The sequence below is a fragment of the Perognathus longimembris genome, chromosome 7, assembly GCF_023159225.1.
Source record: "Perognathus longimembris pacificus isolate PPM17 chromosome 7, ASM2315922v1, whole genome shotgun sequence".
Taxonomy (NCBI): Eukaryota; Metazoa; Chordata; class Mammalia; order Rodentia; family Heteromyidae; genus Perognathus; species Perognathus longimembris.
Genome location: NC_063167.1, coordinates 12970839 through 13240656, shown reverse-complemented (window position 1 = coordinate 13240656; position 269818 = coordinate 12970839). Strand labels below are relative to the sequence as shown.

Sequence of the window (269818 nt, the reverse complement as noted above, 5' to 3'; positions counted from 1 at the left end):
TATCATGGTGAGGAGTTTACAACTCTGTGAATAAACTAAAAACCACTGGCTTTTATGTATGTGTGGTTTGTTTATTGATGATACTATTCCATGCCTGCCGAGTTCCTGTTTCCCTACAATGTATTCAACACTAGATTCTATTACTCAGTATAAAACTGAACTTTCTTCTATAGTAACTGAGTCCTAGCCTGTGTAGACAGTCTAGGCTGGTTCTACTAAATGAGCTTTATGTTGACTTCAAGCAAGCAGCCTTCCTTCTCCATATGCTGCTCCATGGTGGTCACCCCTAGATCACTGATGAGCCCTCAGTTACCTGGTAAGAATACTTCCCAAGGTCCTTTATCAAAGCAGAATATGAGAACCATAAAGAACCATAAAGAACAAAGGCCTAATATAAAGAGGCCTGGAGTGTAGTTACCAGACAGCTGTGCAGACCTAAGCAAACTGGTTTCCTTCCCAGAACCCATGCCATCCTTTAAGTGTGATGAACTCCCAGCCCTGGCAAATACTGGGGTATGGCAAACAGGAAGTTCATGCAATTGCTAAACAGTGGGCCAGGACTCCAACATGGCCATGTATGCTAACACACTCCATGCTACCTTCTGTGCAATAGGCAAGCCATGGAGCAGTGTCCCTGATAAGCCAGAGGACCCAAGCCTGAACCCACTAGCAGCTACAGAAGTAGATGCTCTTCTAAGAGAACTCCCTCAGACAGAGCTTCTGTCTGACAGGGGGACAGGGAACAACACAATGATGCCAAGGGTTTTCATACCATTAGTGGAAGATTCAAAAGCTAAAGTATGGGGCTGGGAATGTGGCCTAGTGGTAGACTGCTTGTCTAGCATGCATCAAGCCCTGAGTTCGATTCCTCAGCACCAAATATACAGAAAAGGCTGGGGGGCAGGGGTGGGAATGAGGGAAGAGGTAACAAGTTGGATAAAAAATGTACTCACTGCCTTACATATGAAACTATAACCCCTCTGTACTTCACTTTGACAAAAAAGAAAAAAGAAAAAGAAAAAGCTAGAAGTAGCTCTCTGGTGATAGAGTGCTAGTCTTGAGTAAAAAGAAGCCAGGGACAGTACCCAGGCCCTGAGTTCAAGCCCCAGGACTGGCGCAAAAAAAAAAAAAAAAAGCTAAAGTACTTTGCTAGTTAACAAAGCCAGGTCCAAATTTAGGTCCTTCTACTTCCAAGTACGTATACTTTTTTTTTCTACTATTTGGTACTGTTTCCTTGAAAATTAAGAAGTTCCAGCCAGGTACTGTAATACTAGCTACTCAGCTGAGATATGAGGATTGCCGTTCACAGTCTGTGCAACTTTCATCTCCAACTAACCACAAAAACAGCCAGAAATAGAGCTGTGGCTAAAGTAGTAGCTCAAGTGGCTTAAGTGCTGAGCCCAAGGACAGCAGCAAGGCCCTGAGTTCAAGCCCCAAGAATGGTACCCAAAAATTTTTTTAAAGTTCCACACTGACCTAGCATGAGAATGAAACATGAATCTTGAAACATGAATCACCACAGCAAATGAACTACCTACTTGATATCAATTATAATGGAGAAAATCAAGATACAAAGAAAAAAAAAACCTCAACAATCTAGTTTGCATATATTTATTTTAAAATGACTGTCAAGGACTTGCAAGAACTTCCTAGGAGCTGTAAGAAATAGAGTGGACTCTGGACCAGTAGTTTGATGCCTCCACTAGACCTGGATCTAGAGCTCTTTCCCAGCGGTGTTATTGCTACCATGGGAAGAAATAGAGAAGAGCAAACATCTTAATGCAAGCAAAACAGTAGAAACAGAGTTTAGCAAATCCCACCATATTTACAGGACTCATGGTCCACCAGGGACTAAGGGAAGAGCTGTCTTAGGATGAACTGGTATGCAAGACAAGGATTTTAGAGCAGCAGAGGAGACAAATGCAAAGTCAGCCTGCTGTGAAGTCATTCTCACGGGATATCAGTGAGGAAGTCACAAGTGCTGCCCACCCTTGACAAACTGCCAAAGGATGCACTAACTCCCCAACACCTCTGCATCTACACACAAATCCTAGTCCTCAAGGAATGGAGAGGCTCCAAGTCCCTCTCACATCAGACCAAAGCACCAGATGCTTCACAAAGGAACGAGAAGCTGGCAGCAGGCCTCCATGGTGTGTCTAGAATTCTGGACACAATTTCCTACTCTATCAGAACAGTTTAGTGATAAGCTATAAGGGTCAGGCCTTACTCTACTCCTGGCAATGGGCTAAGAACCACACACTCATCTAGCAGCGTAAGTCCTAAAAGCCAGCAAGACACTCTATCATGGCTTGACATGGCCATTTATGATAATAAAAGTGAGAAGACCTATTTTCTACCCATCCACCCTAAATGTGGGGCAAGCCAATGGGACAGTCAGGTTTTACAGCTGGCTTCCCATGCCCCAGCCTTGGGTGCTCATCCAGGCCTCACCTGAACACCAAACAAATGGCTCTGCCAATTCACTGTGCTGAGGTAATGAAAAAAGGGCAGCCGGGCACAGACTCCAAATTCCGATCCTAGTTCCTTCATTTAGTTCTGAAGCCTTGAACAAATTGCTTAACTAATCTGGAAAATGGGGACTGCTATAAGGACTGTTTCACACAAAGGCTTAGGAGTCCGGAATAAATTTTTTATTGTTGTGGCTGTTCACTTTGTTTTTGGTAGTACGGGGGCTTAACTCGGAGCTTATTGTTTGCTAGGAAGGTGCTAGTTACCACATGAGTCATTCCTCTGATCCTTTCTGCTTTACTTTTCAGATAGGGCCTCACTCAGTCCAGGTCTTCCTGAATCATGATCCTCCTCTTCATACTTCTAGTGTAGCTGAGATGAAACACATGTACCACCACTCTCAAACAACTTACTGTTGAGATGGAGAGAGGTCTTGCTAACTTTTTGCCCAGTCTTGCCTCTCATTACAATGCTCTCAAGCTCAGCCTCAAGTAGCTACGATTTGTTTTTGTTTTGTTTTTGGCCAGTCCTGGGCTGTCAACTCAGGGCCTGAGCACTGTCCCTGGCTTTTTTGCTCAAGGCTAGCACTCTGCCTCTTAAGCCACAGCGCCCCTTTTGGTCATTTTCTGTATATGTGGTGCTGAGGAATCGAACCCAGGGCCTCATGTATACGAGGCAAGCACTCTTGCCACTAGGCCATATTCCCAGCCCCTCAAGTAGCTACGATTACGGGTGTGAGCCACAATGCCTGGCCGATTTTTTAAAATATCAAATGACAACCAAGGCACCTCCTTAAGATATTCTAAATGTTTTGTTTGTGGTGCTGGGGATGGAACTCAGGACCTTGAACATGCCAGGAAAGTACTCTACTACTGAACTATATTGAACTCTACTATTGAACTCAGACTTTTCAAGATAAGGGTATGTTGTTTTCTAATGATACAACTGATCCTAAAGCTCCTTCACCAAACACTGCTACTCATCTAACCTTGCACATGAAACTTTTTTGAGTGCTTTCAATTTCTTGGCCACTGGAAGATGCTCAAGCTGTAACTTTGGGTTTTATAATTAGCCACATTCTGTTTCTACAGTGATAATAATCAAGCCCATTATCCCTGTCCTCATGCAATGGTGGTGTAAAGCTCCTGGCTACACCTCAAACAAGCCCAGGCTCTCCTGTATTATTCCTCCCACGTACTCGTGTATCTGATACAATCCCACCACTGATGTCTGTCCAACTAACATCCTTGAGTTTGTGCATGCATGTGTGTGCACTGCTGGAGGAAAAGCCAAGGGCCCAGTGCTTGCTAAGCACTCTATTACTGAGCTACAACCCCAGATCTAAAATGCCACATTTTTAAGAGGCCCTACCCTGATTTTGATGTCACATTTTTAAAAAGCTTTACGCTGATTTCTCATCTTCCCACCCCTAAATAAAAGCATGTTAAGCTCTGTGTGTGTGTGTTCAGAAATTTCCTCCTTACTAAAGCTACATTGATCCAGATTGCTATCCAAGAAAAGGCTTGCTTCTAGTAGTAAACATTACATTACCTTTCATAAGAACAAGAGATCTGTGATTCTTAATATAATAATGCCTCCTGAGTATTTCTTATCCCCTCCAACAGGACCTCATGTTAATTCTGAGACACAGGGGAAACCACACAATCAGCCTGGTTTCCACAAGTATCTTGTTTCCTCAAAGAAAAAGTAATTCCAAAGGGGAAGCATCTGGAGCTTTTTACAATGTACTGTGCACAGAAAGTACTTCTATGAACTTGGTTCTTCTTAAAGGAAGCTGTCAATTATGTTGAGCTGTAACATTCTAGTTCTCAAAAACACTAAATGTATACACCTGAAATGGACTCAAGAAAACACAAAATCTCTTACAAACATCTAAGAGCACATCACAATAATGACAGACCTTCTTTACATGTAACCTAGTCTTTCCATTGCTATGTATATCTGATACCTGCTAATGCTGCATAGCAGTTGTTTACCAAAAAAAATCTTAAGCTGGGGATATGGCCTAGTGGCAAGAGTGTTTGTCTCGCAAACATGAAGCCCTGGGTTCAATTCCCCAGCACCACATATACAGAAAACGGCCAGAAGTGGCACTGTGGCTCAAGTGGCAGAAGAAAAAAAAAGCCAGGGACAGTGCTCAGGCCCTGAGTCCAAGCCCCAGGACTGGCCAAAAATAATAATAATAATAATAATAATAATGAAACAAAAAAATCTTAAATGTATGATATCTTACCATGATTCCTAATTCACTGATGTAGCAGTTCTGCAGACATTCGTAGATATTTTCAAGACTGCAAAGCTAGTAAGGCAGAGACAAGGACCTGGGCAATTACTTCCCTGGGGTAGATGCTACCATGGATTTTAAATTTCTTTATCTGTGAATCCCCAGACTGACTCTTAATCTCTTCAATAATCCAGTGGGCTCCCTGGTCCACCAAGGTATAGATTCAATCTCTATTCTGCCATTGATCCAGACCCTATCAGGTGTCCAAATTAAGCAGAATGCACTTTGGATTGACTCATCAGTTTTAACTTAAAACTCATCACTAGGCCAGGTTGGTGGGACATGCCTATAATCCCAGGTATTCTAGAAGCAGAGATAGAAGAGTCTCAGTTTTGAGGCCAATCTGTGTAGACCAGTTTGGCAGAAAATTAGCCAGATCCTATCTCCATAACAAACTGGAAGTGGTGCCACATGACTATGGTCCCAGCTACTCAGGAGATAGAGGTAGAAAGGATCTGTCTGAAGCTGGTCTAGGCCATGCCACGAATAAAGCACCACTCAATGGACCAGCTCGTAAGCAAAACTGAGGCCAGAATTCAATCCCTAGTACAATTTATTTTTTTAAAAAATCACCATTAGGTGGAGCTAATCTCAATTATCCAAGAAGCTCATAGGCTATGTCACTAGAAAATAAATATATAGTACATTAAAATAAGCAAGATCCAGGTGTTAGATGGCTCATTACTGTATTCCTAGCTACTCAGGAGGCTGAGATCTGAGGATTGCAGTTCAAAGCCAACTTGGGCAGGAAAGTCCATGAGATTCTTATCTCCAATTCACCAGAAAACTGGAAATGATGCTGTGGCTCAAGTGGTAGAGCACTAGCCTTGAGCAAAAGAGAGCTCAAGAACAGTGCCCAGGGTCTGGGAATGTGGTAGAGTCCTTGCCTAGCATGCATGAAGCCCTGGGTTTAATAACTCAGTACCACATAAACAGAAAAAGCCGGAAGTTACGCTGTGGCTCAAGTGGTAGAGTGCTAGCCTTGAGCAGAACAAAGCAGCTCAGGGACAGTGTCCAGGCCCTGAGTTCAAGCCCCAGGACTGGCTAAATAAAATTAGAAACAGATAGCCTAGTACTGGCACCAGTTTTTCTACCTTCATAAGACTATGTTCTGAAGTCCATGATCATATAGGAAGAGAATGCAGTTGAAGGCTCACAGTTCAATAGCACCAAGTATATGCTTTTGTTTTGTTCTGTGCCCATACTGGGGCTTGAACTGAACCTCAGACTCTCACTTAGCTTCTTCACTAAAGACAGGCACTCTGTCATTGGAGCCACACCTCTATTTCCAGCTTTGTGCTGAATTGGAGTTAAGAGACTTACTATATTTTCTGCCAGAGCTGGCTTCAAAACTCCATCTTAAGAACTCAGCTTCCTGGGACTACAGGTATGAGCCACCAACACCCAGTAGCACTGAGTATCAGTGCCCCTCAGGGGCACACACTCTCCAGTTCTTTGCCTCTGAGAAGACTAGCCATGTAAACACACCAGTTTAGAGCTAGAACACAAATCAAGACGTAGAAACTAAAACTACCCAATCAAACACTAATTCCTCATTAGCAGGCTAATCAGCAGATGCAGCAGCTACCTGTTTAATCATTCAGACTGAAAAAAATCAATCTGAAATTACATATCCACTGAAGGAATGAGCCATAAAAAAATTAAATAATTGCCCTAATAACCTGCCCAAAGCTGACAGATAAGGGCTCTGTCTCCATGTACAGTCAAATAATCTGTAGCACTGAAACAAAGTAGCCCTGTGTTTAAGTTAGTAAGAGATTTCATTTCCCAGAAGACTAATTTACTCTGCTTGAATTGCATCAATTTCACATTCATTTTTAGCACTAACACACAATTTGGAATCTGATCCTGTTTACTTTTCTGGATGAATTAAAATACACCTGAGTAGAAAAGACACCAATCTCAAAAGAAACTTATATAGTACACTTGTCTTGAAATTATTAGGGAAATAAAGCTTTCTTCTATATCCTAGCTTTGACATGAAACCTTAGCTGATCCCAGCATAATCCTGCACTCCCTAAATGCTGTTTAAGTAATTCTAATATCTAGGAGGCTACCCAACTATCTCAGTGCCAGTGTACCAGTAAGTTTACACAACAATGCCCTTTGTAAAACAGCTTTCTGATTAAAGCTGTCAAGAACTGAATATGAAAAAAAAAAGAACTGAATATGGCTTAAACTACAAGTTCTAATTTCTCCAAAGTAATGCCTCAGAATTGCTCTAAAATTTGTGTCAGATATAAATAAGAAGCCTGAAGACATCACCCAGTGCCATGGTTCTCAAGTCTTATTTCACATTTAAAATAGCTGGTGGGCCTTCAAGAAGTGATACCCTGTCAAATAACTTGCCTAGTTTGTTTTGTGGTACTAGGATTGAATTTAGAATCCCAGCACACACGAGGCCAATGTTTCTACCACTGAGCTACCTCTTCAGCCCCCTCCCTCAAAATAATTTTTGTTTGTTTTTTGCCCGTCCTGGGGCTTGAACTCAGGGCCTGGACACTGTCCTTGAGCTTCTTTTGCTCAAGGCTAGCACTCTACCACTTGAGCCACATAGCCACTTCTGGCCTTTTCTGTTTATGTGGTACTAAGGAATTGAACCCAGGGCTTCACACATGCTAGACAAACACTACCACTAAGCCACATTCCCAGCCCCTCAAAATAATTTTTATTAAAAGTTAAGTGAAGCCGGGTGCCGGTGGCTCACACCTGTAATCCTAGCTATTCATGGGGCTGAGATCTGATGATCAAAGTTCAAAGTCAGCCCAGGTAGGAAAGCCTGTGAAACTTTTATCTCTAACACTAGAAAACGAAGTGGCACTCAAAGTGATAGAGCACTAGCTTTGAGCTGAAGAGCTTAGGAACAGCACCCAGGCCCAGAGTTCAAGCCCCATGACCGACCAAAAAGGAAAAGAAGGAATGAAGGGAAGGAATGGGGGGGGGGGGAGGGAGGAGGGAAGTGAAGAAAGAAAGGAAGGGAGAGAGAAAGAACGAGAAAGAGAAAAAGAAAAGAGAGAGAAAAAGGAAGGAAGGAAGGAAGGAAAAGAAAGAAAGGAAGAAGGAAGGGAGGGAGGGAGGGAGGGAGGGAGGGAGGGAGGGAGGGAGGGAGGGAGGGAGGGAGGGGGAGGGAAGGAAGGAAGGAAGGAAGGAAGGAAGGAAGGAAGGAAGGAAGGAAGGAAGGAAGGAAGGAAGGAAGGAAGGAAGGAAGGAAGGCGGGCTGGGGATATGACCTAGTGGCAAGAGTGCTTGCCTTGTATATATGAAGCCCTGGGTTCAATTCCCCAGCACCACATATACAGAAAATGGCCAGAAGTGGCATTGTGGCTCAAGTGGCAGAGTGCTAGCCTGGAGCAAAAAGAAGCCAGGGACAGTACTCAGGCCCTGAGTCCAAGCCCCAGGACAGGGAGGGAGGGAGGGAGGGAGGGAGGGAGGGAGGGAGGGAGGGAGGGAGGGAGGGAGGGAGGGAGGGAGGGAGGGAGGGAGGGAGGGAGGGAGGGAGGGAGGGAGGGAGGGAGGGAGGGAGGGAGGGAAGGAAGGAAGGAAGGAAGGAAGGAAGGAAGGAAGGAAGGAAGGAAGGAAGGAAGGAAGGAAGGAAGGAAGGAAGGGAGAAGCCAGGCACCGGTGGCTCACCTCTTAAACTACTCAGGATGCTGACATCTGAGGAGTATGGTTTGAAGCCAGCCCAGGCAGGAATGTCCATGAGATTTATCTCCAATTAACCACAAGAAAACTGGAAGTAGCACTGTGGCTCAAAGTGGTAGCACACCAGCCTTTAGCAAGAGCTCAGGGACAGCGCCCAGGCCCTGAGTTCAAGCCCCACGACCAACAAAAAGTGAAGTGATACCCAGATCCTATATATAACACTGACTAAAGTCTTATCTTCTCATTCAAAATTTACATTCCCTAGGTGGCATTCAGACAAATTTTTTGAAGGCTTAAGGGTTCTATCACAAATGTGCACAATGGTCTCCAAACATAGCTATCCAAGTTCTACCTGAGAAGCTTTAAAAAAATCTGACAGGGGCTGGGGATATGGCCTAGTGGTAGAGTGCTTGCCTCGTATACATGAGGCCCTGGGTTCGATTCCTCAGCACCACATATACAGAAAATGGCCAGAAGTGGCGCTGTGGCTCAAGTGGCAGAGTGCTAGCCTTGAGCAAAAAGAAGCCAGGGACAGTGCTCAGGCCCTGAGTTCACGGCCTAGGACTGGCCAAAAAAAAAAAAAAAAAAAATCTGACTGAGGGGCTGGGGATATGGCCTAGTGGCAAGAGTGCTTACCTCATATACATGAAGCCCTGGGTTCAATTCCCCAGCACCACATATATAGAAAACAGCCAGAAGTGGCGCTGTGGCTCAAGTGGCAGAGTGCTAGCCTTGAGCAAAAGGAAGCCAGGGACAGTGCTCAGGCCCTGAGTTCAAGGCCCAGGACTGGCAAAAAAAAAAAAAATCTGACTGAGTCAGCTGTGATGGTGCACACCTGTAATCTCAGCATTTGAGAGGCAGAGGTAAGATGATGGAGTTTTGGGCTGTGGCTCAAGTGATGGAGCACCAGCCTTGAGAGCATAGGGCCCTGTGGTCAAACCCCCAATAATGCCTTGAAGAGGAGGCAGCGGAGGAGGCAGCGGCAGCAGCCTATCAAAGGCTGCATTGCTAGCAACAATGCAAACTTCACTGTAAAGCAGTGGCCACTTACACTGAAGTCTCCTGGTGTCAACCCCAGAGACTGAGGCTCAGAGAATCCCACAGTACAATATCCTACCTGGGTGACAGCTGTCTGCATCTCACACCAAGAAAAACTGTTCTACAGAACATAACCAATTATGGTGCCATACTCTAATTCATTAACTAAGAAAATGCTATACTATTTTAAAAACCCACCATGCCAAGCACTGGTAGCTCATGTCTATAATCCTAGCTACAGGGCTGGGAATATGGCCTAGTGGTAGAGTGCTTGCCTCGTATACATGAAGCCCTGGGTTCAATTCCTCAGCACCACATTTATAGAAAAAGCCAGAAGTGGCACTGTGGCCCAAGTGGTACAGTACTATCCTTGAGCAAAAAGAAGCCAGAGACAGTGCTCAGGCCCCGAGTCCTAGCCCCAAGACTGGCCCAAAAAAAAAAAAAAATCCTAGCTACACAGGAGGCTGATATCTGAGGCTCACAGTGTGAAACCAGCTCAGGCAAGAAAGTCTATGAGACTTTATCTTCAATTAAACACCAGAAAACCAAAGTGAAGCTGTGACTCAAGTGGTAGAGTGCTAGCCTTGAACAAGAAAGCTCAGAGTGCCTGAGTTAAAGCCCCATGACCAACCCAAACAAACAAAATAAACTTGAATTGGAGTTCCAGCTCAAATGGTAGAGGATTAGCCTTGAGCAAAAAGTTCTCAGCGGGCTGGGAATGTGGCCTCATGGCAAGAGTGCTTGCCTCGTATACATGAAGCCCTAGGTTCCATTCCCCAGCACCACATATGTAGAAAACGGCCAGAAGTGGCGCTGTGGCTCAAGTGGTAGAGTGCTAGCTTTGAGCAAAAAGAAGCCAGGGACAGTGCTCAGGCCCTGAGTTCAACGCACAGGACTGGCAAAAAAAAAAAAAATATGGAGACAAAAAGTTCTCAGCAACAGGGCTGGCAATGTGGCTTAGTAGTAGTGCTTGCCTAGCATGCATGAAGCCCTTGGTTCAGTTCCTCAGTACCACATAAACAGAAAAAAAACTGGAAATGGTGCTATGGCTTAAGTGGTAGAGTGCTAGCTTTACGCAAAAGAAATAGTGCCCAGGCCCTGAGTTCAAGCCTCAGAACCACCTCCCCCCATCCAAAAATAAAAAATCACTCTACTTCAGAAAAGGAATGCAATTAACCACTATGACATCACACTAATTTCAGAGCTTCTCTTACATCTTGGCCTCAATAATCTGCAAAATAATTTTAAACCTCCCATGCATCCAATATTAGATATATTTCATATTTCTCTGTAACACAGGGCTCTAGTGGGTCATTAGATGGATGCAGCACCTCTAATAGGCAAGTATCTACCTCCACAAAATCTTCACGGCTCTGTCAAAAGCTAGTTGTCATGTCCAAATACCTGAAAGCAGCAAGACAAGTGTGAAGAAAAAACAATGCTGGAATAGGTACATACAACAGGGAAGCAGTGCTCAGCTTTGGAGACCAGAACAGACTGCCAAAGTGCAAATCTAGGCCAAGTAAGACAGCACCACAAACACCAGAAAGGGGAAGTCAGGGATGGACACAGTGCTGCAGCCATATATCTGTGCAGCAACAGCCAAATTGCCCAATTTCCTCACTTTGCCTCACCAAGTACAAAATTAAGCAACTACAATACAGCTATTTCAATTCCATTATTACAGCCTGAGGACTACAGAAGGAGTACAAATGGGCCCCTGCCCAGTTCTTCTTCTGAGTTTATTTTAAACCCCATAACCTAAGTCTGATAGGGAGTAAGCCACCTACAGACAACATTGAAAACAAACTGTGCCAACGTGCATCTAACAATGCCAGTCTAAGGCATAGTACAAATCCTCAAAGTAGTACATTTGCTGTGACGATCATAGCAAAGCCAGCCAAATGTTCTTTTTAAAGAAAAAAAAAAAAAACTGGGGGGAGAGGGGAGGGAGAATGAGGGATGAGGTAACAAACAGTACAAGAAATGTATCCAATGCCTAATGTATGAAACTGTAACCTCTTTGTAATTCAGTTTGATAATAAAAACTTAAAATAAAAAATTAAAAAAAAACTGGAATATCATTACAATATGTGAATGTCTCTGAATGCTTTCATAAACTGGTACAATGGTTTCATGGGCTGTAGTGGCCCAGATGCCCACTAGGGGCTCCAATGACAATGTGACACGTGGACATAAAATGCAGTAGATGGAATCCTCCCACCCCCACCCCGGGATAGATCAAAGTCCTTACCTCTGCCTGCTTACATCCACACTGCTTAAAATTGTTAAGTCTCTCCAGTGTCTCCAGTACAGAAGGTGATCAATAACTGACAACTAAATACATGTCATTCATTGTAGGCACACACAGGCTCTCTTTGAGCAGTTCAAAGTGGGATGAGACCACAAGGCTATTCAAAGAAAAGAAAATTCCTTCCAGAAGTCAGGAGACATCTACGTCTTGAGTTCAAGCCCCACAATCAACCAAAAAAAAAGTTAGAAATTGATGTTATATAGTAAGCCAAATTCCCACTCCTAATACCTGAAAAGCAAGAGGCGGAGGGAAAATAACAACCCTCAGGCTGGCTTGTGAAGGGTTTTGTTTGTTTAATTCATCTGAAAAGAACGCATATACAAAGAATTGAGACATGAGAAAGCATTGGTTCAATACTAATGAATCTACAAGAATTAGGATTTGAGGAAGGTGGAAAAGATTACTTAAAACATTTTTAAAAATCAGAAACTGCAACTGAAATAGTCCGATAAAATCCCTATTAACACTTATAATAAAGAGTCTTAATAAGACTCTTGCCTTTTTTTTTTTATTAAACTGGAGAGCTTCAGCAGGTTGCTCAAGGCAACCTCATATGCAAGACAGAAAAAAGGGATTCCCCTGACTGGTCCCCATGTTGGTTAAGTGTTGCCCTTCCACGGGTCCCAGCTTCTCAAGAAGCAGGCCTGGCAGCCTCATCACCAAAAAGGATGCCAGTCATCCCACAAGCATCTGCCTTCCAGCACCCCTCTCAGAGTTTCCCTGTGGGCCAGTCTTCAGCCGGTTTCTAGGAATACCACACTACTGACTTGCAATTCTATGCTAAGAATATAAGACAATGACTGACAGGAAAAAAAAATATGTACGAAGTCAATCAATTTGGTGTATTTCAAAAGGTGCAATACTTTTCTTCATTTGTGAGTAAAAGAAGTTGGAAATGACTTCCCCCTCAAAGAAAAAAAAAAAAAAAAGCAAATGGCAAACGAATTTCCTTGGACTAAGTCACAGTCACATATAGAGTGCATCCTAGAAAAGAGGAGGGCAAGACGGTTTCCACCCACTTTCATGAGCTTCATCAAATACTGGATCTACTCAAGGGTGGAGGAAAAAAAAGGCAACTTTCAAAAAGGAGTATGTTATTAAATGAGGCATTTACTATACTCCTTCCTAAGAGCACCAGATGGGGAACACATTTCTACACTAGATCTAGGAAGTGGAATGTGGAATTAATCCGTCCTCCTCCCTGAAGGGCTGTCCACTGGTTAATTTAAAAAAAAAAAAAAAAAAAAAAAAAACTAAAACTAAAACTAAAAAAAAAACTAAAAAATGAATCCCACACACACAACCCCCCGCCCCCGAAAAAAAAAGCCTCTAAATTGTCCCAGATTACTGTCTAAAATGGAACCAGGGAGCAGCTTCAACAATTCAAAATTAGTCTGTTACAGTCACCACATGCATGCCTTGCTTTTAAACAAACAAAAAGGATTTTTTGAAACAACAAAAACTAGTACTGATCACTTTTCTGACAATACACAATTATCAAAATTAACTAGTACTTGAAAGGTGAAGGGGGGGCATACCTATGGGCCTTGTATCACATGAGTGCATGTGGGTAGGTGCAGGGCATTTGTCATTATTGCAGAAACGAATTTTAATTTTTAATTTTAGTTTGATTTAAACATTGCTTTTAGTATGATGCCGACACCAGCTGTGCAGAAAGGGCTCTGGAGAGATGTTCATAGCAGCACACACCTGCGGCTCTTCTTCGGTTCTGGAGGCTCCAGGGCAGCCAATATTGCTTCGTCAAACACATTCTTTAGGCCTTTCTGAAAGGGGTAGAAAGAAGAAATGGGCAGTCTGGTTTTCAATATAATACAGCTAGAGTTCAAGTTTAAAACAGTCAAACCCCCAAGAGTGGGCAAAGGAACATGAAAAACAACCCTAAGTCTTAACCTAATAATCTCACATCACCAAGTTTTGTCCAGACAGGTACCAGAGAAATTCAGCAATGCAGGAGCAGAGGAGTAGATATTCATGAGTGAGACAGTGGTCCTTTGAGATTGCTTTTTGCAGACCAATGTATGTCACAAGAAGCAAATAGGCAAAAGTGTCACTTATTCATTCAGTATGAGTTTTGTAATTTGTTGCTGAAACGTTTTACATAGAAACAAGGGAAGCAGCTCTGCATTCGAATTAAACAGCTGGATGTCACACAGGACAGAGGCATCCATATTATATGGAAGGCACAGGCAGAGACAGCATGGGTATGGCAACTGCAAGAGATTCACTTTCAACTCCTTTTATCCCAACTGAGCCAAGGAATTCAGAGAATCAAAGAAGTAGGTACCTGATACATAAAAAGGTTAGAATGAGAAAGTGCAACAGGAATAAAGCTTCATCAGGCATTTATACAAACAATTGTATATTTTTAATTTCAAAATTTAAAGGTGACCACAATTGAATGTTTCCCTCACAACAATAAAATCAGAAGCGGGAAAATATATAAAGACAGCAACTTTACATTTCAACATTAACAAACCTTAAGTCAACTGTTAAAATGGATGCTATTCGTAGAAGATAATAACAAAGAATTCATAAAGCAGTAAGCAGATACATCATTATCTTCCCCACCCCAGATTGACAAATACTCCACTATAGCACAAACAGCCAAAGCAATAGCAACACAAAGTTTCACTGCACAAAGGAAAATCAGAAAAGAATCCTCCCTTCCCCATTACACTCTACTAGCAAGTCACCCTTTTTTTCATAGTTTATCATGCAATTACAATTAACAATTCATCATGAGTAAAATGATGTTTGTGTTACTTTCTCCATCTAGAACTAATTATCTAGTGTTAAAACTTTTCTTGTTTTCTCCCCGAGGACATTTTTAGTATCAAGCCATGTTCCCTTCTGCAATAGTAATCCAAACCAAAAAGCTCTGAGCATCAGGCAACTCAAGCAACAGAAAGTTAAACAAGTCCAACTTGACTATTGATCACAAAAAAATATTCCGTAAGATATTGCATTAATTGATCAAAAACTAATACAGAGGTTGTTCTAAAGTGGTGAGTAAAAAGACGCAGAGGCTTGCAAACAGGATGGTTTTATTCCTTTGTTTTTAAATGATCTTTCTACAGTGGTGGGACAGGAAGCAGCAGCAAAGAGGGAAAGGAGAAAACAGTTTAGAATATACAGCACTTCCTTTTGGGTTGAGTTTCCGGAGGCTCGAGGGCAGCTAGGATAGCCTCATCAAACACATTCTTCAGACCTCTCTACAAGACAGAGGGGAGGAGAGAGAATAGCAGCCAGGTTAGAGGATTAGAAGACTAGCAGATACAACAGCAGTCCGGATTAAGTGAGCTGAATTCACAGAAGCAGTGCATTTTAAGAAATTTAAATGCCAAGATACTAGATCTAAAACTCAATATTGGAAGAATAGTCAATTGAAGAGTATTGTCAACTCAAAAGAAGGTTAGCTGAACAAACAGTTTTTAAGAAAATGTAATATGTTGACTTCTACAATAATCAAACAAAAATTAGCACAGAAAAACTTTAATACTAGTGCCAGGAGAGAAAAATTGGATATGTATAGCTAAGACATGTGATGAACAATTAAGTTCTCAATATACAGATAAGAAGGGTATATATTATAATTTCAGGCTTGTGTGAATTCAGCCCCTGAATAACTGAAGGACACAAATAGCAGACTAAGAGGCATGCCACGTGTTTCTCACTTCAGTGACAATCTGGATGGGATTAATCAGCGTTTCAGAGTAGAGAAGTTTCCCAAACAAAAGGTTCAGACATTTAGGAGTGTTTACTGTGCAGCAGTAGCAACTGGGAAGGAATTTAAAGAAGGGGACTCTAGAAACAGCATACACTTCAGTTATTCAGCAATGTTATTAGAGCCAGTTACCACCACCCAAGTCATACAAAAACAAAGAATGGGTCCTAGAATGAGTTTTTAGCAAGCAGTCCAGTGCTTTAAGATATCTGCATGGGTATCAGAACATAAAGCATGGAGTGAGAACAAAGAGAATTGTCACATCTACAGGCATTAAGATGGAGAAATGCACTTACACCTCAGCCAGAAACTCCAAGGTGACTGTGACTCTGTGCAGTGGTACTTTGGGCCCAGGTCTATAGACTCACCTAAACCTGAAGCCACAGGTTTACCAACCAAAGAGGTTTCACATGTTCTTTATGTAACAATGTGATCACAAGTAAAAATGTACTCAAAGTCCCAGAATATAATTCCAACAGTAAGAGCCAACCACAGACTACCCCCAGGTGTTGTTCCCTCTTCACATCTTACTCCAACTGTGGCATCCCAGAGGTAGGGCACCCACACATTTCGTTAGATACAAAATGAATATATAAAAGGAAAATCAGTAATTAAAAAGGCAAAGAAACCAGGCAGCAGTGGCTCACATGTGTAATCATACCAACTCAAGAGGCTGAGATCTGAGGATCACAGTTCAAAGCCAGCTTGGATGGGAAAGTCCATGAGGCTCTTATCTCCAATGAAAAGTACCAAAAAGCCAGAAGTATAGTTGTATCTCAAGTCATATTGAGTGCTGAGCAAAAAAACTCAAGAAAAGTGCCCAGGCACTGAATTCAATCCTGAGGACTGGCACATTAGAAAAAAAAGAGGATAAAGAAATTAAAAAGTCTTATCCCTATATCATTTACATAGAAATGCTATAAGAAAGTAAAGTTCCTCTAAAATTCTTTCTACATGTCTAGGATTAACTCTCATAGTCAAATATGGAAGGACGGAGGTAGAGAGGGAAATATACTTTTAAAAAAGGAGGACTATTAGAAACTAGGTGTATGCCATACCAAGAAAGATAATAGTGGTTTACTCCTATAATCCCACCACTTGGGATACCAAACCCTGCCCTCCACATCAGCAAAAGAAGAAAATCCTTTCTTATTTATGGTAGACAATCAACAAATATCCTATGAAACAAAAGTAAGCTTGGCTTTATCCACTGTCTACTTAAATGAAGAGTTTACAAGTAGAAACTTGAGTCCTAAAAGTTCTTGCTCTCACACATAACTAACTACAGACTCCATTTCCTATGTACTTCTTCCTCTAATTTCTCCAAACTTCTGGAAAGAAATTAGGAGAAAAATGTACTTGCCATATAACTTTTTTAAGCTTCCAATTCTGAAAGTAGGTATAATGGTACATATCTTCTAATACCAACATTCAAGAGGCTGAGTCAGGAGGACTCTGGGCAAGCCTAGGCTACACAGTAAGTTTGAGGCCAGCCTGAGCTATGCAGCAAGACCATGATACTCTTTCTTATTCTCTGTCCTCTCTCACACACACTCTTCTCTGTCTCATACACAGACACACACACAAAAGGAAAAAGAAAACTTCCAATTCTCTGTGAGGCAATTTACATATCAACCTATTCACACATTAAAAATCATGTTTCACAGAAGCATACAACTATCTAAAATAAGCTCTTTGTCAGTGACCTAAAATTAGGTCAACAAGGCCTACTTGTCTCCATTTCCTCCAAAGCAGCCCTATTTCAATGAGAGGATATTCAAAGATACACATCCTTCTATCCTCCCCACATTGACACACTTTTCAGGAGATGATTCTAGAACACAAAGAAAAGCCTCAAGTTTTTTTTGTCTGTTTTTCATCTCAGTCTGTGCAATGTGAGAGAAGATGTAAACCATTCTAAACTTCTAAATATCTACTTTTACCATGGGGTTAAACTGAGAAAAAAAAACAACAACAACTAGGCTTTGGGGAATGTATCTAAACATTTAATAGATTGCTGAGTGCCAGTGGCTCACACCTGTAATCCTAGCTACTCAGGAGACTGAGAACCCAGGATCATGGCTCCAAGGCAGCCAAGGCAGGTAAGTCCCCTGTGAGACTCTTATCTACAATTAACCACTCAAAAAACAGAAGTAGAGCTGTGGCTCAAAGTGGTAGAGCACTAGCCTTGAGCAGAAGAGTTCAGGGACAGTGCCAAGGCCCTGAGTTCAAACTCCACAATAGACAAAAAAAAAATCCTTGAACTTCTCCTATGGATTATCTAATTAAACATAAAAGTTTTCTCTTTAAATAGCCAACCCAGCACAACTCAGTACTTATTAGGCACTGATCCCTATATACAAAACATCTAGTGAAATTTCAATGTATATATTTATATGTGTCACAGTATAAATATAATCAAGAATACAAATGTCAAAAAATAATTAGCTGAAAAAGCATGATAAATGTGACCTCAATTATCAATAATTTCTATTTTAATTAGGTATGTCTGTTCACTGTTCAAACAGGACCAGCACCAACAGACCTTAAGAGTGCTGTGCTAATTATTTCCGTAATATTTTCTTTGCCCTGAGAACAATACTCAAAGGAAAGATTGGTAATACTATAAAGCTAGAGAAAACTGAACTACATACACTAAAAAATTCTCACACAGCTGGGCACTAGGCACTGGTGGCTCACATCTATAATCCTACCTACTCAAAATGTTGAGATTAAGGAACGATCAGGTTCAAAGCCAGTCAGGGCAGAATAGTTCACATGATTATCTCAAATTAACCAGTTTTTAAAATGAAGTTGGTTTGGAGCTATGGCTCAAATGGCAGAGCACCAATCATGAGCAAAAAAACTGAGAGTGGGGGCTGGGCATGTGGCTTAGCAGTACAAGTGCTTGCCTAGTATGCATGAAGCCCTGGGTTCAATTCCTCAGCACCACATAAATAGAAAAGGCTGGAAGTGGCACAATGGCTCAAGTGGTAGAGTGCTAGCCTTGAGCAAAAAGAAGCCAAGGACAGTGCTCAGGCCCTGAGTTCAAGGCCCAGGATTAGCAAAAAAAAAAAGGCTGAGAGTGGTGGGGCACCACCAGTAGCTCACACCTGTAATCCTAGCTATTCAGGAGGCTGAGATCTGAGGATCACGGTTCAAAGCCAGCCCAGGGCAGGAAAGTCTGTGAGACTCTTTATCTCCAATTAACCAGAAAACCAGAAGTGGCGCTGTGGCTCAAGTGGTAGAGTGATAGCCTAGAGCTAAAGACCTCAGGGACAGTGCCCAGGCCCCAGAGTTCAAGCCCCACAACCAACCAAAAAAAAAAGGCTGAGAGTGAGATGCTATGAGTTCAAGCCCCAGAACCAATATCAAAAATAACTAAGCCTCTCCCTCACTGTTCCCTGTCCTTAATTTGAAGTTGTTGTCAAACTATAAGAAAGAGTTCCAGTCATACCACTTAGAAAGAAAAGTCCATATGAGGAAAGAATGCCTCCAAAAACACAGGAACAAGCTGGGCACTGACTGGTGTCTCACACCTGTAATCCTAGCACCTCAGAAAGCTGAGATCTGAGAGTCCTGGTTCAAAACTAGCCCCAAGTGGCTCAAGTAGTAGAGTGCCAGCCTTGAGCAAAACAACTCAGGGATAGCACCCAGGCCCTGAATTCACGCCCAAGGAAACTCTCTCTCTCTCTCTCTTTTTATCTCTCTCTCTCAAACACTCTCTCTCTCAAACAAACAAACAAAAAACAACCCCACAGAACAAACTGTACATGACTGGAAACTACAGCAGAAATAGACAAAAAGTCTCAAATACTGACTCCTCCTCTGTCTCTGTTAATTACCCCAGATACCATGTAGTATTCATTGCCAAAAGGGGGAAAAAATATCTAAAAAAAAATTTAAGGGAGCAGCTCTGACCTATCATCTGATCACCTGCCTCAAGTCTCACCCAATGAAACTGCCAAAGTGAAGGACTTCTACCTCTGTCTCTGGGCTCCAGCTGGACTGCCTATGACATACAACTCCCTCTAAATCAACACCAGAAATGGTTTTCACATGGACCCACATTTGACAACTGTGCTTTGAGGGGTGTATCTGTAGTCCTAAAACTTATCTGGTCCCCTACAGAGATATTTCCTTGTGTTGGTATCAGTTCTTGTCTTTGAATTCAGTACAGCCCCTCTGAACATTGCAGCTTCTTTCACCTTTCCATAGACATTGTATGACATGTATATTGTTACTGTATGAAATGTTGACTGTATGTTACTGTATGAATGTTGACTGAGGGCTAATATTAGTAAAGACTGGACAAAAGAACCTTCATTACCAAAGGCTTACAGCTATCAAGGGAACTCTGTAGTATTTGGCAAATATAGCCAGTGAAATTGAAAAAAATAAAATATATTTAAGCCTCTAGGACAGGGAGTGGGGATTGGGGTCACTGATGTACTCACTTTTTAAGTCACTACACACGTCAACCTCTCATATAAGGGTTTTTGCTTCTGTTTTAAATATGGCCTTGCTCATGTCAAATAATTCAGTAAAATACAACATGGGAGTTTATCAACATGACAGCTTTAGAAACTAACAGTGGTTTCCACAATAGAGACCTATGGCAAAATAATCTACAATGTAAAGCGATCTAATCACATTCTTCCTGGGGAGCTTTAAGTACTGCTGACCACTATCAGAAATAATGTCCATATCCCTATGTTCCTAGAAATATGCAGCCACATAGAATCATTCCTTCCACACAGCTCTTACCTGTGTAAGTGCAGAACACTCCACATACTTGACAGCCTTCAGATCACGTGCCAACTTTTCAGCAGTCTCTGGAGTGATAGGCTTCTGTTTGTTCTTGGCAAGTTTCTCAATAGTGGAGGGGTCATCTCTGAGATCAATTTGGGTCCCAACAAGCAGGAAAGGAGTCTTTGGACAGTGATGAGTAATCTCAGGCACCCACTAAAGGAAAGGTATTTAAAACACACCTGTGTTAATAATGCACAAAGTTCTAAATCTCTACTTAAAACAGGCCAAAAAAAAATTCGATGACTACCTTTTCTTATAGGGGAAGAGTATCTAACCAATTTACCTTTTCTTTCACATTTTCAAATGAAGATGGAGAGACCACTGAAAAACAGACTAGAAATACATCTGTTTGTGGATAACTCAGCGGTCGTAATCTGTCATAATCTTCTTGTCCTAAGGAATAAAGTTAAACAGAAGTCATCAACTGAATCTTGCTATCTTCATAGCATTAAATTAGGTTAGGCAACAGCTTAAGCAGCTTAAAAGCATACAGAGCATTAACCATACAACAGTATCTCTAACTTAAAAAAAGGGGGTTGGGGGGGCTAGGAATATGGCCTAGTGGCAAGAGTGTGTGCCTCGTATACATGAAACCCTGGGTTCGATTCCTCAGCATCACATAGATAGAAAAGGGCAGAAGTAGGGCTGGGGATATAGCCTAGTGGCAAGAGTGCTTGCCTCGTATACATGAAGCCCTGGGTTCAATTCCCCAGCACCACATATACAGAAAACGGCCAGAAGTAGTGTTGTGGCTCAAGTAGTAAAGTGCTAGACTTGAACAAAAGAAGCTCAGGTACAGTGCCCAGGCCGAGTTCAAGCCCCAGGACTGGCAAAAAAAAAAAAAAAAAGGTTTAGTTATATACTATTTGGACAATTTTTACTCTCAGCTAATGTTACTTATGTATGTCAAGAAATTTGTTATTGGGGGCTGGGAATATGGCCTAGTGGCAAGAGTGCTTGCCTCGTATACATGAGGCCCTGGGTTTGATTCCTCAGCACCACATATACAGAAAATGGCCAGAAGTGGCGCTGTGGCTCAAGTGGCAGAGTGCTAGCCTTGAGCAAGAAAGAAGCCAGGGACAGTGCTCAGGCCCTGAGTTCATGGCCTAGGACTGGCCAAAAAAAAAAAAAAAAAAAGAAAAGAAAAAAGAAAAAGAAATTTGTTATTGAGTCAGTGGCTTACACCTATAATCCTAACTACTCAGAAGGCTGAAATCTGAAGATCAAGGTTCAAAGCCAGCCTGGGCAGTAAAGCCCCAGAGATTCTTATCTCTAACTACCAAAAAAGAGCCAGAAGAGGAGCTGTGGCTCAAGTGGTAAAGTACTAGCCTTGAGCACAAAAGCTCAAAGATAGTGCCCATGTCCCAAGTTCAAGTCCTAGGAATGACACACACACAAAAAAAATTGTTACTACCTGGGCTCACATCTGTAATACACAAAAACAAGCACTCACAAATTAAAGGCCAGGTTGCCAGTGGCTCACACCTGTAGTCCTAGTGAAATCTAAGGATCAAGGTTTGAAACCAACCCAAGTAGGCAAGTCCATAAAGCTTTCTTCTCCAATTAAACATCAAAAAGCTGGAAGTAGCTCAAGAGATAAGAGTGCTAGCCTTGAGCAAAAAATCTTAGGGACAGCACATAGGCTCTGAGTTCAAGTCCCAGGATTGGCACCCCCAAAAAAGAATCCAAGCAATTCAAAAAGAAATGAACACAAAAGCTCTAAGAGATATTTGTACACCAAAGCTTGTAACTATTTACAGTAGTTAAACTACAAAAGCAGGTCATATATTGCAACCGTATGAAATACCCATCAACTTATAAATAAACAAATTCTGCTGTATTCATGGAATACTGCTCAGCAATAAAAAGAAACAACTGTTGATATACCTAACAAGGTTGACTCTTGCAAACATGGTATGTGAAAGCAGTCAAATATAAAATATTCAGATACAATCCTAGAACTAGTAGATCTGTAATTGTCTGGGTCAGGTCATGGGAAGAAAGGACTGACTGCAAAAAAAGCACAAAAAACATTCAGGAGCTAGGAATGTGGCTCAGTGGCAGAGTGCATGCATGGCATGCATGAAGCCCTGGGTTTGATTCCTCAGTACCACATAAACAGAAAAGGCTAGAAGTGGTGCTGTTGCTCAAGTAGTACAGTGCTAGCCTTGAGCAAAAAAAAGCAGCTCAGTGACAGTGCCCAGGCCCTGAGTTCAAGCCCCAGGACTGGCAAATAAATAAATAAAGATGATAAAAATATAATTTAAATTTTAATAAAAGCTGAATGACTTGCTAATTTCCCAAGATGACCAAAAAGACACAGAACCAGCAACTACTACAGTTACAAATCAAAACATTATAAAAGAAATTAAGTTTTTACCTGCTGTATCAAAAAGTCCAAGAGTATATGGCTCTCCACCAATCATAACAGTGACTGCATAGTTGTCAAAAACCTAAAAAAATTTTTTTAAATATTTAAACACTGTTCATGTGTAAAGGGGTAGCTTAAAAAGGGATTAGGCAATTCCTAAACAATTATTTTCTTCTTAAGGCTTAACCTTAGTGCATCTTTCTTATATATCCAATAATTGGGGCTGGGATGTAGCTCAGTGGCAAAGTGCTTTGCCTTGCAAGTACAACCTCCTGGGTTCGATCCCCAGTACAAAAAAATGAGACCAAAAAAATGTTTTCCAATAATTGATCCCTTTTGTGAACTGAATGGTTGCTAGGAAAAGAGACAGAGGATTTATCCTAGGATGTATGCTCTATCACAGTAGACTTTAGAGCCACAAAAGCATTATCACAATAGTGAGTCCTTAAGCTACAGAATATTGAAGTATGAAATGTTTATTTCAATGTTCAATCTGTATTCCTTTTAATCTAGAATTAAAATCTCCTAGCTTCATGATCATCATTTTTTCCTTCCGGGGCCCCAGAAAAGAGCCTTGTTGCAAATAATCCCATGTGAGAAAAATAAAGTACTCCAGAAAGGTGTCCAAGTAAAGGCTCAAAGATTATGTGTTAAGAATTCCAGGGCTTGGAATGTGCCCTGGTGGTAGAGTGCTTGCCTGCCTTGCATGAAACCCTGGGTTCAATTCCACAGTACCACATAAATAGAAAAGGCTAGAAGTGGCACTATGGCTCAAGTGATAAGAGTGCTAGCCTTGAGCAAAAACAAATTCAAGGACAGTGTCCAGACTGAGTTCAACCCCCAGGACAGACAAAACAAAACCGAATGAACGAGAGGGGGGGGGGTGGGAGAGGGAGGGAGGGAGGGAGGGAGGGAGGGAGGGAGGGAGGGAGGGAGGGAGGGAGGGAGGGAGGACTGATTGATTCTATTGGTGGCTCACACCTGTAATGTAACCCTAGCTACTCAGGAGGCTGAGATCTGAGGATCGTGGCTCAATGCCAGTCCAGGCAGGAAAGTCCATGAGACTCTTATCCCCACTTAACCACCAGAAAAACTGGAAGTGGCGCTGTGGCTCAAAGTGGTAGAGCTCAGAGCTCAGCAAGAGCACCCAGGCCCAGAGTTCAAGCTCCATGACCAACAAATGAAAAAAGAAAAAGAATTCCATGAGCAACATTTGTATTGGGCTTGGGTGTTGCTCAGTAGTAGAGTACTTACTTTCCTGGCATATGCAAAATCTGGACTTGCTCTCAAGCACAAAACAGTAAATAAATTCATGGGTACAAACTAGGCATAAACCACATGGTCCAAGGCATCTTCTTTGACTATATGCTTTGCTTATAATTAGATCATAAAACACTTAACAACACTCAACAATATAGGCTACTACTGGTTATATTACATTACTTGTCAAAGTGGGAAATGATGGTGCTAAATGGAAAAGACTCAACACTAATTCACAGATTCCTCCAAATGAATTACTATGGAATCAAAAGGCAAAGCTTTCATATACAGCTGTAGTTTTGTCCACTTACAATTAAAATTGAATTTATTAAGAAAAATTTTAAAGAACAGTGTTTTCCAACAGAGAAAACTGTACTACATTTGAAGATCAGTCCTGCTTATTTACCTTTTAGCTTCCTACTCTTGTTTTCCTGGTTTATGTTTTTGATGACTTGCAAAGAAAGATGGAAACAGGGTAAAAAGGAAATGATAGTTAAAAGAAGTCAGTACCTGTTAACAAGAACTGTAAGAGAAAAGGAAAAAAAAGACAAAAGTGAAGAAGAGGAGGTAGAAGAGGAGGCAGAGGAGGAGGAGGAGTGGGGGGGGGGGGGAACAGATCTGTTTAAGCTGTCAAACTACAAGGTTTTCGTTTGTTTGTTCTTTGGCTAGTCCTAGACACTGTCCCTGAGCTTTTGTGCTCAAAGCTAGCACCACTTGAGCCACAGCTCCATTTCCAGCCTTTTATGGTTAACTGGGGATAAAAGTCTCACAGACCTTTCTGCCTGGGCTGTAATCAGATCTCAGCCTCCTGAGTAGCTAGGATTATAAACTTGAGCCAACAGCACCCAGCTACAAATTACTTTCTTACAATCATGCTCAAGATAATAGACTCAAAAGTAGCCTCCATTTACAGCCTACATTTTACATTTATAATAGCCTACATCTACATTTATATCATAAGGCTGGACAGAGAAGCAGAAAAATCTCAAGGCGGCAGATGGTTCAAGCTACTCTCAAGAATAAGGCAGGATGATCACTTAACCCCAGAGCTGAAGGCCAGCTGAAGCAACCTAGTGAGACTTCATCTCAAAAAATGAACAAATAGCAAAATTCAACTTAGAAGCTATGGTTCATTCCAGGTTATTGCTAGATTCAATCATCATAGGAAATAAATAATATATATAATCCTTCAGCCCTAATTTCCATCCTGTAAATGAAAACTTTCAATTCATAGATGGGCACAAATATGCATTTCATACCGATTCCATTCCCATTATAACTTAAATAGGTAATATCAGATTACTCACTTCAGGGCTGGGAATATGGCATGGTGGTAAAGTGCTCGCCTCATATATATGAAGCCCTGGCTTCGATTCCTCAGCACCACATATATAGAAAAAAGCCGGAAGTGGCGCTGTGGCTCAAGTGGTAGAGTGCTAGCCTTGAGCAATAAGAAGCCAGGGACAGTGCTCAGGCCCTGAGTTCAGGCCCCAGGACTGGCAAAAAAAAAAAAAAAAGAGATTACTCATTTCACTGTCTATCTAACTAAAGACTCATTTAAAAATATATTCTAGGAAGTGGTACTGTGGCTCAAGTGGTGAAGTGCTAGCCTTGAGCTGAAGAGCTCAGGGACATTGCCCAGCCCCAGAATTCAAGCCCACAACCAACAAAAAAATAAAATAAATAAAATGAATTAGAAAAATGCATCCTAGCCAGATATCACTAGCTCAGGCCTGTCATCCTAGCTTCTCAGGAGGCTGAGATCTGAGGATCCTGGTTCAAAGCCAGCCCAGGCAGGAAAGTCCATGAAACTCATCTCTAACTACCAAAAAGCAGCATATGGACCTGTGGCTTAAGTAGTAGAGTACTACTAGCTTCAAATAACAACAAAAAAAACTAGAACCAGCACTAAAAAATTTAAAGCCAGAAGTAGAGCTGTGCTCAAGTAGTACAACACTAGCCTTTAATGAAAAAAGTAAGGAGGACAGTGCTAGGTCCTGAGTTCAAGCCTCAGTCTAGCCCCATCTTTTTTCTAGAGATCTGCATACATATATACACACACAAAATGCACCTTCCATACAATACCCAATATTAAGCCATAAAACATAAATGGAGTAAGTAATTTTAATACTAAAATACAAAATCCACCTAACAACTAAGTCACTTCCAACTTCAAATACTCTCTCTCTCTATATATATATATATCATTACCCCAAATAGGCCAACTCAAAAATATGATTTTTTTGGCATCCAATTATATCTTAATTCCCTCCCCATAAATCTTCCTGTATTCTTGGGGCTAACTCCAGCACTCCTATCCTGCAACACTAAAGACTGATACTTCCAACTGAACATAATCATCAAATCTTTAGCCTGTGTTCACCTGCCCGATAAAACTCCTCATCTCTCTGGGGTAACTTAAAGTATTCATACAGTTTCTTCTCACTTCCAAAGAGTACTAGGTCCACATTAATCAAGTTACAGGACCTACCAATGGCTCACTCTCTTCAAGCCATCCCAACTATTCTCAGTACTGAATGGACAATGTTGCACATTTAGCATAATTAATTCCACTAGTCTGATCAAGGAGTAAGACTCCTAAAGGCTGTATTCTCATAACAAAATAGGTCTTCTCTCTTTTTTTTTTTTAATATTTGTTTTTGTTCTTGTTGCCAGTCCTGGGGTGTGTACTCAGGGCCTAAGCACTGTCCCTGGCTTCTTTTTGCTCAAGGCTAGCACTCTACCTCTTGAGCCACAGTGCCACTTGCGGCTTTTTTCTGTATATGTGGTGCTGAGGAATCAAGCCCAGGGCTTCATGTATATGAGGCAAGCACTTTACCACTCGGCCATATTCCCAGCCTCACAAAATAGGTCTTCTCTTGTCTGCTCCTTGGTCCTCGTATGGAGCTCCAGTACTGCTACTGAGAACACACTACTTTCTCTGAAGTTATAAAACACCTGGCATCCCAGGACATAAGGGAAAAAAATTCTTCATTCTAAGATGTATGCCATACTTCTCCAAACTGAGAACATCACTCTTTAGAATCTTATCAACTGGAGTTTTGACTTCCAGCACTTTTTGCAAATCCTTCTATCACCCCCTCTTGATTTTCCACTGATTCCTCAGCTGTTTAAAGTGAATATAAGGGCTGGGAATGTGGCTTAGAGGTAGAGTGCTTGCCTAGCATGCATGAAGCCCTGGGTTTGATTCCTCAGTACCACATAAACAGAAAAGGCTAGAAGTAGCACTGTGGCTCAGATGGTAGAGTGCTAGCCTTGAGCAAAAGAAGCTCAGGGACAGTGCCCAGACCCTGAGTTCAAGCTTCAGGACTGGCAAAAATATAAATTAAATAAAAATAAGGTGAATACAGTTTGTCCATGAGAGGTCAAGATCGTTAAAAATAGGAAACAAAGGCAGACAGGAAATTTTCAGTACACACAGAAAAAGTTTTCAAAGGTTGTCTAATTCTCCATTCACTAAGAAAGGGGAAGCCTTTATACTTACAGTTGGAACATATTCAGATGGAAACTTATTTGTTGTGTAAGATATCAGGAGACATGTTTTACCAACAGCACCATCACCCACAACAACACACTTAATTGTCTGCATGGCAGAAATAGTTTTGTATCCACTTTAAATAATCCAAATTTGATGATGACCTACAAAAGAAGATTTAAGATATTTATTTTGTGTATATGGAGATATACACACACACACGTAGTTTTTCTCCTTTAACTAGCAAAAGGTTTCATTAACAGCATATAACAGAATTAGAAAGAACTACTATGGCTGAAAGGATCTAAAAAGAGAAATGAGGACACTCAAACTCACAGTAACAAGAGTCAAATTTTCTAAGTTTCTGGATACCTGGTTGTTTCAACTTCATAAAAGCCCAAAGTGGGGCAGTATATTTCTTTTTATAACACAAGTGCATGCAGTCTGACAAGTGATTATTATGAAACCTTTTCTTCACATGTGCACATGCACACATACACACACACACACACACACACACGTATGTAGACCTATATATGAAACATCGCGACTTTAGAGCTTCAGGTATATGGTCTACAAACAAGCAAAACACACTATCACCACTCCATCCCAAAATATATAAGCAACCTGAGGAAATGGCCTCAACAGCTGTTGGAACATCAAGTTGCCTAGTTCACTAGTTCAATATTCATTGTATGAAGAGTCCAAGACCTGTTTTTTATCATAAAAATGTTAAACTTGTATGTAAATCATGCTGAGCTGTAATAAACAAATACCATTACTTTAGTTTCTTACTATAGTCCTCCATTCTAAGAACCCAAGGCTATCAATTACAAACACATCAAACATTACTGTATTTCATCAACACTGAGAGACTTTTGTCACATTTAAATATCTTTAAACTCAGAATATCTTATTGAGGGTACCTTGAAATAATTATTGGCCTTTTTCTTTTGACAGCACTGGAATTTGAACTTGGGGTCATGCTTGCTAAGCAATCATGTTCTACCATTTGAGTCACATAGCCAACCTTTTTAGTTATCTTTCAGATAGGGTCTCAGCTCAGACTTTTTGCCCATAACAGTTTATAACCATAATCCTCCTACCTATGCCATGCACAAGGCTGGGATTAGAGACATGCATGACCATATCTGGCTTATTTATTGGGATAAGGTCTCACCAACTTTTTGCCTGAACTGGCTTTGGAACTGTAATCTCCAGATCTCCTGTTCCTGAATAGTTAAAATTACCAGTGTGCGTTACTGTGTCCAACCCATTAGCAACCATTTCCCTCAAAACTGAAACGAGGGGCTGGGGATATGGCCTAGTGGCAAGAGTGCCTGCCTCATATACATGAGGCCCTGGGTTCGATTCCCCAGCACCACATATACAGAAAATGGCCAGAAGTGGCGCTGTGGCTCAAGTAGCAGAGTGCTAGCCTTGAGCAAAAAGAAGCCAGGGACAGTGCTCAGGCCCTGAGTCCAAGCCCCAGGACTGGCAAAAAAAAAAAAACTCAAGCGAGCACCAGTAGCTCACACCAGTAGTCCTAGCTACTCAGGAGGCTAGAATCTGAGGATTGCGGTTCAAGCCAGCCCAGGCAAGAAAGTCCATGAGACTCTTCTCTCCAATAAACTACTCAGGAACAGCGAGAAGTATCACTGCGGTTCAAATGATAGAGCATGGGGCTGGGAATATGGCCTAGTGGTAAAGTGCTCGCCTCCCATACATGAAGCCCTGAGTTTGATTCCTCAGCACCACATATACAGAAAAAAAGCTGGAAGTGGAGCTGTGGCTCAAGAGGTAGAGTACTAGCCTTGAGCAAAAAGAAGCCAGGGACAGTGCTCAGGCCCAGAGTCCACGCCCCAGTAAAATAAAATAAAATAAAAAACTAGATCAAATGCTAGAGCACTAGCCTTGAGCACAGACACTCATGGACAGTGCCCAAGCCCTAAGTTCAAGCCCCAGGACCCAGGATGGGCACAGAGGAGACAGAAATTTAGGGTAAAAGAAATCTCAGATTCAGTTATACATCAAGAGTTAATTCTGGGGGCTGGGGATTTGGCCTAGTGGCAAAGAGTGCTTGCCTCCTATACATGAAGCCCTGGGTTCAATTCCCCAGCACCACATATACAGAAAATGGCCAGAAGTGGCACAGTGGCTCAAGTGGCAGAGTGCAAGCCTTGAGCAAAAAGAAGCCAGGGACGGTGCTCAGGCCCGGAGTCCAGGGCCAGGACTGGCAAAAAAAAAAAAAAAAGAGTTAATTCTGGAAGTATTTTAAGTGTGTATGGGGTGTGTGTGTGTGTGTGTGTATGGTACGTGTGTGTGCGCGTGCACACACATACATACCCAAATGCTTTCAATTTCTTGGTGCTCAGAGCTGCCATTTTATAACACAAAACTAGAGCAACCAAATTCACCAAAATATAGATGCCTATATATATATAGATGCCTATGTGTTCTTACAGGTTTCTTCATGACATTTAACCATGATTTATAAATGTCCTCCAACAACGCTGCATTCAAACCTACTGTAACTCATAGACCTCTGCATTCAATCTATTCCATTTTACATATACTTCTTTTGCACTTAGCACAATGACTAGTACCACTTTGTGAGCTCTTAAATGAACATAAAATTGTATCACAATTGCTAATGCTTATCAAGGAGGAGGTTCTGAGTTCAAACCTCAGTAGTCAAGGGTAGAAGAAAAAACTGCGTAACAAAAGAATGTGAAACTACATAGGGATTAGTTAGGAATGGACAATCAGAAGAAATATGTACTCTCCAACCACTCATCAAAACTAATTGGAATAGGAATGGTGATTTAGCTCAATGGGAAAGTTCTAGTATACACATACTATGAGTTTGACCCCCAGTACTAAAAAAAAAATCTTTTAGTTGGGCACTGGTGGCTCACACCTGTAATCCTAGCTACTCAGGAAGGCTGAGATCTGAGGCTCATGGTTCAAACACAGCCCAGGCAATAAAGTCCTTAAGACTATCTCCAGTTAACCACCAGAAACCAGAAGTGGCACTGCGACTCAAAGTGGTAGAGCAACAGCCTTGAGCAAAAGAGTTCAGGAACAGCACCCAGGCCATGAATTCAAGCTCCATAACAGCATCCTCTGCTTTTTCCTGTCTTTTCCTTAGTATGAACTAAAGAAACATTCATATCTATGTGCATAGAGATAACACAATGAAACCTCTTTGTGCAACTAATGTACTATAAAAGCAGTAATAACAGAAGTAAAAAGAGCTGGAAGTTTGGCTCAAGTAGTAGAATGTCTGAAGTTCAACCTGTAGCACCACCATCCCCAAAAAGTGAAAAAAAATTCTGCAGGTGCCAATGGCTCATGTCTGTAATCCTAGCCACTCAAGAGGCTGAGATCTGACGGCCCTGGTTCAAAGCCACAGCCTGGGCAGCAAAGTCGGTGAGACTCTTATCTACAATTAACCACCAGAAAACCAGAAGTAGAACTGTGGTTCAAGTGGTAGAGTGCTACTCTTGAACTGAAGAGCTCAGGGACAGTGCCCAGGCTCAGAGATCAAACCCCACGACCAACCAAAGGAGAAAAATAAATAAATAAATAAATAAGATCTGAGGGTAGAGGTTTGAACAGCTAAGGCAGGAAAGTCTATAAGACTCATCTCCGATTAACCAGCAAAAAGTCAAAAATGGAGCTGTGGCTCCAGTCATAGAGTACTAGCCTTGAGCTAAACAGCTCAGGAATAACATCTTGACCTGAGTTCAAGCTTCAGGACCAGAACAATAGATTAAATACATACATATATCTGACACATACATATATATATCTGACTCCTAGCCTAAATTAATTTACCCTAAAACTGTTGTCAAACAGAAGTGATAACAAGCCAGGCAATGGTGGTTCATGTCTGTAATCCTAGCTACTCAGGAGGCTGAGATCTAAAGATCGCAATTCAAAGCCAAGTCCGTGAGGCTCTTAACTCCAATTAACTACCAGAAAACCAGAAGTGGCTCTGTGGCTCAAAGTAGTTCAGCACTAGCCTTGACAAAGAAGCTCAAAGACAGCACCTATATGAAGGCTCCCAAGTAGGAGAATGGGAATTTAAACCCAAGTCATCTGACTCTCAAGTCTGCTCTTAAATCTTACATCACACTTCCACTACTGAAAAAATGGCATTACAGGGAGGCTGGGAATATGGTGTAGTGGTAGAGTGTTTTGCATACATGAAGCCCTGGGTTTGATTCCTCAGCATCACATTTATAGGAAAAGCCAGAAGTGGCGCTGTGGCTCAAGTAGTAGAAGCCTTGAGCAAATAAAGCTCAGGGACAGTGTCCAGGCCCTGAGTTCAAGCTCCAGGACTGGCAAAAAAAATAAAAACGAAATAGCATTAATAAAATCAAGTATGATCACTGTCAATGAACTGGCAACTACAGGCCCATGAGAGTTGCCAACAACCAAAAGAGGAAGTCAAGTGGGAAAAAAAAGGAAGCAAAAAATAGGAGTTAGGTTCATGTCCTATTTCTTCACCCTGCAGAAAACTGCTGAATATTATTGGAAGGAAAGAGGCAAGAAGAGAGAATTACTAAGAGTTTGTTCTTCCCTTTTCTTTCTCTACAAATCTTCCTTTTCTTTTAGTCGGTCGTAGCGCTTGAACTCAGGGCCTGAGCATTGTCTTTGAGCTCTTTTGCTCAAGGTTAGTGCTCTACCACTTACAGCCACAGCTCTACTTCCAGTTTTCTGGTGGTTAAATGGAGAAAAGAGTGTCACAGACTTTCCTGCCTGGCCTGGCTTTGAACAGTGATCCTCAGACCTCAGCCTCCTACATAGCAAGGATTACAGGTATGCGCCACAGGTGCCCAGCAAATCTTCCATTTTTTAGGCCTCCCAACCCGACAACTCAACAATTTGTTGGAAGCGGATTGTGGGTACCTTGCTAGACTAGATTCTGGAGCCTCACTAGCTCTAACAATATTCCTGGCTAACTTATTTTAATCTACATATGGCTCCACTTTCCCTTGTTGAAATATGAAGACTGAAATAAGTAAACTTCATAAATGACTGAATTTATTATTTATTGTATACTAAATGCTAACATCAACAACGTAGAGGAAACTGAAGAAATGTTAGTGTATCCAATGTTCACCTCCAGTTAAAATAATATGGAACTGCTAAAGCATGAAAACAACTGCCATTACACCATCCAGAATGGTGGAAGAAAATTATTTCACACCAGTAAGTATATATTATACCTCTTTAATTGTGATCTTCATTTGCCTCACTTAGAATTAGGACTGGGCATTTATAGCATGAAAAGATGATTCAGCCAGCCATAAGGAAAAAAGCTGTGAAATACTACATATCTTTCACCTTCCTTCCAGTAATCTACCTCTACCAGACAGCAAAACTAATCCTAGTATTGTCTAAATTCTTGTTCCAGGCCTGAGGCTTGAACTCAGAGCCTAGGCGCTCTTTGAGCTTTTTGTTGCTCAAGGCTACCACTCTACCTCTTGAGCCACAGCTTCACTTCTAGCTTTTTTGGCAGTTTATTGGAGATTAAGAGTCTCACAGGGGGGCTAGGAACATGGCCTAGTTGCAAGAGTGCTTGCCTTGTATACATGAAGCCCTGGGTTCGATCCCTCAGCACCACATACATAGAAAAAGCTGGAAGTAGCACTGTGGCTCAAGTGGCAGAGTGCTAGTCTTGAACAAAAAGAAGCCAGGGACAGTGCTCAGGCCTTGAGTTCAAGGCCCAGGACTGCCAAAAAAAAAAAAAAAGTCTCACAGGCTAGCCTAGTACTGGTGGCTCAAGCCTATAATCCTAGCTGCTCAGGAGGCTGAGAGCTGAGGATCACAGTTCAAAGCCAGCCCGAGCAAGAAAGTTCATGAGATCCTTATCTCCAGTTAACCTACAGAAACCCGGAAGTGGAACTGTGGCTCACAAAGTGATAGAAAAACTCAGGGACATAGCCCAGGGCCAGAGTTCATGCCCCATGACCGGGACACATAAAAAATAAGTCTCACAGGCTTTCATGCTCAGGCTGGCTTCAAACAGCAATCCTCAGGCTACTTAGCCTCCTGAGTAGCTAGGATTCAGACATGAGCCACCAGTGCCCAGCTAAGATTTTGGAGATCCAATTACCCTTAAACAATTTCAAAGTTAAACACACAAAGTTTTGTGACCTAGACCTAAAGAACCTATTTGTACTCTCTTTTTAATATCCTCATTATTGGCTGGCTCCCAACTAATTTCTATCACAAACAACTCCTGGGAAAAGAGTTTATACTAAGGGGAGGATCTCATCTACAGACGTGCTGTGATTCTCAAGCCCCAAGGTTTATTTCAGGCAAGTGTGGCATATGAAAAGATATGAGATTAAGTATTCACTAACAAATTATGTCTTGCAAAACATTGTACTTCCATATTATCACATCCTTATGAAACTATGTTAAGAATTACTTTAGTAATGTGTTATGGTGAAATAAAAGGGTAAGTGCATTATCTTGGTTAATTCACTATGGTATCTAGTCTTCTATCCCGTTTCTAGAACAGGGCTCAAAAAAACTCCTAGAAATTCCTGAAATTCTGTCTCAGTATTCACAACAAAAATCACACCTAAATTTATGCTAATAAGGTAAGGAGGGGTGAGATGTGGCAGGTCACCAGAATTACTAAGTGACAGAAGGACTGTAACTTTCAAGCTCATCCACCGAGTCCCAGGGAGAAGTAGGCTGAAGATGGAGTTGAGGAAAACTGACCAAGGTGATTGAACTGGAAAGCGTGGGGTTGGTGAACTAATGAGGTGCTAGATGGACACACTTAGCATGACAGCTCTCTCACCCTATAACCCTATTCCTCATAAGAGTAAAACGTAAAATGTTCTAATTATGTGCGCTGTCCTAACCAAATACTGAACCATGAAACCCTATAGCTGGTCAGAGACAGAGGTAATCTTGACACCCCATCTCTAACTAGTGCTTGAAGTGAAGGCAGTCTTTTGAGACTGAACCATTTAACTTGTAGAGTCCTTAGGATTTAATTAACAGAAGTAGTCACATTTGAAACCCTAGATACTCAGGAGACTGAGATTTGAGGATCTTGGTTTGAAGCCAGCCCAGGCAGGAAAGTACAGGAAAGACTCTTATCCCCCCCCCAAAACTACCAAAAAAGCCAAAAGTGGAGATGTGGCTCAAATGGTAGGGTGCTAAGCTTGAGTAAAAAAAGTTCAAGGGCAGTGCCCAAGCCCCAGGACAAGCACCAAAAAAAAAAAAAGATATAAGGGGGAAACTCGTGAATTAATATCTCAATTTTATGTCTTTTCTACCAATCCAACAGAACTAGGCTCACTGCAGGAGGAAATAGGAGGAAAAAAAATTTTAAAGCGGGCCAGGTGTAGGTAATCCAGCTACTTGGGAAGCAGAGAGGTAAATGAATCACAGTCCCAGCAAATGCTTGAGCTGTTATCTGAAAAACTGAAAGAAAAAAATGTACTAGGTAAATTTCCTTTGGCGTGCCCCCTGTGGTCACTATATGATTTTGGTACACTGGATACTGTATATATGCTTATCTGAACTAGGGAAGGGAAAGAAAAATGAGGGAGGGTATAACAAATAAGACAAGAAATGTACTCACTACCTTATTATGTAACTGTACCCCCTCTGTACATCACCTTGTCAATAAAATTTAATTTAAAAAAAACTGAAAGAAAAAGACTAGGGTAGGGTCCTAAAAAGTGCAAGGACCTAACTTCAATCCCTAGTACTGATAAACACTAATTAACTTTAAAGATCAGTAATATTTTTCTGTGTGTCTGTGCACACGAACACTAGTACAGGGTTTAACTCAGGGCATTCTTGCATTCTAGCTCTCCTTGCAGGCTCACTACTGGTCCTCTACTACTTGAGCCATACTCCTGCTGAAATTTTGCTTGTTAAATGGAGATGGAGTGTCACAGACTTTTCTGTCTAGCCTGGCATCAACCTTGATCGTCCAGGTCTCAGCCTCCTAAATAGCTAGGAATACAGGTATGAGCCTGTAAAAACAGTGCCCAGCTTCCATTCATTTTTGAGACTATGATATATATATACACACCGTGTGTGTGTGTGTGTGTGTGTGTGCGCGTGTGTATCTTCTACACTAGTATACGTAAAACCTATCAACTGGCTGATCCAGTGGTAGAGTTAAATAATAATAATAATCTGGTCCATCTAATTAGTTTCATTTTGTTTTTATGTGTTGTGTTTCTGGGGATCAAATTCAGGCCCTTGCCCATAGTGGATACATTGCCATATCCTCCACTTTGTGGAGGACAAAGTTCATGTCCTCTTGGGCAACAAGCCTAGTAGGTACATAGACAATAAACAAATAATCACCACCTCCACATATTCTTCTTTCATTATAGTACTGACAATGGATGTCCTTAAACATAGTGTTTCCCATTCTGGTCTCCTAATTAAGGAATGGCATCTGGGCATGTACCTTAGAAAGCAGAAGCAGGAGGCTCTCAAATTCCAGGCTAGCTTGTGCTAGACTGGCTTGAAGGTTCAAGACCAGTCTGTCCTACACTGTGAGATGCTGTCTCAAAGCACCAAAAAGCAAACAAACAAATGGAGGAAGTATGGCAACATAATTCTTAAGTTACATACATACAAAATCCATCCCTCCTTAGTTTCATATAAAAACCTACATAACAAAAAGAGTATTTAGCCTCTTCCAGATCCCACATATGAGTTTACCACAGCTCTGAGATTTAGACACTCTAGGGGAAAATAGTACTGCAACTGTTAAGACTAGCATCTAGGGCTGGGAATATGGCCTAGTGGCAAGAGTACTTGCCTCGTATACATGAAGCCCTGGGTTCGGTTCCTCAGTACCACATATATAGAAAACGGCCAGAAGTAGCGCTGTGGCTCAAGTGGTAGAGTGCCAGCCTTGAGCAAAAAGAAGCCGGGAACAGTGCTGAGGCCCTGAGTCCAAGGCCAGGACTGGCAAAAAAAAAAAAAAAAAAGACTAGCATCTATCCAGATATCTTAATCAGACAATGCAATTAGAGGCTAATTGCCTAATGCCACTTAAATTATCCAATAAGATTTAGTACTTAGAGGGAATATGGCCTAGTGGCAAGAGTGCTTGCCTCATATACGTGAAGCCCTGGGTTCGATTCCTCAGCACCACATATATACAAAACGGCCAGAAGTGGCGCTGTGGCTCAAGTGGCAGAGTGCTAGCCTTGAGCAAAGAGAAGCCAGGGACAGTGCTCAAGCCCTGAGTCCAAGGCCCAGGATTGGCAAAAAAAAAAAAAAAAAAAAAAGATTTAGTACTTAGTCAAAGTCTCCCCTCTATACACATCATCTCCCAAAGCCTTGGATTTCTGGCCTTACAACTCATCCTACTTCTACTCTAACTATCCACCCCAAAATTTTACCTCTCTGACAGATTCCCTAACTATGGTAGCTGTCAATAACACCACAAGCAGGACACTAGTGGCTCATGCCTGTAATACTAGCTACTTAGGAGGCTGAGATCTGAAGATCTCAGTTGGAAGCCGGCTATGAGACTCTTATGTCCAGTTAACCACCAGAAAGCTGGAAATGGAGCTATAGTTAGGTGGTCGAGCGCTAACATTGAGCAAAAAGGTTCCAGAGGAATGCCTACACTCTAAGTTCAAGCCTTCACACACACACACACACACACACACACACACACACACACACACACACACACGAAATGGCCCACAATTTCTTGACCTAATGCTGTGGTCTGAATATGTTTCAAAAAAAAATAGTGAAATCCTAATCTCTGCAGTAATGGCATTAGAACATGAAGTCTTATTGTTCGCTTCAGCACATATACCAAAACTGGAATAATACAGAGAAGATTAGCATGGCCCTTGCACAAGAATGACAAGCAAACTCGTGAAGCATTTCATATTTTTAAAGAGTACATGTTTTTTTTTTGGCCAGTCCTGTGGGCTGGACACATTCTCAGCCCAAGTGTACATTTCCCTGAAATAATGTCACCCCTTCCCTTGCTCTCCTTCAGTTTTTCCCTCCCATCCCTTCACCAACTTCTTGTAAAAAGAAAACCAACTGGGGCTGGGAATGTGGCCTAGTGGCAAGAGTGCTTGCCTCGTATACATAAAGCCCTGGGTTCGATTCCCCAGCACCACATAATATAGAAAATGGCCAGAAGTGGCGCTGTGGCTCAAGTGGCAGAGTGCTAGCCTTGAGCAAAAAGAAGCCAGGGACAGTGCTCAGGCTCTGAGTCCAAGGCCCAGGACTGGCAAAGAAAACGAAAAAGAAAAAGAAAAGAAAACCAACTATTCTGTCAAATCACTGAAATGTTTAAAATAAATTAATGCACATTGAAAAAAAGAACATGAAATCTCAATAGTTGGATAGGATCCAAAAGAAGATGCCATCTATGTAATATGAAGCCATCCCCCACCATAAAACATCAAGCAACTTGAACATCTCAGCTTCCAGAACTATGGGAAATAAATTTCTGTAAGGGAGAAGGATAGGTTAAGACTGACTGGGATACATTTATATACATGTTAAAATATCACAATGAACCTCTCTTTCTATAATTAATGCAACTTTGTTGTTCTCCTAGTCCACGGTATTTTTCTATTAGCAGCCCAAATCTATGAAAATAGCTCCCAAGACAAGGCTGTTCTTGGCTCTCTTTATGTCTTCAAACATGCCAGGCCCTGTCTTGCCTTCAGGTCTTTAACAATACTTTTTGTCAGGTACAATGTACATATTGATACTTCTTGTCAAGTACATACAATGAAATCCTAGTTACCCAGGAGGATGAGATTTGAGGATCAGGTTTGAAGCCAAAAAAGGAAATCTAGGGGACGCTTATCTCCCAATTAACACCAAAAAGCCAGAAGTGGAGCTGTGGCTCAAGTGGTATGGTAGACTGCTAGCCTTGAGTTAATACTCCCTGTTGTTTTCTTTTTGTCATTGTTATTTTGTTTTTTATTTATTTATTTATTTATTTGGGCCAGTCCTGGGCCTTGGACTCAGGGCCTGAGCACTGTCCCTGGCTTCCTTTTTGCTCAAGGCTAGCACTCTGCCACTTGAGCCACAGCACCCCTTCTGGCCGTTTTCTATATATGTGGTGCTGTATACGAGCCAAGCTCTCTCGCCACTAGGCCATATCCCCGGCCCGTTATTTTGTTTTTTAAACATGGGAAAGCAAGGCGTTTAATAGAGAGGGTACACCATTAAAGGAAACAGCAGGCTTCAACTATGTTGCTGAAGAGCCAGGTTAGAGCCAAACATTTCCAATTCCCATTCAGGAAATGACTCCCTTCTCATTGTCTTGTTTTTTTGTTTGTTTGTTTTTGTTTTTGTTTTTTTGTTGCCAGTCCTGGGGCATGGACTCAGGGCCTAAGCACTGTCCCTGGCTTCTTTTTGCTCAAGGCTAGCACTCTGCCACTTGAGCCACAGCGCCACTTCTGGCCATTTTCTGTATATGTGGTGCTGGGGAATCGAACCCAGGGCTTCATGTATATGAGGCGAGCACTCTACCACTAGGCCATATTCCCAGCCCCATCCTGTTTTGTTTTGTTTTTTGCCAGTCCGGGGCTGGAACTCAGGGCCCTGGAGAACTGTTCCTGAGCTTCTTTTGCTCAAGTCTAACACTCTAGCACTTGAGCCCCAGCTCCACTTCCAGCTTTTTCTGTTTATGTGGGACTGAAGAATGGAACTTAGAGCTTCATGCACGGTTGCCATGCAGTCTACCACTAAGCCACCTTCCCAGCCCCTCTCCATTGTTTTATTTTGTTTTTTTGTCTTTTATTTATTTGTTTATTTTTTTTTTTGGCCAGTCCTTGGGCTTGGACTTGGGGCCTGAGCACTATCCCTGGCTTCTTTTTGCTCAAAGTTTGCACTTTAACACTTGAGCCACACAGCGCCACTTCTGGCTTTTTCTGTTTATGTGGGGCTGAGGAATCGAACCCAGGGCTTCGTCCATGCAAGGCAAGCACTCTACCACTAAGCCACATTCCCAGCCCTCATTGTTCTTGTTTGTTTGTTAACATTTTGTGACAAGAGCTTAAAACTCATTGTTCTTAAAGTGACCAATTTGTCATCCTTCAGATCTCAGCTCAAATCATCAAGTCCTTTGAAAGTCCTCTCCTGACCACATGATCCAGAGTACTAGCTCCCTCCCCCCTTACACTCTTATCATATTACCCTGCTTATGGCCTCCATTTATGGCCCTAAACTATAATTATATTATTTGTAATTGTGCAGTTAATGAGACATTTGAAAAAAGGGGGGAGGATCTCCAATGAGCCCATAAAGGCAAGGACCCTGATACATGCTCAATAAGTTTTGCAGTATCAGTGAATAGGTATTCACACACTGAGTAAGTCATATTTTTCTTCTTTTGTTTTTTGACAGGATCTCACTAAGGAGCCTAAACTGGTCTCAAATTCACAATCTTCCTACTTCTGCCACTGGATTACTGGGATTATGGGCATGTGCCACAACAGGCCATTGTGTTTATTTATATCCACTTGCCATAGTTTCTAACCAATTTTAAGCCCTCTGGGAAAAAAAAAAAAAAGAATAGATCTATTTTTTTCACCCTCCTCCCAAGGTACCTAATACAATAGTGAGCCATAGATTAAGAGCAAGAAAAAGGAAATGGCATGGCTCAAGAGGTAAAGCACCAGCTTTGAGCAGAAAGGGCTAGCAAAAGAGTACACACACCTGCGTGCAAGTCTCAGTGCTGGCATACACACACAAAAAAAATCAAAAGTTATTTTAAATTATTTGGTTTTCTTTTCTTTTCTGTCTTTGTCTATATGTCTTTGGAAGTGTAAAGGGAGGCACAGAAATGGAGGGACAAAGGGTAAACAAATGCAGCAATGGTACTCACTGGACACTACCCCTTGAAAATGAATTATACAACTTGTAGGTTGGATAGGAGGGAACAATTAGCAGAGAGCCAGGGAAGGGGTGACATTATCCAAAAGGAAATGTATTCTTTGCCTGACTTATGTAACTATAACCCCTCTATTTTTAGCATTTTCAAAAAAATATTAAAGGAATAAAAAACCTTTTTTAGGGACAGGAGATGTAGCACAGAGGTAGATGCCTAGAATGTGTAGGATCCTGGATTTGATTCCCCAGCATGGGGGGGGGGAGGGGGCTTGTTCACTTGTTTGTTTGTTGCTGTTTTTTTGGTCAGTCACGGGGCTTGAACTCTGGGCCTGGGCACTGTCCCAGGGCTCTTCAGCTTAAGGCCAGAGTTCTACCACTCTCAGCCACAGAGCCACTTCCATTTTCTGGTAGTTAACTGGAGATGAGTCTCATGGACTTTCCTGCCTGGGCTGGCTTTGAACCATGATCCTCAGCCTCCGGAGTAGCTAGGATAGGCGTGAGCCACCAACACCTGTCCTACTTTTTTTTGTTTTTTAACCTCAGTTCCACTTCTGTATGTGTGATCCTGGCAAGTGACCTCACTCCTATACTTTTTTTCTGATTTACAAAATATCATCTATGCTGGCACCAGTGTCTCATGCCTATAATCCTAGCTATGCAAGACTGAGATCTGAGGACTATGGTTCAAAGCCAGCTGGAACAGTAAAGTCCGTGAGACTATTATCTCCAATTAACCACCCAAAAAGTCGGAAGTGGGGTTGTGGCTCAACTGACAGAGTGCTAGCCTTGAGCAAAAAAGCTCAAGGATAACACAAGGCCCTGAGTTCAAATACCAGGACCTGCATAAAAATAAATAAATACCATCTAATTCACAAAAGTGCTTTAAATATAAATGAGCTAATGCACATAAAGCAACTAGTATACTTAATTGGCACCTGTTATCCTCAATTAAAACTTGGAGAAACCAAAATTAGCCCTATGACAAAGACCATAACTATTGCTGTTAAATAGAAGCATCTAAAACACTGTAAATAAGAGGAAACTCAGAGCCAGGCACTGGTGGCTCACTCATACCTGTAATCCTAGCTACTCAGGAGGCTACGATCTGAGGATGGAGGTTCAAAGCCAGGCAAGAGCAGGAAAGTCTGTGAGACTCTTATCTCAAATAAACTACTCAGAAAAAGCCAGAAGTGGTGCTGTGGGTCATGGGATAGAGCACTAGCCTTGAGCACACAGAGGCTAAGGGACAGCACCCAGGTGCTGAGTTCAAGCCTCAGGACCAACAACAACAAAAAAAAAAATTAAAGAGGGAACTCAGAAATACTCTTGCTTCTACCTGACATGAACCACTTTCAGAAATATTATGATTTTAAAAAGCAGTTTAAATGTCACATGTGCCTTGGCTATAGCCAAGGGAATATTATAGAAAGGTTGTAACCCACCTCTATTTGAAGAGATAAAACAACATTAACCACTATAAGCAACAGCAGGATATTTAGGTGCATATTATAGCAATAAAGTAGATAAGATAGAAAGCTGGCCTTGAAAGGCTTTCAAGACATTTCTGTAATCAACTGCCAAAAAGCACTATAATGGTCAACCTACATCACTGTGTGTGTTAGTGTTTCTAAGCAGAACAGGCTAATACTTATAAGCGCAATAATATCTGATTACTACACATTTACATTATACAAATGCCATAGATGTTCAAAAGTAGTAAATATGAAATAGTCTAGAAAGAATAAATCTCTAGTCAGATGAAATATCAGGAAAAAGGCTGCAAAGTAAGAGAAACAACAATGAAGGCAAGAATTTGAGTGACAAACATCATAGGCAAAGAAGCCTTAACATGGATGAAGAACAGAAAGGTACCACTTCTTTCATGTCTATGAACAATAGCTTTGTTGTTTTGTTTTGGCTTTCTGTTGGTCATAGGGCTTGAACTCTGGGCCTGGGCAATGTCACTGAGCTCTTCAGCTCAAGGATAGCACTCTACCACTTGAGCCACAGCGCCACTTCCAGTTTTCTGGTAGTTAATTGGAGATAAGAGTCTCACGGATTTTATGCCCAGGATGGCTTTGAACCAAGATCCTCAGATCTCAGCCTCCTGAGTAGCTAGGATTACAGGTGTGAGTCACAGGTGCCCTGCAACAGTGTTGTTGTTGTTGTCGTCGTCGTTGTTGTTTTAAGAGTAGCAATATTGTGGGGCTGGGAATATGGCCTAGTGGTATAGAGTGCTTGCCTCGTATACATGAAGCCCTGGGTTCGATTCCTCAGCACCACATATATAGAAAAAGCCAGAAGTGGTGCTATGGCTCAAGTGGTAGAGTGCTAGTCTTGAGCAGAAAGAAGCCAGGGACAATGCGCAAGCCCTGAGTTCAAGCCCCAGGACTGGCAAAAAAAAAAAAAAGAAAGAAAGAAAAGAAAGAATAGCAATATTGTACCTGTATTCCAAGGTAAACTGTCTAAAGTATCCCCAATAAAGGAAAAATACTCAGCTAAAAAAGTACTGTAATAATCCCCAGCACTGGGAAAAGAAAAAAAAGAAAGGTAAAAAGGTCAGGGATGGAGGCTTGTGCCAACAGTCCCAGGAACTTGAGAGGCAACCATAGGAGGTTCAAAAGTCTGAAGCCAGCCTGGGCAAAAATGTTACCAAGAGCCAGATGCTGGTGGCTCAAGTCTGTAAACATAGCTACTAAGGAGGCTAAGATCTGAAAATCACAGTTCAAAGCCAGCCTGACAGGAAAGTCTGTAAGACTCTTACCTCCAATTAACTACAAGAAAACTGGAAGTGGCACTGTGACTCTCAAAGAGATAGAGCACTAACCCTGGGCAAAAAAAGCTCATGGTCAACACCTAGCCCCATGGCTGACACCACCACCCCCACCCCCCCAAAAAAAAAAAGTCAGCAACACTCTCTATCTCAAAGAATAACCCAGATAACCCAGATGTTGTGGTTCACTCCTGTTATCCCAGCTACTGAGAAGTTTGGGTAGAAGTCCAAGGTCACCCGAAAAACAAAGCACAAGACACTACCTAAAACATAACTAAAAGCAAAAAGAGCACAAAGTGGAAGAGTAACTGCCTAGCAATCATAAGCATGAGGCTGAATTCAAATCCCAGTATCACAAAATATAAGGAGGGGAGGGAAGGGAGGAAAGAAGAAAAGCATTCAACAAAGAACAAAATGTCCAACATTTGCTCCAAAATCTTTATCAATGTGATCCAGTTATTAAGACTACAGATGTTTCATCCAGTTTGTACAGAATTGCATTCAACTGCCAATAAACAAATAGGCACATGTGTATTATTTACGTATATATAACATGTATATATTGCATAAATATATCAAGAAAGACGAGACATGCACACATAAACACCCATTGAAGAAAGGCAGACCTTTCCAGAACACTTAGCCAAAAAAGCAGCAGCTGCCTGAGCTGTACACTGTATAAAAATCCATTCTAAACACAGACTATGAATCAAACTAAAGGACTACTTAGGTAGGGAAGGGAAAAAAAGAAAAACAGACTTGGGGAGGGGGGTATTACTGAGAGGGGGTTGGACTAACAAGGAAGATGGAAGAGAATGAATATAGTCTACTTAGATTATCTACACGTATGAAAACAGAATAAAACCCGTTAAGATTTTAGGGGAAGGAGCTGACAGGGGAAAGGAGAATATCAGAGGATGTGAGATTGATTAGAATATATTGTAAGCATGTTTAGATATGTTAACATGAAATCTTCCCCCTATATAACTTATGTAAGCAAACAATCCCACAACCTCAGCTGTCTCCAATATGCTGTGAAATGAAGTTTAAAAGAATATCAAAATAAATAATCAATTCAAGGTGAATCAAAGACTTTAACCAAAGACCTGAAACTTTAAGCCAAGCATCAGTGGCTAACACCTGTAATCCCACCTACTCAGGAAGCTGATTTGAGGACCACCATTAGAGGCTAGCCTAGCAAAACGTGTGAGATTTTTATCACCCACCAGCCACCAAAAAGCCTTATGTGGAGTTGTAGCTCAAGTGGTACAGCACTAGTCTAAGCCCCAGCCCTGAGTTCAAACATTAGTACCAGTACCAAAACAAACAAAAAAAAAAGAAAAAGTCACCTAAAAGCTCTTTTTATGAATGAGGGTTTTCTTGGGACTTTTTTTTTTTTTTAGGGGTGGGGTTAAAAAACAACTGCCAGGAGCTGGGAAAGTGGCCTAGTGGTACAGTGCTTGACTAGCATGCATGAAGTCCTGGGTTCTACTCCTCAGCACCACATACACAGAAAAAAAAAAAAAAAAAAAAAAGCCAAAAGTAATGCTGTGGTTCAAGTAGCAAAGTGCTAGCCTTGAGCAATAAGAAGCCAGGGGCAGTGCTTAGGCCCTGAGTTCCAGCTCCAGGACAGGCAAAAAAAAAAAAAAAAAAAAAAAAAGACACTTGGGGCTGAGGATATGGCCTAGTGGCAAGAGTGCTTGCCTCATATACATGAGGTTCAATTCCCCAGCACCACATATACAGAAAACGGCCAGAAGTGGTGCTGTGGCTCAAGTGGCAGAATGCTAGCCAAGGACAGTGCTCAGGCCCTTAGTCCAAGCCCCAGGACTGGCCAAAAAAAAAGGACACTTATAAACAGAGACTGAGGCCTGGCACTGGTGCTCACACCTATAATCCTACTCAAGAGGCTGAGATCTGAGGATCGAGGTTCAAAGCCAGCCCAGGCAAGAAAGTCCATGAAACTCTTTATCTCCAATTAACTGGAAAACCAGAAGTAGAGCTAAGGCTCAATGTGGTAGAGCCCTAGCCTTGAGCAAGAAAGGTCAGGGGCAGCGCCCAAGGCCCTGAATTCAAGCCCCCAAACCAACCCCCCACCAAAAAAAAAAATTGAGACTGAGAACAGATATACTTATAAAAACAAAAATAAGGCTGGGAATATGGCCTAGTGGCAAGAGTGCTTGCCTCGTGTATATGAAGCCCTGGGTTCGATTCTCCAGCACCACATATATAGAAAACAGCCAGAAGTAGTGCTGTGGCTCAAGTGGTAGAGTGCTAGCCTTAAGCAAAGAGAAGCCAGGGACAGTGCTCAAGCCCTGAGTCCAAGGCCCAGGACTGGCAAATAAATAAATAAATAAATAAATAAACAAATAAATAAATAAATAATACCAAGGGCTGGGAATGTGGCTTAGTGGTAGAGTGCTTGCCTTGTATACATGAAGCCCTGGGTTCCATTCTACAGCTCTACATATATAGAAAAGGCCAGAAGTGGCACTGTGGCTCAAGTGGTAGAGTGCTGCTAGCCTTGAGCAAAAAGAAGCCAGGGACAGTGCTCAGACCTTGAGTTCAAGCCCTAGGACTGGCAAAAAACAACAACAAAAATAATACCAATTTTCCTCCCAAAAGTAGTAGGTAAAGATTTGGTTTCAGGCAAGTGGAGATGTGGCTCAAGTAGTAGAACATCAGCCTTAAGTGAAAAAGCTAAGTAAGAAGAAGGCCTTGAGTTTAAACCCCATTGTGAGCACAAAAAGCAAAGAGAATTTTTTTTAAAAAATGGTGTCAGAGGGCTGGGGATATGGCCTAGTGGCAAGAGTGCCTGCCTCGGATACACGAGGCCCTGGGTTCGATTCCCCAGCACCACATATACAGAAAACGGCCAGAAGTGGCGCTGTGGCTCAAGTGGCAGAGTGCTAGCCTTGAGTGGGAAGAAGCCAGGGACAGTGCTCAGGCCCTGAGTCCAAGGCCCAGGACTGGCCAAAAAATAAAAAAATAAAAAATTAAAAAAATAAATAAATAAATAAAAAATGGTGTCAGAGGAAAGTAAACTTACAAATTATGCACTTCTCTGGGCAGACAGCCTTCACTTTATTGCACTAATAGCATATCTGCAATGCCAAGCTACAGGACAAGTCTTAACAGAGGTCTGTATTCTTCAATGTAGCACTTGCCTGCCAGGTACTGTAGAAGAGCAAGCTGACTGAGGAAAAGCCAGGACCTGCTCAGGAGATAAAGAATAGGATGGCAGAGAGGCAAGTTATCTTCAGTCAATTGTCTTTCTCCCAGGAAGAGGAACACACAAAGCTTATATCCAAACTCTGGGATGGTAAAGGGTTGGAAGGCTGAGAAGCCCAAAGTACTATAGCTCAGCTCCTTTTGAAACAGTGTTTTGTTGTGCTATAGATCAAACTAGATGGGCCTTGCATATGCTGAGCAAGCACTCTACCTATGAACTATACCAACTATATCACCAGCCCCAAAATAAGCTTTTTAATCTTTAAAATACTGTCATATTTTTATACTGAATTAATCTTCAACCAATAATCAAAACAGTAGTATATTTAAAGAAATAAGCCTGAGCTGGGAATGTGGTTTAGTGGTAGAGTGCTTGCCCAACATGCATGAAGCCCTGGGCTCGATTCCTCAGTAAGACCTGTGTACCTTCATTTCCATGTACTACATGCAAGGGAGAGCGATAGGCACTAGTGTGCCTGGAAGATGGGACCTGAGTTTTTCAGCATAGAAGAAGGGGTATGGATGTCAAGGAAGAAAAGACAAAATCACAAAGAATTTATAGCTGAGCAACAATGGCTCATGCCTATAGTCCTAGCTCCTATGGAGGCTGAGACCTGAAGATCATGATTCAAAAACCAGTCAGAGCAGGGAAGTCTCTGAGACTTTTTTTCTGGCCAGTCCTGGGGCTTGAACTCAGGGCCTGAACACTGTCCCTGAGCTTATATTTGCTCAAGGCTAGCACTCTACCACTTGAGCCACAACACCATTTCCAGCTTTTTCTGTTTATGTGGGATGCTGAGGAATCAAACCCAGGACTTGAAGTATGCTAGGCAAGCACTCTACCACTAAGCCATATTCCCAGCATATCAGAGACTCCAATTAACCAACAAAAAGCTGGACAGCACTCAGGTCCTGAGTTTAAGCTCCAAGACTGGCATTTGTGCTGGCTCTGTATGTCTGTCCGTCTCTGTGTGTGTGTGTGTGTGTCTCTCTCTCTGTGTTAGGCTAGAGGTATACCTTGGTGGTACAGCCTAGAATGGGAAAGATCTTGGATTTGATTTCCAGTATCGCAAATAATAAGGGCTGGGAATGTGGCTTAGTGGAAAAGTGGTTGCCTAGCATGCATGAAGCCCTGGGTTCAATTCTTCAGTACCACATAAACGGAAAAAGCCCCAAGTGGCACTGTGGCTCAATGGTAGAATACTATAGTGCCTTGAGCAACAGCAGCTCAGGACAGTGCTCAAGCCTAGCGTCCAAGCCCCAGGACTGGCCAAAAAAAAAAGGCAAATAAACTGTTACTCATAAACTCTACAATAAAATCTGGGGGGGGGGGGGGGAAGTAGTTAAATAACAGAAATGGTTTGATTCTACTTCAGAAAGGTTTAAAACTTAGCTCTTCTCAGTCAGCATTTAGCTAGTGAACCAATGATGGCTGACAGCCACTGGAATCAGAGATATTCATCATTCTTAAAGAAATTTCATTCTCTTCATCTTCCCACTCTTCATCTGCTTTAAAACAGATTTAAAAATAAACTAAAAATACTACAAATAGTGTGAAATTGCCAACCAACACAGCAAATGGATGACAGCTTGTGCTTTCTTTTACTACATATATCCTCTTCTCATATTCCTCAACACTAGCACAGTATTTTCTTTTACTCTACCTCCACTTCTTCCTCTGCTTTCATCTGTTCATTGAATTGCTCTCAGACTTCTCACAAAGAGTAACAAATAGTGAAAATGAACGTGGCTTTGTACCCAACAATAGATAGCTTTGGACTGCCACTTAGAACAGAGAATGGGCACTAGTGTGCCTGAGAGATTATCGTCCCATTCTCTTGGAATTGTGGGTCCATAGGGCCTCTATCCAATCAAAACCAGCATCTCCTTGTACCCCATGGTGGCAGACAGTGATTGTCTTAAAAGTGAGTGATTGGCTTAAAAGGGGTTGAAAATCATTACTCTATAACACATACTTCAAGAAGATAGTGATGACAAAATTTTAATACATCTAACAGTTTAAGGAACAAGAACAAGTCAGAAATGATGATGTACACCTGCAATCCCCGCACCCAGAGGGGGTTAAGGCAGAACGATCTTGAGTTCAAGGACAGCCTGAGCTATATAAAGAAAGAGGAGCCGGCCACAGAGGTTCATGTTTGTAAACTCAGATACTCAAGGCAGAGATCAAGAGAATTATAGTTTGAGGACACTACAGGAGGAAAAAGTTAATTGAAATCCCATAGCAACGAAAAAAGATAGGCATGGTGGTTCATGCCTGTCAACCCAGCTACAAGAAATATAAATAGAAGGATCAAAGTACAGGCTAGCCTGAGTAAAAATCACAAAACTCTACCTGGAAAATAACTAAAGCCAAAAGGGTGGGGCATGGTCCCAGTGACAGAGTGCCTGCTTATACAAGCATAATGATCTGAGTTCAAACCTCAGGATCACAACAAAAAGTCAGGAGGGGAGGAAGGGTGGGAGTTTAATCCTGAAAAAATATTTTTTTTCAAGATGGCAACTTTAAAAGATTAGCTTTTAATCAACATTCCCTGGCCCCCAAGACTGAAGATATGGTAATTACATCAGTAATGAAACCAGAAACACCTTTTTACACTGGACCAGCTTAATATCAACTCAGTGTTTCATCTAAACTTTCATAACCAACATGAAGTCTCCTGATATATAGTACTATTACTGTTCACAGCAATTAACTTTCAATAAAATGGCATTTACATTCAAACAGATAATTCACATACTCCACTAGAATGTGATTACCTATTACTAAGCGGTCAGTGGCACCTTAAGAATTTATACTCTCCAACACTCAGTGCCAGACACTAGGGGCTCACACCTATAATCCTAGCTACTCAAAAGGCTGAAAACAGAAGAATCAAGGTTCAAAGCCAGCCTGGACACAAAAAGTCCTTAAGATTCCATTTACAATTAACCAGCAAAAAGGCTGGAGACGACAAGCAAGAAAACCAAACAAGAGCACAAGAGCACTAGGCCTTGATTTCAAAGTCTGGTCCCTCAAATCCACCCCCCCCCAAAGAAAAATTCATTAGCTCTTGATAATGAGGTGATTCACAAGAAACTATTAATTCCTTTAAAAACCAAACACTTCAGATTCATTAGCAGATTATAACTCTTACAACAAATTATGGTATCACTTAAAAGAAACCACGTTAGAGGTTGGGAATGTGGCTTAGTGGTAGAGTGCTTGCCTAGCATGCATGAAGCCCTGGGTTCGATTCTTCAGTACCACATAAACAGAAAAATCTGGAAGTGGTGCTATGGCTCAAGTGATAGAGTGCTAGCCTTCAACAAAAGAAAGCTCAGGGCCCTGAGTTCAAGCCCCAGGACTGGCATAAATAAACAATAAAACAAACAGGGAGGGAGGGAGGGAGGGAGGGAGGGAGGGAGGGAGGGAGGGAGGGAGGGAGGGAGGGAGGGAATGCTATGTTTCAGTAAAGAAAAAGCAAGGGCTGGGAGCTGGTGACTCATACCTGTAATCCTAGCTACTCAATATGCTGAGATGGGAAGATTGAGGTTCAAGACTGGCATTCTTAGGGGAGGAACACAAAGGTACAATGCCTATGTGCCTCTGAATATATAAAACAATATTTATCAAAATGAACTCCAGAAAATGGAAATGAGAGGGTTTTTAATTTCATTTTTCTCTTGTTTGTTCCTTTATCTGTCTTTGTGAGAGTAAGGAGGGGTACAGAAATAAAGGGACAAAGAGTGAACAAGTGCAACAGTGGTACTCAGTAGACACTGTATTGAAAATGAACTATACAACTTGTGGGCAGGGACAGGAAGGAAAAACTGGGCAAGAGTGAAGGAAGGGGTGACATTACCCAAAAAGAAATGTACTCATTTACCTGACTCATGAAATGGTAACCACTCTGTATTTCACCTTTATAACAGCAATTTAATAGTTTAATAGTTTTCTAAAGTATTTAAAGACATCACTCTAGTCTTGAAAGAGTGCTTCAAACTTTAATATAGGTTGAGGATGTAGCTCAGTGGCAGAACATTTGCCTCAATCTCCAGTACCATATTGCCAAAAAAAAAAAAAAATCCCAAAAAACACTATTACATAAAAATAACATGGGGAACTTGGAAAAATACAAATTCTAGTTCAGTAAGACTGGGATAGAGCCTGAAATTTCTAATGCGCTCCTAGGTAGTCTACGCTGCTGGTTCCAGAAAGTACACACTGCCTAATTGTTATCCACACTTTTGGGGGGTTTGCCCCATTTTGTCTATGTGTGCCAGTAGTGAGGCACGAACTCGGGGCCTCATGCTCTTGCTTAGCTTTTCTGCCTCAAGGCTGGCACTCTACCACTTCAACCACATCTCCACTTACAGTTCTTTGCTGGTAACTTGGAAAATAGTCTCACAGACTTTCTTTTTTTTAATTGTCAAGGTGATATACAGAGGGATTATAGTAACATATGTAAGGTAATGAGTACATTTCTTGTCAAACATTGTTACCCCCTTCTCACAGACTCTTCTGCCTTGGCTGACTTCAAACCTTTATCCTCAGATCTCAGCCTCTTGAGTAAACAGGATTACCAGCAAGAGCCACAGCACCTGGTGACAGCTTTGCTTTTATGATACTGGTAAAAGTCAGAATGTAAAGGGGACAATCCCTACTACATTTAAATTTTTTATGAATTCATTAGATTAGTTTTCAAGAGAAGTGGTTATTAAAATGTTTATCCGTGGTTCTCAAAGGTGAGTGGTGGGTCTAAGAGGTTTGTAACAGAGGAAATGCCTATACAAGACAATACAGATAAGTAATCGTATATCTTCTAGGCACCACTGCTTAGCCTTACTCTACAGGAGCTAAACTAACCTAGACTGCAGTTAGTAAAAGACAGAGCCAGTATTAGAACTCAGGCAGTCTGGTTCCAGAGAGGAAATGAGGTAGTTCTACACTTTTATTCATTATAATACTGTATCTCTCAAGAATACAGAGCATAATTAAAACAGCAAATAGAAATAAATAGCTTACTTTTGAGAACATGACCTAAGTGCTAAAGCGTAAGGTGTTAAAGAATAAAGATGAGGCAGGTGCTGGTGGCTCATGCCTATAGTCCTAGCTACTCAGGAGGCTGAGATCTGAGGATTGTTTTTCAAAGCCAGCCCAGGCAGGAAAATCCATAAGAGTCCAATTAACCACCAGAAAACGGGAAGTGAAGCTGTGGCTCAAAGTGGTAGAGCACTGGCCTTGAACAAAAGAGCTCAGGGACAGCGACCCAGGTCCTGATTTCAAGCCCCACAACTGACATTAGTTTAAAAAAAAAAAAAAAAAAGTTAATAGCCTAAACCAAAGATTCTCATCAGGTGACAAAGCACCAACATGTTAACATGTTAAGCACAATAGCTTATGCCAAATATTGGATTAAAACATTTTTGTGGGGCTGGGGATATGGCCTAGTGGCAAGAGTGCTTGCCTCATATACATGAGGCCCTGAGTTCAATTCCCTAGCACCACATATACAGAAAATGGCCAGAAGTGGCGCTGTGGCTCAAGTGGCAGAGTGCTAGCCTTGAGCAAAAAGAAGCCAGGGACAGTGCTCAGGCCCTTAGTCCAAGCCCCAGGACTGGCCAAAAAAAACAAAACATTTTTGTAAGACTGAAAGTAGGGACAGGGGCATTAGTGAAGCCCCAAACCCTGAGTTCAAACCCTAGTACTGCCAAAAAGAAAAGTGTTTTAATAAAATAAAACTATAAATAACAATACTATTCTGGTGGTAAAACATTTGGTTTCACTTCATGGAATAAGCAATTTGAAACCAATGTCCTAAAGGTGACCAGTGAAGAGTTCTGACATCTGGGGTTTACAATAGCACTGGCAAACACAGCTGAAACGACACTAATGAAAATTGCTTTAGTTAAAATACTTTGGACTAAAGAAATGAGTAAAAGTAGAAACTCATAAGAGGCAAAACATAATGTGATCAAGAATTTGATGCTGTAAAGAGTCAAAGATATGCTACTGATAAACAAAGAAAGAAAGAAAGAAAGAATATTATGTCTGGGTACTTTTTAGGAAAGAGACTTAGTCATCAGAAGATTTTCTAAGTGATGGAAAATTGTCCAGATAGGCAGCTGCAGAAGACACTGGATGAAACAGATGGACAAGGTCAAGCAAGAGGAGATTAGTAATCATCATTTCAAAGAGTCCAAATACAGATATGGCTGATCAAGCACAAAAGTTGTCTCAAGAAACACAGCATAAAGACCTATAGGATATGCACAGAAGGAAAATGTTAGAACTTCAGACATCAAATACACAAATATTTGACAAATATTTATTAGAACCTACCATTTGTTTGGCAGTATCCTAGGTGCTAGAGGTTAAAGAGGTGACCAAGCCAAAGGTCTGTCTTCCTGGAAATTACATTTTAATAGGAGAAACTGACAACAAATATTTTACAAACAGAACACTACATAGGCATTATCCCAAAAGCTTAGACTAGATGGAGCACTTTAACACAGGGATTCATAGAGCTATTTGTTAGTGAACACAATATTAACTTTCCCTCTCCTTCAGAGGAAGACTTATAGCCTAAAGTGATGAAGTTGCTCTTTATCAGAAAGAGAAGCGAAAGAGAGAGATGGGGGAAAAAAGGAAAGAAGGAAGTAAGGCCCTACAACAGAAGAGAAATGCATTTTAAATATATTTTCTTTTCTTTCTAAGTCTATTTCTTTTTCTTCTCTTTCTCACTAAGCACCCAGGGTGGCCTGGAACTCATTGTCCTCCTGCCTCAGCCTGCTGAGTATGCTGGGATTACTGCCATGAGCTACTGTGCCTAGCTCAAATGTATCTAAAAATAAAAGTATACGCCGTGCACCAGTGGCTCACACCTGTAAGTCTATGGACTCAGGAGGTTGAGATCTGAGGATTACAGTTCAGAGCCAGGAGGGGCAAGAAAGTCTGTATGAAACTCTTATCTCCAATTAACCATCAGAAAGCCGGTAATGGAGGTGTGGAAGTGGTACACCATTAGATTTGAGCAAAAAAGCTCAGGGACAGCACCCATTCCCTAAATTCAAGCTCCGGGAATGAGGCTTAAATTAATAGATAAATTTACAATTTGACTTCTACTTTAAAACAGAAGGTCTATACTACTCCTCAGAGAAGCAAAATAAAGTTTTCCAAATCTGACAGCTCTTGGATCAAAAAATTATCTTAGTAGACCTATCTTAAAAGTAACTACGGCTGGGAATGTGGCTTAGTGGTAGAATGCTTGCTTAGCATTCATGAAGCCCTGGGTTCAAAAAGCCAAAAGCAGTGCTGTGGCTCAAGTAGTAAAGCGCTAGCCTTGAGCAAAAGAAGCTGAGGGACACTGCCCAGGCCCTGAGTTCAAGCCCCAGGATGGGCAAAATTAAAAAAACAAACAACAACAAAACTAGTAACACGTTTCTGACATCATGAAAAGGAATCTTGAGATTAGCAAAAACTTCAAGATTTGGTCCTAATGGGTCTTACTGGTAATTAAGTGAACATAATACTCTATGCTGTAACACCTGGATTCCTAATCTCATAAAATTTTCTAAGTACAAATATCAGTCCTAACATGAAAAGGTTTTAAGAGCTTTAACAGGGGCTGGGAATATGGCCTAGTGGTAAAGTGCTCGCCTCATGAAGCCCTGGGTTCAATTCTCCAGCACCACATATATAGAAAATGGCCAGAAGTGGTGCTGTGGCTCAAGTGGCAGAGTGCTAGCCTTGAGCAAAAAGAAGCCAGGGACAGTGCTCAGGCTCTGAGTCCAAGGCCCAGGACTGGCAAAAAAAAAAAAAAAAAAAAAAAAAAAAAGAGAGCTTTAACAGAAGATCTACTTTCAGGTTTTGAAGAAATTATTGGAAAAGAGCCCATTGTAATACTAATCTCTTATCTTGTCTCAAGTGTAAGCACTGTACATTCAAGCTGTTGTATTTTAATACAAATTGGAGTATTTATAAACTCTTAAATATGGAAGACAAAAAATATGGCAGTATGTGTCCCAAATTTACATTCCTAAAATAAGACACTACATTAAGGCTAACATATGTGTTTCAGAAGATCTAGGTTCCACACCTATCTAATGGTCTGTAACACCTACAGAAGTGTCTGCAACACTTTACCGAAGGCTAATTTCAATCTACCTACCACTCCTTTTAGGTGTTTCTTGACAAGCAATCTGATCTCTACAAAAATGAGCAACAGTAGGAAAATACCTGTCCCGATTCAGCTATCATTATGACAGTACATTCATTATATACAACACAATCTCATCTGGTTTATAGTGTTTTAGTATCTGTGCTACCGGACCCTAGTCAAAGAGACAACATTCTGGATGCACCAGACCTTCTTAAACAAAAACTGTGATCTCAAAAGACTAAAAATATTAAGTTCTTTCTGGCTAAAAATCCCAAAGTAAATTTTAGTGACAAAACTGAAAAGAACAATATTTTAGGTGCAACTCTTAACTAGTAAAGAATAAGCGGAAAAGCACAGCTTTGTCACAATGCACTTGAGTCAACTTGGACAAATTGTCTACATCAAGTAAGCCATAGAGGAAAAGTTAATCAGGGAATGTCATTTTGGATCAAAGAACTACTCCCACAAATAAATTCACTCTGAGTAGTCAAGGTAGGCCTTTAAACATAAGGCCCTGGCAAAAACCCGACCCTGAGATTTTGAACTTTCCGGTATTGGAGATGCATGAGATGCGGTCATAAACACAGCAGGTGACATTTCCAAAAAAAGAAAAAATCCCCTCTGCAAACGATGTGTTGGGAAGCTGGCAGCAAGAGTGACCCACAAAACCTGTAAGATGCTGTTTTAATTTGCTAAGTCTGACTTGTAGGAGTTAAAACTCTCTCTCCTTATATTGCTATGACGTAATGCTCCACACAGCATGTCTCTTGGACTTAAAGGGGAGGGGAAAAAAAAGAAAGAAACAAAAAAGACAACGAACAAAGAAAATTTCCTCCTAGTAAGAGGAATTAAACTAGCGGCCACACCGTGGCCTCCGGGGGGAGGTTCGGTAACTCCCCGAGAGGGAACCGCAGCAGGTAGGCCGGGGCAGAGTTTGGAGGGAGACACGGGTGGCTACACTGGGAAGTGGACTCCGGGCGGGGAACGGGGGTCCGGAGCCCCGGAGCGCAAGCGCCCTCCGGGCCGAGGGCGAGGCGCCGGGCTGGGGGTGGCGGCGGGGCGCGCGGCGGGCCGGACTCGGGCAGCCGGCGCGGGCCCCCGCCCCACCGAGGCCGCAATGCCGCTCCCCTCCCCCGCCCGCCGCAAAATGTCCGCGGTGGCGGCGCCGGGCGAAGCAGGAAGTCCAAGCCCGGGAGCAGGAGGCTGAACGCGGCCTCCGAGCCCCGGCCGCCCGGCCCAGTCCGCCAGGCGGTCCGCAAGCGGCTCCGTGGGCTCCGGGTCCCCAAGTCCCGGCCCGACCGCCCGGGAGCCCACGACCGGCCGGAGGGGGAGGGGAGCCGGCAGGATGGGTGTGACCCCTTCCTTCCGCTGCCGCCCGGTGACAACCCGGGCTGACCGCGCCCTCGGCCGGCACCGAGAGTCGCGGAGCGGCGACGGCGCTCCTCCCGCCGGCCGAGCGGCCGGGCGCCCCGCGCTGCCCCGCCGCGAGCCCGCCTCGGGCTCCTCAGAACACGGACCGGCGCGAGTCCAGCCGCGGGCGGACGCGAGCTCGGCGTGTCCTCCACCCGCCTCAGTGTTCTCAAGTCCCGGGATCCCGGAGATGAGAGCGCCCTCGAGGACCAAGACAAGCAGGGGAACGCGCGGCGGGAACGCAACTGCGGGGATAGCCGCTCCCGCGGGGAGCCTCGGGCCCCGCACTCACCTCAGCTTCTCCGCCGGGGCGTTGGCAGCACTGCGCGGGGTCTCCTCGACTGCCGGACAGGGGCACGCACCTGACGTCAGCACGCAAGAGACGTACGGTTGGGTGCTGGCAGAAGTAGGAGGGACCATGAGAAAGATGGGACTGGAGCAGGGCGGAGATTAATTCTGGCTCCGCCCGCCCGCCGCACACGCGCAGGACTGCACGCCTTGCACACTCCCGTTTGCGCTCAGCCGCAGCTTCCCTTGGCTCCATTGCTAATTGACTGTAAACCAGGGTATGCACAGAACTGTCAGGAACTTTTATTTATTTGTCTTTATTATCTTGAGCAGTTGTACGAAAGAGTTTAGCAAAGCAGTTTAGGAATACAGTGCATCTTGATCAATGTCACCGCTTTCAACATTCTCATCTATCCCTCCCAACACATACTTTCTCTCACTTTCCTTAGAATTTTGTAAGATATACATTGGATTCTTGACTGCATTCTTTCCCCTTCTAGTCATTAGTCTGCCCATCTCCCCTTCACCCACCCCACCAGTTTCCTGGTGTTTTCTGTTGGTGGTGGTGGTTTTGTTTCCTTTTTCCCAGTCCTGGGGCTTGAATTCCGGGCCTGGGTAGCACTCTGCCACTTGAGCCACAATGCTACGTCCAGCTTTTTCTGTTTATGTGGTACTGAGGAATGGAACCCAGGGCTTCATGTATGCTAGGCAAGCACTCTACCACTAAGATACATTCCCAGCTCAAAATTAATTTTATTTATTTTTTATGTGGTACTGAGGAATCCAGCATTCTGCCTGTAAACCACATTCCTACCCTAGCGTTTATTTTGAACTTTGACTTGCCCTTCCTAAAGAATTACAGGATTTGAGTTCTTCTTGAATTTGCATATCACCCATTGCATTTACTTATCTGTTTATTAACGCTTATTTTGTCAAAGTATCACCAATGAGGGTTTTATTCTGGTGTTGGTTGTTGGATTGCTTGTTTAATTTTTGCTTCTCAAAGACAAGTTGATCCTGAGGAGCTCACACTGAAAAAACATGGTTCCTTGATGCCCAGAGAGAAACCTGTTTTCAGTGCATGGACCAGAGAGCTAAATACCACTCTTCTCATCTCAGTGCCTCTGACCACACAGGTTTTCTTTGGAATTTTAGACTTGGTTTCCATCACAAGGCCTTGTTTTGATGGCCTGAACCTTTCTTTGTTACCTCCCAGCCCTCAAATATCACCACCTGCCCACACCATGCTAACGTCTAAGTTCACAACACCTGTTTATTAGCTCTTCCCTGCTAGTGTGCTACTGAGCTTCAGAGAACAGGGGGTCTTGCCTGTCTTATTCTCTGGAACTTTCTAATGTTGGAGAAAAGTAACTTATCTTAAAGCAGTTCACTTATGGCTGGAAGTGTGGCTCAAGGAGTAGCATGCCTACCTAGTAAGTGTGGAGTCTAGAGTTCAGATTCCAATAATAGAAAAAATTACAATAGTTTACTTATTGATTACTTTTTCTGTTTTCTTTGCTGGTACTAAGACTTAGCTTTTTGCTCAAGGCAGACATTGGACCATTTGAGCCACAGCTTCACTTGTGGCATTTTGCTTATTACTTGGAGAGAAGAGTCAAATGAACTTTTCTGCCTGGGCTGGCTTTGAACCATGGTCCTCAGACCTCAGCCAAGCAGCTAGTCCCAGCTGTGAGACAAGTAGAGTTCATGGGCCAGAGCTCAAGCCTCAAAAGGGGGTAGGGGAGAGCTAACTAAAAGTTCAAGCCTTGAGTTCAAGCCCCAGGGCAAGCACAAAAATAAATAAATAGACAGATAAATAGACAAAAGCTGATTTTTTGCCAAACCACTTTTTTTTTCCAGTCATAGGGTTGAACTCTGGGCCTGGGCACTGTCCCTGAGCGCTTCAGCTCAAAGCTAGTGCTCTCTCTACCACTGGAGCCACAGCGCCACTTCTGGATTTCTGGTGGTTAATAGGAAATAAGAGTCTCACGTACTTTCCAGCTCCGGCTGGGTTTGAACTTCCATCCTCAGATCTCAGCCTCCTGAGTAGCTAGGGTTACAGGCATGAACCACCAGCACCCGGCACCACTATTTTTTTAAGGTAGTTTTCAGATAAGGTTTTTGCCAGGGATCAATCAGCCTTAGGTCACTATCCCTGTACTTAGGCCTCCTACAAATCCAAGTATGCACCACCACCAGGTCTGTTTGTTGAAATGAGATCAAGCTAACTTTTTGCCTGGGTTGGCTTCAAACCCATGTCAACCTCACAAATAACTGGGATTACAGGCATGTACCACCACACCTGACTAACTAAATTTTTGAGTGTTTACTAAAGGCAAGGTGCTACAGTAACTAATTTAATATGCCACCTTCTCAGTTAAGAACTATTAGCCTCATTTTATAGTTGCTCAGAAGTATTAAGGGACTTGTGCAAGGCTATCAAGCCAAGTAGTGGCCAAATTGGGATCTGCACTAAGAAAGCTGGCTATAGTTGTCCACTACAATATCATACTACTTAGCAAGTTTATTTAAGAGAAATATATTCATTTGTTTAAGTGGTATACATTTAGATTTTTTAAAGGCTATAATCCACTTTTCTCTCTTAGAGCTACATAGTGGCCCAGTGCAGTATGTCAAGCCTGTAATCCTAGTTATGAAAGGCAGAAACTGGAGGATTGTGGTTTGAGGCTAGCCTATCTCAATCCATAGTTGGGTGGTGGTATGTTTCTCTAAACCCAAAAAACATCAGAAAGCACAAGTAGGAGGATCTCATAAAGCAAAATTCGGTCTCAAGAATAACCAAGGCAGGGCTGGGGATATAGCCTAGTGGCAAGAGTGCCTGCCTCGGATACACGAGGCCCTAGGTTCGATTCCCCAGCACCACATATACAGAAAACGGCGCTGTGGCTCAAGTGGCAGAGTGCTAGCCTTGAGCGGGAAGAAGCCAGGGACAGTGCTCAGGCCCTGAGTCCAAGGCCCAGGACTGGCCAAAAAAAAAAAAAAAGAATAACCAAGGCGGGCATTTCAGGGATGCCATGTATAGTTAGAGTTCCTGCTCACTTTTGACCTAGTGGCCTCTGTCACTCCAGATGTGGCTATTCTGTTGCTGATCCCATGGAAAGATTTCCAGAAGGACATGGTGCAGGTTCATCTGTGTATCACTAAGACAAAAAGAAAAACAACAAAAAAGACAATCTTACTCCCAGAGTGATCTTTGTGGGCCACCTACCTAAAGCATTTCATGAAAATCAGATGCAGGGGGGCTGGGGATATAGCCTAGTGGCAAGAGCACTTGCCTCGTATGCATGAAGCCCTGGGTTCAATTCCCCAGCACCATATATACAGAAAATGGCCAGAAGTAGTGCTGTGACTCAAGTGGCAGAGTGCTAGCCTTGAGCAAAAAGAAGCCAGGGACAGTGCTCAGGCCCTGAGTCCAAGGCCCAGAACTGGCAAAAAAAAAAAAAAAAAAAAGAAAGAAAATCAGATCCAGGTTTATTTCTCCCAGTTCGACATTATTACAAGATTCAGATTGTCCAGAAGTAAAAGGACTGGAAATAGCAGAGGCTATGCATTTGGGGGTAGAATCCTAGTACGTCATTTTATACCACCAGAAAAAGTAAATGAAAAACTTTTTGAAAAAATGGAATGTTCCATTTCATTATCCCACATACCCAGCAGTGAAGTGCTGTGATCAGGACATGAATTTTGTACAAAAGATGGGGCTGGGGGCGTGATTTAAAAGGAAAGAAAACTGAGGAAGAAAGTAGCTGCAAAAGGAATTGATTATAGTTTTTCTTCACTGGGTATATCTAAAAGAAAGGGTTCAAGCATGCCTAACAAAGAAAAAAAGCTCCTTCAGAAAACACCCCAAAAAAGTCTGTGAATAGCCAAGGCCCCACCCCAGTTTGTACACCAACATTTTTGGAGAAATGAACATCCATCAGAAGTGGCTGAATTGAGTGATAAAGATGATAAAATAGAAGCTGGGCTCTGGTGGCTCACACCTCATAATCCTAGCTACCCAAGAGGCAGCTGGGGCAGGAAAGTCCATGAGATTCTTATCTCCAGTTAACCACCAGAAAACCAGAAGTAGTGCTGTGCCTCAAGTGGTAGAGCCCTAGCCTTGAGCTGAAGAGCTCAGGACAACACCCAGGTCCAGAGTTCAAGCCCCACGACTGACAAAAAAAGAGACCAAAAAAAAAAAGATGAGGAAATAGATTTTAAACATCCTGTATCCAGTGTGAACGAAGAAATAAAAGAGACTCCAACCCCTGCAGGTCAGGGAAAAAAGATGAAGACAAAGAAAAGCAATCCATGATTCTGAGGGCATTATGTATAGCATGTCTTGTTATAAGGGCTGTGTTTTATGTGATGCACAGTGAAATGAAATTCTTGAGAGTTTGGGAGAAAAAAAAAGATAACTGTTTGTGCCAATTAAAAAAAAGGAGTCGGTGGTTTGTCTAGTCTGCACTATGGAACTCTAGGTGCCTTCTAGCCTGCAGGAGTGGTGCTCACTCTGCCTGTCATGGTCTCTTCTTTCTGTAGCTCCCTTAGTGACTCTGCATAGGGGGATCACTGGTACCTCAAGGTGGAAGTAGAAACCACAGCCCTCTCATCACCCCTGAGGGGGTGCCCAGTCATCTTCATGGGCTGTGCCTCTCCTACCCAAAAATATTTCCAACTCCTCACTTCAGGTGGCTAAAGAGAAACGAAATTACATGGAGGATAAGAAGACAGGCCAGGGGTTAAAACAAATTCAGAAATGAAATATTCTCACCAGAAATGTTAGTTTCTGGTAGGCTGGCATGAATCTGATATTATCATTCTGAGTCATCTATGGAAATCGAGATTCAATATGCAGCAAATGAAGGTTGTTGTTGTTTTTTTAACAAATCATTTCTGTGCAAGTAGGACCTATGAACATTAAGGAGTAATACCAGTGTCTTCCTCACCTGCCAAGGTGTGTTTTTGTATTTTCTCATCAGGATTCATTAAAATGTGTTTATTTTAAAAATCAAGAAATAGGACTGGGGATATGGCCTAGTGGCAAGAGTGCTTGCCTCTTATACATGAGGCCCTGGGTTCGATTCCCCAGCACCACATATACAGAAAATGGCCAGAAGTGGCACTGTGGCTCAAGTGGCAGAGTGCTAGCTTTGAGCAAAAAGAAGCCAGGGACAGTGCTCAGGCCCTGAGTCCAAGCCCCAGGACTGGCCAAAAAAAAAAGAAAGACTTTTGGGGCTGGGGATATGGCCTAGTGGCAAGAGTACTTGCCTCATATACATGAGGCCCTGGGTTCAATTCCCCAGCACCACATATACAGAAAACGACCAGAAGTGGCGCTGTGGCTCAAGTGGCAGAGTGCTAGCCTTGAGTAAAAAGAAGCCAGGGACAGTGCTCAGGCCCTGACTCCAAGCCCCAGGACTGGCAAAAAAATAAAAATAAAAAAATCAAGAAATACATATCCACAGCAAAAAGAGCACCCACCTAGCAAAAGAAAAATCCTGAGTTCAATCCCAAGTACTGAAAGGGAGGGGAGGGCTATGTTGTGAACATCTTTCCCAGCCAAACAAAACATCATTGATAAAAGTTGCATTTTGCTGTGTGGGCCTACAATATTTACCCGATCTCCCACTGTTGGAATTTAGGTTGTTTGGGCTATTATAAATTTCTTTTCTGTGCTGGGGATGGATTGCAGAAGCTTCATCATGCTAGGCAAGGTTCCTGCCACTAAGCTACAGGTCCCAGCCCCAGCGAAGATGACAATAAATGTTTGACTCTGGGGAAAATGCAGAAACTTCGTTTCTTCAGTCTGAGGAGCAAATGCTAGCTTTCTCCCTCGCAATGACCTTTCCTTCCTCCCTTCTCACAATTCCGTGAGTGTCCCCACACAATGTCTGCCCTTTCCTCCAGCAGCAGTATCTTGATGGGGTGCCACCCAACTGTTTGGCCTTTCCTGCCTTTCTTCAGAGGACAAGGGCTCACTTAGCGCTTTGTCTGCTGTGTTAGGTGGCGGTCAGGAGGTCATTCCATGACCTTTCCCAGCCCTGAAGTGGACGCCATCTACCCTGTCCTTGACTGCCAGCCCAGCTCCAGCCTCTCAGTGCCCTGCCCCCACTGTCCCCTGCCTACAGCTGCCTTATATTAGCAGGTGGGACAGCCCATAGGTCATGGGCTCCCCTTCACCTGCAGTTCCTGTCCCAGGATCCGATCCTTCTATCCCCTGTGACATCACTTCATCTTCTCCCAGAGCAGTTTCTGTCCCACCTCTCAACTAGCTCTAGAGGAGATAATCTTATTCCATTTGCAAGAATAGACATATGAGCTGGGTACCAGGGGCTCACACCTATAATACTAGCTACTCTGAAGTCTGAGGATCTTGGTGTTTGAAGCCAGCCTGGACAGGAGAGTTCATGAAACTCTTATCCCCAATTAAGCACAATAGGCAGAAGTGGAGCTGTGTCTTAAGTAGTAGTAGAGCATCAGCCTTGGGGGGGGGGGGGGGGGAGCTGGCTAGGCACTGGTGGCTCGTACCTGTAATCCTAGCTACCCAGGAGGCTGAGATCTGAGGGTTGAGGTTCAAAAGCAGACAAGTCCATAAGACTCTTATCTCCAATTAACCACCAGAAAACCAGAAGTGGCTCTGTGGCTCAAAGTGGTAGAGTGCTAGCCTTGAGCCAAAGATCTCAGGAACAGTACCCAGGCCTTGATCACAGGCAACAGACACAGGACCCAGAGACTCAGTTCTGGACTATGGTCACTAGTGTCCTATTCAATGCATCCATCTGCTAGAGGCACAGTGTGATGGTGGCAACATTGGCAGCCAGATTCCCACCATAAGGAGAAAGTCAGCGTGAGGATGAGACCAAGAGAGTGGAGGATACAGCTACTCAGCCTCCCTAACATCATCTTGCAGGTCCTACCTGTTCCACATTTGTTCTCCAACTCTCCTACTGGTCCTTGATTTCTGTACCCATGAACATCCTTCTGCACTGCAGATTCTATATCTTTGAGAGTCATATCTCATTTCTAGAAGTTTCTTTTAAGGACCTCTGCTTTGCTAGGCACCTGTGGCTTATGCCTGTAATCCTAGCTAAGATCTGTGGATCAAGAGACAAAGCCAGCCAGGGCAGGAAAGTCCATCAGACTCTTATCTCCAATAAACCACCAGAAAACCAGAAGTGGTTCTGTAGCTCAAAATGGTAGAGCACTAGCCTTGAAGGAAACAACTCAGGGACAGTGCCCAGGCCCTGAGTTCAAGCCCCATGACAAACAACAAAAAAGAACCTGTGCTTTAATGCATTTCAGCCACGGTGGCTTTCATCTTCCTACATCTCATCTGCAACTGGGCTGCTCCCCTGCTCAAAACCCCTTAGTGTTTTATCCTATGTCTTCATTTTACCAGGCATCCCAGGGTCTCTACCAACAAGCCATTCCAAAGTTACTCTACTTTCCCAGAACCAACAGGATGTAGGCAGATAAATAGATACACCACTGGCTCACAGTTACAGAGTCTGGCAAGTCCCAAGATCTGCTGGATGAGTCAGAGAGCTGGAGATGCAGGAGACTCAATGGCTTAGTCCACGTTCACATTCTCAAGGCCTGAGAACCAGGGGAGAAGGTGTCTCAGTTTTAGACCAAAGGCCATTAGGCCAGGAAGAGTCAATGTTCATTTTGAGACCAAGACAAGACATGTTCTGCCTTATTTAAGGAATGTTATGCCCAGATTTGGGGATCCCCAAAGACCACCAAGGAGCCGATTCCGATGCAAGTGCATGAGAGTCTTTATTGCAAGCTCGAGCCTGGACTCACAACTGTCACCAACACAGCGAATCTGGATTGAGAGCCCCGACCTTTCAGTTAGCAGGGTTTCTAAAGGTAAAAGCACAGCACAGATGTAGGGGCTTGACACAGGGGGTAGAGTAAGCAACAAACAAGCAAGCCATTTACAGAAGCAGAATTTAGGGGTCAGGTTGACCTAATAATCAAGATGGAGTCAGCTCTATTCCCCCCATCTTTTCCTACCATGTTTCCCTAATCAAGATGCAGTCAGCTCTACAATAGTCAACACTTTGGATTTTTTAAAAAAATTTATTGGGGCTTGAACTCAGGTTCTGGGCTCTGTCCCAGAGTTATTTTTGCTCAAGACTAGCAGTTTACCACGGAGCCACAGCTCTATTTCCTTCTTTTTTTTTAAATTTTTGTGACTCATTGTAGCTAAGAGTCCCATGGACTTTCCTGCCTGGGCTGGTAACCTTCAGATCTCAGTCTTCTGAGCAGCTAAGATTACAGGCAGGGGCCACAAAAGGGCTGGCACAGCCCTTTTGTTCTCTTTAAGAGGGCCTTCACGGGATTAGTGGAGGCCCACCCACGTAGGGATGTGTTTTACTCAGACTACTGAATCAAATGCTAATCTTATCCAGAAACACCCTCACAGGCACTCCCAACTTAATATTGGGCCAAACTGCTTCACATCAGTCGACATAAAATGAACCATCACACCTTCCATCACATGTCTTATGACTAGCTAGACTGAATTCCTTAGCAGTATGCATATGGCTACCATGACTTTTGACCTCTAGTCCCTGCTCAGGGCACTCCCCTTCCCAGAAATCCCTTCCCGGCTCCTCTGTCCATCAAGTTCCACTCTTCTACTCATCACGACCACATGGGTGATCAGCACGGCTGTCTTTTTCCTCATCTCTACCTCTTCCGAGGACTAACCTGACCTCCACTGCCCAGCACTCCTTCCCAATCCCAGACAACCAGTCTTTCCTCTGATACTTTGTATTTAAAGCGTGCTGTACTGAACTCACTTGAATCTAGACTAGGTCAAAGGGCAGTGAAAAGGCAGGGATGTCTCTTACTCATCTTGTTCCCTTTCACCTAAGTTCCTTGCACACTGCTGGCCTGCTCTCAAAAAGGTCTGATAAATGAAGCTGGAGGTGCAGCTTGGTAGTAGAGTGCTAGTATAGCATGCCTTAGGTCCTGGGTTCGATCCTCCTCACACCACACACGCACAAAATAAAGTTTTTAATGATGCATGCATGCACATAATACTGCCCTTTCACAAAGCCAGCTCTGCATCACACAGCCAAAAGTGGTCCTCGCCTCTTTCAAACTCCCAGAGTAGCCTGGGAGCCCTTGTCTGGCTTGTTCTTCTTGGGTCCACCCAGGCTTCCCCAGCCCACTATGGGCTCCCAGGGACAGCCTTGGCATGAGTTGCACCTGTGCCCCTCATAGACCCTTGTTTTGTTTGTGCCAGTCCTGGGGCTTGAACTTGGGACTTGGGCACTGTTCTTGAGCTTCTTTTGCTCAGGACTAATGTTCTACCACTTGAACCATGACTGGACTTCTGATTTTTTTTTTTTTAGCAATTTGGTGGAAATAAGAGTTTCACAGACTTTCTTGTCCTGGCTGGCTTTGAACCAAGATTCTCAGAACCCAGCCTCCTGAATAGCTAGGATTACAGGCATGAGCCATTCATGCCCATCTCGATATTTGGATCTTTGAATGCTAACCACTTACTACTGGCTAAACAGGAGGAGCCTTTGCTGCATTTGGTACCACATACCAAATCTAGCTCCATCTCTCTCCTCCTGGGCCTGTCAGGTTGGCTAAGGAAGATGCTGTACGTGAAAGGGACTCTCCCCCGCACTACACACTCAGGATCTATAAGAGAAAATCCTCATTTAAGACTTGCTGCGTGTCCCACAGGGAGAACTACAAAGAAGCTAAGTGATTACCATAGGAACCCAGCTTCTAGCTGCCTCTGAGGGGTGACAGCCTGGAAGGACTGGGAACGAGGCGCTGGCAGCCATCCCACCTGGGTGATCATTAGGTGGGTGTCTGCTTCACAATTATTCATCTCATTGTGTATTTGCTTACGTGCTTCTCTCACATGTAATGTTTGGCTAAAATAAAGGTTAAAAATAATTACAGGGCTGGGAATGTGGCTTAGTGGTAGAATGCTTGCCTAGCATGCTTGAAACCCTGGGTTTGATTCCTCAGTACTACATAAATAGAAAAAGCCGGAAGTGGCACTGTGGCTCAAGTGGTAGAGTGGTAGCCTTGTGCAAAAACAGCTCAGGGACAGCGCCCAGGCGGAGTCCAAGCCCCAGGCCTGGCAAAAAGAAAAATAAAAAGCTAGAAGTGGTGCTGTGGCTCATGTAGTAGAGTGCTAGCTTTGAGCAAAAGAAGCTCGGGGACAGTGTCCAGGTTCTAAGTCAAGCCCCAAGCCCAGGACTGGCAAAAAAAAAAAAAAAAAAAAAAAAGTTACATTTGCCAGGCACTGGTGGCTCATGCTTATAATCCTAGCTACTCTAGAGGCTGAGATCTGAGGATCATGATTCAAAGCCAGCCTGGGCAAGAAAGTCAATAAGACTCTTATCTCCAATTAATCACTAAACAGCCAGAAGGAGAGGTGTGGCCAAGTGGTAGAGTGCTAACCTTGGATAAAAAAGCCAAGCAAAAGGCTGACAGTTCAAACCCTAGCACTAGTATACACGTGTATACACACACACACACACACACACACACACACTTGCATTAAACTAAGAGGGAGGGTTCTCATGGGCTGGGAATGTGGCTCAGTGGTAGAGTGCTTGCCTAGCATGCATAAAGCCCTGGGTTCGATTCCTCGGTACCACATATACAGAAAAAGCTGGAAATGGTGCTATGGCTGGAGTGGTAGAATGCTAGCCTTGAACAAAAGAAGCTCAGGGGCAGTGCTCAGATCCTGAGTTCAAGCTCCAGGACTGGCAAAAAAAAAAAAGATAAGGGTGTCTCATTTTTGTTACCAAAAGGCTGGTGTTGTTTAATTGTTTTCAGGTAATTCACATTTGGATTGCCCTGGGCTTTTCATAGGCTCAGCCTTGCCGGAGTCTCATCTGGATGTGCTCTCTGCCACCCTTTGAGGGCCGTTCATGCATAGCCACTGCCTGCTCCTGCCACAGCCCCTCCTCCACTTGTGCCCACAGTTATGCTTGTCCTGAGACCAGGATGCCTGTGGGAGTCAGAGAAAGGAGAAGAACCTGTTTGCTGCCTGCCTTGGCTCTAACTGGCCCAGGCTTGTCCAGGGATCTGAGCCACACATCTCTGCTGGAGGTAACCTCTGTCACTGGAGACATGCACATAAGACAGAGGAGAGAAAGAAGTCTAGAAAAATAGTGGAGCATCTCTATCCTCACCCTGTAGTAGGTTTAATCAGAACCCACAGGCATGTGGTGCAATGATGGAGTTGTTTAAGGTTTTGTGTGTATGTGCATAGACACCAATACTGGGGCTTGATCTCAGGGCCTTGTGACCTCACATGGCTTTCCTGCTCACAGCTGGTGTTCTACCACTTGAGCCATGCCTCCAGTCTGGCTTTTTGATGACTAATTGAAGACCAAGTTTTGAATTTTCTACCTGGGCTATCTTCAAACCACAATACTCCAGATATCTGCCTCCTCGATAGCTTAGGATTACAGGCGTGAGGTTTCCTTAGCACACTAGATGCTCAAGGATATCCCTCCACTTGACTCCTTCAGAAGCATCTCCTGGCCTTGGAATGAAATCGAAATCTACAGCATACCAGGGCTCAGCAGCTGGCCTGTGTCCATCTCTCCAACCTCATCTGGACCATGAATTCACTCACTAGGCTCCAGCCAAGCTGCTCTCTGGTTGTTCCTCCGATGCATTGAGCTTGTTAGGCAGCCTCAGTGTCTTTGCATGGCCTTCTCTCTGTGGAAGTCTGCTCCTTACCACATGCTGGTCTTCTCTGAAATGCCACCTTTCCAAGAAGATCCTCCCCACCTATTATTTAACAGTACCCCCATCACCCCACACTGATATATTGCCTTCATTGTACTTAACATTACTCCAAATTATCTTGTTTCACTTTCTTGTTATCCTCTCACTAAAGTTAATTCAGGCTGGATGCTGGTGGCTCACCTTATAAAACTAGCTACTTATGAGGATGCAAGTTTGAGGCCAACCCAGACAAAAAGTTCATGATACCCCATTCTCAACTGAAAGCTGAACCCAGTGGTGCATGCCCCTCATTTCAGCTCCCACAGGAATCCTAAAATAGGTAGATCACAGCCCAAGAAGTACCCAGGCAGGAAGTGAGACCCTATTTCAAAAATAACCATGGAATCTTTAGTTCCTGTTTCCTACATGGGGAACAGGAAATGTCTATTCTTTTTTTCCCCCTATTTTCCTCTACTCTTACCCTGTTAAAAATAAATCCTTAGCCGGGCACTAAGGATCACAGTTGTTGTTGTTGCCAGTCCTGGGGCTTGAACTCAGGGCCTGGCACTGTCTTTGAGCTTATTTTGCCCAAGACTAGCACACTACCACTTGAGCCACAATGTCACTTCTGGCTCTTTCTGTTTATGTGGTACTTAGGGCTTCATGGATGCTAGACAGGCACCCTACCACGAAGCCACAGTCCTAGCCCAAGGATCACAGTTTGAAGCCAGTTGGGAAGGAAAGTTCATGAGCACAAAAGCTCAGGGACAAAAGCTCAGGCCCTGAGTTCAAGCCCCAGGACCAGCACACACGCACATGCACACACACACACATGCACACACACACACACACACACACACACACTTTAAGGCATGAAATAAAATAACCAGTGCAAGAAAGGGCTGAAGGTATAGCTCAGTGGTAGAGTGCCTGTCTAGACAGCATGAGGTCCTCAGTTCAAGTTCCAATACAGCCAAAAAAAAAAATAGAACAATAATGTCAAGGGCTTCCTTCATCACTATAAGTTCCATGCAAGAATACAATGCAGGGGCTGGGAATGTGGCTTAGCAGTAGAGTGCTTGCCTAGCATGCATGAAGCCCTGGGTTCAATTCCTCAGCACCACATAAATAGAAAAAGCTGGAAGTGGCACTGTGGTTCAAGTGGTAGAGTGCTAGCCTTGAGCAAAAAGAAGCCAGAGACAGTGCTCAGGCCCTGAGTTCAAGCTCCAGGACTGGCCAAAAAAAAAAAAAGAATACAATGCATACTGAATAAATATCTGCTGAAGAAATACACTGAAATGAAGGTACAATCTCTAAAGAATTGAGACTGCTTAGTAGGACAATGAAAATAAAAGAAGTGCCTGGACAGAATAGTGAAAGAATGTGGGGGAATTAGGAAAGCAGTGTGTTCACTGTAGTTACAGCAAATGTTCATGAAGTTCTTCTGGTACTACATGCTCTGTTCTAAGTACTTAATATGTATTAGCCCTGTGTGTGTATGGGTGTGTTTTTCGAGCACACGTGCACATGCACACGCCAATACCAAGGCTTGAACTCTGGGCCTAGGCACTGCCCTGAGCACTTGAGCTGCAGTTCCACTTCCAGCTTTCTGGTGGTTAATTGGACATAGGAGTCTCATGGACTTTTCTGATCAAGGTGGCTTCAAACTGTGGTCCTCCAATCTCAGCTTCCTGAGTAGCAAGCAAAACAGGTGTCACCCACTGGCTGTATACACTCTTGTCATTCACAAGAATTCTGATGTCTAGAAACAATTCATCAAAATCAGGCATGGAGAATTCATTAGCTAGTGCAGCTAGAAGGTGGAAAGTAGGCCTGCAACCCAGAGCTGACTTGGGGATCTATATCCTTCTGAATTAGGGTCTGGTTTGGCCAAGTAAGGCATTGCTAGGTTCTGGCAGAGAGAACTGGCACGTCCAGGTGCACTAGCATGGCAAACAGGATGTTCGGGGCTGATAAACCTCACAGATAGAAGGTAGAGAATAAAGAGCCAGACACAAAAAGAACCCATTTGGTTCAAAACAGACAACACTGTTCTAGGATCATAGAGTTCATATGGTGGTTCTCTTTCGGGGACTCATGGCTGGGAAAGGGCATGAGGAAGGCCTCTAGGCTGGCCGTGGGCTCAAGGGTTCTTCCTGCCTCCGCCTCCCAAGTAGCTAGGACTACAGGTATAGGCCACTATGCCCAGCTGAATAGTTTGCATTTTGATATAGAAGGTAGATATACAGACATGTCCACTTCTGACAAATTCATCAAGCTCTTTGTTAAGATTTGTACACTCTTTACAGGATGCAGGCTACATTTAAAACTTGGCGAAATTCAAGATCTTTATAGCAGCAGTAATAACGAGAGAGAGAGACAGACAGACAGAGACAGGAAGGAAGGAAGGAATGAAGGAAGGAAGGAAGGAAGGAAGGAAGGAAGGAAGGAAGGAAGGAAGGAAGGAAGGGTAGCTTAACAGTAGAGTGCTTGCCTTGCATGCATGAAGCCATGAAACCCTGGGTTCCATTCCTCAGCACCACATAAACAGAAAAGGCTCAAGTGGTAGAGTCAAAAGAAGTGGCAGAGTCAAATGGTAGAGCCAAAAGAAGCTCAAGGACAGTGCTCAGGCCCTGAGTTCAAGCCCCAGGACTAGCAAAAAGAAAAAAGAAAAAGAAAAAGAAAAAAAGAACCGTGTGTGTATGTATGTGTGTATATGTGCACGCATGTGCACACATGGACACACACGTGCACTTTTTAAGACGTGTAGAATACTTGGAAATCTTAATAATGAAGTTTGATGATCATGGAGGAGAAGCCAGGAAGAGGGAAAAGGAGGAGCACTAAGATAAAAATCAGGATTTGACATGTAGAAATTAGAAAAGAGGAGATGCTCCTGAGATTCTCAGAAGAACAAGATCAAAGAAACAGCTGGGAAAGCCTCACTGAATCCTCAAGCAGGCAGACTCAGATACCACCGCTCTTACAGAGATTCTCAGGGCTAGAATGACCTTGCCTGGGAAGGAGGAAAGGACAAGGCAGACTAGGAACTGAAGCTGAAGCTTAGAGGTAGCAGGACTTATTGAGACCACACACCCTCCTGAGGAGGGGAAGTGATGGTTGCTAGAAACTTCCCATTTATGCTTCTGAGGCAAGGCTCCAAAACCCTGAGCCTTGGTCTCCACTGGGGGTGGTGTTTGAGATCAGAGGAAGTGAGGGGGAGGAGCTGGCTGTTTTGGCTGACTAGTGGCTTCCTGCCCATGGCACACCCTGCTTCAAGATCACCAGCCCATACTTTCCAAGTGGTAGCTAAGCATGAAGAGAGTCCTGGAGCTTTCAAGCAGGACAAGCCAAGGGAAGTTTACTTCATCCCACTGCAGGGTCAAGTGCTGCAGCAAGAAGGAGAAAGCCTATGAAGGAAGCCCTGCCCCTTCTGTCAGTTTTATTTTAACCTCCACTCCCCACCCCCTCTTCCACAGGAAGCAGTAATCTCACCCCTTGTTCATTCCTCTAGGTAACTTCAAGGGTCATCTATGAACTGAAGTTTGTCTTCACTGGAAGCAAATGCCTGAAACCAGGAAGCAAACACGTTACCTCACAAAAGCCAAACCATTTCTTGAGAATCTACCTTATGTAGGTGCTGGTTTGGATGCCAAGAACAGAAAGAGATTTCCTGTTTAGGAAGCTCACAGTAGGCCGGGGCACTCAAGCCAGGCCATGCCCACAGTATCCTACTTACAAGAGTCTATGATGCCCTAGGTCCACAAGAGACTTGCTGAAGGAACAGAGGATTGGCAGAGGACTCAAGGGAAAGTGTCACAGGAACACCTTGGGGGTGGGGGTGGGGGAGGCTGCATGTAATCTTCAAGGTTACAGATCAAGGAAAGTCTTCATGAATGTATCCATGTCTATCCAGGTCAGAAAAATGAAGAATGAAGGCTGAGCTGTGGTTGCAGGATAGAGCACTTGCCTAATGTATGAGAGGCCCTGGGTTTAATTCCCCAGTACTGCAGAAGGAAGAGAGGAAGGGAGAAGGAAAGGAAGAAAGGAGAAGGGAGAGAAAGGGGAAGGAAAGAAGGAAGAAAGGAAAGAAAAGGCACCCACAGTACTAGCTACTTGGGAGCTAGGTCAGAACTAGCTGGGGCAACATAGTGAGATCAGAGAAAGAGAGAGAGAGAGAGAGAGAGAGAGAGAGAGAGAGAGAGAGAGAGAGAAGGAAAAAAGGGGGAGGGGAAAGGAGGGAGGAAAGAATAGAAGGAGGGAGGGGAACAGGAAGGGAAAAATCAGAATGATTAGGAGTAGGTTGGCAAAGACTGGGGATGGGGGGTGCCAAGGGAAAGGACATTCTGGGCCACAAGAAAATGTCCAGTGAATGCGTGGCAGTGGGTGGGGAGAAAAATGTCGAGTCAAATAGTGAAGTCATTGTCGAGTGCCGGTATTTAGCTGGCCCTGGGGAACTGAGCATGCGTGGTGTTCCTGGGAAGGCCAGCTGTACTTGGGTTCTCTAGCCACCATCCTGAGGAGAGTGGATGCTCTGGGGGCCCCCTCATCCCTGGAGCTGGTCTCCTCTCCAGGAGCAAGCACCTGCAACCCACTCATTGCTCAAGGAGTAGCTGCCCAACAGATGACATATTTTTTCCATGCCACCAGCCAGTTCCTAGGACTCTCAGATTATCTGTGCTCCCAATCTTGTGTTCACCAGCGACCACCTTGCAGGAAGAGTTTTCAGTCATCTGAGACACCGTGGGTAGAGCCGGCTGGCTGCACAGACAGCACAATGCCCCACTACTGGAAGTGGCACTGGTTGTGGGTGATTCTTTGACTTCTGGACCCCTTGAAGCATTGGAGCTGCGTGGCTCGGACATGGAGGCAGTTTGACCTTGTTGCAAGGGCATGGGGCTAGGGCCAGATGAAATGGCAAGCAAGGGCATGGGGCTAGGGCCAGATGAAATGGCAAGGGATTCCAGCTTCCCCATGTACTGGGTTTGTGTTGGGTGAGGTCTCTCATCTATAAATTCACTTCCTTGCAAAAAGCAGGTACCACAGAGTTGCTAGGAGACAGCTCTGGATTCGGAAAGCTGAGGTCTGACTCTGTCACTCATGTCTCCAACCCTCATCTGTGCTTCAGAGGTTTGACTCCAGGTCAAAATCAGTGACTCCATCCATTTTATTGTTTCAAGTGGTAGTGAGGAATGAGGCCAAAGCCTTGTATATACAAGGCAAGCTCGCTGCCATTGAGCTATATCCCTGCCCCTTCTTTTCCTTTCTTTCTTTCCTTCTTTCTTTGTTTCTTTCTTCAGTCATGGGGCTTGAACTATAAGCCTGGGTGCTGTCCCTGAGCTCTTCAGCTCAAGGCTAGCACTCTACCACTTGAGCCACAGTATTATTTCCTGTTTTCTGGTGGTTCATTGGAGATAAGAGTCTCACAGATTTTCCTGCCTGGGTTGGCTTTGAACCACCGTCCTCAGATATCAGCCTTCTGAGTAGCTAGGATTACAGCCATGAGCCACCGGTGCCCAGCTTTAATTTTTATTTTGAAAAAGGGTCTAAGTTCCAGATGGCTTTAGCTCTCATGAGCCTTCTGTTTCAGCTTCCTGAGTGCTAGGCCACAGGTGTGTGCCACGGTGCCTAGCTCGATCTTATACTTTGTTCTGGAAAGCCATATAAGGGGCTACTATGTGGATCTGGAAAAAAAAAAAAAAGTTCAATTAAAAAAAAATCTGGGGGCTGGGAATATTGCCTAGTGGCAAGAGTACTTGCCTCGTATACATGAAGCCCTGGGTTCGATTCCTCAGCACCACATATATAGAAAACGGCCAGAAGTGGTGCTGTGGCTCAAGTGACAGAGTCCTAGCCTTGAGCAAAAAGAAGCCAGGGACAGTGCTCAGGCCTGGAGTCCAGGGCCCAGGACTGGCAAAAAAAAAAAAAAAAAAAAAATCTGTGTTGATAGCAAAAGGCCTGTAAGATTGTGTAAAAATGTGTGCGTGCTATGTATGTGTTTCTTTTCATGTATGATCTTCTGAAAAGACATAAGAAATCAGGAACAGGACAATAAGGTGAAAAGGGGCTGGAAGCATGGCTCTACTGGTAGAACATCTGCCTAGAAAACACAAAACCTATGCTGGGCTGGTGGCTCACACCTGTAATCCTAGCTACTCAGGAGCTGAAATCTAAGGATCATGGTTCAAAGCCAGCCTGGACAAGAAAGTCCAGGAGACTCTTATCTCCAATTAACCACCAGAAAACTGGAAGTGGAGCTGTGGCTCAAGTGGTAAGAGTGGTAGCTGTTGTAGGGAGCAGAGCTGATTCCATCTTGATTAGGGAAACATGGTAGGAAATGTTGGGGGTAGTAGATTAGGTCAACCTGACCCCAAAATTCTGCTTCTGTAAATAGCTTGCTTAACTTGTTTGTTGAGTGCTCTACCTACTGAGTCAACCTCCTATATCTGTGAACTTACTGCGTGCTCTACCCCCTGCGTCCAGCCCCTACATCTGTGCTACGCTTTTACCTTTATAAACCCCAATTTGAAGACTGCTTGGGGTCACCGTGGCAGCTCCCGAGTCTCCACTGTGTCCCTGGCCAGTCAGCCCACTTTTCAGGGGCATAGTTTCAGCTCCTGAGTCTGTGCTGTGCCCCTGGCTGTTCAGTTCACTTTTTGCTTCCCCAATAAATACATCTTTTTGCTTGAGACTGTCTCTTAGTGGTGGATTCTTGGAGGGACAGGGAATCCCCTCCCTTGAACCCTGTAACATTTCTAATCTCATAACACTAGCCTTGGGCAAAAAAGCTTGGGAACAGCACCTAGGCCCTGAGTTCAAGCTGTACAACCAACAACAACAAAAATGTCAACAGGTACTGGGGATATAGCTCAGAGGTAGAGCCCCTGAGTAGCATGTGTGAGACCTTGGATTCCATTCTCATGGTAAGGAAGGTAGAAAGGATGGGAAGAAGAGAGGAAGAGAAAGAGGGAAAAAATGTTCTAGGAGTTCTTTGGACAGTGGGATTATGGGCCATGTTTTTCTTTTCTCATATATTTCCTGTCAAATCTAATTTTTAAAAATGTTTGTTGTGTTTTTGTGCTGGTCTCAGGGCTTGAGCTCAGAGTCTGGGTGCTATCCTTGAAGTGTGTGTGTGTGTGTGTGTGTGTGTGTGTGTGTGTGTGTGTGTGTGTCTCAGTCATAGGGCTTGGACTCAGGGTGCAAGTACTGTCCTTGAGCTTTTTCCACTCCAGGCTAGTACTCTACCACTTAGTGCTCTACCACAACACCACTTTTGATTTTCTGATGGCTAATTAGAAATGAGTCTCACCAACTTTTCTGCCTGCACTAGCTTCGAACCACAGTTCTCAGATCACAGCCTCCTGAGTAGCTAGGATGTCAGACTTAGCTACTGGTACCCAGCTGAAACCTTTTTTTTTTTTTTTTGGCCAGTCCTGGTGCTTGGACTGCGGGCCTGAGCACTGTCCCTGGCTTCTTCTTGCTCAAGGCTAGCACTCTGCCACCTGAGCCACAGCGCCACTTCTGGCCATTTTCTGTATATGTGGTGCTGGGGAATCGAACCTAGGGCCTCATGTATATGAGGCAAGCACTCCAGCCACTAGGCCATATCCCCAGCCCCTGAAAACCTTTTTGGGTAGCATTTCTAACAGGTTATTAGCATCTAGCCAGTAGAGGCTAAGGCTGCTGCTGCTCAAACACCCTTCTTTACACAGAACAAGTCCCCACAATAAAGTAGCATCTATAGCATCTCGTTATTCCAGCTTGAGGAGTGAATGCAGGTTCCCAGGATTCCGGAAACTCAGTGTGGAGTCCCTGAAGTACACAGCAGCTGAGACACCGATGCAGGCCAGCAAATTCCTGACCACCAGACTCTCTGACTCCTGCAGCCCAACAGAAGTAGCTCAGAATGGCAGGAACAGACTGAGGTCTTGGAGATAGTGTGACCTGATCTGGGTCACTAATTCCTTTGCCAAGCTTCAATTTTACCATTCAAATCTAGACCAAAAGGTTTACCCTAGAGTGGATTAAAAAAAAAAAAAGAAAAAAGAAAAAAGGATGTGTATTCACCAGCTCCAGCACTATATGCCCTGGACTCCCACACCTTTGCCCACCCCTTCTGACCTACTAAATGTCCATTCAAATGTCACTTCCTCAATCTGGCTTTCCTTCCCCTTTGTTTTCAATGTTTATTTAAAAGTAGGAAATGGGGCTGGGAATGTGGCTTAGTGGTAGAGCAGAGTGCTAGCCTAGCATGCACGAAACCCTGGGCTCAATTCCTCAATACCATATAAACAGAAAAAGCCAGGAGTGGCACTGCGGCTCAAGTGGTAGAGTGCTAACCTTGAGCAAAAAGAAGCTCAAGGACAGTGCCCAGGCCCTGAGTTCAAGCCCCAGGGCTGGCAAAAACAAAAAGGAAATTTTTTTCCCCCCTACTGATATTTTCCAACAGAATACCAAAAGGAAGAAACACTCATTTGACTCCATCATTTCTAATAGTTTTTCTGAATGCTTCCTCTCTCCGCAGAAATTCTGTATTTCCTGGGTTATCTGCCTGTGTTTTAGCACCTAGAAGAGTCCTGAACAAACACTAGCACCACAATGGTGAATCCTATCAGCGAGCTAAGGAGCTCCACCCCAGAGGCCAATTCTGAACTGGCACCAAGGTGGCTACAGAAGATTTACAAGCCGTGGGCACACAGGCTCCTGCTCAGGACTGGGAGGTGCGGGGGCAGCCGCTGCTGTTTATTTTGCCGGTCATAACCACGGCCAGGCAGCCAGGCTGTGTCTCAGCCAGGAGAGCCAGGCTGCCTGGTATACGGGGCTGGGTGGGGCTGGGCAGGGAAGGGCAGGGTAAAACAGTGTCAGCCAGTGTGTGCTGTCACCGGAAGACAAAACAAAACAAAGGGGGTGGGAATGGAGAAAGCAAATGGGACAGCTCTAAGTGTTGTTTACCTCTTGCGACCTTGGTTTATCCCTTTCTCAGTTTTGTCCCACTTAAGTCCTGGTCTGTCTCCTGGCTCAGCTACAGCTCTCATCTCCAGCTCACACTGACTCCTGAGTCCAATCTCTCCTTTCTTTTTTTTTTTTTTTTTTTTTTAATTTTTTTTTTGGCCAGTCCTGGGCCTTGGACTCAGGGCCTGAGCACTGTCCCTGGCTTCTTCCCGCTCAAGGCTAGCACTCTGCCACTTGAGCCACAGCGCCGCTTCTGGCCGTTTTCTGTATATGTGGTGCTGGGGAATCGAACCTAGGGCCTCGTGTATCCGAGGCAGGCACTCTTGCCACTAGGCTATATCCCCAGCCCCCCAATCTCTCCTTTCTTTAAGGCTGCTAAAAACGACACTGATCAATCACCATAAGACATTGCTTAGGAAGGCCAAACTTGAATAGGTCAGGGACTTCTAGTGAGCGGCTGGTGGGTGTCACACAACTTCCATCTATCCCCCTACACACAATCCTAATTTTGAAAGTGAAAACGGATTGCCTCCTTGGATACATAAAAATAGTATGTTAAAGCTTGTAACCAAGTACAGAAAAGGAGGCAAGTAGCAGAAGAAAAATAAGCTCTTGGGAGGAGGAGCGGCAGGCACAGACCAAGGGTCCTAAGAAGAGAGCAAAGAGATTCCTGGAGTTCACAGTCCCAGGAAGGAAAGCTGCCTCAGCCAGAAATACATTGGGCCACGGGCTGTAGGATTCTTCTTTCAGCCAGTCAAAGGCAAGCTCGGAGGAGACGGAGGTTCAGGTTTCCCATGGCTGTGGCCAGATCTGGCACTGGCACCAAAGGTTGCCTCTGCTTTGCTGCCCACTGGGCACAGCACACAGCAGTGAGGGGCAGCCAGTGGTTCCACCTCAGGCTGACACGGCACCACAGCCTGGAGTGGTCCCACGATCTGCTCATCTGTGTGCGCATGAGGGCTCGGCCACTGTCCAGCCCACTGTCCAGCAAGCTCCTGGAGAGGTCTGAGGATATGCCCCAGCTCAGCTGCAGCCTCCCAACAGAACTGTCTGAACCTCTGCCTGGAAGATGTGGGGCGGGGAGGATTCTGAGGCCCTCAATACAGTCTTCAGAGGGGCCTGGGCCTGGAGAGTCAGTATTAAGACTTCTGTCTCCTCAGCTATGTCCTTATTTGACCATTCTGGTCTTCTCAGTTTCTTTGCACCTCATGGTAACCTTCAATCTCCTTTCTGGAACTCTGGGGAAAAACCACTTCAGATTCCCAGGCACAGAGAAATGTCAAGGTCAGCAACAACAGGCCACAAAGACTGTGAAACCACCCTGAGCCCATGGATCTGATCCAAGCCAGGTTCCCTCAGCTCTCTAAACTGAACAAAGTTTCTTAATAAAGCTGCTGAAACTATTTTTGCTCTCCTCTTGCTCGATCAATTGACACAATGGAGAAAATGTATCAATGGTGCCAAAACAAGAAGTATAGATTTTAAAGTAGGATAGAGAATACTGACCTTACTAAAGAATCTTAATACATTTTCCCCACTTTTGTTTATTTTACATTAAACAATAGGAATTATATAGCTAGGTGCTGGTTGCTCATGTCTGTAATCCTAGCTAAGATCTGAGGATCATGGTTCAAAGCCAGCTGGGGCAGAAAAGTCCCTATGAGACTCTGATCTCCAATTAACCACTGGTTAACCAGAAGTGGTGCTGTGGCTCAAAATGGTAGAGCACTTTTCTTGAGTGAAAGAGCTCAGGAGCTCAGGGACAGCACCCAGGCCTGTGTTCAGGTCCCACCACCACCAAAACAAAAAAGAATTATATAAGCACAGAAGGAGAGCACAGGGCTGGGGATATGGCCTAGTGGCAAGAGTGCCTGCCTCATATACATGAGGCCCTGGGTTCGATTCCCCAGCACCACATATACAGAAAATGGCCAGAAGTGGCGCTGTGGCTCAAGTGGCAGAGTGCTAGCCTTGAGCAAAAAGAAGCCAGGGACAGTGCTCAGGCCCTGAGTCCAAACCCCAGGACTGGCAAAAAAAAAAAAAGAAGGAGAGCACAAAAGTCATGGATATTTGTTTCCTCCAATCATGGGGGGTACACTTTACAGGTTCCTAAAACAATTGGTGGCTGAGCACCAGGGACTTCATGCCCACAATTCTAGCTACTCAGGAGGCTGAGATTTGATGATCCAGACAGGGCAAGAGAGTCTGTGGGATTCTTATCTCCAATTAACCACCAGGAAAGCATTAATGGAGCTGTGGCACAAGTGATAGAGAACTAGCCTAGAGCAAAAAAGCTCAGGGTTAGCACCCAGACCCTGAGTTCAACTCTCCAGACTGACATTAAAAATATGCAGGAAATAGGGGGCTGGGAATATGGCCTAGTGGCAAGAGTGCTTGCCTCGTATACATGAAGCCATGGGCTCAACTCCCCAGCACCACATGTATAGAAAAGGGCCAGAAGTGGCGCTGTGGCTCAAGTGACAGAGTGCTAGCCTTGAGCAAAAAGAAGCCAGGGACAGTGCTCAGGGCCTGAGTTCAAGGCCCAGGACTGGCCAAAAAAAAAAACAAAAACAAAACAAAAAAAATATGCAGGAAATAGAGGTGTATCTCAAATGGTAAAGTGCCATCCTTGAGTGGAAAAAGCCTAGCCAGCATGCAAAGCCCTGAGTTCAAGCCCCAGTGGAGTGGGGAGTGGGGGCAAGGAGCATTTCTATCTATTATTTATATGCTGTCTTTTTTTAACCTCCCCACAACTGCCCCAGGAAGATGAAAGGACAGCAAAATTTTACCTCTCTCCAACTGTCCCAGGAAGATGAAAGGATAGCAGAGTTCAGAGCAGCTGCCATCAGATGGGGCCTAAGGCAAAAATAAAGCCCTCCAGGTTAAAACCAAGGTCTTCTTATCTGAGTAGGGAGTCATGTCAAGGGTCCCAGTGTCACAGATTTCCAATCCAGGCCCAGTACTGTTAAAGGAGCTGTAAGAAGTGAGATTTAAACAAGTTAAATAATGGGGCTGGGAATGTGGCTTAGTGGTAAAATGCTCGCCTCGTATACATTAAGTCCTGGGTTCGATTCCTCAGTACCACATATTTAGAAAACGCCAGAAGTGGCTCTGTGGCTCAAGAGGTAGAGTGTTAGCCTTGAGCAAAAAGAAGCCAGGGACACTGCTCAGGCCCTGAGTCCATGCCCCAGGACTGGCAACAAAAACAAAACAAATAAACAAGTTAAATACCCGTAAAACATGTCATTTGGGCTAGGGCCCCAGTCCAAAAGAAGGGTTTTTGACAAGAAAAACCACACAGCCCACTTAAATGGCAGAACAGAAAGGACTACATTTTCACATCAGAGTTTGTCCAAAGGGTACAGTTCCTGGGTTGGGTGTGCAGCTCAGGGGTAGAGGACTTCTGTGGCAAGTATGAGGAGGTCCTGCCTTTAATCCCTAGAATCATAAAAAAGCAAAGGAGTACGATCTCACTGTGATTCTGTTTAAGGATCCTCTCTTCCATTAACACTCCCCACCACTATTCCCCCACCCCTGCAGCGAACTACTCTCTCCCTCATCTACACAGCAGACATTTAAAACCTCTGTCAAATTTGTGTCCTGGTAACAACTAACAAATGACAACCACCACTCTTCTGACAACCAGTCCCACATTAACTACTTATTACCTCTCAAGATTCTGTCCCAGCTCATTGCCCGTGGCTCACCCCTGTCATCCTAGCTACTAAGGAGGCTGAGATTTGAGAATCTCCCTTCAAAACCAGAAAGGATAGGAAAGTCTGGGATTCCCTTTTTGTCTCTCTCTCTCTCTCTCTCTCTCTCTCTCTCTCTCTCTCTCTCTCTCTCTCTCTCTCTCTCTCTCTCTCTCTCTCCCCTCTCTTTCTATCTTTTGTTGCTTGTGGGGCTTGAACTCAGGGCCTGGGCTCTGTCCCTGAGCCTCTTTTTGCTCAAGGTTAGTGTCCTACCACTTGAGCCACAGCACTACTTCTGGTTTTTGAGTGGCTAATTGGAGATAAGAGTCTCATGGAGACTTTTCTGCCCAGGCTGGCTTTGAACTCCAAACCTCAGTAGCTAGGATTAGGCATGAGCCACTGGCGCCCAGCTTGTGAGACTCTTATTCCAATAAACTACTCAGGAAAAAAATGTAGAAATGGTGCTATGGTTCAAGTGGTAGAGTACTCGCCTAGAGCATAAGCCAGTCTAGGAATAGCACCCAGGCCCTGAGTTCAAGCCACACAACTGACACAAAAACAAGATCCCCTGACCCACTTTCTAGGAGTCTTGAGTTGATTTTAGTCCCTTAATATTCTTGAAGTATGACAGTTCCCACATCACCTGGGCTCTTGCTCCCCCAGAGGGATCATTACTAAACCTACATCACCTTGTACATCACCTTTTTAAGTGAAGAGAAGGGCAAAAGCTGAACATTCACACATGCTGGTAGAGTTCAGAGGTGCTTTAACTGAAACTCAAGAGTAAGAAACCTGGTGTGGTAATGTAAGACATTGTGCAACCTTTAAAAGGAAGGGCAGAGTGCACATTGTACTCTGCTCCTGCATTTGTGTCCTTGGTCACAGTGAGGCACAAAGCTCTGTCCTGTGTTCCCAGTGTCAATGTGTTATCGCCTGGCTGAGCAGACCAGAGAAACTTACACAGTATGGCCAGGTTGTTTTTTGATTGTTTGTTGGGGGATATCCCAGGAGACTGCCCAGGCCCTTTGTGTCCTTTGACTTCTAAGAATAAAGTTGAGGCTTGAAAGATGAAAACATAAATAAACAAACAAAAGGCAGGGCAGGGGCTTGGAATGTGGCTTAGTGGTAGAGTGCTTGCCTAGCATGCATGAAGCCCTCAGTTTGATTCTCAGCACCACATAAACAGAAAAAGCCAGAAGTGGTGATGTGGTTCAAGGGGTAGAGTGCTAGCCTTGAGCAAAAAGAAGCCAGAAACAGTGCTCAGGCCCTGAGTTCAAGCCACAGGACTGACCAAAAAAAAAAAGGCAGAGCAGATGGTAGAGGGTCATTAAGTATGGGGGTACTGTCTACAAAGACGGACAATGATCTCTTGGAACAATCTAGTTGGCCTTGAGCGTGAGTTGTTTTAGAAGAGCAAAGCTGGCATCTCCTTGCTCTCTGGTTTCCAAGGTGGCCAAGTGAGCTCTTGATCCTGCACAGGTGCCAGCACTGTGATGCTATCAGCTAAGAGGAGCACACCAGAGTCAAGCTAACAGCATCGGCATGCCCTTAAACACCCAAAAACCGTGAAATAAATAAGCCTGTCGTCTTTATAAAGTAGCCAGACTCTGGTATTTTGTTGTAATTAAAAAAAAATCAGACTAGCAGAAAGGCATAATAACTTTGTACATCTGATCATACAAAATAATATCCATTGAAATGAACTCCAGGAAATGAAAACAAATGAGTTTTTTAAGTTTATGTTCTTTTTAAAAAATTTTATTGCAAAGCTGATGAACAAACGAGTTACAGTTACATATAACAGGTAACAAATGATTTTTTCTTTTTTACTGTTTTTGTTTTCCTTTTGTTGTTTGTTCATTTATATTTCTTTGGGAGTGTAAGGGGAGGCACAGAAATGGAGGGACAAAGGGTGAACAAATGAAGCAATGGTACTCCCTGGATACTATGTTGGAAATGCACTGTACAACTTGTTGGTAGAGGATGGCAGTGAAAGAGTGAAGGAGGGAAGGGGTGATATTATCCAATAGGAAATATACTTTTTACCTGACTTATGCAACTGGTACGCACCCCTCTGTACATAACCTTTAAAATAACAACAAAAAATTAGAAAAAAACAAAAAGTAATCAGACTAATACAAAGGAAATATTTAATCAAAGAAAGTTGACTAAAATACTGTAAGAAAGCAAAATAGTGGGCACAACCTAAGTGGCCATCAGCCGCTAAATTATGACAGAAAGTACCTTCAAACATTTAGTGTAATAACATGCAGCCTTATAAAGAATGAAGTAGGTAGGCACTGTTCACTCCCGCTTGTAATCCTGGCTACTCAGTAGGCTGAGATCTGAGGATCTCAGTAGAAGCTAGCCTGTGCAGAAAGTCTGTGAGATTCTTCTCTGCAATTAACCAGCAAACAGCTGGAGGGGGAGCTATGACTCAAGTGGTAGAATAGCAGCCTTGAGCAAAAAAGCCAAGTGAGTGCACCTGGGTCCATGGGACCCAGTACAAAAGAAAAAAAAAAGTAGGCCCCAAAGTAATGTCATCCATACACAATATGCAAATCAACAAGTATTTGTAACCTGATAGATGGCAGACAATTTCTGGAAGGTACTCTAATTAACTGTATTTACTTCTGGGTTTTTTTTTTTTTTTTTTTGCCAGTCCTGGAGCTTGAACTCAGGGCCTGAGTACTGTCCCTGGCTTCTTTTTGCTCAAGGTTAGCACTCTACCACTTGAGCCACAGTGCCACTTCTGGCTTTTTTCTGTTTTGTGGTACTTAGGAATCGAACCCAGGGCTTCACGCATGCAAGACAAGCACCTTATGAGTAAACCATACTCCCAGCCCAGTTGTATTTACTTCTGAAGATGGGAGGGAAAGTTTTCACTGTGTATCTTTCTGTATCTTTCTGTGTGTGAATAATAACCACTTAAGGAGATGTATGTTTTCAGGCTTTCCCTTCCTACCTAAACCATTCCTTTAGCCCACTTCAGGATATTTTCCTTAGAAATAGTCTTAGGTATCAGTGGGCCTATTTTCAAGGTGAGCTCTGCAAGATGGAGCAACTACACAAGTGATCCACTTTATAAAACTATCAGTTTTAGCCTGGTGCTGTTGTGCCTCAGGCCTGTAATCCTAGCTAGGAGGCCGAGATCTGAGGATCAAGGTTCTAAGCCAGCTGAGGCAGGAAAGTCTAGGAGACTCTTACGTCCACTTAATTAAAAAAAAAAAAAGACAGGAAGCAGAGCTGTGGTTCAAGTAGTGGAGTGCTAGCCTTGAGCAAAAAAAGCTAAGGGACAGTGCCCTGACCCTTAGTGCACACCACGCACACAAGCACACCTTACCGGTTTTAAAGATCATTTGCCAATGCAAAGCACCACTTCCATACACACTCGATAGTGCCCAACTCCAGTAGCCTGCTTTCTTATCTGACCTTGTGCGGAGCGATCTATATCCATCCTCCTCGATAGGATCCTAACTTTCTAGGTTCAACTCCTGCTATGCCAGCTGCTCCAGCTGTCCCCGTGAAAAGCGACAGCTGCGACCAGCTGTTGCACGTTGGCCCCTAGGGTAACTCCCTCACGCGACTCTCCCAACAGCCCCTGGGCAGCCGCTGTCACCAGCGATCACAGAGACAAGGGACTTGCTCAAGGTTGCCAAGTTTCAAGATATGCAAGGACCCAACAACGCCAAGCAACCCAGGGCCCGCGAGGGAAGCTGGGCCCGACCCCTCCCACCCCGCGGGCGCGGCCCTGAGGGCTTAGGCCGGGCCGGAAAAGGCCTTCCGGGGCTCGCGTTCGGACGCAGAGCTACGCCAGGCCGCGGCGCCGCGGTTACCACGGGCCTGGCGGGGCCTCCCCACCCCAAGAGCGGCCGCCACAGAATGAGGGAGAAAGGGGACAGGGCAGGCGGGAGGGAACGGCTCGTTCATCCGCACAGGTGCCCGGCTAGGGGGCGGGACACCCGGGGTAGGAGGAACCAAGCCCCGCCACTCACTACCAAGACCCGAGCTCCCGTACGGAGCCGTGGGGGCGCTCCGCCGGAACCGGAAGTCTCTCTGAACAGGAAGCGGGCAGGGCGGAGCCAGGCGCGAAGGATCGGGCCGCTCTAGGCCTGGGCTGTGTTGTGCAACTTAGTGGTCTTAGCTCTTTGGTGGTCGCGCGTGGTTCCTGCGGTGCGGGGCCCTGGCGTCGCCGAGGCCGCTTTCGCCTGGGTGGAGGACGAACCGTACTCGTCCTTCTGAGCCGTCTTTGGCCCCATTGCGAAATGGGAAGAGACGAACAGGAAATGGGGAGAGGAGGCCACACCCTGCCCCGAGGCTACATCCCAGTGCCTTTGCCAAGCCTTGGAAAGGCGGAAAGCCACCCGGAGAGCGCGGGCTGCACGGCGTCCGCCGCCGTCGTACCTGGCCCAGCGGGCCACATAAGCCCTGCGTCAATGTACCCAAACGCCCACGAGTTATGCCCATCGGGGATGGACAGCCTGTCCCGGGAGGGACCCTGTGTATATGAGGAAGCCAAATCAGCCCGGGGGTCCTCTTGCTCTGGCTCTCTGACGTGGCCACCTGTTACGCACTGGAGCGCTAAGCCATGCAGATCTGGTGTAGGACTGAGCTGCAGGTTGAAGGGGGCTCATGGAAGAGCAGAGGCTGCTCCAGGCAGACCGCCTGCCTTGCCTTTGCTCTTTCCTGAAGGGGACAGCTAGCTCTCAGTTGTCCTGTAATGGCGTCCGAGGGAGGAGGGGGATCCCCCATCCCTCCAAGAGTTCACCACTCAGTCTCAAGTGAAAAGATGAATTTATTGCGGAAGTTCTGGACGGACCGGTCCCAGGTTTCAGAAAAACATAGAACAGAACAGGACAGTGATACGAGACTTACTTCTGGAAGGTTTCTAAGTACCAACAAACCAATTCAGTTCCAATGAAGAGCTGAATTGGGACGCCATGGGAACAACAGACACAAGGTTCGAACATGAGGCATAGTGTAAAGGCGCCTGAACTGGCCTGCCCCTAAATAGGGTCAGGTCAGGGGGCAGGGTCACAGGAAGCTCCCAGTTCCGAGCACTTGACAGACGGGTTCAGTAACCTATAGGCCAAGTGCCCACCCCTGTCTCTTGGGGTTCAGGAACTCCCATTACCTGGGGATGGGGCTTCCCTTCCTGTGGGAATCCAGGCACAGCCATCAAGAACTGGCACATGGATTGAGGAGGGGCACTGTTGTTTACAGTAAGAGGGAATCTTGCCAGGCCTCTGAGCAGGAGGGCTGGGGATATAGTGGAGTTGGAGTCAGCTTCTGCCCTCTTTTGCTGGCCAGATCTGACCTCCATATTACAGTCCCATCCCTCTCCTTCCACCAGATGTATCCCTGAACTACCTGTTTCTTTTTCTTGCTGGTCCTGGGGCTTGAACTCAGGGCCTAGGTTCTGTCCCTAAATCTCTCTGTGCTCAAGGCTAGCTCTCTACCGCTTGAGCCATAGCACCACTTCCTGCTTTTTCTGGTGGTTTATTGAAGAGTCTCATGGACTTTTCTTCCCAGGCTGGCTTTGAACCACAAACCTCAGATGTCAGCCTACTGAGTGTAAGGTCCCCCCCCAAGGCTCCATGTAGATGCTCCCCACCTCATTAAGTCTCTACCCAGTTACCTGGGTAAGCAGCAAACCTGGAGACAGTTACCTCCCCTTCCCTGAGGTCACATCCTAATCCACCTGGCCACCCCCCTCCCCCCCCAGATAATGCAGGGTTTGCGGGGTGGGGGTGGGGGGGTTGTCTCTTCTTGCCCCTTCTCTCCCTTCTCTCCGGCCATACATCATCTCGGCCACAGGCCAGCAGTTCGGTAATAAACTTTCTCTCCTGCCTGAATACCACGTGGCGTTCTCCTTTACCAGCTACCTACTTTAAAAACCTAACACTGAGGGCTGGGAATATGGCCTAGTGGCAAGAGTGCTGGCCTTGTATACATGAAGCCCTGGGTTCGATTCCTCAGCACCACATATAGAAAAATCCAGAAGTGGCGCTGTGGCTCAAGTGGCAGAGTGCTATCCTTGAGCAAAAAAGAAGCCAGGGACAGTGCTCAGGCCCCGAGTCCAAGGCCCAGGACTGGCAAAAAACAAAACAAACAAAAACCTAACACTGAGTAGCTAGGATTATAAGCATAAGCCACCAGCACCTGGCTTTACCTGTGTATTTTCTATGTCATCCACTACAGGCAGAGCCCACTAGGCCAAGGCCTTGTGTGTCCTGTTACCACACAAGCCTGAGCATAGGCAGGAAAGGCATTTATTGAATCAGTAAGTAGATGGAAAGGAAGAGAAAGCTCAAATTTTATAATACAGCCATCAGGGACACTGCTGGGTAAGGAGCAGGGTTAGGCATGGTATGCATGCCTGTAATCCCAGCACTTGGGGATGGGGGCTGAGGCAGGAAGACTAGGAGGACTAGGAGATTGGCTTGGGCTACATAGCAAGACCTTGTCTCAAAAACAACCCAAAAGTTAGGTTTATTTCCTGGATGTAGCAAGGGAAACAGAACATCAAAAAGAAAAAATGTGGAATATCCCCCCAAAGGAAGAAACAGGGTGGTTACGGGATCTAGGAAAGATGAGTTTGAGGAGAAACTGAGGAGTGTTGGTAGCTCCAAGCAAACTGGCTGTATATAAAGGACTTAACATAGGGCTTTACCAAAAAATCCAGCCTCAGAGTTGTTTCCCTGAACCCCCAGAGTTAAGTTAAATAGGTTATTGTGCTCAAAAACCCCTCTGTACCTGGGCTGCCAATCTAGGCTGTGGTTCTGACCCACTAGATGAACTGGGAGGCTCTGTACTCACCGATGTGATTTTAAAGAGCCAAGTCTAATTTTAGAGAACAAAGATTCTCAGCATTACATCTTTGGTGTTAAGAGAATCTTTTCTATTCTTTTTTGGTGATGCTGGGGATTGAAGTCAGGGCCCTTTTGGCCTGCTACAAGTGCTCCACTGCTGAGCTTTATCCCCAGTTTCAACTAAAGATAGTTTGGCAGTTTACATTTGATGTTGCAGTCATCTTGATGTAAGAACCATGGAGACCTCAGATCTTCTGGTCTCCCCATCATTCCCCCACAGTGGACTGGACATCACTGTGGTTCCCCGTTGGCACACAGCCAGCATCCCAGTTGGATTATGGGCTCTGCCAAGTTTGAACCCTCTTCTTCTGCCTCCCATTCCTGACACTCAGTACCAGTAAGTGCCTAGCTCTTCTCCCTGGAACCTGATTGTTGACAGGTTTTTTTTGTTGTAACTGTTCTGGGGCTTGAGCTCAGGGTGTAGGCATTGTCCCCGTGCTTCTTTTTATGCTCAAGGCTAGTGCACTCTATCATTTTACATTTTTTTATTGGATATAAGAGTCTCACAGATTTTGCTGCCTGAACTGGCTTTGAACTATAACCTTCATATATCAGCCTCCTGAGTAGTTAGTGGCATGAGCCTTTGGCTCATGGCCTCTTTTACTCCTTTTAAAAGAAAATTGAGGGCTGGGAATATGGCTGAGTCGTAGAGTGCTTGCCTTGCATGCATGAAGCCCTGGGTTCAATTCCTCAGCATTGCATAAACAGAAAAAGCCAGAAGTGGTGCTGTGGCTCAGGTGGTAGTGTGTTAGCCTTGAGCAAAAGAAGCCAGGGACAGTGCTCAGGCCCTGAGTTCAAGCTCCAGGACTGACAAAAAAAAGGGGGGGGGGGGGAGGAATTGAAACAATGACATTGTGCTTTTGAGGTGCCAGACTTTGAAGTCAGGCCCCACCACGTGAACCCCATTTTAGAATCGAACCCTGAGCCAATCAGATTTGTACCTGTGTTCTACTCTTGCTTGCACAGCTGATTGTTGTAACCTTGTTCTTTGCCTTTATAAGCCCTGTGTAATCACAGCTCGGGGCTTCCTCCTAACCTCGCTGTGTCAGTGGGTAGGACGAGGCCCGAGTTGGCAGCTCGTTAAATAAAACCTTGCCTTGCTTTTACATTTTGGAGTGTCTGAATCTCGGTGGTCTTCTTGGGGGTGGTCTTGCAACTTGGCACAACACTTTTTCAAAAAGAAAATGATCAGATGGACATGGTTTATGTCAGTAATCCCAACATTTGGAAGGCTAAGAAAGAGGCAGATCTCAAATCCCACACCAGGACAACTTGGACTATTAGCATTTCCCTAGCCTCAGGTCCTCAGCTCCTCCCACTAGCCCCCAGATCCACCCATACCTAATGAGCCACTCCTACTCACTACCTACTTCCCCTTTACCCCCAGAGAGAGAAGCTGCCACCTGGATAAGGTGCAGACGCCATGTAGCTCTCTCTCCTGTGGGAACTATGGCCCCACTAATAAACCTCCTTATGAACCTTCTCCTGTCTGTGATTATCTCCACATGGTCCTCTGGGATGGCCAAGACATGCTTTCATGGACTATATAGTGAGACTATTAAAAAAAAAATTGGTGGGGCTGGGGATATGGCCTAGTGGCAAGAGTGCTTGTCTCGTATACATGAGGCCCTGGGTTCAATTCCCCAGCACCACATACGCAGAAAATGGCCAGAAGTGGCACTGTGGCTCAAGTGGCAGAGTACTAGCCTTGAGCAAAAAGAAGCCAGGGACAGTGCTCAGGCCCTGAGTTCAAGCCCCAGGACTGGCCAAAAAAAAAATTAAAAAAAAATTGGGGGGCTGGGAATATGACCTAGTGGTAAAAGTGCTTGCCTCGTATACATGAAGTCCTGGGTTCAATTCCTCACCACCACATATATATAGAAAAAAGCCGGAAGTGGAGCTGTGGCTCAAGAGGTAGAGTACTAGTCTTGAGCAAAAAGAAGCCAGGGGCAGTGCTCAGGCCCTGAGTCCACGCCCCAGGACTGGCAACAAAAACAAAAACAAAATAAATAAATTAAATAAAATAAAAATTGGGGGCTGGGAATACGCCTAGCGGTAAAGTGCTCGCTCCCCTTGTATACATGAAGCCCTTGGTTAGATTCCTCAGCACCACATACATAGAAAAAAGCCAGAAGTGGCACTGTGGCTCAAGTGGTAGAGTGCTAGTCTTGAGCAAAAAGAAGCCAGAGACAGTGCTCAGTGCCCTGAGTCCACGCCCAGGACTGGCAACAAAAACAAAACAAGTAAACAAAAAAAATTGTTGGTGTTTCATGATTTGAAAAACAAAAGTAAAAAATTGCTAATACTCTAATTATTATAAAATTATTAACTATAAAGTTTTTCGAAGATTTGAAACATTGTGATTTAGAGATTTAAGAAAAGAATGGAATTAATTAAATGGTTGGCAGTTTTAGGCCAGACTGCATGACTCTCTGCTGCTCACATGTGGCGACCAGGGGCCATAGCAGTCCCTTGAGGCTGAGTTTTAGGGCGTGCTCATCCATGGGAATGAGGATTATGCGCTGCCCTTTCTCCTGAAACTCTTCTGGAAGGTTATTAAAGGGCACTTCCTGGCCCTGGGGGAAGGGAGAAAAATGTGGGGCTGTCTGTGATGTTTGGGGTCAGTGGGTGAAAAGGGGGATGGAGGGGAAGTTTCAGGAAGTATTGTTACCAGGCACTAGTGGCTTCCCCCTATAATCCTAGCTACTCAAGAAGCTGAGATCTGATGATCACCATTTGAAGCCAGCCCATGCAGAAAAAGTCGGTGAGACTTTTTTTCCACCAAAAAGCTGGAAGTGGAGCTGGAGCACAAATGGCAGAGTGCTAGCTTGGAGTGCAAAAGCTAAGAGGCTCTGAGTTCAAGTTCCAGAAAAGGAAAGGAGGAGGAGGAGGCGGCATGAACCCCTCTCACTTAATAATTCCATTTCTTGGAAGACAGATACATAGACAGACTGACAGATTCTGTAATGGGGTCCCCCCAAGGGAGGGGACCACAATGTAAGTGGGCCCAAGGGGGGGAGAATCCCCCACCCCTCCAAGAGTCCACCACTCAGAGACAGGCTCAAGCAAAAAGATGGATTTATTGGGGAAGTAAAAAGTATACTGACCGGCCAGGGTCACGGCCCAGACTTGGGAGCTGGAACCATGCGCCAGGCCATGCTTGGGATTGGGTTATAAAGGCAAACACCACATGGTCAAGCTTGCCACACACAGGTGGCCAATGAGATTACAACACAGAGCATGCCAGGCCACATGCAGGTGGCCAATGAGGTTACAATCTGCCTCATAGCAACTGTTTGAACCAACCTATCATGTTAGTTAGGCTTGGCACACAGATTTGGCGGGGCTCACTTGATGCAGGCGGATATGCCTACTCATGGGAAGGCACAGGTTTAACTTTGAGCTTTCCACTACTCAGGTGGTCAAACAGTTTACACAATCTTATCACAGCGAAGGGGAACTTCCCTGGATAGGGTGGGGGAGATCTTAGTGAGGATGGAATTGGCTTCTGCTCTCTTTAATCTGAGATGGAATCAATCTGACACCCCTCAACAGCCCATGATGGCACTGGCCAGATCTGACCTCCATATTACAGATTCCAGATGTGAGCTATCCGTGCTTGGCAGCTGCACTGCTTTTTAGGTTGCTTTTGTCTGCATATCTGGGATCTTTCAAGGCTCAGCACCTTGCTGGGCTGCAGCCTTCAACACTGGGTAAATCTGTGCCTGCAGATCTATGCCTGTGTTCTCTTCATGCAGCCAGGACTTGTCTCTGCGTTCTCTGTCCAGAACCAGCCACAAGGCAGGTAGCTAGTTGTGGTTTAATATATGGCTCCAATGAGGCAGGTAAGCTAGTCACTTTTTTTTTTTGCCAGTCCTGGGGCTTCGACTTCCGGCCTGAGCACTGTCCCTGGCTTCTTTTTGCTCAAGGCTAGCACTCTACCTCTTGAGCCACACAACACCACCTCCAGCTTTTTCTGTTTATGTGGTGCTGAGGAATCGAACCCAGGGCCTTCATGCGTGGTAGGCAAGCACTATACCACTAAGACACATTCCCAGCCCCAGATAGTCACTTTTTAATGGGTGGCTTTTTTCGCCAGTCCTGAGACTGGAACTCCTGGCCTAGGTGCTGTCCCTGAGATTCTTTTGGTCAAGGATAGCACTCTACCACTTGAGCCACAGCACTACTTCCAGCTTTTTCTCGGTAATTCATTGGAGATAAGAGTCTTAAGGACTTTTCTGCCCAGGCCACTTCAAATCATGATCCTCAGATCTCAGCCTCCTGTGTAGTTAGGATTACAGTTGTAAGCCAGCAGCACCTGGCTCTGGATGGCTCTTTAAAGAAGGAGACACTTCAGGATAAGAGCCATGTCTGCCTCCCCCTCTAGATCTTCCCCTGGAACAATGAATGTATAATTGTTGAATGAATGGGCAAGCCCAGTTCTCCCTCTCAAGCCAATCAAAAAACAGAACACGGGGCTGGGAATATGTTCTAGTGGCAAGAGTGCTTGCCTCATATACATGAAACCCTGGTTTGATTCTCCAGCACCACATATATATAGAATAATGGCCAGAAGTGGCGCTGTGGGTCAAGTGGCAGAGTGATAGCCTTGAGCAAAAAGAAGCCAGGGACAGTGCTCAGGCCCTGAGTCCAAGGCCCAGGACTGGCAAAAAAAAAAAAAAAAACCCACCAAAAACAGAGCACATATGTAAAGAGCCAGACTAAAGCCATTTTGAAGTCAGGCCCCACTTTACCACGCAAACCTGAGATAAGCAGGCCCTGTGAGTAAACCTAGGACAAGCTTATTAGGGCCCAGCCGGTCAAGAACTCTAACCGCCTGGGAATGCTTAACTCTAACTGAAGTGCCAGACTTTGAAGTCAGACCCCACTTTATCACGCGAACCCCACTTTACCACATGAACCTGAGATAAGTAGGCCCTGTGAGCACACCCAGGACAAGCTTATTAGGGCCCAGCCGGTCTAGAACTCTAACCACTGGGAATGCTTAACTCTAACTGCCCCCAGAATGCCTTGAGCCCTGAGCCAGTCAGATTTGTACCTGTGTCCTAATCTTGCTTGCTTGAACACCTGATGGCTGTAACTTTGTTTTTTGCCTTTATAAGCCCTGTGCAATCTCAGCTCAAGGCTTCCTCCTAACCTCCGCTGTGTCGGTGGGTAGGACGTGGCCTGAGTTGCAGCTCGCTTGAATAAAGCCTTGCCTTGCTTTTGCATTTCGGAATGTCTGAGTCTCAGTGGCCTTCTTGGTGGTCGTCTCGTGACCTGGCACATTTGGGGGCTCGTCTGGGATAGCCCCAGAGACCCCGAGACCCCAGACTCCGAAGGTAAGGAAACAACGTTGTTCATTTGTCTTGTCCTGTAATTTGTCTGTTTGTCTGTTTTGCTTTTGCTTACTTCTTGAAAGGGTTGTCGAAGTGGACGCGCTTACTCGGCAATCCTGGGGAGACTGGGGACGCCCCAGACTCTCCTTGAAAGGGAGCAATCCTCCCACCTTGTACTTGGGTCCACTTGGGTTCCACTCCTCCTGCACCCTTGCGGGAGGTTGTGGGCCAACTTAAGTCTTATCCTGCTGCTTCTAGCTTGCAGGAGGAGGTTGTGGGCCAACCTGGGAGATCTCCAACTTATAGCTTTTCTTATTCTCAGGCCTGTGTGTTGTATTTTTTTTTTTGTAGCCTTTTGAACTAAACATCTGATCAGAGCTATGGGTAACGTTCTATCTTGGGAACCTCCATCCAGCCCCCTAGATTTGACCCTAGCTCACTGGAGGGAGGTCAAGGAAATAGCTCAGAACCGAGGTGTGGCCCTTAAGGAGGAAAATCACCCTGTGCAAGTCAGAATAGCCCACCCTTGAGAGAGCTAATTGGCCACCTGAGGGGAGCTTTGACATAGTTAAGATCAGGACTTTACAAAGCCTAATCAACGCCTCTCATTCAGGCTATCTAGACCAGATTCCTTATGTAGACACCTGGAGGGAACTAGTTGACAGGGACACTCCAGCTTGGGTTCAGCCTTTCTTACCCACTTCCTCCTCCACTCCTTCCCCTACCCCAATATTCATGGGGTGACAAGAGAGAAACCAAGAGGGAAGAGAAGAAATTGTGCCCACCTGTCCTCCAGGGAGGAAGTGTGGAAGAGGAAATGTTTCCCCCTCCATACTCCCCACCCCAGTTACAAGAGGACTCTGAGGAAAATGTTTCAGCTGTGCCCTCCGCTCTGGAGGGGCCCGCCCAGTCCTGGCGCCGGCAGCCCAGGGCACAGAGGCATCGGCCCCAAGTCCTGACCTGCAGCTGCTGCCGACATGGGCAGACACGGGGCCAGCCCAAGCCATCCGCAGGTGGCAGGGAGTGACTGCACCATGCAGCGCTGTCGTCTCTATGTTTGTAAGCCTGACAGTCTCTTTTGTGTCAAACCTGCATAGCTCATTGGAAAGATGTACAGGCGACGGTTCACAATCAAAGTGTGAGTGTCCACAAAAAGATCTCTGGGGGGATCCCCCCCACCCAGCCTTCTTAAGCAGAAAATAATTTGGTGTGCTAAAAATGTTTCTCTAAGGCTATCTATCAAGCCCTGGAAAATGAGGCTGGAGAATGCTAAAATCATATATTAAAGGTTTTGTCTTAAAATTTGCATGTTGCAGGAGTAAGAGTGGCAAAAATATCTCTTGCCACTGGAAAATGTATGGCTGATGTTTATTTTGCGCACTTTAAGATCTTTTGAATATGTATGTGTGTGTGTGTGTGCATGTGTGAGTGTGAACATGTTCAAGACTGTTAGTATGATGTAAAATTGAGTGAGTTTAAGTTTAAATTCAAATGGTCATCAAGTTTGGACATTACCAAATGCTTTAAAGGATTATTGCATTGTTTTAAAGAGGAACTATAGTTAAGAAAATGTTTAATTAGGGCTGGGGATATAGCCTAGTGGCAAGAGTGCCTGCCTCGGATACACGAGGCCCTAGGTTCGATTCCCCAGCACCACATATACAGAAAACGGCCAGAAGCGGCGCTGTGGCTCAGGTGGCGGAGTGCTAGCCTTGAGCAGGAAGAAGCCAGGGACAGTGCTCAGGCCCTGAGTCCAAGGCCCAGGACTGGCCAAAAAAAAAAAAAAAAAAAAAAGAAAGAAAATGTTTAATTAAAAAAATCAGAGCTAAGTGTCAGAAATTTGGATTTAAAAAGATATATATTAAACTAATGGGGATAGAAGTAAACTCTCATTAACTCTATGTATGTAGGAAGAAATGGCAAAATGGGCCAATGTTTCTCACTAATATATTGAAAAGCTGAATGGATAAGTATTTCTACTTGTAATTCTTGCAACAAGGAAAAATTGTCATTTGAGTTCAAAGGTCTTCATGCCATGCAGTAACTGGGACTGAAGAAAAAAAAAGAGGCTCTTTTGAAACAAGCAGCCCATAGGCAAAGGGCGGCACCTGGTTTCAGAATGCCTGTGAGCTTCAGTTTTTCCAATGCAGATAAAAGCTAAAGTGTTGGGTTAGTAAAAAGGCTTTTGAAATCAAGAATACATTTCTAGATAAGAAATTTGGAAGTAAAATTGTCCTAAATAATTATTGCAAAGTGAGAAAAGGAGAATTATGGCTACTAAAATGTTTAACTGCCATTCCAGCTTCTTTGTAGGTTTTTTGTAAGTTTCCAGCAGGCCCACAGAGAAGCACAGGTGATTCCTACAAGTTTGTCAAGATCTAATACTGGCCCTTAATAAGTTCCAGGTAAGAGCATGCTTAAAAACTACTTCTGTGTGGACCACCTCGTTGCTTTTGTTTTGTTTTTTTTTGGCCAGTCCTGGGCCTTGGACTCAGGGCCTGAGCACTGTCCCTGGCTTCTTCCCGCTCAAGGCTAGCACTCTGCCACTTGAGCCACAGCGCCACTTCTGGCCGTTTTCTGTATATGTGGTGCTGGGGAATCAAACCCAGGGCCTCATGTATACGAGGCAAGCACTCTTGCCACTAGGCCATATCCCCAGCTCCACCTCATTGCTTTTAATTAGAGTAAAGTGGCCTCTTGTAAGACTCACTGATCTGAAATCTGCGGTTCCAAGCCAGCCTGGGCAGAGAAAGGTCCCTGTGAGAGACTTGTCTCTAATCAGCCAGCAGAGTGCTGGGAATGGAGATGTGTGGAGCTCAAAGTGGTAGGGTGCTAGTCTTGAGCTGGAGAGGGGGACAGCGCTCAGGCCCTGAGTCCAAGTCCAGTGGAAAGTCACTCCTCCTGGGACAAAATTGATGGAGCATCCAGAGGCAATAAGCCACTGCTTGGATGGCAGAGATGGTGTCAGATCCTAGAGTCACTCCTGTTTGGCCTTTCAAAAGTTAATCAAAGCCGGGAAGTCCTAGAAGAATAGTTCATAAGCATGCCTTTCCAATGCCCATGTCTGTCTACTGGGCAGGAACTTGCCAGTCATCTGTGATAGTGGTTAGTAAGGGTAAGTTTGTCAAATGAGAGGATAGTTTAAAATCCCAACCCCCACATTTACTCAAAGCTTTGACTGGCAGTGAGAATTTTAAGCTGATACATCTGTTCAGGAAAGAAAGCTTGTAGACCTGAGATTGTGTCCTTATTGAGATCTGTTAAAGGCCTGCAAAGGTAATTTTTTTAGGTCATTAGAGATCAGTTCCCCAGCCAGTCAGGAAAAAGCTTTTACAAACTAGAATGTTAAAAGGCACAAATTTGTAAACCTGAAGTCACCCATCTGGGCTTCATATTAAAAGAGGGCAAGCATTGGCTGTTGGATGCACGTAAAGAGATTGTGCCAAAAATCCCTGTGCCTAAGTCAGCCAGACAAGACAGAGTTCCTGGGAACAGCAGGCTTTTGCTGGCTGTGGATACCTTGGTTCGCAGAGATGGCCAAGCTTCTATATGAAGCCACCAAAAACCTCCCAGAATTTCACTGGACTGAGCAGATGCAAAAAAAACCTTTGAGGCAATCAAGAAAAGCCTTCTGGAAGCTCCTGCCTTAGGCCTACCTGACATGAATACCAAGAGAGGGGGCTACTGACAGCCGAAGGAAAGGCCAGGCGTGTATTGGGAAGTAGATTTCACAGAAATTACAAATATTTGCTGGTTTTTGTAGACACCTTTTCAGGATGGGTTAAAGCCTATCTAACAAAGCATGAGACTGTGAATGTAGTGGCTAAGAAGATCCTGGAAGAAGTCCTACCCAGGTATGGCTTCCCATCCACCATTGGGTCGGACATCGGACTGGCCTTTGTCTCAAAAGTAAGTCAGGGAATAGCCGCTGTACGGGGGACGGATTGGAAATCGCATTGTGCTTATAGACCCCAGAGTTCAGGACAGGTAGAGAGAATGAATCAGACTCTAAAAGAGACCTTAACTAAATTGGCCTTAGAGACTGGCGTAGACTGGGTGTCACTCCTTCCTTTTGCTCTGCTTAGAGTAAGAAGTTCTCCCTATCAGCTTGGCTTTACTCCTTTTGAAATAATGTATGGGTACCCTCTTCCCATTATCCCTAGCCTTTAGACTGAATTGCTTGCTGATTTGGATGATGCTGAATTTTTGTGTAAACTCGATTATTTGCAGCTTGTGCACAAGAATATGTGACCCCAACTTAAGGCATTATATGATTCTGCTTCTGTCCCTACCCCCCATTTATTCAGACCAGGGGACTGGGTGTTAGTCTGAAGGCATAACCCCTAATCCTTAGAACCACGGTGGAAGGGACCCTACGTAGTGCTACTGACTACTCCCACCGCCCTCAAGGTAGACGGCATAGCCACTTGGGTTCATTGCTCCCACGCCAGGCCAGCTGACCTGACCCCTTTGCCCTGGACAACGACTACTCTGGTGGAACATGGGAGGTCTCCAAGCACCCGACTCAGCCACTTCGCCTTCGCCTCAAGAAAAGAAAGTTAGACTGAATATTATAATTTTCTTTTCGCCTTCTTTCCTTGCTACTCAGGCTAATGTTGATGCTATTTTGGCAGCTCACTCCAAAGTAGAGTGACCCCCTTATTTTGGCAACTCACAGGAGTCCTGTAAAGTCCCATGCAAGAAGGCATTGGTAGTTTTGGGCTTGCTCAGGAATACGGGCATAGCCACCCGACCCTTAGAGCACAGCTGAGAAGTTCATGTATTATTTTGTTGCTGACATTTGTATCTTAAACTCTATACAGCTAATGGTAAGCCTGTATAGCTGAAAGTTAATTTCCAGTTTGCAGTAATCCTGCAGTCCCTTGGTGAAGTAGACTAAGGCTATAGGTTCCTGGCTAGGTAAGGTCAACACCCCTCAGTCAGCCTGAAGAAGCTACAGAAGATGGATGATCTTCACCCATCAGCTCCCCTTTAAAACCAAGGGACCAGAGTTGTTTTTGGTTACCACTTTGGGCCCTATTGGCCCATGCCTTATCTCTATATCATCCCCTAGACAGGCAAGCCATTGAAATGGACAGAATGGAGCCATGATTGGCTCCCAAGGTATCAAAGAAAAAAAGGGGGAAATGAAGTGCCAGACTTTGAAGTCAGACCCCACTTTACCATGCAAACCCCACTTTACCACGTGAACCTGAGATAAGTAGGCCCTGTGAGCAAACCCAGGACAAGCTTATTAGGGCCCAGCTGGTCTAGAACTCTAACCACTGGGAATGCTTAACTCTAACTGCCCCCAGAATGCCTTGAGCCCTGAATCAATCAGATTTGTACCTGTGTCCTAATCTTGCTTGCTTGAACACCTGATGGCTGTAACTGTTTTTTGCCTTTATAAGCCCTGTGTAATCGCAGCTCAAGTCTTCCTCCTAGCCTCCGCTGTGTCGGTGGGTAGGACGTGGCCCGAGTTGCAGCTCGCTTGAATAAAGCCTTGCCTTGCTTTTGCATTTCGGAATGTCTGAGTCTCGGTGGTGGCCTTCTTGGTGGTCATCTCACAACTTGGCACAACATAACCGCCCCCGGAATGCCTCGAGCCCTGAGCCAATCAGATTTGTACTCGTGTCCTAATCTTGCTTGAACACCTGATTGCTGTAACTTTGTTTTTTGCCTTTATAAGCTCTGTGAAATCGCAGCTCGGGGCTTCCTCCTAACCACCGCTGCGTCGGAGTGTAGGACGAGGCCCGAGCCACGGCCCGCCTGAATAAAGCCTTGCTTTTGCATTTCGGAACGTCTGAGTCTCACTGGCCTTCTTGGTGGTCTTCTCGCAACTTGGCATAACAATATGGTCCCTCCAACTATACAATGAGCCTCCCCAGAGCTAAAGGAGCTGGGTTTTCTGCAGAGTTGACTGGTTTGATGCTTGCATTGAAATGTCACTAGTATGTGCCTGATTGTATGCGCTTCTCTGGGTCTGTCTCAGTTTGCATGCTGAAAGTCCTGTGTTCTAGGATCCCTCATTCCCAAGCTAACTAGGCTGACTGGACACCCCACAACAGCTCCTTTATTCCTCTGGACCTCTTTTCTTTTTATCCTCTTCTGAGAGGATGGAGTCCAGTGTCACCTCTGCATTTCCAGTCTGCGTTCTTAGGAGGATGTCAGAGGAGAAGGCATAAATCAGTGTAGGGGAGTGTTGGGGATTCATCTTGGCCTTAAGGGAGGAAGGGCGATAAGAGTGCTCCTGAGACGCCCCCCTTCCCCCAGCCCTGGGGCAGTGTGGAAGTGAGCCACACCTATCTCTTTCTGGGTCCCGAACCAGAAGGGATAGCTTTGAGACCATCCCCCACCTTGCGCCAGTGAGCACGTGTGCTCCCCTTTTCCAGGGCTTTGCCCAGAGGGCGGTACTATGGGAAGTGACGTTAACCTATGAGGGAGGTCCTTGGGAGCTGCTCTTGGGTGGACAAACTCGCCAGCCTATTGCCAGCTCCTGCTCAATCCTTGTCATCATCATTATATTACTGTAATCCCCTCCCGATTAAACCGGATTGCTCTCCGAAGCGTTTCCTTCTGCACCTGGCTTCCTTGGTGGGTAAGGAGGGAGGAAAAGGGGATCTCATTCGGCCACGTGCACTTTAGGCTTGCCCGTGTCCCTTCGCTCCACCTTGGCCACCCGCTGGTCAGGTGCCCAGGGGAGAGGGTGAAAAGGGGAGCACTGATAAGGGAGTAAACTTAGCATCCTCGCACCAGGGGAGGTAAATCTAGCCCGGCAGGGGAGGACTCAGTGTTGGACTTTCTGAAAACTCTTTATTTATGAAGGAATTGGGATTGGCACAGCCAGCTGGGCCTTGATGCTAGTTGTTTGCAATGGTCTGGAAAAAAGCAAGAGTGGAAAGTAACAGTGTAATTAGAGCCAGGTATAGAAGTTTACACCTATAATCATATATAGTTTACACCTATAATCATATATCATTCTTTTAAGCTAAGAATGTGAGCATTGCGGTTGTAAGCCAGCCTGGGCTTGAACTTGAGGCCTGGGCACTGTCCACTAGCTTTTTTACTCAAAGCTGGTACTCTACCATTTGAGCTACACCTTTGCTTCTGTCTTTTTTGGTGATGAATTGGAGATCAGAATCTCATGGACTTTCTTGCTCTGGCTATCTTCGAACCACAATCCTCAGATCTCAGACTCCCAAGTGTTTAGGATTAAGATGTCAGCCACCAGGGGCTGGGAATATGGCCTAGTGGCAAGAGTGCTTGCCTCCTACACATGAAGCCCTGAGTTCGATTCCCCAGCACCACATATATAGAAAATGGCCAGAAGTGGCGCTGTGGCTCAAGTGGCAGAGTGCTAGCCTTGAGCAAAAAGAAACCAGGGACAGTGCTCAGGCCCTGAGTCCAAGGCCCAGGAATGGCCAAAAAAAAAAGTCAGCCACCAGCACTTAGTGTTTTTCCTTTGGTTGTGAAAAAATATCAGTGATGTGTCAGGCCACCTGTCCTCAGAGGGGATCTGAGCTCTCCCCAGTGATAGCTGTCCCCACCCTTCCACATTATTGTCAACTCCTTACCCTGCCCAGCCCCTAGGAAGCTCTTTGCACTGTATCTCTCTCCCCCCTCTCCTCTCTCTCCCTCTCCCCTCCTCCTCAAGAAGGACTTGCTTTGATGGGCACTGGTGGCTCCCTCCTGGAATCCTAGCTACTCAGGGGGCTGAGATCTGAGGATTGAAGTTCAAAGCCATCCCAGGCAGAAAAGTCTGTGAGACTCTTATCCCTAATAAACTACTCAGAAAAAGCCAGAAGTGGAGCTGTGGCTCAAGCTGTAGAGCACTAGCCTTGAGCAGAAGCTCAGGGACAGCACCCAGGCCCTGAGTTCAAGTCCCAGGAACAACAGGAAAATAGAAGGAAGAGGAGGGGGAGGAGGAGCAGGGGGAGGAGGAGGACCTTCTCCAGAGGAGACCCTCCTAGCCATCTGCTAAGTTCAGGAACTACAGAAGGGCTTGAGAGACCCACCCAGAGCCCATTCTCTATGCTCAGGGCCACAAAACATCTCTAAACCCTCAGGAATGCTCCCAGAACTCCCCCATCATCCCCGAGGAGCCTTCCCGGCCCTCCTCTAGATCTGTGTCCACCCCTGCCATCCAGCACCCTGCTCCCCTCACCTCCTCAATCCACTCGTTGAAGGCTGAGACCCGTGTGAACACCGTGGGCTTCTTGCGGGTGTTGCAGCCAAAGCCAGACACAAAGCTCGTCACTCCGTGGACCTGCCAGGTGCCATCTCCAGCAGGGCAGTTAAGGGGTCCTCCAGAGTCACCCTGCAATGGTCAGAGAGGAAAGGGGCCAAGCTGCAACTGAGGAATTCATAAAACTCACCCCATACTTGACCCGTAGTTTGCTCATCCATGATGGGGTCAAACAGCCACTTGTCTTGTGAGTGAGTTGGTGTGGATGGAATAAGATATTGGCCTGGTACAGTCACTAATGCCTGTAATCCCAGCTACACAGGAGGCTGAGATTGGGAGGACTGTGGTTTGTGGCCAATTCAAGAGACCTGATTTCAGCAGAAAAACCTGGGCATGGTGGCATGAGCCTGTATCCGCTATTCCAATTAGAATGGAAAAGATAAACAGGAGGTCAGAGTTCAGGCTGTCCCAGGAAAGGAGCAAGATCCTCTTTCAAAAGTAACCAGAGGGGGGAAAAAAAAAAAGGACTGTAGGAAGCATGGCTCAAGCAATAGAGACAAACCCTGAGTTCAAACCCCAGTAACACACACACACACACACACACACACACACACACACACACACACACACACAAAATAAAATAAGGGGCTGGGGATATGGCCTAGTGGCAAGAGCGCTTGCCTCGTATACTTGAAGCCCTGGGTTCAACTCCCCAGCACCACATATACAGAAAATGGCCAGAAGTGGCGCTGTGACTCAAGTGGCAGAGTGCTAGCCTTGAGCAAAAAGAAGCCAGGGACAGTGCTCAGGCCCTGAGTCCAAGGCCCAGGACTGGCAAAAAAAAAAAAAAAAAAAAGATAAAAGATCTTGGCCAAAAACTGGTAACAAGGTTGCAGTCGGGGAATGGCAGTTCCTACTCTTAGTACAACAGTTAATCATTGGTGTTATTCTTATACTCATAGTACAGTGGAAGCATTCTTTTGTAGGACTTGGGGATGAATCTAGGGCTTCCAGTATGTCTGGCAGGCAGGTGCTCTACAACTTGAGCCCCATTCCTTTCCTTTTCATTTGTAGTTTGCTTTTGAGAGAAAGTCTTGGGACCTTTTCTTTTCTTTTTTTTTTTTGGCCAGTCCTTGGACTTGAACTCAGGCCCTGGGCATTGTCCCTGAACTTCTTTTTGCTCAAGGCTAGTGCTCTGCCACTTGAGTCACAGTGCCACTTCCAGCTTGTTTTTGTTTATGTGGGACTGAGGAATCGAACCCAGGGCTTCATGCATGCTAATCAAGCACTCTACCACTAAGCTACATTCCCAGCCCGAGTCTTGGTAAGTCTGATCAGGTTAGCTGAGAACTCATGATCCTCTTGCTTCTGTCTCTAGAGTAGCTGGCATCACAGGCATGTGCCACCATGCCTGGCATACAACAAGAGTATTTATTTTTTGGGCAGGGGGCTTGAACTCAGGGCCTGAGTGCTGTCTCTGAGCTTCTTTGCTTAAGGCTAGGACTCTACTACTTGAGCAACAGAACCATTTCTGGAGATAAGAGTCTCATGGACTTTCCTGCCCACAATCCTCATATCTCAGTCTCCTAAGTAGCTAGGACTACAGGCGTGAGCTACCGGCACTGAGCAACAGGAATGCTTTTAATGCTTGATTATAACTTCAGAATGACAGTGGCGTGACTTTCCAGGTCACAGGGCCAGTGTCCCTGACTCTATGGCTAGAGAAGCCTGAGGACTGGAGCAGGCCAGTGACATGCACAGCATGTGGTGTGTGGAGCTCCCACTTCTACCTCTGGAGATGATGCTGGCTTCCTCTCCATCCTGACTGGCCTAGGGCTGAACAAGGCTAGCAGCCAAGATGCCTCCTCTGCCCCTCCACCTGTGGACAGATGGTCATGCCCCTGGCGCCCCGTGGGGCAGGAGAGAGAGGACTCACATTGCAGCCAGAGACAGTGTCGCCGCCAGCACAGACCATGGTCTTCTTCACACTGAAGCCCCACCAGTCCCACCTGGAGCAGTGAGCATAGTCCACCACGGGTAGCAGCGCCTGCTGCAGCTTGTCAGGGAGAGGCCCGTTAGCTGTGGAGACAGAGCGCACTGAATAATGGGGTGCAAGGCTAGGATCCCTGCTTTTCTGGCCTGCTGTGGACTATATGATCTTGCATGCCTTTTTTTCTTTTTCTTTTCTTTTTTTGGTGCTGGTCCTGGGGCTTGAACTCAGGGCCTGGGCACTGCCCTTGAGATTGTCTTGTTCAAGGCTAGGAGCCAGAGCACCAGTTCTGGCTTTTTCTGTATATGTGGTAGTAAGGAATCGAGCTCAGGGCTTTATCAATGCTAGGCAAGCACTCCACCACTAAGCCACTCCCAGCTCTCCGAGGTTTTTGTTGTTGTTTATTTTTGTTTTTGCCCAAGGCTAGTCCTCTACCATTTGAGCCATAGCTGCACTTCCAAATTCTTTAGTAATTTAGTGGAGGTAAGAGTCTCACAGATTCTGGGCTGGGGATATAGCCTAGTGGCAAGAGTGCCTGCCTCGGATACACGAGGCCCTAGGTTCGATTCCCCAGCACCACATATACAGAAAACGGCCAGAAGCGGCGCTGTGGTCAAGTGGCAGAGTGCTAGCCTTGAGCGGGAAGAAGCCAGGGACAGTGCTCAGGCCCTGAGTCCAAGGCCCAGGACTGGCCAAAAATTAAAAAAAAAAAAAAAAGAGTCTCACAGATTCTCCTGCCTAGGCTTCGAAATGGGGTCCTCAGATCTCAGCCTCCTGAGTTAGCTCGGATGACAGGTGGGAGTCATCAGTGCCCAGCCCAGATGTCCCATTCAACTATCTGTGATTAGGAGGATGGGGCAGAAGGCTATATCTGGAGGGGAGTGAGGGTACAGTGTAAGAACTGGTCTTGGGGAGACTCCCTGCACCCCCCTCCCGCAGGGCCCGCCCTTCTGCCAATACCCCCTGGTCAGCTAGCAGGGGCAGCACTTACTGGAGAGACGGCCCCAGCCGCTGATGTAGCAGGGTTCTCCATTGGGTAGGATTTCACCGGCAGGGGGGAGGCAGGCGAGCTGGACTTTATCTCCTAGCTCAGCGCTTCGAGAGAGCTTGACCAGAGCAATGTCATTGCTGGGAGGGAGAGCAGGGAAGAAAGGAGTCACTGACTGCTCCACGTTTGTCTTTTTGGTGTATCATTGGACTTTCCTTCTCAGACTAGCTTCAAATCTGGATCCTCATATCGCAGCCTCCTGCGTAGTTAGGATTATAGGCATGAGCTACTGGTGCCTGTCTGGCAATGGTCCTTAAGGCTCTGCCTCTACCCTTGGGGGTGTGTCCCTCAAGCCCAAGTCACAAAGGAAGAGCTGGGGAGCCCAAGCCCCAAGCCTGGGAGCTCACTCACCCACAGGACACACATTTGTCATTCCACTTGGGGTGCACGAAGAGACCATCAGGGTTGACGGGGATCACCTGCTCAGGCCCCTCTTCCACGGACCGGTCATACTCACCCAGCACTACCTGGTAGGTCAGCAAGGACCTGGCAAGAAGCAAGGTCGGTGTGGGCCTGGGGCTGACCTCCCTCCTCTCCATAGCCATGCCTGGCTCTCATGCAGGGAAGGGGCAGAGGGGACGACTCACGAGATACAGTGTCCTGCAGTCAGGACCCAATCGGGGGTGATGAGGGTGCCACCACAGGTATGACGGAAGGCCCCTTCTTTCTCATACTGCAGGGAGACCTAGAGGCCAAGAAGCACAGAGCCTGAGTAGCCTCAAGCCCACAGGAAGGGTGGCCATTAGTGGACTGGTAGGTTCCGCACTGTGCAGCTCTCTTGAGCAGTGCACACCCACACAACTGCTCATCTGAGCCCTATCATTTTTCCTCTGGATCATTTTGTTGGTGATGGTGGTCCTTGGGCTTGAACTCAGGGCCTGGGTATTGTCCCTGAGCCTCTTTGTGCTCACTGCTAGTGCTCTAGCACTTGAGCCACAGAGCCACTTGTGGTTTTTGAATGGTTAATTAGAGATAAGAGTCTCATGGAGACTTTTCTGCCCAGGGTGGCTTTGAACTATGATCCTCAGATCTCAGCCTCCAGAGTAGCTAGGATTATAGATGTGAGCCACTGGTACCTGGCTGGATCATATTTTGATCTGCTAAAGTCTCTCCCACCTTAGACTTTCTGGCCTTTCTGGGGACCTCAACAGTCTCTACCCCCTAAACTTTCTTTTACTCAAGAACTCTCCAAGACTCCTTCTTCTCAATTTCCCTACATTCTCCTGCATGCCAGATCTTTCAGGGTTTCTTGAAGCTGCATAAGCACCGCTCACCCTGAGTCTTCTGCCTCTCTTCTTTTCTTGACAAGCTTTGATTTCCCCAAAGTTTCCAGGAGAGCAAGGGATGGCCAATTCTAATCTATGAGTCAGATCTGACTCATGACCTGTTCTGGTATTTTATTCTTGGTATGTGTCAGTACTAAGACTTGAACTTGGGACCTCTACACTTTTGTTTGGCTTTTTTGCTCATGACGGTGCCCTACCATTTCAGCAAACACCTTCACTTCTAGCTTTCTGCTGATGGGTTGGAGACAAGAATTGCATGGACTTCTTCTGCGAGGGCTGGCTTTGAATCATGATCCTCAGATCTCAGCCTTCTGAGTAGCTGGGATTATAGGTGTGAGCCACCAGGGCCAGGCTTATTTTTGTTGTTGTTTTCTTGTTGTGCTGAGGATGGAAGCCAGGTCCTTATACATGCTAGGCAAGCTCTTTACCACAGAGCCACATCACCTACCCTGGTACCTTTTTCTCCTTGCTGGTACTGGGTGTGAATTCAGGGCCTCATACTTGCTCAGCTGGCACTCCATCACCACTTGAGCCAGCCCTGCTTTTTGGTGCCTATTTTGGAAGTGGAGTCTAGAGAACTTCCCTGCCCAGGGTGGTGTTGCATTGTGGTCATCCAGATCTCAGCCTTCTGAGGAACTAGGTTCCAGATGGGAGCCACTGGTGCCCAACTGACTCTATGCTTAAATTGCAAACAGCCAGGCGAGAGTTATATCTTGAGCTGGCAAAGTCCCTGGCCTTGGGGAATGGAAGTGGATGTTAGGAGGGAAATGACAGGAACTGGGTGGCATGCATGCTAACCTGGGAGCCTGGAGCCCAGGGAGGGCCTGAGGGCAGCGGGAATTCCACCTACCTGCCAGGGCCAGCTGTAAGGAACAGCATCCTCACCATTGACCACGCGGCTGGAAGGGTTGTAGAAAGATCGGCCACAGCCTGAGGCTGGAGGAGAGAAGAGAGGTGTCTTTCCACCAGAAGGGAAGAGGAAACCAGAGTTTCTTAAAGAGAAGAAGCTTTATGCCTAGATCCCCCAGGCCCTGAACCCTGAGACTTCACTGTTCCCTGAAGGACTCCTACTATAGCTCATTGGGTTCTTCCAGCTTTCTGCTGACCTGTTCCACCCATAGCTTCCCCAACTCTCCCTCCAGCCCCACGCAGAAGGACCCTGGGTTCTGGATGTCACCCCAGGAGCCAGGGTGGGGGGCTAGACCAGCTCAGCACGAGGAACAGAGATACAGGCTGGAGCTTACCCAGAGCCACACACAGGAGCGAAGTCAGTAGCCGGAGCATTGTGTACTCTGTGGTGACAGAAAGGGAGCCTGGGGCTCTAATATAGGGCAGCAGGCAGGTGGAGCGGGCCACACAGGGCCCATTCCCCATAGCAGGTGGTGGAACCCCAGGCCTTCTCAGGGCCAAGGCCACAGTGGGGGAATGCAAGCCCATGGAAGGACCTGGATTCCTGCATCCTGAGACTGCACAGGTGGCACTGAATGAGCCAACTGATAACAGAAAGTTCCTATCAAAACAAACCAGCCTCTTCCCAGAAAGATCTTAGGCTTGGAGCCTGGATTCAAAACACAGCTCTGCTAACTACAAGTTCTTTCCCATGGTAGAGACCAGAAATCTGAGACTTACCAGCTCTAGATTTCTGGGGGTACAAGTGGAACCCTGCCGTCCATACCATTGGTGTCTGGACATCTTTGGTTTAGCACGTGCTTTCTGAGATCCCTCTGTGTCTGCCAGACGTTGACAAGGTGCTGTGTATGTGGGGGGTTGGAGGAGTAGGAAGAAGGGGTGTATAGCTCAGTGGCACAGCAGGTGCTTAGCCTATTCAAAGGCCCGAGCTCCATCCCAAACATTAAAAAGAAAAATGCACAGATTTTCTGGATGTCTGCCTGCCGGCACTTGTATCCTAGAAACGGGGGCAGACAAGGCTTAGCTGGGCTGAGGGGGCCCTCATGGTGGAAGGTCAGCTGTATGCCTGGGTGGGGGTTTCGGGAATGACCTCTCTAGCCACACCCTCCATGGGGCCTGCCACTTCCGTAGCCTGGGCCCTGGACAAGCCGGAGAACAGCAGTGGGAACAGCTGTGAAAATCCTTCCAACCAAGATTAAAAATAGCCATGCCCTCCCTTGCCCCTGTTTTATTTGCTCAGCTTGGGCGCTTGGCCCCAGTCCCCAGGCCCCACACTGAGGTAGGGCAGGGGAGGGCCTAGAGTGGGCCCAACTGGAAGAGAAGTGTCTCCATTTCACTGGGAACAGTAGGGCCTTGGGAGACCACCCAGCCCAACCGGAGGACTCGGGGAGAGGCGATGTCATCCAGAGAAAACCCAGGAGTGCTGAGGGCACCAGGGGCGTCCTGATCTTCCCCCAACTGCAAACAAGAAGTCTCCCCAAGTCTCCCACTTGGCCTTGAGTAAGTCCCAGTCTCAAATGGGCCTGTGGCCCAGGGGCCCTTGGGCTCTTCTGAGGCCAGCTGTCCATCACCCTTTCTGCCTCATTTTCTAGAATTAACCCTGGAGGGGGAGGCTGGCCCAATAGCAGCCTGAGCAAAGCTCCTAAAAGCAAAACACTTCTAGACATGGGAAGAGAATGCTAGCCAGGGAAGATAGAGGGGCTCTGTCTGCCCCAGGCCTCAGGCTAAAGCCATGTGAACCCTTTCCTGAATGGAAGGGGGGGGGGGTTGGGTGAGAGTTGGGGAGCAGAAATTAGGAGGTGGGTCTGGGGGAAAGGTTGGAGGGAAACTGCTGTTTGGGGGGACCTGTATTTCTAGTTTTCTCCCAGTAGGGAAGTCCAAGAGGACCAGACTTTTAGCTTAATCCCCTCCAAGTTTCCAGTGGCTAGAAGGGAGCCCTGCATGTTGTAGGTAGCCAACAGTATTTACCAAAGGAGGGAAGGAATGAATCGATGAAGTTAAAGGACACTTCACATGCCCTCCGCTTCCCACCCATCCTGGAAGTGCAGTAGACCCTGACGTTGACACAGGCACTTGTGGATCCTTCCCCTCTCCTCTACCCCCGCCCCCCGCCCCTCACATCCTTGGAAAGATATGGTCTGTTGGTGACAGTCCCACAAAGGTAGAACCCTCCCCCCCACCCCGGGATATGTTTCTTTGTTCACTGTCCTGACTTCCTCTCTCAGATCAGAACCCACTGGGCACTCAGGAAAGAAGAGGACTGAGGTGGCTCGTGCCTGCAGAGCTAGCTACTCAGGAGGCTGAGATCTGAGAACTGTGATTTGAAGCCAGCCCAGGGAAGCAAGTCCATGAGACTCCTAGCTCCAATTAATCTCCAAAAAGCCAGAAGTGGAGCTGTGGCTCAAGTAGTAAAGTGCTAACTTTGAGCCAGAAAGCTCAAGAATAGTGCCTAGGCTCTGAATTCAAATTCCAGGACTGGCCAAGACACACACACACACACACACACACACACACACACACACACACACACACACACACACACACACACACACACACACACACACACACACACACACACACACACACACACACACACACGGGACTGAGAAATACATGATCAAACACAATTCAAATCATGTATTTTTGTTTTTTGCCAGTCCTGGGGCTTGAACTCAGGGTCTGAGCACTGTCCCTGGCTTCTTTTTTTTTTTGGCCAGTCCTGGGCCTTGGACTCAGGGCCTGAGCACGGTCCCTGGCTTCTTCCCGCTCAAGGCTAGCACTCTGCCACTTGAGTCACAGCGCCGCTTCTGGCCGTTTTCTGTATATGTGGTGCTGGGGAATCGAACCTAGGGCCTCGTGTATCCGAGGCAGGCACTCTTGCCACTAGGCTATATCCCCAGCCCTGTCCCTGGCTTCTTTTTGCTCAAGGCTAGCACTCTACCACTTGAGCCACAGCGCCACTTCTGGCTTTTTCTATTTATGTGGTACTGAGGAATCGAACCCAAGTCTTCATGCATGCTAGGCAAGCCCTCTACCATTAAGCCATATTCCCAGCCCTGACTTTTTTTTTTTTGCAGTTTCCCAGACCCTTTAATATGCCAATGTCACAGTGAATTGCACAAAGGACTGGCGCCCCATTGCCTTGTAGATCCCCCAGTCCCTCTCAGATGGGCAATGCAGCCTTAGGAAAGGAGACCCAGGATCAGGCAGGTGCCCCATATAGCGCCCAAAGAAGCCGCTGAAGGGTGCTGGGCTGGTATATACACAGGCACATCTTGTCCCAAGGACTCCGTTACCTCAGCTGGTATCTGAGAAAGTTGCTGGTTAATGGGCACAACATTTTCCTATAGCCAGTGCCAGGCTTTCCTGGGAGTGAGCAGAATGAGAGAAGCATGCTGTGTGTGTGCACAGGGGGTGGCAGGGCGGGGGTGAGGTTCCTCCTTCCCGTGCTCTTACAGGGCAAATGTACATGCCATACATGTTTGCTAGCACATTCTATATTCCAGGCGCTCTCTTCACCACATGGGACCCCCTCTGTGAGGAAGGCAGGTAAAAGCCAGGCCCTCCCCAGGCTTAATGGTACACTGTAGCATCTGCTCTGTCTGCCCTGGCCACCTCTCTAGGCCCTGCTTTCCCTGCCTGATGGAGAGCCTATGGGCTTCTGTGTCTCCTCTGTCGATGGAAAGTGCCAGAAAGAGACCACTTTGGGAAGTTCAGTCCTCAGCTCCCTGCTGGATAGAGTGCTTTGCAATGGCTTCATTCCTATCCCCCAGGCCCTAGTGTCTCCTTCAGCCTTCTTTTCCCATCACTACCTTCTCTGAAGCTGCCTCCTGCCTTTGCCCTTCAGGCCCGAGGATGGCATGGACTCTTCACTGTTGTGAGCCTCAGCATGCTTCACCACCCCTTGCTCAGTTTTCTAATCTGTCCCAACTTCAGAAGCCCCTTGGTGGCGACATTTGTTTACTTCTGGACCCTGGTTCATCTGGCCCCCCTGATAGCACAGGGAGGTAAGAAGTCCTCCCATCATTCCAGGCCCTCGTGGGCATTTGTGACCCTTCACAAGCAGCAAGCCGTGGAGGACAGGGGTGGTGACAGGTAGCTTGTGCCTCTAGCTTTGCAGTGCTTGTGCTCTGGGGGTTAGGGCCTAGAGCTTGTGACACCTGACTGGTTGTAAAGGCTTCTGTATTCTAGGGGAGTCATCACTTACAGTAGGTGTTTTATTTGTTTTGTACCAGTATTGGAACTTGAACTCAAGGCCTAGACACTGTCCTTGAGCTTTATGGTTCAAGGCTAGCACTTAACCACTTGAGCCACAGCTCCACTTCTAGCTTTTTGTTGGGTCATTGGAAATATGCATCTCACAGACTTTCCTGCCTGGGCTGGCTTGGAACCATGATTCTCAGATCTCAGCCCCTGAGTAAAGCTAGAATTACAGGTATGAGGCATTGCTGCTGGCTAGCACCTCCAGCACTTGACATTGCCAGTGGTAGGGTCAGGACCTGCTGCACTCAACAGCGCTGCAAGTAAGCACTGCCACTCCTGCTGCTGAGCCAGCTCCAATGCCAGTGGGCATCTCCTCCCACTTACCCTGCTGCTGATGTTCCCACTGGCACAGAAGCCCTGTGGGGCTGACAGTGCTCCTGCCCACACTGGAGGCCCTGATCATCTGCTGTTTGCTCCAACACCTCTTCTGCCAGTGGCTCCTGCTGTTGGTTGCTCTTGCTGGAACAGCTACAACCACCCCACCATTGACCTCCCCTCTACCACCCTGGGTTGCTATGCCACTCCTGAGGATGGCTTCCACTATTGCAGGAACCCCTTGTTGGCTCCACTGCTCCTCGTACCAAGATGGCTGTGAACACCCTGCCCTTGCCACTGCCTCATCAATACAACTTTAGCTACTCAGGATAAAAATCAAAACCAGGCAAGACTGTTGGAGAGAAGACTTTATTAGGCCTTATGTTGCAACACCAGAAACCAGCTCAGTAGGGCATCTCTCAGGTGACTCACAAAATATGCAGAACACCCTCCTTATGTAGCCCATTCCAATCATGGAGGATCTTCATGTAAATGAATGACTGTGTTTGCAGCTATCATGGCACAGTCTTCCTCATTAGTCTTAACAGTCTTTTATGCAAATGAAGGACTGTGCTTGTACCAATCATGACACAGTCCTTGTTGTCAGGGCAGTCCTTTATGCAAATGAAGATCTGTGTTTGCACCAATCACAGGCCTGCTGGGCGGGTAACAGATGCCAACTGGTCTGGGTAGAAATGGCTGTAGCCATTTAGAATTCTGAGGCTTCTGCTGGCAAAAAGGCCTGGTGTATGTGCTGTCTGCTGGGCAGTGACTTCAGGAGCTGGAATTGTGCTTCCACAGTGAGCTGTGGTAGTTGTGCAGCTTCCTCAAGGTGTCCACGGAGGGTTCAAAGCTTTATGCTTTATGAAAATGGTCCAGTTAGCTACCTAACTGCCTTTTATTCAAGGAAGCCAGGGGCTCACAGAGCTGCCCATTAGGGAATTAAATCACCCATCTCCCACTATTTCAGCCTATTTAAAGAAAAAAATAAAAATTCAAAAGGGTGCTTACAAAGACATTATTATTATTATTATTATTATTATTATTATTATTTTGCTTGTTCTGTTTTGTTTTTTTTTTGTCAGTCCTGGGGTTTGAATTCAGGGCCTGAGCACTGTCCCTGGCTTCTTTTTGCTCAAGGCTAGCACTCTACCCCTTGAGTCACAGTGCGACTTCGGCTTTTTCTGTATATGTGGGGCTGAGGAATCGAACCTAGGGCTTCATGTATGTGAGGCAAGCACTCTACCACTAGGCCATATTCCCAGCCCCATCGAAGACATTATTATCATTATTAACGCTGCTTTTTTGTCTTTCCAGTACTGAGGATAGAACTCAGGGCCTTACGCTGGTCAGACAAGTGCTCTAACACCTAAGCCATGCCCCCAGTACTTAGCAGTTCCTTAATGGTATGTAATAGTAAGCCAACAATGCTCACAACTTCTGCCAGTCTCCCAGGAAGAGGTGGATCTTTGCCATATTTTATGACTATGATTCAAGTTTAGTTGAATATGACAGAAACCCAAAATAAAAAACATAGTAAGAAATTTAATTGGATGCCAGTGGCTTATGCCTATAATCCCAGCTACACAGGAAGCTGAGATCCAAAGGTTCACAGTTTGAAGCCAGGCTGCACAGAAAAGTCATTGAAACTTCATGTCCAAATTAACCAGCCAAAGAGCAGAACTAGAACAAGTGGTAGAGCACCAGCCAAACCACCATAGGCTTTGAGTTCAAGCCCCAGCATTGGAAAAAAAAGAAAAAAGAATAACTGAAGCTATTTATTCCCAGCTGGATGCCAGTGGCTCATGCCTGCAATCCTAGCTACTCAGGAGACTGAGATCTGAGGATTGCCATTCAAAGCCAGCCTAGGAAGGAAAGTCCATGAGACTCTTATCTCCAATTAACCACTAGAAAACCAGAAGTGGTGCTGTGGCTCAAGTGGTAGAGCACTAGCCTTGAGCTGAAGAGCTCAAGGGACAGCGCCAAGGGACACCCCCCCCCCCAAAAAAAAGCTATTTATTCCTTCTAACATCAAAGCCACACTGGCATTAAAGCTGCCACCTGCTGTCAGGCTTCTCCTGTCATGCTTCCACTTGGCCATTGCTCTTGCTGGGATGACTCCAGTCACTGCACTATTGCAACATAAAGCTTCTCTCTGAAGTCTTTCTTACCTGCTTTTGTTTTGTTTTGCCAGTCCTGGGGCTTGAACTCAGGGCCTGAGCACTGTCCCTTGGCTACTTTTTGCTCAAGGCACTCTACCTCTTGAGCCACAGCACCACTTCTGGCTTTTTCCGTGTATGTGGTGCTGAGGAGTCGAACTCAGGGCTTCATGCATGCAGGGCAAGCACTCTACCACTAAGCCACATTCCCAGCCCCAAGAGAATAGCTTTATTGTGGCTCATAATTTGGACCTTCCCATTTATGATCAGTGAGTTCTGATGCTTTAGGCCTGGGAATACATGGCAGGGCAGAGTTGCTGGCCAGTGGACAGGAAACCAAATTTTAATTTAAAAAATAAAAGGAAGAGGAAGAGAGCAAGGTCCCATTATCCAGTCTCTGGCAAACCCCCAGTGACCTGAATACCCTCTCCTATGCTCTACCTCCCGACATCACCTTTAACACCTGGGTCTCTGAGGACTATTCAGTATCCAAACTATCCAAGGCCGCATACCTCAGAATAAGGCCTTATAACAGGGACAGCCCTAATGTAAATAGTTCAGATGAGGTGGGGCTCATTCAATGTGATTAGTGATCTTAAAGAGGAAACTGACACAAAGCCATACACATGAAGAGAAGATGGCCATCTACCTACAAGCCAAGGAGAAAGACCGTCCTGTGCCAGATTCTTCCCTTTCAGTCCCCAGAAGGGAAGCACCTGAGGGGCCATCCCGACAACATGTTTGATTTTGGATTTCTGGCCTGTGAAATTATGAGAGAATGAATTTCTGTTGCTGAAGTCACCCAGTTTATGGCACTTTGTTTTTGGCAGCTCTAACACACACAGACTCCAGATAGGAAAAGTGCCCCCCACTCTGGAATTAGAACACACACACACACACACACACACACACACACACACATACACACGAGCCACAGAGATGGTGTAGGGAGAAAAAAACCTACTGGTCTGGAAACCTGCTGTCACAGTTGCTCAGAACTTCAGTCTGCTTCCACCCCCACCCCCCTACCTCCGACAATGGAGTGAGGAGTAGCTCTCAGGACTAGAATTTCTGTGATGTTGAGGGGAAAGCTGGGGCTGGAGACCCTTGCAAGAAGGGTACCCCAGGACAACAAGAGAGCCGGAGAATGAAGGGCTTTGTCCAGAGAAGAACAGGTTTCAATGTGCAGCTGAGTGGAAAATAGTTTGAAGAAGATCAAGAAATCTATTAGGAGCCAGGTGGCAGTGGCTCACACCTGTCACCCCAGCTACTCAGGAGGCTGAGAGCTGAGGATCTCAGTTAGAAGCCAGCCCAGGCAGGAAAGTCTATGAGACTCTTATCTCCATTTAACCACCCAAGAGCAAGAAGTGGACTGTGGCTCAAGTCATCCTTGAGTGAAAAAAAAAAAAAAAAAAGCTCAAGAGCAGCACCCAGGCCTTGAGTTCAAGCCCCAATACCAACACACACACACACACACACACACACACACACACACACACACGCACGCACAAAAATACTATTAAAGAGTCTAGCTCAAATTCTTTAGAGGTTGTCCCAGTAACCAGGGTGGGGGGAGTGAGGCATGGCTGGGCTGAGGAGGAGGCAGGTGTTCCAAGAGAACTAGTCTGGACTGGAAGTGACAGAGAAATCAGACAGGGCTTGCACACACATGTCCAATTCTGAGCCCCAGATTCACAGGCACTCCATGGGACCTGCACATGATGGGTGTCAAAGCACACAGGTGTGCACATAGCCACTGCATACATGAATGCGTGCATGCGTGCGCATACGTGTACGTGTGTACGTGCACACACGCACCCACATACAGAATATAGAACAAGCACTGTCCCTGGCTTCTTTTTGCTCAAGGCTAGCACTCTGCCACTTGAGCCACAGCACCACTTCCAGCTTTTTTCTATATATGTGGTGCTGAGGAATCGAACCCAGGGCTTCATGTATATGAGGCAAGCACTCTACCGCTAGGCCATATTCCCAGCCCCCAAATAAGTTTTTTCTTTCTCCCTCCCTCCCTCCCTCCCTTCCTTCCTTCCTTCCTTCCTTCCTTCCTTCCTTCCTTCCTTCCTTCCTTCCTTCCTTTTTCTTTCTTTCTCTTTCTCTTTCTTTCTTTCGTTCTCTTCCCTTCCTTCCTCCCTCCCTTCCTTCCTTTCCTTCCTCTGTCCCTCCCTCCCCTCCTTCCTCTGTCTGTCGATCGATCTGTCAGTCTATGTGCCAATACTAGGACTTGAACTTGGGGCTGGTGGGCTTTCTTTCAGATTTTCCCTCAAGGCTGGTGTTCTATAATTTGAGCTACACTTCCACTTCTGGCATTTTGCTGGTTAATTGGAGATAAGACTCTCTCAGACTTGTCTGTCCAGGATGGCTTTAAACCTTGATCCTCAGATCTCAGCCTCTGGGGTAGCTAGGATTACAAATGTGGGCCACTGACCTTGCACCAATAAACTTATCTCTTGCATACTGATTCTTACTCTGGCCTGTGACTTGGACAAAGGTAGGGCAAAAAAAAAAATACCCAAAACATTTCTAACAAGACCCTGTGGCTAGATGCTTCTAGCATGGAATTGCAGCCTGTGGCAGCCCTTCCCTGCCTCCAAGCTCACTAAATTCCTCCAGCTCCAATGTAATTATACAAGTGACCAGTAGGCAGAGCCCCAGAGCCACAACTGTCTCCAGGAGCTTTTCTAGTAAGTTTGTGTAAGCGTGTGTTCATCTCTGGGTGTGTCTGAGGGAGAATAAAGGTCACAGGGTTTCCTCACTGGGGTTGGCTTGACTTTGGTTGACACACTGACTACCGATTCTAGATACTCATCCCTCAGGTTCCACTGTCTTGGTACAGGAATAGTGCTGAGTTTCTGTTAGATGAATGTACAAGTGAATGGATATGTGAATCAATGGATGGATAGATTGGTGGATGGATGAACAAATACAGAATACATGAATAGAAGAGTAGATAAATAAAGAATGGGGAGTAAAGAGAGAGGTCACCAGGAGTCAATAGCTCACACCTATAATCCTAGCTACTCAGGAAGCTGAGATCTGAGGATCTGAGTTTGAAGCCAGCCTAGGAAGAAGTCCCAGATCCTTATCTCCAATTAACCATGAATAAGATGCAAATGGACCTGTAGCTCAAGTGGTAGAGTGCCAGTCTTGGGTGAAAAAAGAATCATTTAAGGTCGGGAGTTCAAGTCTCAGTACTGACACTCACAAAAGAGAAATTAAAAGTATAAATAAAGGAATTAGAAGAAGCATGACCCACAGGCAGTGCTGTGCCCTGCCAAACTCCCCATCTTCCTGGACAAGTTGGCACTGGTGCCCCCTTCAGGGAGCCCTCCCTGCACCCCTGAGTGCTCAAGAGCAGGTAGGGCACTCAGCATGGAGCCTAGCCCAAGGGAAGCCCTGAAGAGTGACAGAAACCTAGCCTCAAATGACTCATCCCATTGTGCAGTCATTTGCCTTGATTGTCCTCAAATTTAGCAGTGAATGCTAATTATTGCCTGTTTGTTGATAATACTCATCTTTGCTTCATAATTGTGTGTGTGTGTGTGTGTGTGTGTGTGTGTGTGTGTGCCAGTATTGGAGCTTGAACTCAGGGCCTAGGTGCTATCCCTTATGTTTCCGTTTGTTTGTTTTTCTCAAGGCTTGCACTGGATTACTAGAGCCACAGCTCCACTTTGGCTGTGTTAGTTGGAGATAAGTATCTTTCAGACTTGCCTTGCCAGACTGACTTTGAACCAAGATCCTCAGATCTAAACTTCCTGAGTAACTAGGATCACAGTCATGAGCCACCAGCATTTGGGGGTAATTTCTTTTCTTTTCTTTTCTTTTTTTTTTTTTTTTTTTTGCCAGTCCTTGGTCTTGAACTCAGAGGCTGGGTACTATCCTTAAGCTTCTTTTGCTCAAGGCTAGCACTCTACCACTTGAGCCACAGCACCACTGCCAGGCTTTTCTGTTTATGTGGTACTGAGGAATCAAACCCAGGGCTTCATGCATGCTAGACAAGCAGTCTACCACTAAGTCACATTCCCACCCTACTTATTTCTTTGGGGACAGAGTCTTCTATAGGTTTCAGGCTGGCCTCAAACTCATGCTCCTCCTGTGTTCGTTGCCAAGTTCTGGGTTAACAGCATGTGCCACCTTGCCTAGCCCATTACCAATGGTTTAACATTGTCCTCCAGATCCTGGAATATGGGACTATGGCTGTATCTGACTCCATTGCACCACTGCAGCAATTTGTATGTATGTAGGTGGAACTGCCAGAGCTGAGCCTGGACCATAGAGCATTTGGTAAGTGTGTACTGTCATGGTCAGCTGCACATTCTTCACTGCGACCCTTCCTCGCCCCCATTTTACAGAACAGGAGACTAAAGTGTGGAGACACTCTACTAATTGCCTACCCCCATTCACAGTGCCAAGCCGGTGACCTATTGTCCTACCTGGCACAGGCGCCATCTTTTCTCAGCAAGTTTGCCCAGAAATGTACATGATGACGATTTTTTCCCCTTATAGGGAATCCTCTAGGCCCCTTCTGGGGCCTCCTGTCCCCTCCATTGGCTGTTCTACCTCAAAAGCCAGCTTGGCAAGAGGGAGCACTTGCTGGCTGAGGCTCCAGCCAAGCCCCACCTGCTCCCGAGCTCCTGATCTCAGGCCTGTCCTGGCCTGTCCTTGCTCTCCTGGGCTTAGGGAAGCACTGGATTTAGCAGCAGGTGAGAGTGGGGGCTTTTATCATAACTCCAGGTGTTGAGGGGGTGCGTGTGGGGAGTGTGACTCAGGGTGCCTTGGTTGGTTGGAAAGGAAGAATCCAAGCCCAGGAGAGATTTCAACTCGTGGGGGCTCTGGTGAGTCACGCTACAGCTAGTCAACCAAGGCTGGGCACAGATGGCCTTCAGGTAAATTGGGAGAGCAGGGATCTTTTGTTTTTCCGAGATTTGTTGTTGTTGTTGTTGTTATTCACTGGTTTTATTAGCATACATGAGTTGTACAATGTGGGGGGGGGGTGTCCACATCTGCATGCAACGTATTCCAGTCAATCTCACTCTTCCTATCAAGGGGAGCAGCTGTAATGGCGGCTAGTGTTAGCTATCCCCTAGACTAATCTGGATTTCACACACATGTGACTGCTGAACTGGGTTTGCTCCTACATTATGCTTTCCAAAAATCATGAGGCTGAAGAGACAGGAACCATGCATGCCTCCCCTCATCCCAGGTGAGGGGAGGGGAGGAACGGCTGCAGGGCAGGGGAGGGGTAACCAGCAGCGTGTGTGCTAAGGCACAGGGTCCTTGGGTATCTGGAGAAGGAGGCTTATCCCTTCACTTTGAGGGGGCAGTGATGCCCTTAAGTCCTGTACTGGGGTTGGGGAAGGAACTGGGATGCTCCTGATGAGGCTGTTGGTAGGCCAGGCAGAGGGAGAGTCAGGTAGGGAGGGAGAAAGGAGGAGAGGCAAGGCTGATGCATAGGTAGGATTAGTAGCTGGTTTGGAGATGGAGTCATGCCAAAGTTGGGGGAGGCCTAGGTGGGGCAAAGGGCTTGTATATGGAGGCTGTGCAAGGTGGGGAATTCCACACTTGCAGGACGGTCTGAGACCCTAGCCTTTATCCTGCCTTGCTAAGGAGAGAGAGGAGGCTGGGCGTGGCTGAGGTGGAGGGAGGGACTTAGTGGGGTAGGCTGGAACAGCTACATGCCCTCCTGTCCCTCCTCCAGTGCTGTCACGAGTCCTCACCAACTAAAGGGCAGCCCACTGTGTCTCTAGCTTCATGCTCTTAAGTCTGTAATCTCTAGGGTCCAGAAAGTTGATTTTTTTTCCCCCCTGCTGGTCCTGGAGCTTGAACTCAGTGCCTGGATGCTGTCCCTGAGCTTCTTTGGCTCAAAGCTAGTGCTCTACCACTTGAGCCACAGCTCCACTTCTGGCTTTTTTGATGGCTTAGTGAAGATAAGAGTCTTACATTTTCCTGCCAAGCTAGCTTTGAATCATGATTCTCAAAGCCCAGTCTCCTAAGTAGCTAGGATTATAAGGGTGGGAGCCCAGCTCAGAAAATAGAATTCTAATTCTGGCCTGCTGGCCCTGTTTTTGGCAAATCCTTTGCCCTCTCTGAGCTTCCTATGACTTCACCTAGAAAATAAAATCTTAAATTGGGTGCTAGTGGCTCATGTCTATAATCCTAGCTACTGTGGAGGGTAAGATCTGAGGATCCTAGTTCAAAGCCACCTGGGGTAGAAAAGTCAGAGAGACTCTTTATCTCCAATGAACCAACAGAAAGCTCAAGTGGTGGAACATCAGTCTTGAGCGGAAAAAGCTCAGGGACAGCACCCAGGCCCTGAGTTCAAGCTCCAGTACACACACACACACACACACACACACACACACACACACACACACACAGAGTAAAGGAAGAAAGGATTAAACGAAAGTATGGATACGAAGAGCCCAGCACCCATGCTATTGGGGTCTGGGGTGAATAGTGAGTGATCTGTCAGTGTCGGCTTCTCAGGGGAGCCTGGCCACGAGGAGGAGCAGGCAGCTCCTTCATATCTCACCCCTCCTGTGTCCCCAGATTGGGAGTCAGCCGGACCCCAGCAGGCCTGGAGAGCAGAGGCAAGAGGGACTCTCTGGACTTATTGGGACACCGCTTGGCTTTCTGGGAAGATGGAGAAATAGCACATTCTTCCCGAAATAATTGTTCTGGAGCTATTTCCAGTAGCTCTTAGTGCCCAGGCCAGAAATGGCGAGTGATCTCGATGCCTGGGTACTGTCAGGACAAACAGCCCAGAAGCCCAACCCTCTGACTGGCAGCCTGCCTGCCTGCCTGCCTGCCCCCAGCCCAGAGCTGAACCAGGCCCTGGCTGTGAATACCACCTTTCTTGTTCACTCAGTTCTGCTGCTCTGTCTCCCAGGGAGCCCCTCCATCCTTTCTCTCCGCTCCCCACCCAGCCACCGTGATGCCTCCACTCCAGAGTAAAAGGCTCTCAATGATTGCAGGGGGCTTCCCCTGTGGGGAACCCCCATATGTGGGGGTTTTGTCATCCTGCACTGGTCATTAGGAGAACACATTAGGAGAACACTGGTCAAATTGGAGAACACAATCCCAGAAGACAAAGACAGGCTGAGCCCAGTGCTGGTGCTCCTAATCCTAGCTTGTAATCCTAGCTACTCAGGAGCTGAGATCTGAGGATTATGGTTCAAAGCCAGCCTGGGCAGGAGAGTCCATGAGACTTTTATCTCTAATTAACTACCAGAAAACTGGCAGTGGAATTGTGGCTCAAAGTGATAGAGAGCTAGTTTTGAGCAAAAGAGCTCTAGGTCCTGAGTTCAAGCCCCATGACTGACAGAAAAAAAAAAAAAAGACAGTCTGAAAAAGAGATGTGAGGAGCTTAAGAGACATAAGGAGCCATGCACAGTCTAATCCTGAGCTGGAAAAATAGTTCTCATGAAGAACATTCAAGGGGCATTGGGTGATATTGGAATGTGTGTTTGTGTGTGTGCGCGCGCTAGGACTGGGGCTTGAACTCAAGACCTTTTGCTCTCACTTGGCTTTTTTCACTCAAGGCTGGCACTCTACCACTTGAGCCATATCTCCTCTTCTGGCTTTTTTGTTTGTTAATTATAGATAAGAGTCTCATAGACTTTTCTTCCCTGGTCTGGCTTTGAACCATGATCCTCAGCGCTCAGCCTCCTGAGTTACCAAAATTAAGCTCTGTAGAAACTGATTGTGCTCGTGTATGTATTTTAGAAGATATCTTGTTCTCCCAGCATTGGGGACATGAAGGACGCTGTTATCTGCAACTTTCACTCAAAGTTCTTACATGTGTGTGGGTGGAGTGATAAACATGGCACAAATGGTAATAATTAATGGATTTGGACCAAGAGTATATGAGCTCATTGTCTTGGAGTTTTTCTCATGTGTGTGCCAGTCCTGAGGCTTGAACTCAGGGCCTACACACTGTCCCTGAGGTTTTTTTTTTGAATGAATGTCCTTGGAGACCTGGCCCCCAGCAAGGGGCCTCCAGTTCCCAAAGATGCTCTGAGAATCGCTCTCTGAAGAGTCCTCAGGCTGTAGTCAGAGCCCAGCACAGACTAAGCATTCAACATGGGATTTCTGGATTCATAGGGAGAGCTGAGAAGGAAGGAAAGAAGTTGCTCTCAGTCTCCTCCAATGGGTCCCCCAAAAGAACAACATTTGAAGGAGACTCCATGCATGTCGGCTTAGCCAAACATGGTGGTGCATGCCTATAATCCTGGCACTCAGGAGACTAACGAAGGAGGGTCAAGAGATCAAGACTCACCTGGGCTTCATAGTGAGGTTGACTGGGTTACACAGCAAGATCCTACCTCAAAAAAAAAAAAAAAAAAAAAACACCTGAAAGAAAAATAAATAAATAAAAGCCAGGCATGGGTGGCTCACACCTGTAATCCTGGCTCCTCAGGAGGCTGAGATGTGAGGATCGAGGGTTAAAGCCAGCCTGGGCAGAAAAGTTCACGAAAGTCTTATCTCCAATCCACATCAAAAAGCCAGAAGTGGATGTATGGCTCAAGTGGTATAGTGTCAGCCTTCAGCAAAAACGCCTGAAAGAGCTAGGCACCAATGGCTCATGCCTGTAACCCTAGCTACCCAGGAAGCTAAGTTCTGAATATTGTAGCTTGAAGCCAGATCAGGCAGAAGTCTGTAGGACTCTTATCTCCAATTAACCACCAAAAACCGGGAAGTAGAGCTATAACTCAAGAGGTAGAAGCTATAACTCAAGAGGTAGAATGCTAGCCTTGAGTTAAAAAAAAAAAAAAAAAGCTCAGGGACAGTGCCCAGGCCCTGAGTTCAAGTCCCAGTACTGGCATTAGAAAAAAAAAAGTACTGAGGATACGGCTCAAGGGGTTGAGCTCCTCCTTAGCAAGGTCTTCAAGGCCTTGAGTTCAATCCCCAATACCATTTATACACACACACACACACACACACACACACACACACACACACACACACACACACGAAGAACAAGAAAAGAAAGGAAAGAAGAAAAAGAAAAAAAGTTTGTAAACTGTTGAGGGAAGAGGAGAAATGGGTGATGCTGACCGCAGCAAGCGAGAGTCATGTTTGAGTTAGCATAAAACTCCCTGGCTCGCAGCACAATTAAACACAAGAAAAACAACAAGGAACACTGGAAATGGGCCACCCCAGCCTTGGTTCAAAATTAGGGCCCATCTGTCCTGGCAGGCTTACTGTGGCTTTGGCTCTGAAGCAGTGGGTGGGGGGAGGGGGGGCCTGGGTGACCCTGGATGCCCCTCCCCTCTCTAGGATTCCATGATTCTATGACATGGGCAGCACTCTGAGGTGACAACATGAAGGGATCCCCAAGGGAGCGCACAGAGGTCTATGCCACCTACCTCCCAAGAGACAGAGTGAGAGGGGAGTGGGCCCTTGGGGCAGGCGGGACCCTGGCCAGCCAGAAGGGGAAGGAGGGGTCAAGCTATCCATTACCTCCTATTTTTCTAGGGAGGAGGAGATGGGTTGGTGTTGGCCAGGAAGGGAAGAGGCTAAAGTGAGGATGTTCCATCCATTTCAGACCCAAAGGACAAGGGCAGCTGAGGGGCTGCAGGCGGGGAGGGGCAGGCAGCTGTTTTCTGGGTGGAGTGGGCTCAAATACCACTCTGTGGGTACTAGGCAAAAGCAAAGGACCAGCCGGAGCTGGCAGCAGGGGGTGGGGGACAAGCCAGAGCCTTCCTTCTGGCTAGGTGGGAGTAGGATTGGGGGGCCGGTAAGGGATGAGAGGGACGTTACCTCTGGTTGGACCTAGGCCGGCTCCGGGACAGGAGGTGGGCTCAAGGGAACCATGCATCTCCAGTTTGGTGAAGTTACAGTCTCTAGGAAGTGCCCACTTTGGGAGCAGAGCAAGAACCCTGCTGCCCCTCCTCTGATGGGGTGGGTGAGGAGATAATAGTGTCAGAGGACAGGAACAAATTACTCTGCAGCCTCAGACTCAGGAGCACACTTTTTGGGGCTCCACCCACCCCACTCACTGTTTTTTTTATTTGTTTTTGCAGTGCTGGGGATTGAACCCAGGGCCTTGTGCTTGCTAGGCAAGGTGCTATACCACTTGATCCATATCCCCAGTCCTTTTGTTCATACTTTGTTTATAAGATAGTTTCCCTAATTTTGCCTAGCTGGTATGTGCGTGTGTATGTGTGTGTATGTGTGCTGGTCATGGGTCTTGACCTCAGGGCCTGGACGCTGTCCCTGAGTTCTTCAGATCAAGGCTAGCACTACCATTTTGAGCCACAGCACCACTTTTGGTTTTCTGGTAGTTAACTGAAGATAAAAGTCTCATGGACTTTCCTGCCTGGGCTGGCTTTGAACCTCGATCCTCATATCTCAGCCTCGTGAGTAGAATTACAGATATGAGCCACCGGTGTCCATCTGCCTCTCTGATTTTGAATACATGACTCTCTTGCCTCCGCTTTCCAAGTAGCTGGGATTACAAGCATGTACCACCACTTCGTTTCGTGTGTGTGTGTGTGTGTGTGTGTGTGTGTGTGTGTGTGTTGCCGATATTACAGGTTGAACTCATGGCCTCTCATTCTCTCATATTTTTTTTGCTCACAGCTGATTCCTTAGCACTTGAATCACATCTCCAGTTTTTACTTTTTTGCTAGTCAATTGGAGATGAGTCCCATGAACTTTTGAGCAGACTTCAGTTCTCCATTCGGAGATCTCAGCCTCCTGGGGAGCTAGGTTGACAGGGGTGAATTGCCGACAGCCAGCGTTCATTTAGGATTCTTGAAGTCAGATCAACTTAGTTACAGGGCTAGCTAGACTCCACTGGCTTCTCTCCCCCAGTGCTCCAATTGAGGAAGGCAGGAAAAGTTTGGTAAGGATTCCTCCTTAGTAGACTGTAGGGGACAATGTTACCCTAGCAACATAACATTGTCAGGAGTCATCGGATACTAACTCTGACATTTACTGCCTACAAGCTGTGTGACTCAGCTAGTTATGACATCTCTCTGGGCCTCAGTTTCTCCCATCTGTCAACTGGGAGTAATGGAATGCCTCCTTGATTTGTAGTGGGAATTCAATGAGTGGATTCCTGTGAAAGTGGGCCCACGGTGGCAGAGCCTGCAGGATTCATGAGGCTAGCATGTGGTGAGCTGTACCGTGGCTGTTTATTGTTTGCTGTCTTCTGAGGCTGGTCTATGCTAGCCCTTTTGCTGTCAAGACATCTATCTGGTTCTTGGCCTTTGTGGTCTCCTGGAGTCCCCGCTTCAATTATAAATGAGGGTTTCAGAATATGATCTAGAATGCAAAGAAAAAGCTGTTGCCTCCTCCCCTTTTCCTAGGGGGACCCCAAATCTTGGTCACTCTCAGAATTTTGCCTTCCTTCTCATTTCTTCTTTTGTACTTTATAAAGAAGGGAGTATTGGAACCTGGCACCAGTAGTTCATACCTGTAATCCTAGCTACTCAGGAGGCTGAGATCTGAGGATCATGGTTTAAAGCCAGTCTGGGAAGAAAAGCCTATGAGACTCTTATTTCTAATTAAGCAGCAAAAAGCCAGACATACAGGCATGGCTCAAGTGGTAGAGCACCAGTCTTGAGTAGAAAAAGCTAAGAAAGAACATTGGCCTTGAAGTCAAGCCCAGTACCAGCACAAAAATGAATAAATAAATAAAAGATATTAAGGGTATTGATTTCCATCTTGAGAGTCCTTAGGCCTAGAAGGAGAGGGGAGTGGGGGTAGCACTGGGTCTCTGGGGGGAGTTGGCACAAATCTCAGATGAGCCTACCCACCTTTCTTCTCACCAGGCCTGGGTAACCAAACTGCTATCCCATCTCAGCCACAGGCTTGATTGACCCAGCCAGAACCATGTCCCGACGCCAGATGAACAGCTCCAATAATTACAGCTATTGTGCGAACCATCCCCATTCTGCATCCTTTTCTCCCAGAGTCCCAGGCGGGAGCCCAAACTCCAGCCTAAACACCTACAAGGGCCTGCGTACCCGTATCCCAAGTAACTCGGAGTTCGGTAGCCACTCAGAGTGGTATCCCCCTTCTTCCAGAATGCCCCTGGGAAAAGGTTGCACGCACTCCAAGGGCACCGACACCAGTCACCTTGTGAAGGTCCCCACAGTGGCCAGGAGGGCCCCTTGTCATCCAGGTGGCCCTCGTTGCATGCTGTACACGGATGGCCCCTCCCATTCCTCCAGCCCTACCTTTCTGGACCAGCTTATCAAAGGCATCAACTATCTGGACCGATCCACCGGCATCTTCTCCAACAACCAATCAGCCCAAGCGCTGAGTTTGCCCAGGCTTGCAGCCAGCTATCTGGAACGAGCCGCCAACGCCCTCTACCTGGATAACCTGGAAAACTCCACACCTCACAGCTGCCCCAGCCGCAGTATTGGCGTTGGCCCTGACCGCTCCTCAGATAGCACCAGCATGGTTCCCTCTGCCAGGCCCAATGCTACGCTCCAGTACCTGGGTGATTCCACCAATGTGGGCAGTCAGCAACCACCTCTCCGCCCCGAGGGGATGTCACAGAAGTCAGACATCAAGCTGCCGGAGCTCCGACTGATAAGCAATGGTCTCCTTTCCTTAAGTCGTCTGCCTAAATTGTGGGAAGCAATGCGCTCTAGCATCAATGCCTCAGAACCCATCACCAAACCTCCTAACTGGTGGTGACATGGACTTAGGCAATGGGCACACTACCATCCGGCTACAGCATGGAAAATAAATTCGTCTGTGGAAAGATGTTTCTTTTGAGGCTCTGATGGGGAAAATGGCCATTAAATGGGGGAGTTGTGAATCAAGGGCCTCTGGGGACAGACAGGCAGGTAAGAACAGAGTGAATGACCCCGAGCTGTGTGGTAGCAGGGAGTGGTGGGTATTGGAGCCAGAGGAACAGGGACTGGCCTGGCCTAATGGTGGCTCTCAAATGTTCTGCTGCCTTTGTAACACAAGCCCTGGGTCTAGTGGTGGTTGTTGATTTTTTGTTTTTCCAAGTGAGGTTGACCAAGTTGGCCTTGAATTCCTAGCTTGATGCCTCCTGTGTAGCTAGAACTACAGGCATATGCAATAGTACCTGGCTCTGAACTATTTATTTTTGCTGGTCCTGGGACTTGAACTCTTGGCCTGGGCATTGTCCCTGAGCCTCTTTTGGCTCAAGGCGCTAGCGCTCTACCACTTGAGCCCCAGCACCACTTCCAGCTTGTAGTTGATTGGAGGTAAGAGTCTTGTGGACTAGGGCTAGGAATAATGGCCTAGTGGTATAGTACTTGCCTCGCATATGTGAAGCCCTGAGTTCGATTCCTCAGCACCACATATATAGAAAAAGCCAGAAGTGGTGCTGTAGCTCAAGTGGTAGAGTGCTAGCTTGAGCAGAAAGAAGCCAGGGACAGTGCTCAGGCCTTGAGTTCAAGCCCCAGGATTGACTCTCTCTGTCTGTCCCTCTCTGTCTCTCTCTTTGTCTCTATCAATATAATTTTATTATTAATTATCAGCCTCAGTTTCCCATATGAAGAAACAGACTGGTTGTTCATTTCCAATTCCTGTCCATGCAGCCTCCTTTTTTAGGCTGGCTAATTTTGACACTGTATCATATGAACAGAAATGTAATAAAGTAATAATAGCAACAAAGATAATAGTGAAAACACTCATACAGGTCTTATTATACAGCAGAAACTGTCCTACTTTACACTTTTTTTTTTTTGTGGCCAGTGCTGGGGCTTGGGACTCAGGGCCTAAGCACTGTCCCTGGCTTCTTTTTGCTCAAGGCTAGCACTCTGCCATTTGAGCCACAGCGCCCCTTCTGGCTTTTTCTATATGCTGAGGAATCGAACCCAGGGCTTTATGTATATGAGGCCAAGCACTCTATCACTAGGCCATATTCCCAGCCCCTACTTTATACATATTTCTTCTCTTTTTTTTTTGAGGTAGTATTACTGAGAAGCCCAGACTTGTCTCAAACTTGATGTCTTGGGCTGGGGATATGGCCTAGTGGCAAGAATGCTTGCCTTGTATACATGAAGCCCTGGGTTCAATTCCCCAGCACCACATATACAGAAAATGGCCAGAAGTGGCTCTGTGGTTCAAGTGGTAGAGTGCTAGCCTTGAGCAAAAAGAAGCCAGGGATGGTGCCCAGGCCCTAAGTCCAAGCACCAGGACTGGCAAAAAACAAACAAAAAACAAAAAAAAAAACTTGAAGTCTTCCTGTCTTAGTCTCCTCAGTGATGAGATTACAGGCATGTGCCACCATTTGCTCTATATTACTACTTTTCTAAAGATGTGGTCTTAGGTAGGCACCAGTGGGTCATGCCTGTAATCCTAGCTACTCAGGAGGCTGAGATCTGAGAATCATGCTTTGAAGCCAGCCTAGACAGGAAAGTCCACAAAACTCCTATCTTCAATTAACCAGCAAAAAACTGAAAGTAGAGCTGAGGCTTAAGTGGTAGAGGGCTAACTTTGAATACCAAAGCTCAGGGGCAGCACCTAGGCCCTGAGTGCAAGCCCCAGGACCAGCACATACCAATTAAAAAAAAAAAAGATGTATCTGCCCAGGGCCTAGGGGAGACAAAAGATCTCCCCAATGGCGAGTGTGGAATGGGGCTGACTTTCAGATAACATAGTGATGGGTTAATCAGGTAAATGCAAATGGTTGCCAGTTTGGAGATGGTCCTTCCTGGGGCTTTGTGAAGACAGAGAGCCCGTGAACCTGATGAGATTTGAAAGGTCAGGATGAAGTAGTTCCCTTATTGCACTACCTTGAGTCTCTTACTGCAAATGCCTGGGAAAATATTCCCTGGACCACTGAGGATTCAATAACCAAACAGATCAAAGTGCTAGAAAATTAGATCCCCAAAGCACTCCACTGCCCACAGTCCTGCTAGCTGAGGGACTCTGCAGACCAGAATTCCAGCTTAGCTCTGACACTGGCATGCTCTGAGGCTTTGGATGCACTGTTGCCCATTCCAGCCTCTGCTGCTCCACCTCTAGCACAGGTGAAACAGCTTTAATGATCCCTGGACTCTGCAGTTTCTAAGTACCTGCTGGTCCCAGACCAGGCTCCCAAGCTGAGAACTGAGCATGCTCAACCAGATCTCTGGCTCCTGCCTGCCAGCCACCTTCCCAAGACGCCCAAGGGACCACAGCAGGCCTCAGGGGTTGTGATCTGTGTGGTTAGGAACTTGACACACAGTCCCTGCAGTTGGAGCTCTCGGGACTCCTTGGCAGTGTGAAGGCTGTAGAACACAGCTGACCTTGAGATAAAGCAAAACCTGGAGGCCCGCAATGTTCCTTGGTGATTGGAGGGCAGAGTAGCCTGCTGTGGCCTGGCCCTGTGGCCAAGAAGAGAAAGTGACAGGTTTGAGTACCTCTGCCATAAGGTCACAGGGCAGAAGGGAGGGAAGGAGCCATTAAAACTCCTGGTTCACTGAATTCACCCTACTCCTACTCAGCTCTGGAAGTCAAGGGAGACTCTTTGTGGGCTCAGAGCTCAGCAGCCAGCACACACAGTTCTTTGCCCATCCCCTTTGCACTTGAATGGAAAATCTCAGGAACAGCTCCCAGGCCCTGAGTTCAAGCTTCAGGACTGGCATACACACACACACACACACACACACACACACACACACACACACACACACACACACACAGAGAGAGAGAGAGAAATTAGATTGTGCCCTGTAAGAACAGGATCCACTCTTAGCTCAAACTATTGTCTGATATGGTTAATTACTACTTACAACTCCAGTCCACAAGTTACTGAGCAAGAAAATCTGTTACATAGAAAAGGCCCTCTGGCTCCATGTGGCCATGTCAAGGCCATAGGAAGTCCCCCAAGTCCGCAGTTCTAGCCATGCATCTGTCTGGTCCGTGTAAACAGGAAGTGGTGTGCCGCTATGGAACAATGCTACAGCCTTCTGAACTGTCTTGCTGTGTACAGAAGCAGCCTAGATGTTTCCATGGCTAGTGGTGGCCAAGGAAAGTCCTTTACACCTAGAGCAATTGTCTCAGACACTGTGCGCCAGGGCTGAAATGGGCAGAACTGTCCAGTCCAGGGCTTTGACTCACAACCAAAGCTCTTTCCATACAAAATGCAACTGTGTGTGTGTGTGTGTGCGAGCATGCACATGCGCATGTGTGTGTGCGTGTGTGCCATTGTACCAGTCCTGGGGCCTGAGCTGCTTTTGCTCGACTAGTGTTCTACCACCCACCTGAGCCAGAGCTCTATTTGAAGTTTTGGGGGGGGGTTGGGTTTTGTGTGTGTGTGTGTGTGTGTGTGTGTGTGTGTGTGTGTTTGTTTTTTGCTCATTTATTGGAGATAAGAGTCTCATGGACTTTCTTGCCAGGGCTCTCTCCGAACCATAATCCTCAGATCTCAGCCTCCTACTAGTTAAGATTATAGGCATGAGCCATCAGCTCCAGGCTCAAAAAATGCAATTTTTTGTTGTTTATTGAATGGATTCCAAGAGTAAGAGGGATAAAACTTGGCCTCCAAAATATGCAGTAATTTAAGCAAAGAAAGGATACTGTTTAACTTGAGGATTTGGACTGCCAGTTGGTACCAGGTCTCTACGGAAAAGGAGAATATAAGATGCTTTCCAGAAAGCAGTACAAAGGGAAAATTTTCCTTGAAGACCGGCTGTGGTCTATTATTCAGTCTAATGGTTAATCCCTCATTAGTCAGTCTTTCGATTGCACTATGGCCCTTTCTAAAAAGATAGTCTGTCTGGGTGCCAGTGTGTAATCCTAGCTACTCAAAAGGCTGAGATCTGAAGATCTCAGTTCAAAGCCCGCTCAGACTTCTTATCTTCAGTTAACCGGTAAAAAGTCAGAAATAGAGGTATGGCTCAAGTGATAGAGTACCAGCCTTTTGTGAAAAAGCCAAATGAGAATGTGAGGCCCACTACTGGGGGGGAAAAAAAGGAAAGATGGTCTGATACCATTCTAGAAAATAAATGCAGACTTTTGAATTAACAAGGATTGTGTGCAAAAGATGCACACAATCCTATTCCTGACCCTCACTTCACCCCTGACCTCTGTTCATAGCCTATCTACCCCTCTAATCCTCACCTGACCCATCCCTCTCTTGCTCTCCAAAACGTTTTATCCTTTCCTCTTTTTATCTACCCACACATCATTGTTTTTGTTTATTCTACATAAGAAACATAAAATAGGAATGGGCAGCCCCCACTGCCACCCTATCCCATCCCAAATTGTGCCCATACTGCCTGCTCTCTTTGGGGTTGAAACCTGTCAGGGGAGGTAAAGCACCCCCAGGCCTTGCTGCATCTGAGCTGGTCACAAGATTTGGAGCAAACTTTTGGACCCCTCCCGCCAGGGCAGGAATTTCTGGTGAACAATTGAACAAAGCCGGGAACTTGGAGGGAGAAGGCACAGGACATTCCAGAAGGATTTCACTCAAGCTGTAAAAGACAACACAGGAACAGTGCAGAAAGCTCATGGTCTCGGAAAGAAAAGCATGAAAGAGACGGAAAATCTAAGCAAGAGGAAGGGCAGTGCAGGCTGGGGGAAGAAACAGGGTCCTGAGGGTCAAGAGGCCATCGAGGGAGGTGCCCCCCATCTCTCTCTCTCTCTCTCTCTCTCTGCCTCTTGCCTCTTGTCCCTGCTGACTTCTCTCTACCTCTATGGCTAAAGATTTGTGCTAATTAATGGAGGGAGCTTCAGAAGCAAATGAGAATTCACGCAGAGAGTTCCTAGCAATGCTTTGTCCATCACAAAGACCTGGAACAGACTAAATAGCCCCAAACAGGAGAAGGTTTGTGAAAGATGGAGCGTCAATATAACATGATTGTTAGCCAGGCTCATGCCTGTAATCCTAGCTATCCCAAGAGGTTGAGATCTGAGAATCAATCACAGTTCAAAGCCAGCCCAGGCAAGAAAGTTCATGACATGCTTATCTCCAATTAACCACTCAAAAACCAGAAGTAGAGCTGTGGCTCAATATAGAGTGCTAGACTTGAACAAAAAAGCTCAGGGACAGTGCCCAGGCCCTGAGTTCAAGCCCAATGACCAACAATTAAAAACAACACACAATTGTTGGAGGTAACATGGGCTGCTAAGCACTGGTAGCTCACATCTGTAATCCTAGCTACTCAGAAGGCTGAGATCTGGAGAATTGGGAACCTCCAGCCCAGGCAGAAAAGTCTTCAAAAACTCCATCTCCAGGGCTGCGGATATAGCCTAGTGGCAAGAGTGCCTGCCTCGGATACACGAGGCCCTAGGTTCGATTCCCCAGCACCACATATACAGAAAATGGCCAGAAGCGGCGCTGTGGCTCAAGTGGCAGAGTGCTAGCCTTGAGCGGGAAGAAGCCAGGGACAGTGCTCAGGCCCTGAGTCCAAGGCCCAGGACTGGCCAAAAAAAAAAAAAAAAAAAAAAAAAAAAAAAAACTCCATCTCCAAACTAACCAGCAAAAACTTGACACTGGTGGCTTGCTCAGGCCTATGATTCTCAGCTATTCAGGAGGCTGAGAATTGAGGTAGAAAGCCATGAGACTCTTACCTCCAATTAACTAGCAAAAAGCCAGAAGGGACATTGTGGTTCAAGTGGTAGAGCACTAACCTTAAGTAAAAAAGCCAAATGAAAGTTCAAGGCCCCAAGTTTTAAGTGCCAGTTCCAGAAAAAAAAAAAAAAAAAAAAAAGCAAGGATCAAGGAAATGTGAGCGCTATCCAAAGTTGCTAGCCCACAGTTTATCAACAGATACCATCTGCAATCAAGAGCATATGCCAGGTTATATATCTATGGCTGCTTTCAATAGGGATCTAGGATTGCTAGGAAAATGACAGCTGGGCCAAGCTATGTGCTGGGTGCCACGATTGATTTACACATTGCAGCAAAGTGCTCCTTATCTCAGCTAATAAACAGTTTGGGGATTGGCAAGGGTCCACAGATGCATTTTTAAGTAGCCCTGATCTTTACTGATGCACAGAGCTGTGTTTATGAAAACTACATTAAATGAGAAAAGCAAGACACCAAGTCCTCCAAATGCCCTGGCACATTTACAGCTAGATACGATGCCTATGTCTACATGGAGGAAGGCGAGGACATGGCTATTTGTGGAGCTCTAATCATGTACCCCCACACAGAGGCCTCCTAAGCTGAAGCAGGGGTTCACAGTGGGAATGTGAAGGGGTGTGTAGGAGTTTGCACTATTCCAGCCTGGCTGGAAAGGAGTGGGTGTGGAGGGCCAAGGGTGATAAATTCCTATTATAAAGATGGCATATGCTCAGCTCAGCGGCCAGGCTCTTGGGGTAGCCTTCGCAAGGCATGTTATGAGAATCACCAGTCTCGAGAGATGTTCGATGTTTCCTTAAAAACAAATAGTGGTGGGGCGGGGGGGGCGGGGGTCTGTCCTCATCTAAGTGGATATTAAACAGGTGACCGCACCAGAAGCCCGTTCAGACACTTTTCTATGTCACTGTCCCATCAAATGGCCAAAGCATGGGAAAGAGTGTGGGGCCCTAAACTTCTTTGCCCAGAGAATCTCTTTTCCAAGGAGTGTGTTGAAGGACAGGAGACCCATGGGGTGCAGTGTGAGAACCCTGCACAGGGCCTAGGGCTCAAAGTGGAGCTGAACTCAGCAAGAAAGCAACTGGTGATGGGACGAGGTTAGGAGAGACCAGGGGCCAAGTCCAAGATCATTTTCAGGGGAGTCACACCTTTGCTGGAGCTGGCAGGAGACACTTTTGCCTAGGCAGATCACCCAGGGGGGTGGAGGCGGATGGGGCTGAGAATGTGGGTTCTGGAAACATCCAGATGTAGATCTGAATTCTGGTTCTACGTTTTCCTGGATGGCTGACCTGGGCAAGCCATTTGGTCCTCTGGGCCAATAAAATATACACCCTTCCACTACCCAGGACCATGGCAGTGGTCAAAGAAGAGTCCGTATTAATTGATTTGTGGGGGTAGGGGGTTGGGTGGGGGAAGGTTCTCTTTGCCTCAAAAACAAACCAAATGGCTAGGCACCTGTGGCTCATGTCTATAATCCTAGATAATTGGAAGGCTGAGATCTGGGGATCATAGTGTGAAGCCAGCCTGAGCAGGAAAGTCTCCATCGCCAATTAAGCAACCTAAAAGCTGGAAGTGGAGCTGTGGCTCAAGTGGTAGAGCCCTAAATTTGAGGGGAAAAAAGCTCAGAGACAGTACACACACACACACACACACACACACACACACACACACACACACACACACAGAGCTCTGAATGCCAGTGGCTCACATCCCTAATCTGAAGGATCTGCCAGCCCAAGCAGAAAAGTGCACTAGGCTCCATCTCCAAAAGTAACTAGCAAAAAGCCAGGATGATGGTATGGCTCAAGTAGTAGAGAGACAAGCAAGCAAGCTGAGCAAGTGGGAGACTCTTGAGTTCAAACCTTGGTAGCAGGAAAGAAAAAGCAGGACATTGATGTCTGGTGCTAGTCTCTTGTGTAATCTGTGTCCACTTTGGGCCAGGCATTGTACCCTTCACAGGCGATATAATTAGAAACAAGATGACACAGGCTGGGCACAAGTGGCTCACTCCTATAATGAAGGAGTGGAAATAGGGCGAGGATTAGGATTGATAGGATTAGGGCAATTACTACTCCTAGCTTATTTGGAATTGCTACTGGGGAGTCTGAGAACAAGAGGATCAAAGGGCCAGGTTAGCCAAGACAGAAAAATTCACTAGACTCTACCTCTGTGAAAGGGAAACTGGACATGGTGGCCATGTCTGCCATTCTAGAAATGATGGGAAGCTCATTGTAAGTAGATTGTGACTCAGGTGTGCATCCAGGTTGGAAAGGAGACCCCATCTCAAATATAACCAACAAAAAACAGGGCTGGAGGCCTGGCTCCAAGCAAGTATGAGGTTCTGAGTTCAAACCCCCGTAGTGGGTGGGAAAAGTAAGCCATTTTCCAGGTTAACATAATTATCAGAAATGCTGAGAGTGCTGGGCTCTGGTGACTCACATTCGGAACTCTAGCTATTCATGAGGCTGAGATCTGAGGAACATGATTCAAAACTATGCAGGCAAAAAAGTTTCTGAATCTCTTATCTCCAACTACTCACTATCTCTCAGCAAAAAAAAAAAAAAAAAGAGCTTAAGAACAGTGCCCAGGCCCTGAGTTCAAGTCCCAGGACTAGCATGTATACACATATTACCCACCCACCCCCACATACACACACATAAATGCCGAGAGAGTAGTTAGAGGAAGTAGCCCAGGGAAAATCAGGCAGGCAGAAACAAAAGAATGTGAAGGGGCTGGGAATGTGGCTCAGTGGTAGAGTGCTTGCTTTGCATGCATGAAGCCGTGGGTTCAATTCCTCAGCACCACATAGACAGAAAAAGCCAGAAGTGGTGCTGTGGCTCAAGTGGTAGAGTGCTAGCCTTGAGCAAAAGAAAGCCAGGGACAGTGCTCAGGCTCTGAGTCCAAGCTCCAGGACTGGCACACACACACAAAAAAAGAATGTGAAATCAGGGAAGTCTCCTTTAGGGATGTGCTGTCTAAGAGGAAAGGGAAGGTGGCAAGTGTAGGGTGGGAAAAGCATTCAGGGAGCAGGAGCCACATGAACGAAGACTACCTTAAGGGAGAGAGAGCTGGGGAGATGGACAGGCCCAGGTCTTGCCAGGTCCCTCCTATACTCATGGAACTCTCACTACCTCTTTAGAATAGAATCCTCCTCCCTCTCCTCATTTTCCTTTGCTCCTGAGCTGCATTATTCTTATTATTTTTGTGCCAGGACTGGGGCTTAAACTCAGGGTCTTTATGTTCTTGCTTAGCTTTTTCACTCAAGGGTGGCACTCTACAACTTGAGTCACTTCTCCACTTCCAGCTTTTTGCTGACAGACTCTTGAAGTTAAGAATCTCAAAGACTTTCATGCTCAGGCTGGCTTTGAATCACAATCCTCAGATCTCAGCTTCCTGCGTAGCTGGGATTATAGGCCTCATTTCCCTCCTTCCGTTCCTGCTCCCTCTCATATCCACTCCAGATCCAAAGATCTGGAGTATCCTTACTCTGCCAGCACAACTGACCACATAGATGTGGAAACAATGACTACAGACTCATTCCCGAAAGAATTCAGGGCAACAGCTGCCCATTCAGTGCCTTTGCTCATATTAGCCCCACCCCCACCCCCGTGGGACACATTACAGCTCCCATACACCTACATGGTGGCACATCCTTCCTTAGTGGGCAACCTGCTCCACTATCCACTGCTGTCCTGAATGAATTAATGAGCAAAAGAATATGAATAAGATAAGTGAATAGCTCAGAGACAGAAAAGTAATATGGAACAGGGGAACTCAGGAGAAAATAGCTGTCCTGCCTGTTCCCTCCCTCCCTTCTTCCCTCCCTCTCTTCCTTTTTCCCTTCCTTCTCTCTTCCTTCTTTTTTGTGCTGGTCCTAGAGCTTGAACTCAGGACCTGAGTACTGTCCCTTAGCTTTTTTGTTCAAGGCTAGACCTTGACTCACAGCTCTACTTCTTGCCTTTTGGTAGTTACTTGGAGATGAGTCTCATGGACTTTTCTGCCCAGGCTGGCTTCAAACCAGGATCCTCAGCTCTCAGCCTCTTGAGTAGCTAGGATTTCAGATTTGAGCCACTAGTGCCTGGCTGCCTCTCCAATTTCTTGTAGTTCCACCTCACCTGAAGAACCTCAGCTTGAGTGGCTTCTGCTCTAAGTACCCTAAGCCACAGATACATGCAATGCAGTCATAGTTTCCTGGTGGCTTCAGAACAGCCCAGAAGGGTCTGCCTTGCTCTTTTTCTAAGCTATGTGAGGAGATAGCTGGGTCCTAGGCAGGGCAACTTAAGAGCATTTACTAAAGATACTCAGCATGCAAAATACAATTTAGTCAGCCAAATCTCAGTGGAAGGAGAGCACGCAGAATGAATAGGTGGATGACCCCAGGGGGGTGGAACTTTCCTGGAGGACTTACAAGACAAGCCATATTTTCCTGCTCTCTAGGTCAGCCTAGCTTCCTTCAGACCCTAGGTAGACCGCATCTCTTTCCTCAAGCTCTTTTAGAAAGCAAGACTTACTAGGGCTTGATTAATCTTAAACCAAATATCTACAAAGGATTGCTTGTTCTTTTCTTCCCTTTGCTCATGAGCAAACCATGCAAAAACAAAAGCCAAATCTCTGTGACTTAAAGGGCCCGAGGTAGAGAACAGACATGAAATGGGATTTGTCATGGTGCTGACCCTCCACACATAGGCAAGGCCTAGGCAAGGCCTTGGAAAAATCCTGCCACGATGCTGGCTACCTGCCAACTCTGAAGTCAGCGGGGTTTTGAAGCCCTTTTCATCAGACAGGGAGTTCCTGAGCAGCCCACGGCTGTACTCCCCCACCAGGCTGGAAATCCTGGGGCGGGAGCTATGTCTCACCATCAGACAGGAAGCAACACGTTGGATGCTGAGGCCACTTGGCCACTGGGCTTGAGCTTCCTGAGGGTAAACTTGTTTCTCTCCTCTCAGATTGGCAGTGCAGCTAGAAATCGCAATAAGAAGCCATGTGTGGTGGTGCAGACATGTAATCTCAGCCCTTGGGAGGCTGAGGCAGGAGAAGGATGAGTTTGGAGTCAGCCCCTGAGCTACATAGTGAGATGCTGTCTCAACAAAACAAAACAAAAACCTCAATAAAGAAAACAAGCAAAAAGCAACAGCAATAACAAGAAGAATAGTAACAAGGGAATAATTACCACCTATTGAGTGCTTACCATAATGTCTCTTACCCACTGTAACCCACTCTTACCCACTCTTACCCACCTGTAACCCTCTCTTCTCAGGAGACTGAGATCTGAGGATTGTGGTTCCAAGCCAGATTGGGCCAGGAAAGTCAGTGAGACTCATCTCCAATTCGCCAACAAAAAACCAGAAGTGGAGCTGTGATAAATCACACCTGGTGATCCCCCAGTGACACAGTATGAAGTCACACCAGCCTGGGGGAGAAAGGTAAAGCAAGAGCAAGAGGGTCCTGAGTTCAAGCCCCAGAATAAGCACACATGTGCCTGTGAGCACACACACACATACACACACATACACACACACACACAGAGTATCTCCATATGTTCCTGAGGAGACTGGGGCATGGAAGTTGATTGTTTTGTCTGGTCTTGCACAGACTGATGATGGAGGCAGGACTCTTCTGTTAGACTGACAACTACATCAGGATAGGGGTTATGTCCTCCTCCATTGCCTCTATCAGATTAGTCTTGGAGGATGAAGATTGCCATGCTGTCTCTGCTTGCCCCAATTCCCTGCCTAAAGCAAGAGACAGACCTTATTCGGTGCTGTGCCTAGAGTCTGGGTCAAGGCCAGGGAGCTGACCAAACCACTCTGGAGGTAGCTTCTGCTCCTCACAGCTCTGAGTCCCTCCCCCAGAAATTTGTCCACAGAGCAGAGAACAACCTAGTCCTTTAGAGCTGAGCATCTATGGGGCTGGGGGTCAGTGTTTTCCCAATCCCCCAAGTGCCTGGCCCCTATCACAGGGCGCATGCCTTCCGGAGCCAAGCCTGGTGCCGCCCAGTGAGCTGAGCATTTCCTTCTGTCCACAGCCCACCTCACTCCTGGCCGCCAATCCAGCCAGGAGTCTCTGGAACCTAGCAACTCTCAGGAAAACAATGGAAACTTGGGTTTTTATTTTCCTCCCTCTATCATTACTCAAAAGGTTTCCCTTAAAGACACACACACACACACACACACACACACACACACACGTACCCACCTGCACACATTTCACCTCCATTTATTAGCCTGGGGGCTGCCTGGAAATGTTTAAGCAGAAGAGGAGACTCGAGTGCAGGCAGTGGAAAGGCTCCTAGGCTGGTGTGACTTCCTGTTCACTGTGTCACTGAGATCATCAGCTGTGATTTACCACAGGAGCATCTGCAATGCATTGGCAGGGTCTATGACAAGGTCCAGGATGAGAGCTTATATGCCTCTGGCTCTAAAGCTGTGACCAGTAGGACAGGGAGCAGGGTTAGGAGGATGTCTCTGTTGAGTACAGAGTATCCATGTGGAGGCACTGGAGTTCATGCGTAAGAAAAATGTAGCTGAGGGGCTGGGAATATGGCCTAGTGGTAGAGTGCTTGCCTCGCATACATGAAGCCCTGGGTTCGATTCCTCAGCACCACATAGACAGAAGTGGTGCTGTGGCTCAAGAGGTAGAGTGCTAGCCTTGAGCAAAAAGAAGCCAGGGGACAGTACCCAGGCACTGAGTTCAAGCCCCAGAACTGCCCCCCCCCACCCCCCGAACAAAAAAAAAAGAAAAATGTAGGTGAGCGCCAGTGGCTCACGCTTGTAATCCTAGCTACTCAGAAATCTGAGATCTGAGGATCATGGTTCTAAACTAGCCAGGAAAGGAGATTCTTATCTCCAGTTAATCACCCAGAAGCCAGAAGTGGAGCTGTGGCTCAAGTGGTAGAGCCCCATCCTTGAGTGAGAAAAGCTAAAATACAGAGCCCAGGCCCTAAGTTCAAGCCCCAGTACCATCAGAAAGCAGGAAGGAAGGAAGGAAGGGAGGGAGGGAGGGAGGGAGGGAGGGAGGGAGGAAGGGAGGGAGGGAGGGAGGGAGGGAGGGAGGGAGGGAAAAGGAAGAAAGACGTGAAAATGTAAAGTATACAGAAGCGAGGTCTGGCATGTGACTTGTTAGTGTACGGACAATGTGTGTGTGTGAAACCACTTGTCTATGCTTTGTGGCTTGCTGGGACATTGAATGGGTGAGAACCTGAGTGTGTATGTCAGATGCAAGAGTGTGAGTGAAGCTTTGGAAGTGCCCTGAGTGTCCTTGGAAGAAGTCTGGGTGCAGGGCTGTGAACGTGTTCCTGGGGAGGGGACGGGCTTGTTGGAGGAGAAAAACAGGGGGCTGGGGATGTGGCTCCATGTAGCACACGGGTCTGGCCTTGCACAAGCTTGATCCCAGCACAGCAGAACAGTTATACTAAGAAACAAAGTTGAACCTAGTACCCAACAGAGCACGCAATTAAAATAGATGCAAAGATTGTGAGTGTCCTTGTCCAGAGTGTCCAGTCAAAGTGGGGAAGGGCGTCCCGCGTGGGTGTGAAAGGGGGTCCTGGAAAGCTTCCTGCGCGTGTGCGGGGACAGAGGAACAGTCTCAGGAGTGTGAAAGTTGGGGGACCACGCGGGGTGCTCGGGGTCCAGCTGGAGCTGACAGCCCGGGCCTGGTCCCAACCCACATGCCAGGCCTCCGCTCCCGCGGAGGGGGTTGGGGATCCGAACAAAGGCCCAGTCTGCTGCTTTCGGGAGCCCAGCCCGAGGTTCGTGGGCGTGGCCTGAGCCGTGGGGGCGTGGCGGAATTTCGAGTGGAGGAGCCTGGTGGTCTGGGACCTGGCTCTAGGGGGCGGGGCCTTGGCCTGAGGGGGCGGAGAAGGAGATCGGAGTCGGGGCGGGGCGCGCCCCGACAGGGCCGGGGCGTGGCGGCTGACAAGGGGGCGTGGTCTGGATTCGCAGGGGGTGGGGTGGAGGCGAGGAGGTGGGGCCTAGAGCTCCGGGACTGGGCGCCGCGGGGGCGGGGCGGGCGGCCTGGGGGCGGGGAGAGGCGGGGCGGGGCGGGGCGGGGGCGCGGGGAGCGGGGAGCGGGGCTCGGAGAGCGGGCCCCGCGGAACTCTGCTGGACTGCGAGCGGGCGGCTGCGCGCGGCGCCGAGCGGGAGCCGAGGGAGCCAGCGAGCGAGGCCGGGCCATGGGGTGGCGGGCGGCGGGAACGCTGCTGCTGGCGCTGCTGCTGCACGGGCGGCTGCTCGCGGTGAGTGTGTGGGACAGAGGGCCGGGGGTGGGGGGGGGGGCCGCCAACTTGGCTGGGGCTCTGGAGGCTGCGCGGTTGGAACTGTGGCCCGGGACCACAGCGCCCCGCGGAGGACCCCGGGCCGGCCTAGGCGGCCCGGCGCCACCCTGTGGCGTGGGGTTGTCCCCAGGGGACGCCCAGGGTGACCCTGTGTGGGGCCGGGGACTGGGCTGGCCCGCGTGGAGTTGCGTGGGTCTCTGGGTCACGTTGCGGAGGATCAGAGTCGTGCTGGGCATGGCCCGGCCTGCCATTCCTGAGGACTAGGCAAAGAAAGTTCGGGCGGGGTGAGAACTTGGCAGGGCCAGGGTACCCCTGTCTGTGCCAACTTGGCAGAAGCGGCACTCGGTGGTGATGGGGACCTTGTCAGCCCTCGATGGAACTTGACCACACTGCTGTCCCCCTGGGGAGCTTGTCACCAGGCAGGTACAAGTAAAAACTTGAGGGAAACGGGTGGCTTTTGTGGAACATCCCTGGGCCCATGAGTCAAACAGCCCAGGAGCTCAACCAATTCCTGCCCTTCACCTGAGTATCCGTGGCCTGGAGCGAGCTAGCTAATGTCTCCCAGGCCGGCCCACGTGGGCAAAGGGATCTCAAAATGTGGAGCTTCAGGGTAGTTGGAGGCTGGGTTCAGGCCCTGGGAGTGGTGGTCAGGAAGCAGATGGAAGTTTCTCCAGCTTTCCTTTCCCGGGTTTCCAAGGTTGGTGGGGGTGGGGAGTGGAGGGGGGAAGAGCAGCCTGTGTCTGTAATCCAGCCCCATTCTCTGGCCTGGGACGGGCCACACTGGAAAGAAGGAAACTCCTGGGCCCGCAATCCTGAGGCCTAGAAGACACTTGGCAAGAGTGGCCCTGAGGACCTGAGTGACCTCCTGTCTGGGGTGGGTGGGAAGGCAGCCTGTGGCAGAGCAGGGTGGGGCACATCTGGCCCAAAGGTGGTGAGCCCCCTACTAGAAGTGCTCCTAGACAGTCACCCTCTGTCTGAGCCAAGAGAGTGACTTTTCCAACCAGGTCAGTGTTTACCTAGTGACTGATTTTTCTGTCCTTGCCTTGCTGGCTCTCACTCACCTCTGCCCTCCTGAGTCACTTGTTAACCCCCACCACACACATACCCAGACCTGACCCCCTCACTCAGCCAGCCCCACCCAGCCAGCCCTCCTTCCCCAAATCTAAGCAGTCTCTTAATTTATCTGGCCTCTCCCCCCAATACAGCCAGCTGAGCCTGGCACTTGCTTCCCAGTCAACCTGAATTGTAGCTCCCAGCCTTGACCTAGACCTTGAATGTCTTCCCAGCCCAGCAATATTTCCTGAACTCCCCCAGCATTGCCCTCTGATGAGGGGCTTCTCTGTGTAAGGGCTGCATAATGGCAGGAGTGGTAGGTGGAGCTGTTTGCTGTGGGCCTGAGGAATTCCACAGAAATTCTCCAAATAGGGCTGGTCATCTCCAAATAGGGCTGGTCATTTCATTCAACAAATCTTCACTGACCATCACTGGGAATCTAGGCGTTCATTCATTGAATAAAATATTTGCCAAGTACCTACTGTGTGCACCAGCAGGTAGTTGTGGCTGGACAGGTCTTTCTGTGCTTTCTTGGGACCCACAGTCAGGTAGGTCAAGCTGTGGGATTCTAGAGCTTCTGAATCCTGTGTCTTGAATAAGATCAGGTTTGTAGTGCCTTGGGCTTCTCCTGGCACATTGTACTTGATCTCTTCTGCCCTGCTCTTCACTTCCAGGAGGCAGGAGCAAGTGGGGGAGAGTGGGAGGCCAGTTTAGCTAGGTCGAGGGAGTCCAAGCCTCACTCAGGGCAGGAGGCAAGGGGCAGGGACAGTAGGAACAGTGGTCTGTGATTATGTGTGGGAGTAATTTTGGTTCTGGGGAGTGGGAAGAATTGTTGGGTGAAGGGGCTGGGCCTGCATGACTCATGGCCTGCTCTGGCTAGCTGACCCTTTTCTTCCTGTTGGGCCTTGGCCTTCCTTTCTTGGGGCCAGTCCTACAGGGGTCAGGAGTCTTGAAGGGCGCTGGTAGGGATCACTGCTTAGGAGGGAAGTCGCCTGAGATACCTGTTTCCTGCCTCTGCTGGATTTCCTAGCAGGGAAGGTTGCTGGGGGGAGCTAGGGATCCTCCCCTTTCTGCTGTGACCTCAGCCCTCCCCTCCACACAGCTGCTGCCCTGTGCCCCCACCCTATGTTATCCTTCTTGCTCCAGACTTGCCACAGTGAGTGCCCCAGGGATTCAGGAGGGAGGGAAGCTTGAAGGTCCATTCACCATCCTCTCTTAGGCTGAGCTCCCCCAGTCTGAGGAGCCATCCTGGCCCTGCCTGGCTTGGCCTGGGCCTGTTCTCAGTCTGAGTACAGGCAAGTCAGGATCTGTGGGCCTGAGGCCCTGCCTTGTGAGAGTTGAAAAAAGGGTGACAGAAGGTGACCAGGTTCAGGGCTCAGAGAATGGGTGGATACAGTGGAGGGAAGGGAAATCTTAGGTGCCAGGCTAGGTAGTATATATTTAGCCAGGGCCCCACTGTCTGCTGGGTGCTGTGTTGGTTGATTTTTTTTTTTTTTGGCAAATCTGCACAGTACTACCTGCTCACCGCCACTCTGTTGCTGAGAACTGGTTCCAAGCCTAACTTCATTCATATAACCCACAAGGCCCTGGGAAAGAGATCTGGCTACCCTTTTCCTTCTCTGGACTTGTCTCCTGTGTCTTCCTTCTCTGGCATTGCCAGCTGTACTGAACTACGTACACCTCAAGATCTTTGTGCCTGCTGATCCCTGGGCTTGGAACACTTGTCCCTCTGTTTCCTTTCCTTTTGGCCCCAGTTATTCAGCCACTCATCATTCTATGTTTTGTTTTTTGTTTTTTTGCCAGTCCTGGGTTTGGACTCAGGGCCTGAACACCATCTCTGCCTTCTTTTTGCTCAAGGCTAGCCCTCTGCCACTTGAGCCACAGCGCCACTTCTGGCCATTTTCTATATACGTGGTGCTGGGGAATCGAACTCAGGGCTTCATGTATACGAGGCAAGCACTCTTGCCACTAGGCCATATTCCCAGCCCCTCATCATTCTATGTTGCCACTGTCCACCCCACTGTGCTGGGAATGGAACCTAGCACTTACCTGCTAGTCATGTCTTCTATTACTGTTTCACCCACCTTACTGCTTTCTGTTTTCTTATCATCTGACACATGTTTACTCATTTGTTTCTCACATCCTCTGCACAAGCAAGGTTAAGCTCTGCACAAGCAAGACCTTACCGTTTCTGCTCACTCGCATCTTTAGCACCTGACAGGTAGCAAGTGCTCAGTAAATATGCTTACTGAATATATTCAAGCTGTAGTTACTAGAGTGGCTCCCAGTCTCTCGATATTCAGAAGTTAGGGAGTTGGTACCTTGAAGTTCCCCAGACTGTTTGAGCTACTCTCCCACCTGCCTGTGGACTGCTGAGTCCACTTGACTTAAGAACTCCTAGGGATGTGAGGGCAATCTGGCTGCAACATGTTACCCCATTGATTGCCAGGGCTGATTCGGATGATCAGGGTGGCTAGGTGGGTTTCCCCTTCCTCCCTCACTGCTCTGTGTGTGCCTCTCCCAGGGTGCTCAGTCGAAGAGGACGACCATCCTTGACAGAGGACGGGGTCTTCAGTCAAGGGTTTATAAGTAGCTGCACTCCCTTGCTAGAACCTCCAAATAAACTCTCAAGAACTCTTAGGTCAGGGGCTGGGAATATGGCCCTGGATTCGATTCCTCAGCACCACATACACAGAAAAAGCCGGAAGTGGCGCTGTGGCTCAAGTGGTAGAGTGCTAGCCTTGAGCAAAAAGAAGCCAGGGACAGTGCTCAGGCCCTGAGTTCAGTCCTCAGGACTGGCAAAAAAAAAAAAAAAGAACTCTTAGGTCAGGCGCCAGGCAGCATAGTACTATCCCAGGCAAGGAATAGCCGGGTGGGGGGGGTAGAGGGTGTCCTAGGCCTGAGGTGGGCGTGGCTTGGTGACAGTGGAACCTCCTGGAGATGCTGGAGGAAGTCTAGAGCTGGGCTCTGTGACTATCACTTGTAGATTTGTTCTTGAATCTCCTCCTCATCTCCTCCTCTGGGCCTGTACTGACAGTTGAATGAATCCAGGGGCTTTTGGGACCTCCGTGGGTTGGGGTCTGTGGGGTGTCAGGGGCCTCTGCCTCTGGCTTGAGAATGTGGCCTGGCTGCCCCTACCCCCCAGCTCTCCCTCTGAGCTTTATGTACTGGGTGTGTCTGCAGAGGTCTCTGGCTGCCTGGCCTGGGGTGAGAGGCTGGGGTTGGGAGGGAGGGCTGCTCAGGATGCGGAAAGGATCTGGTATTGAATCAGATGAACTTGGAGGGCAGACCTGTGAGTTCTGGACCCTCAGGGACTTGGGAACTAAAAGCTGGGCTCCCAGCCTGGGTCTGTTGCCACCCTACTCTCAGTCCAGTCCCAGCTGTACGAGTCAGACCAGAGGAAGAGGGAGTGTGACCTGAGGGTCTGCATCCCTGTCCCCATGGGAGCCCACTGGCCTTCCCCCTCTCACTCCTGCCCTGGTGGGAGGGGGAGGCTGGACTTAAGATCCCTGCTGGAATGCTGCCCTAGAATGGGCCTTGGCCTCTGTGGCCCTGCCACCCCTCTTGCTCCAAGGGCTTGGCCAGGGCCAGCTGCCCAGCGCCCAGAGCTGGCTGACTGCAGCCCGAAAGTATGTATGGAACTCACTTCGTGGGGAGCCGCCAGCCTCACTACAGAGGCCTGGTGGCGTCGGCCATGTCAATAGTGGCCTTGAGAGGGGAGTAGCTTGTGGCTGCAAGGGGGTGGCCAGGCTAGGGGCACTGACATGAAAACCCCAGAACAAGGTGTCTCTTTCAGGCTTGGGAATGTGGGGACCTTCATGTTTCAGCTGCCACCAGAATCACATTCCCTCCTTCCCACCATATCTGCCTGGATGGGGGCTATGAGGACCTCAGACCATCCCTAGAGTCTGTGACACTAAAGATGTCCTTAACACCAGTTCCTGATTCTTTTCCAGAACTCTTGCCCTGGGGCATGGAGGAAGGTGCTCTATTGCTCTGGATTTAGGGGTGTCTGGGACACAAAGGATCACGGTGTGCACTAAATGAATGAATTGATGCTTCAGGCAGTTAAATATTCTATAAACCAGAGCTCCTAGCAGGTGTGCATTGCACTTAAGATCACCTAGCGAATATTAATGCTGCATCTTCTATGTATTTGACACTGTTCTCGATGTCCAAGTTACCTCAGAGAACAAAAGAAGTCCATTTCCCTCAGTATTATAACTGTGTTATCATGGCTGGAGAAAGACAAATGAGGGAAGCATACCAAGTGGTGGTAGTGTTTGGGAGGGAAAAGAAATCAGGCAGACAGTAAACCAAGATGAGGTGGGGCTGAAGCCCTGATAACATTTGAACAGTCCTGAGACCTGAGGGTGAATGCCCTTCACATATTCCAGGAAGGGTGTTCCAGGCTGAGAGAAGAGCCAGCGTGAGCCCAGAGATAGGGGTGTGCGTAGCAAAGTAGCCAGGACTAGTGAGCTGCTTGAGAGGTGGGGGGGGGGGGGGTAGGGGAAGTGTGGTAGGATGCAGGCAGAGGTGTGGCTGTGGGAAAGGATTGGATTCTGAGTGAAACATCATTAAAAGCCCTAGTCTTGAACAGGATTGCTCTCCTTACTGTGTGGCGGGAAGGGTGAAGGACCAAGTTTAGGCAATGGTAACCTGGTTATGCAACCCAGGGACAGCTAGAGCCTGTACCAAGTGGTGGAGGTAGGAAAAAGTATTTGAGTCTGGAATGAAATCCAGAGGTCCATAGGACTGGCTGGTGGAGTGGGAGGAGCCCAGATAGTGGAGCCTGTACCAGGTGATGGAGGTGGGAAGAAGTGGTTGAGTCTGGAATGAAATCCAGAGGTCCGTAGGACTGGTTGGTAGAGTGGGAGGGGCCCGGATGCCTCCGAAATCTCAGACTTGCACATTGGGGAGGATTGAGCGACCACAGACTGATGGGACAATGCTGGAGGGAGCAGCCCGGCAGGTGTGGGAGGGTAATGGAGAATGGCAGGTGGCGACCAAGGTATGTTGGGATAGGGTGGAGAGATTGACTGAACTGCCAGGGCAGTGGGCCTCTTGCCTTCTCCAGCTGTCTCAGGCTGGGCGTTCTGTGCTGACCTGGGGATGAAGTAGACCTTGCCAGTTGAAGCCATGTATTCAAATCCCTTCCACCTACAGCCTGGCTCCTGGCTCCTGTAGTTGTGCATCTGAGGGGAAGCTCCAGGAGGGCTTTATTCTTGGCCGTTTGCCCAGACCTTGGCAGAGAGCAGGAGAATGTGGTCTAGTGACTGAATTAACTGCCTAGGTAGAGGAGGGTTTGGGAAGGGGCTTCCTTTGGCTTAGCCTCTGGGTCCTATGGTGGGGTAAGTAAGTGGGTAAGTGGAGGGTAAGTAGTGGGCTCAGAGAAAACCACCTTTAAGTCTTGCCTCAGCCCTAGCTGGCTGTGTGACTTGGGGCAAGTAGCTTCACCTCTCTGAGCCTCGGAACAGTTATTTCAATGGAGTGCTTCAATGGAGGTCATGAGAGGATCAGGTGTATACCTGGAATGGCTTCCTGCCAAGGGCAAGGCCACTGTGGTACTTGATGTAGGGCTCCCAGTGTGCAGCATGGCACATCTTTGCTATGGAGCCCGGTGCTGCCCTGGGCTTGAGTGAATGTATGGCTTTATAAAGGTTTTTGAGCCCTGGAAGCTAACTGCTTGTGATCTGTCGTTGCCCTCCTTCCTCCACCATGGCCCAGGCTGCAGCTGCAGGACAGAGTCCACCCTTTTACTCTGATCCCTCCTTCCTGGAGGGGGGCACACCCCAGGGTGTGGCCTGCGAAAGGCTGGAGCCTGCAGCTCGCATCATCATCTCCTTCCCAGATGTGTGCAGTTGGTGGGCTCTGAGCAGCAGAGGGGGGTAGCTAAGTGGCTCCCATGGGTACGGGAAGGATGTTCATGTATCTTGAGGGGAGTGGCAGAGGGGGTGTCTCAGGATTCTATCCCAGCCCCATCCTTCCTCAGGCCCATACTAGAGGAGGCTGGACCTGGCTCTGGACAGGCCTGGGGCCCACCCTCCTTTCTAGGGTTGGTGCCCCATGAAGCAATGGGTCTGACTCCTACCGACTCTCAGAGAACTGGCTGAATTGTGGGGGAAAGATGGACAGACAAGCGCCCGGGAGGGCAGTCTTTGCCTGGCTCCCTCTAATCCCAGCCTGTGGGGAAGGGTCTGGGTAGGGAAGGACTGCAGAGGTGGCTCCAGGTGACTCCAAGATGCTTCTCCTGAGGTAGGGCTGGGGATTCCTAGCTGCTTTTGGCACCTTCCCAGTCCACCTCCAGATCCCTGCCCCTCCTTTCCCTTCCCTGCCTGCCCATGGCTCTCCCCCAGAGAGCCCGCTCCAGCCCCCACCCCCTCCAGCTGACTCATCCTGCTCCTTCTTGGCGGTTCTAGTTTTCAAATAGTTGGGAACTGGGATCATGACTGTTCTTGGATCCTAGCTGAACTAGATGGACTGAGGCTCTGGCCTTACAAACCCTAGTCCCCGCGGCCTCTGTGGCTTGCACAGCTCTTCCTCTCCAGCCCTTTGCCTTCCTGTGACCCAGAGACTGGAGGAACAGAGGCCTTAGAGTTTCACTCTCTGGGCCTGTGGTGTCTCCTCCCTTGAGACCCCCCCAGTTGCTTCAGTCATCATCTTATGCTCACACCTTCTGACTACAGCTCTCACCCTCTTGAGCCAGTCCAGCCATCATCTGGTGTTGGGACCACTCCCCCCCCCCCCCCCAGCATTCTTTGGAGGCTGGCCTTCCTATCTCCATTTTGCAGAGTTGGGGAAACTTGACTCATCAAGCAAGAGAATGGGTGACTCAGCGTCCATCCAACATGGCACACCTGGGAGCCGGGCCCAGGTTGCCCAAGCCAAGTTTTTTCATTCTTCTCTCAGTGGGGCCAGCCGGATGGGCCTTGAGAGAGGAGAGTGGAGGAGAGCTGCACAGAGGAGGTGTGTCTGGGCCTGCCTTGGCGGAGGTTCCCAGTAAGCTGGGCTAGCCTTGTCTGAGGACCTTCCAGGACCTTCCAGGACATTGTGCTGATTGTCTTATCCATGTTATCTATTGTCTCATAAGAGTTTCCAACAATAAGGAAGGCCTCAGAGAACAGGGGCCTGCCCAGGCTCTTAAGGAATGATCTGGATGGGCTTTCTGGAGGAGGTGGGTTTCTGAGTAGGTAGGATATGCTGACGGAGAAGGAAGCACTGGGCAGGGCTCCAGGGATCCTCTGTCCCTGAATTGGCATTGTCCATGTTGTTGTCCAGCGCAAGAGCAGGAAGGCCCTTGCCTCTGTTGGAGCTGTTAAAGCTAGAGAAAGAATGAGAGGAAGTCCCCAATATAGCTGAAGTGACATCCATTCCAGCTCCCACCCTGTACCTGGCCAGAGCAGCAGGCCAGGGGTCAAGGCCAGTCCTCCCTGCCCTGGGTCACCACCCAAGCAACCCTCTTCCTTGGGCTTCCATTTTTCTGCTCACAAAGTGGCCTCCTTCCTTTCTTGTCAGAGGGAAAGACTGAGCTGGCCCTAGGAATTGGTGGTGGTCCATTCTCAAACCACCTGGAAAAGCCCACCCTGTCACCAAAGGCACATCCTTCTTCAGTGCCAGGCTCTGGAGCAGGTGAGAGTCTGAGGCTCCTCTCTGTGCCCTCAGGCCTCACACAGCCAGCCTTGGGCCTTTGTGGAGTGAACCAACAGCCAGGGGCATCATCAGTGGCTTTAACCAGGGGAGCATGGCACCAGGAGCCACAAGTCTTTAATATCTCAGAACTTGTTCATTCATTCATTCATTCATTTATTCTGCAGTTGTTCATGCAGGGCCTGTTCTATGTCTGCCCAGTGAGGGGCCTGAGGAAGTTTTCAGGCTCCAAGACTTCTGGGAGTCTCTAGGACTCAGTCCCCTCCCTCTTTTATTCTAGCTACTGCCAGTCCACTATCCTCTCTCTCTCTAGCAGTGATTTGGGGGTGGGGGGAAGGAGGGAGCCTGGGCATTGCCAGGGGAGGTGAGGGGAGGCAAGGGGAGTGGATTCTCAGATGAGCTCATGTCTGTGAGGAATACTGGGGACTGTTTCTGTACTACGTCTTCCTTGAAGGGAAGAGATCCTGGAGCTCAGGGGCTTGGTAGCTCTGAGGAGTTCCTGCCCTTCCCCCACTTCCCTTCCTTTCTTCCCTTTCCTGGGGTGGGTGGGGATGAGAGAAGAAGCAGAGATCTGTCCAAGTCTGGAATTGAGTGAGGAAGTGGGAGGAAAGGGTTAAGGAGCGCAGGTTTCCGCTCCTCTTGGGGCAGGGGTGGGGAGGGGACAGGGACCCGGGCTGGAATGTGTGATAAGATCAAAGCCAGCTGCCTGCCTGGGCCTCACCTCAGTTTCACCTGAGCAGTGAAGGGAATTCTCCTGGCTGGAGGAGGCCGGCCTCTGCTTCAGCTGCCCCTCCCCTCCCCTCCCCTCCCCTCCCCTCCTGCTGCTGGCTCTTAGGAGAGAGGCCCACCTCTTACCTTGGCAAGTGGGAGAGGACTCCCCCCCTCCCCTGCCCCCTCCACAGCTGCCTCACCACTGCAGGTCTGAGCCCAGGACACTGGGTTTTAGTAAAACCAGGACTCTGGCGACGGAGCTGAAGGACTTTACTCAGCTCAGAGAAGAGCCTGGAAGCTCCTTGCATTCTTAGCCCAGAGCCTTCATTTTGTATCACCTCAATCTTTAGCTTGCACTTGGGGACAGTAGTATGGGAGGCCAGAACATCTCTGAGTCCTGTCTAGCACTAAAGCTTTTAGTGCTGTGTGACTTTGAACTGGTAGGCTAATCTCTCTGAGCCTCCACAGTCAGCTAGGAATGCCAGTGCCTACTCTGCGGAGTTTTGGTGGTGATTAAGAGGCCATATAAATGCCTTACAGGCAGAACAGACTTTCATATATAACAGTTGTGCTGTTCCTTTGTGGTTTCCTTGTTCTTCCCTCAAGACCTCCCTTGGGAAATGTGTGAGCCCCACTTTTAGTTTACTGTCCCCTGCCTTGGGAAGGCCTTAATCTCCAGACCCCTCCTCCCCGTTCACACCCCTCCCCATTAGATCTCTGTAGATGGGGGGGGGGAGGCGGAGGGGGGCGGGGAAGCACCTGCTGGCTCCCTTGCCTTGGTGGTGTGAAGTTGACCCTCCTGTACTGACTGACTTGGCCTGTGGCCCAGTGCCCCAGGTCTCCCCAGCCCAGCTATGTGGCTGCTGGGTGGCCCCAGGATAGCCCAAGTGGGGAGGAGCTGGCCCTAGGGTGCTGCAGCTGGGCTGCTGGCCCTGGGCGCCACCCTGGCCCTGTGCTGGTTAATGATTACTCTGGGCGCTGGATTGCCCGCCCTCCCAGATCTCTAACCGCTGGTTGCGCCTGAGGTATGTCAGCCAGTGGCCTGGGTGTTCCCTGCTTTAATGTGGTAGGTCTGATTTGGGGCACTTGGGGTGGGGAGCAGAGAGCCCCCCCCCCTCCAGTCATAGATGAGCCTGGCAGCTTGTGTTCCTGCCATCTGGGGTCTGATTGGGATCCATAGACTCGGGGTGCCGCCCCGAGCAAGCAAGCCCCTTCTAGCACAAACCTCTGCCCCCTCCTCCGCCAGGCTTATTGCTGCCCAGGAGCCCCAAGTGAAAGGCATGGTGGTGGTTAGAGCGTTGATGCTTGACCTCCAAGCCCAGCCTAGCTTCTCTGGGCTGTGTGACCTTGGAGAAGTCACTTCACATTTCTGAGTACCTGCTTCCTAATCTCAGAGAAGGGAGTGCTAATCTCTGCTCTGCAGGTATCAGCTAAGGTGAAGGATGTATTTAGCCCCTAATGAATACCTGAGGAATCACAGTAATTATTCTATTACCGTTCCTGGCTCTGATCTTTGGAGAAAGTGCAAGTTGAATCAGACTCTTGGATCAGTCATCAGGTGACAGTGGCCTGTAGAGATGAGCTGGAGGGTTTGGGAAAAGGCAGGCATTTGAGGACATCCCAGAGGATCAGTACGATGAACAGCCTAAGGCTGGAGATGACTCCGGATTTCCCTAGGCCACCCTCGGCCCTCTCAATGTGGTTTCTCCCAGCCTGGATCCTTCCTGGACTGGGTCCTGGGGCCTGCATAGGCCCAGAGTGGAGAAGGAAGAACTATTTATTCTGATGGCACCAGGGCATTCCCCCTCCTGCAGCTATTTTGAGAGCCCTGGAGAGCAGGGGCGATGGTTAAATTAGGTAATGTTACTGCAGAAGGAATGTCTGAAGTGGTCAGCGGCTGGCCTGGCTGCCTGCAGAGGCTGTGGGGAGAGGACAGGCCCCTCATTCTGCATCTGATTCAGCTGCAGCCTGGAGCTACAGCTCTGGCTGCTTTATAAGGTGATGAAGGGAGGGCAGGCTGCTGGGAGCTGCTGCTCCCAGGGGAGGTTCGTGGGAGGGGGTGGGGGACATGGCTAGGGCCTCTTCTTGGCTGGCCTAGCAAGGAGCTGGAGTAGGGGGCCTGGCTTACATGTCCACAGCTCCATACATGTGTGGCTGTTGCTCCAGGTGGGTGGGGCTTAGGATGGCGTGAGCCTGGGAAGGAAGGATGGGTGACTTGGCCTGGAACCCGCTTCTGCCCCTTTCTAGCCTTCTGTGCTCATCCACAGTAGTGAAAGATGGTTCCAGTCCCGTAGGAGGTGTTTTGTTTTGTTTTAATCATAAAACCAACAAGAAGAAAAACATAGCATGCTTTTGTGGAGAGGCCTACTATGTGCCTAGTGGGATCAAAGCCCTTTACTTCCCTGTGATTCTAAAAGTGGTCCAAATACCCACAGCTTGGGCCTTACCTAGAAGCTCTTAAAAAATGTGGAGTCTCAGGCCCCATGCACACCCACTGCATCCATACTTGGTCATGTTAAGGACCCCTGGGTTATTGGTGTACAGATTAAAGAGGAGAACTGTGAAGGAAAAGGAGTAGGAGCCTAGGAGAAGGGACATCAGAGGGGCTGCCGAGGCTTGGTCACTGCCTAGGCTTGATCATTTGTCACTGCTGTTTCCAGGACTGAGTCCATCTGACAGCAAATGTGTGAGGAACACCTACTGTGTCCCAGCCCTAGGGAAGTATCCTGAACTCTTCCCCAATTGTCTGGACCTTTTATTATAGAGAATAACAAAACTCACCGCTATTGATTTAGCATGCAACTTGTGCTATATACTAAGCACTTGACAGGCATTCTCTTTAAAAAAAAAAAAATTCTTGGGCTGGGGATATGGCCTAGTGGCAAGAGTGCTTGCCTCATATACATGAAGCCCTGAGTTCGATTCCTCAGCACCACATATATAGAAAATGGCCAGAAGTGGCACTGTCACTCAAGTGGTAGAGTGCTAGCCTTGAGCAAAAAGAACCAGGAACAGTGCTCAAGCCCTGAGTTCAAGCCCCACGACTGGCAAAAAAAAAAAAAAAATCTTCAGTCTCTATAAATGGAGATAATGATGATGATGATGGTGATGATGATGATGGTGATGATGGTGTTAGCCAGGCACTGGTGGCTCATGCTTGCAATCCTAGCTACTCGGAAGGCTGAGATCTGAGGATGGCAGTTCAAAGCCAGCCCAGGCAGGAAAGACCATGAAACTCTTATCTCCAATAAACTACCCAGAAAAATCCAGAAGTGGCACTGTGGCTCAAGTGGTAGAGAGCTAGCCTTGAGCACAGAGAGGCTCAGGGACAGAGCCCAGGCTCTGAGTTCAAGCCCCGGATTGGGGGATGAGGGGAAAGAATCTCACAAACTTTCCTGCCTGGGCTGACTTGGAACATTGATCCTCAAATCTCAGCCTCCTGAGTAGCTAGGTTCCCAGTATGTAAGCCAATGTTATAATTAAATTAACTTCAGTAAATATTTACTAAGATACCTTCTGAGCATTGGGAAGTATCTGAGATTTACACACAAACACAACATTCTCTCTCTCTCTGTCTTTCTGTCTGTCTGTCTGTCTCTCTCTCTCTCACACACACACACACACACACACTACACAGAACACCCACTGAACAAAGAAACTAACCTAGAGGGCTGGGATGTAGCTTAGTAGTAGAGCACTTGCCTAGTAGCATGCTTGAGTCCTGAATTCATTCCCTTGTACCCCAAAACAACAATAGAACAACTTGGTATTTGTCCCCAAGGAGCTTTGGTTCCTGTACAGTGACTTAGGGACTAAATTTGTAGTGCTCTAAAGTAAAAATTAAGGGAGGGATGAGAGAATGACTGAAGGGGTGACATTAATCAAGATGCATTGTACTCACAAACTGATTTGCTGAATGGTGACCTATTTGTACAGCTACTTAAAGATAATAAAAATATAATTTGAACTCAGGGTTTAGGCACTGTCCCTGAGCTTTTCTGTTCATGGCTAGTACTCTACCACTCAACAGCTCCACTTCTTTTGTTTTTGGTAGTTTAATGGAAGTAAGAGTCTAACAGACTTTCCTGCCCAGTCTGGCTTCTAACTACAATTCTCAGATCTCAGCCTCTTGCGAAGCTAGGATTACAGGTGTGAGCTACCAGCACGAACAAAATAAAAACTTTGTGTTTCCTTTGGCCAGTCCTGGGGCTTGAACTCAGGGCCTGGGCACTGTCCCTGAGCTTCTTTTGCTCAAGGCCAGCACTCTACCACTTGAGCCACAGCACCACTTCTGTCTATTTCTGTGTATGTGGTGCTGAGAAATCGAACAAAGAGCTGCATGCATGCTAGGCAGTACTCTACCGCTAAGCCACATTCCTAGCCCCACCCCCCACCCCAATTTTTTAAAGCAAAGATTAAGGCTTGTCGAGCCACATGGTGACTGCTCTGTGCCTTGAATGATGAGGGCCATGTTAGTGGCTGGTCAAGGAACTGCATTGCATGAGGAGGGAATAGTTGAAAGGCCACCTAGAAGTGGGCCAATGGGCCTGTGCTCCTTGCAGCAGGTGCTGTCCAGTTTTGGGCCCTGTAGGGCCTGAGATAAGGGGATAGGCATGACCTAGCTGGGCATTCTTGCCATTAAAATGATTCCCCAAACCCTAGGACTCCACCAGCGGGAGCCACAGCTTTGTGTTCACAAAGCTCAGGCTCCTTCACCAGCTGGGATCTTCCATCATCCTTCTGCCTTTCCCTTTTGTCAGAAAATCAAAGATTATAAATGACCCGTCAGAACTTCTGGTCTGCGCCTGATAACGGCTGTAGCGACAGAATTCGGGCCAAAGGCACGGAGTCTTGATGTCTTGATTAACGAGGCTGACTTACCATACACGTAGGATTTCCGCCAGGCCTTGCCAGGGCTCACAAATAATGCTGAATGGGAGGGAACACAGTGTGGGGCCAGGCTGTTCCATGGCACCTCTGCCACTTATGCCCAGAATGGCTGGTTTCCATCTTTGGGCTTTTTTTTTCTTTTGCCAGTGCTCAAGGTTAGCATTCTACCACTTGAGCCACAGTGCCACTTCTGGCTTTTTCTATAAACATGGTGCCGAGGAATCGAACCTAGGGCTTCATGTATACAAGGCAAGCTCTCTACCACTAGGCCATAGTCCCAGCCCCTGTTTCCTCCTTGTAAGTGAAGATAACCCAGATTTTGGGCTTTGCTCTGGAATCTGTGATGGCAGTTGATACTGTCCTGTAATGGTAGTTGTGAGCCACGTGTGACAATTGAAATATATTTCATAAAGTCTTATTAATGATTTTGTGTGTGCATGTGTGCATATATGTGTGTGTGAGAGAGGCCTGGGGTTTGAACCCAGGGCCTGGTTGCTGTTGCTGAGCTTTTGTGCTCAGGCTAATGCTCTACCAGTTGAGCCATAGCCCCACTTCTGGCTTTTTGATGCTTAATTGGTGATTAAGAGTCTCACTGGGCTGGGAATATGGCCTAGTGGCAAGAGCGCTTGCCTCGTGTAGATGAAGCCCTGGGTTCAATTTCCTAGCACCACATATACAGAAAACAGTCAGAAGTGGTGCTGTGGCTCAAGTGGCCGAGTGCTAGCCTTGAGCAAAAGGAAGCCAGGGACAGTGCTCGGGCCCTGAGTCCAAGGCCCAGGACTGGCAAAAAAAACAAAAACAAAAAGTCTCACTGACTTTTCTGCCCAAGCTAGCTTTGATCTGTGATCTTCAGACCTCAGTCTCCTGAGTAGCTAGGATTATAAGTGTGAACCACTGGTGCCTGGCTCATATTAATGAATTGTAAGTAATATTTTGGTTCCTCGGTTATGCTGGCTACATGGTAGGCCCCCAGTATTCAGATGTGGCCTCTTATGGATGGGACCGATACAGGATATCTTCAACTCTGTAGATAGCTCTTGTTGAGTGGGAGGCATGGCTTGAGTGGCAGAATGGCTTGCCTGGCAAGTAAGAGGCCCTGGGTTCAAAACCCTAGAGCTACCCTTTTCCTCTCACAAAAGTCCTTGTTGAGCAGAGCTGCTGTGTACAGGGAACGACAAATCCAGAGTACACAAACCCAAGCTGCCAGAGTCACTGTGGTACCTCGTCCCATTCGGAGCTACATGGGGTCTCTTTGTACCAGTACTGGAGCTTGAACTTAGTACCTGAGTGCTCTCCCTTCGCTTTTTCACTCAAGGCTAGAACTCTGCCAATTTCTCTGTGAATGTACAAAATCATATGATCTGGCAACTCAAGGGTTCTAGAAACTTGGATTCTTTTTCCTAGACATCTTGTTTCTGAATGCTATTGATAGATGAGGAGAGAGCCCAACTTTCTGTTGATGGTGATTTCTAAGTGTTGGGGAAGGTCCACGATCATGGTGACTTCCTCCTCCTGGACGGAAGTGGGTGGAAATGGACAGTTCTTTGCAGGTGGCAAGGTGCTTGTGGCACCCAGTCCTCATCTGGATGGAGGATGGATATGGTTGCATCTCTCAGCATCTCAGTGCATCTCAGTGGTGCTGGGGTTTGAACTCATGACCTCATGCCAGGTAGGCATTCTATAACTCGAGCCATGGCCCCTAGTTTTTATTTGTTTTTTAAAATTTTAGTCATGGGGCTTGAACTCAGGGCTGTTGCTGAGTTCTTTTGCTCAAGGCTAGTGTCACAGCTGAGTCACAGCTCCAATTCCAGTTTCCTGATGGTTAATTGGAGATAAGAGTCTCTTGGACTTTTCCTGCCTGGGCTAGCTTTGAGCTGCGATCGTTAGACTTCAGCCTCCTGAATAGCTAGGATTATAGGTATGAGCTACAAGCTCCCATCTTTCATTATTTTTTGTTTAATAAGGTCTTAGTATTTTTCTTATTTTTTTTTTTTTTTTTTTTTTTTGCCCTGGCTAGCCTGGACCATGATCGACTTACACTATTGAGCCAGCTTTTTCTGTTAAAGTTTGGACCTCTGGGAACATTTTTGTCTGGGCTGGCATCAAACCATGGTCTTCCCTATCTCAGTCTCCTGGGTATCTGGGATTACAGGTATGAGCTTCTGCACCTGGCTCTAATCCTGCTTTCTTGAAGTCCCCACATTTGCCCCTTGCCTCAGGAATCATGACTTGGTTCCATTCAGCCCCTTTAATTTCCCACTGGATCTCTGTGTCTGGCTTTGCTCTTCTCCTTGCGCAGCTGCTAGACCCTCCATGTCCAATCTCCAAGATTCCCATTGTTGGTTCCCAGTGGGGAGAGGGAGGAAGGCCGTCCTCCCTGGTGTCCATAGTCCCCTGCTCCCCACAGAGGTGCCGGCTGCCGGGGGGCCCTCAGCAGGGCAGGGATGATGGTTTGTTGTGACGGGGGCAGCGGGCAGCCTGCCCGTTCCAACATGCCTGGATCTGGGCGCCAAGCCTGCTGTTTGCAGTTGGCCAGGCCTTAAGTTGGCTCAGTGCCCACAAGGACCGGCCTTCTCTGGCACCCTAGTAACAAAGGCAACTCGTGGGCTTCTTTGTGCTCAGGAGCATGGGGAGCTGGGCCTGGGCCTGGGGTTGAGGGGTATGTCTAACAATCCAGGTGGCCTGGCTACTAGGTACTAGTGCTGAGTGCCACAAGGTCAGGCAGGCTGAGGCAGTGTGCAGACTCTCAGGGAGCAGGCAGGCAGCTTCCATGGGCAGTTCAGGTGTGGAGGGTGTGCACCTGTTGTTCACCTGTCTAGGGAAGAGCTTAGAGGCCAGACAGACCCTCAACACAGCCCCATGCATAGTTGCCTCCAGTTCTCATTCCATGGGGGGGAGGTGGGTGGACTTGATATTGCTGGTTCATGGACAGGGAGGACATTGAGGCCCAGCAAAGAGCAAAGCAACTTGTCTGAGAGCCCTGGCTGGGTAAGAGAAGAGCTGACTCGGTGGTCTGTACCCTGCCTACTTTGCCAACAAGGAGGATTGGATCCTGGTCTTTTCAGTGACAAGGACAAGTCCCTGAGCCTCACTGTCCTCATCCAGATAGTGGGGGTGCTTAGCTCTTGGGTAAGGTAGTTACAATCTTTAGATAACTGGCCTAACTGTTTCTAGAGCATTCTGAAGATCCTCCTGCTTTGGGTTGTTACAGCTGCTGTTCCCCTGACTGGGAGTGTTCTTCCAGTACACCTCTGCCTGGCCCCTTCCCCATTCCTCTGTGCTCCTAAGTGTCACTCTTCTGGTCTATGTCGAAACCATGCACCCTGCCACTCCCTGACCCCTGAGCCTGCACTGTTTCTCTTCTTGTCATTTAATATATTAATCTTTGGCCTGTCTGGCTCCAGCTAGAGTGTCACCCTCAGAGGGCTCATAGAGCCTGATCCTGTCCGCTGCTTCCTTTCTTGCTAATACGGGCCTTGCTGGATCCCACAATCCCTTGGGGGCCTTCTTAAGTCCTTTGCTTAGGGACAGTGCTCAGTGCCATGAATTTCATAGGTGCTTTTGTCCCTTCCCTGTTGGGTGAGGAGGAGAGGTACTGTAGCGGCTGGCCCCTTGGGAGTCATCTGAACCCAGGCCTCACACTGCTGCCCTGTGTTGGATGGATGAGATGCCAGCCTTTGCTCAAACTGGGGACTCAGAATAGGACTAAATGAACCAGATTTAGGGGTGGCTTCTCCGTCCTGTGAGGCTACCTCTTCCAGCCTTCTCCTCTCTTGGGATTGGTCAGTTATAGCAGAATTCACTATTTGAGAGTGAAGGAAGCCTTGGCTGGGGAGGCCCCACAGCTGGGGCAGGAAACAGAGGGTCAGCCCAGTTTTCAGTGTCCTCAGGCCATCTAAGGCAGGTGGACAGCATGTTCCTTAGGCAGCAGACATGCCTGGTCAGAGGTGACAGGCAGCAGGAGATTTACTATTTCCGGTAACCTGAGTCCCTGGGATGTAGTTTTCTCCCTGCCAAGGACGAGCACCCCTCACTTGCCAGCCCTTCCTGCTATTTCCTCAGCAGGGCCTGTCTGTCTGGGGCCTGAGGACATGTGAGAGGGCTCACCTGCAGGTCCCAGACGCTGGGCCCCCTCCAAGATCTGTCTGTGGGGCTTCTTAGCCTGACCTTGAGGCAGCCCTGTTCCCAAGGAGAGGAGGAGTGTCTGTGGAAGGTGAACAGAGGCCCCCGTCCTGGGCCTACCCTTTTGCTAGAGCCACCGGATCCTTGCTATGACCTCAACAGGCAGGTGCCCAGCGCAGCTCATCCCTGCTCCATGGCCATGATGCTGGGAGACATCAAATCAAGGCTCCCCACAGCCACGAGTGTCAGATCTAGGATGAGAACTCAGGGCTCCTAACCCTGGCTGGCCACCCTTGACGTTCTCTCCTTCTCTGGGCTCATGTCCACTTCCAATAAGTGAGGGTATTAGTCAGGGGATCCATTTCAGCCCTGGTTGTCCAGGATCCAGGAATATCTTCTGTAGGCATGCCCCCCTCTGCAGAGTTGCCTAGCCCAGGAGTGGGGAGCAGAGCAGGAACTGTTTGTTCTCCCCAGGGGCAGGTTCTTGGGGGAGGGATGAGGTGATACTTACCCCTAGTAAAGGGTCAGACCCTAAGGACTTGGTTGCTCTGTTGAACTTTAGTGATGTGGTCATGCTTATTCTCATTTTAGCTGAAGGAACAGAGAGGTGCCCAGGGCAGCCCAGCTACAAAGCTTGCTACCTTCCAGTGTCCAGTCAGTTCCCAGTGATGTGAGGATGGCATGGGGCCAGCACTCGTTTTCTTGGATGGCTTTGATTTATTCATAAAATATAGCCAAGGTCCTAGTACTTCTAAAAAAGTTATTAACATGTCATACAAAATTGAATACATTGCCCAGGCTACTTCTAACACCCGGAAGTAGCCCAGAAATCCTTTGTTCAACAGTTGTTGGTTTTTTTTTTTTAAATTTTGCTTCAGAAAATATGGTCAGTGGTAATTATGGGTGTGTGAGAGTTCAGAGTGGAGAGAGGCGCGTGGGCTGGAGCCAGCTGGAAGCTCAGAGGTTAGAGGACTAGAGGATTGTGGCCAAAGCCCATCTCACAGGCTGTGAGAAAGCTCCCTGTGGGCCTGCAGGGGGGACCCTGTGTAAGGAACCTCCAAGGTTGTCCCAGAGCCCCAACCCTCAGAGCCCCCACCATCCAGCTCTAGTTAAGGCATTGGCTTCAGTCCTTGCCCTCCCTAGGGGCTTTCCTGGGTAAAGGGCCTGGGGGTGAGGAGCAGCAAGGCCTGCATCCTGGAACTTGAGCGCGAGGGGACTGAGCTGACCCCAGCCAGCCAGCTCCCTATCCTCCCCTTCTCCTCCTCCAGCCTGCTGTGGAGGCCCTGGCCCTGAGACCACAGCAGCTGTCAGCAGGGAAGGGTGACAGAAGAGGGCCAGAGTTGACTTCCCAGCCTGCCCCTCTTCCCCTGCTTGGGGCAGGCCCAGAACTCCTGCCAGCTGTTGTAAGCAGCTGTTGTGCTTAGTTCCAGAGGCTGCGCTGGGCATTCCTCCTCCTCCAGGGCATCTTCCCACTGTCCTTCCCAGCGCTGCCCTGGGTGGGGAAGGGCTGGGGCACGTGGGGGAGCAGCATGGGTCACATCCTCTGGCTCCTTTGATCCAGATCTGAAGAAACAGAAATGAATGCTCTGTTTTCATAGAAGAGAAAACAGATCCAGAGAGGCCAAGGGACTTGCTGGAAGTCACACCAGTGCTTTGCAAGCTCACTTCTGCTCTCTGGTTCCCAGCCCAGGCTTCTTCCTGCTCCTTCCGCCAAGGTTTGTTTGTGGACTAAGTGATGCTCTGGAATTCCTGGGTTTGATTTCTGGCTTGATCATTTTGTATTCTGAGGAGCCATGGGGAATGGAGCTGCCATTTTCTTTTTGGTTTTAGGCAGCACTGGGATTTGAACTCAGAGCACTGAGCCTGCAGCTCTTCCTCACTTGAGCTTTAGTTATTTTTCAGATAGGGTCTCTCTCTTTTTCCTTGAGCTCCAACCATGAACCACCTACTTATACCTCCTGCATAGCTTAGGTTACAAGCATGTCCCACTATACTCAACTTGGTTTTTGGGATAGAGCTTGCTGACATTTTGCATGGGCTAGCCAGAAACTACAATCCTCCCAACTGCTGCCTGTGGAGTAGGTAAGATTATAGATATGAGCTACCCTGCCTGACTGAAACTGCCATTTTCTTCCTTATAAAATGCCATTTTAAGTTGGGCGCCAGTGGTTTACATCTGTAATCCTAGCAGCTCAGGAGGCTGAGATCTGAGGATCATGATTTGGAGCCAGCCAGGGCAGGACAGTTTGGGAGACTCTTACCTCTAGTAAAGTATCAAAAAAGACAGAAGTAGAGCTGTGGCTCAAGTGGTAGCATGCTATCCTTGAGCAGAAAAGCTAAGGGCCAGCTAACCTCTTGGGATTTTTGAGCTAATTAGATAAGATAACCAAGGTAAAGGATTCAGCAGGAGGCCTGGCATGTTTCCATGCCCACAGTGTGCCCAGCCCTCTACATGGTTCTATGGTGCTTACAGACATCACTCACTCATATTTATTCCAGTCAGGATTTATTTGGCACCCACGGTGCTGTCAGGTGCTAGGAAAAGAGCAGTGACAAAATTCCTGCCCTTGCTGTCTCTTATCCCTGTCAGTGGCCAGGGAGACACAGTTTCATGTTAACCACAGAAAGCTCTGGAGTGCTCTGCACACCCTGGGCTTGTTCTTCAGTCACTGCAAGCCAGGACACTGTGACCCAGAGAGGACGGTGCCATGTAGAAGCCAGGACCGGCTCTTCTGAGCGTCACAGCAGCACTGGCCGCAGCTGAGCACAAGCAGCAAGCAGCCTGTGGGCTTCCTGAAGGAGGTGTGTGTGGTGGGGGGCAGGGGCCTCTGATGCCAAATCCCGTAGGGCCTCGAGGACAAGCCAGGAGAAGTTGGGAAAGGTAGGGGATGTAGCCACCCAAGTCTGGGCAGTCACAATTTCAGGAAGGTCTTGTGTAGGGCAAGGCCTCTTGTCCTCCAGGGACCAGGCCCAGCCAGAGCTTTAAATACCCAATGCATCCCAGAATAGCCTCCATTGTCTGGGCCGTGGTTGAAGGAGCCATTGCAGATCCTCAGGGAGGCCAAGTCTAGAGGTGGGGAGAGGGAGGTCCGGAGCTCTTTCGTATATGGTGTGGGTGGCGCTCTGTGATTCTGGGAAGACTTTTCTGTTTGGCTCTATAGGGAAGGACTGAGTGTGCAAGGGCAGGGTGGTAGCCCCAGCCTGCCTGAGCAACGTGCAGCCTGGGGGAGAGTCCCAGGGAGGGCCATGTGCCCTATAAAGGTGCCCCTTTGTGCACCAGGGATGTGTGCCTTGGCCCACTGGGCCCTCCTGTGGGCAGGCCTTGCCAGGGACTCTGCCTGGGGCCTCTGGACACCCTCCCCCACTCTGGCTATTTTGGGCACTGGCTGCGTGCAGGCCTGGGAGCGCTGTGTAATCCCGCCCAGATGCGGGCTGCTGGGTAAGGGGGGGGTGGCATCACAAACTTGTTACAGACTTTCTGGACCTTAGTCACTGCATTCTCTACCCCAGGCCTCAGCCACTGAGGGTCACAGTTAGTGGCTTCTGAGGGGACATCAGCCCCATCAATGGGCCACGAAAGATGCCACACAAATCTATCAGGAATAGTGATGCATCTAGGTTGACTTTCCTTCTTTCCCTTGGCTGCTGGAAAGCTCAGAGTTTCATAATGAGTTGTCCTTGTCACTGACCTTCTCGGGGATTTGCACCTGTGGGCTGTCCAGTCACCTTTGCAGGCTTACGTGTCTTCCCTACCTGAGGGAATTGTTTGGGCAATTTACTAAGTTTCCCTTGCTGTTGAGCATGCATCTTGTGGCTGCCTGAGGTCTTTTGGGAACAGGATATGGGGTGAGAATAACGGTGATGGTGACGATTACCCCTTACCTAGCTACTCCCCAAAGTCTGACCCCAGTGACTATCTCTCACTCTGATGTTGTAATTCCCTCCCTTGGCAAGACTCTTCTTATTGGTGGAAGTCACAGTCGAGAGTTTTCAAATCCTAATGTTTCTGGGTTTTCAGTGTGCCAAAATGTCAAAGCCAGGAGGAAGCACTGAGCTCCTCAAGCTGAGAGCTTTCAAGTTTACCGAGCTGGGAGATTCTCATTCCAATGGCCATGACCATAGAGCACACAGGGATGGAGCTGTCATGGAGCCATTTGTTGTTTTTGTTTTGTTTTGTTTTGTTTTGCCAGTCATGGGCCTTGAACTCAGGGCCTGAGCACTGTCCCTGGCTTCCTTTTGCTTAAGGCTAGCATTCTGCCACTTGAGCCACAGTGCCACTTCTGGCCGTTTCCTATATATGTGGTGCTGGAGGAACTGAACCCAGGGCTTCATGTATACGAGGCAAGCTCTCTTGCCACTAGGCCACATTCCCAGCCCACCATTTGTATCTTTAAAAATGTTTTTATAAAGGTGATATACAGAGGAGTTACAGTTACACAAGTCAAGTAACAAATACATTTCTTTTGGGATAATGTCACCTCTTCCTTTGCTCTTTCCCCATTTTCCCCTCCCACCTCCACCCACAAATTGTAATTCATTTGCCACTTAGTGTCTAGTGAGTACCACTACTACATTTGTTCACCTTTTGTCCCTCCCTCCATGTCCATGAGGATGGGTTCGAGGACCCCATGGATATCAGCTTCTGAGAATGCCCAGACCCCACTTTGTAAAATGGCCTAGTTACTACATAGAACCTACGTAAGACCCTTCAAGCCATCTCTAGATGATTTAAAATACCTAATGCAACAGAAATGTTACATGACTGGTTGTTACACTATGTTGTTTGTTTGTGAAATAACAAGGAAAGTGTTTGCACATGTTCAGTATGGACATGATTCATTTTTGTTTTTTGTCAGTTGTGGGGCTTGAACTCACTGTCTGGGTGATGTCCCTCAGCCATTTTGTGCTCAAGGTTAGTGCTCTACCCCTTGAGCCATAACGCCACTCCCAGTTTTTAAGTGATTAATTGGAGATAAGAGTCTCATGGGAACTTTTCTGCCCAGGCCAGTTTCAAACCTCCATCCTCAGATCTTAGCCTCCTGAGTAGCTAGGATTAGACAGGGTCTCACTGTGTAGCCCAGGCTGGCCTTGAATCCACAGTCCTCTTGCTTCCTCTCCCTCCCCAGTTGCAGAGATTGCAGGCTTGCACCATCATGCCTGGCTTAGACATTATTTTCTCCAAATATTTCAAATGATCCATTTCTGGTGCATAGTTGGCTGAACCCACAGATGTGGAGCCCTGACAGAGAGGTCTTTCTGGTTGTAATGAAGAAACAAACACAAAGAGATGAAATAACTTGCCCAGAGCTTCACAGCTTTAACGAGGAGCTGAACCAGATGTGGTATTTAGACTGAGCATAAAGGAGAAGATGGGTTTGTTTCAATTAAAGCAAGTATTTTGAGAAGGGCTTCCATTGGTTCCATCTGTGCCTCTCTTCCTCCTCGCCCCTCTCCAGAGTGGCCCAGAGCTCTGAGAACAGATTGAACACCTGTGATCTAGACCTACCCCAGCATCTGCTAGTGGTGGGGGCTGAGGACCCAGGAACATAAAGAACTAACCCAAAAGAGAGGGGTGAGCTAGGACCCCCATTCTCAGCCCTTCATGGCCCCCATTGCCATCTGTCATGCCCTGGACCGATGCTCTACACTCCACAGCAGGACTGAGCTCCTCTGGGGCATACATGACTTCAGACCGGGCCCTGGGCCACCTTGTCTGTTCCCTTAGGTAGGACTCAATGAGGAAAGACCATGTCCGGCCACCAACTAACCTGTCCCCTGGCTGTCCTCCAGTCTGTAGGGCCTTGTGACATTTCTGTGTTCATGAACCTCAGACACCCTTTACTAAGCCCCTCAGTGTGGTGCTCAGGGAGTGTCCTAGCTCACCTCAAATGCCTTGCTAAGGCTACCTCGGGGACAGGTGATACATTTGGGGTGTTCCCTAAAGGTGTTTCATGGAACCTTAACCCTGTGAGATTTGCATAGAGGATAAGCAAGTTTAGGGAACAGAAAATAGCCTCCTTCCTTCATCATGGAGGAAGAATCACTTGGGACTTAGAAGACTGCCATAGCTTTGCCAAGCCTGTCCTAGTCTTCTCCCAGAGCTCCAGGGCCCTGCAGTGGACATGACACAGAGAAAGCAGAGAACCTCCAAAGGAAGGGCCCTTGGCCTCAGCTCTTGACTCAGGCCTGTAGCAGCCTTGGGCTCAGCCCTTTCTTCCCCTTCAGGAAGAAGACTCCCAGGGTGGGAGGAAGACCCCAGGGCGGGAAGTACTGGCCTCTGGGGTTATGGGCCACAGCTGTCAGGCTGCTGGTCTGGCCTATTTTTTTCCTGCTGCCCATCCCAAGGGAGCAACAATGCTGCGCTGAGCGGAGCACCCCTGGCGCCCTGAAGCTTGGCTCTCTTGTATAAGCCCTGGGGCTGGAGCTCTGGCCCAGTGCCCCTGAAGCCCCCATCCCTGCAGGAAGGCCTAGCTAGGCATCTGTGAGCAAAGAGGTAGCAGGAGGAGGGGTCAGGTAGCACAGGGCTACTTCCAGATTTGCAGCCTGGTCTTGGATTCAAGTTCTGGGTCTATGATGATGATCAGGTTGGCTCTCTGAGCCTCAGTCTGCACATTTGTGAACTCACTCATTTACAATCTTGATGAATGTTGCTGATGATCTGCTATGTGCTGGGTATAGGGAAATGGCAATAACCAAGTGGACAAAGCCCCTGCCTTCACAGAACTTAGCTTCTAACGAGGGAGCTAAGAAACAAGAGGGACTGTCAGATGAAAATGTACATTCAGGAGCAAGTAGACTGGCTGCTGGTGGCTCATGCTTATGATCCTAGCTTCTCAGGAGGCTGAGATCCAAGTATTGTGGTTCTAAGCCAGCCTGGGCAAGAAAGTCCCTGAGTCTTGAACTCTATTCTCCAATTAACTACCCCAAAACTGGGTGTGTAATATGTATCTGTGGCTCAAGTTGTAGAGTGCTATGCTAGCCTTGAGTGAAAAATCTAAGGGATAATGCTAAGGCCTTGAGTTCAAGCCCCAGTATAGGTACACACACACACACACACACACACACACACACACACACACACACACACTCCAGCAACTGAATGGGTGAGAGCACTGAGAGAGCTCTAATGGAAGGATGGAATTTGGGACAATGTCTCAGGCAGAGGACACAGCAAGTGCAAAGGCCCTGAGGTGAGAAGGTCTTGGTGTGTTTATGGACTGTTGAGGAGACAATGTGGCTTGGAGCCAGGGAGGAAGAAGGGTGGGAAAGACTGAGAGTGTGGAAAGACCACATAGAACATGGGTGGCCATTGAAAGAACTTAGCTTCTCCCTTTGGAGGGCCCTTTGCCACATAAAGGATGAACCAAATAGGTTTAGGATGTGGGCATCGTCATTGAAGGTGTGTCATTTCAACAGAACCTTTTAGACAACAGTCACCCAGCTGCCCATAGGCCTTGCATTGTGCTAGGGGCTTTGTTTGTGGGAAGGCAAGCCTCGAAGTGCTCTAGACATTGCAGTGTGCCATGGCAGCAGGGCAACGGAGCACCAGAGAACCTGAGAACCCAGCCAGGCTGCAGACACGAGGGGGCACGTGAGCGCCGCTGGCCGTGTTGGCACCAGTAGGGCTTGGCAGATAATGTTCTGCCCCCGGGGACAGAAGCTGCTTCTGTGGGTGTCACCCCACCCGGTTTGGTCACACCTGGCCTGTGGGTGTGGCGAGGTCACTTCCCGGTGGCTTCCTGCATGCTCCCTGCATGTGCCCTGCTGCTGGCAGGCAGCTCCCGCAGTTGCCAGGGGAGGCCCATTCTTGGGGCATCTGTGGGGGCAGCGATGGGGGAGGGGAGGGGATAGAGAGACTGGGCCTCTGCCCCCTGCCCTGGGTCAGTAGCCAGCGAAGGCCCAGCATTTAGAGGAAAAGCCATGCCGCTACTGTCCCTGCCACCTCAAGATGACCCCTGCACCACTTCCTGCTGTCTCTCCACATACCACCAGTGGGTCCCCATGTGAGCCTGCCCCCTGCTGGCACACACCATACCCCCCTCTTTAACTCACGCAGCTCTCCTCTTCAAACCTGCCTCCCGTGGGTCTGGGGCCCACCAGGGACATGGATTTCTCTCTGGCTGCATTGCCCTTTATTCCCAGCGCCCATCACATAGTAGGTACTCAGCAAGTAGAGACCAAAACTGAACAGGGTCAGTGTCTTGCTGTGTATCTCAGGCTGGTCTTGAACTCATTTGTGATCCACCAAGCTCAACCTCCCGAGTGCTTGGAGGCTCAGAGACTCTAGGCTGTCGCTGGTCCTCTGCCTGGCCAATAGCACACCAGTTCGGGCGCCCATCCCAGCTACACTAGCGAGGCTTCCAAGGCAGAAGCCATCTCAAGGCCACCTGACCATGCTTCTCGAAGAGGTCAGCTGGGGAAGGCGGCCACCAGGGCCTGGGGAATGGCTGTGCCTGGCCTTCAGGGAGGGAGCTGGTTCATGAGCCCCTGGCTCAGTCAGGGCAGGGTCATACTGGGGCACTGATTTTACCAATGGTGGCCCTTCCTGGCTGCTCGATCATGGACAAGTTCTCACCGATGGGCTCGGCTGTCTTCTGTCCGGTGGGTGAGCTCAAGCCTCAGGGTGGTGAGGCATGTTCATTCATAGGTGTATTGGGCGAGGCAGTGAGTGCTGGATGCTTACTGTGGGGAGTAGCTGTGATCAAAGCAGACAGAAGTCACTACCCTCCTGGTGTCCGTGAGCATCTGGACGGACATGACTGGTGTGGGCAGCACGGACCTATAAAGCTTCCCTCCAAGGGAAAGGTGCCTAGAGGCCAGTCCAAGACCACAGGGTGAATCAGGGAAGGGCTAGATCTAGAAACTTTCCTCCCCAGCTTCAAGCTCCAAGGGCATCTGCTGAAGGCTCTGAACCTCGTGGCTGGAATCCAGTCTTCCCAGCTCTAAGCCCTTTGGAGGGCAGGCATCAGAGGTCCAAAGCAGGGGCTCTGTTTTGGCCAGAACATCCAAGTATGAAGCCAGCCCTGCTTTCCAACAGAATGCTTCCCATTGCCTTAGCTGTGTGACCTTGGGTGGGCCCTGTGACCTCCAATTTTAGTCTCCTGTCCTATTAGACGAGGAGGCTGCCACCCCTGTCTACCTTTGTGAGCTTGGATTTGAGCAACCTAAGCCTCCCAAAGACCTTAGCTCAGCACCTGGCACAGAGTGCCATTCAAGTGCCAGGTCCTCTCCTTACTTTGGGGCTAGGCATTCTTCCTGGCTGACTGGCTGGCAAAAGTCCTGCCACCTTGGGGGTTCAAGTGTGAGAAGCTGGCAGGCCTCCCAAGCGGCACGGGCACACAGGCATGCCACAGGAGGCTTCACCAACTCCTTTCCGGCCCGGCGCCCCTCTCAGACTGCCAGGGGATTAAAGGCCTTTTGGCCTTTGTGTCGGGCTCACCCGCCCCTGGCAGTTTACACAGCAAAGTGCTGCCCCAACAGATTCCTCCTGTTTGCTGTCTGCTGCCCATGGATGGGGCACTGTCCAGCTCAGGGGGCAGGGCAGGGGCCTGGGCTGGAGACCTATGTGGGGGTCATGTGGCTTCCCGGGAGATTTGAGAGATGGTAATGATGGGGACCCCAGAGCCAGGGAGGCAGGTGGGCAGGCTAGGGCTCATCACCCCACTCCTACTCGCACATTTCCTGCATTTCAATGAGGTGAGCTCACCCAGCCCCAGATGCCTGGACCCTTGCCTTGGGCAGCTGCAGCTCCCCTAGGGACCTGTGGTGCTCAGACCTTCCTGCCCATCTGCGGGGGTGGGGGCTCAGCCCCAGGCCTGGGTCACGAGGAGACGGGAGGGGGTGGGCTGGCTGCCCAAGTCATGGGAAGGAGGGCTTAGAGAGCCACTGGAGCCTCCCCGACCCACCCAATCATTGTCAAGCTTGAGAAAAGTGACACTGAGCAGTGCTGCCACGTCCTCAGGGGAGCCTGGGGCGACACCCCATGATCAAACAGGAGCATTGCTGTCAAAAATGGGTGGCTCTTCACTCTCCCTGCCAGGCTGTCAATGGGCTATTCATGCCTGCAATGCCAGTTCAGGTCAAAATTTGGTGCAAATGAGCTTGCTGTAAACATTTTTAAACAAAACCACCACTGGTTTGCAGAGTTCTCTAGCTTTCTGTTCCTGCAGGTAAGAGACTGTCCCTATGGTACTGGCCCTGCCCCCTGGCTTGAGTGAGGTGACACGAAGCCAGACCTGTAATCCTAGCTAGTTAGACGTTTGAAGCCAGCCCAAGCAGAAAAGTTTTCAAGACCCTTTTCCAACCCATAGCGGCTTGTACCTACCATCCTGCTACATGGGAGGCCAAGATTTGGAGGACTGAAATTTGAGGCCAGCCTGGGCAGAAAAGTCCAGGAAACTCCATCTCAATAGAGGGAAGCTGGCCCTGTGGGCGAATGCGGATGATCCCATCAATGACCACAAGCCTAGGATAGGTGGATTATCATCTAGGCGCATGCCTAGGCAGGAGGCAAGACTATTAAAAAAAACAAAAGTGAGGAATGGTGCAAGTATGTGGAAGACAGGGCGTGGCTTGGAGAGCTCTTTCCACGAAATGTGGCTTTTTACTGTCACTTCCTCCCTGGGCTCCTAACCACACCAGCTTTGACTCCCACTTCTCTACAGGTGTAACAACCTTTGGTTTCTGTTTTGAGTTTTGGTTGGTACTAGGGTTTTGAACTCAGGGCTTCTACCACTTGAACCACAACCTCCATTCTTTTGTGTTTTTGCTATTTTTTTTCCAGATAGGGTCTCCTGTTTTGTTTTGTTTTTTTTTCCAAGGGGACCAGCCTTGTGTCATAATCCTACCTGTTACCTACGGCCTCGCTCCTCTCTAGCTGAGATGACAGGCATGAGTCACTATACCCGGCTTACTTGGTAACTTTTGCCAGGGTTGGCATCCAATTGCAATCCTTCTTCTCATTTCTGCCTCTTGAGTAGCTGGGATTACAGAGTTGAACCACTGGGCTTAGCCTTTACCTGTAATGTTTGAAGGGCTCAGAGTTTAAAACATCTTTGGAAAATGCAAACCCTGTTTCCTGTCCCTAATACATCCTGCCCCTATGCCTCCTCACCTCTTACTTCTCCACTCATGGAGCCCCGTGCCTACCTCAGCCATGCTGCTCTGTCCTCGCCAGCCTTGGAGAGTCTAGCCTCTGTCCCTTGCCCCTGTGGATCTTGGCAGGACATAGACTGCACTTGCTTCCACTTGCACCCTTGTCCTCACCTGCTCACACTCAGCCTCAGAGTGGGGCCCTCCCACGTGTCTGTCCCTCCTTGTCTTGCTCCTTGCCTGTCTGTCCCCTGTACCTGGACTTCAGGGGTGCCTGCTATTTGGGGGCTGCCTGGGCCATATCACTACCCTAAGCATTTGTTCTCAGCACGTTAAAATAGATTGTGGCTTGAGTCTGCTGCTCAGCCTTGAGTCAGCCACCCCTCCTTCCAGGAACCTGCAGGCACTGGAAAATCCCCCTTGCTCTGCTTGGCTCCTTCCTCTCTGGCCCAGGGCTCCCTCCAGCCCCTCTTCCTGGAGCTGCCATCCGCTCCAGCGCCTGTCTGAGCACTGGGTTCCGCTGGGAGGAAGCCGACGGGAGAGCAGGAAGCCTGGGTTCTATTTCTGCCTCTGACCTTGCAGCTGCTGCTTGCCTGCCCTCATTGGCACCTGAGGTGCACAGTGCTTGGGCCCACACCATGGGCATCCCCTGGGGCTATCCTAGGAGGCTCCTCAGGTTGGGGATGGGCCTGGCAAGTCCCGAGCCTCTCTGTACTGTCCTCTGCTTCTTCCTGCCTCCTTTCTTGCTGAGCAGAGGGCCTAGCATGGGGGCAAGTTTCCTCTCTTGGAAGCGGCTGAGAGGCTTTGTGGGAGTCCAGCCCAGTGGTTCAAATCCCAGCTCCCCCGAGTGCAGCTACAGACAGCGAGTCCCTCCCCCCGCTCCCATCTATGGTATAATAGACAAGTGACTGGCTCTTCCTAAGGTCTCAGCTAGTTCTGGCTCCTCTTACTCCCTGAGAGCATCCTGAACTTTCCTGAGCTGCCTCCAAGTTCCCTTCTATGGTCAGGTCTGAAGCTCCCCTCTGCTCCTTCCGGGAGAGCCTCTTTCTCCGTCTGGCTCTGTCTCCTCTCACAGATGTGAAATGCAGCTGCTGGGGTGTTTTGATGGTCAGCTTCTCACAAATGAAGCCTCTGCTCTAGCTCGCTTGTCCTTGCTGGCACCTCTCAGCTGGTGCCTGGTATCGTCCCACCCTGGGGAGAGATTTGCGAACAAGGGCAGCCTGGCATCTGGAAGGGTCTACAGCCCAGGGGTCCCTGGGAGGTCCAGACCCCTGTCACTGCAGATGTGTGCTCTTGGCAGGTTTTCCCTGTTGAATCTCACTTTGCTATTTCCTGTCCAGTCTCAGGCAGCCCCTTACCTCCTCCCCCTTTTCTGGGAAAAAGCTCTAGCCCTTGCTTGCCACCAGGCATTTCCTTTCCAGACAGTACTGTGTGTGTGTGTGTGTGTGTGTGTGTGTGTGTGTGTGTATGGGGGTCTCTTTGCACTAGGCTTGGCCTCTGTAGCCTTGCTTAAATGGGGCAGGGGAGTGTGTGGCAGTAACATAGTAATTCTCCTTAACTGGAAAGGACCCAAACTTCTCCATTTCAAACATCTTTTGCCCAAAGTTGATGCCCCTGCACCAGCCCTAGCCTCATACTCTCCCTATATCAGTCAGGGCCTGCGCAAAACTCACCCTCCAACCAGCAGGGGCATTTCCCTTCACTCCTAGCCATGGAAGGAGGCCAAAACCCTGATCTTGTTCTTACTCTGTGACTAACGATTTAAGTCAGTCTGGATGACTCAGGAACTCTGAGAAGCGACCCAGGAATCAGTATTTTTTATTAGCCTTGAAGGTTCTAAAGCCACACTGTTAGATGCCAGCCCGTAGACATGGCCCAGAAGTCCTTGGTCACCACTTGGAATGAGGACACACTGGATGTCCTGCAGAGAGAAGGATCAGGAGGTGGCCGTACACTGGGCTGTGTGGACAATGCAGGTCTTCCCCAAGGCTCAGGAATCCTGCAAACACAAAGTGACCAGTTGGTGTCCAGTCCCTGTCCCTGGAGCTCAGAGCCTAGGGAAGGGATGCTTGACTGTGTGGAGTGGGCACTCCTCCAAATCCAGCCATCACCAGGAAAAGCTGGGTCAACAGATGAAAATACTTGTCATGCACTCAATTACTGACTGAGCGCAGGCTAAGGAAGTGGAGAGGAGACTGTACCTTCCATGTATATAGTCACAATGTGAGCCTGCAGGCCCCAGGCCCCAGGACCCCTGAGATGGTTGAGAAGGGCAAAGATGGAGACATTGTTCCTGTCTGTCCTATTCAGCCCAGATGTTGGGCTCCATCCACTGCAAGGCTAGCTGTGTGGCTGCTGTAGCTGGCTCATTCTCCAGGCCAGGCTTGGCGGGCAGAAGACCCAAGCAAGCAGGTAGATCTGGGCAGAAGAAGGGGCCCAGCACAGCCTGGGAAGGAGGTGTTGGAGGCAGTGGTCTTGATTTCTGCCTGTACCTCAGTCTTTACTGGCCCAGATTACTCCTTACCTCTTATGTCCCCATCCAATCACATGTGTCCCAGGATGTCATTTTCTTTCTCCATAGAAAAAGGACTTGTCATTCTGCAAAGTGACATTAGGTGTTTTGTTTGGTGGGTTTTTAATTTTTTTATTCATTTAATTTTTAATTAAAATTATTTGTACGTTTTTGTTTTTGTTGTCATTTGTTTTTTGTTTTGGTGCCAGTCTTGTATCTTGAACTCAGGCACTGTTCCTGAGCTTTTTTGCTTAAGGCTGGCACTCTACTATTTGAGCCACAGCTCTACTCTGGGCTTTTTGGTGGTTAATTGGAGACAAGAATCTCCTGGACTTTCCTGCTCCGCTGGCAGGGTCAGGAAATCAAACCACAATCCTCAGATCTCAGTCTCCTGAGTAGCTAGGATTACAGATGTGAGCCACTGGTGACTGGCTGGTTAAGTAGTTTTGCAAAATGGTTTCAATTCAGTATATCAGTTTGTGAGTACAATGGACTTTTGGTTTACTGTCGATGTTAGGAATTCGCATGGTTGGGCTCTGACGCCTTCGGGGTCTATGGGGATTTGGGGAAGCTGAGTCACAAATGGTGGTTCAGCCCCAGTCTGCCTGTCTCAGCACACTAAATCTAACTTAACTCCGGAGGATGGAATTGTGGATCCCCCCTGAAATGAAGAGAAAGGACCTGGGGCTTGTTGAGAGCTGGACAGTGTGACTCAGCGGACCGTCATCTCCCACAGGTGACCCTTGGGCTGAGAGCGTACGATGGCCTGTCTCTGCCTGAGGACACAGAGACCATCACAGCAGGCCGGGCTGGCTGGAGCTATTCGTACCTTTCTGATGATGAAGACTTGCTGGCTGATGATGCGTCAGGAGGTGAGCAAGGGTCCCATGTGGGGAACTAAGGGGGAGGGGCATCCGTGGTTTTTCCCACTGGTCCTACAGGAGGCCCATGAGGGTCACCCTAGGCAGTGTTTCAGTAAGTGGGTCATGTGTGTCCTGAGGCCTGGTCCTGGTGACCCTGGTATGCTATGCTCTGTGACGATCTGGGCTGGCCACTGCTCCTCTATGTATCTGGCAGGATATCATAAAGGACAATGGCCTATCCCTTCCCCTTCCCCTCCTTGTCTTTTCTTGGAGACCAGGCTGATCTGGCCATTCTGTCCTACCCATTGATGGAGCATCAGGTCCCTGGAGTTTGTGGTCTTGGTCCATATCCTCTCTAGTGGAGGCTTCTATTTGTATGAGCCAGAACTCCCTAAGCATGGGGAAAGGTGACCAGTCTGTGTTCCATGACCCTTCCCCACTGTGTGCCAAGGGCCCACAACACTGCCTGATACCCAGCAGTGGTCAGCTAATATTTGTTGTTATTGTTGAATAAGTCTCTGTTGTTTGCAGATGGCCTGGGCAGTGGAGACCTGGGAAGCGGGGACTTCCAGATGGGTAAGTTGCATTGTCCTTTCTATGACTCCCCATCCTGACTCCCAGGGGAGCCCCAGAGCAGATCTCCTGGCCACAGAGACTCCATCCTCCTGGGCTGAGGGCTTCAGGACTCTTGGGGGGCAGGGCACATTGTAAGGAGACATGGGAATGGACCCTTAGCTGCCAGGTGACATTTGTGTATAGTGGTTGGCAAGTCCCTGTAGTTGGAGATGGTTGTGTTCTAAACTCGCCTGTGTCACAGGGACCAGGCACAGGGCAGGTGACCCTAAATGCCTGGCAGCTACTCTATTCAGACCAGCCTGGGCCTATCCAAGGCTGGGTTACATCCCTTCAGCTGACCTATCATGAGTATCCAAAAGACCTCAGGGTGGCATTCTGACTGGGGAACGTCAGATGGACACATGAACACAAGCCACATCCCAGAATGCTCTCTGCCAGTGCATCCTGGGAGCTGCCTCTTACTGATCCCTGATCTGGTCTACCCTGCCTGTTCATGGCATCTGTTGCCTCCTGTGGGGCTACCTGCAGTGACATCTCTGTCCTGCTGAGAGCTCCTTGCTGGCCACTCCCTGGGAAAGGATAGGGGATCAAGAGTGACCCTCTGGAGGGCCCATGACCAGAGCTAGGCCTTTCCTGGTGAATGGATTTATCTGAGGGAGGAAATATGGCCCTGGATCCTTCAGCTTCAGATCTGCCCTTGGGGCATATCCAACCAGCTGGGCCATCTCATCCCAGGAGTAGCAGGTATACTTCCCTGTTGCCCACGGTCTTGGTGTGTTCCATGCCTGGGTTCTGACCCAACCCTAGTCCCTGAGTCGAGCCTCTGAGATAGCTTCCCATCCTTTTCCCTTAAGCAGGGTTGTGGTTCCCCTTGCTCTGCCTAGCCCTGCCCCAGCTCCTCCTGTGCAGTCCCCCTCAGACAACCCTGGTTCTACGACCTCTCCTCTCCTGTTTCTGTGGACCTGTCTCTTGTCACTCCATCTGCCTAGCCAGGCCACTCCCTTTCTATCTCCATCCCAGCCTCTTCTGCCCTCGTTCTGTCCTTCTCCCTCTTTCTTTGACTGGTCAACTCTGCCTCCAGCTCATTCTCTCTTTCTCCTCTGCTCTTTCCTTGTCTGGGCATTCCTCCTTCTCCCCTGTACTTTCTCACTGTCTCTGTTTGTCAGTCTCGGAACACCTCTGACTCTCAAAGTCACTGCCTCTTCTTATCTCCCCTACCCTGGCCCCACTGTAGTCTCAGGGCCATCCCTGGGCTGCCTTGCGGCCCACTGCCTACTATAATGGTTTGGCAGTCCAACAAGAGATCTCTTCTTAGTGGCCAAGCCTTGGCCACATGAGAGCACTGTCTTCCTTCAGGCATCCCCCTACCACTCCTTCTCCACTGGTCCTTTGCTCTCCTTTCTCTCCATCTTTTCTCAGCTGAACCTTGTGACATGAGTCACAAAGGAGGCTGAGGCACCTCTTCCTGCTGAGTCAGGGCCAGGAAAGTCCCTTGTTGCTGCTGTATCTGGACTCATCAATCTACACACAGTGGGTCAGGGCCCTGATGTTTTTCCCCCTGGGGCTCTGGTAGGGTCAGGGTCAGGCCAGAATGGGAGCCTCATAGTCTCCTCCTCAGGACAGGCTGCTCATGGCCCATCTGAGAGACTAAGAGACAACCAGGGCTGGAGACACAGTTAAGGTGTGTTGGGGGAATCCTGCTGAGCAGGCGTAAGCATCAGGAGTTGGTGGAGTGCCCAGCCAGGACTAGGGCTAGACCATTGTGTGTCTCTCACCACCATTTGAGGTGCAAGGTAGCTGCAAGCCTTCCTTCTATCCTTCTCCTGGCCTCAAGCAGGCACTCCAGACAGGCAGAGAAGAAGGCCAGGAGCAAAAGGGCTGGCCAGGGCAGGTCCCAGAAGGCCCCTTCCCCAGACTCACCCTTTCCAGCTGCCCAAGCCTCTGGGCACCAACACATGTCCACAGGACAGGCTGACTACCCAGGGTGCTTGCCTTGGTCTGCCCTTGGTCTGGGAGAGGGAGTAGGGTCAGGTTGGAAGGTCCCAGCCCTTCCCAGGCCTTACTAGAAAGGGGCTTTGTAGAGATCTGGGCCCTCTCTGGAAGTGGGCACATTCCTGGGCAGAGGCCTGGCCTCCTTGCCGGCGCTGGGCTGCGCTGGGCTGTGGGCTGAGGCCAGGGCCTGGGGTTGGGGGTTCTCAATGGGCCTCTGTGCTGATTCACAAGGGGCCTCTGTAGTAGAGCCCACAGCCCCACACTCAGCCCACAGAGCCCCACCCACCCAAGTACTCAGGAGCCCAGCCTGAGCCTGTCACTTTGGTTCAAAGCAGGCGCTCACAAGCACCCTTTCTCAGAGTAGGAGTTCGTTCCTGCGCCCATCTTAGTGTCACCAGGGCCCTTTTAGTCTAAGCCAGAGGCTGGATGCCTGTGTAGCTCTGGGCCTGACAGTAAGATGGAAGGCACTCCCCACTCTGTCACCTTCACCCTGGTATTTGGCCTTTGCATTTACTGGTCCTCTGCTGGAATGCTTTCTCCCAGACACCTTCTGTGGCTCAACTCCTTCCTTCAGACATCACCATCAAAGAGAGCCCTTCCCTGGGCCCCTGTGGGAAACGCCACCTGCTGGTCCACAGCAGGCCCTTCCCCTGGCCCTCCTTGTCTGTCCCCCAGCCCATGCGTTTGTTCCCCTCCCCCCAATAGAAAATTATCTCCAATGGGACACGAGTTGTCATTTGTGGAGTTCGCTGCCCCAAGAACATGACCTGGCACACAGAGTGGTTCAGGGAATGAGTGCTGCTCTTGGATGGGAAGAAAGAAAATCTGTTCCTGGGTTTGTCCTAAAGACCAGAGTTAGTCATTACAATCAATCCTGTACCCCACTGTGTGCTGGGCACCCTTGTAAACCTTTACTTTCATGAACCTGTTGATCCCTTACCACAACCCACAGTGATGGGCGCTACTCTTTTTTTTGGCAGTCCTGAGGCTTGAACTCAGGGCCTGGGCACTGTCCTGGAGCTTCTTTTGCTCAAGGCTAGCACTCTATCACTTAAGCCACAGTGCCACTTCTGGCTTTTTCTGTTTATGTGGTAGTGAGGACTTAAACCCAGGGCTTCATGCATGCTAGGCAAGCGCTCTACCACTAAGCCACATTCCCAGCCCACAGGCACTACTCTAATCCCCAGGTTATATACAGATGAGGACAGTAAGGCTCAGACAGGTGGATGAGTTGTCCCCGCTCACAAGCTATCCCTACACGTCTGCTTCACAGGCTGGCTGTTGGCCACTGGACCACACTCCCTGCATAGGGTGAACAGCTACAGCAGGTTGCACCTGCTCCCTGCCAGGCTGTGCAGTATACTTTCTGACATATTTTAAACCCCTTTGTAACTCACATTAACTAGCTACCATGTATACTTTAATTCATAAACATTATGAAGTGTGTATGTGTGTGTGTGTGTGTGTGTCACTGGAGTTTGAACTCAGAGCCTTGGCACTTACTAGGCAGGTGCTCTACCGCTTGAGCAGGCCATATCCCCTGCCCAACATTGTGACACTCAAAGTCTGAAGGTATTTTGAGTGTCTAGGAGCTCAAGAGATGATTGGGGGTATGCAAGTGTGTGCGTTCTGCAATCCCTGGACAGCATCTATGCACAGGGAGCATGTACAGAAATCCAGAGTCATTGACTCCACAACTCTGGGTGGTAAATGCAGTTGAGCCCCCCATTTTACCAAGGAGGAAAGAGTAACGCGGAGAGATGAACCAGTATCTGTGCGTGGCTGACTCAGGGCTAGCACTGTCACTGTGTTGCTCTGTGGTCAAAGTGTAAGCAACAGGGTCAATGCCATCTAATCGGGTGGAAGGGTCTCTGCCAGGAAAGCAGAGGCACTGTGGAGCCCAGCAGAGGGCTCTCAGGTCCAGTTGGGGTGGCTCAGGGAGTGTTCTCGGAGGCGGTAATGGCAGAGCTGAGTTCTGAGGGATGAGTAAGAAATGGCTGGGAAGCAGATCCACTGTGTCTTAGTGCTGAGTCTTATGATGGGCACACAGGTGTGTCAGCCTCCTGGAATTATTGCCCTCTTCCCACCCATCAGTCCATCTGCCTGAGAGGACTTACCTGCTGGCCTCACTCCTCCTCTTTTCCACAGTGTATTTCCGGGCCCTGGTAAATTTCACTCACTCCATTGAATATAGCCCTCAACTGGAAGATGCAGGCTCCAAGGAGTTCCGAGAGGTGTCAGACGCTGTGGTGGACAAGGTATACTGGAGGGGGGTTGAGGTGCTGCCAGCATGGTAGTGGGGTGCAGGGGGTTACCGGAGGCTGATGGTTCTATGTCTCTCCAGCTGGAGTCGGAGTACTTGAAGATTCCTGGAGACCAGGTTGTCAGTGTGGTGTTCATCAAGTGAGATATATCCCCTAGGGACTGGGGAGGGGCTGGGGCCACCTGGAAGGGACCAGCTTGGATACTGAGACGACAGGGAGAGAAGTTGATGGGATGAAGCACTGTGGAGAATGGGGAATTGGGGGCAGCATAATCTGGCCCTCAAACGACCTTGGCTGGCTGGGAGCAGGGCCTCAGCATTGGTGTAGGAGCCCAGTAGAAGAGCTGAGAACATTGTCTTTCTCCCCCTTCTCTCTGTCTATCCTCACCCCGTCTAGGGAGCTCGATGGCTGGGTCTTTGTGGAGCTGGATGTGGGCTCTGAAGGGAACGCAGATGGAGCTCAGATTCAGGAAGTGCTGCACACGGTTGTGTCCCAGGGTTCCATTGGCTCCTACATCACCTCCCCCCGGGGGTTCCAGTTCCGACGCCTGGGTACAGGTGAGCTCATCCTGAGGCTCGAGGTCACCTTCTCCAGTTTGTCAGACTCAACGGGGGCCCTTTTCAGTGTCTCCTCCATGGGATGTGCTAGCTTGGGTTTGCACACCATGGGGACCAGGGAGCTTACTGTCTCCTGCATCTGCCTGCCCAGCAGTGTGCAGCCTTGGCTTGTGTAAAGCCAAACAGCTCCTGCTAACAAGTACCCATTATTAGATCCAACTCCTGCCCTCCGTGTAGACCTCAGTATAGGGACAATAGCAAACACTTCCCTTCTTCGTGTAGGGATTTCAAAGTCACAAGACTTGCATTCTGTGACAACCAGCAGAGGTTTCCTGAGCACAAAGTGTATGCCAGGCCCTCTGCTGGGGCCCTGACATCCAGCTTCCTATTCAGGTGCCCCATGATGGCCACAGAGGAGACATAGTCTTCCTCTCTTCAAAAGGGGAGAACCAAGGCCCCAAAAGGAGGCGTGGCTGACATACTTGCATGGGCCAGACCATGGGAAAGGCAGAATGTAAACCAGTCTGGCTGGCCCAGGACCTGTGATGAGATGAGAAGAGAACAGCATGCCAGCCCAAAGTCACACTGCCATTAGAGCAGGAGCCTGGCCTTTGCCCTCAGGCGTACCCCAGGTTTCTCGTCACTATCCCTCCATCCCCGATATGGACTGCCTGAGTCTTTCCTTCTCTCGATCAGTTCTAGTTCATGGCTCACAGGCAATGGGTCTCAGCCCAGTTTACATCTCAGCTCTCTCAGTGTGTCAAGGCTCTAGCATGTCACTAGCTCAGCAGAACCGAGAATGAACAAATGCCATCCCTCCCATATAGTCTAATTAGGAAAGTAATAGTGAACGTATACCCTCATAAAACTTTATCAATGCACCCAAAGACCAGCATCCTTTATTGATGCCCACATACCCAAGACTAAAGGATTGCCAGGGGCTCAACCCTGTCCAATGAGTCTCCTGTTCAGTGAGCCTTTTCAGTGAGTCTCCTGACTAGGGAAGGTGGGGTAGGCTTTGCTCCCCCTTTAGGTCACAGGTGGCATGGTTGTTGACCACTTCTTCCTTTCCAGCACAGACCCCCCCAACGCCCCCAGCTTCCGTGGGGGTCGCAGTGACATCAGGTGAGAGAGTGAGCCCAGCTGAGGTCCAGTGGGTAGACCAGAGGACATAATGGGTAGAGAAAAGAAGGATACAAGCCACTTGTCCAGGCACCGCCTGAAGGCTGCCTTCTCTTTCCGCCTTGTCCTCCCTGGCCCCAGCTGTAGTCAGCACGTGTATGGAATGGTGGCTTCGTGCATGTGGCATGCCACCTGTGTGTAGGTCTGTGGAAGGGGCAGCGAGGCCACTGTCATGAGCCCCCTGTCTTGTGTGTGTGCTGTGGGTGTGTCTGCCAAGTATGGCTTGTGCTTGCTATGTCTGCCACGATGGCCCAACATAAGCCACGCACTGCCTGTGCCATCTGCCACACCTCTAGCTACCTTGTCCTTGCTGCCTCTGACTCCCACAATCCCTCAGTGCCCCAGGTGCCCAGGGTCTGCACAGAGACCGAGTTTGCCTGCCGCAGTCACAATGAATGCGTGGCCCTGGAGTATCGCTGCGACCGGAGGCCGGATTGCAGGGACATGTCTGATGAGCTCGATTGCGGTGAGGGGCACAAGCAGTGGTGGGTGCCAGGGGAGGGGGCGTATGTCTGGGTCTCAAAGTTAGCCGGGCTCTGAGAGTTTGGGGCAGGTAGAGGACTCTGAGTTGGACTGGAGTGGAGAAAGGGGTACAGCAGAGGCAGGACAGGATGCTGGCAGGGCATGGGGTGAAACATGGGGTATACAGGAGGGCTAGGGAGTGTGAGGCAAGGGCTAAGAGTCATCCCTCTGCTAAACATCAGTGGCCTTGTCCACAGAGGACGCAGTCCCCGAGCTCAGCTCCCTGCCACCCTCTGGAGTGGAGGTGACACCCCCTCCAGTCTGGCTAGACGCCATAACTACACCACCACCACCAGTTTTGCCTGGGCCCCAGCCTCTGTTGCCTGATTCAGACGGGCCCAGGCCTTGTGGGCCTCAGGAGGCCACGTGCCACAGTGGCCACTGCATCCCCAAAGACTACCTCTGTGATGGGCAAGAGGACTGCAGGGACGGCAGCGATGAACTGGACTGCGGTGAGCACCACACAAATTGGGAGTGCTGGGGACTGGGTTCTGGCCAGTGGAGAGCCACCCACCGTGAACCTTACCTGGTCCACACAGGGCCCCCTCAACCCTGTGAGCCCAATGAGTTTGCCTGTGGAAATGGCCACTGTGCCCTCAAGCTATGGCGCTGTGATGGCGACTTCGACTGCGAGGACCGCACGGATGAGGCCAACTGCAGTGAGTGTCCCTGTGTCCCAGTGGTGGCCCTGTCCTGCCAGGCCACTGCTCCTCTCCCCTCCTTGGGCAGGTATGCTGGCCTCTGTGGTTGGATGTGGGGGCCTGGAGGCAGATATCAAGGTGCATCTCTGACTGGAACTACTTTCGTAGCAGCAGCTGGCTACACTCATGGCCTGTTGTCTTTGTCTTTCATGTTTATAAGCTCTGTCTGTCTTTCACTTGAATTGGGGGGGGGGGTGGGGGGGCGTAGGGGGGTCAGATGACCTGATTTGCTTGGTACTGTGATAATGGAATGTATGCATGAGTCTAAGGTCTTACTCCAGGGGCTTTCCTATAACAGAATGTCAGAGGTTGAGTGCTCTTGAAGCAATAGAAGTTCAATGGGAGGGTTGGGCCTGGTTAGTACTTAGCCAGGGAAAGCAATTATTCGACTTGTGGTTCTGGAGGCTGAGAAGTCTAAGATGGAAGTACTGTGTCTGGTGAGGGCCTGTGGGCTATGTAAGAACTTGGTAGAAGGCATCACATTGGGTAGATAGAACAAGGGAGGAGTGAAACCATTGGGTTTTTGTTTTGTTTGGTTTGGTTTGGTTTGGTCAGGAATCTATCCCCCTGATAGCAGCATTAATGCACAGATGGAGCAGAGCCTTGGACCTAATGACCTCTTACAGGTCCCACCTCTCAACACTGTTGCATTGGAGATTAGGTTTCCAACTTGTGGGTGTTAGGGAACCCATTCAGACCATACCATGGGCCTAAAGGGTTCTCATCTAAATTCAGTCCTGAGTTATTTGTTCTTTATCAACCTAGTTCTTCATCCACCTCTCAGTCTCATGTAATCATCTGTTTAACGATCTATACACCCTCCCATTCATCTAGGCATCCATCTATCCATTACCCATCTATTCATTACCCGGCTCTTCGTGCCTTTTCAGTCCATAATCATCCATTCAGTCATCCACCCATTCATTCACCCAATATTCCTTCCTTTCATTCATGCATCCATCATCTATCTACTCAGCTCTTCATCTAGCTATCCACCCATCTGTCCAGTGCACACCCATCCATCTTTTTGGTGCTTTGGACATTGTGGACACTATGACCAGTGAAAAGATGGGGAGTGAGACCACATCAGGCAGTGTCTTGTGTGTCCTGTCTGGTGAGTTGAAGCCTGGGCTTGGCAGTGTGAGACTGAGGGTAATCTTCAAGCCATCTCTCTGTGCACATGGGCCATGTAGGTGAGACATTTCCACTGTCTGCTGGTATAGCTCCTCTTTGTTTTCCATCATCTTCCCATGGCTCTCAGCTGCTGGGGAAGAGGTAAGGAAGGCTAAACTCTATTGACAGAGCACAGGGGAGAATGGACATAAAGTTGCTTGGCCATGGGAGAAGGGAAATCCCTGAACTGTGTCAGCACACACTGAATCCAACTCCTTACAGCACCAACTCTGGGTGTGTGGCTTTCACTCTCCCCACAGACCTTCTCTGTCCCTGTCTGGCTCTCAAGCTTGGTCTCCTGAGGAAAAATGTTAGTCACCAGCTGCTAGAGATGCCTGACAGGAGCAGGCTTGGCACCAGGCCATCCCCAGAGCTCTGATCTGGTGCCACCCTAGTGAGTGAGCATAGAGTACAGAGCACAGAGCCCACAGGAAGGCTGGGCCATTGGCAGGCCTTTGCTAGGCCCATCCCGTAGAGAGATTGGTACATGTGCCTGCTATCTACAGACACCAGGACCTATGGCTGTGCCTGTACATGGTTCTCTTCTGAGGCTACATGTGTGAGGGGCACTGTTTTAGTGTGTTTTTGTTACTTTAATAAAGTACCCAAGGCAAGCTAACTTTATAAAGAAAGGCTTATTTGGCTTAGTTTAGAAGGCTGAAAGTACAGCTCAAGGCTAGTGCTCTACCACTTGAGCCACAGCGCCGCTTCTGGTTTTCTGGTGGTTAATTGGAGATAAGAGTCTCATGGACTTTCCTTCCTAGGCTGGCTCTGAACCGTGATCCTGAGATCTCAACCTCCTGAGTAGCGAGGATTATAGACATGAGCCATCAGTACCCGGCAAGGCCCAAACTTTCTTGTGTGTGTTTTTAAACTGGCATTGAGTTTAAACTCAAGAGCCTCACAATTGCTCAGCCTGCTTGCTTGGCTGGCATTCTACCACTTGAACTGACTTTTTGGTGGTTGTTTTGGAGATGGAATCTTGTTGACTTTCCTACCAAGGCTGGCTTTGAACCTTGATCCTCCAGGTCTCAGCCTCCTGTAGTAGCATGAGCCACCAGCACCCAATTTGGGGCCCTACTTTTTTTTTTTTTTTGCAGTCGATTCTAATGATTGGTTCACAGTGACAAAACTATGAAACAGTAATTGTGTATACTTTGTACAATAAATAAAATATGAATACAAAATATTTAAATACATAAATAGAAGCTTTACACATCTAAAATACAGTGTATGTAAAAGATATCTCTGAAATTTGATGAAATACTACAAACTACAGTTGTCACTATAAATTATATATGTATAAAAATTCATTTTATAGCATTTTAAATTTTAGAGATAATTTACATGGTGATAGACTGGATAGTAATTTTATATACTAAGCTTTATAGTAATCAATCATAGTTAATAAGCCAATTAGAACACTCGAATGCAATAATATGATGAAAAACATCTCATATGATGTTATGACAGAAGTTTCATCCTGAAAAATATATAGTTTTCATTTCTGGATGGGTGACAATACTGAAGACACAGGGGAAATATTTGACTTTGAACATGTTAGTATCTGGAACATCAAATCTATAGACCATCATCCCAGTGAAATGTTTACACAATGACTTTAGAAGAACTCTGCCAAGACAAAATATATTTTATTTTATCTTTATTTTAGCTTGAACTCAGGGCCTGAGCACTGTCCTGGAGCTTCTTTTGCTCAAGGTTAGCATTCTACTACTTGAGCCACAGTGCTACTTCCTGGCCTTTTCTGTTTATGTGGTGCTAAGGAATTGAACCCAGGGCTTCATGACACCCTTACAGCATTTTCTTCCGTGACTGCAAGGCAAGCACTCTACCACTAAACCATATTCCCAGGCCCCAAAATGTATTTTTACTATGTCTCAGAACTTAATATATATTTATCAAACCTTTTTTTATTGAGTTTAAGTAAGTATGTATATTTCACAGTACACATTTTTTTTTTTTTTTTTTTTTTGCCAGTCCTGGGCTTTGGACTCAGGGCCTGAGCACTGTCCCTGGCTTCTTCCCGCTCAAGGCTAGCACTCTGCCACTTGAGCCACAGCGCCGCTTCTGGCCGTTTTCTGTATATGTGGTGCTGGGGAATCGAACCTAGGGCCTCGTGTATCCGAGGAAGGCACTCTTGCCGCTAGGCTATATCCCCAGCCCCACAGTACACATTTTAACCTTTATAATGATGAAAGTCATCATTCTACTCTACAAAGCTTACAAATTCTATGAATTTTAACAATAAAACTATTTCTTCCAGATTGGGTGATATGCACATTTCTTTCCTTTGTTTAGTATCATCTGTTCCCTCTTTCCCTCTCATTCTCTTCCTCCCATCACCACCCTTGAGTTGCTTAGTTCACTTTCATCAATGTCCAATGTAGCTGATGGGCCCCTCTGCTGTATTTTTCCCACCCTCTTTCCACTCATTCTGTGCCCTCTTCCCAGCTTCCCTCAGATGTGCTCATGCATACCCTATATATGAGCTAAAGAATCATCTAAAAATAATAAGACAATTTCAGAAGATGTCCTTTGTTTCCTTATCGTTGGGGTTCTTTTCAGTCTGTAAGTTACTTTATGTACATGTGAAGAGGTGCTTGGGTCTTACTATTTGGTGCTTTTCTCCCAAGTCTGTCTTCTTTTGGTCTCACTGTATATTGGTATCTTGAGCCCTGTTTACTCTGTTGTATCTCATTGCATTTTAAATCTAACACCCATATATCAGGGAGACCATGCGCCGTTTGTCTCTCTGTTCTTGACTTATCTTGCTCAACAGGATTTGTTCTAAATCCATCCATTTCCCTGGAATGCCATTATTTTATCCTTTCTAATGGCTGTGTACTATTCCATTGTATATAGGTATCACATTTTTTGGATCCATTATCTGTAGAGGGACCTCTGGGTTGTTTCCATATCTTGGCTATTGTGAACAGTGCAGCAATGAACATGGAATGCAGGTGTCCTTGTATCCTGGTTTCTGTTGCTCAGGGCAGATGCCTAGGAGTGGTGTGGCTGGGTTGTAGGGTATGTCAATGTTTAGTTTTTGGTGTTTTTTGTTTGTTTGTTTGTTTTTTGCCAGCCCTGGTGCTTGAACTCAGGGCCAGAGCACTGTCCCTGAGCTTCTTTTGCTCAAGGCCAGCACTCTACCACTTGAGCCACAGCACCACTTCTGGCTTTTTCTATATATGTGGTGCTGAGGAATCAAACCCAGGGCTTCATGTATATGAGGCAAGCACTTCACCACTAGGCCATATTCCCAGCCCTATGTTTAGTTTTTTGAGGAACCCCCAGGCTGCTTTCCAGAGTGGCTTACATTCCCACCAGCAGTGCAGTAGGGTTCCTCTTTCTCTACATCCCCTCCAGCATTTGTTGTTGCTTGAGTTCAAAATATAGGCCATTCTGACTGGGGTAAGGTGGTATCTCAGGGTTGTTTTCATTTGCATTTCCTTCATGGCCAGGGATGGCTAGCATTTCCTCATGTGTTTCTTTGCCGTTTTTGTTTCTTCTTCGGAAAAGTCTCTCTTTAGCTCCCTTGCCCATTTAGTGACTGGTTTATTTGATTTGGGTGGGATTTGTTTCTTGAGCTCCCTGTATATGATGGATATAAGGCCTTTGTCTGCTGCATTGCTGGTAAATATCTTTCCCCAACTGGTTGTCTGTCATTTTAGTTTAGTAGCTATGTCTTTAGCTGTGCAGAAACTTTTTATTTTAATGTAGCCCCATTTTTAAGAGTCTCACCACATGACCATGCTGGAACCAAGCTCCCATACAAAGACCTTTAGGGGACAAACAACACCCTAGCCACAGCAGACAGACTGACCCTGTCCATGTGGCCACCATACGCCATGTATTTGGGGGGGATGCAGGAGGAATGAGTGGGGGACAGGTAATGTGAAAGCTATTTAACAGCAGATGGGTGACTGTGTCTTGCTGGCTATGGTGACATGGACAATGTTGTGGCAGCCATGGTTGGGCCTGGTGAGAGAAAATGCAGATTGTGTGAGTGAATGATGCTGGCGAAGGTCATGTTGGGGATAGTAGTCAGTGCCCTAATGCCCACTGTACCTGCCTTTGCCCCCAGCCACCAAGCAACCCGAGGAACAGTGTGGGCCCACACAGTTCCGCTGCGTTTCCACCAACCAGTGCATCCCAGCCAGCTTCCACTGTGATGAGGAGAGCGACTGCCTTGACCGCAGTGACGAATTTGGCTGCAGTGAGCTGGGGGTGCAATGCGGGTGGCCCTGGGCGGGGGCCTCACACTCTCCCAGCCCAGCCCCTGCTCTCTTCCACCCCTGAGGGGTCCTTCCTGCCCTGTTCTGCCCCTCAGATCTTTCTCACTCCCACCTTGGTCTTCTCCAGTGCCTCCGCAGGTGGTGACCCCTCCCCAGGAGTCCATCCAGGTTTCCCGTGGCCAGACAGTGACCTTTACCTGTGTGGCCATTGGGGTCCCCACCCCCATCATCAACTGGAGACTCAACTGGGGCCACATCCCCTCAAATTCCAGGTGTGACCCAGGCCCCGGGTGGAGGGTGGTGAGAATGTGGAAGAGGCTCCTTTGCGGTGCAGGCCAAGCCTGGCCCTGAGTGCTATCTTGGGGCTCACCAGGGTGACAGTGACCAGTGAGGGTGGCCGCGGCACACTGACCATCCGAGATGTGAAGGAGTCAGACCAGGGCGCCTATACCTGCGAGGCTATGAATGCCCGAGGCATGGTGTTCGGCATTCCTGACGGCGTGCTGGAGCTCGTCCCGCAGCGAGGTGGGCTGGCAGGTGGTGGGTACTGGGTGGGCAAGGGACAGAGCTTCGGCCAGTGGATGACCACAACTCCTGCTGCCCGCAGGTCCCTGCCCTGACGGACACTTCTACCTGGAAGACAGCGCCTCCTGCCTGCCCTGCTTCTGCTTCGGAGTCACCAGCGTGTGCCAGAGCAGCCGCCGCTTCCGTGACCAGATCCATCTGCGCTTTGATCGGCCCGAGGACTTCAAGGGTGCGCTGGGCAGGGGGCAGGGGCTATGGGATGGGGAAGGTGGGCACCAGGCTCAGGCGAGTTCAGAGAGAGGACAGGCATAAGAGGACAACACGTACTGGACAGTGTGGGACCAGGGGAGGGAGATAGGCCTGTGGTAGAAACAGCTCTATTAGAAAAGCATTTCTGAGGAAAACTTGTTGGTTGTACCAGTACTGGGGCTCAAAGTTGGCACTCTACTACTTGAGCCACAGCTCTACTTTGGGCTTTTTGGTAGTTTGTTATGGATATGAGTCTCATTGACTTTCCTGACCAGACTGGCTTTGAACTACAGTCCTCAGATCTCAGCCTCCTGAGTGGCTAGGACTACAGGTGCAAGCTACCAGTGCCCAGCTAAGGGAAAACATTTTTAGGAGAAGCCAAATCCACTTGGGCCTTTCCTGCTTTGGTTCATAAAAAGTACAGTCCTCATATTGTCTCTTCTTTCCTGTTCTTCTTTTGCCAACTTATTGTCTTAAGTCTCAGCTTGTCCATCTGCCAAATATAATGAGTCAGTGTGGTGGCTCATACCTGTAGTCCCAGGTTCTTAGGAGGCTGAGGAGAGGGGATCTTGTTCAAGGGAAGCCTGGGTTACATAGTAAAATCCTGTCTCCTCTCCAAAAGAGTAATTCAGGCCTGGGAATGTAGCTAAGTGGTAGAGTGCTTTATTAGCATGTGTAAAGCCCTGGGTTTGATTCTTCAGTACCATATACACAGAAAAGGCCAGAAGTAACGCTGTGGCTCAAGTGGTAGAGTGCTATCCTTGAGCAAAAGAAGGTCGGGGACAGTGCCCAGGCTCTGAGTTCAAGCTCCAGGACTGGCAAAAAAAAAAAAAAAAAAGTAATTAAGCTGGGTGCTGGTGGTTTATATCTATAATCTTAGCTACTCAGGAGGCTGAGATCTGAGCATCGTAGTTTGAAACCAACCCGGACAGATAGTGTAGGGGACTCTTATTTCTAATTAATCAGCTAAAAGGCTGGAAGTGGAGGTGTGGCTCAACTGGTAGAATGCCAATTTGAGAGAAAAAGTCATGGGGAAACAAAAGGCCTTGAGTTCAAATGCCAACATACACACACACACACACACACACCACCACCACCACCACCACCACCACCACCAACAACAACAACAACAACAATAATATAGTCATTTATTTACTCATTAAAATACAGATGCAATACTACTTCGCTCCTAGGTTTTGATCAGGATTAATAGGTATACATAAGCCACTCAGAACAGTGCTGAGTCCCAGTAAGTTTCCTAGGCTTTGGATTTTCTAGGTCTTTTTTTTCCCCAAAAAACAAGGGCCAGCGGGGGGACTCCCATCTCCTCTGGCTCTGGGAAGAGGATGCTTGCCCCTATGTCAAGAGGACTGGTTCACATACCAGTGCCATTAATTGCCACCTGACACCAGGCAGATCCTCCTCTTACCTTGATTTTTTTTTTTTGCCAGTCCTGGGGCTTGAACTCAGAGCCTGAGCACTGTCCCTGGCTTCTTTTTGCTTAGGGCTAGCACTCTACTACTTGAGCCACAGTGCCACTTATGACTTTCTGTTTATGTGGTGCTAGGGAATCGAACCCAGGGCTTCATGCATGCTAAGCAAGCACTCTACCGCTAAGCCACATTCCCAGCCCCTCTTACCTTGATTTTTCTCTTCATAACTGAGGGGCAGCATAGCAACCAGGGCTCTGCTCTTTGTGCAAGAACCCTTCACCCCGTCTGCTCTTTGTGTAAGGACCCTTCACCCCGTGGGTCTCCCCAGCTACATTCCTTAGTTGGCCAAGGAACCACAAAGGAGCCTATAGAAAACTCAGTTACCTCTCAAAATTATTCTCTCATGTATTTAGAATCTTAATGACTTGACAGTCCCTGGAGCTCTTAGCAAACAAAAGGCTCTGAGAAGTCCTGCTGTCACAAATTCCCTGACCTTTCCTTGACCCTCTGGTCCCCAACAGCTCTTGTAGCCATCACCATACAGCTGTATTGGAGCATACTCCAAAACATCAAGAGCAAAATAATGGCTGGGAAGAGAAAAATCTTTGTTGTTCCTTAATAGAAAGAGAGAGAGAGAGAGAGAGAGAGAGAGAGAGAGAGAGAGAGCCCATGGTTTTCTCTGGATAAGATCTCCCTCATAACCTCCCACCATTCTGAATCCCAGTGCTCAGGGAGGAAGTTTCAGCAGGCACACGGTGCGAGCCCCACCCCTCCTTCTGCCCCTGCAGGCGTGAATGTGACAACGTCCACCCAGCCTGGCATGCCACCCCTCTCCTCCACCCAGCTGCAGATCGACACCGTCCTGCAGGAATTCCAGCTGGTTGACCTGTCCCGCCGGTTCCTCGTCCACGACTCTTTCTGGGCTCTGCCTCAGCAGTTTTTGGGCAACAAGGTGAAGTCAGCTGCCACTGTGGGTGGGGGTGAACCTCCGCCCTCCAGACCCGCACAGGCCTTATGCTCTGTGTGCTCGGAAGCTGGACGCAGAGGGCGGTCACGGCTCTGGGGAAAGGTGTCCCACCTGGGAGGCAGCAGCACAACCTCTGCCTGCTGCTCGCCCCTCCTCCAGGGAGCCCTCCCTGACCACCTAGTACTCTAGTCTCAGTTGAGTGACTCGCCCTGGCCTCCTGGGTACAGCATTATACATTTTTTGCCATGAATTGGGATCCCCAAAGACAGAGTCTGGGTTTCAGCCCTTCATGCCCAGCTCGGTGCCAGGCGGAGTACTAGGTAGGCAGAATGAGGGCATCATGGTGTCCCTGCTACCTGCCCTGATCACCCCGTGTTGGCCAGGTGGACTCCTATGGTGGCTTGCTACGCTACAAGGTTCGCTATGAGCTGGCACGTGGCCCACTGGAGCCAGTGCAGAAGCCCGACGTGGTCCTTGTGGGTGCTGGATATCGCCTACTCTCCCGAGGCCATACGCCCACCCAACCCGGGACTCTGAACCAGCGCCACGTCCAGCTCTCAGAGGTAGGAGGTGCCTGGGCTTCGAGGCCTGGTGAGGATGTGGGCCGGGCAGGCACTGACCTGGGATGCTCCCGGTCCACCACAGGAACACTGGGTACACGAGTCCGGCCGGCCGGTACAGCGCGCCGAGATGCTGCAGGTGCTGGCGAGCCTGGAGGGTGTGTTCATCCAGACAGTGTACAACGCCAAGATGGCCAGTGTGGGGCTGAGTGACATCACCATGGACACCACCACCACCCACACCACCAGCCATGGCCGTGCCCATAGCGTGGAGGAGTGCAGGTGCCTGACCCAGGAGGCCGGGGACCACAGGGCCTCTGGCTTGGGTAGAGGGGGAAGCAGCAAGGCCATGTGGCTCCTGTCGCCACTTTTTTGGTCCTGTTTCTGCAGGTGCCCCATTGGCTATTCCGGCTTGTCCTGTGAGAGCTGTGATACCCATTTCACCCGGGTGCCTGGTGGTCCCTACCTGGGCACCTGCTCAGGTTGCAATTGCAATGGCCACGCCAGTGCCTGTGATCCCGTCTATGGCCATTGCCTGGTGAGTCACACCAGGTGGCACAACTGGCCATGGATGCAGACAGGGAGAGGGTGATGGGTTCAGGTTCGCGTGAAGTGGGGGTATGGAATTATCTGTGGGCCAGGCTGCCATGTGAAGTGCTAAACTCCCTGTCATCAGTGGGCTGCCATGCTATGGAACATTCTACTGTTATGGGAGAGACTGAGCCAAATGTCCTCAAAGGCTACCCAGAACCTGTCTGGCCCCGTTCTGCTCTGTGGGACCTGAGCCACTCCTTGTCCTGCCCCCCTCCTAGAACTGCCAGCACAACACGGAAGGACCACAGTGCAACAAGTGCAAGGCCGGCTTCTTTGGGGATGCAACAAAGGCCACGGCCACAGCCTGCCGGCCCTGCCCGTGCCCGTATATCGATGCCTCTCGCAGGTCAGCTCCAGCTCAGCGTGGGCAGCACAGCAGGGGCTGGGCAGGGACGTGGGAGACCCAGATTCCAGTCCCAACCTGGTCACTAAATTGTCCCCTGCTTCTTGTCTCTCTGGGCCTCAATTTCCCTTTCTGTATAATGAGTTGGTTACTCTGAGGTTGCAGATCAAGGACAAGCGGGTGGGGAGATATGACACTCCTAGGTGTGAATGGCAGTTATTCCCTGGGGTGTACAGGTAAGACCTGGCCCCCAACACTGCCCACTTGATACCCACAGGTTCTCCGACACTTGCTTCTTGGATACAGATGGCCAGGCTACATGTGACGCTTGTGCCCCTGGCTATACAGGCCGTCGGTGTGAGAGGTGAGGGAATGCTGGCATGTGCTGGGGGCAGCAGGCTGGCCTGGGGGGTGGGGTGGGGTGCAGAAGGATTGCTGACCGTGCCCTTTCTCTCTCCACTAGCTGTGCGCCTGGGTATGAGGGCAATCCCATCCAGCCCGACGGGAAGTGCAGGCCCAGCAGTGAGTATCTCAGCCCCATCCTAGCACCTCCTCACTCCCCTCCAGTCCCCTCCCATCCCAAGTCTCAGGAGAACTGCCCCGCCCTGAGTCTGCCCTGTCCTGTGTCTTCCATAACACCCACCTTGTACCCCAGACCAGGAGATTGCGCGATGTGACGAGAGAGGCAGCACGGGGACGGCTGGGGATGCCTGCCGCTGTAAGGTATGCACACCATCCCCACCAAACATCAGAGGCTCCAGCACCACCATGGGCTCAGGGAGGATGGAGGCACCGCCTTCTCTTAGCACCATGGCTAGTGGGCAACGGGCAGGACTGCTGGCTAGGGAGCCAAGTGCCCTGGATTCAAGTACCAGCCATGCTTTGTGCAGCTATTGCATCTGCACCAGGCCTTGGCCTTCACTGTGCTTTGTCAGGCCTCACATCGACCAGCCGTGTCGGTCTGAGCACCACTGATTCATGGATGAGAAAGCAAAGCTTAGAATCACTTGTGTTAGCAGTGAGAGAATCAAAAGAGTCATTGGAGAAAAGAACAGGGCAAATCTTGGAGTCTAGCACTCCCGATCTTACATCGCATAGTAAATGAGCAATCTGAGTGTCCTTGCACAAGTCATTTTACATCACTGAGCCTCAGTTTCCTCCTGAGAAGGATGGAGTTAACCTTCTCCTACCTCCTGAGGTACTTAGGGCAGTGACTGAGATGATGACTGACTGATGACTGAGAAACCAGCACAGTGCATGAAACACTCCTCAGATTGTACAGGTCATTATTTTAATCGAGTTGCCTTATTTTAGTTTATTTTGTTGGTCGTGGGGCTTGAACTCAGAGCCTGGGTGCTATCCATGTGCTTTTCTGCTCAAGGTTAGCACTCTACCACTTTGAGCTACAGCTTCATTTCTGGGTTTCTGGTGGTTAATTGGAGATGAGTCTCACAGACTTTCTTGCCCCAACTGGCTTTAAACCACAATCCTCAGATTTCAGCCTCCAGCGCAGCTAGCACTATAATCGTGAGCTACTAGCACCCTGGCAAGTAGTTCTATTTTAAATCTGAGCTTATCCATGAAGCCCTGGCAGTCAAGAATTCAGAAAAGGAAGAATTGGTGGCCTAAGTGCTCATTAACTGGGAGTTACTCTTCAAGTGGTGGTGCTCTTACCTTGGCGCCATGGGTCCCCTGTAGACTGTGGGTAGATCCAATTGGAAGCTCCAGGCAGCCCCTTCGTGGGCTGTCCTGAAGCTCCCAGCTCTGTGCCTGCAGAACAACGTGGTGGGCCGCTTGTGCAATGAATGCGCCGCTGGCTCTTTCCACCTGAGCTCCCAGAACCCTGATGGCTGCCTCAAGTGCTTCTGTATGGGTGTCAGTCGCCAGTGTACCAGCTCCTCCTGGAGCCGCTCCCAGGTACTCACTCAAGGCAGGTGGTGGGTTGGTGAGGTTCCCATGCCCAGGGCTGGATGGACCAAGGGCTGGGCCTGAGTCCATCCTGGACTTCTCCCCTCCCAGGTCCTCGGGGCCTCCGAGGAGCCCGGCCAGTTCAGCCTGACCAATGCTGCCGGCAGCCACACCACCAGCGAAGGCATCTCATCCCCTGCATCCGGGGAGCTGGTTTTCTCCTCCTTCCACAGCCTCCTGTCTGAACCTTACTTCTGGAGCCTCCCTTCACGCTTCCGGGGAGACAAGGTGGGCAGGGGTAGGAAAGGGAAAGGAGTCCTGAGCAGCGGGAACAGCACAGGGGAGGCATGGAAGCAGGAGTCTTAGGAAGAGAGTGAGATACCCTTGTGTTGAAGAGGAGACCCAACCACAGACCCCCCTGAGTGCCTGTCCACCTTGTATCCCAGGTGACATCCTATGGGGGGGAGCTGCACTTCACAGTGACCCAGCGGCCCCGGCCCAGCTCCGCACCCCTACATGGCCAGCCGCTGGTGGTACTGCAGGGTAATGGCATCGTTCTGGAGCACCACACCTCACAGGATCCCATCCCCGGCCAGCCCAGTGCTTTCACCGTACCCTTCCAGGAGGTGAGCCACCAGCCAGCCCAGCTGCCCTTCCTGGGGCACAGAGGAAGACAGACACTGCTGCTGTCTATGTATCAGCATAGACCCAGGATGATGAGGGTTGGACACACATGTCTTTGCCTTGGCAGCAAGCATGGCAGCGACCTGACGGACAGCCAGCCACACGGGAGCATCTGCTGATGGCACTAGCCGGAATTGATGCCCTTCTGATCCAAGCATCTTACACTCAGCAGCCTGCTGAGAGCAGGTGCCTGGGCAGGACAGAGGGGCTTGGGCAGGGGACCTAGGCTAAGCACTATAGAGCACGCAGCTCTGCCATTTACTGACTGTGTGGTCTTAGAATAGGCACCTAAAAAAGAAATCAGGAGTGATATCAGGCACTGGTGGCTCATGCCTGAAATCCTAGTTATTCAGGAGGCTGAGATTTGAGGATCGAAGTTCAAAGCCAGCCCAGGCAGAAAAGTCTATAAGACCCTTATCTTTAATTAATCACCAAAAGGCCAGAAGTGGAGGTGTGGCTCAAGTGGTAAAGTATAAGTCTTGATTTAAAAACTAAGGGAGCATACCCTGGCCCTGAGCTCAAGCACCAGTATTGGCAAGTGCACATGTACATGTCTGTGCACACACAGACACACGCAAGGAAAAAATATTAAGAGAGGGATGCAAGAAAGGGAGGTACCAAGCAAGAACCTGGTCTCAGGTCAAGCCTGATCTCAGCCCAAGCCCATGGTGAGCTCTGGGAGTAAATGGCCCCCTAACTGCTTTTTGGACCGACCTCTGTCATGGACCACCCCAGGGAACAGGTGGTGTCACCTGTTTCTCTTCGGAGAAAGTGCAGGTATGCGCTTTCAGCCACAGCCCCTGAAGCTGCTGAGGGCCAGAGGCCCCATCTGGAGATCTGGACAGGCTCCATGGCATGGTGCCAGGGCTGGCAGGAGGACTCAGAGGACAGGGCATGCAGGACTCTGGCAGCCATTCGTAACGTGTCTTGCCATATGTAGGGTCTCTGACATTAGCATGGATGTGGCTGTGCCTGAGTACACTGGCCAGGACCTGGCACTGGAAGTGGAGCAGTGCACCTGCCCACCCGGATACTGTGGCCCATCCTGCCAGGTGAGTCCCAGGCCACACCCCCACCCCACCCCACCCATCCACCCACCTACCCAGCCAGATCCCTCCATGGTATTCCCTAGCTTCTCTTCTGTTGGCCTCCCCACCTCCCCAGCACCCCCCAACCCATTGCCCCTGCCGTCTTCCTGCTCTCAGGACTGTGACACAGGCTACACACGCATGCCCAGTGGCCTCTACCTGGGCACCTGTGAGCGCTGCAGCTGCCATGGCCACTCCGAGGTCTGTGAACCCGAGACCGGTGACTGCCAGGTAAGTCTCACTCTCCTTCCTCCCCACCCCAGAGCCCTGAGGCCTCCAGGCCCAGCCTCAACCACATTCTGTTCCTCCAGGGCTGCCAGCACCACACCCAAGGGCCGAGATGCGATCAGTGCCAGCAGGGATACTACGGGGATGCTCAGCGAGGGACACCACATGACTGCCAGCCCTGCCCCTGCCACGGACCCCCGTCTGCTGGCCAGTGCGTTCAGACCCGGTCCTTCCCTGAGACATCCACTGCCTGCCCCTGTGTCTGCCCTTCCTGCCCCGTTGAGGGATGGTGGTTAAACCTGGCATGCTATGCCTCATTGTGTCACCTGGTGGACGATGCACCATACTCTCTCACACAGCCTCAGGGCCTGGGTGTGCAGTGGGGATAGTCTGCTGCCTTAGCCCTGGTGTGAGAGCTGTGAGACAGTGCCAGTGGAGCTCCTCACATGCCCCCATCTTCCCCCTCTCCTCTTCTGTTCTGAGAGAGGGGCCAGGAGATGGAGGGGCCCCTGCCTTACTGACTGGCTCTCGCCCCACCCTCTCAGGGCCTCCCATACTTGCTTCCTGGACACAGACAGCCATCCCACCTGTGACTCATGCGCACCGGGCCACAGCGGGCGCCACTGTGAGAGGTGAGACAGCTGGCAGGGAGGTGGGATCCTCAGGAAGGGCTGGAGTCCCCTCCTCCCCAGGCACCCAGCCCGCCTGTCTAGGAGGAGCCAGGGGCTCCTGCTCTTTCTTGCATGGGCCCTTGAAGGCTCCTGATAGCAGGAGCTGGCATTTGAACCCCTCAGACTTGCTGGCCTGTAGCGCAGTGCCCAGCCTAGCCCCCCTGACTGCCTAGGCCAGGCCAGCCTCCTCCTACAAGACCCCTCTGTCCTGCCAGTGAAGCCAACATGCTGGCTGTGCCTGCCCCTTCCCATTCTGTCTTCTGTCTCCCCGTCTTAAAATGAGAGAGCTCGGCAAGCTGGTGTTATTCAGAACTATAGGAGTCAACACAGGACCCCCTACAGGCCTGGACTCACTGTGGTCTCCTAAGATTCTGCTTTCTCTCTCTACAGATGTGCCCCCGGTTACTATGGCAACCCTAGCCAGGGCCAGCCCTGTCGGAGTGAGTAGGGTTTAGGGGTGGGGAGGGTGCAGGGGCTGTGGTAGAACATGGTTTCTGAATGTCAGGGTCATAGATGGCTCTACCTTTCTGAGCTCCTGCCTCGCCCTCGGTCACGTGAAATGGGAGGGGGCCACACCCACTTCTCAGTGAATAGCAGCACCCTCTCAATGCTGAGTGGCATGCTCACAGAGCAGTGAGAGTCAGGGAGCTTGGTGGTGAGTTTGAGGGTTCCAGCTGTGGCTTTCCTCCGTGTCAGGAGATGGCCAGAGACCAGAGGTGACAGGCTGTGACTGTAACCCCGAGGGCAGCATCAGCAGCCAATGTGACGCCACTGGCCAGTGCCAATGCAAGGTCAGTCCAAAGCTCTGCCCTCTGCAAGGTCTGGTGCAGCCCACTGCCAGGGCCTGGACGGATGCCAGGTGGTACCTGCAGTGGGCTGGGGGCTGGGTGTGAAGCAGGGGCTGAGCTGTCGGGAATTGTCTCAGGTGGTTGAGAAAGCTGGCCTCCAGCTTCTGGGGTGCAGGAGACTCCCAAATCCTGCCCCCCTCCCCTGCACACATATTTCCATGTACCCCCCCACCCCCAGGCCCAGGTGGAAGGTCTCACCTGTAGCCACTGCCGGCCTCACCACTTCTACCTGAGCGCCAGCCACCCCGACGGCTGCCTGCCTTGCTTCTGCATGGGTGTCACCCAGCAGTGCACCAGCTCCTCCTACACACGGCATCTGGTAAGAGCCTGGCCACGGTGGGCCTGCTGCCTGCCACACCCTGCAGCTGTCTGGAGCCTGGCCCAGCTGGGTCCCAGTTGCCCATGAGGATACCCATTGCCAATGCCCACCACTGCCCATCTCCACACTGAGCCCAGTGACCCTGAGACCCTCGCCAAGTCCCTACTGTTTCTGAGCCTAGCACCTCACCATCCTCAGCTGGATGTCCTCCCTCCTCATCCATTATTTCCCTCCTAGTCACAGCTCTGCAATCCCCACTTCCTGTCTTGGTGCCCACCCATGCCCCATCCCCATCAAGGTGCCCACCCCAGTGCCTAGACTGATATCTCACCTTCTGCTGCCAGATTGCCACCCACTTTGCCCCTGGGGACTTCCAGGGCTTTGCCCTGGTGAACCCTCAGCGCAACAGCCGCCTGACCGGAGGCTTCACCGTGGAACCTCTGCCGGATGGGGCCCAGCTCTCTTTTGGCAACTTTGCCAACCTCGGCCATGGGTCCTTCTACTGGCAGCTGCCGGAGCTGTACCAAGGAGACAAGGTGGGGTGCACAAAGGGATCACCCAGCCCTTCCCTGGTGCCAGCTCTGAGCCAGGCCCTGGGCAAGCCCCAGGGTGGGTGGGTACTCTGACACAAGTTCACTGGCTGCCATGTGACTGTTACATCATGGTGCTATGTGTGGCCTTTGGGATCTGTAGATCTCCATCTGCGTGTTAGCTCTGCTGTCCATCACTTGGACCCAGTAGTCCTCAACCCCAGGGTGCCTGGGGGATTGAACATGGTACCTGGCATGTGCTGAGCGCATGACTGTGACCATATGAGCCAGCGAGGGAGCCTTCATGCAATTGTCAACCAGCAGTTCCTTGAAACACAGGCTTTTGACTAGGCAGCTCTGGTTCCATTCATCTGCTTCCTCCAAACTCACTTGTCTCCCCTGCAGGCCCCATGCCTGTGCCGGGTGCAGTAATTATTACTAAGGTCACATTTATTGAGTTCACATTGTGGGCTTGGCATTATTCCAAGCACTTCCACCTGTCTGTCACGGGTCCGATTCCACCACTGATCTACTTCATAATGAAGGAAACTTAGGAGAAAGGTTAGGGAACTTACCTAGAGTCCCACAGCTGGTAGGTAGCAATGACAGGACTCACACTCAGGTCTCAGGATGTCCTTAACATGCAAAGTCTGCTGGTCTTTTCTACTGTGAAACAAGCGGTGGAGGAAAGGGGGTGGAATGGGGGATGGTGTTGTTGGGACACAGGGCCGTAGGGGTAGATTCTAGGACAGCCTGCCCACCTGTGTCCCTTGAGCAAACATGGCCACCCTGTGGTACTTGGGGGATCTGGGGCTTGGCCTAGGAGTCCTCTGATGGCTGAGGAGGCCAGTGCTGAATCAGATGCACCCCAAGGGCACTTGAGGGACTCTGAGGCTGCTCCTTGGAGAGACCCAGGTGGCCAGCCTTCTTGCAGGGCTGTCTTTTCCTCCCCTCTTCTGCTCACTCCCTCCTCGCCTGGCCGGTGCTGCCTGCTGTGGCTCTTAGACCTTTCTCTGTCTCCCTCCTGGCGCTTCCCACACCCCACAGAGGGAGGCGTATTTCTCGAGGATGCGCCGCACTCACCAGGTAGGCCCTTGCCGAGCCGTGTGCAATGGCATGGTGTGTTCCTGGGTGCCCTCAGCTCCTTTGGGGAGAGGCTCATACCCACGACAAGGCAGGGCTGCATGGGCTCGGACAGCACCTGCTGATCAGGGAGTTGGCACTTGGCCCTGCACTGCTGCGAAGTTGGGGAGCAGCGAGGGTGTGCAGCTCTGGGCCTCTCCAGCTCGGTTGTCTGGTCCTGGTGGTGCAAGCCGTGTGAGGCCAGGACAGTGACCGAGAAACTAACTTGATGCTAATTCGCATGACTGTTTGGCTCCCAGGTTTCACCAGTACTACCTATCAGGTGATCAGCCCCCTATGTGCTGTGTCCTCCAGCAAGGGGGGGGGGGGGATGTGTGCCTCCCTCCCCCATCCATGTGGCCTCTCTGCCACTGTCCTTGGGGAGAGACCCCTGGCTATGACTCTGGGCCGTGGGAGGGCTGAGTGCTGTGACCTCCACCCCATCAGAACCGCACGTCCCTCTCAGAGGAGCAATGGCGGGCAGCTGTGACCACTGGGAGGATCCTGGGGCTCCCAGAGGGCAGGGGCCGGGCACAGCGGGCATCTCAGGTAACTCAAGGCATGGCTGGGGCAGGTTGTCTCTGGGGCCCTAAAGATCAAGCCTTGGCCAAGACCTGGCTATTTCCCCCATGCTGGTCCAGGCTCAGTCTGGCCCAGTCCCTAAGCCCTTGTGGTGCCATGGGCCTTGTGAAGCCAGGCCCCCTCCCTATCCCCCCTTCCCACACAGTCCTGGGCTGCCTCCAGCACTGCTGGCCTTGGCTCCCAGAGCCGTCTGCATTCCCAGGACACCCCTCAGGCTCCTAGAAGCAAGAGTGTAGAGAATACAGAGCATGGCTGCATGGGTGGCACAGAGCAAAGATTGGCTGGGCCTGGGGTAGTCTGGGGCACAGCCTTATAGGCCTCTCTCTCTTTCTCTCTCTCTCTCTCTCTCTCTCTCTCTCTCTCTCTTCCCCCCTCTCTCTGCTCCTTTCCTTGGTCCTTCTTCTCTCGGTCCCCCAGATGGATGAGGCCCAGAGGCGGATGGATGCTGAAATCTGGCAGCTTCTTGCCAGCTTTGCTGCCCAACCTCAGCCCCCTCTCCAGGGGGCTCTTCCCTACCCCCAGCCCGCAGCTGCTCTGCGTGCAGATCCCTCCTCCTCCCTCTCCTCCTCTTCTTCCTCCTCCTCCTCCCATTTTGTGTCTTCCCCAGTAAGTTCTCAGGTATGTGGCCAAGTGTCCCTTTCAAAGGACACCATCCACCATGCTTTCTGCACTTCCATTGTGATTTCTGGGCACTGCCAGGACTGCTATTGACTTCAACTTGGTTATAGTTACACCTTTCTTTCTTTTTTTTTTTTTTAATGGAGGTTTGAACTTAGGACTTGTGATTGCTAGGCACTTACTCTTGCCATTAAGTTATTTCTCAGGTTAGGGTCTCAGTTTTGCCTGGAGCTAGTCTGTGGCTACAGTCTTCCTGTCTGCACCTCGCCTGTAGCTGTGGTAACAGGCATGTGCCACCACACCAGCTTATTAGTTGAGGTGGAGTTTTTTTAACTTTTTTTTTTGCCCCCTGAGAGGGAATCCTTCATATCTCCACCTCCCAAGTAGTTGGAATTACAGGTATGAGCTTTTCTTTCTCTTTTTTTCAGACAAGGTCACTATGTAGCCCAGGCTGGCTTTAAACTCAAGATTTTTCTGTCTCAGGAATTATGAGCTTATCTACCATGCTTGGTTAACTAATTATACTTTTTTTCTTTTTTCAAGTACTGGGGTTTTAATTCAAGGCTTTGCACTGGCCAGACAGTCCCTCTACCACTTGAGCCATGCCTCCGGTCTTATTTTTAAATAGGATCTTATTTTTCAAATAGGGTCTTACTCTCCTATAGCCTCCCTGCCATCCACCAGCCTAGACCACAATACTCTTCTTTAAGCTTCCCACATAGCTGGAATGGTGCACACACATATCGCTGTATCACATTTTTATTTTTTGACTGAGAAGGATTCTCAGCAACTTTTGGCCTGGGCTTGCCATGAACTGAAATCCTTCTAGTTTCTTCCTTTTAAGTTGCTAGGATTATAGGTATGAGCTTCTTTTTTTCCTGCAGTATTTAGAATTGAACTCAGGGCCTCATGTTAGCTAGGTATGCACTCCACCACTTGAACCATGTCCCTTTTGTATGCGTGTGTGTGTGCCAATATTGGAGCTGGTTTGAATTCATAGCTTATTTTTCATTCACAGCTGGTACTCTACCCCTTCCATTTCTGGCTTTGTGCTGGTTAATCATAGATAAGGGTCTCCTGAATTTTTCTGCCCAAGCTGGCTTCAATCCATGATCCTCAGATCTCAGCCTCCTGTGTAGCTAGAATTAAGGTGTGAGCCACCAATGCCTGGCTCCATCTCTTTGTTTCTTTTTGGTGCTGGTCCCGGGGCTTGAACCCAGAGCCTAGGCACTGTCCTGAGCTTTTGTGCTTAAAGCTAGCTCTCTACCACTTGAGCCACAACTCCACTTCCATCTTTTTGGTGATTAATTGGATATAGGAATCTCATAGATTTTTCTACCTGGGCAGGCTTTGAACCATGATCCTTAGATCTCTGCCTCCTGAGTAATCAGGATTACAGGCATGAGCCACTGGCACCCACTATCCATCAGATTTTAAAACACACAAAAAGAACTGCTAAATTTTTAGATGTTTCCCAGTGTACCACATTAATCCTGAAGTCCATGAGAGGAACACACGAGACAGAGTTGGTGAGCTAGACCCAACCTAGAGGGTGCAACTGAGATGCCCAGTTCTGAGGGAGGAAGAAGTTGTCCATAGAGCAATGTGGGACCTGGGCTGTTGGGCAGGGGTGGGGATGGTGTACCCCCTGGGCCTCCCTGCAGGTCTGGGCCCCCTGCCAGGACCCCTCTTCCCCCTGGGCCCCACCTAGCCCCAGCTCTCACCACCTGCCTTCTGTCCTAGTTCTTACTCTCCTACCGGGGTTTCTCTCTGCTTCCTGGAAGCCTCTATTATTGGCAGCTGCCCCGAGTCTTCCTGGGGAACAAGGTAACAAGGAGCTGGGGGAGGTGTAGGGGTGGAGGGAGAGAATCCTAAAATATCAGAGGCAAGACAGCCTCTCTCCCTGCATTGGCTATTGTATGCATTCATTTCTGGAGCATGAATTAAGTGCTTGCTGTGTGCTCTCACACACACAGGCCCTGACTTTCCAGAACACTCAGTCTCATGATCACATTCTAATTATCATCACTGGTGTTACTATTCATGTTCATATTGCTTTCACTGTGTTTTCTGAACAATGCAGACAGCCTCTTCTGTATGTACATACTGTGTGTAAGTCAGTCAGCATTCAGGAACACAGACAAGATAGGGCAAGTAAGCTCAGGAGAGTCTACTAGAGCCAAAGGTAGGGTCTGAGGTGTGGACAGTTGTCGTGTTGATGTTTATTCTAGGCACCACACTTTCAGAGTGTGTGTGTGTGCATGTGTGTGTGTGTGTGTGTGTGTTGGGTTATATAAGCATTGTGATGCTCTTTGAAGTGTTTTTACTCCTGCTTCCATCTGAGGGAAGGAGGGCTCAGAGAGGGTGTTGTGCAAGGATACACAGCAATAGAGTTAGAACTTGAGCCAAGGTCTTTCAGACCACAGAGCCCTCCCTCCCTTACTTATGTGTGTAACTTCCTAGAAAGCTGGCCCTGGACAGACAGGGCTGTGAACCTGCTGGCACCCAGAACAAACAGGAAACCACTTATTTCCGTTGCTGCTTGGTTTCTGCCTCACTTGCTTACCACACCCTGAGCTGGCTGTAGAGAGCAGCCTGCAGGCCTACCTGGGCAGCCTAGGGTATGGCAAGTGGTCAGCAGGTGTTTGATAAATGCTTGCCAACTGAATATGTGGACCTGGGGGTTAAGGCCTGCTGCAGCTGGTATTGAGCAGACTGGCCTGCCCTGGTGCCTGAGGGGAAAGGACTGTCCAGTGGGGCCAGAGCTGGGGGGCCTTTGCTGTCCAAAGAAAAGCTCCCTACAACAAGCATCAAGACACTTGCCGTTATGCCCACGGAAGACCTAAGCCCCCCTTGATTGTCTGCAGTAAAGAATGTGTTGGTTCATGCAACCAGAGGTCAAGGTCAACTCATATCAGGCGTGGCTGGATCCAGGGGCTCATTTAGGCTTTATCTCAGTTGACGTCAATTCTCCAGCTTGACTAGAGAAGTGCGTTTCTCAGTCCCACTAGAAAGAAAAAGGCTAGGTTCCCAGGACTAACCCAAGAGGGGAGGGGAGGAGAGGCAGGCCCCTAGAGTCACGTGGCCTGCGTAGAGGAGAAGAGTCAATTTTTAAAGAGAGCCAGGGTGGCATTCCCAAAGAGAGAATGGATTCAGAGGAGAGAAAAGCCATCTGCCCAGGAAGCAAAGCCTCTGATGGCCATCTCGGCCTCCCTCTGGTGGCCTGTCATTCCTCTTACCTACCTCAGGGGAAATCCCCGTATATGAAATGAACTTGTTGGCTTGGACCATGAGGCAATGGAGGATGGGGAACCCTGAGTGTTCCCTCCCACCCCAACATGCATGAAGGTGGATGGGACTACAGATGGCTCGTTTCCAGGACAACCACTGGCCCAGCACTGGCCTCCTGCAGCGGGAAGTAAAACAGGAGCCACAAGGCCCCTCACTCATGTGGTCTCAGAGAGGACCAGCCAGCCTGTGACCAGACCCTTGTCTCCCTGCAGGTGGCGGCTTATGGCGGGAAGCTTCGATACACTCTCTCCTATGCTGCAGGGCCGCAGGGCAGCCCCCTCTCCGACCCTGACATCCAGATCACGGTGAGCCCTCAGACACCACGGTGACTGGTCTGGAGGAAGACTGAGGAGGCCCTGAGCCTTCACAGTGTCTGTTCCCCTAGTCCAGCACACCGCTGGCCTGACAGGGGCCTCCCACTACCTGGCCAGACACTATTCAGGCTGTGACCCATCTGGTGGGTGGTAGGGAGGAGAACAGTGGGAAGCTGCGGCACTGGGAGTCACAGGAGCTTGGAAGGGCAGAGGGATAGGGAGAATGTGGGACTCGTGGAGACCCCTCGCCATCCCAAGAACCCCTCAGTTCCCCTCTGAACCCCACCTGTGTCCCTCCAGGGCAACAACATCATGCTGGTGGCCTCCCAACCCGCCCCACTGGGCCCCGAGAGGAGGAGCTATGAGATCATCTTCCGAGAGGTGAGGACATGGGCTGCCAGGGTCTCACCCTGCCCGCCCTCCAGCCTGATTTGGGGCCTCCCTTCCCATCCTCCTCCCACAGCCTCAGTCAATGCTGGAAAACAGAGGGGTGGGGAAGCCTCGGGGGCGGCCTGCCGAGCACAGTGGCCCCCACCCATGCGTGTCATCCCCCCACCCAGGAATTCTGGCACCGGCCAGATGGGCAGCCAGCCACCCGGGAGCACTTGCTCATGGCGCTGGCTGACCTGGATGAGCTGCTGGTCCGGGCCACCTTCTCTTCGGTGCCGAGGACTGCCACCATCAGCGCCGTCAGCCTGGAGGTCGCCAGGCCAGGGCCCTCCCACGGGCCTCGGGCTCTTGAGGTAGAAGAGTGTCGTTGTCCCCCAGGATACATCGGCTTGTCCTGCCAGGTGAGTGTGTGGCTAGCTGGTCACCTCCATTCAAACATGGTGATGTCAGCGACCGAACTGGTAGGCATTGTCACTACCTGTGATTGCTGCCAGAACCCTGTACCCCATGCCAGCTCCACGCCATGACAGTGACTCCCCCAATGGCCCTGAGTAGCCTGGAGTTATCCCCTCCTTCCAGTAGAAGAGGTGCTGGGCAATGAGTAGTGTAACCCAGCACACATAGCCAACATGAGGCAGAAACACATTGGAACTGCACCCCAGTGTGTCCTAACCATTGGAGGCGTCCCGCCCTCCCCCAGATGCTTGGGTCCAGCCTGCATCTTTGAGCTGGCCACAGGCAGGGAGACCCACACACAAACACAGGGGACTCAAGCCCAAGCCACTCCGGGACATGCTCATGGGAGTGGCAGGGAGGGAAGACCCAATCAGGAGGAGCACTCAGACAACAGGGTCACCTTTGGAAAGCCAGCTAGGGCCCCACTTCAGAAGGCTTGGAGCTGGGAAGACCAGGCTGCTAAGGGAGTGCCCCAATCAGAGCTGGCCAGGAAAACTTGTCTGCTTAGTGTTGGTGAGGTGGACAGGGAGGGGAGAGAGAGATGGAGCTGGGGAGCCAGATGTGGAAGGAGGGCAGTGGGTGGGACAAAAAGCTGTCCCTCCAGGAAACAATGTGGACTTCCAGATAGTGGAGGGAAAAGGACAGAGAGGAGGCTAGGTGTGCTGGTTCTGGGTGGGATAAAACCTTCTTCTGTCTCCCCAGGACTGTGCTGCCGGCTATACGCGCACCGGGAGTGGGCTCTACCTTGGCCACTGTGAGCTGTGCGAATGCAACGGCCACTCGGACTTGTGCCACCCAGAGACTGGGGCCTGTTCGGTGAGATGCAAGCAGGGTCCCAGGGATGGAGGGGTGGGGACTTGGTAAGGTAGACTAAAGTCTGGAGCAAGGTCACAGCACTTGGGTCAGCAGGTCAAGTCACTGAAGGACTGCGGGCATGGCAAGGAGGCCAAAGCATTGGAAGTAACATCCTTCTTGCTAAGGAAAGCTTTAGTTCTTGCCATTTCTCATTAGTGACACATGCTGTCTGCACAGGAGATGGACTACTGAGGTTTATTGTGCTTTTTGTTGTTGTTCTGGGGATAAGGGCCTCACATGTATGAAAGCAATCTCTCTCTTACTGAGCTGTGCCCCCAGCTCAGACTGCAAAGATAAATGGAAAGGAAAGTCACAGCTCTCTAACATGCTGCCACCTGCCACCTGTGGGAGTAAGTCTCAACCTTAGAATGAAGAGGTCTGCTCTTCTGGGAAAATTTGGTTTGGCAATAGTATATTATACATATTGTATGCTTTAGAAAAGCCTTGTATAAATAGTTATATCTTTTTTTTTGCAGGTCCTGGGGCTTGAACTCAGGGCCAAGGTGCTATCCTTGAACTTCTTTTGCTCAAGGCTAGAACTCTACCACCTGAGCCACAGCTCCACTTCTGGCTTTTTGGTGGTTAGAGGTAAGAGTTTCATAGACTCTCCTGCCTAAACTGGCTTTGAACCACAGTCCTCAGATCTCAGCCTCCTGAGTAGCTAGGATGACAGATGTGAGCCACCGGTGCCCAGCTTATTTTACTTTACATACAAACAGGAAATCAGCATGTTCAGCAATCACCTTTACTCATTCATTCATTCACGAACTTCTTTCCACATCAGTACACATTGGCTTATACCAGGACTTGAAGTGGCATGTGTGGCCCTCCAAGTGGTTGACAGAGCCATAGACTTTTACAATTCATTCTCTGTGATTATCTGTGACTATTTCTTTATGATAAATTCAGCCAGGTGCCAGTGGCTCACACCTATCATCCTAGCTACTCAGGAGGCTGAGATCTGAGGATCACAGTTCAAAGCCAGCCTAGGCAGGAAAGTCCATGAGACTTATCTCAAATGAACTACCAGAAAACCAAAAGTGGAGCTGTGGCTCAAATAGTAGAACACTAGTCTTGAGCACCAAAAGCTCAGGGACAGTGCCCAGACCCTGAGTTTAAGCCTCAGTACACGTTCAGAAAAAAAAAAAAATCATGGAACTTTTAGATCCAAGGATTTCCAAGATGAAAGGCTTTGGGCAGAATCTTGCCTGTGGCAGCTAATTTCTGACCCTTGTGCCCTGTAGCAATGCCAGCACAGCACTGCGGGCGAGTTCTGTGAGCTCTGTGCACCTGGTTACTATGGAGATGCCACTGCCGGGACACCTGAGGACTGCCAGCCCTGCGCCTGCCCGCTCACCAACCCAGAGAACATGTGAGTGCCCTTGCTCAAGGCCCGCTCATGAACTCCGGCTGGGGGGGTGGAGGCCACTGCCTAGGGGAGGGACTTCCATGGCCTGACCTCCCCTTCCCCTTCCCCAGGTTTTCCCGCACCTGTGAGAGCTTGGGAGCCGGTGGGTACCGCTGCACAGCCTGTGAACCTGGCTACACCGGCCAGTACTGTGAGCAGTAAGTGTGCACGCAAGAGTGGGGAGGAAGGGTTGACTGGTAGGTGACAGCCCTAGGTGGTGGCTAGGTTCATGTCACTTGAGGTCCCAGGCCCTTCCCAGACTCACAGTGCCCTGAGGACATGCCAGCCCAAGCTCCTGAGGACTTGCTATGCATGCTACATCCCATATCATCTCACTCCTCACACAGTGCTCCTGCTTAGCTGGACTAAACTTTCTGAATTCTTGGTGTTCAAACCTTGCATGTGCATCTATTACTGGGAATAGCCTGGGCACTGTCCCAAGACTGATGCTCTACCACTTGAGCCACAGCTCCACTTTCAGCTTTTTGCTTTAAGATAAGAGACTCATGGTCTGGGCTGCCTTTGGACCAAGACCCTCAGATCTTAGCATCCTAGGTAGCTAGGATTACAGGCTGATGCCTATACAACTGCTAGTGCCTGGCTTAATTGCACAGAGTGCTGTTTGCCCCAAGCCCTCTTCTTCCTAGCTAATTCCTGCTCCATTGATTCATTTAATACTTGTTTTGTTTTAGTTTCATTTAGTTGTGGTTTTTTTTTATGGTACTGGGTTGAGGGAAGGGATGGTGTATGCTGGTACTGGGGCTTGAACTCAGGGCCTTGTGATCTTGCTTGGCTTTTTTGCTCAAGGCTGAAGCTCTATGAATTGAGCCACATTTCCATTTCTGGCTTTTTGCTGGTTAAATGGACTCTCCTGCTTTGGCTTTGAACTGTAATGCTTAGATCTTAGCCTCCTGGGTAGCTAGGATTTCAGGCACGAACTACAGGTGCCAGGCTGATACTGGGCTTCATGCCCTCCAGGCAGGTGCTCAACTACTTATGCCACTCCAACCAGCTATTTTTTGCTCTGGTTATTTTTGAGACTGAGGTCTCACATTTTGCCTGGGCTGGCCCGGATGGCGATCCTTCTTGCATATGCAGGTGACAGGCCTACACCCTCGTCCCCAGCTTTTTCTGTTGAGATTGGGTCTTACAAACTAGACTTTTTGTTCAGGTGGGTCTAGAACCACAGTCCTCCCAATCTCAGTTTCCCAAGTCACTAGGGTTGTAGGTACACTCCACCGTACCCAGTTTTGTTTTGTTTTGAGACAGTCTTGTATGTAGCTCATGCTGTTCTTGAACCTTGAGCCTCCCAAGTGTTAGAACTACAGGCACAAGCCACCTCACCCCACTCAACACATTTTTAGTGTGTCAAACAGTGTGCTGAGGTACTGGAGATAAAGCATAAACAAAAAAGATCTGCCTCAGCCTGGTGGAACCTGTAATTAGAAACAAGTCGGGGAGGAAATAATCATATACATATCTACTTAAGCCACGCAATTTCTCTGAAGGAGAATGCAGCCTGCTTTGAGCGACTACAGCAGCTCAAAAGTCCCTTCCTCTGGGAAGCTCCTGATCTCAGGGCTCTAGGTCCTCCCAGCCCACAGTGTCTCCATATTGGCTTCGCAGCTAATGTGTTCCACGAGGCCACAGACTTGGCCATGCTTGCCCTGGTTTTTCCAGCACATGGTATGATGCCTGGTGCATAGTAGTTGCCTAATAAACATTGGTTGAATGAATATCACTCTGGAGAATACAGGCCTGACCTCCCTCCTTACCCAGTTAGGTTATACTCCCCTTACAGTCTCTCTGCCCCCTGAGGGCCTGAGTTGGGGACCAGAGTTCTTCCAAAGCCCTCAGCTTCCATCCTGCATTTGGCACGGGGTCCCTTGGGACTTTGACAGTACTGACCTTCTTCCTCCTGCCAGGTGTGCCCCAGGTTATGTGGGTAACCCCAGTGTGCAGGGGGGCCGCTGCTTGCTGGAAGGTAAGTGGGGTCCTGACATGGGGTGAGGGTGCTGTGGGGGTGTTGGGAGAGATGAGACCTCCCACCTGAATGCCGATCCTCCCACCCCAGCAGACGAAGCCCCACTGGTGGTCCAGGTTCATCCCACTCGGAGTGTGGTACCCCAAGGTGGCCCCCACTCCCTGCAGTGCAAGGTCACCGGGAGTCCTCCCCACTACTTCTACTGGTCCCGGGAGGATGGGCGGCCTTTGCCCAGCAGTGCCCAGCAGCGGCATCAAGGTACCCACAGCCCCAGGCCTCTCCATCCCTGGGTGACTGCCGTGCTCACTCCTGCCCCTGCATCTGGGGCTGGGTGGGAGAAGGGGCGTGGGTACTGACAAGCTGCCCTCCCCACCCACCAGGCTCTGAGCTCCACTTCCCCAGCGTGCAGCCCTCTGATGCCGGCGTCTACATCTGCACCTGCCGGAACCTCCACTACACCAGCAACAGCCGGGCAGAGCTGCTGGTCTCTGGTGAGCGTGTTCTCCCCTCCCGCCCCCGGCCCTGCCTAAGCTAGGCTGCAGCACAGCCCTAAGCGGTGCCTACATTCATCTGTGAGAAGTGGGGGGAGATTGCAGGATGGAGACAGCAGCCATATAGCTGGACAGAGTTGCTGGATTCAGATCTATTTTAGAGGAGAATGGGTAGGACTTGATTGTGGCCACTGAGGGCAAGAGACAAGGATGCTGCCCAGGGTCTGGGTGCTAGAGCTGCAGGAATAGGGTGTTGCTTACTGAGAAGAGAAAGGTGACCGTTGGAAATTGTCTTCCTGTGGGCTTTCCCTAAGCTGAATCTAAGACAAGATTTGTGAGCAGAGGTAGGATAATTGAAGCCCAAGGCTGACCTGTGCAAAATCATGAGTTCCTATTTGAAAAACAAAAGCACAAATGGCTGGAGTGTCCTGAAACCCTGAAGCAGGCCTGGGAAAAGAAGATACCTAATAAAAAGAAGGGGGAATATTATCAGCCAGACTACTGGTAGCGCCGGCCTGTAATCCTAGCTACTCAGGAGGCTGAGATCTGAGGATCACAGGCAGGAAAGTCCATGAGACTATCTCCAATTAACCACCAGAAAACCAGAAGTGGTGCTGTAGCTCAAGTGGTAGAACTCTAGCCTTGAGTGAAAGAGCTCAGGAACAGTGCCTAGGCCCTGTATTCAAGCCCCATGACCAAAAAAAAAAAAAAAAGAATATTAAGAATATTGACTTGAAGGGTAATCAGTGAAGCAGTAAGCAAGATGAGATTAAGGGTCACTTTCAAAAATGGAAAATTCTGGAACACGCAGGTACAGGGAGAAGAGGGATTCCATAGCAAGGGAAAGCAGAGGGGGGTATGGCCCAGAGGGAGAAAACCCTCAGCTCTCAACAGCGCAGGTTGGAGCTGAGGTGGGTAGGCAGAGGTGACAAAGAACACAGTCACAGGGCAGAGACCGGGCCAGCCTCTGCTCACCAGGGGCTTCCTGTTCAACAGAGGCCCCCAGCAAGCCTATCACGGTGACTGTGGAGGAGCCACGAAGCCAGAGTGTGCGCCCCGGAGCCGACGTCACCTTCGTCTGCACGGCCAAGAGCAAGGTGGGTGGGCACAGCAGGGACGGGAAGTCCGAATCCTGGGGCCTCAGAGCCCACGCACGCTCCTCAGCCCGCCCCCTCATCCTGCAGTCTCCAGCCTACACCCTGGTGTGGACACGCCTGCACAACGAGAAGCTGCCCTCTCGCGCCATGGACTTCAACGGCATCCTCACCATTCGCAACGTGCAGCCCAGTGACGTGGGTACCTACACGTGCACCGGCTCCAACATGTTCGCCATGGACCTGGGCACAGCTACTCTGCATGTGCAAGGCATGTCTCGTCGCTACCTGACCCTCCCGCACCCACCATCTCCATCTCCGGAGCAGTGGGGCATTTCTGGGCCCATACAGTGTGCCAGGTCCTGTTCTAGGCACTGAGGAAGCAAGGGACAAGACAAACATTACTATCTCAGCCCTCCTCCAGGGTGTAGCCTAGCTGAGGAGACAGGAGCAAGGGAAAATTAAAATACTTAGGCTCACTGATGCATGATAGGGTGGTGGTAACTAGAGGGAAGAGACAGCACCGTGAATCTCAGCAGTCTGAAGGTGGAAACAGAAAGATCCCAAGTTCAAGGCCAGTCTGAGCTCCCCAAGTAAGAGCTATCTCAAAGAAGAATTAAAAAGAGAGGGACATGAGAGCAGGTCCTTGGATAAACTGGTGGGAGCCTGAGGACTTGCTGATAGTGACATCTAAGCTGAGACCCTGAAGGAAAAGAAGGGATTGAGTTTATCATAGAACCTCTGGGGGATCTCAGCCCAGGAGCATGCTGATGTCCTTAAGGGAGAGCAAAGCCAACATGGCTGGAACTACAAGGTGAAAGGTATATGGAGACTGGAAGGTAGAGCAGGGTTATCTACCTGTGATAGGTAAGAGTAGGGAGATTGGATGTTCTTCAGCAATGGGGAGCACAGGCAAGTCTGCAGTAGGGAAGCAGCGAGGTCACTGCTGTTTGTAAAGCTCTCTGTGGCTGTGGTGTGGACAGGTGGCCACTGGGGCTAGAGCAGAAGCAGAGTGGCCAACAGACTGTAGCTGTGGATCAGGTGACACTTCTTCCTTTCTCCTCTCTCCCTCCCTCAGCCTCCGGCACCCTGTCTGCCCCTGTGGTCTCCATCAACCCGCCACAGCTCACGGTGCAGCCTGGACAGCTGGCTGAGTTCCGCTGCAGTGCCACAGGGAACCCTCCGCCCACCCTGGAGTGGTCAGGTGAGGCAAGGGCAGGGCAAGGTGGGGGTGGGGGAGGGCTGCCGCTGGGGAAGGGAGGTCCAGAGCCAGGCCAGCCCCACCCCAGCGGCTGCTCACTGCATGTGTCCATGCCAGGAGGCCCTGGTGGCCGGCTCCCTCAGAAGGCTCAGATCCACGGTGGCATCCTGCGCCTGCCTGCCGTGGAGCCCTCAGATCAGAGCCAGTACCTGTGCCGAGCCCACAGCAGTGCTGGGCAGCACGTGGCCAGAGCCCTGCTTCAGGTGCAAGGTGAGAGGACCAGGCTGAGGCAGGGGCTGGGGCCTGCGGGCACCCCTGAGGGCCACTCTCACAGGGTTCTGTCACAGGTGGCAGCGGGCCCAGGGTCCAGGTGAGCCCAGAGAGAACGCAGGTGGTTGAGGGCCGCACGGTCAGGCTGTACTGCAGGGCAGCAGGTGTGCCCAGTGCCAGCATCACCTGGAGAAAGGAAGGAGGCAGCCTGCCTCCACAGGTAAGAAGATAGAGCCCCGCTGTCCGCCGGCTCAGTCCAGCCCAGCCCCTGCCTCCCTGCCCTCTCCACCTGCCCCTCTCCGCTCTGGCACCCAGCAGCTTGCCCTGCCTACCTCTTCACTGGCTCCGTAGTTCTCAGGGCCCTAACGGGGACTTGATCTCAGTGCTGTCCCTGCCCCTTTCACATCGGCGCCCTTAGCCCGGCCCACCATGGCCGGGCTCTGTGCCATGTTGCTAACCCTCTCCGTGTATCAGGCCCGCTCTGAACACACGGACATCGCCACACTGCTCATCCCAGCCGTGACCCTCGCTGACGCTGGCTTCTATCTCTGCGTGGCCACCGGCCCCACAGGCACCGCCCAGGCTCGCATCCAGGTGGTCGTCTTGCCAGGTACAGGGGACTTCAGGGCCATGGGCGAGGAGAGGGTGAGCCCTGGCTCCCTGGGAGCCCACTCACCTCCCTGTGGTCACAGCCTCCGGTGCCAGCATCTCGCCATTGAGGATCGTGTCTTCCTCACCATCTGTGACCGAAGGGCAGGCACTGGACCTGAACTGTGCAGTGACCGGGGTGGCCCACACCCAGATCACATGGTACAAGCGAGGGGGCAGCCTGCCGCCCCACGCCCAGGTAAGATACCCCCAAACTATGGGGTAAGGGGGTGGGGGTGCCCGCAGCCCCATACACCCAAGCAAAGGGCCAGGACTGCCTCCCCCACCTCCAGCACTGTCAGTGGTATCCAGGTCTAAGGACAGCAGAGTCCAGGCTTGTTCCTGTCTTCTCCTACCCCCACCCACCACCTAGGTCCACGGCTCCCGGCTGCGGCTCCCCCAGGTCTCCCCAGCTGACTCTGGAGACTACGTGTGCCGCGTGGAGAGCGAATTGGGGCCCAAGGAGGCTTCCATTGTCATCTCTGTCCTCAGCACCCCCTCAGGCCCCAGCCATACCATAGGTGAGGAACCGGGTGCAGCCAGGAAGGGACTGAGTCCTAGGATCTCCCCACTGTGGGGTGGGCCATCCTTGGTCTCTTCAGTGGCCTCAGGGCAGGCTGTGGTCCTGTCCCGTGGGCTCTGGGAGTGGAGGCTGGGCTGGATAGTGGTCCTGCTTGCCTGGCACTGTTTTAAAATTTGTCAGTAAACAGCACTGCAGGGTGACACTGAGGAGGGAGTTGTGCTGGCCCGGTTCACATCCTGACGCCGGGCTTCGTCAGCCTCAGTTCCCTTATCTGTGAAGGGGAGACCATGCCGTTTGCGGACTAAAACACAGTCTGGGGCCCTGAGAGGAGGTAGGGTGGGGCCCAGCCTGGCAGTGAGGGGCTCAGACCCCACATATCTCATCACTCTGAGGGCATGGTAGGCAGATGGGCGTGGAGCCCAAGTCCATGCCGAGGCAGAAGAGTATGTTCCAGCCACAAAGGTCTCATACCAGGCCTCCCCAGCTGTGGCCTGGCCACTGCCCACAGCCCCCTGTCCAGGGCTGCAGGTGAAGCCAAGGTCTAAGCCTTTGACCTGCCCCTCTATGCCCAGCCACTGGCAGTACCCAGCCCATCCACATCGAGTCCTCGTCCTCCCATGTGGCTGAGGGGCAGACCCTGGATCTGAACTGCAAGGTACCTGAGCAAGCCCAGGTCACGTGGCGCAAACGTGGAGGCAGCCTCCCTGCCCGGCACCAGGTACAGCAGCCCCCGGGGCCAGCCTGCCTGAGGGGTTCAGTACAAGGGACTGCTCCAGAACCCTCCAACCACCCCCCCACTTCTTTGCAAATAGACCCATGGCTCCCTGCTGCGACTGCACCAGGTGTCCCCTGCTGACTCGGGCGAGTACGTGTGCCATGTGACCCTTGGCTCAGAAAACATGGAGACCTCTGTCCTGGTCACCATCGAGCCCGCAGGCTCGCTCCCTGGTGAGTGGTCCAGGTGACAGGGAGAGCTGGAGGACACCAAGGGCCTAAGTGACTGCCACTGCTTGCTTGGGGTGGGCGGCTACCACAGCACTGGCTACAGGGCTCTGCCCAGGCCTACCACCTGTCTTTGGCCATGGTGTTCTTGTCTCTGCCCCTGCCTCGTCCTCTCGTGGCCTCACCAGCTCCTCTCGTCCCCTCCCTTGCTCCCCATCACTATGTTCAGCCCCTGTCCCAGCCTCTGTCTGTAACAGACAAGCGAGGGCTTTGGGCTCAGGCCCCCAGGCCGCACGGCTGAGCTGGCTACAGATGGGCAGTGTGTGTTCTCTCGTGGGAACCTTCACTACCTTCTCCCCCTGTCCCCACAGCCCCAGGACCAGTCCCCCCTGTCAGGATCGAGTCTTCCTCCTCCACAGTAGCAGAAGGGCAGACTGTGGATCTCAGCTGTGTGGTGGCAGGGCAGGCCCATGCGCAGGTCACGTGGTACAAGCGTGGAGGAAGCCTTCCTGCCCGGCACCAGGTACTCCACACCTGGCACATGGGACAGAGCTGTGGGCAACAGTGGGACTTCTGTTGGGCTCTGGAAGCCCCCCTCACCCACCTGTCCCCGCTGCCCAGGTCCGCGGCTCCCGCCTGTACATCTTCCATGCCTCCCCTGTGGACGCAGGAGAGTACGTCTGCCGAGCCAACAACGGCCAGGAGGCCTCCATCACAGTCACAGTGACCGGTACCCAGGGGGCCAACTTTGCCTACCGTGAGTGGCTGCCAGGCTGGGGTGTGGGAGGAATGGGAGGAATTGAGGTGGAGATGGCTTTAACAAACCCGAGTCACCGTGACCCCTTTTCTCCCAGCCCCGGGCAGCACCCAGCCCATCCGCATCGAACCCTCCTCCTCCCATGTGGCCGAGGGGCAGACACTGGATCTGAACTGTGTGGTGCCGGGACAGGCTCATGCCCAAGTCACATGGCAGAAGCGCGGGGGCAGCCTGCCCACCCGGCACCAGGTATGGGCAAGAGGGCAGAAGGGCCTAGAAGAAGAGGAAGGGATTAGTTGATAGAGAGAGCTGGAGGCTGCTTGAGACAGAGGCCTTGGGCCCTTTGGTGCAGGTGCCAGATGCAGGGGTTAGAAGCCAAGGGCTAGGCCAGCCTAGGAGGATCACAGTGTCTCTACTTAGTAGCATGTGACCTCAGACAAGTTACTTGACCTCTCCGCGCTGTTCTTTCTCCATCCATGAAGCAATAATAGTAGTCCTTACTTTGTAGAGTTGTCTTAAGGACCATGTTAAAGTGACCTTTTTGCGAAGCACTCAGAACTCACCACATGAGGAATGCTGGGAGCCACTGTCACAGTCCATAGCTACTGTTCTACGGAGTTTTAGGATCCTGTCGGCTTCCGGCTGCACAACCCATTTGTGAACCTCTAAGAGAAAGATCCCATGTGTTTATAATCGTCAGAGTAGGCACTGGAGATGAACCTCCCTTTCTACCCCTGGCGTGTGTGCCTAGTACTGGTGCAGTGTGCAGCCTGTCAGCCCATTCAAGCCTCTGATCCCAGCCTCTTGGGAGATGGTGATGGAGGACTGCAGTTCAAAGCCAGCCAGAACAAAAAGTCCTCTAGACTCTTATCTCCACTGATGGCTGGATGCAGTAGCACATACCTCTTATCCCAGTGGCAGAGGAAGCATGACGTCTGGGCACAGTGGCATGCCCCTGTCAGATCCAGTGACAGGGGAACGTACAAGTTCTGGGGCAGAAAATGAGACCCAGCCTCAAAAGAAATGAATGCAAAAAAAGGGGCTGAGACATGCCTCAAGGGTAGTGGGCCGGCCTAGGAAGCGTGAAGCCCTGAGTACCACCAAAACCCAGTGCAAGCCCAGGCCTCCTCCTGTGCCCCATCTTCTGAGATGAGACACCCCACCCCTCTTCCCCACTGCCAAGCAAGACAAAGAAGCCAGCCTGTCACTGATGACCAGGCCCCAGAGCTCCAGGTGTAGCAGGTGGCAGGTTCCAGGTATGGGGTTGCAGGAGGAATCCCCCTGACCTCACTCTCCATCTGTCCAGACGCACGGCTCCCTGCTGAGGCTCTACCAGGTGTCCCCAGCCGACTCGGGCGAGTATGTATGCCGAGTGGAGGGCGGCTCCACGCCTCTGGAGACCTCGGTCCTCGTCAACATTGTACCCGCGCCAGACTCTGTGCCTGGTGAGTAGCACTGGGGGAGCAGCCAAGGCTGGGGTCACCTAGGGAAGGAGCCCTGCTCTAGCCATGGCAAGACCAGGAGGCCAAGCCTCAGCCCATACTTTCAAAGAGACCAGTGACCCCCTGTTCCCACTCATACCCATGTCTGCAAACTTCCTGCGGGGTACCGACCCTCTGCTCTCTGTCACCAGCACTTGGGGTCACCCCTCCAGTCCGGATTGAGTCATCTTCCTCACACTTGGCTGAAGGACAGACCCTGGATCTGAATTGCCTGGTTAATGGGCAGGCCCATGCCCAGATCACATGGCACAAGCGAGGGGGCAGCCTTCCCACCCGGCACCAGGTAGGAGGTGGGGAATGAAAGAGTATCTCTAAGACCCTCCTAACTGCAGGATAAAGAATAGAGGCTTTGGGCTGGGAATATGGCCTAGTGGTAGAGTGCTTGCCTTGTATACATGAAGCCCTGGGTTTGATTCCTCAGCACCACATACATAGAAAAAGCCAGAAGTAGTGCTGTGGTAGAGTGCTAGCCTTGAGCAAAAGGAAGCCAGAGACAGTGCTCAGGCCCTGAGTCCCAAGCCCCAGCACTGCCAACAAAACAAGAATAGAGGCTTTGAGTTCAGGCATATTGGAGTTCAGATACTTTTCTCTCCCACTTGCCTACTGTGGGGCCTTAGGCCACTTGCTTGATTTCTCTGAACCTTAAGGTCATCTGTCAGATGGGCTCACTGCCTGCTTTGCCTGCTCTGTAGCATGTCAGTAGATGCCGGTGTCGTCTTAGCAGTCACTGGAATAGGTCAAGTGGCAGGCTCCATCCTGTCCCAACTCAGGGGCAATGGGGTGTGGAAGGGTCATGAACAGACTTTCTCCCTGGATGAGCTCTGTCCATCAGGCTCCAGCTGGCTGTGTGGGGAAGGCCTAGGGAGGGACCAGGAGCCTGACGGTGAGTCCCAGTGCCTAGCTGAGTTTGCCATCTTGATCCTGCTCTGTCCAGGTGCATGGCTCAAGGCTGCGGCTGCCCCAGGTGACCCCAGCTGACTCTGGGGAGTATGTGTGCCGCGTGGCCAGTGGCTCGAGCATCCAGGAAGCCTCAGTCCTTGTCACCATCCAACAACGCCTCAGCCCCTCCCACAGTGAGTGTTCTAGGGATTGTGGCAAATGGTGGGGGGGGGGGGGGGCTGTTGGGCCCCAGCACTATCTTCAGCAGTACCTACATCCCATCGTCCATCTTACCTGTCCCCCCAGGCCAAAGTGTGGTATACCCTGTCCGTATTGAGTCCTCCTCTGCCTCGCTGGCCAATGGGCATACCCTGGACCTCAACTGCCTGGTTGCCAGCCACGCCCCCCACACCATCACCTGGTATAAGCGTGGAGGAAGCTTACCCAGCCGGCACCAGGTAGGAGCCAGAGGGCCAGAGAGCCAGAGGATACTGGCCCTGGCGGGCAGTCCAGGGTGGTGCTCAGACCTGGTTTCGTGCTCATTCAGTCCATCCGCAAACACTGAGTACCCTTGATGGATAACCGAGGAGTTGTATCCTGTGTGCCTCAGTTGGGTCCCCTCTCCTAAGTGTCCCTGAGAGGACATGCCCGGGGGCTGGTGCTGCTGTCCCATGTGAAGGGAACCAGACAGGTTGAATACAACAGTGAGGGCGCATAGAGGCTCAGCAGGTGTCTGGAAGGGCCCTGGGTTGGATGAAGATCAGACACTCCATCCACAAAGACCCAATGCCAGGAGCCTGAAGAAAAGCATGAGGGCCACCAGGGGGCGCCGGGCCACAAGCAATGGGCTGAGGCTTGGCGGCTTAGGTTACCATGGTGCCTAGTGGCCCCACCCACTCCCACATGCTTCCTCCAGATCGTGGGCTCCCGGCTGCGGATCCCTCAGGTGACCCCAGCCGACTCGGGAGAGTATGTGTGTCATGTCAGTAATGGCGCTGGCTCCCAGGAGACCTCGCTCATCGTCACCATCCAGGGCAGCGGCTCCTTGCATGGTGAGTGTGAGGAGGGCAGGCCTGGGGCCCACCGGTGTGGGAGGAGACCTCAGTCCCCAACGCCATCCCCTGACTTGGGCTGTGTTGTTCTTTCCCGCTTGGTGCCCAGTGCCCAGTGTCTCCCCACCAATCAGGATTGAGTCCTCGTCCTCCACTGTGCTTGAGGGAGACACCTTGGATTTGAACTGCGTGGTGGCAGGGCAGACCCAGGCTACCATCACTTGGTTCAAGCGAGGGGGCAGCCTGCCTTCCAGACACCAGGTAGGGGCTGGAGCCGGTAGTGGGGCTCCTTGCGTTCTGTGTGCCTCAGAAGACTGGGCATTGGCACACAGAAAGCAGGCCTGAGCAGACTCCTCCCCTTCCCCCATCTGCCCCCAGGCCCATGGCTCCCGCCTGCGACTAAACCAGATGTCCGTGGCTGACTCTGGGGAGTACGTGTGTCGTGCCAACAACAACATCGAAGCCCAAGAGACCTCCATTGTGGTCACGGTCTCCCCCAGAACCCACAACCCCTCTGGTGAGTCTGACTCTTGTCTCAGAAAAGGGATAGAGAGACAGGTAACAGTGTCCCCTGGGAACACAGGAGCCCTGCAGGCCTCAGCTGAGTCAGGGTGAGGGCTCAGCAAAATGGACCTGAGTTCAAATCTTGCCCACACCACTAAGACACTGAGCAAGTTACTCTGCCCTACCCTGCCTCAAGCTCCAAGAAAGTAAAATGGGAGCAATATTTTCACCCACATCATCACTAATGTGGTGCCACGAGCCCTGTGTGGCAACTGAAGTAAAACCTAAAATTCCACTTCTAACTGTTCAAATATTCAAGAGCCCCAGGTGACTTGTGCCCTGTCTTAGATGATGTAGAAATGGACATTTCTGGATGGGCACTGGTGGCTCTTGCTTGTGATCCTAAGTTTTCAGGTAGCTGACATTTGAGGATCACAGAAGTGTAGCTGTGGCTCAAGTGGTAGGACTCTAGCCTTGAGCCAACAAAAGTTAAGGACAGTGCCCAGGGCCCTGAGTTCAAGCCCCAATACTGGCGTTTAAATAAAAAGGATATTAATGCCAAGTGTACATATTTATGAGGATTTAATGTCTTTGTGCACATAAAGCACTCAATAAAGTACTTGGCACACTGCTAGCACCTCATAAGTGCTAATTATGACTATTTCTGGAGTGTGGGGTTTACCCAGCCTCATTTCCAACCCAATCTGACTGGCCAAGCTGTGACTTACTGTCCCATGTTCCCAGCCTCCGGCGCGGCTGTGCCCATCAGAATTGAGTCATCGTCTTCACATGTGGCCGAAGGGCAGACGCTGGATCTGAACTGTGTGGTCCCTGGTCACGCCCATGCCCAGGTCACATGGCACAAGCGTGGAGGCAGCCTCCCTGTGCACCATCAGGTATGGCGGAGAGGAAATGGGAGGACAGCTGCTAGCTCAGGGCTCTGGAGGGAGGCCTGGGAGACCTAGTCGGATGCCATGCCCACCTGCAGTGGAGTAGCATCTTCCCCTGATCCTCCTCTTTCCCATCCTGTCAGGCCCATGGCTCAAGGCTGCGGCTGTACCAGGTGTCCCCGGCCGACTCAGGCGAGTACACGTGTCGCGTGCTAGGCAGCTCTGGCCCCCTGGAGGCTTCCGTCCTGGTCACCATCGAAGCCTCTGGCTCCAGCATGGTCCACGTCCCTGGTGAGGGTTCCGGTGTGGGGCTGGGAGACTGGAGCAGGGTGGGGGGTAATGGAAAAACTGGAAATGCTTTGGTAGATGGAGACAGCAGCCCCTCGGATCCCAGACCCCCAGATCCTACCTGCTCCTGTCCCAGGATGGAGGAACCTGGCCATGTAGCTGGTCCCTGCCCTACTCAGAGGTGGCACCTAAGGGACTTGGCCTCTCCATGTGCAAAGGGAGAGGTAGAGTGCTTGTCTCTAGAGCAATTCTCTGAGTTCCCTGCAGCCTAGGGTATGTGCCTCGGTGGTCACAGTGGCAGATTAGGAACGCAGATTGCTGTAATGGGACTACCTGCTTCAGGTTTTCTAAAGTAGATCAGTAGAAGGGAAAGTGTATAGGAGTTACAACATGAAGGGCCATCCTACAGCAGGTAGTACAATAGAACCCTCTGGATTCTGGATTTCAGACCCTTTTCTAGTTACATATTAATTCATTTCCTCCTCCCAGAGCCCTTTGAGGTAGGGTGACCATCACTTCCTTTTATAGACAGGGAAACTGAGACAGAGAGGTAAAGTAGTTTTCCAAAGATCATCCAAACAACAAGTAGCTGAGCTTGGACTGGAACTTGGGTTGTCTGGCCCCAGAGTGTGTTCTTAACTAACCCACATGGAGAGGCTGGGGCTGCCTGGGGTGAGGGCGGAAAGACAGAGGTCTCCAGCCCCAGCAGCCCAGCGGTGCAGGCCAGAGGGGAATGGGAAGACAGAGAAGCTGCTCCTGGGGACCTCTGGTCTGCACATCAGGGTGCCTAGCAGAAGGGCTGAGGGCAAAGGTGGGAGTCCCAGCCCACTGACCCTTGCCCCTCCCCAGCCTCAGGAGGAGCCCCACCCATCCGCATCGAGACCTCCTCCTCTCGTGTGGCTGAGGGGCAGACGCTGGATCTGAACTGCGTGGTCCCCGGGCAGGCCCATGCCCAGGTCACATGGCACAGGCGTGGGGGCAGCCTGCCTGCCCGGCATCAGGTATGGAGCTTGAGAAAGGCAGATTCACCCTCCTCCACAACCCCAGCCCTGAAGGGAAGGCAGCCTCAGCAATGGCACTTGGGGACATGACAGCACATGACTGGATCAGGGGCTACTGAATAGGCTGGGTACGATGGGCCCAGGACTAGCCCACAGCACCCTGGTGCAAAGTGGAAACGCAGTCCACTCTCTCCCTCCAGACCTAGGGCTTCCTCCTGCCAGAGGAATGTCATAACAAACCTGCTAGTGTCCATATTTCCAATATCCAAGGGTGGCCTTGACAGCATGCAACCAGCACACCTGCAGGCCACCTGGGTGCACAGGTACCAGAGGCAGGATCACCTGGAGGCCCAGGCTAGTGTCTCTAGCACCTTCTCCCCACTGTCACCCCACCCTGCAGGTCCACGGCTCTCTGCTGAGGCTGAACCACGTGTCCCCAGCTGACTCCGGCCAGTACTCCTGCCGGGTGATGGGCAGTTCAGGCACCTTGGAGGCCTCCGTCCTGGTCACCATCGAGGCCTCCAGCCCAAGCCCCATTCCTGGTGAGTGGCAAGGAACCATAGATAGTGCTCCCACCCAAACCCCAGGTTGATCCTCTCTGCTGTCAGGATAGGGCCCTTGTTGCCTGGGCCTGGTGTTCTCTGCTATAGAGGACCAGGCCCAAGTGTTTCCAGCTATGACTGGCAAAGCTGATCTGGGTCCCTGGTCCCTGGCAGCCCTCTAGCCCCCTCCCCCAACCAGGGGAGCCTTGCGCTGAGTCTCAGCAGCCATCTGTCCCTGGGAAAGGGAACCATAGATCAGTGTGGCCCAGTTATGTCTACTGCTCAAGCCATAGGCCCTCCAGGAGGATGATTGGCCTTCAGGGCCACTGCCACAGGTCCTTGCCCTCACCCCCAGGAGCCATGCCTCTCCCCCACCTCTGTTTCCACAGCCCCAGGACTGGCCCGGCCCATCTACATCGAGCCCTCCTCCTCCCATCTGGCCGAGGGGCAGACTCTGGATCTGAATTGTGTGGTCCCCGGGCAGGCCCATGCCCAGGTCACATGGCACAAGCGTGGTGGCAGCCTGCCTGCCCGGCACCAGGTATGGGCCAGGGTGGGAAGGATCCCCAAGTAGGCAGAGGTCTCCCTGCACTTGCCAACTTCCTGCATGAGGGCACAGACAGGACACCTGCGAGGGGAGAGTTCCCAGACAGGAGCTGAGAGGCCCGGGCTTTCCTCCTAGCCCTGCTGCCAAGCCCTGTGCCTGCATGGGCATGCCAGTCCTGGGGCTTGAACTCAGGACCTGGGTGCTGTCCCTGAGCTTTTTCACTCAAGGTTGGTGCTCTACCCCTTGAACCACCATTTCACCTCTGGTTTTTTTTTTTTTTTTTTTTTTTTTGGCCAGTCCTGGGCCTTGGACTCAGGGCCTGAGCACTGTCCCTGGCTTCTTCCCGCTCAAGGCTAGCACTCTGCCACTTGAGCCACAGCGCCGCTTCTGGCCGTTTTCTGTATATGTGGTGCTGGGGAATCGAACCTAGGGCCTCGTGTATCCGAGGCAGGCACTCTTGCCACTAGGCTATATCCCCAGCCCCTCACCTCTGGTTTTTTGGTGGTTATTTTAAGCTGAGCATCTTATGGAGTTTTCTGCCCTGGCTGGCTTCGAGCTCCAGTCCTCGGATCTCAGATTCCTGAGTAGCTAGGATGACGGGCATGGGTCACCAGTGTCTGGCTCCAAGTCATCTCTTGAGCCTGTTTCCTCCTCTAAAAAGAGAGTGGGTAGATTCTGGGATTCCATGGCAAGAGCTGCCTCCAGCCCAGTCCCACCAGCAGTCCCCACGTCCTTTGGGGCCCTGCTAGTCCCTGTGCTTGGTCTGATGGCTGCTTCCCCTCCCCCGTCTGACAGGTCCATGGCTCCCAGCTGCGGCTCCCCCACCTCTCCCCTGCCGACTCTGGCGAGTATGTGTGCCGCGTGGCCGTGAGCTCCGGCCCTGAGCAGGAGGCCTCTTTCACGGTCACTGTCCCCCCCAGTGCGGGATCTTCCTACCGTGAGTGTTAGGGGTGCCAGGGAGGGGAGGGCAATGGAGGGGAGAACTAGCCCTCTCCCTCTGAGCTCAGCCTTACCTCTCGGGCCTGCAGGCCTCCGGAGTCCGGTCATCTCCATCGACCCGCCCAGTAGCACTGTGCACCAGGGCCAAGATGCCAGCTTCAAGTGCCTCATCCATGAGGGAGCCACTCCCATCAACCTGGAGTGGAAGACCCGGAATTCAGAGCTGGAGGGTGAGCACGGAGTAGGGGCTGGCTGGAGGCAGGCAGGAGGGCCGCTGGTATGAGGGCCAAGATAGGCTAGGTATGGCCCTGGGCAAAGAACAAGCTCTCCAGTGAGTGGGCTACATGCGGGAGTCACCAAGAACTCTCATTTTCTGCCACAACTCCTTGTCACATGCCCACACCCCAACAGTCAAGGTCGTGGGGTAGAGATCTGCTGCTGGGCAGCCCCAAGGCAAGCAGAGGGGCTAGGTTGACCCTGCAACCTCTGCTCCCCCAATGTCACCCCACAGACAATGTCCACATTAGCCCCAATGGCTCCATCATCACCATCGTGGGTACCCGGCCCAGCAACCATGGGGCCTACCGCTGCGTGGCCTCCAATGCCTATGGTGTGGCCCAGAGCGTCGTGAACCTAAGCGTGCATGGTAAGGGGCTGTCAGCTCTGGGACCCTCCCTTCCTGCTTCCATCCCACTTCTTAGAACCTCCAGGCTTCAGTTCCACCCCACCTTGCAAGGGCAGCCTGGCTTTCCACATGAGAGGATGAGGAGGCTTCTGCTCACCCAGCCCTTACTCTGTGATGGACGTAGGTCCGTGGTTCAGTGGTGTTTGTTGCTCCAAGCAGGACCCCCTACACTGTCCGTGCTCCCTGAGGGTCCTGTGCGTGTGAAGGTGGGGAAGGACATCACCCTGGAGTGTGTCAGTGCTGGGGAGCCCCGTGCTTCTGCTCGCTGGACCCGAGTTGGCACACCAGCCAAGATGGAGCCACGGATGTTTGGGCAATTGGACAGCCACGTGGTGCTGAAGGTGAGGTCGGGGTCATTCTGTCTTGAGGTCTGAGGCCCCATCATTGAGTAGGTGCCTGCAGGAGCAGGTGATGGACGGCAAGTGAGTGATTAGTGAATAGAGGGAGAAAGTGGGTGAATGAGTAGAATGCAAGATAGGAGAGAGGAACGAAGGAATGTGGAAGGAAGTAAGGGGGGGTGTCAGGAGGGAAGGTGGCATGCACCTGTAATCCCAGCACCCAGGAAGCTGAGATAGAAGCTTGGTGAGTTTGAGGCCAGTCTGGGCTACAGAGAAAAATCCTGCCTCAGCTGGGCACCAGGGGCTCATGCCTGTAATCCTAGCTACTCATCATGCCTGAAATCCTAGCTACTCAGGAGAATGAGATCTGAGGATCGTGATTCAAAGCCAGCAGGAAAGTCCATGAGATTCTTATCTCCAATGAACTACTCAGAGAAAGCCAGAAGAAGTGACGCTGTGGCGCAAGTGGTAGAGAGGCTCAGGGACAGTGCCCAGGTCCTGAGTTCAAGCTTCAAGACTGGCAAAAAAGAAAAATCCTGCCTCAAACAATGCAAGAAGGAAGGGCAAAGAGGAGAAGAGAGGAAACGGGAGGAGAAAGAAGGAAGGGAGAGGAGAAAGAGGGGAGGAGAAAGGAGAAGAGTGGGTGGGTAGGTAAGTCGAGGAATGATCAAGAGACTGGATGAGTGAGGGGATGTCTTGAGGGTGAGCCCTGGAGCAGCCAGGTGAAGGAGCCAGAGCCAGTGGGAGGAGACCAAGGTCAAAGTCCCCTGCCATACCCCACTTCCAGCTTCCCTGCTTTCCTCTAGATTGCATCAGCTAAGCCATCAGATGCGGGCACCTACATGTGCCTAGCCCAGAATGCTCTGGGCACGGCGCAGAAGCAGGTGGAGGTGATCGTGGACACGGGCACCGTGGCCCCAGGGGCCCCTCAGGTCCAGGTGAATGAAGCTGAGCTGACCTTGGAGGCTGGACGCACAGCCACCCTGCGCTGTTCAGCCACAGGTATGGCCAGGGGCAGGCCCAGGGGCTGGCAGAGCCAGGGGTACCTGAGGGCCCGAATTATAGACATGCCAGAGGTCTCAGGATGACAGAATGCCTGGGCAGCACCCACCCCACAGAGGGACAGATGCCCTCTGCCACCCTACCCCCAACTAGCCCAGCAATCAACGCCATGTTTTACCCCCCAGGCAACCCCACTCCTACCATCCACTGGTCGAAGCTGCGCTCCCCGCTGCCCTGGCAACACCGTCTGGAAGGCGACACACTGGTCATCCCCCGAGTAGCCCAGCAGGACTCGGGCCAGTACATCTGTAATGCCAGCAGCCCTGCGGGCCACGCCGAGGCCACTGTCATCCTACACGTGGAGAGTACGACCTTGCCCTCTGTCCTTGTGCTCTCCGCCTGTGCTGCATTGAGATCTGTGACACCCCCTACACACCGCCGGGCGCCCATCCAGAGGACCGCTGCACCTGCACTTGTCGCCACCCACCCATCTCCCCTCCTGTGTCCTCTGAGCTCAGTCCCCAGGCCTCTGGGCTTCCCTGGTGGTCAGGTCACCTGGATCCAACTTATGGCTCTCCTCCTTTCCCCTGTCCCCCCACAGGCCCTCCGTATGCCACCATCGTCCCAGAGCGTGCCTCGGTGCAGGCAAGGGAGCCAGTGCAGCTTCAGTGCCTGGCCCACGGCACGCCCCCGCTCTCCTTCCAGTGGAGCCGCATGGGTAGCAGCCTCCCGAGCGGGGCCACTGCCAGGAACGAACTGCTGCACCTGGAGCCCATAGGCCCAGAGGACTCTGGCACCTACCGTTGCCAGGTCACCAACAAGGTGGGCTCGGCTGAGGCCTTCGCCCATGTGCTTGTCCAAGGTAAGCAGCCAGGGCTCAATGTGGGCAGAAGGGGGTCAGCGTTCCTCCAGGCATCTCCATGACCCCCCCCACCCCGGCACTTAGGGGCCCACACTTGGTCCTCTGTTACCTACCTGCCCTCGTTCCCCAAGTCCCCAGGTGGCCTGCCTCCTCCAGGAAGACCTTTTGCTGCCGCCCTGGGCCCCTCTAGCTCCTTCCCACCTCCTCCCTGGATGCTGAACTGTCAGAGGACGGGCGAGGATGCTCCAGGAAGGGCCTGCACTCATCCCACATACCCAGGGCTTGTCTCCATGGACCCCAAGGGGGCTGGGCAAACACTGGGCTGGGACAGTTGCGAATGAGTGACAAGGCCGCCCCTAGCATGCCAAAGGCTCTGATGGGTCTCTGCAGGACCCAGCATCTCCATTTTGTTTGTTTGTCAGTCAAGGAGTTTGAACTCAAGGCCTAGACATTGCCTCTGAGCTTTCTTGAGGCAAACACTCTTGCCACTAGGCCATATTCCCAGCTGCCTCTGAGCTTTTTTGCTCAGGGCTAGGGCTCTCCCACTTTGAGCCACAGCTCCACTTCCATGTTTCTCCATGTTTCTAGTTTTCTCCAATTAACTAATTGGAGATAAGAGTCTCACAGACTTTCGTGCCCCAACTGGCTTTAAACTGAGATCCTCAGATCTCAGCTTCCTGAGTAGCTAGGATATGAGGCATATGCCACCAGTACCTGGCTGTTTTTGGACTTTTAGGCCCAAAATTCTAGAAGCAGCCAAGCATGTTACCCTGAGTCAAGATCCTGGAATCTGGTCTCAGACAGACCCAGCCTGCACCTTTGACCAAGTTACCTTGCCTTGAACCTTTTTTTTCCATACAGGCTGGGTTAGAAAGACAGCATGTCTGCAAAGCCCCTGGCCGTGGGTGGCTCTCAGTGAACAGCAGTAACAGTGACATAGTTCTGTGCCCACCCCACAGTGTCTTCCCCCTGCCACATCCCTGGGTTCCCTTATCTGCAGGTGTAGAGAGAAAAGTCTTCCCAGTGCTTCCTTCCCTCTCATTCCCATCCTGGGCCACTCTCCCTACACAAGGACAGGGTGCCAGGAAGCAGTGCCCAGCACCACCCCGGCCCTTTGGTGCTGTTTGAATGACAGCATGAATGAGCAAAGAATGGAAACAATAACAAATGAAAAAGAAGACCTTTGTTCCCTGCTCAGAGAGATCACCAGAAGAATGTCCTTTGAATATTAGAGTAGAGATTTCTTGGCACATATCAGGGACGTGGCACACACGCCCATGCAAAAACCTTGAAAGCCAGGAATGATGGTATCCACCTGTAGTCCCCGTTACTTGGGAGGTTGAGGCAGGAAGATCACTTGAGTCCAAGAGTTCAAGATCAGCCTGAGCACCATAGTGCGATCTACCTCACAAACAAAACAAAGCGTGCAGAACCTCATCTATATCTCCACAGGTCCTTCCGGCTCTCTCCCTGACTCTGCTGGGCAGGCAGGATCTCCGCCCACAGTACAGGTCACTCCTCAGCTGGAGACCAAGAACATTGGGGCCAACGTTGAGTTCCACTGTGCTGTGCCCAGCAACCGGGGCACCCAGCTCCGTTGGTTCAAAGAGGGAGGTCAGCTGCCACCTGGCCACAGTGTGCAGGACGGGGTGCTCCGGTGAGTAGTGGTGGGCCAAGACTGACTCGGGGATCCAGATCCAAGGCTCACATAGGGTTGAGTTACATCACCTGTCTGTGGAGCCCAACCTGAGTCTGTTTTCTTGGTTGTGTAATGGGTTGCATGAGACTGCAGTGTGATTATCCGAAACACTTGGTACTTGTCTGGAACCCAGAAGGCCTCGGTAAACCGTAGCCCTTGTTCCTATTATTAGAGGAAAGAACAGCTCTGGGACCAGATAATTACAAGTGACCCCAATTTGGTGACTGTGACTTGGCCAGGGTGAAAGTGAGCCCTGAGAACAGGAAGAGGTCTTTATTTATTTATTTATTTTTAAAGTGTGGTGGCCTCTGCCTCCTGCCTCCAGGTAATCAGAGCCAGCCATGCGCAGCGCACTCAGTTTTAGCTCCCATGCCCTGCAAAGCCTTCACAGTTGGTTTCGCCACCTGGTATCTTCCTTTCTTTTCCTTTACAGAATCCAGAACTTAGACCAGAGCTGCCAAGGAACATATGTTTGCCAGGCCCATGGACCTTGGGGACAGGCCCAAGCCAGCGCCCAGCTGGTTGTCCAAGGTAGGAGGTAGCTTCTGTCCTCTGCTAGGAGCAAAAGGGGTGCCCTGTTCCAGGAGGCCCCGCACAATATCAAGGTTAAAGATGACTATTCTGTTTTACCTGCTATGCCTGGCAAGTCAGGGGCTGGGTAAGTACTGTGAAGGGCTAGTGCCTCATGCTACTAGCTACTCAGGAGGTTGAGATCTGAGGATTGTGGTTCAAAGCCAGCCTGGGCAGAGAAATCCAGGAAACTCTTATCTCCAGTCAACCAGCAAAAAGCCAGAAGTAGAGCTATGGCTCGAGTGATAGAGCACTAACCTTGGTCAAAATAATCAAGCATGAGTACCAGGCCCTGAGTTCATATCCTAGTACTGAGATATAGATATAGATACACACAAAAAAAACCCACAAGTGGACACTTCAGCAAGTACAATGATAGGACAATTGGGAAGAACATGAATAAGCAGAAGAGCACGCGAGTGGGTTTGTGAGTGGACACCTGGGAAAGCCAGTGAGGAAGTGGGAGGTGCTCAGGACCCCCACCCTGCCGTCTGAAACCTCCCAGCCATGCGAACCCTGTGTCTCCTCCATATCCCCCCCTCCAGCCCTGCCTTCGGTGCTCATCAACACCCGCACCTCCGTGCAGACCGTGGTGGTTGGCCACTCTATTGAATTTGAATGCTTGGCTCTGGGGGACCCCAAGCCTCAGGTGACATGGAGCAAAGTTGGGGGGCAGCTGCGGCCTGGCATCGTGCAGAGTGGAAGCGTCATCAGAATTGCCCACGTGGAGCTGAGCGACGCCGGACAGTACCGCTGCACAGCCACCAATGCCGCCGGCACCACCCAGTCCCATGTGCTGCTGCTGGTGCAAGGTGAGGCCCGCGGGGACCATGGTCCCCAGGAACCAGAAACTGGGCAGGGGCTGCCGGTGCTGCCATTGCCCTTCGCCTGCCTCAGTCCTTTCTGCTGTCTTGGGAGGCTCTGTCATTCATATTGGCAGCAGAAGTTAGAAGTTGGCATTGGGGGGTCATTTCTTGAGCTTCTTGTGTATTTTGGATCTTAGGCCTTTGTCAGATGTATTGCTGGTAAAAGTCTTCTCCCAGTCTCTTGGCTATCTTTCTAGTTTAGTAACTATGTCCTTTGCTGTGTGGAAACTTTTTAGATTGATGTAGTGCCATTTGTTAAGTCTCTCTCCTGTCTGCTATGCTGGGACTCTTTCCAACAAGTTCCTGCCTACACCTCTAAGAGCTGAGGAATCAAACCCAGGGCTTCATGCATGCTAGGCAAGCACTCACCACTAAGCCACACTCCCAGCCCCTGGTGTGCCCGCTTGAAGTAGAGTTCTGTGCTAAAGGCCCTGGACCTCTGTTTGATCAGAGGGAGCTCAGGTATTCCCTAACCTACTCCGCTATCTTGATTTACCTCCCATCTCCATACCTTTTGTGCCTCGGTGCTGCATTCTCAGATCCCCAAAGGGCTGCACAAAATTCTGCCCCAGGATAGTGAAAGTTGAGTTGCCCCCACCTCTCTCCAGTCTCATCCATGCAGCCAGGAATAAGCAGCCTCAGTTCCCTCCTCTGTGGGATGGGACCCAGTGCCTCCCTCAGGGGGAGCATGAGGGTTATATGAGCCAGAGCTACACCGGACACATGGACAGTGTCTGTTGTGGTACTGATGGTCCATGTCTCATTGCCTCTCAGCCTTACCCCAGATCTCAACACCACCGGAGGTGCGAGTGCTCGCTGGCTCCGCAGCCGTCTTCCCCTGCATGGCCTCAGGGTACCCCACTCCCGACATCACCTGGAGCAAGGTAAAAGCTGGGTTCAGCCCAGCAGGCCCTGCCTCCCAGCCAAAACCAGGCTTGAGCCGTGTCAGCACGCCAGGACCTGGCATGGTGTCAGCGTTTGCGGGGTGGGGCTAGGGCAGAGGTGGGCAGTGTGGGCTGACTCCGGGCACTCTGCTGCTGTTTGCAGCTGGATGGTGACCTGCCACCCGACAGCCGCCTGGAGAACAACATGCTGATGCTTCCCGCCGTTCGGCCTGAGGACGCGGGCACCTACGTGTGCACTGCCACCAACCGGCAGGGCAAGGTCAAAGCCTTTGCCTACTTGCAAGTGCCAGGTAAGATGACACTTCCACCCCCGCCATTGTCAGCAGCCCAACCCAACCCCCTCCCTGGCACTATGCTAACGCTGCCATCTGCCCACAGAGCGGGTGGTACCTTACTTCACCCAGACACCCCACTCCTTCCTGCCGCTGCCCACCATCAAGGATGCCTACAAGAAGTTTGAGATCAAGATCATCTTCCGGCCTGACTCCGCTGATGGTGAGTGGGAGCAGCGTGGGTCTGCGGGGCTGGCTTGCAGCCGTTTAGTACCTGCATTCCCACGGAGACTGGGTGCCGCCCCCCCCACCAGCCTCCCATGCCAGGCCCTGCCTCCTGCCTTCTTGCTTCCTCTCCCGCTCTCTGTGCCTTCCTCTCTCCTCCTACCACCTCTCACCCTGTCCTTTCTCTCTCTCATCTCCGGTGGGCCTCTGACTCTCACTGCCCAGGCCTCCTGCTCTACTCGGGTGAGTCTCTGCTTCCTTCAGGCAGACCACAGTGGGTGCATGAAGCAGTTCAGGTGCTCACCTGGGGCTCGCAGCAAGGCCTCTACTTAGAGCACAGAGAGCTCAAGATTGTGCGTGGTCCCTGGCCGTGTGTGTGTGTGTGTGTGTGTGTACATGTGTGTGCATGCACACGCATGTGCACCAGAGAAAGGGAGCAGCATCAGAGTGGAGAAGTTGGCACTTGGGTCATCCATGGCGGGGTGTCAGGGAAGCGCTCACCCAGCTGCTGTGCTTCCCAGGGATGCTGCTGTACAATGGGCAGAAGCGGACCCCAGGGAGCCCCACCAACCTGGCCCACAGGCAGCCTGACTTCATCTCCTTTGGGCTTGTGGGCGGACGGCCTGAGTTCCGGTGAGACCTTCTTCTGCAGCAGGGCAGGGTGGGGACTGGGCACAGGATTTAGTTGGTCCTGCACTCGCTGCCTGGGCTGGAAAAAGGAGAGGTGGCCTCGGTGACCACGGAATCTGCTGGAGCAAGCGCAATGTGCCATCAGGTGGCTCGTGCGTGTGATCCCATCTACTCCAGACAACAGTCATTTGATGCCAGCATCAGTGAGAAGTTCACAAGACCCTCTCTTAACCAACAAGCTGGATGTGGTAGTGCATGCTTGTAACCAATCATTCCGGAGGCAGAAATAGAAGGATCATGGTCCAGGCCAGCCTGGGGGGGGGGGGGGGGAATATGAGACCTTATTTGAAAAATACCCAGTAAGCAAAAAGGGCTGGAGGTGTGGCTCAAATGGTGGAGCACCTGCCTGGCAAGTAGGAGGCCCTGAGTTAGAAACTCAGTACTGCCAAAAAAGTAAAGACTTGAAGTCTAGAATCCTAGCTACTCAGGAGGAGGAGATCTGAGGATCGCAGTTCCAAGCAGGAAGGTCTGTGAGACTCCAATCTCTAATTAGCCACTAGAAAACAAGAAGTGGTGCTGTGGCTCAAACTGGTAGAGTGCTAACTTGGAGTGAAAGGGCTCAGGGACTTCGCCTAGGCTTTGAGTTCAAGCCCCACAACCAACAAATAAATAGATAGGCTTGAAACTGCTGTAGACCAGGGTGCATTCATTCAGCAGTTCCTGTGGCAGCTACTGTGTTCCAGGCACTGACACAGACATAAACAGAACTGCCCTTGTGGGACCCTCTAACTGAGGGACATAAGCCAGAAAGGAAAGTGAGGTCATATCAGAAAGGGTAACTGAGGCACAGTTTAGCCTGGGGCTCGGCTGCAGGGCCCATGAGCCTCTGGGCACAGAGGTGGGGAGAAAGGACCTGAGGTAGAGGCAGGCCTGGGTTGGGGTGGGTGGTGAGGAGGGACAAGGCATGGGCAGGGCTGGAGCAGAGCAGCCTGGGAGCCTGGAGAACAGGAAATGATGGCTCTACCTCAGAAGCCTCATCCTCAGCCCTGCTTACAAACCCCTCATCTCCGCTCTCCTGCCCACCCCATGGCACCCCCCACGGAGCAGGTTTGATGCGGGCTCTGGTATGGCCACCATCCGCCATCCCATGCCTCTCGCCCTGGGCCAGTTCCACACCGTGACCCTGCTGCGCAGCCTCACCCAGGGCTCGCTGATCGTGGGCAACCTGGCCCCCGTCAACGGGACCTCCCAGGTGAGCGCTCACCCCATCCCCTATTCCCAGTCCACCCCCGCCTGGGCTGTCTGCCGGTCCTGACATTCCCCACACCCCTAGGGCAAGTTCCAGGGTCTAGACCTGAATGAAGAGCTGTACCTGGGTGGCTACCCTGACTACAATGCCATTCCCAAGGCTGGGCTGAGCAGTGGCTTTGTGGGTAAGCCCAAGGCTTCACTGAGCGCTGAGGGGGGCTGGGGCGGGGGGGGCGCACACCGCAGGCTCTGCCCAGGCTCATCCCCTCTGCCCGCCCTCTAGGCTGTGTCCGAGAGCTGCGGATCCAGGGCGAGGAGACCGTCTTCCACGACCTCAACCTCACAGCACATGGCATCTCCCACTGCCCCACCTGCCAGGACCGGCCCTGCCAGGTGGCCCCACACCCACCTTCTGCCTGACTGGCCTGGGGGGGGGGGGGACAAGGGGAGGCGGGGGCTGTGGCCTGACTGTAGGGCTGCTTTGCAGAATGGAGGCCAGTGCCACGACTCCGAGAGCAGCAGCTACAAGTGCGTGTGCCCTGCTGGCTTCACGGGGAGCCGCTGTGAGCACTCACAGGCCCTGCATTGCCACCCAGGTGTGTGCCCGACTCCAGCCAGGGGCTGCCACCCCTGGTGCTCAAGACCCCTCCCAGGGTCATCCCAGGGGCTCTCTTCACAGCCCAGTCCTAATCCCCAGGTCCCTACAGCCACCCAGCTACCAAGGTACCAACACCCCACTGTCACCACAGGGCGGCTTGTGAGCAGGTGGGGGGGTGTGGCACGGCCATCCACCTGATGGATGATGGAGCTGAAAGGCCTAGAGTGTGAGCCAGGCTTCCCTCCCCCCCCCCAATGGGGGGGGCGGGGTGATGAGGGCTGTGTGACCACAGGCACACAGTCACTCTTGCATGCCTGCTGTCCCAGCCTCTTTTGGACACATACACAGCATCTGGATGGCCTCCACAGCCGGTCCAGTCTTAGCTAAGGCCTCCAGTGGATGGTGGGCACGATCTAGGCACCGTGGTCCCCCTATCCTGAGTTCCTTCAGTATCCTCCTCACTGTCCCTTCTATCCCTAGAGGCCTGTGGCCCCGACGCCACCTGTGTGAACCGGCCAGATGGTCGAGGCTACACCTGCCGCTGCCACCTGGGCCACTCGGGGCTGAGGTGTGAAGAGGGTGAGTGTGAGAAGCTGGGGGCTCAGCATTGGCTGGGCATTCTGCTGGGCACTCTGGGACATGACAGGCCCTAGGGATGGTCATTGTGATCCCCCAGATCACCTGACCACACGCCCACCCAGCCTGAGTCCTCCAAAGAGGACCACTGTCATCCTGGCCTGCAGGGCCAGGGCCAGGGGCTCCTGGACACTGCAGATACTGCCCAGGGGGTCCTGGAGCTCTGGGACAGGAAGGAGTGGGTGGGAGTCCCAGAAGGCGGAAAAACTGGGTCCCCCGGGGGACCCCACTGGCCCTGGCTGAGCGATGGCTGCCACAGGTGTGACGGTGACTACCCCATCCATGTCGGGCACTGGCTCCTACCTGGCACTGCCTGCCCTCACCAACACGCACCACGAGCTGCGCCTGGACGTGGAGTTCAAGCCGCTGGCGCCGGATGGGATCCTGCTGTTCAGCGGGGGGAAGAGCGGGCCTGTGGAGGACTTCGTATCCCTGGCCATGACTGGTGGCCACCTGGAGTTCCGCTACGAGCTGGGATCAGGTACGCATGGGGGGGCGAGGGCAGCGCCAGAGACAGACACAGATGGGCCTTTGGGTGCCAAGCTCTGTGCCCTCCTTGGCTCTCCATACCCCAAGGAAGCTTGAAAGAATAACCCCTGCACCGCCCCCCCCCCCCCCACCTCATGCATGCCTGCTGTGTGTAACTAAGCAAATCCCTAATGGTGTGGAATTCCTGCTCTGCGCCATCACTTTGGGGTGGGGTCAAGCCTGGCTTTCCCACCCCACCCCACACCTGGAGTCCAACCCTGCCCGGTGTCCTCCCCAGGGCTGGCTGTCCTGCGGAGCCCCGAGCCACTGGCACTGGGCCGTTGGCACAGAGTGTCCGCGGAGCGCCTCAACAAAGATGGCAGGCTGCAGGTGAACAGGGGGCGCCCCGTGCTGCGCTCGTCACCCGGCAAGAGCCAGGGCCTCAACCTGCATACCCTACTCTACTTGGGTGGAGTGGAGCCCTCTGTCAAGCTGGCCCCGGCTGCCAACGTGAGCGCCCACTTCCGCGGCTGCATAGGCGAGGTGAGGAGCACCCCCCACCACCACCACACGCTTCCTCCTCCACAAAGGGGTAACCGAGCCAGGCCGGAGGCTGGCTGCCCAGAGGGCATCTCTGCCACAGTTGGCATTCCCTCCCTCTCCATGGCTCGGGCTCCTCCCTGCCACCCTCCCTCTGTAGCCACCCCTGTACCTCCCCTCCCCCAAATATATACCACACGCACTTAAAGGAGTATAATTTTACCATTAGCAAGTGAGAAATTGTAGACCATAAAAAAGGACATCAAAGCTACTTACATTCATAGCACCCATTGGTAACTCCTCTTAGTATTTCTTTCCTTTTTTTTTTTTGGCCAGTCCTGGGCCTTGGACTCAGGGCCTGAGCACTGTCCCTGGCTTCTTTTTGCTCAAGGCTAGCACTCCGCCACTTGAGCCACAGCGCCACTTCTGGCCGTTTTCTGTATATGTGGTGCTGGGGAATCGAACCTAGGGCCTCGTGTATCCGAGGCAGGCACTCTTGCCACTAGGCTATATCCCCAGCCCCTCTTAGTATTTCTGATTATTTAGATTTTTTTTTCTTTTGTCTAGTATTTCTGATTAGATTTTTTTTTCTTGTGTCGGTTATGAGGCTTGAAGTCAGGGTCTAGAGCTCTTTTGCTCAAGACTAATGCTTGAACACTTTGAGCCACAGTGCCACTTCCAGTTTTTGGGTTTAGGGTTTTGTTTTGGTTTTTTTGCCAGTCCTGGGGCTTGAACTCAGGGCCTGAGCACTGTCCCTGGCTTCTTTTTGCTCAAGGCTTAGCACTCTGCCACTTGAGCCACAGTGCCACTTCTGGCTATATATATATGTGTGTATGTATATATATAGTATATATGTATATGTGTGTGTATGTATATAGATATATATAGATATATATATAGATATATATATATATGTGGTGCTGAGGAATTGAACCCAGGGCTTCATGTATACAAGTATGAAAGTACTCTACCACGAGGCCATATTCCCAGTCCCACTTCCAGTCTTTGAGTGGTTAACTGGAGGTAAGAGTCTCATGGGGACTTTTCTTCCCTAGCTGTCTTCATGCCGTGATCCTCAGATCTTTAGCCTCCTGAGTAGCTAGGATTATCGGCGTGAGCCACTTGCGCCCAGCACACCTGCCCCTCTTAGTCCCTCTGTGTCCCTGTGCTTACAGGTGTCTGTGAATGGCAAGCGGCTGGACCTCACCTACAGCTTCTTGGGCAGCCAGGGTGTCGGGCAGTGCTATGACAGCTCCCCTTGTGAGCGCCAGCCCTGCCGCAATGGTGCCACATGCATGCCCGCGGGCGAGTACGAGTTCCAGTGCCTGTGTCAGGATGGCTTCAAAGGTGAGAGCTGGCCCAGGGCATGGGGAGCTCCACAGGTCGGCAGCCCAGGCTCAGGGGCCACAGGCGATGGGCAGCCCCTGTAGCCCCTGTAGCCTCTGCCCACCCACCCACCTTGGCCTCGGCCTTGGCCTACAGGAGACCTCTGTGAGGATGAGGAGAACCCCTGCCAGCTCCGAGAGCCCTGTCTGCATGGTGGCACCTGCCAGGGCACCCAGTGCCTCTGTCTCCCTGGCTTCTCTGGCCCACGCTGCCAGCAAGGTACCTGGTCCTGGCCTTCTCCACCTCCCTCTTGATGCCCGGCTGAACACACTGGCTGACTTACCTGTGCTCACTGACCAGACCCTTCCCTCCCCTCCCTTCCCGTCTCCACAGGCTCAGGACCTGCTGCAAGGGAGGCCGATTGGCACCTGGAAGGCAGTGGAGGCAATGGTATGTATTCCCATGGCCAACCAGGCAGCTTCATCTCCTCTACCTGCCTCAGTCTACTCTTCCACTAGTCCACACCCTCAGCTCTGCCTCTAAGCAAAGTCGGCCAAGATGATGGAGTCTCAAAGGTTCAATAGAGAGAAGTGTAGCCATACCACTGGGGGCTGCCCGAATCAGCAAGGCGGCCTTGGCAGCCCTTTGAACTGTGGACCTCAGCTTTCCTCCTCTGTACTCATGCATTCAGTCAACAAACATCTCTCCTATGCTCACCTTTGCCTGAGAATAGTAAATTTAAGATGAATAGAGTAGGGTCCAGGGCTGGGAATATGGTCTAGTGGTAAAAGCACTCACCTCATATACATCAAGCCCTGGGTTTGATTCCTCAGCACCACATATATAGAAAAAGCCAGAAGTGGTGCTGTGGCTCAAGTGGTAGAGCACTAGCCTTGAGCAAAAAGAAACCAGGGACAGTGCTCAGGCCCTGAGTCTCAAGCGCCAGGACTGGCAAATAAATAAATAAATAAATAAATAAATAAATAAATAAATAAATAAATAAATAAATAGAGCAGGGTCCACATCTCCAGGATTCCTTCTCTGCGCCAAAGTGAAAGTAGGGCCAGGTATGGCTCAAGTGGTAGAACACTGGCCTAGCAAGCATGAGGCCCTGGGCGCCACCTCCAAACCATAGTAAATCATAGCAAATACTAAATAGATTATGTACGTATATATACATCATTTATATATTTGCTATATATACATATATAGCAAAAATAAGAAAAAGCGAATGTTTGCTGAACATTGACAGCCATCCTGAGGGGCTTCAGGGACTGTGGGGCTTTTGGAGATAAAGTCAGATAGGACATGGCAGATAGCCTATGGTAGCAGTCCCACTTGGTACCTCCTCTGGAATGCCTGAAGTAACACTTTAGGGAAAACAAAGGTTGGGAAGTCTAAGGTTGTTTTTATATATAAACTTGGTACCAGTTGCTCACACCTATATTTTTATCTGGTTTGGAGGCTGAGATTGGAAGGTCCTGATTTGAAGCCAGTCCAGGTAGAAAAGTTTCTACTGAGAAGGACGTGGCGGCATATGCCTATCATCCTAGCCATGTTGAAAAGCCTAAGAAATATAGGTGTGGGTCCAGGGGTACACTACGACAGGAAGGGAGACTGTATGGCAAAAATAACCAGCCACAAACAGGGCTGGAGGTGTGGCTCGGGTCTAGAAGAACCTGCCTAGCATGAAGCCTCAAATTCAAACCCCAGTACAACCCTCCAAAAAAAGGTGGTTTTTTTAGATTTGAAATACGTATGTCTCTTTATTCGCACATTAAATAACAAGTTGAGGCAGTGATAGTCATCATTATTGCAATTTCCAAACAGTCATAATCACAGACAGTGTTTGGAAGGACTTGTAGTTACTGCCCTGTGATAAGCAGCTATCAGTGACGGAGTCCTAGGGCCTCAGCTGCCATCCCTAGACTCCAAGGAACCACCGCTGTCAGTGACAGAGAGTGAACACAGAGCCATGTTCCTGGAGTCCCTCAGTGGGGTGGAGAGAGGCTGGGGAACTGACTCGGGACGACACCTGCCACAGGCAAGCAGGTGGCTCAGCACCTCACCCTCCTGCAGATGCCCCCGGGCAGTATGGTGCCTACTTCCATGATGGCGGCTTCCTCTCCCTCCACGGTGGCGTCTTCTCCCGGAGGTGAGACGCGGGTTAGGTGGGAGAGTCTGCGGGCCCAGGGTGGAGGATGGGAATGGAGACTTCCATCTCCTCACCCCCGGCTCCCCACAGCCTACCTGAAGCCCCTGAGACCATTGAGTTGGAGCTCCGGACCAGCAGTGCCAATGGCCTCCTGCTGTGGCAGGGCGTGGTGAGTGGGCTTCTGGCCCAGGATCTCAGGGTTCCTGGGGCAGGAGATGAGCTTCTTGGTCACCAGGGCAGTGGTGGGAGAGGAAGGTAGAAGCTGTAGCCCTTTGTGGGGGCTCAGCTGTGCAGGCTAGGGGCCCTAGAGAACCTGTCCTTCCTTGGCAGGAGGTGGCAGAACCCGGTCACAGCAAGGACTTCATCAGCCTCGGGCTAAAGGACGGGCACCTTGTCTTCAGGTGCGTCTTGGCCCCTCTTCTCCCTTCCCTTGCTCCTCTCATGGGAAGCTGCCACTGCCAGCACTCCAGCCATATACCACCTCCCTCCTCCTCTACCTGCACCCCAGTCCTGCGCAGCTTACACCCTCATGGGCCTCTGTTTCTGTAGCTATGAGCTGGGGAGCGGGGAAGCCCACCTTGTCTCCGAGGACCCCATCAATGACGGTGAATGGCATCGGGTGACAGCACTGAGGTAAGCGAGCCAGTCAGGCATGGGGGAAAGGGCCTGAAAGGGCTAAGGGCACAATACCACCACCCCACCCCCACATGCACAGGGAGGAAACACTGTGCTCAGAGAAAGAAGGTGAAGCTGGTGTGGGAGGAGAGCTAGTCAGTGATTGTGCCATTGTGCCCGCTACACTATGGTGACTACACTGAGGGTCAGGCCATAGGGAATTCCAGGGGCCACACCCCTGACCCCAGCCCTCCAGGTGGAGACAGTAGGATCCTTACTTGCAGATTTATAGGCACGTTCTAGTTACCGCAAATGAGGGAAACCGTGCAGCCTGTTTCTTTGTGTCTGGCTTACTGTTCTTAGTACAGATTTTTCCAAATCTTTCCATTTCCTTACAAATGGTACATTATCATTATTCCTGATAGTTGTGTAGAGTTCCGTTGTGTGTGTGTGTGTGTATGTGTATGTATGTGTGTGTGTGTGTATATATATATCACATTTTCTTGATCCATTCATCCACCCAGGGGCATCTGAGTTGGTTCCATAGCTTAGTGGTGGTAAACAGTACTGCAATGAACATGGTTGTGCTGGTAGCTTTAGTGTAGCCTGGTTTGTAGTCTATCGAATGAATGCCCAGGAGTTTGAAAACCTAAGGGGTTGGGAGTTGTGGGGCCAAATCTCTTATCTAGTGAGAAGAGAAGGCACTCAGCAGGGTACATGTCTGCTCTGAAGTCCTGACCCCAAAGGGATGGAATTCTGGGTGTTCTGGGAGTTTGGGGTGAGGGGCCTGACCCAGTTCCACTGCAGAAAGGGCCGGAGAGGCTCCATCCAGGTGGACGGTGAAGAGTTGGTCAGCGGCCAGTCCCCAGGCACTAATGTGGCAGTGAACACAAAGGACAGCATCTATATCGGTGAGTCTGGGCTGGCCGGGGTGGAAGCCAGAGCCCCCGCAGACCTGGCCTCCTGGGCTCACACAGCTGAGGGCCCGTGTGCTCCCTCCACAGGCGGAGCCCCGGATGTGGCCAAGCTGACGGCGGGCAGGTTCTCCTCAGGCATCACCGGCTGCATCAAGAACTTGGTGCTGCACTTGGCCAGGCCCGCCGCGCCACCCCCACAGCCCCTGGACCTGCAGCACCTCGCCCAGGCAGGGGCCAACACGCGCCCCTGCCCCTCGTAGGCACCCGCCTACCCCCCCATGGACTCCCGGGCAGCGCCCAGCCCATCATTGTCGACTATATTATTATTAATATTATTATGACTTTTGTAAGGAACTGAGGCAATGCCACGCTTTGCTGCTACGCCCTGGGCTGGACTGGAGGGTGGGCATGCCACGTCCTCCACACGTGCCAAAGCCCCCAGGCTACAGGGCAGGGCAGACGGGATAGGAGTGGTGGGCCACCAGACTCCGGAGTCAGGCATGGTGGCCAGATGGACCCAGAACTCACCTCACTCCTCTCGCTCAGACAGAGCCCCCCCCATTATTAGGCTGGGCTGCCTATTTTTGCAGCCATGGGAAGTCCTCGTTCCTGTGAGAGCCGGCCTCAGTTTACCACCTGGTGACTTACCAGCTACCTGGAGGGGGTGTGTCGCAGTGGCTAGGATGCTCACCGTGCCCACTGCCAAGCAGAAGGCAGCTCCCCTGCCCCCACCAGGCCCGGCCCCTCCCCCACTCCAGCAGCCTCCCTCCACCCAGCCTGCATTCCACTACCCCACACACGACCCAGGGCCCCATCCCCAGGGGCTGCAAGGGAAACCCCTCCAGCCTGTAACCAGAGCTGCCAAGGCAGAGCCCAGCGCCCCCCGCCATGCCAAGCCACACTCCCCATCTTCTGGAGGTGAAGGCCCAGGATGTGGGGGGGAGGGGCCAGGAAGACAGAGCCTTGGTGGGGAAAGGAGGGGACATGACAGCCCCGCCCATCTGGGAGCCGGAAGACCCTAGAAAAGCGGCCCCAGACTCTGGCATTGGGGTGCCTGGCATTGGGGTGCCTGGCCTCGGGCCCTAGAAGGGACCCTCCTGTGGTCTTTGTCTTGATTTTTCTTAATAAACGGTGCTATCCCCGCCAGGGGTCTGTTGTCTTTGCCTGCAGCCAGTGGGTGGGGCAGAGCAGGGCCATAGAAGCCTGGAAGGAGGGCAGCCCGGTCCCTGCCCCGGGCCAGAAGGTCATGCCCTTTCCTGATGGCCACCGGCCCTCCACCCCGCCTCACTCGCTGCACAATGGGGTTCTGAGGACCAGGTCCTCGCTACCTCAGCCTGGAAGGTGGGACTTGGCGCAGGAAAAGGCTGAGAGAACCGAGTGGCCTGTCCAGGGTCAGCCAGCTAGCCAGGCCGCCTGACCTCAGCGCCCACGCCGTCCTCTCTAGGGACGGTCTCCCCGGTGCTGGGAGGTCGGCTGGTGTGGCTGCATCCTCCCAGGGGTGACCCGGCCAGGACAGCGGGAGCAGATGTGGCAGGCTGTGCCACCTCTGAGGCAGAGGCCAAGGGCCCCAGGGGCCCAGGCTGCTCCGCCCGGGGAGCAGCAGCAGCAAAGGAGGCCAGTGAGGAGACCCACAGAGGCCAGGAGCAGCAAGGAGGCCAGAACCACACCCGAGAGCCAGGGGCCTGCAAGAGGAAAGAGTCCACTCAGGCTGGGGCTGCTGCCCGGGCCCACCTCCCAGACAGGGACAAGTGAGATGTTGGTGGAAGGGCCCCACCTTGCAAAGCCATGTCCTGCTGAGTGGTGTCCCGGCCGGCCAGGGGGCTGCTCCCGGCTGCAGTGTGGATGGGGATGGCTGTCCTCGTGGTCTGGGAGAGAGGCTGCTGGGGCCCGGAGGTGGCGTCTGCCATGCTTCCGGTCTGGTTGGATGTCACAGAAGGACCTGCAGTGGGCAGCAACGCGAGTGGCACACAGCCCTGCCCTCCTATTTTTCATTTAATCCTCTGAAAACCTCTCCACTTCTCAGTGTCCTCTTTCCTTATGCACAGAAGGGAAGGGAGGGGCAGAGAGGTTGAGTTTGTTGTCAAGGTCACACCGCTGGAAACGAAAGGACAGAAACTCATAGTCTAGGGCTGGGGATATGGCCTAGTGGCAAGAGCGCTTGCCTCGTATACTTGAAGCCCTGGGTTCGATTCCCCAGCACCACATATACAGAAAATGGCCAGAAGTGGCGCTGTGACTCAAGTGGCAGAGTGCTAACCTTGAGCAAAAAGAAGCCAGAGACAGTACTCAGGCCCTGAGTCCAAGGCCCAGGACTGGCAAAAAAAAAAAAAAAAAAGAAACTCATAGTCTAGAAATAGAGTTTCTTCTCTGCAAGAAGGTTGCACACACAGACAGGTGCTGGGTCCTGACGGTATTGACAAGGTTAGTTTGCACTTTGCTTGTTTGACTAATAATTCTGTAGTATCCACCGCCTCCCACTCATTGCTGTAGAACCTGGGAAACACAACCAGGAAGTGAAATAGACAGGGTAGTGTGGGAACGCAGACAAACATGCGGTAAGTGCTCCGGCAGGGCTAAGGGACAGGGCAGGGCATGGTGGCTAGGGATGGGTTGTGTGTTTTGTTTTTCTTGTGCTATCCTAGAGCTTGAACTCAGGACCTAGGCATTGTCCCTTAGGGTTTGTCACTTAAGACCGGCACTTACTACTTGAGCCACCACTCTACATCTGGCTCTTTAGTGGTTAATTACAGATAAGCAGGCACTTGCCTCGCCTGGCTTTGAACCATAATGAGATCTCAGCCTCCTGAGTAGCTAGGATTACAGGTCTGAGTCACTGCTACCTGGTGGGTTGTTTTTTGTTGTGTGGTTTGTTTTTTTTAATTGTAGGAAACCACTTAGTGTGTATAGTCTCATAGTATAAAGTACATTCAGGGCCTTGAACTAAGCAAGTTCCCTAAACTTGAGCCACACACCTTGCCACACACAGATGGGGACTCACTAACATTTTCTTTTTTTTTTTTTTTTTGGCCAGTCCTGGGGCTTGAACTCAGGCCCTGAGCACTGTCCCTGGCTTCTTTTTGCTCAAGGCTAGCACTCTGCCACTTGAGCCACAGCGCCACTTCTGGCCGTTTTCTGTATATGTGGTACTGGGGAATCGAACCCAGGGCCTCATGTATATGAGGGTAGCGCTCTTGCCACTAGGCCATATCCCGAGCCCCACTAACATTTTCTTGAATCCAAGAAATCCTGATGGGGCTGGGGATATGGCCTAGTGGCAAGAGTGCTTGCCTCATATACATGAGGCCCTGGGTTCGATTCCCCAGTACCACATATACAGAAAACGGCCAGAAGTGGCACTGTGGCTCAAGTGGTAGAGTGCTAGCCTTGAGCAAAAAGAAGCCAGGGACAGTGCTCAGGCCCTGAGTCCAAGCCCCAGGACTGGCCAAAAAAAAAAAAAAAAAAAAAAAAAAAACCCACAAGAAATCCTGATGGAAGCCTTCTAAGTAAGTAGCTGAGATTACAGGTGTGAACCACTGCATTCAGCTCGTCTTCAGAATTTTCCCCATTTTTCTCTCCTCATACACTGCACAAGCATTTAACACTAAATTCCTAAACCCTGCTCTGGGCAATCATGGTTTTACTTGATGAATCTGGCTACTCTAGGACCCTGCTGTTGGTCATATGGTATTTGCCCTTCTGTGTCTGGCTGACTTCACTCAACTTGATTTGGGGTGCGGCATGTATGGGTAATTAATATTCCATCTTATGAATAGGCCACATTTTCTTTCTGCACTCCTCTGTAGGTGGACACAGAGTTTCCACTTTTACATAAAGGAAAACCTGCAGAGAGAATAAAAGGTAAGCTAAGACCTGAGAGGTAATTCCATCCACCCATCCCCTCTGAGAGGTGGAGGAAAAGGCAAAGGCCAAAAGGCTGGCGTGTGGGAGGCGCCCGTAGAGGCTGTGTGGAGAAGCTGAGGGCAAATGGAAGGGGCGGGGCTGGGAGGGGAGGAGCGAGCTGGAGGGGCGTGGTCAGCATGGAGGAGGACTGGTGGCAGGGGCATGTGAGCCCCTTGGGAGGCTTTCCTTTCTGTGAGGGCTTATGTATTGGAAGGCTCCAGCCCAGGAAAGCCTAACTTCCCACTCAAGTGTGAGCAGCACATAGCGAATTCCAAAGAGTACAGTGCAGAGAAACATGGCAAGAAAGAAAAGGTGGCCCAGAGCCTGGGGCTCACACCTGTAATCCTAGCTACTCAGGACACTGAGATCTGGAAATCGTGCTTCGAAGCCAGCCCGGGCAGGAAAGTCTATGAGACTCTTGATCTCCAATGAACCCTCACAAAACCAGAAATGGAGCTATGACTCAAGTGATACGAGCCTTGAGTGAAAAAGCTCAGGGACAGCACCCAGGCCCTGAGTTCAAGCCCCACAACTGACAGGAAGGGAGAGAGGGAGGGAAGGAGGGAGGGGTGGGAAAGAAAGAAGGAAAAGAAAAGAAATGGAGAAAGCTAAACTCAGCCTAGGGGCAAAGTCACCAGCTGTCAAAGTTGTTTGTATGAAACTTGCTGCTGGAGAAGCTGAAGGGAGGAGAGGGCTAACTCCTAACCAGAGTCCCAGGACAGGAAGGATATTAGGTACAAAGTAGGAAACCCTGACTTTAATAACAATGTATCACTGTTGCTCAGTTAATCAAAACAAATGTGTCCCAGTAATATAAGACATTAGCAATAGGCGAAACTCTTGGGCAATTGTGTGAACTATTTTCTTAGTATTTTGTAAATTTACAACTTTTCTCAAAGTCTATAAAAGGCAAAAGGAGCTGAAACCTGTAGCTCACACCTGTTACCCTAGCTACTCGGGAGGCTGAGAGCTGAAGGATCAAGGTTCAAGGCCAGACCAGGAAGGGAAATTCTCCAGACCCTAACTCAAAAACAAGCAGCAAAGCCAGGCGCAGGTGGCTCACACCTGTAATCCTAGCTACTCAGGAGGCTGAGATCTGAGGATCATGGCTTACAGTCATTGGAGGCAGCCTTGAGTGAAAAAGCTAAAGGGCAATACCCAGGCCCTGAGTTCAAGCCCCAATAAATCATGGGAGTCTGGCTGAATGTGTGGGTTTTCGGTTCTCTCGAGCATGGTAGCATGGGACTTGGGCTCAGACATGTCAGGCAGAACCGAGGCAGCCCCAGGCCGGGTTCATAGAAGCCTCTTCCCCTTTGATGGCCCGGGCCTCTGGGCCTGGCCTCATTTAGGAAAATCTTCCAGCACTGAACCATCCCTCAGAAACAGGAGGACTAGATCTGGCGCAGCGTACTAGCCCCTGGGGACCTTGGTGGGACCTGACTCCCCCTGCTGCCCTCAGCCTCCCTCCCGCTGCACCCACCCACCTACCTCTCCACTGGAGCCCGGCCCTAGGGAAGGGAAGGAGGACCAGGCTCCCCGGGGCCCAGGCCTCATCCATCACCCACCTCTACAGCTGGCTGGCGGCCAGGGGTCCTGGTCACTGCCATCGCCACAGTTGTCCACGTCCCACACATCACACAGCAGGCTCGGAGGGATGCACCTCCCGTTCCGACAGCGGAAGTAGGGGCCGCAAGACCCTGGGAGAGGAAGGAGAAGCCCCGAGATGACACCAGCCACAGGGTTGGGGCCCATAGTAGGAGAGGCATGATCAGGAGAGAGCTGTGTGCCCACACTAGTGTGCAGAAGTGTGACAGGTGTGCATGGCAAGTGTTTCTGGGAGAAGAGGACAATGATCACAAGGACGTGGGACACGATGTTGACACAGAGATGTGGCAGCTCAGATCACTTCTCCTTTTCTGATCCTTCTCTGTGCCAGCTCACTACGTCCTCACAGGCCGAATAGTGTTATAAACCCTGAGTTAGAAATAAGACTGGAGGGCTGGGAATATGGCCTAGTGGCAAGAGAGCTTGCCTCATATACATGAGGCCCTGGGTTCAATTCCCCAGCACCACATATACAGAAAACAGCCAGAAGTGGCGCTGTGGCTCAAGTGGTGGAGTGCTAGAGTGCTAGCCTTGAGCAAATGGAAGCCAGGGACAGTGCTCAGGCCCTGAGTTCAAGGCCCAGGACTGACCAAAAAAAAAAAAGAAATAAGACTGGAGCCAGGCGCTGGTGGCTCACGCCTGTAATCCTAACTACTCAGGAGGCTGAGGTCTACGGATCTTGGTTCGAAGCACAAGAGTCCCCATGAGATTCATCTCCAATAAACTACTCAAAAAAAGGTGGAAGTGGCGCTGTGGCTCAAGTGGTAGAGCGCTAGCCTTGAGCACAAAGAGGCTCTGGGACAGCACTCAGGCCCTGAGTTCTAGCCCCAGGACAGGCAAAAATAAAAGAAGACAAACACAAAAAGGTTAGGTTACCTGACTGGGGGCCGCACAGCTTGTGTCTAAGTCAGAGGCAGGCTGGCTCGGGAGGAGCCTGTGCTCATCAATACAAGCTGGCACCAACTGGCATGACTGTGGGTCTGCAGTACGTACACATACATGTGTGTGTCCCTCAGTGTCCTGAGTACTCCTGGAAGGCCCTTGCTCCTGGCCTTGCACCTGCCATCAACTCCACCTGATCTCTCCTGCCCATATTTCTGCTGGGCTTGCTCCCTTCCCGTACTGACTCCGACTCCTTGTTTCTTCGCCCCATACTGTGCTTCCCTACGTGGTGATCCAAGAAGGCAGGGGCCTCTTTTTTGTTCACTGCTGTGTCCTCAGAGCCAAGGAGAACTCCTGGCACCTAGCTGGTGTTCAGTTAATCTTTTCTTTTTTACCAGTCCTGGGGCCTGGACTCAGGGCCTGAGCACTGTCCCTGGCTTCTTTTTGCTCAAGACTAGCAGTCTACCACTTGAGCCACAGTGCCACTTCTGGCTTTTTCTGTTTATGTGGTGCTGAGGAATTGAACCCAGGGCTTTGTGTATGCTAGGCAAGCACTCTACCACTAAACCACATTCCCAGCCCCTCACTTAATGTTTTCTAATGAGTGACTATGCCCACAGTAAAATAATGGTATGACTCAATGCATGGTATCCGCTAAGCAGGATAGCTTACCCTCACGCAAGCCCATGCTGTGGGCAAGACCTAGCTCAGAGGGGTGGAGGGCTTTGTACTACAGGTCCCACTGGCAGGGAATCTAGACCCCACCAGTCAGAACACTTCATTTCTTGGCCACAGAAATGGATAACATAGCTCACGGAAACCATCAGATTCAACCCCAGGACCATGGCCTATTCACTCTGTCATATTAAAATGGCAGTGTGAGGGTAACAGTAGGCTTGAAACTGCAGGGAGATTGGGCAATGAAGTAAGAGGAGGATCTGCCTGTGACAGAAGCCAAATAGGTCCCCACAGGGCAAAAATAGAAGGAACAGAGGGACAGAACCCAGGGGACACTGCTTAAACTCCTGGATCTAGCTATACCTAGACTAACATCTTAATATCCCACCATTGTTCTGCTGCCACTACCTTGTGTGTGAATGAAAGTGAATGCTCAGGGCTGGGAATATGGCCTAGTGGTAGAGTACTTGCCTAGCATGCATAAAGCCCTGGGTTCAATTCCTCAGCACCACATATACAGAAAAAGCCAGAAGTGGCACTGTGGCTCAAGTGGTAGAGTGCTATCCTTGAGCATAAGAAGCCAGGGACAGTGCTCAGGCCCAGAGTTCAAGGCCCAGGACTGGCAAGCAAGAAGAAAAGAAGCAAGGGAGGGAGGAAGGAAGGAAGGAAGGAAGGGAGGGAGGGAGGGAGGAAGGAAGGAAGGAAGGAAGGAAGGAAGGAAGGAAGGAAGGAAGGAAGGAAGGAAGGAAGGAAGGAAACAGAGAATGCTGTAGGGAAGGACTGTGGGTGACAGTGACAGAGCGGATGTCTAGGAGGGAAATGCAGCAGCATGTGGGCACACTCAGGAAGGTTAGCCCAGGTGAGCCAGCAGGAGGGAGTGGAAGGAGCTGTTCCTCATTCAAGCCAGTCCTGCTGCAGGCTGAGCAGCTGCAGTGATTGACAGCTGTTGTCAGGGAGGAAAGGAGGGAGGGAGGGGCACACTGCCGGCTTTCCATTGGCTAGTGAAGGCTGTTTGGGAACCAACTGAACATGACAGGAACTTTGATACCTTAGTCCCCAGAAATGGGGACCCCCCAAGGACTATGAATCCTGGCCTTAAGGCTCTAGGGTACACATTTCAAATTGCTTATCTCAGAGCCAGAGACTCCACTAGGGAAAGGAGTCACAAATCCACAAATCAGGCGTGCAGGACTCCAGGGAGGAAGGAGACAAATGAGGCCAATGTCAAGGTCTGGTTCTCTGGGCGTGTGGTGTTGCTTGTCTGGACTGCGCACGCTCCTGCTCTGCTCCCGCAGTGGGAATGAAACTCTGAAGGGCTGTGGAATCACCATCCGGTAGCAATTCTGGAGCCCATGGGGCGGAAGCTGGACCAGGGCTGGAGCAGCAGGACTCAGCACAAAAGCCCCATCCTCTGTGTCTACAAATGGAAGAAGTCCTGGGCAGGAACATGGCAGCGGCTCAGCCTGCAGCCGCAAGCTGGGGACCAAGACTGAATTGCCAGGCACGGGGCAGGCCTGAAGCTTGATAAACTGGCATTACCAGTCCAGGATGACCATTTCTGGTATAAACCAGGTCGTTCTTACAATTCATGGCTATCTGGATCTCTTCCTCCTCCAGTGCTAGGGATTGAACACGGAGCCTCTCAAATTCTCATGTCCCACTAGTGTTCTACCACTTGAGCTACACCCCACCCTAACTTTTTTGTTTGTTTTGTCTTTTGGTGCCCATCCTGGAGCTTGAACTCAGGGCCTGGACACTGTCCCTGAGCTCTTTTGCTTCAAGGCTAGTTCTCTACCACAGCTCCACTTCTGGCTTTTTGGTGGTTAGTTGGAGATAAGAGTCTCACAAACTTCACTGCCCAGGCTGGCTTCAAACTGCGATCCTCAGATCTCGGCCTCTTGAGTAGCTAGGATGACAGGCGTGATCCACTGGCGCCTGGCTGTATTTTCAGTTTTGATGCAGGGTTTGCTAACTGCCAAAGCTGACCTCAGCACTTGCAATCCTCTGGCCTTATGGCTGTCTAACAGGTTCTCTGTTCTAACTTTACCTTTCTGCACACCTCTGACAGGCTGGCAGGAGAGGAGCCAGCGGAGCCCATGTACAAACACGAGTGTGCAAGCATTGAGTACGTGTAAAAGGAGATGTGTGTGCATGAGGCATCTATGATGTGACACAGGTTTAAGCATGCAGTGTGAGGTTGAGTGTACAAGGGGAGTTGTGTGGGTATGTTGGTGCGAAGCATGCAGCTATGTGACTGTGCACGCGTGTGCATGTGTGTGCCTCCTTTCCTGATAGGACTTGCGCTTCTCCACCTCCCTGGGTCCACAGGGTCGGGTCCCTCCCTCCCCGCCCCCCCCCCAGCCCCACATGACCTTCAGCTCTGACCCACCCAGACGGAAAGAGGTGATGGCACCCACGAAGTCCACGCGGGGCTGGCGGCCTCTGGTGACCAGGCGCAAGCCAAGGAAGGGGCCAGAGGAGGTCACCGGGGCGGGGATGGTCAGGCCGCACAGCGGGGTCCCCAGGAGGCGAGGTGCCCCTGGGTGACCCTCGTAAAACTGCAGGTAAGAGCCGGGGGCGCAGGGATCCGCGGGCGCTGGGGGCTCCCAGGCCCCGGGCTTCATCAGGCTGTAGACCAGGAAGAAGTGGAACTGGAAGCGAATCCTATCCTCTGGGGTGGCTGCCTGCATCCACAGCCAGCAGTCCGTGTCTGGGGCCACGAAGTAGAAGCGGCGGGACGCGGCGTGGGAGCGCAGCAGCAGCCCGTCTCCGCGCCACGTGTGGCCACATCGCTCCTCCAGGTCGGCTGCAGTGGGAAGCACACACGCGTGGGTCAGGGGCACAGACACCGCAGTCCGGACTTGCCTGCGCCCAGCTCGCTCTACCTACCTCATCATTGGGAAAATGGGGACTAAGCAGACCCAGAAATCATTCTACTTGCGCCATGCCTCCATCCCAGCTTTTTGTTGGCTAATTGGAGATGGAGCCTTGCAGACTTTTCTGCTGAAGATGGCTGGCCTCATACTTCCAGGCTTCAGATCTGGGCCTTCCAGAAGCTTGGACTACAGGTGTGAGCCTCAAGTGCCTGGTAAACTGGGAATATTAATGAGGACTGAGTGACCCAATTCAAGCCCACAGTCCTTCATCTGTAAGCCCTGGGAAGCTGAAGAATTTTCCACAGTTTGTTTGAGATTGTTTTGGTGGTTAATTGCAGCTAAGAGTCTCACAGTCCAGAGTAGCTAGGATTACAGGCGTGAGACCCCCATGCCCAGCTGTTTTCCAGGTTTTAGGCAGATAATATGACATTCAGAAGTTCAGTGTCTCCTCTGCCAGAAGTCCCACACAGACTCCTCCCTCCTCTTGGTTTGAGGTGCCAGACTTTGAAGTCAGGCCCCACCACGTGAACCCCATTTTAGAATCGAACCCTGAGCCAATCAGATTTGTACCTGTGTTCTAATCTTGCTTGCACAGCTGATTGTTGTAACCTTGTTCTTTGCCTTTATAAGCCCTGTGTAATCACAGCTCGGGGCTTCCTCCTAACCTCCGCTGTGTTGGTGGGTAGGACGAGGCCCGAGTTGGCAGCTCGTTAAATAAAGCCTTGCCTTGCTTTTGCATTTCGGAGTGTCTGAATCTCGGTGGTCTTCTTGGGGGTGGTCTTGCGACTTGGCACAACATTTGGGGGCTCGTTCGGGATAGCCCCAGAGACCCCGAGATCCCAGACTCCGAAGGTAAGAAAACAGCGCTGTTCATTTGTCTTGTCCTGTAATTTGTCTGTCTGTTTTGCTTTTGCTTATACTTGTAGGGCGCGAGTCAGTTTGGTTTTTGGCTGGAACTGACCAGGAGGGCCTCCTAAACGAGACTCAACCCGCCCACCTTGTACTTGGGTCTGCTTCTTCTGCTTATCTGGCAGGAGGTTGTGGGCCAACTCGGGTCCACTCCTTCTTGCAGGAGGTTGTGAGCCAACTCGGATCCATTCCTTCTGCACCCTTGTAGGAGGTTGTGGGCCAGCTTGGGAGATCTCCAACTCGTAGCTTTTCTTGTTCTCAGGCCTGTGTGTTTTCCTCCTTTTGTATTAATTGTTTTGTTTTTTGTAGCCTTTTGGACTGAACATCTGATCAGAGCTATGGATAACGTTCTATCTTGAGGACCTCCATCTAGCCCCCTAGACTTGATCCTAGCTCACTGGAGGGAGGTTAAGGAGATAGCTCATTTTTGTGTTTCTTTCTTGCACTGTGCCTGACTGACAAACGGATGATGGGGAACGTTCCTTCCACTCCCCTGGACTTGAAAATGTACGGCCAATGCTTATTCAGCGCGCTTTAAGATCTTTTGAAAATGTATGTGTGTGCATGTGTGAGTGTGAACATGTTCAAGACTGCAGTATGATGCAAAACTAAGTTTAAATTCAAAGGTCTTCATGCCATGCAGTAACTGGGACTGAAGAAAAAAAAAAAAAAAGAGGCTCTTTTGAAACAAGCAGCCCGTAAGCAAAGGGCGGCACCTGGTTTCAGAATGCCTGTGAGCTTCAGTTTTTCCGATGCAGATAAAAGCTAAAGTGTTGTGTTAGTGTTAGAAAGGCTTTGGAAATCAAGAATACATTTCTAGATAAGAAATTTGGAAGTAAAATTGTCCTAAATAATTATTGCAAAGTGAGAAAAGGAGAATTATGGCTACCAAAATGTTTAATTGCCATTCCAGCTTCTTTGTAGGTTTTTTGTAACAGTTTCCAGCAGGCCCACAGAGAAGCACAGGTGATTCCTACAAGTTTGTCAAGATCTAATACTGACCCTTAATAAGTTCCAGGTAAGAGAGCATGCTTAAAAACTACTTCTGTGTGGACCACCTTGTTGCTTATAATTGGAGTAAAGTGGCCCCTTATAAGACTCATTGGTCTGAATCTGCGGTTCAAAGCCAGCCGGGCAAAGAAAGGTCCCTGTGAGAGACTTGTCTCTAATCAGCCAGAAGAGTGCTGGGAACGGAGTGGTGTGGAGCTCAAAAGTGGTACGGTGCTAGTCTTGAGCTGGAGAGCTGAGGGACAGCACTCAGGCCCTGAGTCCAAGTCGAAAGTCACTCCTCCTGGGACAAAAGTGATGGAGCATCCAGAGGCAGTAAGCCACTGCTTGGATGGCAGAGATGGTGTCAGATCCTAGAGTCACTACTGTTGGCCTTTCAAAAGTTAAAGCCGGGAAGTCCTAGAAGAATAGTTCATAAGCATGCCTTTCCAATGCCCATGTCTGTCTACTGGGCAGGAATTTACCAGTCATCTGTGATAGTGGTTAGTAAGGGTAAGTTTGTCAAATGAGAGGATAGATTAAAATCTCACCCCCCGCATTTACTCAAAGCCCTGACTGGCAGTGAGAATTTTAAGCTCATACATCTGTTTAGTAAAGAAAGCTTGTAGATCTGAGATTGTGTCCTTATTGAGATCTGTTAAAGGCCTGTCAGCTTGCCAATGCCCCCAATCAACAGATTACTAAAGGAGCTCGCCTCTGTGGGAATAGGCCAGGTGTGTATTGGGAAGTAGATTTCACAGAAATTACAAATATTTGCTAGTTTTTGTAGACACCTTTTCAGGATGGGTTGAAGCCTATCCAACAAAGCATGAGACTGCGAATGTAGTGGCTAAGAAGATCCTGGAAGAAATCCTACCCAGGTATGGCTTCCCATCCACCATTGGGTCAGACAACGGACAGGCTTTCGTCTCAAAAGTAAGTCAGGGAATAGCTGCAGCACTGGGGACGGATTGGAAATTGCATTGTGCTTATAGACCCCAGAGTGCAGGACAGGTAGAGAAAATGAATTGGACTCTAAAAGATATGATTCTGCTTCTGTCCCTACCCCCCATTTATTCAGACCAGGGGACTGAAATCCTAAGAACCACGGTGGAAGGAACCCTAGACGGCATCGCCACTTGGGTTCATTGCTTCCACGCCAGGCCAGCTGACCCCTTTGCCCTGGATGACAACTACCGTGGTGGAACATGGGAGGTCTCCAAGCACCCAACTCAGCCGCTTCGCCTTCGCCTCAAGAAAAGAAAGTTAGACTGAATATTGTTATAATTTTCTTTTTGCCTTCTTTCCTTACTACCCTGGCTAGTGTTAATGTTATTTTGGCAGCTCACTCAAGTGAGGTAAATCCTGCAGTCCCTTGGTAAAGTAGACTAAGGTTATAGGTTCCTGGCTAGGTAAGGTCAACGCCTGAAGGTCAGCCTGAAGAAATTACAGAAGATGGATGATCTTCACCCATCAGCCCCCCTTTAAAACCGAGGGACCAGAGTTATTTTCGGATACTACTTTTGGCCTTACTGGCCCATGCCTTACCTCTATATCATCCCCTAGACATGCAAGCCATTGAAATGGACAGAATGGAGCCATGATTGGCTCCCAAGGTACCAAAAAGAAAAAGGGGGAAATGAGGTGCCAGACTTTGAAGTCAGGCCCCACCACGTGAACCCCATTTTAGAATCGAACCCTGAGCCAATCAGATTTGTACCTGTGTTCTAATCTTGCTTGCACAGCTGATTGTTGTAACCTTGTTCTTTGCCTTTATAAGCCCTGTGTAATCACAGCTCGGGGCTCCCTCTTAACCTCTGCTGTGTCTGTGGGTAGGATGAGGCCCGAGTTGGCAGCTCGTTAAATAAAGCCTTGCCTTGCTTTTGCATTTCGGAGTGTCTGAATCTCGGTGGTCTTCTTGGGGGTGGTCTTGCGACTTGGCACAACAGGTTAAGTCTCTGCCTAGTATCAGCCTTACCTAGGCACACCCCAGGCAGTGACCTTCCCCTTCTCAAGGTCACATCCACATCTGGCCTTCCTCCCACCTAGCCACACTTTCAGGTCCTGCCCTGGATAAACCCAGGCCAGACAGCAGCCCACCCCTTTGGCTGTGGGTCCCCATCACATGCAGGGGGTGGGGGGTGGGGGGATAGGCAGTTCAGGAAATAAAAGCTCTCTCTCCAGCCTGCCTACCTCCCAGTGTTCTTTTTTTTTTTTTTTTTTTTTTGGCCAGTCCTGGGGCTTGGACTCAGGGCCTGAGCACTGTCCCTGGCTTCTTTTTGCTCAAGGCTAGCACTCTGCCACTTGAGCCACAGCGCCACTTCTGGCCATTTTCTGTATATGTGGTGCTGGGGAATCGAACCCAGGGCCTCATGTATATGAAGCAGGCACTCTTGCCACTAGGCCATATCTCCAGCCCCGCAATGTTCTTTTTAGCGGTTTACCTAAGTAAACCTCACATACTGGATATGCATGGCGACTGCTATGGAGCCGGTGACCGTTCTGCCTCCAGAGCAGTGGTATGAACACTGGCCTCAAGTTGAAGTGGGCTTGCTGGGTCTAACCAGGGTCATCTTGGCCACATGGTGGATAGGGAATTGGGTTTAACTGGCACCATCTTGTCTTCATGGTGGAGGAAGGGGAAGTCCCACCTCCCAGGTGTTGGGCATGCCTGAATCCCTACAGGCAGGGGCGGGGACTTGGATGATAGGTTACTGGACCTGTCAGTCCTGGGAGACTCTCAGTGACCCTGCCCCCTGACCTGACTATCTTAGGGTGAGACCAGCTCAGACGCCATTATGCCAGGCCCTGTGTGCTGTGTACAGTTTTCTTGGCTCTCCTCCGGTCAACATGGCGTCCCACTTCAGCTTTCCATTGAGGTTGATCTGGGTTGCTGGTTTTGTTTCTCTGCTCTTTCCTCTCCTGCTCTCATAGCTCTGTTTTCTTTTTTTGGCCAGTTCTAGGCCGTGAACTCGGGGCCTGAGCACTGTCCCTGGCTTCTTTTTTGCTCAAGGCTAGCACTCTGCCACTTGAGCCACAGCGCCACTTCTGGCCATTTTCTGTATATGTGGTGCTGGGGAATCGAACCTAGGGCCTCATGTATACGAGGCAAGCACTCTTGCCACTAGGCCATATTCCCAGCCCCCATAGCTCTGTTTGATAACAGGGCTGCAGGTCATTGTGACAGGAGTCCACCTGCCTTCTAATAAAGACTCCCAATTCAACCTCTCAAAATGTAGCTTCTCTGTATCTGGCCGACTGTCTACCTTACAACAAAGGTAATGGAGACAATTAACATGCCGAGGTGGGACCCAGTTGTTGTATCCTGGATACCCAGGTGGGCCTCGAACCCACAACAATAGTCACCATCACTCAGTCAATTGGACTAGAGGTCTTTATTTAGCTGTGCACAGTGTCTGTTCGCCACCACTGGGATGGCGACAAACAACACAGGGGCCAAATAGGGCTGGGCTTTTAAAGGCAAATATCACAAGTACCACCCACAGGTGGTCTGGCAAGTTAGGCCAAACAAGCAGGCAGACATACAGAAGCAGAAGGATGGTTGTTTGTTATTACTATTCTAGTAAACTCTTGTGAACAAAGCAATCAAAGCAATACAATTCTTGTTTCTGGGTGTGACTGTCTTAATTAGCCTTAAATCTTTCTTTCCTTGGAACTTCCCCTAAACTGAGTGGTCTTCCTCATTCCTTTCTTTTGCCAAGGTCAAGCAGCTCTAGGTCAAGCCGCTTTGGGCTCCTGTTATTCAGCTTAGGTTTGCCCCTCTCCAGGCCCACTACCTTGTCTAAGCCTGATGTTTCTAGGGACTCCAAAAAGGGGGTTCCCCTACACCCTTCACTTGGTTTCCACACAGTGACACAGGCTTGCCTTGCACCCACCAGCCCCTGGGTTCACCCCCAGCCTCTGCCCCAAAAGGATAATAAAACAAGCCTCCTGCCAGTCCAGATCAAGTGTGGCCAATAAATAAGAACACATGTTGCCTTTTGGAGCCCATGATGTTAGAATTGCAACTAAAAGATTGTGTGCCCTGTCCAGCTCAGCTTCAGACAGCAATCCGCATTTAATGGGTTATCCAAATGTCAGCAATTTCTATTCTCTCATCCAATGGTGGGATAGACACATTAAGGTGCCTGCTCACTGCCTTTCCCTGTTTCTTGTCATCTAATTCTATTTGTCAGGTTTAGGGATTGTTTATGTGTGACCTAATTCTGACTAGGGAGACTTAAAAGAAAGGTCTTCTGGGAATTTCCAAGGAATAGCTTCCACTGTTGTAGGGAGTACAGCTGACTCCATCTTGACTAGAGAAACATGGTAGGAAATGTTGGGGGGAGTAGATTAGGTCAACCTGACCCCAAAATTCTGCTTCTGTAAATGGCTTGTTTGTTGATTGCTCAAGCCCTTGTGTCAAGCCCCTACATCTGTGCTACGCTTTTACCTTTATAAACCCCAATTTGAGGGCTGCTCGGGGTCACGGTGGCAGCTCCTGAGTCTGCACTGTGTCCCTGGCTGGTCAGCCTGCTCTTTTTCACGGCCACAGTTTCAGCTCCCGAGTCTGTGCTGTGTCCCTGGCCGGTCAGTTTGCTTTTTGCTTCCCCAATAAGCCCATCTTTTTGCTTGAGACTGTCTCTGAGTGGTGGACTCTTGGAGGGTCGGGAATCCCCTCCCTCGAGCCCTGTAACATTTCTTCTCAGGAGCTGCCACTGTGACAGTGAAAAGCAGGCTGACCCACCAGGGACACAGTGCAGACTCGGGAGCTGCCACCGTGACCCTGGCCGGTCAGCCAGCCTCTTTAGGGGTGCAGTTTCAGCCCCTGAGTCTGTGCTGTGTCCCTGTCTGGTCAGTTCACCTTTTGCTTCCCCAATAAACCCATCTGTTTGCTTGAGACTGTCTCTGAGTGGTGGACTCTTGGAGAGACGGGGAATCCCCTCCCTCGAACCCGTAACACTAATCAGAAGCAAAACAATCAAATGTTGTGGGGGGATGGGGAAACTATGTGATAAAGAGTTCCCTTTTCTTCCTGCTTCTGAAATCAGTTGATTAAGGATGTGGTTTGTGGAGCTGCAGCAACTGCCTTGCAAGAATGAGGTGGTGAACAGTACAGAGAAATGCTGTCATGGTTGAGCTGCCAAGTTAACCACCTCAGGGATCGCAGACATCCACTCTTAGTGGCTTAAGCACCATTGGGTTGGTATCTGTCTCTTACAGCACAGATTAGCTTTGGTAGTTGGTTGTTGTAAGAACTGAGACAATAGATAAGTACTGAAACTCCCTACTGTGATTTTTGTAAGATAGAGAATAGAAGGCAAGCCAGGTGCCAGTGGCTCATGCCTATAATCCTAGCTACTCAAGAAGCTGAGATCTGAGGACCACAGTTCAAAGACAGCCAGTCAGAAAAGTCCCCATGAAACTCTCCTCTCCAAATAGCCACTGGGAAATCAGAAGTGGTGCTGTGGCTCAAAACAGTAGAACACTAGAAGTGAGCAAAAGAGCTCAGAGACAGTGCCCAGGCCCTGAGTTCAAGCCCTGTGAGTGACTTAAAAAAAAGAATTGAAGATACATTTTCTAGGGCAAGGCACGGGTCCAGTGGGTACTTGAGCAACAGCCAAGAGAATCCTTCTGTGGGACTGAGGACATATAAGTATTCCCCATATTTGTAAACTCTACTAAAGCCAGAAGCTGCCTTGCTAGTGGGGTAAGGGTAGGCAACTTTATGTGTCAGACTCTGTCGAGCGTCTGGTAGGTCATCTCAAGTTCACAGTGGTGATTGCCCCTTAAGGGGCAAGGGCCTGTTACGGTTCCTATGGGACTGCAGTTTGCTTTCCTTTCCTGGCAGAACTGAGGAAGGAAGCCATCCATGCAGCTGGCATGCACTGCGAGGATGCTTTGCCACTGAGTCGCACCCCAGCTCCTTTACCGAAGAAGACCCCTTAAATCTTGGAGAATTGATGGAAGGAGTGGAGGGAGACATGAAGACGCACCTATAATCCTAGCGGCTCAGAGGCCAAGAGCTGAGGAGCATGGCCGGAAGCCATGACACACATTCATTCTCTTGTCATTTCCTGGGTGCCTATCACTGGCATGGGGGTGCAGAGGTCCACTGAACCCTTATGTGACACAGAAATGTCTGGGTGACTCTTTATCTCCAATTAAGCAGCAAAAAAGCCAGAAGTAGAAGTATGGTAGAACACTGGCCTCGAGTGGAGAGACAAGCAAGAACACCAGCCTCTGAGTTCAAGCCCCAGTACTGACACCAAAAGAGAATGACAGGAAGCAGCGCAGGGACCAGCGCACATGTGGGCAGGTTCCATTTCCAGCCCAGGGCAGCACACCCTGCTTACCCCCAAGACCTCTTGCTCTTCGGGGACCCAGATGGCTAGCCTTCTAGAAGGGTTTGGGATAGACTTAGGGGTGCCAAGCTGACCAGGCATAGGGCTTCTCAGCCTCCTCCTCTCAAGGGGTCCAAGCTCATCAGAGTGAGTGCTGACTGGGGGAGCTGTGTGGGGAAGGCATCATCTCGGGGAGCCCAGCCAGGCCCCCCATACTCACCAGTGTCCAGGGCAGACACAGTCAGGGTGGTAGCACCCAGTAGAAGCAGATAAGGCGCCATGCAGGCCCCCGGCCCCGGCAGCAGACCTCTAGCTCTTTGTGGAGACTGGAGCGGAGGGAACAAGGCCCGCGAGCGGAAGCTGTCGGCCACAGGGAGCAGGGTGGCAAGGCCAGCAGCTCGGGGCTCTCCCCCTGGCCGAGCCTCCTTTGGGTGAGGGTTGTGTCTAGGGGTTGCTATGGAGATTTGAAGCCAGGGAGGATGTCTGCTTGCCCCCTGCCAGACAGGAACCAGGAAACACAGATCCGGGTCTGCCCAGGGGCCTATGGGAGGGAATCTCACAACTGCTGTCTTCTCAGAACACAGCTGGAGGGAAGCCCAGGACACTGAAGAAGCCAGAATGAGGGCCCAGAGAAGCAGCGACATGCCAGGCGCAGGTCGCTCACGCCTGCGATCCTAGCTCCTCAGGAGGCTGAGATGTGCACACTGGGAACCCAGCCACTGGGGAGACGAAGCAACACAGTACAAGTTGAAAGCCAGCCTGGCAGCTTGCCAAGGTGACGTCTCAAAATAAAAATTAAAAGACTGCCAGCCTCCAGTGATCTGAGGATCAAGGGGAGCCTAGTCAGAATGATCTCTGAGGAGGCAGTATAGATAGATGAGGAAACGGCGAAATTATTATTTATTTATTTTGGCCAGTCCTGGGGCTTGGACTCAGGGCCTGAGCACTGTCCCTGGCTTCTTCTTGCCACTAGGCCATAAGCCCGAAATTATTATTTTTAACAAAGATCAAAAAAGCCAGCCTAGCTACTCAGGAGGCTGAAATCTGAGGATTATGGTTTGAAGCCACCCAGAAAGAAAAGTCAGAGAGACTTTTATCGCCAAAGCTGTGGCTCAATTGCAAAGACCTCAGGGACAGCACACAGGTCCTGAGTTCAAGCCCTCCTATATCATCATCACATATAATAATTGAAGGTTTTTGGGGCTGGGGATATGGCCTAGTGGCACGAGAGTTTGCCTCGTATACATGAGGCCCTGGGTTCAATTCCCCAGCACCACATATACAGAAAACGGCCAGAAGTGGCGCTGTGGCTCAATTGGCAGAGTGCTAGCCTTGAGCAAAAAGAAGCCAGGGACAGTGCTCAGGCCCTGAGTCCAAGGCCCAGGGCTGGCCAAAAAACAAAAAAACAAACAAACAAATAATTGAAGGTTTTTTAAAGTAAAGTAGCCAATAAAGGAGAACACCACACAGTATTCAGGCAGAAGAGAAAAGCTTATTCCTGAACTGCTGGCCTGTGACTGAGGTGATGCATGGCTGGAGAGAAGGGCTGAACCACCCAAGGGCCTTGCCTTATCTCGGGCAGAGTCCGGAGGTATGGGCAGTTGGACCGGATGTGACCTCAGAGAAGGGGGAGGTAACCGCCTCCAGGTGTGCCAGTTACCTAGGTAATGCAGGAACTGGGCACAGACTTAAACAGGTGGGGGGCATCTGCATGGAGCCCTCCAAGGGGTGGGCCTTATAATAATGATGATAATAGTAATAGTAATAAATAATAACAAAAAAAGAGCCAGACTCAGGAGTTACAACAAGGACAAGGAAGTAAACTGAAAAAGCAGACCAACTCCCTTCCCACTGCCTTTTTTTTTTTTTTTTCTTTTTGTCGGTCTTGGAGCTTGAACTCATCCTCAATCTCCCAAGTAGCTAGGATTATAGCTGTCAGCCACCAACACCTGGCAAGATTGTTTCTTTTTGTCTGTTGTGGGGCTTGAACTCCAGGCCTGGGCACTACTGTCCCTAAGCTCTAATAGCTCAAAGCTAGTGCTCTACCAGTTGGAGCCACAGCTCCACTTCCAATGTTCTGGTGGTTAATTGGAGATAAGAGTCTCATGGACTTTCCTGCCTGGGCTGGCTTTGAACTTCAATCCTCAGAGCTCAGCCTCCTCAGTAGCTAGGATTACAGATGTGACCCACAAAGCACCTGGCTCTATACATCTTAACTTTGACAATGATGAAAATTGTCATTCTACTCTACATAATTTGTGAAATCTTTGAACTTTAATAAAATCATTTCCTCCATTTCAGATGATATGTACATTACTTTCCTTTTGTTTAGCAACATATTCTTCCCTCCTTCACTCATTCCTTCCTTCCCATTCCCACCCATGAGTTGCTGAGTTCCCTTTCATCAGTGTCCAATGTGGCGATGGTCTCCTCTACTATATTATTGTTGTTGTTACTATTGTTACTATTCTCACACCCTTTCACTCATTCTGTGTCCTCTTTTTTTTTTTTTAAAGGCAGAAAATCACTTTCCCCCAGAGAATTTTTTTTAATGGAAGAAGAAGTATTTGCCCAGTAAAATGAAAAGATGATCAGATAAAGGAGGAAGAATGTTCTGGGAATGAAAGGTTAAAATTAAAAAAAAAAAAAAAAAAAAAAGGAAAGACCTAGATCATAAGATGAAATTTTTTTTTTACAAAAATAGAATGCTTTTATTTTCACTAGTATATATTAAATTACACATAGTATAGGTTTCATTATGACATTTGCATTCTCCTCTTTTCTTTTAACTGTATTTTGGTATCTTGAGACTGTTTAGTTTGTTCTATCTCTTTGCATTTTAATTCTAACATCCACATATCAGGGAGACCATACGCCGTTTGTCTCTCTGTTCTTGGTTTGTCTCACTCAACATGATTTGTTCTAGTTCCATCCATTTTCCAGTAAATGCCATTATTTTGTCTTTTCTAATGACAGATTAAAATTCCATTGTAGGGGCTAGGAATATGGCCTAGTGGTAAGAGTGCTTGCTGCATATACATGGAGCCCTGGGTTCGATTCCTCAGCACCACATTTATAGAAAACGTCCAGAAGTGGCGCTGTGGCTCAAGTGGCAGAGTGCTAGCCTTGAGCAAAAAAGAAGCCAGGGATAGTGCTCAGGCCCTGAGTTCAAGCCACAGGAAAATAAAATAAAATTCCATTGTACATAGGTACCACATTTTTTTAATCCATTCATCTGTAGTAAGGCATCTGGGTTGTTTCCATATCTTGGCTACTGTGAATAGTTCATGCCTCCTTTTTAATGATAAGTTAAAAGGTTAGTGACCAGAACGGGTTTTCTAAATATGCCTCCTCCTTTGAAATGGTAAAAGTCTAGAAACTCTTTTTTTTCCCGTCTTTTTCTCTTTCCCTGCCTCCCTCCTCCTCCTCCTCCCCCTCCCCCTCCTTCTTGTGTGTGTGCATGCATGTATGCATGTGTGTGTATGTGTGTATGTGTATGTGTGTATACCTGCCCCAAGACTTGAACTCTGGGCTTTCCACTCTCCCTCATAGCTGGCCCTCCATCACCAAGCCTCTGCTTCTAGCTTTATTCTGGTTAATTGGAGATTAAAGTTGTTCAGATTTGTCTGCTTGGGCTAGCTTTAAATGGAGATCCTCAGATCTCAGTCTCCTGAGGAGCTAGGATTATAGCCATGGGTACAGGCTTGTCTAAGAAAGGAAGTCCTAAAAGTTACGTGGGTTTGGGGTGGGCCTCACCCATCTTATTCACCCAAAAACATTGTCTAAGAATTTGGAATTGTTGGATGATATAAACACTTGCACTGGGCCCAGCTTGGAAGTATAGAATTTCCCATTTCCTGCATGGGCAGCAGGAAGTGTTTCTCTGTAGCTACTTCTCCCCTGCTTTAACCATATTACCCTAAAATAGAGCTTCGCCTCGTGAGGGGAGTGGCTCTCAAGGACCTGTGATGTTATGTGGAAACTGGGACACTGAGGAAAGCCCTCAACCACCCTCTGGAGACAGGAGGAAGCCATAGCCCAGTGAGAGGATAGTCTAGTTTGAGCCTGGCTCTGGAAAGCTGAGGAGCCGGAAGCTGAATGCAAACTGCCTTCTGTGCCAGGCCAGGACCATATGGTTACTCCCGTCTTCCCACTTTGGTCCAGGCCCTGTGTGAGGGATGCTGGGAAACAGGGATAGCAACATGCTTCTGCCTGCCCCTCACTCAGAGCCCAGCACACGCAGGAAATGAAAGTACAACTTGGCATTCGAGGAGTTTGGGCAGGGAGCCTGCTGTAGAGTGCTTGCCTGGCATGCGCAAGGTTCTGGGTTCTACCCTCAGCACTGCAAAAAATAAAACATTCAAAAAACAAAAACCAGGACTATGGGTACAAGGAGGGAGTACAATAAGGATACTGGGTCTAAGCAACATGCCTTGTCCTCGCAACCATCCTAGTGCCTTGCTGGGTGGAGGGAGCTTTTCCCCCAGCTCTGAAAAGCGTAGAGGTGAGAAAGGCCATTCATTGAATTGCAGCTGTCATGCTGCTTAGCCCAGGGAGCTTTTGTTACAGAAAATGCTCATCTTTGATTATCTCCCTAAATGGACAGTTTCTCTTTATTGAATATTTAGCTGATCCTGAGCTGCTTCCCTAGCTGCAAAGTTCTGCTTATACCTGCGTATTTCCCTACCATGTCTGCTTCTGCTGGAATTGGGTCTCCACCCCGAACCTGTGGCTTTTGTCTTTACTGTGTGCAGGGTCTGTGGGGCTTTGGGACAGGAGTCCACCGGCAGTCGCTGGCTCTCCAACAAAGACTCCCAATTCCACCTCTCCCAGTGTGGCTTCTCTGTTTTCTTGAGAGTGAATTCCCATACAACGGGAGGAGCTCAGCCCTGTCTGGAGCAAAGAGGATATAGAATAATAAAATGAACATGTAATAGTAAAATGAAGATTTGAATACGTAATCGTAAAGTGCTTAATCACAGGACTATGAATGAAAGGGGTTTACTGAATGCTTCCCATGTGATAGGTGTTGGTGTATCTCATCTCCTGTAGCCCATACAGTAGCACCAAGGCAGGCGCCACCACCTCACTTTATAGAAGCTGAGGCGTGACAGAGTCCATGTCCAATAAGCCAGAGCAGTCTGCCTTCCCACAGGTAAGGAGAACCTGGGCTATCAGAGGAGCCCATGGCACCCAGCAGACTGCCAGAGCCTCCCTGTCTGAAGAGCCTAACTTGTCTGCTTTCAGCCTGCACGGTGAGGAAGAGCTCTCTGGCCCCACAGAGTCTAGATGACGAGCCAAGGTTAAGCTTGCAAAAGCAGCAAAGCCAGGGTATGGAATGGTGACTGCCTTGCTCCCATCTGACAACAAGGGGGGATCTTGGCTCCTGGTATTCAGCTTTCTTCCCTTTTCCTCTTACCTACAAATGGGCAGAGGTTAATGCCTTACCATACAAAAAGCAAGGACAAAAAAAGTGAGACAAGTCACTTCTACAAAATTAGGGAAATAAGGCATAAACAGACTGAAGTCCTTACAAGTCACTAGTGAGGGCAGGAGGAAAATGGAAATTGACGATAGAAACATAATAAAACACGAATGTCCACTGCCTGGTGCTAGTGGCTCACACCTGTGATGCTAGCTAGCTACTCAGAAGCCTGAGATCTGAGGATCGAGGCTCAAAGCCAGCAATGGCAGGAAAGCCTCTGAGGCTCTTATCTCCAACTAACTACCAAAAAGCTAGAAGCAGAGCTGTGGCTCAAATGGTAGAATACCAGCCTTGAATGAAAAAGCTCAGAGTCAGTGCCCAGGCCCTGAGTTCAAGCCCCAGAACCAGCACATGGGTACACACACACACACACACACACACACACACACACACACACACACACAATAATAATGTGCACCCAGGCCTTGAGTTCAACCTTCAGTTACCCTCCTCATCCCTCCACACACACTCCCAAAAAAAGAAAAGAAAAAAAATGATCAAGGACAAGAGATAGTCACAAAACAGCACACTTGAATAAGCTGTTGAAACAAAAGGATGTTTCACATTGGTCAAGCAAGGCAAACAGGAACCCTCCTGGTGGATATTTCTTTACCACTGACATTTGCATAGATACCAAATACCAGATATTCAGATAGCTCTGTGTGTGTGTGTGTGTGTGTGTGTGTGTGTGTGTGTGTGTGTGTGTGTGTATGTTGGCCCAGGGGCTTGAACTCAGGGTCTAGGTGCTGTCCCTGAGTGTGTATGTTCAAGGCTAGACCTCTGCCACTGAAGCCACCCCCCCACTTCAGCTTTTCTGGTGCTCAACCCAAATGAAGTCTCACGGGCTTTCCTGCGTGGTCTGGCTTTAAGACTTGATCCTCAGATCTCAGCCTCCTAAGTAGCTAGGATTACAGACACCAGTCACTGGCACCTGTTAGTTGTTTTTTTTTTTTTTTTTTGAGCCAGGGTCTCACTTTGTAGCCTCAGCTGGCTGACCTGCAATCCTCCTGCCTTAGGCAGGAGTTTTGAGGTTATAGGTATGTATCCCCACCCCTGGCTCAAACAATTATTTGTGCTGTGGTATTTGCTCCCCAGTCACAGAATTCAAACACTACTGAGTACCCACTCTATGACTCCCAAACCATTAAGAAAGCAATCATGAAGTGGAGCTGGGGCTCAAGTGGTATAGTAATAGCCTTGAGCAGACAAGTTCAGGGATAGCATCCAGGCCCTCAGTTCAAGCCCTGTGACTGATAAAAAAAAAAAAAGTGATGAGGGATGATGGTTAAGTATGGCCCCTTTATGAGTTTCCTATTGCCTCTAACCAACCACAATTTTAGTGGAAGCCTAGTTTAGTTTCCACATGAGTGAAAGAATGTGGTCTTTCTTTCTTTGACTGGTCTATTTTACTTAATGTCCTTTAGTCCCATGCATATTGTCACTGGGTATATAGTTCATGTTTTCTCTATTCAGTCATCCACCGACACTGTGGCTGATTCCATATCGCAGCCATTGCGAACAGTGTAGCAACACAGAAGGTAAATCTCTCTTTAATATATGGACTTCCCTTCTTCTGGAAATGTTCCCAGGACTGGGATTGCTGGATCATATGGCAGTTCTATTTTTACTTTTTTGAGGAATGTCCATATTATTTTCCATAATGGCTGTCCTAATTTACATTCCCACCAACAGTGAGGAGTTTCTGTTTCTCTGCAGCATCACCAGTATTTGTATGTTTTGTGGGGGTGGGGGGGAAGGGGGCAGTTGCCAGGGCTTGAACTCATAACCTCCTGAACTCTCGCTTGGCTTTCTTGCTCACATCTAGGTCTCTATCACTTGAGCGTGCCTCCAACCCAGCTTCATGCCGGTTATTTTGGATATGGAGTCTGGTAGGCTTTTCTGCCTAGGCTGGCTTTGAACTACAATCTTCTGGACCTCAGCCTCCTGAGTAGCTAGATTGCAGGTGTGAGCCACAGTGTCTGGCTTCAATATTAATTTTCAAAAAATTTTGACTCATAGTGTCCATACATAGTTCACATTAACTCAAGTTTACAAGTACTGGGATTATAGGGGTGCATCACCCTACCAGGCTACTTTAGAGGTTTCAAGTGACATATATGGCTTACATGCCAAGGACACGATACAAAAAGGCAGATGAGAACTGGGAATTCCCTTAGGAAACTTTTTTTTGCAATAATGTGAGAGAACAGGGTAGAAACTGTAACAGTGCAAAAATTACATTGTATGTATCTATATGCACTATTTTTCTGTGTGTGGTACTGGGGACTGATCCCAGGGCCATGTGCATGCAAAGGAAGACATGCTTTTATATAAGCTTTGCTCTCTTTTTCTCTGTGTGTGCCAGGGGTAGGGGGAAGAACTTATTTTTTGTGCCAGTCCTGGGGTGTGAACTCAGGGCCTGGGTGCTGTCCCTGAGCTTTATTGCTCAAGTCCAGTACTCTACCACTTGAGCCACAGCTTTATGTCTGGTGGGTTTTTTTTTGTTTGTTTGTTTTTTACCAGTCCTGGGTCTTGAACTCAGGGCCTGAGCATTGTCCCTGGCTTCTTTTTGCTCAAGACTAACTACTCTGCCATTTGAGCCACAGCACCACTTCTGGCCTTTTCTAAATATGTGGTGCTGAGGATTCGAACCCAGGGCTTTATGTATACAAGGCAAGCACTCTTGCCACTAGGCCATATTCCCAGCACCACTATCTGGTGTTTTTGATGGTTAAATGGAGCTCAGTTTCATGGGCTTTCCTGTCCCAGCTGGCTTTAAACCATGACCCCCTTGAAATCCTTCGCCTCCCCTGGCCCTGGTTTTATGGCAGAGGGACACTAAGAATTTGACAGTGAGGGCCATCAGGAGTTTACAGTAAAGAAAAAAAAACACCCCTTCCCCCGCCCCCCACAAGCGAGTGGTTAAATTGTGACAAGCTGTTTTGCAACCTACCTAGGTCATGAACCTCCAGTCACTTTGGTTTAAATTAGGTGTGTGCTACCATCTCCTTGGAGGAGAGTTGTCTCCTCATCTTCTCAGTACCAAATCTCCTTAGTACTAAGCATACGTAAAAATTTCAGTTTCTGCCTTTAAAAAAATCTGATTAACTTCTCCTCCGGGGCCAAGAGATCTTTGTTAGGTACTCTCAACTGCCTAGCTGGCTTTAATGAAGGACCCAGGACCTTTCAATTTTTCAGTGCATAGCACTCTTCCATTTTGACTTGGCTGGGTGTAACACTCAGATCTCTGCCTTATGAGCAGTTAGGATTATAGGCATGAGCCACCAGCATCCAGGTACTTAATTTATAAATGGGGTCTCTCCTTATTTTGCCTCGGCTGGCCTGGGGCATCCTGGTTCAAGCAGTCTTGCTGACAGTATAATCAGGTAGCTGAGACCACAAGTGGGTACCTACCATCACACTCTGCTTCCCTATATATTTTGAACACACAGCTGGAAGATTTTTGTAGAAGTACTAGTTAGGGACAGAAGAGAAAGAGAGAAGGGTACCTCTAAGGTTTCTAAAAGGACAGAGCTGCCATTTGCTGAGATGTAAAGAATTACAGGATATTTTCAAGGGGCAGCTGGAAGAGGAATTAGTGCTGTGAGAGTTGTCAGTGAGAAACAGAAAGTCCACGTTTTGAGAGGTGGAAGTGGGGAGTCTTGGAGAGCTGGTATCTTAAGGTGGACTCCAGTCTCAAAGACCTGCGGCGCCAAACACAACCTGAACGAAGCTTTTAGAGACAAAAACCATGTGCCTGAATACAAGCAGACCTTATTTTGGAGGTAGTTCAGGTACCAGCTTAAACTTTGCATATGGAGGTGGGGGTGCCACCTTTCTATATAGGGGTACACTTAGAGGCTGCTCAGAGGCCAGTGTATTAAGCCATTTAGGGAGATAATCAGGGCAGAATCAGAGCATTCTCTAGGCAAAGCTTTCCTAGGGCTAAACAACCTGATGTCTGCATTTCAACGAATGGCCTCTCACCCTTATGACCGTACCTGGTATGACATATATTTAATAATATCTCCCACCCTTACCTCGAGGAAAAGGAAAGGGTGTGGACTGCCGCCCATGCCGATGATACCCACTGCTAGACAATGACTTTCCAGTGGGAGCCACAGCCGTGCCCAGGGAAGAGCCCAACTGGAATGATCAAAGTTATGCCCCTGGGAGGAAAAGTAGAAATAGGATGATAACTTGCTTAGTGGCTGGCCTGAAAAAAGCAGCTCATGCCCAGTTAATTATGACAAATTAAGACACATTACTCAAAGATCTGATGAGAATCCGCCCCCCCCCCATTTCTTGACTGCCTTAGGGCAGCCCTCCAGCAGTATACTAAACTGGATCCAGATTCAGCAGAGGCCAAGGTGGTTCTCAATACTCATTCACAGCCCAATCTGCTCCTGATATTAGGAGAAAGTTAAAAAAGGCTGAGCACGGTCCTCAAACCCACCTCTCCCCTCCCCCCCAAATCTGGTGAGCCTGGCATTTAAGGTTTTCAATAATGGAGAGGAGCAAGAGATTGCCGATAAGACTGCTTGTGACTGAGAACATCACATGGTATTCAGGAAGTAGAGAGGACTTTATTTTCTGAGCTGCTGGCCTGCGCCCAAGTTCAAGGTGCATGCATAGTTAGAGAGGGCCTCATCCCTGGGAGATGCCTTATCTAGGGCAGGGGTGGGGAAGTATGGCCAGGTGGGTTAGGATGTGACCTCAGGGAAGGGGGAGGTAACTGCCTCCAGGGATGTCGGTCACCCAGGTAACTGGGTGGAGACTTAACCAGGTGAGGGGCATCTGCATGGAGTCCTCCCAGGGTGGACTTTTACAATTATCCTCCTTCTAAATCTGCTTCTTCTGTGGTAATTTTTCTCCCACTTGGTAGAAATTCTATTAACTAATCAGTTAGGAAAAAAAGGAGTATATAAGCCAGGTGTTGGCATCTTACACCTGCAATCCTACCTACTTTGAAGGTTCAAAGCCAACCCAGTCAGCAGAGCCTGTGAGACTCTTATCTCCAATTAGCCACCAAAAAGGTAGAAGTGGAGCTGTAGTACAGAGTGGTAGAGAGCTAGCCTTGATTGACAAAGCTAAGGGACAGCACCCAGGCCCCAAGTTCAAGCCCTAGTACCAGCACACCCGCACACACAGAAAAAGAAAGAAAAAAAAGGAGTATACAGTAGTTACCAGCGTGTTAATATTCACAATATCATCTAATGCTGAGAATGTAAAGGGTGACTAGGAACTAGCTGTGAGCACCAGGGAAAGAACTGTAACCTAGACCTGCAGGTCAAGGCAGACGTGAAGAAATACTGGTCAGATTGAAATAAGAATATTGGGTCTGAGTAATGTTGCCTGGTTCCAACAGCCATCATGGTGCCTTGCTGGGTGGTGCTCTAATCACCCAGGTCTGAAAAGCCTACTGGAGAGACAGGCCATTGTTTAATATGCACATACCATGTTGTTTAGCCTCAGGAAAGCTTCCCTACAGAGACTGCTTGCCCTGAGTATTTCCCTAGGTGGTTTGACTTGCAACCACATTGTTTCCCCAAATGGTCTGTTTTGTTGGCCCCCGAATATTCCCCCCTATGGTTTGCTTGTGTTGGGCTTGGGTCTCCACCCCAAACATATGGTTTTTGTAATATGGAGGTCAGATCTGGCCAGCGCCATCATTGGCTGTTGAGGGGTATCAGATTGACTCCATCTCAGATTAGTTAAAGAGAGCAGAAGCCAATTCCATCTTCACTAAGAGCTCTCCCGCCCTATCCAGGGAAGTTCCCCTTCCCTGTGATAAGATTGTGTAAACTGCCTGACTACCTGAGTAGTGGAAGGTTCAAGGTTAAACCTGTGCCCTCCCATGAGTAGGCATATCCACCTGCATCAAGTGAGCCCCGCCAAATCCATGTGCCAAGTCTAACTAGAAAGATAGGTTGGTTCAAACAGTTGCTATGAGGCAGATTGTAACTCCATTGGCTATCTGCGTGTGGCCTGGCATGCTCTGTTAAGTGTTGTAACCCCACTGGCCATCTGCGTGTGGCAGGCTTGACCATGTGGTATTTGTGGTATTTGTCTTTATAACCCAACTCTGAGCTTGTCCTGGGGCTGTCGGTCTCAGCTCCCGAGTCTGGGCTGTGACCCTGGCCGGTCAGTATACTTTTTACTTCCCCAATAAATCCATCTTTTTGTTTGAGACTGTGTGAGTGGTGGACTCTTGGAGGGATGGGGGATTCCCCCCCCCTTTGGACCCCATTACATTGTGGTCCCTTCCCTTGGGGGAACCCCATTACAGTTTTGTCTTTAAAAGGTGTTGTAAGCTACATTCTGGGATGCGGGTCTTTGAGACATGAGTCCCCCCTCACCCCTCAAGTCACCAGTTAAAGACTCCCAATTCGACCTCTCAAAATGTGGCTTCTGTGTTTCTTGCAATTGAATTCCCATATAACAAGATCACCATCAACCATCAAACTGTAGCAATTCTACACCTTAAATCATCTGTCAAATTTATCTCCTCATTCTATACCTATTGCACTGTCCCAACTCTGGCCTTCATTTTTTCTGGCCTGTATTCCAGCAATAGTTAATTGTTTATTTGTTTTGTTTTTTTGTTGCCAGTCCTGGGGCTTGGACTCAGGGCCTGAGCACTGTCCCTGGCTTCTTTTGGCTCAAGGATAGCACTCTACCACTTGAGCCACAGCATCACTTCCGGCTTTTTTCTATATATGTGGTGCTGAGGAATTGAACCCGCGGCTTCATGTATATGAGGCGAGCACTTGACCACTAGGCCACATTCCCAGCCCAATAGTTAATTGTTTGTAGTTGGTGATGGGAATCTGCTTTGTTCTCATAACTCCTGGTGGCTCCCCTCTCAGCCCACTCTTTTTTTCTTTTTTTTCAAATGTAAGGTTTCACATATTTATTACTGTGCCCATTCTTAAAGTAACCAAAGAAAAATCAGTTTAAAATGCCCAACTGTCAGTCCAGGCAGTACTGACGTTCCGGCTTGACTGGTTCATCAAAGAGCATAAATATGTGGGCATCTGGTGCAATTCCTTACAGACCCAGCTTGGTTCTCCTCCAGTGTCTTCTCTCGGAGTTGTACCTGATTTTGTTACCAGTTTTCATCCCCGAATCCACTGGGGAAGGGGGCGATTTTGCTTTTGTTTCTTGGCCAGAAACCGCTTGATTCTGAAAGTCTTGTGAGAAGACATGATTAGAAGCACAGATAGGAGCAGTTACCACGAAGGCGAACAAAAGCTGAAGAGGTCAGCCCAAAAGCTGAAGGGTCAGCCCACTCTTTTTACGTATCCAAAGATCCTATATGAAAGACTTGCCTCTCCCCTCTAGGCCCCTTCTTTCTAGGTATTCAGAGATGGACTAAGAAGGATTGACCCCACCCTATTGCCCCAGGCTCAGACAGACACCAGGCAAAACCCAGGTACAAGCTGACCTGCTTTGATATGCAGGTCAGGCAATTCACTAAGCCCATCTGTAAACAATCCATTGAAGGCCCAAGGAAAAGCCAACAACTTCCTAGATCTAGTGGTGCTTTCAAAAGCCTCAAGCCTCAGCTCGGACCCCTTATCAGCCTGGTCTCAAATTCACCCCCTCCCACAACCTCCAAACCCTGCAGGAAGGTCTGTGGCCCTCACTGTTCCTCAATAAACAGTTCTCGCCAGT

The 269818-nt window shown here is 49.4% G+C and overlaps 5 protein-coding genes, 1 non-coding gene and 2 pseudogenes across 11 annotated transcripts; 4 read left to right on the top strand and 4 right to left on the bottom strand.

The window, feature by feature from the left end:
- Positions 1 to 13383: 13383 nt before the first annotated feature.
- Positions 13384 to 56363, bottom strand: Cdc42 (cell division cycle 42). Its single transcript, XM_048350452.1, has 6 exons — positions 56233 to 56363; positions 27483 to 27637; positions 22727 to 22799; positions 20630 to 20739; positions 20302 to 20499; positions 13384 to 13573 (listed from the first exon to the last, which is right to left on the bottom strand). The coding sequence occupies exons 2-6, from the start codon at positions 27585 to 27587 to the stop codon at positions 13484 to 13486; spliced, it is 576 nt and encodes a 191-aa protein (XP_048206409.1). The 5' UTR covers positions 27588 to 27637; positions 56233 to 56363; the 3' UTR covers positions 13384 to 13483.
- Positions 37292 to 37393, top strand: LOC125355873. Its single transcript, XR_007211794.1, has one exon. It is a non-coding gene; the product is annotated as a U6 spliceosomal RNA (small nuclear RNA).
- LOC125355645 lies at positions 55876 to 60668 on the top strand (annotated as a pseudogene).
- A 38944-nt stretch (positions 60669 to 99612) lies between these two features.
- LOC125354240 (chymotrypsin-like elastase family member 3B) lies at positions 99613 to 106614 on the bottom strand. The gene is made up of 8 exons (XM_048349845.1): positions 106570 to 106614; positions 106176 to 106261; positions 104627 to 104724; positions 104391 to 104525; positions 103983 to 104119; positions 102938 to 103080; positions 100981 to 101133; positions 99613 to 99694 (listed from the first exon to the last, which is right to left on the bottom strand). The coding sequence occupies exons 1-8, from the start codon at positions 106607 to 106609 to the stop codon at positions 99677 to 99679; spliced, it is 810 nt and encodes a 269-aa protein (XP_048205802.1). The 5' UTR covers positions 106610 to 106614; the 3' UTR covers positions 99613 to 99676.
- Positions 106615 to 107527: 913 nt separating this feature from the next.
- LOC125354239 lies at positions 107528 to 125704 on the top strand. 3 transcript variants are annotated; one of them, XM_048349843.1, is made up of 3 exons: positions 107528 to 107734; positions 117165 to 117273; positions 124802 to 125704. In XM_048349843.1, the coding sequence occupies exon 3, from the start codon at positions 124831 to 124833 to the stop codon at positions 125644 to 125646; it is 816 nt and encodes a 271-aa protein (XP_048205800.1). In that variant the 5' UTR covers positions 107528 to 107734; positions 117165 to 117273; positions 124802 to 124830; the 3' UTR covers positions 125647 to 125704. The 3 variants fall into 3 exon arrangements, with proteins under 3 accessions (XP_048205800.1, XP_048205799.1, XP_048205801.1); XM_048349842.1 differs by having other exon boundaries at positions 124770 to 125704; XM_048349844.1 differs by lacking the exon at positions 117165 to 117273 and having other exon boundaries at positions 124770 to 125704.
- A 13886-nt stretch (positions 125705 to 139590) lies between these two features.
- On the top strand, positions 139591 to 239621 carry Hspg2 (heparan sulfate proteoglycan 2). Of its 4 annotated transcripts, XM_048350448.1 has the most exons (98): positions 139591 to 139730; positions 172532 to 172667; positions 173190 to 173234; positions 177375 to 177484; positions 177571 to 177629; positions 177887 to 178047; positions 179122 to 179172; positions 179567 to 179695; positions 179949 to 180203; positions 180291 to 180410; positions 185731 to 185862; positions 186009 to 186153; positions 186255 to 186406; positions 186489 to 186635; positions 188877 to 189040; positions 189439 to 189618; positions 189701 to 189897; positions 190006 to 190153; positions 190428 to 190555; positions 190830 to 190916; positions 191016 to 191074; positions 191208 to 191275; positions 192329 to 192469; positions 192572 to 192748; positions 192907 to 193086; positions 193212 to 193330; positions 194085 to 194196; positions 194350 to 194463; positions 194544 to 194671; positions 195006 to 195092; positions 195522 to 195571; positions 195828 to 195922; positions 196158 to 196298; positions 196643 to 196834; positions 202654 to 202746; positions 203056 to 203136; positions 203316 to 203546; positions 204304 to 204417; positions 205701 to 205828; positions 205936 to 206022; positions 207790 to 207848; positions 207939 to 208106; positions 208229 to 208339; positions 209336 to 209436; positions 209524 to 209704; positions 210512 to 210637; positions 210752 to 210904; positions 210982 to 211124; positions 211379 to 211514; positions 211597 to 211751; positions 211926 to 212073; positions 212648 to 212793; positions 212888 to 213023; positions 213389 to 213540; positions 213639 to 213774; positions 213872 to 214023; positions 215081 to 215219; positions 215408 to 215559; positions 216211 to 216349; positions 216462 to 216613; positions 217072 to 217207; positions 217317 to 217468; positions 217586 to 217724; positions 218456 to 218607; positions 218745 to 218892; positions 219739 to 219890; positions 220291 to 220432; positions 220822 to 220973; positions 221775 to 221916; positions 222008 to 222148; positions 222430 to 222564; positions 222763 to 222944; positions 223748 to 223943; positions 224129 to 224308; positions 224545 to 224805; positions 226258 to 226462; positions 226938 to 227035; positions 227620 to 227886; positions 228715 to 228824; positions 228988 to 229135; positions 229224 to 229340; positions 229864 to 229975; positions 231080 to 231224; positions 231306 to 231405; positions 231504 to 231613; positions 231708 to 231816; positions 232299 to 232397; positions 232714 to 232935; positions 233221 to 233465; positions 234638 to 234809; positions 234945 to 235067; positions 235182 to 235238; positions 236868 to 236943; positions 237034 to 237112; positions 237274 to 237344; positions 237493 to 237576; positions 238366 to 238469; positions 238563 to 239621. In XM_048350448.1, exons 1-98 carry the CDS (start codon positions 139668 to 139670, stop codon positions 238733 to 238735), a joined length of 13227 nt encoding a protein of 4408 aa, XP_048206405.1. In that variant the 5' UTR covers positions 139591 to 139667; the 3' UTR covers positions 238736 to 239621. The 4 variants fall into 4 exon arrangements, with proteins under 4 accessions (XP_048206405.1, XP_048206407.1, XP_048206406.1 ...); XM_048350450.1 differs by lacking the exon at positions 179122 to 179172 and having other exon boundaries at positions 207942 to 208106; XM_048350449.1 differs by lacking the exon at positions 179122 to 179172.
- A 294-nt stretch (positions 239622 to 239915) lies between these two features.
- On the bottom strand, positions 239916 to 256937 carry Ldlrad2 (low density lipoprotein receptor class A domain containing 2). The gene is made up of 5 exons (XM_048352096.1): positions 256877 to 256937; positions 247930 to 248346; positions 243941 to 244072; positions 240250 to 240414; positions 239916 to 240157 (listed from the first exon to the last, which is right to left on the bottom strand). Exons 1-5 carry the CDS (start codon positions 256935 to 256937, stop codon positions 239916 to 239918), a joined length of 1017 nt encoding a protein of 338 aa, XP_048208053.1.
- Positions 256938 to 269039: 12102 nt separating this feature from the next.
- LOC125354686 lies at positions 269040 to 269398 on the bottom strand (annotated as a pseudogene).
- Between the last annotated feature and the right edge of the window lie 420 nt (positions 269399 to 269818).

Bases quoted from the DNA above. Each gene is read 5' to 3' on its own strand.
- Ldlrad2 (XM_048352096.1), bottom strand. From the start codon at position 256,937: ATGGCGCCTTATCTGCTTCTACTGGGTGCTACCACCCTGACTGTGTCT. The intron at 248,347-256,876 runs GTGAGTATGGGG...TTCCCACTGCAG, and splicing joins TGTGTCTGCCCTGGACACTG to CCGACCTGGAGGAGCGATGT. The intron at 244,073-247,929 runs GTGGGTCAGAGC...TTCCTCTCCCAG, and splicing joins CATCACCTCTTTCCGTCTGG to GGTCTTGCGGCCCCTACTTC.
- LOC125354240 (XM_048349845.1), bottom strand. From the start codon at position 106,609: ATGCTCCGGCTACTGACTTCGCTCCTGTGTGTGGCTCTGG. The intron at 106,262-106,569 runs GTAAGCTCCAGC...TCTCTCCTCCAG, and splicing joins GCTCCTGTGTGTGGCTCTGG to CCTCAGGCTGTGGCCGATCT. The intron at 104,120-104,390 runs GTGAGTGAGCTC...TCTCCCTCCCAG, and splicing joins GACAAATGTGTGTCCTGTGG to CAATGACATTGCTCTGGTCA.
- Hspg2 (XM_048350448.1), top strand. From the start codon at position 139,668: ATGGGGTGGCGGGCGGCGGGAACGCTGCTGCTGGCGCTGCTGCTGCAC. The intron at 190,154-190,427 runs GTGAGTCACACC...CCCCCCTCCTAG, and splicing joins CCGTCTATGGCCATTGCCTG to AACTGCCAGCACAACACGGA. The intron at 232,398-232,713 runs GTGAGTGTGAGA...TGGCTGCCACAG, and splicing joins GGGGCTGAGGTGTGAAGAGG to GTGTGACGGTGACTACCCCA.
- Cdc42 (XM_048350452.1), bottom strand. From the start codon at position 27,587: ATGCAGACAATTAAGTGTGTTGTTGTGGGTGATGGTGCTGTTGGTAAA. The intron at 20,740-22,726 runs GTAAAAACTTAA...TTTATTCCTTAG, and splicing joins TGGACTTTTTGATACAGCAG to GACAAGAAGATTATGACAGA. The intron at 13,574-20,301 runs GTAAGAGCTGTG...TACCCCTTTCAG, and splicing joins AGTGTTCTGCACTTACACAG to AAAGGCCTAAAGAATGTGTT.
- LOC125354239 (XM_048349844.1), top strand. From the start codon at position 124,831: ATGTCCCGACGCCAGATGAACAGCTCCAATAATTACAGCTATTGTGCG.